Consider the following 288,358-nt stretch of genomic DNA (forward strand, 5'->3'; position numbering starts at 1 on the left):
AGAATTAGTAGGGGAAGCAAAAGTGGATGGGAATCTGGGAGGCAGTGACCATGAGTTGGTTGAGTTCAGGATCCTGACACAGGGAAGAAAGGTAAGCAGCAGGATACGGACCCTGGACTTCAGGAAAGCAGACTTCGACTCCCTCAGGGAACGGATGGGTAGGATCCCCTGGGGGAAAGGAGTTCAGGAGAGCTGGCTGTATTTCAAGGAATCCCTGTTGAGGTTACAGGGACAAACCATCCCGATGTGTCGAAAGAATAGTAAGTATGGCAGGCGACCAGCTTGGCTTAACGGTGAAATCCTAGCAGACCTTAAGCATAAAAAAGAAGCTTACAAGAAGTGGAAGGTTGGACATATGACCAGGGAAGAGTATAAAAATATTGCTCGGGCATGTAGGAATGAAATTAGGAGGGCCAAATCGCACCTAGAGCTGCAGCTAGCGAGAGATGTTAAGAGTAACAAGAAGGGTTTCTTCAGGTATGTTGGCAACAAGAAGAAAGCCAAGGAAAGTGTGGGCCCCTTAATGAATGAGGGAGGCAACCTAGTGACGGAGGATGTGGAAAAAGCTAATGTACTCAATGCTTTTTTTGCCTCTGTCTTCACGAACAAGGTCAGCTCCCAGACTGCTGTGCTGGGCATCACAACATGGGGAATAGATGGCCAGCCCTCTGTGGAGAAAGAGGTGGTTAGGGACTATTTAGAAAAACTGGACGTGCACAAGTCCATGGGGCCGGATGAGTTGCATCTGAGAGTGCTAAAGGAACTGGCGGCTGTGATTGCAGAGCTATTGGCCATTATCTTTGAAAACTCGTGGCGAACAGGGGAAGTCCCGGATGACTGGGAAAAGGCTAATGTAGTGCCAATCTTTAAAAAAGGGAAGAAGGAGGATCCTGGGAACTACAGGCCAGTAAGCCTCACTTCAGTCCCCGGAAAAATCATGGAGCAGGTCCTCAAAGAATCAATCCTGAAGCACTTACATGAGAGGAAAGTGATCAGGAACAGTCAGCATGGATTCACCAAGGGAAGGTCATGCCTGACTAATCTAATCGTCTTCTATGATGAGATTACTGGTTCTGTGGATGAAGGGAAAGCAGTGGATGTATTGTATCTTGACTTTAGCAAAGCTTTTGACACGGTGTCCCACAGTATTCTTGTCAGCAAGTTAAGGAAGTATGGGCTGGATGAATGCACTATAAGGTGGGTAGAAAGTTGGCTAGATTGTCGGGCTCAACGGGTAGTGATCAATGGCTCCATGTCTAGTTGGCAGCCGGTGTCAAGTGGAGTGCCCCAGGGGTCGGTCCTGGGGCCGGTTTTGTTCAATATCTTCATAAATGATCTGGAGGATGGTGTGGATTGCACTCTCAGCAAATTTGCGGATGATACTAAAGTGGGAGGAGTGGTAGATACGCTGGACGGCAGGGATAGGATACAGAGGGACCTAGACAAATTGGAGGATTGGGCCAAAAGAAATCTGATGAGGTTCAATAAGGATAAGTGCAGGGTCCTGCACTTAGGACGGAAGAACCCAATGCACAGCTACAGACTAGGGACCGAATGGCTAGGCAGCAGTTCTGCGGAAAAGGACCTAGGGGTGACAGTGGATGAGAAGCTGGATATGAGCCAGCAGTGTGCCCTTGTTGCCAAGAAGACCAATGGCATTTTGGGATGTATAAGTAGGGGCATAGCGAGCAGATCGAGGGACGTGATCATCCCCCTCTATTCGACATTGGTGAGGCCTCATCTGGAGTACTGTGTCCAGTTTTGGGCCCCACACTACAAGAAGGATGTGGATAAATTGGAGGGGGTCCAGCGAAGGGCAACAAAAATGATTAGGGGTCTGGAACACATGACTTATGAGGAGAGGCTGAGGTAACTGGGATTGTTTAGTCTGCAGAAGAGAAGAATGAGGGGGGATTCGATAGCTGCTTTCAAATACCTGAGAGGTCGTTCCAGAGAGGATGGTTCTAGACTATTCTCAGTGGTAGAAGAGGACAGGACAAGGAGTAATGGTCTCAAGTTGCAGTGGGGGAGGTTTAGGTTGGATATTAGGAAAAGCTTTTTCACTAGGAGGGTGGTGAAACACTGGAATGCGTTGCCTAGGGAGGTGGTAGAATCTCCTTCCTTAGAAGTTTTTAAGGTCAGGCTTGACAAAGCCCTGGCTGGGATGATTTAATTGGGGATTGGTCCTGCTTTTGAGCAGGGGGTTGGACTAGATGACCTCCTGAGGTCCCTTCCAACCCTGATATTCTATGATTCTATGATGAGTTGATTAAGGGACCGATTAACACTGATATAAATTGGGAGCAACTCCATGGCAGTCAATGGACTTACCCCAGGATCAGGCCCTAAATTATACTACTCAAGTGGTAAGAGAGAGTGGAGAATACTTGGGACCCATGCTAACAGAGATTGTAACAGTGATCTGTTGTGGTCACTCTGTCACTGCTTCTCACACTGTTGTGGTCACTCTGTCACTCTCTGCACTGCAGCTCCTCACAGTGGGACCAGTTAGGAGGGGCAGGGGGGCAAATGCCCTCCCTCCCCCCCACCAAAAAAAAAAGATTTTTGCTCAAAGTTCTGTAGTCTGCAGAGCTACGGAGGCCACAGACCAGCCACTTTTAAGGAGTGGTCCTGTACTAAATCTGTGAGGCTGCTTCTGGAGTGGTTTGGATCTCTGGCTGTGTGGTCACAACGCCACTGAAATTTGATCCAGCCATTCAGGTGGAGGAGCAGGTGGGCCAAATTTCAGTGAGTGGTGGTGTGACCTAGTGCTGGGTTTACAATGGCACCCTGGGTCTGGGCCCATGCTCAGAAGGGGCCTCGACCTGCTCCACTTGCACTGCTCCCTGAGACCCCACCAGCCCGCTGGATCCTTCCTGCCCACCACTTGCTCCTTTTGGCCTAAAGGGTTGTGCAAGGTGCTGTGCATTTGTGAGGGGGAGCTATGGCCATAGGGAGTCGGGGGGAGTGGTTTTACAGAACTGCTGAATTTCCCCGGGGGTGCTTGACCCCAGCTCTGCCCCAGGCTCCGCCCCCACTCCACCCCCGCCCTGCTTCTTCCTGCTCCATTCCACACCCTCTCCTGAGCGCCCTCCGCCTCTTCCTGCCCCTGTTCTTCCCTCTCTTCCCCATTGCCTCCTGCCTACTGCTGAACAGCTGATCAGAGGTGGGCAGGAGGCGCTGGGGGCGAGGGGAAGGATCTGAGCAGCGGGGCCATCAGTGGGTGTTCAGCACACACTATTTTGGCACCCAGGGAGTCGGCACCAATGGGGTTTTGGGCGGGAGGGCTGTGTGGCATGGTGTGGGCCTGCCCCTGAGGAGAAGGAGCATGCTGGCAGCACAGGGCCAGGCAGGCCACTGTGTGTCTGGCAAAGGCCAGTTTGTAAATAGTGCCCTCACACTGGGCTGGGCAGAGTGGGGCCACCCCTGCCATGCAATGCCATGCCACATTGACCCTGGCTGGCCCCTTGCTCCAGGGACTGACCTCCCCGTGCCATGCTCTACTGCCCCCATGGGGGCCCACAAATACGTTTGGTGCTGGGCCCACAAAAGGTTAATCTGGCCCTGTTGTGACCAGGCACGTGGGGTCACATTGCTACTAAAATTTGGCGATGCTGTCCCGCCCTCCAGACAAAGGAGTGGCTGAGCCAAATGGTGCTTCAACCTAAAGTACAGGGAGTCTGATCCCTTACAGCAGAGTGCAGGGGAGCCTACCGAGAACTCAGCTCCTGGTGGCATCACCTCATGCACTATGTGGATGAGAGAGAGAGAGAGAGGAGGTTCCCCGGCGAAAGGAGACCCAAGGTCCCTGTTGGAGTGTGGAGGGGGAACAAGCAGGGACCAGGGCAGGGTCCCTCCTCCTCCCTGCTCCCAAGAAAAATCTGTGTTAGCACCACTGGCTCCTCTCCTCTTATTTTTTATTTTACTGCACATTGCGTGGCACTTGCTTACTTGTCGTTGAACGTTACCATTATGGTTTTGTTATGATGCAGTTGCTGTTTGTGTCATGCCAAATCTGCTTGCTGTCTTGAATAGTAAGTGTGTTGCAATTCATCATACTTCCTGGAAGCAGATGGACCTGACTTTACAGCATCCTTTGCACAGGGCAATTAAAAAATTTATCCATTGTTGAAAATGGGTATCAGCAACCACTCCAGCTGAACCAGTGCTGAATGGGGTTTAACTGCAAGCATAGACGAAAACAATTCAAATCTGAAACTGTTTCAGGAAACCCTAGTTCAAACTGGTTAAAATCTATGCATGAAATACTGTGTATAAGAGCTTAAGTGTTATAATTAGATCATTTCCGTCCTCTTTCCTTTGAAAGAGGACTCACATGGGGGACATAGGCCCAAGGTGCCTTGTGTCACTATCACAGCTCTATGACACTCCTCAAACTCATCCCTAGATCTCCTCATCTCACAATCATGGCTCTTCCAAGCTGTTCTAACTAATCCCTCCACCTTTCAACACAGTTACACCTAACAATAAATGCAGCTGGAGTGCATGCGGATAATTCCCAGTGGCTATTGCCAGCTCCAGTGGGGAAGAGTTAAGGTTTCACAAGCATTTACCTTAAGTCTGTATTTCGTGGTTTTCAGAAGTTTGAGTTTTGCTGAGCTCATCATTCTGGAAGGGCACAAACTATCACCAGGCCACCTGAACTCTGCATTAATGAAGTTTTTTGCCATGTAATCTGGAAGCTTTTCTTGGTTAAAATCAATATAAACTCATGGAGAGAGACTCAGGGGTATACAGTATCAGTGTTTTGAGACTTTTGGAGATGAGAAGATCCCATGTCCTTGATCCATGTTTTCAAAATGTGAAATTCAGAGGGACTCGGTCTGGAGGTGACAGAATGTGCCATATCTAGGACACAGTCCTGCACACTCTCAACACACCTTGAAGTCAGTGAAAGTTGAGGACACTCAGTACTTTTGCAGGATTGATTGTGCATACAGACTTAGCAGGTAGGGATAAAGCAGGGATGAGCTAAGAGGACAGTGTTTGATAGTGTACTGGACTTGAGAAATAAAGAAAGACTCTTGACATCTGTCCCCAATCAAAAGGATGAACAGCACTGTGGAAAAATGTTAGTGACTTTTTTGCTATGCTTTTTGTATAGTACTGTAGTTTACATGAAGACAGTTTGACTGTATTTGAAGCTGCTATGTAATATGCAGGCGGTTTGATTAATAGCTGTTGAGAAGATGTTATACATAACCAAATTGTCATGGAAGGCACAGCTCACAGAGTTTAATTTCCAGCATATAAATTCTATTGGCATGTCTTTCCATTCTCAGTATTCCACCAACCTCACTTCCTCAAAATGAAAGACTGCATGAACCTCTACATAAATTGATACATATAATTGGTCAGTCCTGTTGCCTGAGAAATATTAAGGGTCCTTTGTGCACCATATATTTAAGAACAGGTCCAGCAGTATATTGTATTTTGTGGTCCTCTTAGTGACGATTTATTGTTAACAATGGCAGCCAAAACTAGATGCATTCCTGACACAGTTAGAGAGGTCCCTGTTCTGAAGAGTTTACATCTATCGAGGCAATATGCAGAAAATGGAGCAGGGGGGAGCAAGGGATACAATATTGTCCTGTTTTTCCTTAACCCCTATTATACTCCCTCTTAGTCCTTGAACTTTGCCTAATCTTATTTACAGTTTTCTCTGTTTTTATTGCTTAACCTGTTTTCCCTCAAACCTTGTCTGGTCACCATTTGCTTTTTGCTTTTAGCCCACTATTCCTTTCCAGATTTTTTAAAACCCACTAACCACCCTTCTTATTTAGAACACATCCTATTCACATCACATCCTCCGCCACCCAACCCCAGTACACACAGCAACACCTATCCGCTCTTCCAGCATTATGGGCTCAATTCTGCAAGGTGCTGAGCACTCTAGCATAATATTGCAAAACATTGAAGCACATGCTTCCCTTTAGGCATGTGAGTAGTTCCACTGAAGTCTATGTATGTGTTTTAAGTGTTTTCTGTTGGACATTAAGTGAGACTTTGGCTATGTCTATACTGCAAAATAAAACACCACCACCACCACCATCACCAGTGGCAGTGAGTCTCAGAGCCCAGGTCAATTGACTCAGGATCATGGGCCTTGCGCTACAAGGCTAAAAATAGCAGTGTAGATGTTCCCAGTCAGGCTCTGAAACCCAGCAAGCAGGGGTGGGTCTCAGAGCCTAAGCTCCAACTTGATCAGGAATGTCTGCACTGCTATTTTTAGCTCTGTAGCATGAGCTCGAGTCACTTAGCCTGGGCTCTGAGACTCGCTGATGCCTTACCCCCACCCCGCCCCCCGTTTGTTTTTGCAGTGTAGATGTACCTTTAAGGCCTTGTGGATGAGTGAGTGGCCCAGGAAGGCAACTTCAGAGCCCTCCAGGGTGAAATGTACAAATGTCAGCTGGCAGCTACTGATGGGAAATTCGGACAGTCTTCTTTTCAAATTACTTTCAGATTTTTTCCTGAGAGTCGCAGCAAAGCATTCAAAGATGGAATGAACACAGAAAATTAATTACCTTCTCAGCAGTGCCAATTCACATGATTTTATCACAAGTCTCACTGTTTTGTTTAAAGTCCCAGCTCCTGGAGTCATGTATTTATGAGAGAATCTCAACTTTCATTTTAAAAAGAATAAATGTCTAGCCCTCTTGATTGCAGTGAAAAGCTTGAAAACATGATATGTATACTACCGGCTAAGAAATGAGGAGACAAATACAATTAACTGAAAATATATTATTAAAAACATCTCATGGGTTTGGTTTGGTTTGGTTTAGGCCTGTCTAATGGTTTTGGAATACTTGTGGATGCCAATACTCCTTCTCACCATCCAGGTAGGAGTTAAAGTGCATTGGCAAGGCAGTGTGGTGAGGGATAAATATTTCAGTGCTGTACAGCCACAAGAGCCTTTACTTCTAAACCTGAATCTTAAATTTAGTCTTTGTCCACACAGGCAGCTAGAGAAGTCATTCATTGCAACAGCGTGTGGGCAGGACTCTCTCTGTCTACTTCAGGCAATAACTGAGCGGCTTCTATCTGCACTAGCTACAAAACGTAAACCAGCCTTCTTAAGTAGCTTATAGTTGGTTCCTGCACAAAGCAGATCTATCCCAGCAAAGTAACAACTAGTTTTCCTGTAGTTCATAGCAAGGCAATGTGACAGATATGAAATACTTCTCTATTTTGTGGCCTGGCTGGCAGTTTCAAAAGCACTAAGAATGGCATTTGAGAGTGAGTGGCTGTTGGTAGACACCTGATCAGGACAAAGGTGTTCTCTCTTCTGAAAGTCAAAGATCCTTCTATGACACATCTTTTCCAAAAGTATGTTACGTTAGTAAAGCATTAGCTAACAGCTCAAATAGTTTTTGTCAAGGCAGTGAAGTTATCCATTATACAGGAGAACTTGTGCAACACAGAACAAATGAGGTCAGAAATCTGTGAATTTATATAACGTGATTTTTTAGAACGGGGAAGGACATTTGCCCTGTCTGAAATAAATACGTGGTTGGAAAAATCTTGTCAACTTTACTGCACTGGACAAAAGTGACCTGTTTTAACACTAAATAAAATGAGTGCAAATGAGGACCAACAAGTCCATGGTAAAACCATATTGGTTCCAGAACAGCTGCAGTCACAACACCAACAGTGTCTGCAATTATTTTTCCCACAGCAAAAGACAGACACATTACCCTGTCCTAAGTAACTACGCTGCTTTAAAAATGAATCCTCTTTTTAAAACCTTCATGGACCTAGCCTAACTTCCTTCATTGACCGTGACTTTCTCTAGACTCACATTTCTGGTCCTGGAATTTGTCTAGTGCTGCCTGCTTGTCTCGTAATGCCGTATCACCACTTAGGGCATGAGAACCTTTTCCTTCGCAGCTTCTGCCTTCCTGGCTCTGTGCAAATCTCATCTGAATATATGGGGGACTTTTGCCTCAGTGTCAGTACGTCTTTCTGTCTCACTCCCTTCTCCTGTTCATTGTTCTGTCACTCTCCGACTGTTAACAATGTTTCAAACGTTTTGCGATACCTTGAGTTCAATGAAGCCAGGATTTCACAGTCTTTCTTCTGTGCTCAAGTCTCTCTAGCTTGGGCCCAGGGGTTCAGGGCAGCTTGTAGTCAGGCAGCTCGTGCATACTGCTGCCTGTGCTGCGATGCCCGCACTGCTAGCTTGAGCAGTGCTAGCGTGTGTCTGTCTGGTTACATCCACAGGAGAGCGCTTCCTAGCCCAGGCAGACAGACACGTGCTAGGTCTGCTTGAGCTAGTAGACTAAAATTAGCAGTGTAGGCATTGTAACGGGCTGTGGTACAAACTAGCTGCCCCAGTACAAGCCTACCCGATTCCCTCAGCCCAAGTTTGGGTGGCTAGTCCGAGCCGCCACCCATGCCGCAACATTTGGGGGGAGGGATAGCTCAGTGGTTTGAGCATTGGCCTGCTAAACCCAGGGTTGTGAGTTCAATCCTTGAGGGGGCCATTTAGAGATCTGGGGCAAAAATTGGGGATTGGTCCTGCTTTGAGCAGGGGGTTGGACTAGATGACCTCCTGAGGTCCCTTCCAATCCTGATATTCTGTGATTCTATGATCCTCACAGGTATTTTTAGCATGCTAGCTTCAGTAGAGCTCTACCTGAGCTGTGAAGTATGCTCCTGGCTGCAGTGTAGACACACGCTTTGAGTTCAAATGTTGTGCTGCCTGGGGACCCCAATGAGGGCATTGTGCAGCATGGAGGTGAAAGACAAAGACTAGCACAAGCTTTGAAGCAAAACATTTCTCATACAAGCAGAAAGATTGGAATCCACTGAGTATGCAGGTGGGTATATTTACCTGAAATGGAAGGTGGCCAGGCTATGGGAGGACTAGCAAGGCAAGGATTAGCATGTGTGAACTGGCCCTCTTGCACTGCAGTATGGCTCCAATGTCAGAGCTTGGGAGATAAATCCCACTTTGATTTGCTCTTTGACAGTGGCTATCTAATGGTACATAAAACCCCCTGAGATATAAATTACAGCTTGTTTTTAAAAAGTTCCCATCCTTTGCTAAGATCAGTGTTGTTTTCCCCCACATAATGTAGGTGTTATACTGAAAGAAATTAGAGGTGGAAAAGATCTATTAGGTCTAGTTTTTCCTTTGTTAGTGTAAGATTTTTCCCAAAAGGTCCCACCCCACGCTTTATCAAGTCTAGTTTTTAAAATAATTTCTACCACTTGCTTTTGAGACTATTCCAGCCTCTAATAGGTCTCACTTTTAGGAAATATTTCCTAGATATTCAACTTAAATAATCCTCTTCTGAATTTCATCCTATAACTCTTAGATAGAAGTTCCCACCCCACTACTTTCTCCCTCTTGAGTGTTTTCATTTTTCAAATGCTTCCAAACCATCATTATTTCACGCTGGCCTGCACTTAGCCAAGTTCAATTATATTGGTTCTTTTGTCTTTACTTCTAAGATTTTCTAATACCCCCCCCAACCATTTTTTTACTGTGCTCTGAATTTCCTCCAGTTTGTTGACATTTTTCTTATAGTGAGGTTCCAGAATTGAATGCAATTTTTTAGGTATGATATCATATAAAGAGACTAAACCCACTATTAGATCAATGTTATATATATTTACACACACTCTATTTTAAGGCTTATAGAGAGGCAGCTTTGTATAGATTTTCAAATGCACCTGAGAAGATGTGTGCTGCAGGGACACTGGCTTGAGCTTTTCAACCTTTGTCGAATGAAGAGAATGTGATACGGCCAGGCCTTATCACAGTGGGTGAAATTCTGGCTTTTCTTATTTATACTGAAGATTACTTTGAGGTCCATAAAGATTTCATAATCTGATTAACTGATATTCAGAGATGCTGCACAGCACCAGCTCCTGTTGACTTTAAGAAGCTACCTGTGTACTGCAGGAGGGAGGAGAGAGTCACTTAAGTAGTAGGTACCTTGATCTAGTTTTCTAACTTTAGGTTCCTAAATTTGGAAAATTTTAGTGAGAACAGAGTTTCTCCTCCTAAAATATTTTAAATGAAATATTGCACTTTACCAGGCCTTCCCCAAGGAAATATTACACTTAGATTTTGTGGTTAAATAAGGATGTGATTTAGGAAAAGGCTAATACAGGCTGTCACAACAGTGTTGCAGATATCTCTTGATCTGTTTAGCTGCATAAACTATCTTACGCATGTTGCTGTATCTTATGATGGCCGTTAGTCATTGCAGTCATTAACACAATGCTGCTTCTTCACCTTTGCCTTCTCCCATGAATTGGGGTTGTCAGCTCTTGATCTTTGTTTCCAAGCTTTCCTGTCAAGTGCATCTTCCAAGCTCACACTGACCTTCATATCCTCAAACCACCTTTTTCTGGGTCTTTCTAATGGTCTCTGTCCTATGACTATTAGATGTTGTACATGTTAGCCGATATAGCCCACATCTCATCTCATATGACTCAGCCATCTCAGTTGGTACTCCCTCAGCTTTTCTGTGAGGGGGCGCTATCTGCATCGTGATTTATAGGCTATGCAATTAAATGTGATCAGCTCTTGTCTTACCCAGTTTCCACCTGAGCATTCTCCCACAATTGAGGAAGAAGGCAGTTTTAGTTTAAAAAAACACCTGCTGTAGATGGGAGAGAAGGCAGCTATATATATATGTTTATATATATAACAAATGGAAGAAAGAGGGTATTATCAGAAGGTATGCATTGTAGAAAATTGATAAGGGAAGCAAGGGGACACAAAGAGAAATCTATAGCCAGTAGAGTTGAGGACATTCAGGAGTTTTTAAAGTGTATTAGGAGCAAAAAGAATCCTAGCACTGGTATTGGTCCATTAGTAGGTGGAAATGGTCATCAATGAAAAGGCAGAAGTGTTCAATCAACATTTCTGTTCTGCATTTGGGGAAAAAAACATGTAGTCCTATCATATGATCACACTTTTTCCATTCCACCAGTATCTCAGGAGGAAGTTACACGGCCACTACTAAACTTATACATTTTAAAATCAGCAGGTCCAGATAACGAGCATCCAAGAATTTTAAAAGAGCTAATGGTCAGATTGGGAAAAATATAATATTTGGCATCCATGGATCTCAAAGCTCAGTTTTACAGATAGTGAAACTGAGGCACAGAAAGTGACCTGCTCAAGGTCAGACAGTTGTTAGTAGCAAACTGAGAAAGAAAACCCATCAATCCTTCCAGTCTGGTGTCCCATCCAATAAAGTAAATGGCCTGTAGTGAAAACAAATTTCCACTTATGATCCCAGGATATACTACTCACCATGGTCACAATCCCATTCCCTTACTTACCACAGCCACTTCCCATATGCTGCTCCAAATCTCAGCCAAAGCAGAACAACATATGAAACTAACAGCTTCTGAGGCACTATTGATACCATGCTTGGCTACAGGTGAGAAGTGGAGCAGTGTGGGGATGAAGGGCAAGATTTACACTAGTGTAACAGAGCAGAATTGGCCCCTATTCATGGTTGCCTGATAGCTGAAATTAAAATCCAAGCTGAGAAACATTTAAAAACTCCATGTACTGAATACCTGAAGATACTAGCATGATGTGATTAGGAGAAAGAAGTGGATAGAAGATGTGTGCACCCTAAATGACCAGCTAGCATGGCTGCTGTTGCACTTGCATATCAGTAATTCTGATCTAGTTAAACCCAACCTGAGTCACAGTGTAAAAGTTATTGTCAGAGTAGGAAGTGAAACCAAATGCACTGATAAGATTAGTCTGAAGCATGAAATGTCCACTATCTTGTAAATAGCATTTTGTAACTCAGGAACATTGGTTTAAGGCCAGTTTCTATGCTAGATCTTCCCACTATTGATTCTGAGGAATGTTTAGCACAGAAAACAATACATTTTAACTAATTTTTTAAAAAATCCTAATAAATTCCCTTGGTACTTCCTGATTCACTGGTTTATAACCACAACATTCCCTGTAACATTTCTAAGTACCACCCTATTCCTTCTGTCTAGAAAGTAAAAAACTCTTATTAAGGTCTTATCTCCCTTTTTATCACTCTAACATTCTCCTCTGTGCCCCCCGCCCCGTTCCATTATAGTGTTTTAGGCCAGAAGGGACCACAAGGTCATCTAGTCTGACCTTCTGTATTTCACAGCCACCAACACCACCCACACACTAACCGAACAGTCAAAATGAGACCATAGTATTACAGCCCACAGGAGACTAAACTATTATGTTAAGCAGAGAATAGGAAGGACTTGGGTGCATCAGTGCCTCAGGCCCCCACAGGGGCAAAGAAATGATTAAGTGAGATATACCCAGATAATCCTGTCAAATGACCTGCATCCACACACTGCAGAGAAAATTGAAAACCCTCTAAGGCCACTCACTGTCAGTTTGACCTGGGGGAAAATTCCTTCCCAGACTCAACCAGGCCATCAGTTAGACCCTAAGCATGTGAACGAGAACAAGCCAGCCAAGTACCTCAGAGAAAAACTCCTCAGAACACTTTCCCAATGTCCCATCTCCAGCTGTGGCCATCCCTGATGCTTCAGGGGAAGGAGATATTTAAAAAATCCCTCCCAGAATACATACAAAATGCAGCTACTAAGATTATCTTCCTTCCTTGCTGTTTTAATTATATTGCTTCCCCAGTGCTCTGGAACTGACTGCCTATAGATTTCTGCATAGAGTTTAAGGTGTTGATTTTGACCTATAAAGCCCTAAATAAATATTGGGTACTGCCTGCCTGAGACATCACATCTCTGTCCCCAGGCCATTTTACTACAGCTAGAACTCCAGATGCCCTGCAACTGACATCTCCTGGTATAAAGGTGAATGAGCTCCCAACAGGGTCATCATCATCCTCATGTTCCAATTATGCCTCTGTTGTTTAGGATAGCGACGAACTTCCTCTACTCCTGTCTGTTTCTGGTAAGTTTTACAATGGTTCCCCAGCTGTGCCCCAGGTTTTTCAGCTCAGCTTCCACAGCTCTTGGCCAAGTTGTTTTCGGGTAGCCTCATTTTCGCTTGCCTTCAGGTGTCCATCTTATTGATACTCTGGTGATGGAATCAGTTTCCACCCGAAGCACATGGCAAATCCACGTCCAGTGCCTCCTGGCAATGATGGTGCTCATATCCTCTTGGCTGCACTGTGTCAATAGATCTTGGTTTGAGACTGGGCCAAAAGATATGGAGGATTTTTCTGAGGCAGGTTTTATGGAATGAAGGGTGTTAGCCATAAACTGACCTCATTTTTAGACCCTTTTCCCCCATCTTGGTTCAAAATAGCCTGAATGTGTTGACTGTTAAGTCAGGGTACTGTCAGAGCTAAGATTTGTGGGAGAAGGGAGTGTTGTTTGAACTTAATTATTCTATTTAGAATTGTTTCCCCTAATCTTGGTGAGGGGGAGGGGACAGGAACTGCTACTGATTCTCTCTTTATTTGATTGTCATTTTAGTTTTTGTCAAAAAGCCAGGAGAGTCCCTTTTTAGTGCATATTTATGATATATCACAATAAATAAATCAAGGGACTCTCTGAGTTTGCCCAAGGTGCTTTTACAACTGCCAAAGCAAGACATGGGGACAGACTCAGTCTTTTAGGTAGCCAAGATTCAGACCATATGGAGCTTTATATGTCAATATCAAAAGGAAAGAGGCTCCTTTCTTTAAAGGCCCCTGATTCAGGAAAGCTTCCATGTTCAGATCAGCTGGTAAGCACATGCTTAATTCCCAGTGTTTAAAGTTATGCACATGCTTAAGCATATGCTTAAATGATCTAGTACCACCATACTTTGGAGAGAAGACTAGAAATTTGGGGTTGGGAAGTTAGTGGGTTTCAGAGATATCTCTGATACCAGTAACTAACATATCTATTGCAGTTCCCATGCCTACCTCTGGCCAGTTATAAACCCTTGAAAAATCTCAATTTATACATTCTCAGAAGAGACTTATTAGCGTTTGGCAACTAAATTCTCCAAAGGTTGCATCTGTACTGGGCATGCTTCAATCTGGCAATAGAGGGTGGAGCAGGACTTCCTTTGCAATTGCTGCTTCCTGCTGCCAGGGGCCAAATGCAGAAGTACAAGAGCCAGACGGTGGGGGCAAGGGCAGTGGAGGGAATAGATTGGGAAAAGAATCGTCATGATAAGTGGACTGGGGTGGGTGGTGAAGACTAGGACTGGCTGGGCAAAAAGACTGGGACTAGAAGCTGATGGGGAAATAATATGTGATCGTGTAATTAAAGATGGCTTCATAACGGGTCTGCACAAGGGGCTGGATTAAGGTTGCTTCTTGTTTGTTCTGGTTAAATAAGAATCACGTCAAAATCAAAATTTCCTAGTTTCAGAATGTGGCATGCTCCTTTATGTCATAATAAACCTGACAGATCTTTCCACTAGCCTTTCTCTAATGTGCTGTGCCTGTAGCCTTGATGTTTCCGGGTGTTTGGCAGGATTTACATCGCAACCAGACTTTGGCTTCAAATATGTACATTTGGATGTAACATAGACAAGTGATGTGGCCATCGCTAGAAAGAGCCAAGAATGTGTTATGTGAGCCAGCAAACTGAGCGTTCCTTACTGCACTTGAACTCTCACTGATTGCTGTTTTATTGTCTGTAACAGTAGTTGCAGGGGATATTTATACTGTGAGCACGGAAGCTCTCAGTGAGCAGATGTAACACACCCTGCACCATAGTCAGTTTTGCCACAAGATAAGTTTATGCTTTACAGATCTACTTCAAAATTGTGCTATCTCATTGAATCACTTAATGCAAAGGCAGCTGCATATTATATTTGCTTTAACTCTACTTATATGGATTATTTGTCAAACTCCTCATTATAGTATTCTGAAAGATGTGGAGTGGGAGGGAAACTAATTATACAGGCTGAGGGGAAATGAACATTTTGAAGCTGAAATTCAGATTTAACCTTCCCAGATTACACACACGTACTAGAAAATTGTCAATGAAATGCGAGTATTCCATATGAGACGCTCCACTTTAGAAATGTGCTTGTCTTTAAATATCTGCCACCCTACAGAATATTTGCTGCTTAGCCACAATTGGCCTCCTGTCTGAGTGTCACAGCACTGCACTGCATGAGGGACTGCACTCTGCAAAGGGCATATGCAATGTACTAGAGACCATAAAGGAAGGCTAGCTAACCCTCTCTGTGCTTGAACTTGTGCTAACCAGCCTGGCCTAACTTTAATTTTAGTTTGGTTTAGGAATCCAAATGCAAAATTCTGACTTTCTGAGTGAAAGATGCTGGGGAAAGGAGTGGAGCGCTAATGGATTTGGGGAGGGTTTTCTCTTTTTGCCTGAGAAGGACAGAATAGCTCAGGATGCCGAAGGGAAACGTGCTCTGCAGAGCTCCTCACTGATACTCTGAAGTGAAGAAGTTCTACAGAGTACCTGCTGCCACCCACAGCCCCTGGAGGGGAGGGGAGAGGAGGTGGGGTAGGGTGCCAATGCCAGGTCACCAAGTCAGCTGATGTACTAGGGTTGTAAGCCCTGGGAATGGGATGATGGGTGGGTGTATAAAGCCTCCCCACAGCCGGTCCCCAACCCACCCATGCAAGATAGAGCAGTATTGTGCCCATAATCTTTTCAGTTGATTAATGCTTACTCTTCCCATTATACAATCCATCCATCATTGACGCACAGTTTTGTGTATTTGTGTACTCTCAAGTCATCTTTCCATCTAGTTTTGGTCCATAAGCAGCTTGTCTATGGATTACATTAATTCCAGCCTCCATTTATCAATAAATAATGTGCTGTCTTTATGATACTTAAGAGTTGCTACAACTGAATCAGAACTCACAATTTAGGCACAAAGAAAATTAAGACCCCACTGACACTGGACTGAGAATTATGTTTAATTACCATTCATTCATTTTTAAATGTATAAAGAGTGCTTACCACAATTGTCCCTGGACACATACAGTGTGCCAAATCCTGAAGTCCTTGTTGTCTGGTTGTAGGGTGACCAGATGACAAGAACAAAATATCGGGACACAATGGGGGCAGCCACAGGCTCACCCCCCTACCAGGGCCAGCTCTAGGTTTTCTGCTGCCCCAAGGAAAAAAAAAAAGCTGTCGAAGCAAAATATCGGGAAAAATGGTGTCCCGACCGTACATCAGTCGGGACGCGGGACAAACAACTAAATATCGGGACGTCTGGTCACCCTATGTGGTTGGCATTCTTGCAGTCTTGAGGTAGTGAATGAGCCTGGCCCACGCAATGTGTTATGATCCTGACTTTACAACATAAAGAGAGAGCTTCACTATTTCCCATCTTTCCCATCTTTTCTTCATGGGGACCCTCCCAATTTTCAGTCTGGCTTCACTCATAGCCAGGATGCTTCACTGAGTGTAATGGAAAAGCCTAGCTCATGAAAAAGAAATAGACTCACTCACTTGGGCAGCTGTGGCCCTTGTTCACTTTGTGGGGAAGGGGCCTGACTTCCTAAAGAGACTTGAAGACAAAGGAAACAAGTTTGTCAGGTTAATTTTCCTCTGGTTTTTACTGCTGATTTTTTTCTCTGCTTCTCAAGGGAACCAAGTGGGGCTATGAGGCCCCAAATCACCTTGTATTCTGATGCTCATGATTTCTGAACCCCTTACTGTGTGGCTCTCCACTGACCATAAAACCTCAACCAGCAGTGGCCTCTTGTAAACATTGTCAAGGCCAAGGGTTAGTCAGCAGTGTTCCCAGAATTCTGATTTCTGGTTCTTTCTTGTGTTGAAAAGTGAAGTGAGCAAAGTTTTCCATGTGGTGAGTTTTTAAAAGCAATCTATTTGGCATTGGTGAGGCCTCATCTGAAGTACTGTGTCCAGTTTTGGGCCCCACACTACAAGAAGGTTGTGGAAAAATTGGAAAGAGTCCAGCAGAGGGCAACGGAAATGATAAGGGGGTGAAGCACGTGATTTATGAGGCAAGGCTGAGGGAACTGGGATTATTGAGTCTGAAAAAGAGAAGAACGAGGGAGGATTTGATAGCTACTTTCAACTACCTGAAAGGGGGTTCCAAAGAGGATGGATCTAGACTTTTCTCAGTGGTAGCAGACAACACAACAAGGAGTATTGGTCTCAAGTTGCAGTGGGGGAGGTTTAGGTTGGATATTAGGAAAAACTTTTTCACTAGGAGGGTGGAGAAGTACTGGAATGGGTTACCTAGGGAGGTGGTGAAATCTCCTTCCTTAGAGGTTTTTAAGGTCAGGCTTGACAAAGCCCTGGCTGGGATGATTTAGTTGGGGATTGGTCCTGCTTTGAGCAGGGGGTTGGACTATACAACCTCCCGAGTTCCCTTCCAACTCTGATATTCTATGATTCTATGATGGTGAAGCCTCACTGAAAGCTGGACTGATGCCAGTGGAAAGGTGTCTGTACTCAAAGGGGAAGGCCAGATGCAGTTTGCTGAGTTCTGGTCTCAATTACACAAGTATAAATCTGGAGTAACTCCATTGTCTTCAGTAGAGTTAATCTGTAGTTACACCAGTGTAAATGACATCAGAGTTTGGCACACAATAGGAATTTATGTACTCTTAGATCTTAACAGGTTTTTTTTGTATTTTAAGTGTTGGTGCCCTTTTAAAGAAAGGTCAAACATAAATGGAATGGAAGCCTTGGAGAAACTTTTAAGTGGCTATTTAAATTTTGAGGTTACTGATTTAGATTGGTCCTTAGTTTGCATTTCACAGTAGCTAAGAAATAAAATAAAACTGAAAAAATGTTAAAGGACTAGATTTTCTTCTCATGTAAATTGTGTTACCTCCACTGATTTTAATAGAAACACACCTGATTTACACCAGACGAAGAGGAGAATCTTAATAGCTTTTTTTGCTATTGCTACTGATATTATTTGTACTGCTACTACAATTTCTTTGTACAGACTGGAATCCAATAAGACTTTTTGTTTAAAAAAAAGACTTTAAATGTAAAAGCCCATTAGTTATATATTATTGGATATGGTGATGAACTGGCTATGCACATTACTGCTCTCTGTTGGACAAAATCAGAACTCCTTTTCTTTGTGTCAAAGTCCGTTATATTGTTAGCAGCAATTCTCCTTAACTCCAGTTTAATAATGGCTTGCACTTTTGGAGAGGGAGCATCACAAAAACAAAAACAAATTTAGAGAAAGAAACCTTTCTATTTAAAGTAATAGAATTTAAGGCCAGAAATGACCATCAGATCACACCAGATCATCATCCTGTATATCCTAGGCCACCAACACCACCAAGCACCCGCATGTGGAACCCAATAACCAAAATTACAACATAGTATGTCAGCACACAAGAGACTAGACTATTAGTTGGTGGCAGCAGGTCCCATAATCAAGACTGTCCTTCATATGAAGTTACTTTTGCATCTCTTATAAGTGACCCCCAAACACAGCCCAGCAGAGAAGTTGCTGGCTCATATCATTTTATTATAACTATGTTTTTTTAAAAAATAGCTTGGACCTTTTCCCTACCCTATTATGAGTTAGAATGGGTGTAAAAACAATGTCAGTCTGTGTTACTTTCTTTTGGTTAAATTTTAATCTTTTAATCATAAAGGATTGTTCTCAGCCTCTTTCACCATTCAGTTAATAAATACAGCCTTTTCAACAGGATCTGATAAAGATCAGTTTTGCTGGAACTTGTTTTTAATGCTCTTAGCTACCAAACAGCTTCCCGGCCATTGGCATCTGGAGGGAAATGAATCACGGCACAACCTCTCTGTAAAACTAGCTGCATTTCAGAGTGCAGTAGAATTGTATGGCCAAGACATGCTTAGTATAATTGTACATGTGCAATAAATGAATAAGCCCACAAAGGGCAGGGCGTGGGGGCTTGTTGTGAAGCATTTGAGGCACATGCTGATTTTTAGCCCATCTTCTAGTCTGCATTTAACTGTTTTGCTAGTTTGCCTGCTGTGACTAGCTGTCCATTAAACAAGAATGCCTGCCACTGGCTACAAGAATGATTGGCAGATCTTGTTCCCCTCCAAGTTAGTGTAGACTCTTATCACCAAGGAAAGTTTGCCCCTTCAAGCCAGAATGGAGGGCATTGGCAAGGGGGTGTATTCATTCAACTTTAACGGTGGAGAAATAGATGATCAGTCCTTAGTACTGCTTAATCCCTTATCATGTTTAAACACGCTCTTCCTTCAGTCACTGAAAGGAAAAGTTGAATTTCCACAGAAAACTGTCAAGCAGTGATGCTCTGGATGGGCTGTGTTTGCAAGCAAACCTCAAGACTTCCCCCTGCATCATCTGATAACAGGTTGTTATTTCTGGAAGAAACAGCTCACTGGCTGAAATTCTTCATGTTTAAACAGCATTGACTCATGCGCCTCTGAAAAGCTTCATCAGCAACAGCCAAGGTACTGTTCTTGAAGGCCAATGTCAAGGAAATGAAGCATGCCTACAGCAAATTAGCCTCTGGAATAATTGCATATGCTTGGGTGTTAATCTGTTTAATATAATTTTATCAGCAAAACACTAGAGCTTGATGACTTGTCTTGATTACAAGTCTGCCCTTGGATATAAGCATATGGGAGGTTTAACTGCATCCACGCTCCCATCAATCACTTCCAAACTGGAACATTTCATGTTCATGCCATTAACTGTAGAGGTAAATTTTCAAAGTACCATCTGGGAATTATGTGTACAAATCCTGTTAATGAATAATAACAGGATTTGTGAGTACCTACAGCACAATGCTTTGAAACTGTATCCAGTCACGTATTTTTCAGGGGCTAACAGAGTTTGGTGCAAATTTCTTATCACTATGTGGGCAAAGTACTACACTCCAGCGTATGTATATTCCTGCAGACTGCCATAAAATTTGCGTATAGAATGCACAGATGAAACACTAGATTCTGCTATGTCAGGATGTGAGCCAGTTGAAAAAGATGGGCCGTATGCAGGCAGGCAGGCAGGCATACATATACAGTACAAATAGATGATGATCCAAACATATGTGAACTTCCGCTTTTCTGATGCATGCCTCTGGAGTTGATTGGATTGATTTAGATGGTCTTTTACTGATGAAATGTGTCATTATTGCTTTCCCTTTTAAAAGCATTAAATTAAAACAATCAGTCACTAGTAGTGCTTCCTGGGTTTTCACTAGTAAAGTCAGTGATAGTACTGTGTAACCTCATCTGTGTCACCATGGCTTGAATTTAGCTTTTCAGCAAAAATGTATCAGAGAATTTTATAAGGGCTGGAGTGAAGCTTCAGAAGTGACAGGCATAACTGACATTTTTTTGTTTAGTTCTTGCTCGAACTCATTTCAAGAACAAAGGACAACCATATGCTTATCTTTTTGGTTGTTGGGTTGTTTGTTGTTGTCGTCATTATTGTTTAACCCTCCAAAGCATTCACTTTTGAAGGCCCTTGATTTCAGTGGGCTTTGGAGCAAGCCTTATAATATTGAGAAGAGGACTGGAGTGAGGATGTAGTTATCTCTGTTTGGCTAATTTCATTTTGTTTAAGTGGGGAGGCGGTTATATGGAAGTTTTAAATCTAGGAGCAGGTGCAATAAACTCACATGAATAGTCTGAATAGTCACCATTAGGCCACTGGTCAGAGTTAAAGCACTAAGCAAGGCAGTCCTGGTGGTTGTTTTTTTGTTTGGTTCCCCCCCACCCCCTGCCATAATAAACTTTCAGATCCTACACTACTGACAAGTTACCTTGATTCTCTAGTGCTATCTAGTGGTCAAAGAGGTAAAATAGTTACCATGCATAAATGCAAGTAGACAGGTCTCCTTAGTTTGGGCAGTGGTTTTCAAACTTTTTAGTCTGAGTACCCCTTTCCAAATAATGTAGTCTACTGCGTACCCCCCATCTGCGATAGGATCATAATATACCTGTAAAACAGAAAAAAAAAGGTCTGTAAGGGCTAACACAATGCAACACAACGCACAAGCCCTGGAGCATATTGTCCAGGATACTATTATTATTTATTATTATAATGAACAATTTTATTATATATACTTTTGATTTGGATAAAATAATCCCTCAAACAAGTTTCTGTTTGTTGTAAACATTATACTGGAAATGTTCAATATCATTTTATTGTAATTAATTAAAATGAATGAAGCCTCTGCTGCAGGCTCTATTCTGAAGGCAGCACCCCCATCAGCAGCTGCGCAGAAGTAAGGCTAGCAATGAGGGCGCTCTCTGCCTGTCTCTGGGCGTGGGGGGTGTTCTGTCCCATCTGCATGACAATGCAGGGGCTCTCCAGCCAATTGCCTGGAGGTTTAGCGGTTTTGAATCCCTTTGGTGGCAAAGGAGAGATTTGGGGTCCTCTCATCCCCTTGCAGGAATGTCTGAGGACTCCAATCCCTCTGCATGGGTGAGTGGGGAAGGTTGGGGGTGTTCCCATCCCACTGCATGGGAGTTCAGGGAGTGGGTAGGTTGTGGTGAGGAGACATCTGCTGAGGGCAGCACGTCCAGGAACAATTGCAGGGGCAATTTTAGAGGCCTGGAGAGGGACTGGGATCCCACAGGTTCTGTAGAACCCACTACCATAATAGCAGGAGCAGGATAAAATTTCAATAAACAATGTGGGACTGGATATTGCGAGGTGGGACAGGAGGGGGATTTAAAAAAATAGTCCTCGCCTGCAGCAAACCACGTAAATACCCCCGCCAGCAGCTGCTGCTCTCCGGCTGCCCAGCTCTGAAGTTCTGCTCTGCTGCGGGCGGCAGCGCTGCCTTCAGAGCTGGGCATCTGGAGCGCAGCGGCTGCAGGCCAGGAGCCCTGTTGCGCTCCCCCTCCCCCCCACAGATCAAATTACACCTATGATTGTCCACCGTTACAGGGTTTTTCTGGTGTACTCCCTGGCAGGAACTCGGGTACCCCTAGAGCTACGCATAGCCCAGTTTGAAAATCACTGAGGGGGGGGTTAGGGTATGTCTACACGGCAGCTGGGAGTGTGCCTTCGAGCCTGGGTCCACAGTCCTGTGGTCGTGGAGCTGTGTAGACGTCACTTTGAGGTTCCATCTTGGGCTGGTGCTTGGGCTCTCCAGCCCTCCTTAGGCATGAGACCCCCACGCTGCAATTTCTATACAGCTCCCTGGCAGCAGAACTGGTATGGTTCTGCTGAGTCGGCAAGGGACTGGGTGTAGGGAATGAGTAGTCACTGCCACCAAGCTTTGCTCTGCATGAGCTCCCTTTGTAGATCCCCCATCTTGCCCTAAGGGGCGGGGGGCTGTATATGAGCACTCTGAAGCCTCAGAAAGAGGATTCCTCCTGATTGCCCCCATGCAGCTGCCCAGGGCCTAAACTGTCTTTGTGGCCCAGGTACTGCGGTCAGGCCTTATGCTTAGCTCAGCACTCAGCTCAAGTGAATGGGGCGTCATAAAATAAGAACTGTGAATGGGGGATTCATCAAGGCCAGGGGCCGCAGTTGTGATGCCACAGGTCCTGGAATGGCATCATGCTACTGCAGCCTTGGGCTTGCCACAGACCCTAGGGCTGCAGCCCACCTCTTCTATGGGGGGAGTGGGAGAAGTGGCCAATAGAGCCACATTATTACAGCGCCACCAGTTTCACCTCCGCTCTCAGGTGCTGGGCTGCCACGGCCCCACCCCGAAACACCCCAGTTCACCGGGGGGGGGGGGGGGGGAGAATCCCGTGCTCTGCAGCACACAAGGGTGAGTGAATAAGCTTCCCAAATCATCCACCGTGTTTAATGAACCCCTCTTGGTCCGTTAGCAGTAGGCCCGCTGTAGCCATTAAGGAGTGGGCAAGATTTATCCCTTAAATAGTAAAAATTGCCCCCAATATTATAAGCATGGACTTGGCATCAGTGAACGGGGCTTGATGGCCCACTCTATTATTCCAGCTGTGTGCCACTGTAACGCCACTAACTTTAAGGGTATTATACCACCATCAAACTGGAGTAACAGTGGTGAATCAAACCCATTAGTTCCAGGGAGATTCCCAACTGTGGGTGCAGATGCAGGCACTGGATTACATACATGTTCCCTAATTGATCAGCAACGAATCAACGTTAACCGGGACAACTTTAAGTGAGGAGCTGCTGTACTACTAGTATCTAACTCATTACTGTGCACAGCACTTGATAAATTGGCGCATGAAAGGTCCACTCGGTTGCTAAAGTTTAACTTGCTCTATAGTGAGTCAGTAGAAGGGTTTTGGCTGAGGTGTGTGCATCATGGTAAAAACTGTCCAATGTGTCAATATACTTAAGTGATTTCTGAAAAAATGTTACCTCTCCTGTCATTGGAAAGGTTAAATTATCAAGAGCACTGTGCATTAAGTTATGAATAACTTCATTGAAAGAATTCCTATCACACAATCATGCTTCACAGATGTCATCCATCTCCCCCCTGATATTTTTCTTCCTTTGTTGTAAGAAAAGGAGTACTTGTGGCACCTTAGAGACTAACCTATTTATTTATTTATTTATTATTGGTTGGTCTCTAAGGTGCCACAAGTACTCCTTTTCTTTTTGTGAATACAGACTAACACGGCTGATACTCTGAAACCTTCCTTTGTTGTGTTACTTATATTGAAAAGTGTACTGTATAGGCATTAGGTAAAGTGTTTTGGGTGCCCACTTATGGGGCCTTCTGTTAAGAAGCCATTCAGAACCCTGCTTGAGCAGCAGTGTACACAGGGAGTTGAGTCTTGCATATTTGTGCATAAAGCTTAAACGAAGATGACATCAAAACCATACACGTTCTAGTGTTTAGCGTGACTATTTATACTAAAGAGTGGGCCAACCCAAAACTAAGGGTGAAAATGCCATTGAATTGGACATACTAGAAATGTGAACCTGGAGCAAATTTTACAGATGACCCCTTTGTTCATAAGTGTACGTGTGTGTGTGTATGTGTCTGAAGGGGAAGGACACAAATCCAGACTTGGATCTAGCCTCTATCAATAGTAAAAGTGCATCAATGACTGACAAAAAGAAGATTATGATTGGATTGTTGTATATGAAAAGGAGAAGTACGTGGGCTGTGCTCTCGCCCTGCTGGAGCCCCTACAGTTGGTTTTGGGGGAAAAAATCATGAGAAATGTTCACGGGACACAGCTTCCCTCCCTGAAATTAGCTAGAGCAAAATCAGAAACCTAGCTCCCCCTGTTACGCACGTAGGACCTGGGCTCAAGTGAACACATGGTGCCATATTTTATATTCAAATGAGGTTTTACTAATAAATTTAAAGCTTTGTAGTGTTCATAATAATTAAGTATGCACCGTCTGCCTACCTCTGCACGTGCAGCAAGCTCACCCCAAAACAACCTTAATTTTACTCCATGAATACTTGTCACTTGCCCTATGTCAATCCCAAGCTAAAAAAACTGACATATCCAATGTGATATCCCAATTGGTGGACTTCCTAAGGAGAAATCTAATATAAGGAGTTATATTATTCTTGTTTGTTGCAGGTAACAGAACTGGCAAAGATTAGTACATATTTGAAACTAGCCTCGCTTTAATCCTCAAAATAATTTCATTCAAACAATATTTCTTTGTGCCTGTACGGAGTCTTTGAGTTAAAGAATCAGATTTTGAAAACCCAGCTTCCATTTTGTCTGCTGGAAATACTTGGGAGTCATAACTACACTGAAGGGTGACACATCATGAACTGAAAGGTCTACCTCGAACACGTGACCTGAATCGCAAAGGTTAATAATACCCTTACCCTGTGACAGGGATCAGTATCCTCTGACTCTGTGGTTCTTGAGAGTCAATTCTTGCAGGTGCAAGTTCATGGCAAATATTATGTATGAGTACTCATATCATCTCAACATCTATGCATCTCATTAGCTGTCTAATTCATTTAAAGCACATCCTCATTTGTACCCAAAAAACTGCAGTTGCCAAAAACCAAGGCATGGTTGAGTACAGGCTGAAAATCTGGCCCACAGGGTGTGCTGCAGAACCTGGTCAGTAAGAAAAGGTAGAGACAGGATCATGAAGTTTGGGATGACTCAGAAGGAAAATGAATATGGGTAGATGAGCCACACACAAGAATCAGTGATTGTTGCCCCATCTACTGTACGTCCCAGGCACTGGCTACATTTTCACCCCCTGCTCCTGTTCCCTTCCACACACAATTATTCACACGTTATTGATCTTTACAGAAATACCAGAGTGTTAGAAGAATTGTAAACCAAAGAGAGCCAACTGTTTTAATATGAAAAATGAAACCAAATGAAATATGTTAATATGTGATGGGTAGACGTTAGGCATTGTTGTATTATCACAGAAACCCCCATGGCTAACGCACCTGTTTGTTATGGATGCCATGTGAAGTACTACATCTTTACTTTAGGTTTTTTTCTGCTGAAAAACACTCTAATAAATAGATACATAAAACCTGCATACATTATCATAGACCTCATTCATTTTCCACTTCATCAGCTGTTTGAAAATTACTGTATTTACTATTTGGGTTTAGTACTAAGCCTGCACTTTAAGTGCTAATAGAAAGTTCCCAAATTCCTTAATCTCAGTTGGGTGTGGGCAGATGTGTAGACCAAGTGATTTATTCAGGGTCAAGCCAGCTGTCTGGCAGAGCCAAAATTAGAACTCAGCTTGACTCCTATCCCATGACATGCTTTCTCCCATGGAATAAGTTCTAGATTTAACCCACTTCCCAAGTGAAGTGCACAAAAGCACCATGAATAGACAAAAAACTATGTATCACAATAGCTGTGTTGGTCTATCCCATTACCCTGTGGACTATTTTTACATGCTGAATGCATAGGGCTGGTTAAGTCTGCCAAGATGGGCAGAGAGAGAAAAAAATTAAACAATGTTTCCAAATAAACATAGTTTTTACCCAATCAGAATGCATTCTTAAATAAGTGGCTAACAAGTCAGACATTTACTCGCTGAGCACTGAAATTGAAACTGGTCCTCACCTGCTTTTAGCAGGCCAGCTGCTAATTCTGCGGCAGGCGAATGATGTTTGCGATCACCTAACCGCAGATGCCCTTTCAGCTTCTAAATGCAATCAGACACTAACTCAGTTATTTAAGGTTAGTTATATTGATAAGTAATGCAAATCGTACATTCATGGCCTTTAAAAAAATCTTTTGTACAGAACTCACTATTCCTGATCTAATACCGTCACTGCGTCGCACAGATTTTATTGCTAAAGGCTGTTTTCTAAAATGTGGCTCAAAGGAGAAGATTAGGTGGGTTTCTTTCTTGTAAAAACATTTTGTCACTAAAGTAATTTTTTGGAATGACAATGCTGGCAATAAAAAACAGCAGTCAAGCGAAAATAAAGAAAGGTTGTAGCGTGCCAGTATCTTCCCTCTGAGATGTAAACAAAGTTTTCAGAGTCTGCACTGTCTAATCTCATATCCGTTCTCTTTAATTGCTATTCAGCATTATTAGGGGAACCGCATCCACTTTTTATGTATAGTTTCAAATTATTATTCTGTCAGGAATAACAATATTGATCCCATTGTGGAAGCATTTTCCCTAGTGAAAAGAAAGGTTGAGGGCAGGGGAGGAGGAAAACAATTCAAAGGGACGCTTGTCCTAGTTCTGCAGTAGAAACGAGGTCATATTCCATCACCAGAGACATTATTACAATAAAGTTTGAAATTTGTGTGTCCACTGTCAGTAAGTGGAAGTTTTGCTAAAATCAATAGGATATTGTTACATGCTTACACCAACCTTACTATAGTGACCAGTAACTCCAAACATCTGAGATCTGTAAAGGTGCCATGGCAGATCCCTGATCCAGTAGTTGGAAAGGAACAAAAATAAATATATGTATAATGTCGTTTTAAAGGCTTTTATGCACTAAAGTGGTCCCTGTGTGCAACGTCCTTAGTAACATTTGTAAAAGTAAGTCTTCATCTCTTCCCAACTGCATCATATGTGCCATGGGCAAGAAACAGACTCATAGATACTAAGGTCAGAAGGGACCATTATGATCATCTAATACTTGATATACAGAAATAGCTTAGCCATTCTACAAAAATGTGGGTTTTGTTTCTACAAATCAGTGGAAAGGAAAAGAACTGTGTAACATGGATTACATCTTCTAGCTTGGCAAAATACTGGATTTGCAAAACGTAACAGTTTGGTTAATCATTGCTGAATATTTAGCCATTGTGCTCTGTTCCTGCAACAGTACGTGCCCCTTTGCCACTGAAGAGCAGAACAAATAGGCCCATTAAGCAGGTGCAATTTTTGCCATGTAATATACAGCTCATGTTCTTGTTTTTATGGGCGTGATTCCTGCAGAGGATGAATAATCTCAACCCCACTGGATTCAGCACTGATCTGGCCCGCTGTGAAACCCCAACAGGGCTGTCCTTACCCCTATGCAAAGCATACAGCTGTGTAGGGCACCAGGAAATTTGGGGCACCATATTTCCTGGTGCCCTGCGCAGCTGTGTGCTGCTCCAGCTCTTCCCCAGGGTCCTGCCCCTACAACACCCCCCAACCTCTCCCCCTGGGCCCCCTCCCAGCTCCACCCCCGCGAGATCTTCAGCTGGGCTGGGCCTGCACTCACCGGCAGCGGGAATGTAGTGACCTGGCCTCAGCCGTGCTGCCGGTGAATGTGTGTGTGTGTGTGTGGGGGGGGGGTGCGTAGGGCCCCAGAATTGCTAGGGATAGCCCTGAACCCCAACCACAAATTAAAGCCTTCTTTCCCTGATGGACAGCCTCTTGCAAAACAGGACGATCATTGCCGGGGGTGAGAAATTTGCACCCCTGCATGTCAGCTGTGTTCAATCCAGACCCACATTTTTCACACATCTGTTTATCTTATTAAAAGTCAAGCACTTAGCAGGATTCAACTAAAGGGTGAGACATCTCTATGGGCTTGACCATCTGAAATGTTGAGCCTTCCTTCTGATGCCAATCCTCCAAAGCACTACTTAACTTTAAGCACAGGAATAGAGCCATCAAAGTAACTAAAAAATGAGTGCTTTGCAGAATCAGGGCCACAGGGCTTAGCACCTTGCAGGACCGAGTCCAATTACGTTAGATAGGGTTAACTACACAATGATGAAAGAGAAAAAAAAGTTTGGCTGGATAATCAGCCCCTTGCCATCAGTGATTGGTGTATACACTGCAGCATAAATTATTCCATAGTTGTCCACTATGTGGTATCTTGTGTGTTTCTCTGAGGAAGCAGTATAGCCATGGTCAAAGACAGTCTAGCTGGGTCACTGCTCTGGCAATTCCTGTGTCCCTAATCTAATTTTATTTTCACTGATTTTTCCATTTGACAACTTGGAGAAAAAGAACTTGCCAATTTCACATTTACTTCTAGTCCAATGGTTCTCAAACATCTTTTTTTGCGAACCACTTGAAAATTGCTGAGGGTCTTGGCAGACTACTTAATGATCTTTCCAAATGTTGTCTGTACCGCCAGCTAACTATTGTGAAGCGCTTTGGATAAAAGCGCTATATAAAAAAAACCCTAATAATAAACAACTTTGTTTGTTCTACAAATAAAAGCACACAACTCATATTTTAATAATAATTAGTCTTACCTTTCTAATGCGATGGATGTGCCCTCTCTGGCCACTGCAGTCCTGTCCCAAATCCCCCCCCACTCCCTCTTCTCACCCCACTGCCCCTTCCCAATTACTGCCTATTCCCCCCAAGGCCACTACCTCACCTTACCTGTGAATCCTTTCCAGGGTCCAGGCACCTAATTAGCAGAGCCATGCCTGCGCAGCTCCACTAATTAGGTGGGTGGCCCTTCATTCTCTCATGTGCGGTCGCCCAGGAGCGCATCTTAGAGGGAACTATCCGCGGACCACCTGAATGGAGCTTGCAGACCATGGGTGGTCCACGGACCACAGTTTGAGAACCTCTGTTCTAGTCAGTTTTTATGTCTGGTTCTCCAGAATTAGCTGGAAGACAGTACTGCAGTGTTTGGAATGCAGCTATGCAACATTTAAATATAGTTTTTAGTGGAAAAGTTAAAAGAATCCTTGATGCATTTATAGCATTAATCCCAGTTTTGTTAAATCTGATGATGTTATTTTACAAAACCTAAATTGTGGGCCTAATACCAACCCTTTAATAATGGGAAAAAACAACTCCATCACAAAGCAACCACAAATACACCTGTAACTTTATTAATTCACCACTTACAGCTTCATATTTATTTTCTTGAATCCTGCATTTAGACACAAAGGCAATAATAAAATATCTGTACACTACTTCTGTTACAAATATAGATAATATTTGAAGAGACTTTACATACTCTAACTTAGGCATTTCACACACTACACTGGAATGAGTACAGGCTAATAATGCATCACCAGTTGCCTCAAGTACTGGCACCATCTGTTTTTCTTAGCCTATTGTATTGTAACATCTCAAATAATTATTGAAAAAGAGGGATTTTTTAGTTAATCCACTTATATTTAGCTATCAATTCACAAGTAGTAGCTCTCAAACACTCCTAACCCTGCTGTTTTTCACTCAGTAAAATTGCATATTTCTCTAGCACAGTTTGAATGTGCCCCCGCTTTAGAACTCAATAATTAAATATTATAAACAACTGACATGGTGCTCCAGCTGCTATAGGTGTTTGCTGGTCAATATGCAATCTTGCAGCTACATGAATGTACATCGTGGGCAGCACCCTAGCCTAAAGGAACACCAGTGCTCACATGACCTTTGACATTTCTTCCTCTCTAAAGGTTTTAAAGACATATTGTATTTAGTGACAAGGTTCAATCACAGATGGGGCTTGACCAAGCAGATACATATGAGGCAAAAGTGGGGAAACTGACCGTTAGGGAATCCACAAGTAAGGTCCAGGGACAACACTTTATAGTGAGAAGCCAGGAGCATTGTTCCTAGATCTTTACAGGGCTCCATCTTACATATCAGTGTCTGGCTTGTAAGCGTTCAATAATTTAGAACTCCTTCCAGCAGCTGGAAGGACTAAGGGACTTCTTTCTCTGCCCATCCTTTCCCCTCCTGCATGCTTTCTGACTAGGGTGAAGATGTAGAGGAACCTCTATCATTTGCCCTACTTTTGGACTCCTCTCTACTGGGGGGGGGTCTTTATTACTCTACCCCTCCTCTATCCCTTCTTTTGGGTCCTCCTCCTCTCTGAATGTCTTCAGTATCTGCTTCTGCTTAGAGCAGTGGTGAGCCACATGTGGCCCATCAGGGTAATCTGATTGTGGGCCACGAGACTTTTACTGGCATTGAGCATCCGCAGGCATGGCTCCCCGCAGCTCCCAGTAGCAGTCACAGTTTGCCTTTCCCGCCCACTGGGAGCTGCAGGGAGCCAGGCCTGGGGATGGTCAACGTCAGCAAAATGTCTCACGGCCTGCAATCAGATTACCATGATGGGCTGCATGTGGCCTGTGGGCCGTAGGTTGTCCACCACTGGCTTAGAGCAATCGCAGCAGCATGAAATTGACTCCACACCTGTTTCCACTGGGCTCTGACTAGTGACCCGGAAGCTAGCCAGAGTGGTTAATTTGTGCTGTTGCTTCAAGAAGCTCTGAGCAGCAGTGACACTGGAGCTGCCTTTCTGCAAACTTAGGAAGAGGGCAGTGTTCATTTTACTGTTCACATCGGGAACATTATCTTCACACCCACCAAGTTTAGGAACTTCACTACTTTAAAAGAGAAGCCTAAATCCTTATGATATTGCAGGTGCAGTAGGGCTCCCTCATTCACCAGGGAAAGTTTCCTGCAAGTGGATTTTTCAACCCCCGAGCACCAAAAAAAAACCAACCCTACCTCTCCATTATTTTGCTTCTGGAGCATGGAATTAGCAGCACTGACTTTCTAACTAATTTTTCCATCTACCTTCTTTTGTTCAACTGTTGTTCCTCCTGTGACTTTATTTCTGCTTTTTAAATATCCTTAGTTATCTCCTTCCCCCTTGACTGTTTAGTGCACACATTCTCCCTCCCACACCTATCTCAAATATTCAAAACATTCCAGTTTTGCAATGCGGTTACTAATGTAAACTTTCATGTTCTGGTGGATCACTGTATTCATTACAATAATAATAAAAAACCTTAAGTCTTTGCCAGAGACTACATAAGCCCATCCCAGTGATTCGACAGTAGGACAAATACTTCTACTGTGTTCAAAAATACAATTAAGTGTTATTTTTTCTTCAGTGATGTAACAGTCTGGTCAAGCTGGAATAGTAAGATGGCTACATAAACTTTGCTATGTGGAATGTAGATAATGGGATCTTGTTGATCCTATTCTTTGGACAGCCAATTCATGAGAGAACAGTCAGAGTGACAGTCCCTTTTGTCCTTTTTAGAAGAGCAACTGCTTCTTCATGGGTCACCCCTTCTAAGCTCTGCCCATTGACAGCAATGATTTGATCCCCTCTCTTCAGCCGTCCGTCCTCTGCTGCTGCACCCTGAAATTAAACAGCATGTAACTGCAGACATGCATTTCTGAAACTCCTGGTTTTATAGCTGTTCAAAGAGAAATCTAAAGAGGGTCTTAGTAAGATGGGTTCAATATACAGCACACATTAAACTTTTCTGCTTGAGAAAGGCTACGCTGATCAGTTTTCACTATTACAAACCCAGGCTCATTTTGTCCTTAGTAGGTGCTGGTTCTACCTGCCTATAGGTTTTTGCATAAAGTTTCCACTTTGCAAACTAACCAGGTGGATTCATGAAAGTCCTCATCACCTTATTAGTGGAATGAAATTTACAGCATGGGAACGATGTACTACATACATTCTATAAGTCAGATCTATGGAATTTTTAAACTCCTTCAGCCATCTTGGTTTGGCTGGCAAAGTTCTCAACAATTCAAATTAGAAATCGAATCCAGATCTGAACCTAAACGTCAAGGTATGGAGGTCTTCCAACTTGGTTATCTGACTCAGGCCTGCTTTATACACCAAGTTCAGATGAGGATGTGAACTTCTCCAAAGTTAAGATTTGGATCCAGTGTTTCTGGCCTATATTTGATTCCAATATTCATAGCAAATAATTCAAATTAATCCCAAGCACTGCTTGAAGAGAATGCAAACTAAATGGGGGAAGGGGAGGGTGCAATTGTCCACAGTGGACAACTAAATTACAACCTCAAATCCAAATGTTTGCTGGGAGCAAATGGGAATTCTGAAAATTGGACCCAGTTTACTTAAAGCCTCAAACTGCAGACACAATTTAAAATGGTATCTGCATTCCTGCTTGGAGAAGACAAACACTAAAATAAACAGTCCAGAACCCACTGGCTTTTCCCCAGGCCATATTAATAAATCAGCTGCTGAGCATGAGCACTGAAATGTTTGAGTAGTTTTACACCTGTGCACTTACCTTTGCAAATACTGTCTTAACGTAGATGGGTAAATCTCCATGAGGACTGCCATATCCTCCCACAATACTAAAGCCTAGACCATCCTGTCCTCGATCTAGAGTAATGGTCTTATACTGAGGGGGCCTACAACAGAGAAAAGAAGTTATCCTATTTCTTTTGTGAATGTCCAGTTCAGTATGTGGATTGTTCAGCAAAGAGGCTCTTAAACTTTCCTTTGCTGAGAACTCTACATAGGATTTTAAGTATACTGCAGTGAATACTTCAGTTCATGTCAACCACTGTAATCCTGTTTAATGCCATAGGCTGGTTACTTATTTACAGTTTCCTTTCATAACTTCTCCATGGTATTTAACTTTCTGTCTGCAGAAGTTTATTCATTCTGTCATTTAATACACTGCATAATTGAATGATGCTTATTACCTATAGATAAGTAAGTATCCTGGAGCTCAGAGAGAAACAAAATAAACCCCACAAAAGCTACATTATTTTAAAAAACCCTCCCTCCCCCAAAACTCATATATAAGAGAAAATCAAAAATAGCTCCAACCAATTCCTAAGTCTGGTTTAGTCATTCTTGTTCTCTTCTGTTGCTTGGCCTTGTATTTTTATAAATTTGCAATGTTTTGACAGACTAAAAGAACTACAGAACTTACAATTTGAATCACATGTTTTTCACCACTCCTCCAGTAGATAATATACACTGTATACCTAGAAGTTTGTGGGCTGATTTTTAGTGATGGTCTGCTTTGAAATAATTTAACTTTTCAACCACAAAGAACTGTGCCCATATTTTCATACTCAGGATGGGAATATTAGCAGACAGGCATCCAACTACTTGTTTGCGCACACACATCAAGTATTTAAATATCAAATAATGTTTGTGTCTGTAATAAACTGCAGGTACAATTATGTATAAAATTAAAACACCAACACCCTGCCCCAAGAACAAAAAAAACCCCAACCACCGCGGAGGTTGTGTTGGCCCAGGAAATCAGGCGACCTATCAAAATTTATGAAGCCCCCAAAACACTCTCTTGGGCAGTAAATGGACAGCTGTGCCTTCCAGCATACCCGACAAGTCAACAAACTCAGGCTCTGATGGACTGGCAGGGAGAGTGAGTTCTAGAGTCAACAGCCACTCACTTAAAATGCCCTGACATTTAAGCCAGGGGGGCAATTAGCTTAAGTACTTCAGCTAATCTCAAGTACAACACAAGGAATGAAGTCGTCTCTGCGGTGCTGCAATCAAATTGTACCATAGCTCTCTGGGTCAAAACCCGCATAGTGAATTGTACTCTGAAATGAACCAGAATGTCCTATGTGGCCTACGGAGCCCAGTTCTCTGCTTCCTGTGACAGTCATGACTAGGCTGGCAGGACACCTCACTCTGAACATGCTGCAAATTCTAGGCAGTTTTCAAGAGCAGTCCCAGCTAGTGGGCCTTACAGTAACCCAATTAGAAAGGATCCATCAAGGATAATAGATGCACTTACCCTAAATCATCCTGAAAGATGCTGCTTGAGGTTAGTGCTGCAAATGAAAGGCTGGAAGCTGGTGGATCCTGTTGCTGACCAGTTACGACACTTACATCTCCTCCGGCCACCACCTGAGAGGGCATATTGTAGATAGCTGTGAAATGAGGAAGGTGACGCTCGGACAACTGAGCCCACCATGATTAACACCACAGTATTTACAAAGGTGAAATGACCAAAACAGGTTTTTGCAACGAATGAGACTTTTCTTCCTTTCAGCTAAAATAAGACTAAGTGGTAACTTTGGAGCAAAATATGGAGAGGATGTGAAAACTGCACAACATAACCCTCCAACCCCCTATATTCTATGGCTACATTTTCCTCAGAACTGGGCAGTTGTGTGTTACTTTTGGTTTTTCAGCCTCAGAATCAAAACTGCAAAGTGCATTCTAAACATCAGTGCAGAGAAACTCCTTACCTGCAGTTCAACAGTGCCTGAAGCATTTTTCAGTAGGCTGACAGCTTGGGAGTGTGTCATGCCCTCTGTGGATGTTCCACAAATATTAACAATCCTATCCCCAACCTACAGAAGAGAAAATTAAAGAGCTAGCCATTAATAAGAAGCTATGTCACCAAGATCTACATGCCATTTTTACAACACAAAATAAGAGGATATCCTTTCTGTGAAGAATACTTGAACTGAGTAACTGGATCTAGCTAGCAGGATTTGCAAAAAATATATAGTATCAAGGAAATATTTACCACCTGTCTACAGCATATTCTTGATCTTAGATACAAGAAAGTCTTTGGCCCAGATCTTCAGCTGATTTAAATCAATGCAGCTTTAGTGAATTCAATAAAGCTTCAGCAATTTATGCCACCTGAGAATCTGGCCCTTTGTTTCCAGTGCAAGTCATAATTCTCTAGTGATAACTGGTGAAACAGCCCTGATTCTGTAGTAGTTATTGAGGTTTATATCCTCAAAGACCTGAATCTACTTATGGATAATATAATCACATACACTACAGAGATGTCAGTATTATAGATTGCATAGCTGTCATTAGACATTAGAAGTCAACACATACATACCTCTGATATTTCAATCAGTAGACGACAGTCATACATTTACACATTCTGGGAAGACAGACCAATGTAGCATATTATCATCAGGTCCCCCACGTTCAAATGCAGCTTGGAATAATCCAGTACAACTCTCAGGGGAATACATGGGCCACATTCAGTGGTGATGCAAACTGGTCTTAAACCAGACATAAATGGCTGCAAGTGGTAATACACTAATTCATACCAATTTTGCACTCAGCGGGTGTACAAAACAAGAATAGCCTACACACAGAGATGGGTAAGTTGAATGTGCTGCAGGAAAAGCAACTAACAGAAGGATGTAAAATAAATCGCATAACTGCAGGCATTGGGGAGGCTGCTGACTGCTGTGCCAATAATCAGTACAGATGTGGGATCTATTTATCTACACATAAGAGCTGCCGTATGGGATAGCTCAGGATACTGGGCAAGACTAACCATATCTCTGACAGTGGCCCACACCAGAGCTTTAGGGGGAATGTATAGAACAATGCAATTATAGAGTGATCCACCCGTTTCCCCCCCCCCCCCCCCCGGCTTCTGGTAGTCAGAGGTTTAAGGTCAACCCCAAAAATGGGGTTGTATTTTTGACCATCTTGGCTTATAGCCATTGATGGACCTACCCTCCATGAATTTATCCAGCTCTTTTTGAACCCAGTTATACATTTGGTGATCACAACACCTCATGGCAATGACTTCCACAGTTGTGTGTGGTATGAAAAAGTATTTCCTCTTGTTTGTATTTAACCAACTGCCTATTAATTTCATTGAGTGATCCCTGGTTTTTGTATTGTGTGAAAGGATAAATAACACTTCTCTATTAACTTTCTCCACCAAGCTCTTCACTTTGGTATCTGAAAGCCATGCTGGCTCCATGTTCCAAGGTTGCTTTAAGGTTTTCTCCCCAATTGCTAATGTTTGTGAAAAAAACTACTGTACTCTAAACCCATCTAAAACTACTGTACTCTTGATTTGAATGGGAGAAATTCCTGGCATGGCCTGAAGTGCTAGTGAATACACCATGTGGCTCTACTCCAGAAGTGGGCAAACTATGGCCCGCGGGATACATCTGGCCCACGGGACTGTCCTGTCCAGCCCTTGAGCTCCCAGCCGGGGAGGCTAGCCCCCGGCCCCTCCCGCGCAGCCTCAGCTCACCACGCCGCCAGTGCTCTGACCTGCTGATCCTGCCGGGCTTTCCAATAAGCCAGTCCTGCTGCTCTGAGCAGCATGGTAAGGGGGCAGGGAGCGGAGGGGTTGGATAAAGGGCAGGAGGTCCCGGGGGGCAGGGAGCAGGGGGCGGTTAGGGGCAGGGGATACCAGGGGGCAGTCAGGAGACAGAGGGGCGATTGGATGGGGCAGAGGTTCTGGGGGACGGGGGGGTGGTCAGGGGATGGGGAACAGGGCGGTTGGATAGGTGTGGGAGACCTGCGGGGCCTGTCAGGGGGCGGGGGTGTGGACAGAGGTCAGAGCAGTCAGGGGACAGGGAACGGGGGGGGGATTCCAGGGGTGGTTATGGGCAGGGGGTCCCAGGAGGGGGCAGTCAGGGAACAAGGAGCAGGGGGGGTTGGATGGCTTGGGGGTTGTGAGGGGGGCAGTCAGGGGGCGGGAAGTAGGAGGGGGTGGATAGGGGGCGGGGACCAGGCTGTTTGGGGAGGCACAGCTTTCCCTACCCGGCCCTCCATAGAATTTTGCAACCCAGATGTGGCCCTTGGGCCAAAAAGTTTGCCGACCCCTGCTCTACTATGTGACCAAGGCAGAGTAATTTATTCAGCATCATCATATTAAGCGTTTTTACCAACCTCCTTTCTTAGCAATTAACTTACTCTGAGTTTCTGAGTTTGAGCTGCAACTCCATTTGGGTGCATCATGGCAATAAATATGGGAACATCTCCCAGGGGACTTCCTACTCCTCCAGCAATGCTCACTCCTAGGGAATCTGCAGGACCCTGTTACAGTAAGGAAAACAGATTAAGATACTGTTTGAGAGAAAATACACAATTACCTTTAGGCCCAGATTTTCAAGACTGACTAGTGATTTTGGGTATCCAACTTAAAGCCTCTTAAAGGGGCCTGATTTTCAGACAGCACTGAACACCCACCCTCAAAGCCAGGCCTCTTTACAGTGTCTTAAGACAGGCACCCTAAAACCAATGAATGGAAAAAATAACTATTCACTTATGAAGAATTCAGTCCTAATTCCTCCAGGTCAATGTACAGGGAGGGGATATGGCACTCCTACTCCTCTTCACTTTCATTCCACTATTGCAAATTCCTCAAAACTTGTCAGTTTGTCTTCATGAAGGGTCTTTCACATAGTGTGTCACAAGAAACTTCACCGAGAGAAGTAGGAGAAAGCACCCTGTTTTTTAAAATAGTTTCTCAGGAAGAAAAAAAGGAAAAATAAAGTTGAAACGTAGAACGTGTACAGGTGCTAGTAAGCAAGCAACAGAGTACAGGGACGGGAGAATGGAAAATAGTAATGGGAGAAGGAACAATGAATTGTTTTGGTTCACTACCACTGAGAATTTTTTACTCTAACCAAGAAGATGCGAATCTCTGTTCCTTCTACCTTCACTGTTGCCCTGTAGATTGCCTGGCAGGCATTTTGAGCTCACACCTATGTGACATCTGACTGGCTATTCTGTCTTGATTTTTTACTATACAGATCCCTTATTGCTGAAGTTGCAGAATGAAGCCACTGATAACCACTGGGCAGAATAAGGCTCCCTCGCACCAATGACTGGAAAGCGTAGCCAATAATGAGGTTTAGTAAAGGTGATACTGTGGGGTAGGGCGGGAGTGTTGGCTTGTAGACTCACCCAAAGCTTTTATAACAATGACACAAGCACTGAGGAAGCCATGTAACAATTTAACTCCCCTTGCACAATGTTCATCTCTCAGGGGAAATAAAAGAGATGAAAAAAAGAGCAAACTTGTCCACAGTGAAAGAATCAAGAATCTCAACCTAAAGCTGTTTAGCTTAAGTTCTGCTAAAAAAAAAAAATTCAGACATGATTCAATCCAGCTGCCATTTGTGTAGTGCAAATTACATGTGTATGTATCACATTTGCATGAAATTGGTTTCACTTTGCAGCCTGATTTCCCCCCCACACACACACACACACCCCTTCTTACATTGTTTTTACACCTATGCAATTCCCTGACTTCAGGGGAGTTGCTCCTGATTTTATAACCAGGCCTATCAATCATGCACACCAATGACAGACTATACATGAGCAAAATCTATTTGAGCTCAATTTATATGAACAAACTGAGTTTTGAGCATGCAGATTCTGTCACTGCACTCAAATAGCGGCCATGATTTGAAATTGCCCCGTTATAGGCCTGTGCTTTAAGAAGAGGATCTACCGATTTTGTATCTGTAAGTAATAGGGCTAGCTGTGGTGATGTACACTATTTTCGTAACACTGCAAATATAGAAAGAGGAAGCATACTCCTCCTAGTGTATTGCTGCTGTATGACACACACAGCAGTAACAGCTTTAGAAAGTTCAAAATAACATTTCAGCACAGTGTAAAAAGCTATTTATAGAAGGGACAGAGAGAATAAAGTAGCTAAAATAAATCCATGCAATGAAAAGCCCTGAATGTCAAGCCAATTGAAACAATAAATAATACTGGAAAAATAAAAGAGCCTGATTTTGCTGATATTTGCATATAAGTCAGGAAGTCAATGGAACTGCACAGGTGTAAAACTGGTGTGAGAAACTGATTTCAGAATCTGTATACTGATGATTTTATTAAATATACAGTACAGTTAAAAATAGTCATAGTATAAGTACATCCTAACTGAAAATGATTCAGTAAGAAAAATATGATAAAAAGTGGGACTGTAAATCCTAAACTCTGTTTACTCTGGATTTAACTCAATGTGACAAAAATAAAAATATGGCTCAAACTCATGCTAATTCTTTGTCCCTTAAATTTTCAAAGTAGGTTACAGGAATCTAGATGCTTGACTCAGACTGATATTATGGGGACCTATGTGTTACATCCCCACAGCAGCTGGAAAACCTAGGGGCTGGATGTAAACCTGCCAATAGCGTGTTTGTTCTATAAAATGGATTAACTAACAAAACTAGACATATGTTCATGAAAACCTAAAATATCTTTTACAAGTCTCAGGACATGGCACTACCTCTCTCCAACAGGTAAAAATCTAGGGCCAGAGCCGCGGTGGTTGTAAATACACTAATTTATAGCGGATGAGGGGTTCCAGTTCCCTGTACATTTTTACAGTATGACTTACCTTTTTTATTTCAACCGTTCTTAATCCTTGTATTTCAGATGATACTGTGAAACGATAAAAATAAATATATAAAAGGTTCGGTAAGATTTTAAAGTAAGCTCTCCATTATAGCCATAAAAACAGTTATAATGATTTTAGTTTTTGCTCTATTATAATAACATGCCTGGACATCTGCTCTCATTACATTAATAAGATTGAACTACTTTTGAGATGGGAGGGACTAGGTGTATTTTACACAAAAATAAAAAAGATACCCAGTCATTCATTTTCTGAATAATATATATATTCTGGAATAAAGACGGTCAGGTTTATTCAATCTGAGCAATTAACAAAACAGACTTAGGGCAATAATGACTTCCTTGTAATTTAAACATGAGAAAACTGTTACTCATCTTTCCTGATTTAACTACACAAAATCTGCTACTGTCCACAGATTCACATGTGGGATGCATCAGATAGTTGAATGGAAGATATACTTACTTTTGATGAGAATCTCTGATTTAACAACTTGCGTTCTTATAATACAACATAAGGTATGACAAACTGCCACAGTTATGCTTATAAAGGGTTATAGAATGATACCTATGTGGGTTTTTTTTTTTTTTACAATAATTGCCCTATCAGCATTTTGGACTTGAATTACAAGGAACTGTTTTTATGCCTACAGTTCAAAAGAGTATCTAGCACTTCAGACAAACAAAAGATACCTCAGCTACTGATTCACACACAGGATAATGGGGAGAAGTTTTAGATATAGAATATTAAAGGCACCAAATGAATCTTACGCGCATTCTTCTTAAGACCACTTTCAAAGCCCTCAGATGGGTTGGAACCAGAAGGTGGGAAACTGAATGATGACAGGCTGCCACTTCCTTCACTCACCTAAAATATAACATCACATTGGGATTATACCATAGTCTTCAAACTTCTAGCTTGCCGGAAAGTAAAATTATGAGCTCCAGTGCTATTTTACTACCTTCCTCTTGTGCCTAGTAAGAAATGATGTACTGTGAGACTAACAATAACTCCTCTATATCCTCAGAGCATTCTGGAGGGCTCTCTTAGTTGAAGGTTTGTGGTTGCACAGCTAAGACCTTCCACAGCCTTTAGAAAGATTGCTTCTAGGAGCCCAAATTCTGCCCTCAGATTAACTCATGGAACTTCCTATGACTTTGCTGGAGTTTTATGGGTGTAACTGATGACAGTGTTCTGACAAAAGTTAAAAAATGAAGGACAGAGTATAGAACACTGACAAAGAAGATAGGGGCACCCTAACAAATGATTCTATTGTTTCTCTCTTTCTCCTGGAAATCAATCCACACCATCCATTTGCCTCCACTGTCTGTAACCACATCATCAGCCATGACTATAAAAACACTTTCTCCTCCCCATATCTCCTTTGTCTTAAAATCCGCTCTGTAATTCTTGTGATTTTAATTTCTCCATTCAGTTTACATCTCAACTGAAAACACGCATTTTGCCCTAGTATGTACTCACTTGTTAATTCAGAAGCTATATAAATAAAGTTTTGAGGCCAGACTATCCTCTCGGCTGTGTGTGCACACCTCTCATTAGAACTCTGACATCAGTTGTGTGTGTACACATATCTGAGGGGACAAGGTGACTGATCACAGAATATCAGGGTTGGAAGGGACCTCAAGAGGTCATCTAGTCCAAACCCCTGCTCAAAGCAGGACCAATCCCCAATTTTTGCCCCAGATCCCTAAATGGCCCCCTCAAGGATTGAACTCACAACCCTGGGTTTAGCAGGCCAATGCTCAAACCACTGAGCTATCCCTCCCCCTGATGTTGTGTTACTTTGTCATTATTATACTAAAAGGCTTTATAGATATTTCAAGTAAAAATTACTCATTATACATTTCTACTGGCTTAACGGCCTGGGTTACAGCTTGATTCTGCATTTTCACCTTAGCCAAATTCTGAAGGTCCATATATATTTAAGGAGGACCAAATGCTGCAGTCCTTACTCAAACCTAACTCCTAGTGAAAAATGCATCCAGGTCAAATCCTGCAATCTTCACCTCAATCCTAACTAATCTGACCTGAGTTTTTTAGGCTCAGGTCCTTGATGGTCTTTGCTGATGAACATTTTAGGCAGAAAAATCTTCATAAAAATTCTGAGACTTTGAAAAATAAAGTTTATAATGAAAACACTGAGGCACATCACCATAGCAGTACAATCTGAACTGTTTAATATCAAGAACACATTCAGGCTATGCCCCGCGCGCGCCCCCTCCCTGCCACGGTATTGGTATAAACAGCAGTGTAGATGACAAAGCACCGCTTAGACATGCCAGAACCTTAGGATATATACCAGAGGTGGGCAAACTGCGGCCCCGTGCCCGGCCCCTGAGCTCCTCCCCCGCAGCCTCAGCTCACTGCGCTGCCGGTGCAATGCCCTGGGCTGTGAGCTCCTGGGGCAGCACAGCTGCAGAGCCCGGCCTGACCCGGTGCTGCGCAGGGTGTGGCTGACTCCAGCCAGGTGGCATGGCAGTAGCGCTGCCAGGCACCGGTGCTCCAGGCAGCACGGTAAGGGGACAGGGAGCGAGGGGCAGAGGGGGTTGGATAGAGGGAAGGGGCGGTGGTCAGCGGATGGAGGTGTGGATAGGGGTCAGGGCGGTCAGAGGGCAGGGGGGTTGAATGGGGGCAGAGTTCCCAGGAGGGCAGACAGGAAGGAGGGGAGTTGGATGGGGCGGTGGGGGGCAGTCAGGGGCAGGGGTTCCGGGGGCGGTTAGGGAGAAGGGGTCGTTGGATGGGGCAAGGGTCCCAGGGGGGCAGTCAGGAATGAGAGGAGGGGTTGGATGGGGCGGCGGGGGGCTGTCAGGGGCAGGGGTTCTGGGGGGAGGTCAGGGGACAGGGGGGTTTGGATGGAGCAGGAGTCCGGGGGGGCCATCAGGGGGCCAGAAGCGGGGGGAGGGGTGCATTGAGGGTGGGGGCCGGGCCACACCCCCCCTCCCCTAACCAGCCCTCCGTACAAATTTCCAAAACCCAATGCAGCCCTCAGGCCAAAAAGTTTGCCTGTCCCTGGTATATACCCTACATCGCTTTCTACATGCCCAAGTAGTGCCTCCCACATCTACACTACTATTTTTAGCAATGTAATGTCCCTCAGCCCTTCCCCGCAACGGGGAAACGCTTCAACAGCAGGGAAAGACTCTGGTAGGGCAGCAGGGAAAGTCTCTGGCAGCTCCCCATTGCTGGAGTTTTTCCCCACTGCAGGGAGGTGCTGGAGCCTTTCCCTGCCCAAGGGAAATACTCTGGCATCAGGGAAAGGTTCTGGTGGGGGAGGCAGAGGGGAAAGGCACCGGGACCTGCCGTAGCCAGAACCTTTCCTCCCTGCCAGAGCCTTTCACTGCCCTGTGTCGCAACGCACTGCAGTGTGGATGCAGCCTGTTTTTCACTGCAGTGTTTAGCTGCATGTCCCCTACATGTCATCCACAGTGCAGAAAAGGCATCAGATATGGAAACTGATGAAGATCAAACACTTTTTAGTTATGTTAGAATTAATCAGCAGAGCTGATTGGAAAAGCTTGACAAAGACCAAAATTTCTATTTTCTGACTGGGTCTATTAACCATTTAAAACCCTGTTGTTTTCTCAGTCTTTTCAATGGTTTGCACACTTCTGTAGGAATATCAGAGCAGTGTGGTAGAGAGCTGAATAAAATACCTCATGGACAGTAATCTAGAACAGAAGGGGCATTCTTAAGTTAAGGGCCTGACCCAGCCAGAATATGAGAGCCCTCCAATTCTCACTGATTTCAGTGGGAGTTAGAGTTCTCTGCACCTCCTAGGAGAGGGCCCTAAAATCATGATCAGGCAATGCAGCAAAGGGGTAAACTTTATCCATGGGATAATATCTGGCTGTATCATGCTTTCAACACATAATATGATGAAGTTAACATACGATATGGCTATGAAAAAGCTGTGAAGTACATAAAAGCTGCTTTTTTTTAAACTCATCCTCGGCACACTATATGGAAAATCTTTGTCACTTTAAAAATCAATAAAAGCAAATAAAGGGAATTATTTAACCAGAGTTGATTTCTTCCAAACTGAACAGCTTCACAGTTACAAACCTGGCTGCTTTGGGATGTTCTCCTCTCAGAATGGAATGGACCTGCTTTTATTCTTCCAACTTCTAGTCTTACAATACCTAATGAACACTGAAGAACAGGAAATTTATAATGCAGTTCCCAACCGTGAAAGGACCCATTAATGTACTAATATTAAAAGGCATATATTAGTTACTGATGATGGAAATAATAAGACTTATGGAAGGTGTATAAACACAGGCCCCAATCCTGCAATGCGGACTGCACAGGTAAAGCTCATTGCAGGATCAGAGCCAGAACTGGACAGTATTTTTCCAATTATATACTGTGAAATAAAATACATGGCAGATTAACAAATTAACAAATGAACATTACAGTTCAGATGCCAAAATTACACTAAGGGCGTAATCCTGTTCCCATTCACTTAAATGGGAGTAGCATGTAAAATTCACTTTCAAGATGTAGCTATTTAATAAACAAAAACATTTTTAAAAATCATGAAAGTGAAGAACTTTCGAATTCCGGGTACCAAAACAGGCCATATAATCTACAGATTTACTCCACATTTACGATAGTGTAACTGAGAACATGGCATTTAAATTGGTATTTAGAAATGTAAAATGGCAACTGAAACTAGTATCTACCTTGGCTTAACACCAATGTAACTGAAATGAGGATCTGCAGGGAGATTTTTAATGCACAAATGTGGTGTGAGTGCCCTACTCCTTCAGACTTCCAATGGGAAAGTGGTCCTTAAATGCCATTCGGACCTTTGCAAAATCTCTTCTTTCGTGTTTAAGCTTCCAATTGTACGATTTGGATGCACACATTAGATGGCCACAAGGAAACTGATGTTACATTAGGAATGAATTTAGTTCCCAGAAATGAAGAAAACTTTGATAGAATGGTGAAGGAACTTAACATACATGTAAGCACAAAGATACCAGGACGGTAGGTTCACTGTAACAACCTAGACAGACATAAAGACATTACGATGTTGCAGACAGTTGTTTGTAAAAACAACTTATTCTTCGGTGTAAAGGCCTATTTTGCAGCCTATTTAAATAGAGAGATTTCAGTCTTTTGTCACTGTTTTGCTCTTCCTCCTCCTCTTCCTTTGGGAGTTCACTGTTATAAAATCCTATTTCCATGTAGGTGAGTGTGCAGCGATTTGAGAAGATTGCAGACATGCCATCACTCTGTTATGGTTTAGCTGTATTACCTTAACAGAGGCTCACAACTTGTACTCCAGGGCCACCTGGAGGTGGGGAGGGAGTGGCAACAAGCCCCAAACAGAGGGGTGTTGTGACCTGGTGTACAGGTTTGCAGCACCGCTCGGATTTGGCCCAGGGGAACCACCAAGGCTCATGATGGAGGAACTACCAAGTTAAATGTGAGTAGTGCTGCGACCCCATGCACCAGCTCTCAATGCCCAGAGCAGGAAGCCGGGCTCAGCCCCGTGGGACAGGAGGTGAGCTGCCGCTGTGCAGTGAGTGCGGTGCAAACTCACTCTCCAACCCCCTCTCGACCATAGCCTCCCCTTAGTGGTAATTTTTTTGGAAGGGTGGAGGGGACTCAGTTTCAGATATTGCCCGTGGCCCTCCCACACCGTCAGTGCAGCCCTGATTAAGAGAATTGGCTGAAGAACTCTAATTTTTAGCAGATCTTGGAACAATGGGGAAGTTCAAGAGGACTGGGGAAAAAGCTAATGTTGTGCCAATATTTAAGAATGGTAAACGTGGCTACCTGGAAACTATGGGCTGGTTAAACCTGACATCAACCCCCAGAACAAAATGAAGGAAAAGGCCGATATGGTAAAGAATCGGTAAAGAATCAGTAAAGAATTAAAATATGGTAGCATTATTAATACCAAACAATACAGTTTTATGGAAAATAGGTTTTGTCAAATCTGATTTTGAGAGATCACAATTGATAAAAGCACCTGTACTGACATAATATAATTTGACTTAGTCCTGAATGACATTCTGATGATAAAAACATTACCCTTAAACAAAAATCAATGCAATCCATATAAAGTGGATTAGGAATTGGTTAAATCATAGATCACAAAAAGTAACTGTAAATGGGGAATCATCATCCAATTGGGATAATCTAGCTGGGTCATGAAGAACCTGGTTTTGGCCCAGTGCTATTCAATATCTTTACCAATGATCTGGAAGAAAATATAAAATCATTGATGGTAAAATTTGCAGATGACAGAAAAAATAGGTGAAGTGGTAAACAATGAAGTGGACAGGTCAGTTACACAGACTGACCTAGATCGCTTGGAAAGGTGGAATCCACTGAACACCATGAGTTTTAACATAGCCAAATGCCAAGGCACACATCTCAGAATAAAGATCATAAGTCACATTTATAAGATGGGGTTGGGTAGAGAAACTGTATCCTCGAAAGCAAATGACTCTAAAAAGGACTGAGGGGCCTGTTAGATAACAGCTGAACATGAGCTCCCAATGTAACGTTGTAGCTAAGAGGACAAATGCAATCCTGGGATGTACAAATAGGGGAATACCAAGTCGAGTAGGGAGATAGTATTACCTCCACATACAGAACTAGTGAGACTGTTACTGGAATAGTGTGTCCAGTTCTGGTGTTCACACTTAAAAAAGGAGGCAGAAAATATAAAAAGGGTCAGAAGAGAACTCCAAAAATAAATCTGAGGTCTGAAAAATACATCTTATGAGAGATGAAAGAAGCTCAATCTATTTAATTTATCCAAGAGAAGGCTATGAGAAAAGCTGATCAAAAATCTTCCAACACAATAGTTTTCTGTTAGAAAATACTGCTACAAAAGAATCAAAATGCTGTGCAGGAACAAAACAAAAAAGTCAAATGCAAAGCTCCTTATCGGGCAGAAATTCCAGTTCTCAAACTGTTCTAGTTATGAGGTTACTTCATCATAATGCACAAGTTCCTATAACAGGAAGAGATTTCTCATGGACAGCTCTTTAATTTAGCAGAAAAACATACAGCAAGATCCAGAGGCTGGAAGCTGAAGCTCGGGAAGTGCAGACTAGAAATAAGGGGCACATTTTTAACAGTGAGTGTCCTTAATCATTGGAACAATTTACCTAGGGATGTGGTGGGTTCCCCATCATGTGAAGTCTTTAAAACAAGACTGGATGTTTTTCTAAAAAATATGCTATAGTTCAATCAGAAGTTATGGGCTTGAGACAGAAATTACTGGGTGAGGTTCTTTGGCCTGCGTTATTCAGGAAGTCAGACTAGATGATCTTCTAGATTTAAGATATATGAATCTGTGTGCCACCAACACGACTAATTTCAGCTAGGAATGTGCATAAGGTAAAACACCAAATCTGTACACCTTTATAGTTCGGGAAAGTTCAGATCTGGCTCCAAAGTTCTTCACTACCTCATCCCGCTCTATTATGGTCTGAATATGAACCCTGGATCCAATCTGAACTTCAAGACAGTTTGGCTCCAGATCTAAACTCTGCAGCTTGTCCCCATCTCTGTTTTTACAATTACCTTTAACAAAGCAGCAACAGCTTCCTGGTTAGCATTTCGAACATCTTCTCCATTTACTGTTAATATCTGGTCTCCCTGCATCAGTCTCCCATCTGTATCTGCTATTCCTCCTTTGACAATGTCTGACACAAACACCCCCGTATCATTTCTGAAAACACATAATTTTATTCTGCTTTAAACTTGTCACTCTTTGTACCATTTCACTATCCATATTGTAATAAGACTTTTGCTTAGAACTGAGAAACTGTTTACTAGAATTTCTGGTTAGTAAATGTGGGCTAGATCCCACCATTCCACCCTTACTCACATGGAGTAGTATCTTACTTCCTGAATAATCTCCTAGAAAGGAGGCCAAATGGGCCCACCGTAACATTATAATTTTTTTTTATTTTTGTTTTGTTTAAAAAAGAAACAACTGACATTGTTTAACAACATGCTAGCACAGAGCAGATTTACTGAGACAGACAATTTGTATATGGTGGAGGAGCAAAGTTTGAGAAGGGAGGGTTCATCTCTTCATTCCCCTATCCCTGGGCTGGCTCTGTGGTCCAAGGGTTAGGTCTTGAGTAGGGTACATCAGTGTAGTTCCATTCACTTCATACCTTTTCCCAACAATACTTAATCCAAGGCCTTTGCCTGGCTTCTTTTGAAGCTCTATATTCAGTACGTCATACATATCTTCCTCCTTGTACTGGGCCTCATCCCTGTAGACAGTGAGACGGACTTTTTGGGGTGTCTGTCTGAGAACACTTATTGCTTCATCATGTGTGGCATTCCTGAGGTCAATTCCATTCACCTGCAATGTAACCACATGTTGATTGAATACTTTCCTGAGTTAAATGACTAAAGAGTTCACAGGGATTTAAAAGTGATATACACAAGACTGCACCTCTAAAATCTGATCTCCCGCCCAGAGCCTTCCATCTTTGGATGCTGCTCCTTCTTCATATACTTCATGGATAATAATAGCTCCCTGTGGATTAACAATAAAAATACATAGCACACAGAAGAACACCTCTCATATGCACAGCAACTGGTCGAAGCTTTGGCTTTGGAGAAAGCTTTTGAAAAATCCTAGTATGAGAAGACAAGACTGTAACCAAATAACAGCAAACTAAGTAATCAGCAGGCTGTAAGAGAACTCAGGTTCTCAATTCTAAAGGCAAAAGATCTTTAAAGAAGTCACTTTCTTCTGCTTTAAAAAGTGTGATTACAAAAATATTTGTGGTTCAAGCTTAAATCAATTCAGTGCAGCAAATCTCAGACAGACAGATATTGTCTCCAGTCACTTGTTGAAATAATATATTCACCTTCAGAGTAACATTCTCTATTAAGGACTTTAAATTGGTACTGTCATCTCATTATGAAGAATCACTGATTTTTACGAACCAGTAAGGTGTCTGCTCCCCCAACAATGCTCAATCCAAGTCCAGTGCGTCCCTTGGAGATATCAATGGTTGTTTCACATCCTGGGATGATGGGACAAGTAGCTGGGTCAGAGGCTAATGTGGCTGGAGTTGAGGACCTGCTTGTATCTAAACACAGCAATTAAACATGCTGGTTACAGTGAGTGGCCACAATAACTGGGGGAAAAAAAAGAACTTTAAAATAACATTTTGAGAGATCATTGACAGCCTTACAAGAATAGCTGCAAATGGACCCAAAATTCAACCTACCCTAATTACTCATCTGATTTTAAAAATACTCCCAAGAAATAAAATTATACAGCCTCTGGTCCTCCCCTTTCTCCAAAAGAAGAGCTGTGCTCTGGTTAAAATCACAATTCCTAATCTTGGTGCCCAACCATCACCAGGTCCATGACAGTTTGTTGAGATTGTGGACAAAGATGTGTACACTGCATGTGGCCTTATTTCTTCACTGCCTGGGCCACACCTTGCTCTCATGTATGTGCATACAATGTGCAGCCAGTGAAGTTACCAGAAGCTGTGTGCACTTATTTGAGGGCAGATTTGGCGCCAATATACCTGCTCCAAAAAAAGAGTAATTCATAGATTCAAAGGTCAGAAGGGACCATTAGGATCATCTAGTCTGACTTCCTGCACAATGCAGGCCACGGAATCTCACTCACCCACTCCTGCGATAAACCTCTCACCTATGTCTGAGCTACTGAAGTCCTCAAATCATGGTTTAAAGACTTCAAGGAGCAGAGAATCCTCCAGCAAGTGACCCGTGCCCCATGCTATAGATGAAGGTGAAAAACCTCCAGGGCCTCTTCCAATCTGCCCTGGAGGAAAATTCCTTCCTGACCCCAAATATGGCGAACAGCTGAACCCTGAGCATAGGGGCAAGATTCACCAGCCAGATACCCAGGAAAGAATTCTCTGTAGTAACTCAGATCCCATCCCATCTAACATCCCATCACAGGCCATTGGGCCTTTTTACCATGAATATTTAAAGATCAGTTAATTGTGAAAATCATATTATCCCATCATACCATCTCCTCCATAAACTTACCAAGTTTAATCTTAAAGCCAGATGGTCTTTTGCCCCCACTGCTTCCCTTGGAAGGCTATTCCAAAACTTCACTCCTCTGATGGTTAGAAACCTTCGTCTAATTTCAAGTCTAAACTTCCCAATGACCAGTTTATATCCATTTGTTCTTGTGTCCACATTGGTACTAAGCTTAAATAATTCCTCTCCCTCTCCGGTATTTATGTTCTCTATAAATATATCAGAGGGAATCATGTCTCCCCTCAACCTTCTTTTGGTTAGGCTAAACAACCCAAGCTCCTTGAGTCTCCTTTCATAAGACAAATTTTCCATTCCTCGGATCATCCCAGTAGCCATTCTCTGTACCTGTTCCAGTTTGAATTCATCCTTCTTAAACATGGAAGACCAGAACTGCACACAGTATTCCAGGTGAGGTCTCACCAGTGTCTTGTATAACAGTACTAAAACCTCCTTATCTCTACTGGAAATACCTCGCCTAATGCATCCCAAGACCACATTAGTTTTTTTCATGGTCATATCACATTGGCGGCTCATAGTCATCCTGTGATAAACCAATACTCCAAGGTCCTTCTCCTCCTCCGTTACTTCTAATTGATGCATCCCCAGCTTATAACTAAAATTCTTGTTATTAATCCCTAAATGCATGACCTTACACTTCTCACTATTAAATTTCATCCTATTACTATTACTCCAGTTTACAAGGTCATCCAGATCTTCCTGTATGATAGCCCAGTCTCTCTTTAAATTGGCAATACCTCCCAGCTTTGTGTCATCCACAAACTTTATTAGCACACTCCCACTTTTTGTGCCGAGGTCCATAATAAAAAGATTAAATAAGATTGGTCCCAAAACCGATCCCTGAGGAACTCCACTAGTAACCTCCCTCCAGCCTGACAGTTCACCTTTCAGTATGACCCACTGTAGTCTCCCTGTTAACCAATTCCTTATCCATCTTTCAATTTTCATATTGATCTCCATCTTTCCCAATTTAACTAATAATTCCCCATGTGGCACAGTATCAAACGCCTTACTGAAATCTAGGTAAATTAGATCCACTGCGTTTCCTTTGTCTAAAAAATCTGTTACTTTCTCAAAGAAGGAGATCAGGTTGGTTTGACATGATCTACCTTTTGTAAAATCATGTTGTATTTTGTCCCATTTACCATTGACCTCAGTGTCCTTAACTACTTTTTCCTTCAAATTTTTTTCCAAGACCTCGCATATTACAGATATCAAACTAACAGGCCTGTAGTTACCTGGATCACCTTTTTCCCCCTTCTTAAAAATAGGAACAATGTTAGCAATTCTCCAATCATACGATACAACCCCTGAGTTTACAGATTCATTAAAAATTCTTGCTAATGGGCTTGCAATTTCATGTGCCAATTCCTTTAATATTCTTGGATGAAGATTATCTGGGCCCCCAGCTTTAGTCCCATTAAGCTGTTTGAGTTTCGCTTCTACCTCAGATATGCTAATATCTACCTCCATATCCTCATTCCCATTTGTCATGCTACCATTATCCCTAAGATCCTCATTAGCCGTATTAAAGACTGAGGCAAAATATTAGTTTAGGTATTGGGCCATTCCTATATTATCCTTAACCTCCACTCCATCCTCAGTGTTTAGCGGTCCCACTTCTTCTTTCTTTGTTGTCTTCTTATTTATATGGCTATAGAACCTTTTACTATTGGTTTTAATTCCCTGTGCAAGGTCCAACTGTACTTGACTTTTAGCCTGTCTCACTTTATCCCTACGTGTTCTGACCTCAATAAGGTAGTTTTCCTTGCTGATCCCTCCCATCTTCCACTCCCTGTATGCTTTCTGCTTTTTCTTAATCACCTCTCTGAGATGCTTGCTCATCCAGCTTGGTCTACAACTCCTGCCTATGAATTTTTCCCCCTTTCTTGGGATGCAGGCTTCTGATAGCTTCTGCAGCTTTGATTTAAAGTAATCCCAGGCCTCCTCTGCCTTTAGATCCACAAATTCTTCAGTCCAATCCACTTCCTAACTAATTTCCTTAATTTTTGAAAGTCAGCCCTTTTGAAATCAAAAACCCTAGTTACCCATTTATTTTTATCCTTCCGTTCAGTTTGAACTGAATTAGCTCATGATCACTTGAACCAAGATTGTCCCCTACAACCATTTCTTCTATGAGGTCCTCACTACTCACCAAAACCAAATCTAAAATGGCTTCCCCTCTAGTCGGTTCAGCAACTACTTGCTGAAGGAATCCATGAGCTATCGCATCTAGGAAAATCTGAGCCCTATTATTATTACCAGCACTCGTCCTCCAGTCTATATCTGGGAAGTTAAAGTCTCCCATGGTCATACAGTTTCCATTAGTATTTACTTCATTAAAAACATTAAAGAGGGCTCTGTCCATATCCAAATTAGATCCTGGCAGTCTATAGCACACCCCAAGCACTATCACAGGGGAGGCTCTAGTAGTTTTCTTCCCCAATGTGATTTTTGCCCGGACTGACTCTGTCTTATCCATTCTATTGCTTCTTATTTCTTTACATCCTACCTCATCATTGATACACAAGGCTACTCCACCACCTTTACCTTTATTTCAGTCTTTCCTAAACAGCACATACCCTTCAATACCTGTAGTCCAGTCATGACTACTATTCCACCATGTTTCTGTTACCCCTATAATATCTGGTTTCACTTCCTGCACCAGTAGCTCTAGTTCCTCCATTTTGTTACCTAGGCTCCTCGCACTGGTGTACAAACATCTTAATTTTTGCTGTTTGGCCTCGCTCACATTCTGTACCCGATTAGGCACGGTCATTCTACAGCCATTCTTATCACAGGTAACAAGTGCCTACTATACTGTAATGTCATGCATGCATGTACACTGTCCCTGGTTTTACAACATATGCCTATATACAGCAATATACCTGATCAATTGGGGCCACTGGATGGATTTCCTTGCTTTCCTTTATGCTTTGAAAAATGTATTAGGGAGGCAGTGTTGCCGAATCATGGAAGTCTAGGGCTGGAAGGGACCTCAAGAGGTCATCTAGTCCAACCTCCTATGCGGAGGCAGGATTAAGTATACCTAGGCAATCCCTGACAGGTTTTTGTCTATGACCAGAGAAGGGGATTAGGAATGAGAACTTCTGGGTTTTATTTCTACCTGTACCACTGATGAGCTAGAGTGCCCACAACCAAGTCGTTTAACCAAAGTTTTCAAACTTGGCTGTCTAAAGTTAGGCACCTAAATCCTAAATAAATAGAAGGAAGCTGATTTTTAGAGGTTCCACTCAAGCAGCTAGAGGGAAACTAGAAAAATAAATAATTGTTTACATCAGCATATGCACCCCTTTTCATTGTATGCATGTAGGGCCAGATTGTTTCACTCAGATCTTGGCCCAGATTGGTGGTGCTGGCCTACCGCTCCAGGAAGAACAAGAGTATCCAACCGTTCACTAACATGTAGGGGGAAACGGAACTCCTACACAATCCTTTAGGATGGAGCAGGATGCTTTTCTCTGTCTTCCTCCCTCTGCACCTGGGCAGTGTGGAGGCAGAGTAAGGTCATAGCCCTGTTGCTTTCCTGCTCCACTTAGGTTGCTCACCAACTATAATGTGCTAAAAGGAAGCAATTTCTGCACTCAGAAAAGCGCAGGGATGCAATTGTGACTGGTCTGGGAGCAGAGGTGCAAGAAAGTGAAGGAAAGCTCTGAAGACATTCATAAGGCTCTTCATTTTTTATCACTTAGCCCACTGTTGAGACTATAGACAACAGAAGTGCTCTTACTTTTAATTGTCTCTGGTTCTGGTGATCCAGAAGACGGAATCACCAGCGACTGTTGGATGTTCTTCCGCTCGCCTGTGTTAGCACTGCAAAGTGGTGGTGTTGGTGTTTGAAGAGATGTTTGACTATCATGTTCAACTGAGTTGATTGTGAGCTTCACTGTGGTCTTTGATGTCTTCAGCAGACTGATAAACTTATTGAATAATAAAGAGAACAGTCAATGATCCAACTGTAACACTTACAGAGATCAGTCATAGCAATTGATCCATGATCAGGAGCAAAAGGTCACACACACCTGTTGTTCTTGGAGACAGGAATGAAGAAGATCAATGTTTTGGATGATGAGTGGCAACACAGTTAATTATTGTGGGCCAGACCATTATCCCACAAATCAGATTAGCTCAACTGACTTCAGTGAAACTATGCCAATTTCTACTGAGGATACGGCACACAATCTATGTTAGCCTTCCTGGATGCTACACTATATGTTGATAGTTATTAGAACAAAATCAGAAAACTAGGAGTAAGTACTAATGTTGGTGCAGACCCCAGTACTGCTCCCACTGAAGTAAATGTCAAAACTGACATCAATAGGAGTAGGAGCAGGCCATCCAATGGCTTTGATTAAATGTTTGGTTTGGGGGAGAAAATATGGTACAACTAATATTTGAATTATGGAGGGGATGTTGGAGAGGAAAGCAAGGTGGGGGCAAATACAGAGCCTTGTTGTGAGCCTCAAATGCAGGCCTGCAAAACTGTCAGGCAGCAGACACCTCCATGCTGCCATACTGTGTCAGCTATGACCAGCTCATGCTCAATTACCCACAATCCACTGAGGACACAAGACCACAGAAAGTCCCTCCTCAAAAAGTATGACAGGAAGCAGCCTCATGGCTCCTGATTGGCTCCTTACCCTATATAACCCCAAGGGGAATCCCAGGAAGCATCCAGGCAACAGCGCAGATCTCCTGTAGCTGCTATGACCATTCCTGCTCCCTGTTCTTGAACTCCAGGCTTCAATCTCGGCTTAACCTGGATCTCACCTCCTGACCAGGTCCCCGAAACCTCACTCAGACTCTGATCCCTGGTATCAACCCCAGCCCAACTTGACTACGAAATCGTCTGGTATTCAGCTTTAGGTTTGATCCTGCTCTGACCTGTGGTCCCAACTTCCCTAGGTCATGATCCTGACAGACATATAGAGCATCCTTCAAATCCCATTGACTTCAAAATTACTTCAGTGAGAGTGGATGGTGCTCAGCACCTCCCAGGATCATGCTTTTAAAGTATATTTCAAATTGGAACAGTGACTTTGTAAAATTGACACCTTGGGCAACAGATCTGTTCTTTACTCCAAACCACATCTGCTTCCTCTATAGATAACAATGAATTTTACTGTCTGTTAACTCTGCAGAGCCAATACAGGTCTGGGAGAGAGAGATGGATTCTATTCCAGCTGTGCTGTATTCAACAGAATTTGCTAACTCAGTTCTAACTGCAGAGTGACTATTAGTGTAACAAAGCATGAGCCAGAAAGAGCCCAGGTTGAGTTTGCAGAGCTGGAAATTAGGGGGCGGAAATTGCCAATTGAGTTAAATTTTATCTGGAAGCCACAGAGCCAACGAACTTGGAACCCCACAATACCATTTTTACAGTCATTTCGCAGAGTGTCACCACAGTATAATGATTTGCTGTCAGGAATTATGCTTTCCCAAAGAGAATGACATGTTACTGTAGAATACATATGTGTGGTTCTAGTACTAAGGGACCATCATCCTCAGGCTAACATCCACACTCCAGTGCTCAGCCAGAGCATAACCACATAAGATTTCCTGCACAGGGTGCTCTGCAATTTTAGAGGAAGGGTCTGAATTTGCCTCATACAACTGCTATAGTCCTTTTATTCCTAAAGTACCTTTTCTATAGGATAGCCCACAACAACTTCATCATCCACTGCAAGGACCTGATCCCCAACTCTGATCCGTCCATCCTGGGAAATAAAATTGACCAAAAAAAGATTAATGCAGGATTTTTCTTCCTCAGTGGTTTACCATCCTCTTTCCCAAATGGGACTTCATTTACAATTCTCACCTTTGCTGCTGCACCATGATCTGTTAAGCTTTTAATAACCACTCCATTAAGTGTGTCTTCTTCACTGATGGCAATACCCAGTCCCCCTTGATCCTGTGGGAATAGGAATGTACAGTCAATAAGGTGCTACATTTATCAAAGTTGAACTACACATATTCACATGAGCCTACTGAAGTTTGTAGATGTCACAGAAGTTTGAGGTTTCATGAAGGACTCAAAGCTTGAAAAAAACTATTAAAGACTTATTTGGCAAGGACTCACTTTCTCATGCACAGGATAGAGAATCTAAATAAGCTTGAAATGCTCTGAATTCTAAATTTCAGTGAGGGGAAAAGCAGTGGACATGTTGTTCCTTGACTTTAGCAAAGCTTTTGACACTGTCTCCCACAGTATTCTTGCCAGCAAGTTAAAGAAGTATGGGCTGGATGAATGGACTATAAGGTGGATAGAAAGTTGGCTAAATTGTCGGGCTCAATGGGTAGTGATCAATAGCTCCGTGTCTAGTTGGCAGCCGGTATCAAGTGGAGTGCCCCAAGGGTTGGTCCTCGGGCCGGTTTTGTTCAATATCTTCATAAATGATCTGGAGGATGGTGTGGATTGCACCCTCAGCAAGTTTGCAGATGACACTAAACTGGGAGGAGAGGTAGATACGCTGGAGGGTAGGGATAGGATACAGAGGGACCTAGACAAATTAGAGGATTGGGCCAAAAGAAATCTGATGAGGTTCAACAGGGACAAGTGCAGAGTCCTGACAAGTATACATTATTCCTGGATATGCTGTCCTTAGGATTTGGTGCTTACAGTCTGCTAATTAAGTTACTTGGAGCAATTTAGTCAATGATTTCACCGTGACAGTCACAGGTAAGTCCTAACCAAACTTTGCTCTGTGCTCTCAATCCAAACAGTTTTGTTTAGGTCAAACAAGTTCACAGAAGGAAGGAGATGGTGCAACCCCAAAATGTACCATGGAGGTTCTACCACTCTTAGTTTTCCAGTGCAGCATAACTGGCCTTCCTACATCTGTCTCCTGACTCCCTTGCCTACCTTTTCTTGATTGCACTGAGACCTCCAAAATCTCCAGAAGTGTCTGTGCTGGGGCCCCTGCTGCTGTTTACTGACAACTTTGCATCTGAGACAAGCAGTGCATTATTCCTGGGAAATGTAGCTATGGGACGTGCTAGATTTCAACTACTTGGGAGGAGGACCTAGCTGAGATGCTGAGGAGTTCTGGGCCCAACTGCTGCTTTAGGAAGAGTTTTTGGGACCACCTGCAAATAGAATAAAATTGCCAGTGGTCCGTCTCATCCTCCAAGGGAAGGGACAGTCCCTCTGTTTCCAGAGGGACATAATCACAGAAGAGAAACCCTGTGGCAATAAACTTGCCCTGATCTAAATTTAGTTAAAATATAAATTTACCTTGGGGAGTTCCACATGTTGAATATTTGTATATATATTGAAGTCTATTGCCGTAACAGGACTTGTAGCACTTGGTTCACCCTGAGAGAGGAAGACAATTTAGCAATGCACAACTGTATTTTAAAAATAGGCATTTGGTGTACCCTTAAAAATTGAACAATCATACATAGATATGGTGAGTCTGACTCCCCCCTCAAGCCAATTTTACACGAGTATAATTTCAATGACTTTCCTGGAGCTACTCCTTATTTACATCAGTGTAAACTGAGAGCAGAATCAGGACCAAAATGTTCAACAGCTGTGCTAAAACCCCATTTGGTTTTCCACAAGGACTTTTTCTGCTGTAAAATATAACAACTATTAGAGTATTTTTCTACCCAGAAAGCTGTTAATCAGCTCAAATAGACTCACACAATGTTTAGATTACCTCTTGATTTTGAGGAGTCCCTGCGGGGGAAGGTAAAGATTCTACTGATTTCCCAGGGCAAACGGCCATCTGATTCACTGCATCTTTATTTCTGCAATATATTAAAGCATATATGTGTTGAAGCATCACCATAGTTCTTTTCACAAGTTTAATTTTGCTACCCTTCATTTCTTATTTTGTTTTATTTTTGGCAGTCACTATGCAGATCAAAATACAAAAAAGAAAATACGTAACCTGTAAAGTCCAAATGTTGGACTTACAGAAGTACATCACCAAAATTACCTGGGTGACAAAACTGTGATATTGGGAAGACTTTTTTATATAAAAACAGCTTGTGAAAAAACTTCATTTTAAACATGTTAAAGATTACTATCTCTAGGAAAGACACTTTAAGCACTGCTTACCTGATAAAGATGATTTTTACTTTAGATGGTGCACATTTGATTATCGAGGAAGCATTCTGATGAGTTCTTCCATAGAGAATTTGTCCATTGATCTAGATGAAGGAGAATGGCAAATATGGCTCAGAATGTGTATTTCCTTAAATTTTCACCAGTTTAAAAGTGATCTACAACAAACACTTATCTTCTTTCACCATCACGAGCTAAACATCATTTTGAAAATTTACTCTGCAATATACAACATTCTGTTTTCACCCCTCTAGTTCACAACATTCCTCCCAACTGCTTGTCTGGCTATAGACTCTCTCTCTGCTGAAAATGTCCTTCTCTAGGTTACAATGGCTTGCCTTTAGGCATATCATTTATTTCCATTTGTCACTGATCACCTCATGACTCACTAGCAGTGGATAAAACAGAGTCATAGGAAAAGGCTACCAGTTATAAGTACAAGTAAATGAACTGCCTCTATCCAACAAGAAAAGTTGTTATTATTCATTGATCCTCAAAACAGTGCCCAGAACGTTACAAACAAGGGTTCCCACTGTAAAGCACTGAGAGCTGGATTCTGTAACCATTTATGCACATGTGCGACTTTACTTGCTTGAGTAGTCTTATTGAAGCTGAAGGGAATTTTCATGTCAGGAAAGTTACTCCTGTGTTTTTGCACGATCAGGCACTCATTTACTCAGACAATGCTGTTTACAAGCAACACTTGATGGTGCAATCACAAAAGCTGTGGTGAGCACTTGGAGAGAGAACTGTGGAAGCATTTTAAAGGAAGGATTTGAAGGAGAGTATGGAGGCATGAGGAGAAGGAAGGAATTACAAGCACAGAAGTAGCATGGAAGACAGGTACAAAGAGACTGTGAGGGGAGGACAGGAGAGGGGGTGGTTAGCAGGAAGGCTCTGGAGGAGCAAAAGTAGCGAGAAGATCATAAGAACGGCAATACTGTGTCAGAGCAAAGGTCCACCTAGCCCAGTATCCTGACTTCTGACAGTAACCAATGTCAGGTGCACCAGAGGGAATGAACACAACAGATAATCATCAAGTGATCCATGCCCTGTTGCCCATTCCCAGGTTCTGCCAAACAGAGGCTAGGGACACCATCCCTGCCCATCCTGGCTAATAGCCACTGATGGACCTATCCTCCATGAATTTATCTAGTTCTTTTTTGAACCCTGTTATAGTCTTGGCCTTCACAAGGCTGGTGTGGCAGAGAGCCCTCACTGTCCATTTAGCACTTCAATGAATGAATGAATGGCTCTAGCTCTCAGTGCCTTAGGGTGGGAACTCTTGTTTGTACAGTTCTGGGCACTGTTTGGAGGGTCAATGAATGTTGATCCCACACGATCAAGCCCTATATGAAAAGACATTTTGACTGATTTGAACAAGTCCTTTATAGTGAAAACTGGGCCCTGCAGCCAGTATGTGAATACACTTATCTTAGTGGATCCCCCCAGTCACAGATCCCATAGCACTTCCGCTGGTCTGAAAGTGCTTGTTTCTGCATCAGCCTATTTGGAACTGGTACAGTGCCACTCAGGAGTTGCTGAGCCTCCCTGCCCCCACATCCCCTCTCCACTGGCATTCCCTTTTGCACGGTCCCCACCACACAGCTGAAGTGCTAGGGATGGCCTTGCCAGGTCTGTGCAACAGGCAGAATCTCACCCTTCACCAAAAGGAAAAGGAGTGCAAACGTTATAAGAGAGCAACTGCTGCAATTGCCATCTATTGAACTGAGACAATATTTTAAAAAAATGTGGTTTAGAATGAGGCTCCTGTCTGTGCAATGAGGGTCCTGATATCATTGGATACCATGCAAAAGCAGCCTCAATAGGTTATTAAATCATTAGAGCCCAGTATACAAATACAGCTGTTCCAGATTTCTTTCTTCCTTTTCATTTCTTGTGACAGATGTATAAACAATACATATATATTACAACATTTTTAGGCAGACAGAGCTGTAACTAGAATGGCTTGCAGCAGTCCACAGAACCTAGTGGGAGAGCCTCAGAAGGACTATCACTGTATGACCCACTACTTTTCTTAGTTCACAAACTAATTTCTCCTTCTCACCCTGCCCCATGATGCCAAAGCTGAGTTCTTCACTTATTGTATATCAAATTTTACGCAGTAGTGGTCTGACTGAAGAAAATAAAACTCCCAACCCCAACTATTAGGCACATACCAGAATGAAAATGTGATTTCAAAGAAATAATGATGGTATTACAAGGCTATATAGTTAACTCAAGGCTATATATTGCACCAAGAAACTACCACTCTACTGCCTTTATAGTCAACACGTTTGGTTTTAAGTACAATTGCTAGAAACTTACCTCTAGTAACTCATCTGCAATCTGTAACCTGCCATCTTTTCCAGCTGCCCCATTTGGATCAATTCCCACTATGAAGACACTCATCCTGGACCGATCCTTGTTGCCAGCAAGGCTAAGTCCCAAACCAGTCCTTCCTTTTTCCAGCTCTATCATGTGCAGGTCCCCTGGTAGATTTCCATAACGCTGTGTGATCTTTTCTAAATGTAAGGGGGAGAAAAGTTGTGGGCAGAAGGGCTTGAATTCATATTAGAACACTTTACAGGTCACTCAGCTCATCAGCTTTAGTGTACAACAGGCATTATCCAACAGCATAATCCCTGCATGACTGAAGCAGCACAAACCACTCCCTTTTCAAGCTAAAACTGTCACGTGTAACAATGCGTCCAGTTGCTTGGGGGCTGGGTTTAATATGAACATTTTTTAAGTTCTTTTCTCTGGGTTTCTTCCCTGATACCAATAAATAAAACATCTTTCACATGGACACATGGCTGGTGAGACAAAGGCAGCTGGGAGACTGAGTCAGCCAGTTGAGCTCCTCAGCAAAGGAAAGCAGGTTTTTCCCCCTTAACTGGTAGGTACTCTGCAAGAAAGGATCTTCAATGGCAGGAAAACATTGCACTGCGAACACCACTGCTAGCTCTTCCTCAGCCTGTACCTGTGGGGTCCCTGCCCAGAGAGGCATCCTGATCCTGTAGGCTCCCACCCAGCTCATGGTCTTGACCTGCTGGGAATGCAGCCTGCACGTCCTTGCTGAAGAAAGCCAGGAAGGGAGAACCCCCCAGTGCAAGAGGCATCTGTTGGTGGAGTCACTCAGGAAGCAGGTAAGAGAGCTGCAGGAGGCTCATTTGCCAGGAGTACAAGGACTTCACTGACAGGATGCACATGAAGATGTCCAGGATGGATGATGCAGTCAGCTGGAACAGAATACAGCAGCACCAGAGGAAGGAGGAGGACCAGCTGCTCTGTGGGGAGGAGACGACTGGCTGCTAGCTAGCTTGGGCAGCAGACAGTGCTCCAATCCACACCCAAGAACTGGTATGCTGTACAGAAAACAGGTGGAGAGGAGCAGGCCCCAATGGCTGAGGAAGAGGAGCCAACTCATGCCAGGGCTGGGAGGTTCACGGGCTGGGAGGTTCACACCTAAGAGGAAGAGATATAGGGGGGTGATGGTCAGGGACTCCATTTTGAGGGGGATGGAGGCATCCATCTTCTGACCTGATGTCCCAGGAGATGTGCTGCCTGACTGGAGCCCATGTCTGAGACTTTGTGGAAAAGCTGCCAAGGCTCATCTGTCCCTCCGACAACTACCCCATGCTGCTCATTGATGTGGGCATTTGAGAACTCATTGAGGACAGATGAGGTCCCAGAGGACTGGAGAAGGGCAAACATAGTACCTATCTTTAAAAAGGGAAACAAAGGGGATCCAGGGAATTATAAACCAACCAGTCTAACTTTGATACCTGGAAAGATACTGGAACAAATTATTAAACAATTAATTTGTACCTATCTACAGGATAATAGGGTAATAAGTAACAACCAACATGAATTTGTCAAGAACAAACCTTGCCAAACCAATCTCTTTTCCATTTTTAACAGGGTTACTAGCCAAGTGGATGGGGGTGAAGCTGGAGATGTGATATATATTGATTTTAGTAAGGCTTTTGACAGTCCCAAATGACACTCCTATAAGCAAACTAGGGAAATCTGATCTAGATGAAATTACTATAAAGATACATACATAACTGGTTGAAAGACCATATCAAAGCATAATTATTAATGGTTCACTGTCAAACTGGGAGGATGTTGCTAGTGGGGTCTCACAGGGTTCTGTTCTGAAACCAGTACTATTCAATATTTTCATTCATGATGTAGATAATGGGGTGGACCGTATGCATATAAAATTTGTGGATGATGCCAAGCCTGGAGAGATCACAAGCATTCTGGAGGACAGAATTAGAATTCAAAATGACCACGACAAACTGGTGAACTAGTCTGAAATCAACAAGATGAAATTCAATAAAAATGAGTGAAGAACTTCACTTAGGAAGGAAAAATCAAAGCAGCCAATCAGAGCCCAGCAGGCTCAGATAAAAGGAGCTGCAAGGTCTGAACAGGTCAGTCCCTGGCTAAGACCAGAGGGGCAAGGAAAGGTGGAAGGTGCCCCATTCTAAAGCCCTGCAGCAGGACTGGAATCCCGCAAGACCGCTGCCATAATAGCGGGAGTGGTATTTAAAAAAAAAAATCCCATGCAGGGCTCTACTCCACTCTGGTCAAAAGAGCTTGATGGGTTGCATTTGCTAGGAGCTCTAGCCTTAAGGTATTGAACAGAGGTAAAAAAGAGACCGGAAGGGAAGACGCTCAGGGAACGTAGCAGTGACCAACCAAGGAAGCAGTAAGTGGCTGCTGTTTATAGGGTTCATAGGTTGGGACCTGGAGTAGTGAACAGGCCCAAGTTCCCCCACCAGCCACTGGGAAAGTGTCCTAAGGCCTGAAAAGGGAACAGGGCTTGGTTAGCAGACTGAGTGAAGGGCGGGACTTAAAGGACTGAGGATCCTGGTGAAAGCTAACATTTTGTTGAACTCTTTGCTATCCTGGAAGGGGATCATCCATTTTGACTCTGGGACCTAGCTGGAGGGCTGAGTCACTGAAGACCTGCCTAGCAAAGTCAACAACCTACAAAAGGTGCCCAGAGCAGGAAAAGGCCTGAAGTATCAGAAGGCACTCAAGATGTGACTCCATGACAGATGGTCTGGGTACACTTGGTACTCACTCAGTGTGGGAGAATGGACTAGGAAACCTCTCGAGGTCCCTTCCATTCCCACATTTCTAGGAGTTTATGGTTACCTCCCACCCCAAAGATTTTTTCTAAAAGCACTAGTCCCCCTGCCTGCCCACCCACACCCATATTTTAACTGCAGGTGAGATTACATTCAGATAACAGAACTGTATATGCGATTACCATGGGTGACATATGCTACATTGAAATTGTTATTGCGGTTCATTATGTGCAGGGCAGAACCTACATTTACCAGGACTAGCACTGAAACTGAATGCACAGAACAATGGCAAATGATTTTGTGTTTCAAGAATGTGCAGCTGTCCAAGCAAAAGTGAAAGGTGAAAGTAACATTTTATACCCAGATAGATGAAAATGAAGGAGTTCAACCTGAGCCCCAACCTACTCCACATCATTGCTATTTCAATGCTGAGCTTTTCAAATAGCACAAAAAATAAACTTACTCCAGCTGTAACCAAACTCATCATCATCTTCCACATCCTCTTCCATTTTGCTGGAAGATGATTGTGCAATTTCACAGCTCATTCCTGAAAATGCTGAAGGAGGGGGCAGAGGCAAGTTACTAAATGAAGTCTTTCCTGGCTCTGAATCTGACTGACTGGATGCCTGTGGAGAACAAGAAAAATGCTGTGACTAAATATATGCAGACTCTAGAGTAGAGCAGAGCAATCTAGTACATGAAAATATCAAAACGGCAATGACTATGGCTTTGAAATTAAATAACAAGCACCAGGAATTCTAAACAAAACACAGAGAGGCATCGGGAGATCAGAGATGTAAAGAACACTAGGCAAGAAGGAGTAAGTCTCCAAATGTATTTTTAAGCAAACAGAACTGACATTAAAAGCCCAATTCAGTGAAGTTTTGTGTGTTGCTTTATGCCTGAGAAACAACCTTGTGTGAAAACTTAATCGAATTTTTTCAATATTCAATTTGCACAGACTTTCTTTTTTTATATCTAAAGAAAAAAATTGACAATTTCTTCTGCTATAATTTTGTATATATACAAACAAGGGAGAGATGGAGCAATGGAGTTAAGGTAGCTTTGAAGAATCTTGTAAAAAGAAGAATATTTAGTTGAAATGTTGGTAAAAAGGCCTATTTAAAAAAAAAAAAAGACGGTGAAGAACACAAGAATACCTTCTTCCAAGTCCTTTACTTGTCTTCTATACAACCTATGAATAATCATGTCAAAACGGAGAAAGATTTGGCCATAAAAAGGGGGGGGGGAATACCTACTCTTGGTCTTGTGATTAATTTCTATTAAAAAAAATAAAAAACAAAACTATACGCACACCAATTACTACTGCAAACCATGGTCAAATCCTCAACTCCTTAGTCTGGCAAAACTTCCATTATACAGTTAGGTTGCTTGAGGGAAATGTGATCAAGAACTGTATGATTTGGCTCCATCTTCTTAACTTGTATCATTTTTATTTATTTGGCACTGTGATCAATAGTAAACAATAGGCCAGAATGGGCCATGAGGGCTTGGTAATTGATAAATCAGGTGATGAGAATCGCAACTGATAGATGTCCCATGAAAAACAGTACCATTCTGCGTTTCAGCAGCCGTGTTAGTCTGTATCCGCAAAAAGAAAAGGAGTACTTGTGGCACCTTAGAGACTAACAAATTTATTTGAGCATCAGCTTTCTTGAGTTACAGCTCACTTCATCGGATGCATGCAGTGGAAAATACAGTGGGGAGATTTTATATACACAGAGAACATGAAACAATGGGTTTACCATACACACTGTAACAAGAGTGATCAGGTAAGGTGAGCTATTACCTGCAGGAGAGTCGGGGGGGGGGGGGGAGGAACCTTTTGTAGTGATAATCAAGGTGAACCATTTCCAGCAGTTGACAAGAACATGTGAGGAACAGTATTGGGGGGGGGGGGCATAAACATGGGGAAATAGTTTTATTTGTGTAATGACACATCCACACCCAGTCTTTATTCAAGCCTAAGTTAATTGTATCCAGTTTGCAAATTAATTCCAATTCAGCAGTCTCTCGTTGGAGTCTGTTTCTGAAGTTTTTTATTGAAGAATTGCCACTTTTAGGTCTGTAATCGAGTGACCAAAGAGATAGGGTAGGGTAGGTTCCTGGGTTTCCCTATACCGGAAACCTACTGATCGCTATGCCTATCTACATGCCTCCAGCTTTTATCCAGACAACACCACACGATCCATTGTCTACAGCCAAGGTCTAAGATACAACCGCATTTGCTCCAGCTCCTCAGACAGAGACAAACATCTACAAGATCTCTATCAAGCATTCTTACAACTACAATACCCACCTGCTGAAGTGAAGAAACAGATTGACAGAGCCAGAAGAGTACCCAGAAGTTACCTACTATAGGATGGGCCCAACGAAGAAAATAACAGAACGTCACTAGCCATCACCTTCAGCCCCCAACTAAAACCTCTCCAATACATCATCAAGGATCTACAACCTATGCTGAAGGACGACCCATCACTCTCACAGATCTTGCGAGATAGGCCAATCCTTGCTTACAGACAGCCCCCCAACCTGAAGCAAATACTCACCAGCAACCACACAACAAAAACACTAACCCAGGAACCTATCCTTGCAACAAAGCCTGTTGCCAACTGTGTCCACATATCTATTCAGGGGACCCCATCATAGGGCCTAATCACATCAGTCACACTGTCAGAGCTTGTTCACCTGCACATCTACCAATGTGATATATGCCAGCAATGCCCCTCTGCCATGTACATTGGCCAAACTGGACAGTCTCTACATAAAAGAATAAATGGACACAAATCAGACGTCAAGAATTATAACATTCAAAAACCAGTCGAAGAATGCTTCAATCTCTTTGGTCACTCGATTACAGACCTAAAAGTGGCAATTCTTCAACAAAAAATCTTCAAAAACAGACTCGAACGAGAGAATTAATTTGCAAACTGGATACAATTAACTTAGGCTTGAATAAAGACTGGGAGTGGATGTGTCATTACACAAAGTAAAACTATTTCCCCGTGTTTATTTTCCCCCCTACTGTTCCTCACACATTCTTGTCAACTGCTGGAAATGGCCCACCTTGATTACCACTACAAAAGGTTCCTCCTGCCTCACCCCCCCCCCCCCCCCGGCTCTCCTGCTGGTAATAGCTCACCTTACCTGATCACTCTTGTTACAGTGTGTATGGTAACACCCATTGTTTCATGTTCTCTGTGTGTATAGGTTTCAGAGTAACAGCCGTGTTAGTCTGTATTCGCAAAAAGAAAAGGAGGACTTGTGGCACCTTAGAGACTAACCAATTTATTTGAGCATGAGCTTTCGTGAGCTACAGCTCACTTCATCCTTCATCACTTCATATCTTTCACATTAGATATAGCACACACTTAGAACAACAAGACAGTTGCTGGTGGCTGACAGAATGGTACAAAAGACTCAATCTTACACAAGCAATTACTGCTATACACAACCTTCCCTTGGCACTTGGAGCTTTAAGTGAATGTGAGGCATTCGAATTGTTTTGAATACATTGTGCAGAAAGCATCTGAGAGTTCAAAGCAAACTGCTGAAATTCCTAAAATGATGTAGGGTATTAGATCAGTCTTTATGAGAACTGAGATACTTACTAGAACCTAAATTGTGGGAGCACTCTCTGAAAAACTCAAACACCAATGTGGACAGGGAGGGTGATGTTTCATAAACCAGTGGTTCCCAAAGCCGGTCTGCCGCTTGTTCAGGGAAAGCCCCTGGCGCGCCGGACGGGTTTGTTTACCTGCCGCATCTGCAGGTTCAGCCGATCGCGGCTCCCACTGGCCAGGGTTCACCACTCCAGGCCAATGGGGGCTGCGGAAAGCGGCGCGGGCCAAGGGACACGCTGGCTGCCCTTCCCGCAGCCCCCATTGGCCTGGAGCGGCGAACCGTGGTTAGTGGGAGCCATGATCAGCCGAACCTGCGGACGTGGCAGGTAAACAAATTGGTCCGGCGTGCCAGGGGCTTTCCCTGAACAAGCGGCGGACCAGCTTTGAGAACCACTGTCATAAACCACACTTATTGCAAAAGAGTTCCTAAACTTCAGAATTGTTAGCAAAAGCACACATTAGCGTTCATGCTGTACTTTTATGCTTAAAATGCATATTCCTAACTGAAAAAAGTAAGCAGAAGAATTTTACCTCAAGGTGAGGGTACAGGAGTTCCAGAAACTCAATAAGCACTTCCTATATATTCACTGGAGGCCATATAACCTTAAATTAATGCAGGTGTTTGTGGGAGGGTAGGGGGAGCGGGGGGAGTCTACACAAAGATTAGGGAAGGACATGAAACAACTAACTCAGTGTAGTACACAATTTCTAACTCAAAGTAATGCATCATTTTAGTCTTGCTCTTTGTGAACAATGGAAGTGCCTAAAATGTTGCAGTACTCAATACAATGATCAAGACAACAATAAGATGGTTTGCTATCCAGTAGCTCTGGAAAGACGGGTGTACTTCTGTATATACAAATGAAATTCCAGTGTATTTATCATTAAAAGAAAGCACAAAGTGCCATATATTGATGAACAAGGATCATTTCCTTATGTCTCGCTATATGTACATGTATAAACTCTGCACCTGTTTAAGCAAATGCTGATATGAAAGCCAATGAATGCTCAAAGTCTTCTCTGCAAGCAAAGAGTAAAACAAATAAGGTCCTAACAACAATTAAAATGTACAGGACCAAATTCTGTATTCCAAATCACTGTAAATTATGCATGCATCTCCAAGGACAGAATCTGGCCCTTTTATTTACACACAAGACTTCTGTTCTCTGAATTGGGCCCTAACATAAGGCTAAAATATTTTGACTCTTGACATACCAAAATGCAAACATCTGACAACACATGGAGCCTTCTGGCTACCCATGGGGCTCTGGTCACAACCAAGCATGTATTTATAATGGCAGTGAATGGACAGCAGTATCAATTTCAATGTAGCAGACCCATTTGGAAGGAAGATCAATACTTTCCAAAATTACCACAGGCCACGTACAAACAGGCATAAACAAAACACAGCACAAAAAGGATGTGTGACACAATCACAAGTTACTGTAACTTTCACATGGAGACAAACCTTAAATGGTGTGGGGGCAAAAGGGTTAGTTGGGGAACAATGGAAGGCAACCCTAACAGGATTCTGCACATCCTACAGTAACAGAAAACAGCAATCCATATATTACAGTACCTTTGACAATATGTAGCATTAGCAATATGAACTCATGTTCACATATTTTTAAGTGACAGGTGTATTTTATAAACTGCAGTAAATTCACACATTTTATTTCAAAATGGACAAAATAGCTTACATGACCTAATTAACCCCTGATTCAGCAAGGTATTTTACTGAATCAGGGCCTTCATAACTTTCTCCACAAAAATCTGGCAGAAAAAGCAAAAAAATGTCCTTGGGGGTAGGGTTCAGATGGGGGTGGCAGGTGGTTTTGACTTTTCTAATATTTGCAAGCACATTAGTTTTTGCATGTAATTATGTGCAACATAATTTTTTTGTAATAACTGTTTATTTAGAAATTATAAGCAAGTACCTCTGTTACACTTCTACTGTCACTACCTCAAAACTATAAGTGTGGGTATAGATTTCAAAAACATACATATGCAGTTTTACAGTCAGTCTTTGCTCTTTATACATTTTGAGATTTTGTTATGAGATTAAGGGAAAAAATACAAAAATTGAAGAAGCACGGATTTACAGCTGGAATTCATCCCCCAGATGCATGAGCAGCTACAGGTGACTGTGCAAAATCAGAGCTGTATGCATGTACATGCAGATAGGATTTGGCCTTCAATCAGGGATGCGTCAGAGGTCTAGTTGCATTAGCACCAATTACGAAGAGAAGAATCTAACTTTTCTAGATTTCAAAAAAATGTTGGCACCCTGCTTGTGGTACAGGGCAAGAATTTCCAAAAAAAAACCCAAAAAGTTGTCACCATCTTACAATGTGAGGTATTGAAACATTGTTCATGGCAAAAATAAAGTAGGAAATTCCTAACCACACTCATACAGAGAAAGGACCAACATACAAACAACAGATAACAAAGTACCTCTGTCCTTGAAAAAAGCCATTTCATATTAGGCTGAGATTTTCAAAACTACCAAACTCCTCTAGGGGGCTCTGAAAATCTCAGTCTTAAGAGGTTATGATTACATATCTGGCATCTGTACAATACTTCTACACATTCTTATTTATCATGGAAAATTTCCATCCTCACCAGCACAGAATTTTACCCAAATGTGGAAAAAATACAAACAGAGAAGGACACACAAGTGGTGCAGAAGCACATAAATAATGTTCGGTGAACCAATAAAGACCATCAGGTGTCATCCAACCTTGTTAGTGTTGAACAGAGGAGAATCAGCAAATGGCTTAGTGCTGCTGATGGTAGCAGGCCCATAGAAAAGGTTGTGCTGCGTGAAAGGCAGCTACAAAGAAAACAAAAGGAACCAAACAACAAAGAAGGTAGGTTTAAAATAAAACCTTGTGGCTTACAGAACAGACCACAAGGTTTCTTGTGTTAACAATGCCCATGTCATACGCTATGCTAAAGACATCTGTGAGCAAAGGCAGGCGAGGCTGTACATTTACATTTGTCTGATACACACTGGTGACATTAAATGATGGGGAGAAGAACAGTCTACCAGTTTTATCCTCCTCATAGGTTATGGCCCTCTTCCCTCATTCTATAGGAACTATGAAGGTAGTATTTCTTTTCCACTATTACATATAAGGAGGATTTCTAAAGGCACAAATGGCAGTCAGGCACCCAACTCCCACTGAAAGCCAACAGGAATTAGGCACATAAGTGCCATTTGTACCTCCGAAAATCTCCCCTTATAGTCTTTTGATCCAATCCTCATGGTCCTTACTTAGGTCAAACTCCCATTGATATAAATGGCAGCTTTTTTGCTGAATAAGGAATTCAGAATTGGTATACAGAGCATAGAAGCACATTCATAAACATACTAAGTGTCTTAAAATGTCATGAGTGAGAAGATGAAAAATTTGCCTTCTTTGATTATTATCTGATGAGAGCCAAATGCTTCAATGGCTCTATATTGAAACGTCACTAATTCACATTTATGACCTGGATACAAATTCTGCAAATCAGGAAAAGAACAAACATAAGAACAATTTGTAGAAAATGTAGTGCAAAATTTAGGTTGTGCTTTTATTTTGACAAGTAAACAGCAGCATACTAATAAATGGGCAGCAGGATATTTTCCAGAAGTAATTAAGTTTTACTAATACAGGATCTTATTATAGCACATTGTCATTAAATATGTGCAGCTAAGTGGGAGGGACCACTTTTTTAGTAGCTTTATTGGGTTTATGGCTAAACAAAATAAGAATTAGCTGGCTTTTCCTAAGACAATACTAGTTACTTTCCTCTTGTCATTTACTGTCAATATTTTTAACCTTTGGTTTATGCCATTGATGCAGTTCTCGTACTGTATTGTAGGACCAGAATGGTTTTGAAACAAACGTGCTCACTTAAAAGAAAGAGGCAACCATTCTGATGTTCTATAGTAGATGGGAGTGTCCTAAATTCATGCAAATAAATTCTACAAGGGAACCAGCTGCTATGCTGGCCAAAATTCTTTGCAGCTATGAGCCTAACACTTTTGGAAAACAGGCAGTGCAGTGCTTAGAAAGGAATACCCCTTGTACCACAGTTACATAATCAAGACATGCTTAAGTAGTGGGTAAAAGGAAAAGTGCAAACTTTAGTACGGATAAAAGGAAAAAAGATAAAAAACAGCAGGAGAATTTTCGGGGGCGGGGAGGGGGGAAATACATCAAAAAATCACTGTTATCTGGGCCTGTCTGCACAGTGGAGTAATGAACCTTATGGGGGTGTGACTTCTGAAGTGCACAAACATGTTGCACATTAATTGCTCCATATAGAGCCTGCTGGTGCACATCAAAGGTTCCCTACCACCCTCTGATGTACTAGCGGTGTGCACTGCTGCTCTGTATAGAAAAGCCCTTTATCTTACCGTGTAAAGAAATCTCTGAACCAGCTAAAACATTTGTTGTTTTTCAAAAAACACTTAAAATTGGAAAATGCATTGTTCAATATTCATATTCAGGCATCAGTTTACCAAATAAAATTGATCTAATTTGCCAGTGTAATGTTTCTTGGATCTACAGTATTTTACAGTTTGAAAGACAGAGCGATGTTAAGACAAGGGATCCATTGTGACAATGCCACTCACAAACTTGAGAGAGAACATTTTCCCTATGAGAAGAATTTCTGTTTACACATGCAATGTCTTCTAAGTACTATTTGTGAAATTAATGTTTCTATGTAACCATCAGATTTGCTGCCTGCATTAAGAGTTTAAACTATCTTGACAGAGTGTTATATAAATAAAATTAACATAACACATATTTTGTGCATAAATAATCAAGCTCTAGTAAGAACACAGAAAATCAATCCCCAACCATTCATATTTGTGCCTCAAATATTTCTGACATAATGATATGTCAATGAAAAAACACTGGCTGCCCTGACTTCTATCCCATGCCACTGTGTTGAAGAAGTTATTGAGACTGTGCAAGGGGTAAATCAGGGCACTGTTTAGGGAATTACCTTCATGTAATCTAAAAATGATTGTTGTCAACAATACCATTGTGCAAGAAAGCACACTTGTACATAGCAAAACAAAAGGAACCACTAGCATAAAAATATTTAGTTATTTGAGCAAACAAAGCATTCAAAAAATGCATAAGGGTGAAGCCCTGCAATGTGGCTGGAGATACGCTCATCTCAATCGGTAATTCTTATTTAAAAATAAACAGAGCAGAGTCATTATGTAGCACAGATGTGGCGCATAACTGCTTGCATGGAGAACTACTAAATTTGTTTCCAGCAGACAACACAGCCCATTCATATTATCTGGGCCATACTCTAATCTCCATGTACAGTATCTTGAAGAATACAACGGTGGAAAATCTGACTCTCTTTTAACAGTCATTTTTAGCAGATGTGTTGTTGCACCATATTAAAGACTGTTATTGTCTGCATGCAGCTAGCTGTCTGGATGAGTACACATGAACGAAGACTGGAAATTCCCTCACAAGTTCTTACTATATGTACAGATGTAAGTTTCAAATGATTAAGATAGTAAAAAGAGTTGTTTTAAAAATTATATCACAAAGCATGTGTACAGTGAAAAGCATGTGCAATGCCTTGCTTTACATACGAAAGTATGGATATTTTAATAAACAGTCAATTTTAAAATACAGTAAAGCTAGTTGGGGGTAGAGAAACAGAACAAGTAGAACTGTAATTTTAAAAATTCCTGAAGGAACATTCATATATACACAAAAAGTCATCTGTGATGAAGTAAAAGCATCACTCTCATCCTAAAAATTCATTAAACAACATCAATCTTGCCCATATCTTAGCAAATGCACAATACTCATTTTAGCAGCCTGAGTATCAATAGCCAACATTCAGGAAAGCTATTCCATGCAACGTTACCTGAGATGACTGACGATAAAATGGGTTAGTAGGTTTCTGCCCACTGAGAGCAGAGGTTGATGAAGAGCTATTGAGAGATTCTGGCTGGGAAACAAAAGTTGTGAGACAACTAGTAAATAAACATGCAGATTACATAGACTCTACAATGAGGAAGTTTAGTTTCAGGTGATGCAAGCTACTATTTTAAAGCTTATTAGATTGTGTTTGCATTGTCCATGCAGTTTAATGAAGGAAAAATTATTTTTGTGTACCTCTAGGTCCTTTCATTAATGCTCACTTAATATAACAACAATTGTTGCCGTATATTTTGCATGCATTTGGACACAATATCAATCTCTAAGACTTGTTTTTAGATAGGCTCCCTCCTTTCTCCTCAACAATCAATCATTCTGGAGGCTTTTCAAAATACTTTGAAGCAAACATACTATAGGTAAATTCCAAATCAATTTAATTCTAAATGGAAATAATATTTAAAAATCAAACCTTTGTTCCTATAATGCTCTGTTTGAGATGGAACCTGCAGGATTAAATATCTCCCCCCACCCCAAAAATAATATCAGCTTGGACATTTATTTAAACTATCCCTATTTTTTGTCTCTTTTTCACATTTAAGATGCTTACCCTTGATCTGTTTATAATGCTCTGTACCATAAAGACTACAGGGTTGCCTGCCTTCCGTATGGCTTCCACAGCTTGTTCATGGCTTGCATCTCTGAGGTCAATTCCATCCACCTGAAAATCGGAAGGCCTCAGCTTAACATTACACAAAACTTAAAGTATAATGAAGCAACTTCTAAGATTTTGATTTTGGATCGTCTATTGCAGCCTGAGCCAAAGGCCTGTGCACTCAGCAGAACGATCCCCACTGACTTCAACATACGTTGAATCAGGTCCTTAGGCACCAACAACGTACAGACTGGATTTTCAAAAGGCATCTAAGAGCTTATCTACATGGCACAGCAATGCACACTAGAGGGATGTGAATTCTAAAATGCATCAACATGCTATGCACTAACTGCCACACGTAGACCCCACCGGTGCACACTAAAAGTTCCCTAGTGTATGTTAACTTAGGGTATGTCCACACTGGCAAGTTTCTGAGCAACAAGTGATACCACTTTTATTAAAGCTCTGGAATTAATAAACAATTCTCGCATGCTCACACTGTGCTCCTTGTGATGCTGGAGCGCATCCACATTAGCAGCTCTTGCAACGGCGAAGAGAGCAGTGCATTGTGGTCTCTATCCCACAGTGGGACTGGCTGCAGGGTGCTTTGGGAAGGGTTTGCAATGCCCCATGGGGCAGGCACAGCATCACATGATGCAGGTTTCCCAATCCCATTGTTCCATGGGCATCCTACTACACGGTCAGCTGCTTTTCAACTGAAGTGGGGGGCGGGGAGGGCAGAGTGTGTGACAGGGAGTGTGTGTGTGTGTGTGTGGAGTGGGGGGAGAGACTTTCTGCGCTGTAATGTCTTTACACTGCCAATACAGCGCTGGAACCTCTGCGCTTTAAGGCTTATGACTCTCGTCAAGGTGGGTTTTTTTGCAACACTCTAACTGAGGAGTTGCTGCGCACTAAGTGGCTTGACAGTGTGTACACTTTGGGAGTTACACTGCAGAAAGCTGCTTTACTGTGCAGTAACTTGCCAGTGTAGACAAGGCCTTACTGTTGCTACATTAGACAAGTCCAAAGGGACACAGACACCCACCTTTAATTCTGGGAATTTTGGTGCCTATCACCCTTAGGCTCTTTTGAAATCCCAGCCATATAATTTAGGCTTTCAATATTCTAAAGGATTTTAAAACTGGCTATTCATCTGCTTCATTCAAGTTCCATGTCGATATTTTGTCCCAAAAGCCACGGTTACAGAATATGTAATAATATGAAAGCAATGTCAGAGTTTGCCAACAATTGCTTCCAGTCATTTATGGCTCAGAATCAGGGCTATTTATACCTACCTCACTGAGTCAATGTGAGGTTTAATTATATGATACTTACAAAGCATTTGAAGATCCCTGGTGGAGGAGGAGCATTATATAAGTGCAAAGTACTATTTTTTAATGTTAGACAATTTTTCCTTGTTACATTCCCGTCTGCCCCCCAAAACTAGTTTTAGCTCAGAATTGAAAAAATTTCTTCCTCCCTAAACAAAATATTTACAAAGGATGGCTAAGAACAATTCTTTGAGATGTAACATACTCTCTCTTTCGCTCTCCGTATAACATGTACTGATATGTTGATTAAAAAAAAGTTTATCTTGGTATCCAAGGAAAATCCATGTTATGGTGAGGTTAGCATTAGAAAAGCAAATTCATAATGGCTATGATAATAGCTAAAAGCCAAGATACAAGTGTTATTTGTTAGTAGTACTTGCATAAGAAGCCATATAGTGAGAGTTATTTCTGCCTCTTTAATTTCATAGGTTATCTGAGACTTAACCATCCAATGTAAAATAAAGAGAAGGAAAACCATTTAAGATAGCAGATTCTAAATCTATTAGGAAAAAAACAGTATTGTTATCACTCTATCACTTCCAATGACCGAAGTAGTGGCAGGTGCTAACTAGAGAGCAGAGCCAGGTTATGTTACAGTATAAGAAAGGGAAACTATACGTACATGTCCAGACATACATGGTCACTATATATAGAGATATAGATATACGCGCGCACACACACACTATGTCTACAGTCGTCTAGTTAACATGTGTATTCCCCCACATTCACTTCTGCAAGTTTCATTTTCTGGGACAGTCCATATGCTCATTAAAACCCAATGACTCACTTATATTGACCATTAATGGCATTTCTAGCCATTCTGCAAAGTAAAAGCAGTTCTCATCCTTGATATAACCAATGTGTTCATACATCAGAGACAGACCAAAACATTTAGGCCAACCTCAGCCATTACTGAATACTAGTCTATTTGTGCTATTATATAAAACCAATACCTAATAGAGCTCTGCACTGGTGCTTAGATAGGAGGTCATATAAGTGCCTGGATGAAGCTGTAACTTTTTATTATGTAAGTGCTTATTTATACAATATGTTATAAATGGGTCCTCTCCAGCCCAAATTCCACCTTCATACCTGTTGGCCAATGGAAGCCCTGCAGTCCTCTCTGGCTGTTCACTGTAGAAGCTTTTCTGATGCCCTGCATCTCTGTCCTATACACTGTCCATGTAATTCCAGTTTAAACATTACCCACTTAAAACCACCCTACCTGAGAGGCAGAATCACAGACTCTGCCATCTGGGTTGCCATGTACTTAAAGAATGGCAGCCAGGGTCCAGACGTCATAAAGAATAGTGCATTTCCTAACAACCTAAGATACGGGGTGGAGTATTAACTGACAGCCAACTGAAAAACAGTTTTAGAAAGAATGTCGCTTAATCTTGGCTGCCAACTTTGCTCCAAAGCTGAACCAGGGTGGAGTGAAGGTGAGGGCATCATCGCTGCAAAGACGGCAAAAAGGGGATCAGTGTTCAGGAGAAAAAAGTCTCCCCCTAACCTAGCTGCAGGGGTGGAAAAGTTTCTCTGTGTCCCACAAGTTTGGCTCTAACCCCCTCTCTGTTAGCAGCTAAGCAGAGCTTTATGTACTCCCACCCGGACACGGAGACTAAGTGGAGATGAAAGACAGGGTCTGGATAGGTGCTAACATGCAGGTAAGTGGGATGTCTATTTGCAGTTCTCCTCCTCTTTATGGCCATCTCTTTAACTACCCTATGCAGCTGCATGAAACATGGTAATCTTTCTCCTGAATCAGCTGGTCTAAATAGGGGCTAGGATCCAGGACCTTGTGCATCCCTGTGTTACTCTGAAGACTATGTACATTTGAGGCTGTATGTAAGCCTGAGGCCCTTTGCATGTAAAACACACACATGATAGGACTATGGTTATAATGCAGTAACTACATTTGGTATACCACGTGGTAAAACTCTTAAGGGCTGCCAGTAGTGCGGACAGTAATGGAGACATTGGAGGGGTCCGGTACTCATAGGGCTACCTACATTCCATTGTGGTGGTGGTGGTGGTTTTATATTCAGAAATATTTAAATAAAAAAGTGATAACTGTACGCCATGTAGGCCCTGGGTTTGTAGGCACAAAATCTAGTTGCTGGCCCTGTACCATGATGGCTGATGAGAAAAAAAAAATCACAATCTCTTGCTTTGCCATAACAAAATTATGTCCACAAGCAGATATTTGCAAGGTTGATGTATATACATGTGAAAAATTAAAGCACGTTATAAGTTTGCATGGTACCTCCACTATTCTATCTCCAGTTTTTAAAGTTCCATTTTTTCCAGCGGGGCTGTCTTCCAGAATGTGTTTGATAAAGATTCCCCTCATCACTTCACCATTGCTCAGCCGACTCCCCATCCCTCGTCCACCGACGATGCTGATTCCCAACGACTTGCTAGGTTCTCTCCAAAGCTCAACCCTACAATGACAAAAAAAACAAAAAGGAATGCATTGTATCTACATCACAGCCTCTCATCTATAAATTCCAAAGGCCTGTCATTTGTACAATTCTATGGAACATATCTGAGAAAAATTCTTCCTTGGATGTTTTCATGCCTTTCTAGGACAGTGGGTTGGGAATGACCAACAAGTCTATTTAGTGTCTAACTTTTGTCTACTGCCCTCCATTTATTTTGGGCTTCTAGCTAACCCTCGTATATCCTATGTGAGCTACAGCAAGAATAACATTCTGAAACTGCGAAACCACCTGAACAACATCCTATACAGCAAACAGGGAAAGATTAAGAATGAGCTCTCAAAACTGGATACTCATAAAAAACCAACCTTTCACAAAAACTTCCTCATGGATCGATTTTACAAAATCTAGACAAGCCATTTACAACACACACTTTGCTTCTCTACAAAGGAAAAAGGACACTAAACTATCTAAACTACTACATGCCACAAGGAGCCATAACAGTGGTTCCCTTAACCCACCCAACAATATTGTTAATCTTTCCAACTATACTCTTAGCCCGTCAGAAGAGTCTGTCCTATCTCGGGGCCTCTCCTTTTGTCCCTCCAGGCCCACAAACATGATACAGTTCTGTGGTGACCTAGAATTCTACTTTCGACGTCTCTGACTCAAAGAATATTTCCAACACACCTCTGAACAACATACTAACCCACAGAATCCTTCCTACCAACACCACAAAAAGAAGGATTCTGCGTGGACTCCTCCTGAAGGTCGAAACAACAGACTGGACTTCTACATAGATTGCTTCTGTTGACGTGCACAGGCTGAAATTGTGGAAAAGCAGCATCACTTGCCCCATAACCTCAGCCGTTCTGAACACAATGCCATCCACAGCCTTAGGAACAACTCTGAAATCATAATCAAAAAGGCTGACAAAGGAGGTGCTGTCGTCATAATGAATAAGTTGGAATGTGAACAAGAGGCTGCTAGGCAGCTCTCTAACTCTACATTCTACAAGCCATTATCCTCTGATCCCACTGAGGATTACCAAAAGAAACCATACCATCTGCTCAAGAAACTCCCTGAAAAAGCACAGGAACAGATCTGTGTAGACACATGCCCAGAACCCTGACCAGTGGTATTCTATCTGCTACCCAAGATCCATAAACCTGGGAATCCTGGACACCCCATCCTCTCAGGCATTGGCACCCTGACAGCAGGATTGTCTGGCTATGCGGACTCTCTCCTCAGGCCCTACGCTACCAGCACTCCCTGCCATCTTTGAGACACCACTGACTTCCTGAGGAAACTACAATCCATCGGTGATCTTCCAGAAAACACCCTCCTGGCCACTATGGATGCCCTCTACACCAACATTCCACAAAAAGATGGACTACAGGCCATCAGGATCAGTATCCCCGATAATGTCACGGCAAACCTGGTGGCTGACCTTTGTGACTTTGTCCTCACCCATAACTATTTCACATTTGGGGACAATATATACCTTCAAGTCAGCGGCACTGCTATGGGTATCCGCATGGCCCCACAGTATGCTAACATTTTTGTGGCTGACTTAGAACACCGCTTCCTCAGCTCTCGTCCCCTAATGCCCCTACTCTACTTGCGCTACACTAATGACATCTTCATCATCTGGACCCATGGAAAAGAAGCCTTTGAGGAATTCCACCAGGATTTCAACAATTTCCATCCCACCATCAACCTCAGCCTAGACCAATCCACACATTTCCTGGCCACTACTGTGCTAATAAGCAATGGTCACATAAACACCACCCTATACTGGAAACCTACTGACCACCTACATGCCTCCAGCTTCCATCCAGGACACACCACACGATCCATTGTCGACAGCCAAGTTCTACGATACAACCTTATTTGCTCCAATCCCTCAGACAGAGACAAACACCTAGAAGATCTCCATCAAGCATTCTTAAAACTACAATACCCACCTGCTGAAGTGAAAAAAACAGATTGACAGAGCCAGAACTGTACCCAGAAGTCACCTACTACAGGACAGACCCAACAAAGAAAATAACAGAATGCCACTGTCACCTTCAGCCCCCGACTAAAACATCTCCCACGCATCATCAAGGATCTACAACCTATCCTGAGGGACGACCCATCACTCTCACAGATCTTGGGAGACAGGCCAGTCCTCGCTTACAGACAGCCCCCCAACCTGAAGCAAATACTCATCAGCAACCACACACCACACAACAAAAACACTAACCCAGGAACCTATCCTTGCAACAAAGCCCGATGCCAACTTTGTCCACATATTTATTCAAGTGACACCATCACAGGACCTAATCACATTAGCCACACCATCAGGGGCTCGTTCACCTGCACATCTACCAATGTGATATATGTCATCATGTGCCAGCAATGCCCCTCTGCCATGTACATTGGCCAAACCGGACAGTCTCTACGCTAAAGAATAAATGGACACAAATCATAGAATCATAGAATATCAGGGTTGGAAGGGACCTCAGGAGGTCACCTAGTCCAACTCCCTGCTCAAAAGCAGGACCCATCCCCAATTAAATCATCCCAGCCAGGGCTTTGTCAAGCCTGACCTTAAAAACTTCTAAGGAAGGAGATTCTACCACCTCCCTAGGCAACGCATTCCAGTGTTTCACCACCCTCCTAGTGAAAAAGTTTTTCCTAATATCCAACCTAAACCTCCCCCACTGCAACTTGAGACCATTACTCCTTGTCCTGTCCTCTTCCACCACTGAGAATAGTCTAGAACCATCCTCTCTGGAACTACCTCTCAGGTAGTTGAAAGCAGCTATCAAATCCCCCTTCATTCTTCTCTTCCGCAGACTAAACAATCCCAGTTCCCTCAGCCTCTCCTCATAAGTCATGTGTTCCAGACCCCTAATCATTTTTGTTGCCCTTCGCTGGACTCTCTCCAATTTATCCACATCCTTCTTGTAGTGTGGGGCCCAAAACTGGACACAGTACTCCAGATGAGGCCTCACCAATGTCGAATAGAGGGGGACGATCACGTCCCTCGATCTGCTCGCTATGCCCCTACTTATACATCCCAAAATGCCATTGGCCTTCTTGGCAACAAGGGCACACTGCTGACTCATATCCAGCTTCTCGTCCACTGTCACCCCTAGGTCCTTTTCCGCAGAACTGCTGCCTAGCCATTCGGTCCCTAGTCTGTAGCTGTGCATTGGGTTCTTCCGTCCTAAGTGCAGGACCCTGCACTTATCCTTATTGAACCTCATCAGATTTCTTTTGGCCCAATCCTCCAATTTGTCTAGGTACCTCTGTATCCTATCCCTGCCCTCCAGCGTATCTACCACTCCTCCCTGACATCAGGAATCATAACATTCAAAAACCGGTAGGAGAACACTTCAACCTCTGTGGCCACTCAGTAAAAGATTTAAGGGTGGCAATTTTGCAACAGAAAAGCTTCAAAAACAGACTCCAACGAGAAACTGCTGAGCTTGAATTAATATGCGAACTAGATACCATTAACTTGGGTTTGAACAGAGATTGGGAGTGGCTGGGTCATTACACATATTGAGTCTATTTCCTTAAGTTAAGTATCCTCACACCTTCTTGTCGTGAACTGTCTAAATGGGCCATCTTGATTATCACTACAGAAGTTTTTTTCTCCTGCTGATAATAGCTCATCTTAACTAATTAGCCTCTCTCAGTTTGTATGGTAACTTCCAACTTATCTGTATGTATACATATATCTTACTATATGTTCCATTCTATGCATCCAATGAAGTGGGCTGTAGCCCACGAAAGCTTGTGCTCTAATAAATTTGTTTGTTTCTAAGGTGCCACAAGTACTCCTGCTCTTTTTATAATTGGAAGGCTACCTCCAAGAACTTGGATATCATCCCACTCATATATGTGAAGAGTTAATTTTGTAGTCCCCTGGCTTAGGTTTATCAGTGCAAATTAAATTTAAAACTAATCTTCCCAGGCACTCAGCACACAAGCTGGATCACAGGGATTTAGGCTGACTACAGTAAAAATAAATATGCCCTATTTGTGTTATGCATAGATATAAACGCTACACTATTTTGACTGCTTCCTTATTTACTTTACAGTATTGGAAAGGATCCACTATAGTTCCAATTTCAATACACCGATGTTTATGAGAGAGTGTCATTCAACTGGGAATCCATACTCACCGTCTGGGCTGGTTCCAGTGACTGGAAGCTGCATTCTGAAGTTCGCTTTCTTCTCCCTCCCCCTCTTCACGTTCAGGTAGTTCTGGAATTTCTCTGCTAATAAATAAGAGCAAACAAAGTACATTTAAAATCCTAATAAAGTCCCAGGTGTCGTTATGCAACGAACACCAAACGGATCTAACGGACAGAATGAGAATTTTTACACATTATGGAGGTAGCCATGCTTTTACACGAGAAAATAGCGAGTAAAAAAGTGCTTTAGTATCTAGCACATTTCTAAGTGTTCCCCTTATATTGTAAGAAAGATTTTAAATTCTTATGGTACAGCTGTGAACCATCTGGAGTCACCACCCTCCCAGTAAGCTTCTGATATAATATATCCTGTGTTTAGGAATTCCTGTTCCACTCTCTTCAATTAAGCTTTCACCAATGACAACCACAGAGTAGAATACTCTGCATTTCTAAATGGGAGTGGAGCCAAAATTTAAACAAATTGAAGTTTAGTTTCCAAAGGGAAAAAAAATAACAGCTATAATTTTCAAAAGTGATAAGTGGTTTTGGTACCCAACTTGAAACACTCTGAAGGTGATCTGCACCCTCTCTCTCTCTCTGAAAATCAGGTTTCTTTAAAGTGTCTCAAGCTGAGATGGAGGTATGCAGTATTGTTAGTCACTTTTGAAAATCCTGGCCAATACTTCTAATGATTTTCTGAGGCCTAGGAGAATGCTGAGAAAAGTTCATTCTGTGACTGGAAATTCACATCTAATTGTTGCAACATACATTCTAGATGGAACAGAAATGTCATTTTCAAATTTTGGAAGAGTACAGCTAATAAGACATAATATTTGAATTTTTTTCTGAAACCCCCCTCCCCATCCCCTATAACTGCTTGATTTCACAGAATATTCCCATTGTCTCACAAATCTGACAATGTTGAAATATCAGTATTTTTTCAGTATTTTGTTGCTTTAAAAAACTATTTAATTAATGAAGCGTACTCCCAACCAATATTTACATACACACCACCTTCTAATTCACATTCTAATTTTTTGCCTCTGTTTTCACTAACAAGGTCAGCTCCCAGACTGCTACGCTGGGCATCACAAAATGGGGAAGAGATGGCCAGCCCTCTGTGGAGATAGAGGTGGTTAGGGACTTTTTAGAAAAGCTGGACGTGCACAAGTCCATGGGGCCGGACGAGTTGCATCCGAGAGTCCTAAAGGAACTGGCGGCTGTGATTGCAGAGCCATTGGCCATTATCTTTGAAAACTCGTGGCGAACCGGGGAAGTCCCGGATGACTGGAAAAAGGCTAATGTAGTGCCAATCTTTAAAAAAGGGAAGAAGGAGGATCCTGGGAACTACAGGCCAGTCAGCCTCACTTCAGTCCCTGGAAAAATCATGGAGCAGGTCCTCAAAGAATCAATCCTGAAGCACTTGCATGAGAGGAAAGTGATCAGGAACAGCCAGCATGGATTCACCAAGGGAAGGTCATGCCTGACTAATCTAATCGCCTTCTATGATGAGATTACTGGTTCTGTGGATGAAGGGAAAGCAGTGGATGTATTGTTCCTTGACTTTAGCAAAGCTTTTGACACGGTCTCCCACAGTATTCTTGTCAGCAAGTTAAGGAAGTATGGGCTGGATGAATGCACTACAAGGTGGGTAGAAAGCTGGCTAGATTGTCGGGCTCAACGGGTAGTGATCAATGGCTCCATGTCTAGTTGGCAGCCGGTATCAAGTGGAGTGCCCCAAGGGTCGGTCCTGGGGCCGGTTTTGTTCAATATCTTCATAAATGATCTGGAGGATGGTGTGGATTGCACTCTCAGCAAATTTGCGGATGATACTAAACTGGGAGGAGTGGTAGATACGCTGGAGGGGAGGGATAGGATACAGAAGGACCTAGACAAATTGGAGGATTGGGCCAAAAGAAATCTGATGAGGTTCAATAAGGATAAGTGCAGGGTCCTGCACTTAGGACGGAAGAACCCAATGCACAGCTACAGACTAGGGACCGAATGGCTAGGCAGCAGTTCTGCGGAAAAGGACCTAGGGGTGACAGTGGACGAGAAGCTGGATATGAGTCAGCAGTGTGCCCTTGTTGCCAAGAAGGCCAATGGCATTTTGGGATGTATAAGTAGGGGCATAGCGAGCAGATCGAGGGACGTGATCGTTCCCCTCTATTCAACATTGGTGAGGCCTCATCTGGAGTACTGTGTCCAGTTTTGGGCCCCACACTTCAAGAAGGATGTGGATAAATTGGAGAGAGTCCAGCGAAGGGCAACAAAAATGATTAGGGGTCTGGAACATATGAGTTATGAGGAGAGGCTGAGGGAGCTGGGATTGTTTAGCCTGCAGAAGAGAAGAATGAGGGGGGATTTGATAGCTGTTTTCAACTACCTGAAAGGGGGTTCCAAAGAGGATGGCTCTAGACTGTTCTCAATGGTATCAGATGACAGAACGAGGAGTAATGGTCTCAAGCTGCAGTGGGGGAGGTTTAGATTGGATATTAGGAAAAACTTTTTCACTATGAGGGTGGTGAAACACTGGAATGCGTTACCTAGGGAGGTGGTAGAATCTCCTTCCTTAGAGGTTTTTAAGGTCAGGCTTGACAAAGCCCTGGCTGGGATGATTTAACTGGGAATTGGTCCTGCTTTGAGCAGGGGGTTGGACTAGATGACCTTCTGGGGTCCCTTCCAACCCTTATATTCTATGATTCTATGATTCAGTGAGAGGCCTAGAAAGGGATGAAGTTAACTAGAATAGGATATAAATGGTGTATACCTCTTTCAGACACATATATATTAGCCTTACAAAAATGTAATGGAAAACTTCTAGCCAGGCACAAAAATTTACTTATAGAATCACAGATTAGGGTTGGAATGGAACTCGGGAGGTCGTCTAGTCCAACCCCCTGCTCAAAGCAGGACTAATCCCCAACTAAATCATCCCAGCCAGGGCTTTGTCAAGCCTGACCTTAAAAACCGCTAAGGAAGGAGATTCCACCACCTCCCTAGGTAACCCATTCCAGTGCTTCACCACCTTCCGAGTGAAATAGTGTTTCCTAATATCCAACCTAAACCTCCCCCACTGCAACTTGAGACCATTACTCCTTGTTCTGTCATCTGCTACCATGGAGAACAGTCTAGAGCCATCCTCTTTGGAACCCCCTTTCAGGTAGTTGAAAACAGCTATCAAATCCCCCCTCATTCTTCTCTTCTGCAGGCTAAACAATCCCAGCTCCCTCAGCCTCTCCTCATAACTCATATGTTCCAGACCCCTAATCATTTTTGTTGCCCTTCGCTGGACTCTCTCCAATTTATCCACATCCTTCTTGAAGTGTGGGGCCCAAAACTGGACACAGTACTCCAGATGAGGCCTCACCAATGCCGAATAGAGGGGAACGATCACGTCCCTCGATCTGCTGGCAATGCCCCTACTTATACAGCCTAAAATGCCATTGGCCTTCTTGGCAACAAGGGCACACTGTTGACTCATATCCAGCTTCTTGTCCACTGTAACCCCTAGGTCCTTTTCTGCAGAACTGCTGCCTAGCCACTCATTCCCTAGTCTGTAGCAGTGCATGAGATTCTTCCATCCTAAGTGCAGGACTCTGCACTTATCCTTGTTGAACCTTATCAAATTTCTTTTGGCCCAATTCTTTAATTTGTCTAGGTCCCTCTGTATCCTATCCCTACCCTCCAGCATATTTTACCACTCCTCCCAGTTTAGTGTCATCTGCAAACTTGCTGAGGGTGCAATCCACACCATCCTCCATATTAATATTAATGAAGATATTGAACAAAACCAGCCCCAGGACCGACCCTTGGGGCACTCCACTTGACACTGGCTGCCAACTAGACATGGTGCCGTTGATCACTATCTGTTGAGCCCGATGATCTAGCCTGGTTTCTATCCACCTTACAGTCCATTCATCCAGTCCATACTTCTTTAAACTTGCTGGCAAGAATACTGGAAGAGTGCTTTACTTGCCAGTGCTTTACCATAATGATAAAGAAAAAATATTGATATGAGCAAAAGTCTGCAATACTGATGTCCATGCATGGGAAGAGTTAAAGCAAAGAGCCCTTACAGTAGGATAATAGGAGAACATATTGATTCACCTTACAGTGTGTGCAGAAAAGAGATTGAGTGGTATTGTGTCTTCTGGTTGTTGTCCCAAACTGGCTTTGTACTCTTCCAAATGTTCTGCTGGCACATATATAATCCTGCAATAAAACACAAAACAAAACACACAAAAGCAAAACAGAAGTCATGGGTCATGCCTCAGGTAACCTAAGGAAACGCTGAGTGATAGCCTTTTCACACCACTTCAAGCATCAATTGATGTGAAACAGATAGCCCAGGTACAAGGAAGGATGATTTGCAACTATGCAAACCATATCCCTAATTAAGCAGTCACATTACTACGCATCTGTAGTCATGTTAGCGCCTGTCCACTTCACCAAGCTATCTGGTGCTCATCACACCATTTTTCATTTCTAATACTGGAAATGTACAGTTCAGTCGTGCCAAAGATTGTCCTGCTGAAGGACTGGTTTACAACAAAAAGCCCTTGGCATCAACATGCTGAAGAACATGACTGGTGCGCAGCAGCACTACTGTCCCTTTCTGGAAGCTTGTTTACACACATTTTACAGTAGCTTTTATGATTTCCATCAAGGTTTGATTTTTGTTCTCCACAGTTCCTGTGAAGATAGATGCAATAGATAGATAGGTAGATGCAATAACAGCCATGAGGGTGATGCATACACAGAGTAAGAAGCCTGAACAACACATCATCAGCAAAACAGTAGAGGGGAAGGGAGTGCAGAAAAATAATATTGGTTCCTCGTTTTTCAGCCAGTGCTAATGATAATGGTGTCTTTATGGCGGCAGGGAGGAGTCCAAAAAGCCCTTCAGCATTCTTACCAATTAAAAGAATGGATCATTCCAATATAGTCAAACAGGAGAATGATGCTGATAGAACATTCTCTGCAGCTGGGTATTTGAGAACAGTTCCAAAGAATATGACAAGAACCTAAATAACCTGGGGAATCACAGTGTCTTTCCCCATTTTTTCCCCAAAAACTCTTAAAAGTTCCAGAAAACAAAAATCTTTTGGTCCAGCTCTTGTCCTGCACTGGAAGAAAACTTACTAGTTTCAAACTGAGGTCTACCCTGCCAATCATCTGGTTGTGGAAAAGGCAAGGCAATTTATTCTCCCACAGAATGGGCATGGAGACAAGCCTGGCAAATGCACAGACATCCCAAGTTCCATGAGAAGGAAAATCCTGCAACACTCAGTGTATCTGTACAGGCCTGGGGTATTTGCATAGAAGCCCAATTCCTTTTCACTACTCCACAAAAGTATCCCTTATCTTGTGCGCCAATTTGTTTTCAACTGCACATGATAAGGAAGTAAAGGGAAGAGCACCTAGAAGGAACTTACATAAAACAATGCTGTCAACCTACAGCTTTGGGGTATAAAATTGATGGCAAAGAAAAGCCCCCTCCACTGTCCCTGACAAGGCATGCACCACTCCCCACCACACAATCAAAGTGTCTCAAAAATGCACAAGGGGCTTCCACTGAGGAAGGGAGAAATAATGCCTCTTCTACTCAATCCTCTCTAATAAAATAGTTTCCCTTTGGCTGAAATTCCAGGTTTTCCCACCCTCCATGTTGTTTGGTTTTATTTCCTAAAACCTATAGCCTTTTGTGCCTGGGCCATCATGAAAATGCCCCCATTCAAACACTAGTGCCAATTACTGAGTGCTTTTCAGTTCTGAAACACAAAATGCCAATACAAAACTTTCAGAGCAACGCCACAGCCTGCTACTTGCATTTCCTCAAGAGTAGGACATCAATAGGAATCTTAGTTTTATATGATACAAAAAAAACTCTGATAATAAACAACATAAAAATCTGCATTTTTCCACGATTAAAATGAAATGCTGAACTTTTTCATTTCCCTAGTCACAATACATACAGGTATCACTTGAACACAATGTTTTATTGACAGCAGAACCCTGTTTATCGGAGCCGCCATTATTTGGCTCTCCATATTAACTGAATCACGAGCCACCCAGAGCTGAGGTGGAGGCTGGCTGCCCAACCCCAAAGCTGCTGTCAGCCCCAGGCAGGTGGTGGCATAGTTAATACAGAGAGACAGATATGGAGGCTCAGATAAATGGAGTTCTACCGTATATGTTTTTATTTTTTCACAAAATGTAAAAACTAAAGATTCTCACAAATGTTTTTCCATGGCAAACAGATTTCTAGGATTCTTGTACATCACTAATGGACATACACTAGTACAACACATTTATATTATCAGGCCTAGGTTCTGAAATGGAGAAAAAAGACCAAATCAAACTTTTCATAAAACTATTTTGCAAAGTTCCCTTTGTTTCTCCACATTTTACAATAAGTTCCCTTGTCACTCAACCTCACCTCTCCAGCTGTGAGTGTCATAAATGGGAACAAAGAGTTAGAGCTGCTCTGACATAGCAACTCAACTACTACTTTTGCAGGCTAGCTCATAAGAATTCCTGCCATTATAAAAGCCATGAAAACATTAAAATGTCATTTAAACAAGAGAAAAGCATCTATTGATCTAATTATTTCCACCCTTCACTCAAATTAATCAAATTTCACCTTAATACAAATGCAGACATAAACAGCAAACCATAATAAAGTATTTTTAAAAAGTGTCTGCTATAAAGAATTCAGGACCATAAACAGCCCTGAGGCTGCTCTAAATTGTGCTTGCAGGTGGTCTGACCCCCAGGGTCATGAGACTGCCATGGTGATATAATTCCACCTTTGTCTCCCCTGGAGTCTTCCACCAAGAGCTCATCCATACCCAAGAATCAGGACCTAAAAGACCAGATTAAAAAGAAAAAAAACCAACAGTGTATTGTTTCAAGGGATCACATCTACAAAAGTCTCACAAGTGTCTTATCTTAATCATTATGTTTGCAAATGTGAACATGGTAAACCAGACTTCCTAATTAATTCCATTATAATGTTTTATATAAACAATATGGTCCAAATTTTGCCCTGAGATAGGCACATAGCTTCCTACTGATTTAAATCAGTGGAAGCTATTCTCATGTGTCTGAAGAAAGAACTGGACCCAACAGCTCATGTTTTACCTATCCTCTGTCTACAGTAAATATACCAAAGCAAACACATAATTTGAATGCACTTAGCACTTAAATAAATACAGTACAACCTTGCTAATTTAAATTGCCCTAATCCACACACCCTATCATTTGCACACAAAACCTGCCTCTCTCTTCTCACTTCTCAGCTAAGATTTGACAGAGGTGTCCATTTGTGAATTTGTTTTTTTATGTAGCCAATTATAAAGGCTTCAGCTATTTTACAAAATATGCTACAGAATATTTGGTAGTACACCAGAAAGTATCAGCATGAATAAAAAAGGAAGTTATGCTTGTCATACATGAAGTTATATTCTGTGTGGGGAGGTTACTGCGATTAGCAAGTCAACAATTTCCAAAATTCAGTCATCTGTAATCAACTCCCCAGTCATTCCTGCAATTAGCTAGGTTCTACTGTAACGTTAGTACCATTTAGAATTCTCCCCCCTTTCTCCCTATATTTACACCATGTTACTGAAATGAAATTATAGAACTAGATCTAGTGGAATAACCAAAATTGTAGGGAGGTAGGCTCTGCATGAGAGCATACAGTACAATGCCCTAACAAAGGAAAACTGTTAAAAGCCCTCTTTTATTGGGGCTGCTCTCTTTGGGACAGACTTTAGGCTAGTCTCTGCAAGATGTTGACTGCCATCTTCAGTGAGAGCTGGGGGCACTCAGTGCCTCCAGGAATTGCTCAGTACCTTGAATGATCAAATCATCGGTGACCAGGGGCCTAGGACTCTGAGGGTTCCCAGGCACTGGGCCACTGGAACACTGTGGTTCTTAGTGCTGAGAGACAGAAATAAAGATAACATTGTTCTACTCCAACATTGAAAAGGCTCATCCATAGGAGAAACTGACACCAGCTTTAAAACTTACTCCAAAATGTGGTCAGGAAAAAAGGACGGAGAAGTGTAACAAACTGCTGGGGGGGAGGGGATTGGGGAGATAGGGAGGACATACAAATCAGAGAAACAAGGGTAAATGAGTGAATTATAGTTGCATTGTATTTCTGATCTGTAAGAGGTTAAAATGTCAAAGTTTAATAACTTCCTCTCCTTTATAACAGTCAGTTTTATATTGAAAATGTTGCTATTTCCTTTCTGATGAGATGTAAAAAAAAATGTTTTAACATACACTTTGCAAAGAAAGCAGTGACAATGGAAACACCAAATGGTGTAGATATAAAAACATTTCGTAAACACAACACCGCATGCAGTACAAAAGGAACATTCATTGCATGCTTGGTCAAACAGCCACACAAAAACCTTTAAACACTAAGAGAGGAAACAAACTGAGTAACGAAGTAGGTACACATTCAGGACAAGTTACTGGAGTCAACATACAGTTTACTTTATCACTACACCAAACCTTTTTGTTACATGTGGAGAAAATAAAACATTAGTGCCAAAGAAAATATGACACTGAGATTAATCCAGATATCAGTACATCCACATATGTATCAATTCCAATGATTGTTCTCTTACACACAAGCTATTAGGATACATTCTATATGGATAATACGACTGAAATAAAATAAAGTAAAAATCAGCAATTTTTCAGAAACCAGTGTTTTTAATACAGTCTGAGGAAGTATGCTCCAATCTGCATGCTTAAAAGCCATATATATATTTACTGTACCTATATCTGGATACATCCCTGACATTTTGGGTGTTATAAAAGCATGAAATGATTCACAGACAAGTTGCAACATAGAGCCATAATGAGCTTTTGAATCACCGATACTCACACATAAAAGGGGGCCTGATCATCAGCAGGTGCTGGAGAAGATCTAGAATGTGAAGCATACGATGCAGCATCTTTTTACAATGGTCTTAACAAATGTCAGTGTCTCAGGCTGAATGTGAGTTGCATACATATGTAGTTAAAAGTGTGAGCTTCTGTTTGTTTATTTTATTTATTTATTTATTTTTATCCCTCCCACCAACATTCCATCTACACCTCCCCCGGAAAGCATCTGCTCTTTATTGGTGTCTATAGCAGTGATTATTAACAAGCATGGGAAAATGGAACTGCAATCAATCTTTTATTCCTTGATCAGGAATTCATCCACACACTTTAGGTTAAGGCAGGTGAATTTTGATTCAGCTCAGTAATTATCTGGCAGATGTAACTAGCAGCTGCTGCTGAGCAAAAAACCCTGGCTATTATTACAGAAATATAAGAGCCTCTGGCAAGGTGGAGTGAGAAGTTAAAAAAAATGCATTCTGGCAAGGCCACACATCTGGTTTTCCCCAAAAAATAATGAAACCTGGAATTCAAGCTGGCTGGTCTTGAACTCCTGAAACTCAAATATCCTTGAGTAAAAATAAAACAAAGGTGCAATCTGCAATAGGTGCACAGTACAAATGTTTTGGGTGGTTTTTCAACAAATCAGGTTCCCCATAAAATATGCAACACAACTTTGTAAGTGAAATGTTTCATTTAAGCCCCACCCATGCCTCCACAACTTCACATTTGAGGCCCTACAGTGCAGCCCCCTCCCTATATGCTGTAAGTTAATCAGGACTGTAATGGGAATGATTTGATTCCTCTCCCCACAGGCTAAGCATGCTGCCTCCCACACGACTGTTAACCCGTTAGTCTGAAAGACTGGGCATTGAACCACTAGGGTCTCCTGCATGGCAGGGCAGAATACTTTCATTGGTCTCCAGACTGATATGGGCTAGGTTATGCACCCTGTTCAGCAATCAGCAATCGCTACAGTTCTGCATAATCAGAGCTCTCCAGTTTGCGCATTTGCAGAAAAATCCAGGTGTATTTTTGTGATACTGTAATTCAGTGTTTTTCTGGCAACAATGCTCTTGACAGTGTAAAATGAATGAGAAGTGATGCTGTACTGACAAAAGAGGGTAACAAGAGCAAGAGCAAAACCAGAGTCATTTAGAGCCAAATGTCACAGTCCTTCCTCCTGCAAGACTCCCAGTGAAGTCACAGCAGGGTTTGGCCTTTTATTTGGTTATTTCTTTGCAGTGGAGGGAGCAGGCTTCAACTTGTGAAGTTTTATTAAGCAGGCTTTTAACAGATAACTGTAGATGTCAAATGAAAACTTGACATATTCAACATTATAATGACAAATGCCCTGTTTCTTTGAGATTTTCTACGTCCATCAAATCTCTGATAGAACAACCACCACCCTGACTACAACATCAAATTTTCATTTAAAAATCTACATTTACCAGTTAAAACCGACTGAAGAAATCTTCAAAAATGAACCTGTATCAATGGTACTTAGACAAGTTGAAGTCTGTTCCTCCCACACGGCAAAGAAATAACCAGGGTAAAAAAATCCTGGTACAGCTGCACCCACAGCTGTCCCAAGCCATGCCCTGTGCAATTTAAAGCAATACAACCGTTATGTGCTACATTTAATTGCAACACATTGTCAACCTTTTGCTCACTACTTTTTAAAAACTGTGTATTTCCATATCTTTTGCCTTATGTATATCTTAATTTCCCTGTCTCCCTTTACACCACATTTTCTTTCTTACCACAGATGCTGATGCATATTTTCCTGCATTGTTTTAAGTAATTGTTTCCTCTTTTCCTTCTCTCCCTCTCTCTCTCCTCCTTTTCATACATGTTCTCTACCCCGTCATATATTTTCTGTTCTTTTCCCCCTTTCCATGTCTCCCCTCAAAATCTTTATGTTAATTTCTCTTTTCTAATCCCATCAATCTTTCCCTCTCCACTACTCCCATGCCCGCTCACAGACCCATTTACCCCTACATTTTATTTAGACACCTAACAATCACTGGATTACTAACAATTTGGATGTACTATCCAAAGATTCAGACAAAAATGGGCAGCCTGCACTGTGCAAGGAGAAAAACCAGATGAGAAGCAAGCTTTCTTCTCCAGCATCATGGCTGGGACAGAGGAGTGTGCTGGGGTTCCCAGCAGGGTCCTCTCCTTGACCATGATTGGGTCCATCTTTCTTATCAAATGCTAGTGATACTCCCAGTTCTCTTTAGTTGCTGTGGAAAGACGCAGTCTATCTTTGGTTTCATCTTTCTGATGCAAGGGTAGGTGGGAGGGCTACACTGCTCTATCCCTCCCCTCCCCTTCTGATTGTTGTGACTGGAGTGTGTGCGCGGGGCGGGGGGGTGCGACGACTCTGCTACTCTAACCGTTTCTCATTCTCTTAAATCTCTCTCCCTTTCCCCACGAATATCTCCAATTACTGCTACTGGGGCTGCTATACTTGTGTCTACACAACCTGTGGCCATGAGCCTCCCAGTTGCTCTTCAAAAGGTTTTTTTACCTTGTTTTGAGTAAAGACAGGCAGAGCAATGCTGATGACAGCAAAGGAAATGCACAGGTTGACAGACGTGTGGATTTCACAACCGTGCTAAAAATAGCGGTGTCGATGTTGCAGCTCAGGCTCTGAAGCCTTAGGAGGGTGGTGGGCTTCAGAGGACAAGCCACAACTTCAAAGTATTGTCTACACAAGCTATTTGCAGCACAGTAGAATGAGCCCTGTGAGCCAGAGTCTGACAACCCAGTCTGGGAGGCTGGGTGCCATGGGCTGCATACACATATCCTCTTAGGAATTGTCTATACTAGAGAAGCACACCAAATCAATTTAACCCTTGCTTGCACTGATTTAGCTTATGTCAGCAAATTACCAATTTAAATTTATTCAATATAAGCAAAGATTATCATGGTTTTAAGTGTCAACATAGGGGTTTGCACTGATTTTGCGAGACTGAGTTTTAAATCAATTCAAACCAGTGTACTTTTGTAGTACAGACAATGCCTTTTCTTCTCCTCCTCCCCACAAAGGAGCTGAAGTGAAACTGGCCTGATGCTTGTCAATTTCACTGCTGCCCACAGGGTTCAGAAAACTAACAGGACTGATCAGCCTGGCAAAGCTCTAAGCAGCAGCAGTACAGGCTCTGGAGCTTGCTCTCTGCAGACTCAGGAAGACATCACTGAATCCCTTTACAGATGGTTCATGTTTGGAAGGTTATCTCCACAACTATAAGAGCTACACACATAATTTTATTTTAAAAGGAAAGCTTAGATTCTGAAATTGACAAAATATACGGTGGGGGGAATGGGGAGGGAAACGGGGACACTTACTCTCCACATGCAAGTGGATTTTTCAAGCCTTGTATTAAATCATGCACATTCTAAAAAGTCTGTTGTTTGGAGTGCTATTATTACAATAGTAGCTCCTTTTTATGTACCAACAGAGAACTGGAAAAGCCTTCACAAGATGTACTGTATTTCTGCCTTTTGTCATAGATGTACTGAAAATATCCTTTCAACGTTCTTCTTCTGCATTAATATCATGTGTCATACTTTCTGTTTGGCAACCAGCAAAGATGAGTTCATTATAAAGATATTCTGCAAACAAAATCACTTGTGCTATGGCAAGAACAACTCACATTTCAGAATCACAAATCCCCAATTAAAGTCTTCTTATTTTCTTGATATGAAAAGTTTTTTTCTAAAAGCCACATGGCAAGTGGAAAATTCTAGTTGCAGCTCCCCAATTAGAGGTAAATAGAAATGTTGGGACTTGAATGAGCCTGATTTGAGAAAGTTGCTCTTTAAAAGGTTTTGATTACCTTGTTCTCGAGTAAAGACAGGCAGATCAATGATAATAGCACCAAAGGAAACACACAAAACCTTTCACAAATGATTTCAACTTTCAATTATATAAAGCCCCAATTTAAAGATGACTTTAATTTTCAGGAGCAAAAAACTCCCCCAAAACCTGTCTTGATTAGAATATTGACTTGCACTATGTTTCTTGACTGCAAGTCCCTTCCCACCACAACTCTTACCCTCGCTTTACCTACTTTATATCAGATCCAATGAGTGAATGTCTCCTCAGCATAGCCCGGGCCTGTGCATTGGTTAAATTAGTGGTTGTCTCTTCATTAATGGATAGAATACAATCCCCCACACCGATTCGTCCATCACGACTTATGGAACCGCCATGGATGATGCTGCGGACTATCATTCCCGAGCCGTCTTTATTGGAACTTACGGTCATACCTATTATAAGACAGGCATGGAGCAGATTATTGTGTATATAAATAAGGAACACAGTGCATAAAGTGAAATACACTCCACCTGCACTGAGCCATAATGGAGTGTGCAGATGAAGGAGATGTGAATTGCACCCCTAAATCTGGGTCTGGTTTCAATGCACTCTATAGGCCCAAAGATGCTAATCCAGCCTGCGGGCAGGAACAGCAGTCACAGCCCTAGACAAAGACATTATTTTTGAACTTTCATACCAAAAGAAAAATGTAACTGAAGTGGTATTTAAAACAGAGAGAAACAAAAATAAAAAAAGCTTGAGTGAGAGAGAGATAAATTGCTTCTAAACATGATCAGCTAGATCAGTCTTAGATGGTAAAGGTAATTTTATTTATTTTAATTATATTAGAGAGGGTTTTTAAAAAACAAAACCAGAAAAATCCTGAGGTTTGAAACGAAGTCAGGATCAATGAATAGGAACAGAAACCTAACGCTGATCAACATATTCTTGGTGCGTACAGAATGCCTGATCCAATGTCCATTGAAGTTCATTGGCATCTTCCCATTGATTTCATGGACACTGGATCAAGTAGTGCCTTATGATTTAGGTTAGAGCGTGTTCTGTTGAGAGAGAGATCATATGTCAGTTATATACACTTTAGCTAGGTCACGCAGTACCTTATAAGCCTACACTTACAGTCAATCCTTGTTTACATCTTCCTTTCACTACAGGAAGTAGGAAAGACAGATGCTGCTCACTATTTTGGTTGATTCTGACTCATACTCACTGAAGGATTTCAAGTATGCTTGTGTGTTCGGGTATTTTTAAATACAAGTTTTTTCATTTTTTATTTTTGAGCACATTTAGTGTTCATGAAAAGTACCTGACTGTCATTCTCCAGAGCTATCTTTCTCTAATAATCTACAGAACAGGCAAAAGAAAGGTACCTGTAGGACAGCAGGTCAAGCTCCTCTACTCAGCACTGCCAATGAACCTCTAGGGATGGGAGGTTAATACTAGCTCCTTAACCAAGTCTGCCTTTGTCCTCTGTAGTAAGAGTGCCACAAAGCGTGCAAGTTAACACCAAGGCCAAATATTTCAAACATAAGCACCTAAAGTTAGGCTCTTAAATCCATGTTTAGTCTCCTTAATAACAATGACCTGATTTGTAGAGTTCTGACTACCCATAGCTCCCACCCACTTTAGTGGGAACTAAAGGAACTCATTGCTTCTGCAAAGCAAACCAGGTTTATGTAGGGGGCCTAAATGTAGACATAGGAGCCAGCACCCAAATTCTGAAAATTTTGTCCAGCACAACAAGACCCTGGAACACTCATTAAGGTTATACTCAGCCTGCTTACACCCCTAGAGCTTTTGAAAATAGGCATAAAAGGTGAGGTAAACAAAACTGGGCACCTATAAGCACCATCATAAAGGTTCTTTCACACTCATAGAACAGAATCATAGAATATCAGGGGTGGAAGGGACCTCAGGAGGTCATCTAGTCCAACCCCCAAATAAAAAGTGAGGAACACATTTTGAAAGGGGGAAATGTTGTAATGATTTAAAGAAACAAGTAACAATAGGCCAAATACTGGCTTGTCCTATGCATGGACTCATGCCAGAAACTATAAAGCTCTTATTAAGTGGCTCCTGATTACATGAAACCACCTCTCTCCCCATTTGCAGTTGAGATCAATGGAGGCTACTGAGACGGAGCCTCCTGAGTTGAAGCAGGGAGCTGCTGCTAACAAGCACGGCCCTGAACTCTGGAATGGTCTTCCTTGCTTTGGCATGCCAGGGCCCAGATTTATTAACCTCCCAGGCACACTACAAAGCTCATCTCTTTTTCAGGGCATTTAATAATAAAACAGATGGAAGGACACAAGGTTATTTGGGGTAGAGGACTCATGTTTGGCAGGTATTTTGAGCTCTGGGCAGGTTCTCTGATTGTCTCAATGAACACGTACATATGTATTTTAACCTACTGTAAAACACCCAGAGGAAAGGATGCTTTCGATTTTCATAAATTCTTCTACCCCATGGCTAGTAGTGGAGTACAGGACAGAAGACAGCTGCCTTTATTCTGCCACCTAGGTTAGTTCAAAACAAATGCTGCACACATGACAGATGGCCAGCGTAGGCTGTGGTCTGGGGGTATCGTCCATATGTTTATTCTCACACACTCCCGCATCCAACACTAATCTCTGGGCAGATCCACTTGCATGCGTTATTCATAGTGGAAACAGAATGCACATGTAGTTCTATGTTGAGTTGCACTCAGCCAGAACGCAGGCAGCATGTGTGTTCCTTTCTGTGGGCATTACCCGTTTCCCGGGTGCCAACGAAAATCTCTCTCCAGATTATGAACCCAGTTTCTCCCTTGGGTAAATGAGCACAGCTCCACTGTAATCAACACAATCATACCAACGACAAATTTGGCCCATTGCCTATGAGATCACATCAATATTAAACTTTACTTGCATGTCTGATGTCACATCCATGACTTCAGAAGAACAAGCAAAGAAAAAAAATTAAATGCCACCGCTAGTGCATCAACAGCTTTCACTAATATATTACCATAGCAATGACACTTTACCTTTCATTATATCTGAACCTCCCAACATAGGTTTTTTAATTAAACCGCAAGCTAACAGTGTTGTGTCTGAGTTTGAAGCCATGACCGATGCCATTTAAAGAAACAAAATGCCAGTTCTCAACTGAAATAACTGACACAGCTGCAGCTTTCAACACCATTATACAGCACTTGATTTAGCTCCTTTACTAAAAGTGAAAGTTAAAAGCAGTGCAGCCATGTGTGCAAAACGCTGGCCAGGCCCCAGCAGCACAAGGGTCCAGAACAAGAAGGGGTTGCAAGGGGAAGGGGGAGGGGACAGCCAAAAGCTAGATTCTTTTATTTTCACATTATATCATACATACTACGACTAAGGAATTCCAGCTTTTTGCCATTTAACTTTGGACTACATATAAATACACTACATACTTTGGACTACATATAATTGGGTGTTCTTATGCTTATGTTTCACTATGTTTCACACGAGACATGCAACTTACTGACCCTACTCACTGCACCTACTGTACATGTGGACAGTATGGAGTGCTTAGGTATTCTTGGCAAAGGCTGGACTTCGGACTACATTGTGATCTCCAGCTATATGGCGGGGAGCAGGGAGAGTAAGAGCTCCCCATCCATCTTTGCACACCTTGGGTAAGGGACATCTAGAATCATTCAGTTTTCATTTGAAGGGACAGCTGTTAAGATACACCTCTCCTGGGAGTAACTCAGCAGAAAGAAGGCAGGCCAGGGCTCCCCCTACATGCTTCAATCATCAATACATGACTGTTAGCTATTTAGCTAACTAGAAGGAAATGACTACACAGGGCTACTATGTGCCCTACTTTGGGGGCAGTCCAGAGCTGCACTGCCCCATGTGGAACACCATTAGGCATTCTGGTGCAGTGCCTCCTGTGATTGACTAGATGCACTGCAAAGGGAATAATTTTCCACAACCTTTAAGGGGGGCCACCTACATCCCTCTCCATACAGCCAGCCAGCCAGCTTTACTGGCCAATACATGGGGGGTGGGGGGAGGGGAGGGGATGGAGCTCCACCTCTTTTCTGCAGAGTTGTTTCCAGCAAATGGCCACGATGGCTGTAGTCCCGCATACCCAGGTGCAGGGGCTGAGATGGCCCTTATACAGGCCATACCAAATGGAGCAGGGAGCTATTCCTGTCTATTCCCCACTGCAGGGCCACTGAAGGGCAGGGTACAATCCAGCCCAAAATGTTTCAACTTGTCAACTGAGCCTGTGCACACCATACTGTCTAGTCATATTGTGGGTGCAGTCAGTAGGGTCAGGAAATTACACATCCCAGATAAACATAAAACCATAAAGTCTGGAATAAGGTCTAACAATTATTGAGTCTTTGAACTCAAAATATTATCCATTAAAGAGATAAAGGGCAGCTTTTTCAAATGAATTTAGACACCTAAAGATGAAAACAGAAGTCACATGAAATCAATAGGAGTTAGGTGCTCAACCTACTTAGGCCCTGTTGAAAATCCCCCTAGATAACTATCTGTATGCGTAGGTGCCTAAATACCCTTGAAAATCTGGCCCAGAGTCCTTTGACCCAAGTCCTTTTCATGCTCCAGTGCAGAACTCCTCAACCCTCTGATAGCCAATTATACAAACTGCTTAGTCTCATTTTTCTCAAGTTTCAGTCATGACCTTAATTTTATTTTATTCCATCTAAATCAGTTAATATAAATGATGATGGTAACGAAGAAAAATATTAAAAGTATTAGATTTTTTTTTTAAAAAACAGCTCAGTGTAGAAGTTCCTCCATTTTTTGATTTATTAGAAGGAAATATATTTGGTTGGACTATCAAGCACTTTGCTTTTTTTTTTATTGTTGATTTTTATTTTATTATTGGAGCTTAACTGACTGATGAGGCAACACCTGCTTTCACCACTCTCAATGAACTGAGACCAGGAGAGGACTGAGTATAAAGGCAAGGGTACACCTACTATACTACAGTGAAGATCTTCAGAAGTAACTGGAGTAGGCTGAAAAGTGAAGACAACAGGCCATACAGACAGGGAAATATTAGCCGAGAAAGAGCAATCACAACAATGATCAGATACTCTACCTAGACTTGAATTGCCTTTTGCAATAGTGATAGTCTTCTCATGCATGTTTTTGGGTGTATTTTGGATTGTGGAACTTCCCTCAGTAGTAGATGTCAGGTAGCTCTTTTCCATTAAATACACTGCATCCTAATACAAAGAAAAAACGACATTTCAATTCAAAACAGCAAGTTCAAAATATGACTGAACTTAATAGGATGTAAAAATCACAAATATTTGACAATAAGCCAAGCTTTAAGAATAACAACCACAGTTACCAACTTTCACGCAGTAAGTAAGCACCCCAACTTTCACAACAAGCCAAAAATCAAGCTAATCCCATTTCAAAACAAGGCCAAAACAAGTCAATCCCTAAGAACCTCAACACCCAATGTGACTAGATCCCCTCGGCGTACAGTCTGGGACTGTGGTGATCCCACTGTGCACCCCTGACTCTCTCCCCCCTGCTTGCCGGGCGAGCTGATCAAAAAGAAAAAAGAAGCAACAAGCTACGACAAGCAACAAGCTACAAGCCAAAAACTAGTCAACAAGCAACTTACAAGCCAATTAAGCGAAAAAGAAGCCCAATTTCCGTTTTTTTCCCCAAGGTTTGGCATGTCTGATAACAACAGCTAATTTAATAAGAAACTGCAATTTATTTATTTTTTTAAATGAAAATCACACTGAGCCAAAGGGAAGAAAATATACATCAAAGTGGATGTCATTAAAAACCTAATAGTTTGCACAGAGTAGTATCTAAGCTTGTTTGTGAACTGAACTATATGTTTATATGAGGCGGTCAGATGCGAGAACTCCCTTTTCACATCTCATGCACTACCCAGGCCTTGAGCTGAGGCATACAGAAGAAAGTGGGTTAGTATGGCTAAAGCCTTTGCTCCAGTTCCCCTATTTGCCCTGCTTGTGTGTAGTGATTTATTGTTGGTATAGGCCAGCAATGAATTCCTTTACTAGCTCCTCCATTCCCCCAGAGCAAGGAGGGCAGAGGAAGAACTGTGATTCAGGGATGTGTCTCTCAGCCACACCACCTGACAGGGCTACTCCTGGGCTGGTAGTCCTTGCTCTGGCTTGTGCCTAAAGTCACAATCCAGCTATGAGATACCAGAGTTGACTCCCAGAAATAACTTTATGTTCGCCAGGGAGCAGCTGTGATCAAATGTTGATTTTTCACAATGACCATGGCATGTAAATAATATTCTCTGTATAAAAGCCATACAACAGGATCTTTACTTTTCCAATAACGTCAGGATGCGCTGTGATAGCAGAGTTTGTATTTTGTGCAACTTCGGCTGACACCTGAGGTTCCATCCAAGCAGCTATGTTTTCATATTCAGCATGTTTCTCAGAAACATCTGAAGGCAGAGGACCCTTTTTGGAAACACCACCAGCAGGTATCATGCTCGTGTCCTCTAAGGATTGGTTCTCTCCCACTTCCTGAATTAGATCCACATTGTATAGATTCTTGTTGGATGGTTGGAAATCAGTTGAGGCATTTGAGGAATCTTCACCAACACCCTGTTAAACAGAATCAGGAATAGTGAATAAAAAAATAATTAACGATCTTATATAGTTAGGGTCCTACCAAATTAGCGGCCACAAAAAAAGTGTCACGGACTGTGAAATCTGGTCTTTTGTGTTCTTTTACCCGATACCATACAGATTTTACGGGGGAGACCATCATTTCTCAAATTCGGGGTCCAGACCCAAAAGGCAGTTGCAGGGGGGTTGCAAGGTAATTTTAGGGGGTTGAAAGGTTATTTTATGTTTTGTCACCCTTACTTCTGCGCTGCCTTCAGAGCTGGGCAGTCAGAGAGCGGTGGCTGTTGGCCAGGTGCCCAGCTCTGAAGGCAGCGCAGAAGTAAGGGTGGCAATACCATACCATGTCACCCTTACTCCTGCACTGCTGCCTTCAGATTTGGGCGGCCGGACAGTGGCGGCTGCTGACTGAGGGCCCAGCTCTGCAGGCAGCTGCACAGAAATAAGGGTGGCAATACCATACCATGCCAGTCTTACTTCTGTGCGGCTGCTGGCCATCAGCAGCAGCGCAGGAGTAAGGGGTAGCAGAACTCCCTGCTACAATAACCTTGCAACCCCCTTTCCCCCAACTCTTTTTTGGGTCAGGACCCCTACAATGACAACACCATGAAATTTCAGTTGAAATAGCTGAAAACATGAAATTTAAGATTTTTAAATTTCTATGACTGTGAAATTGACTAAAATGGACTGTGAATTTGGTAGGGCCCTATATATAGTATTGTTAAAGTGGATATTTTATGCTAAATATGTTAAACTGAAGCTAAAGCTTTTTGAACTCTTACGTACAACTACTTGTTATCAAATAAAATACAGTGTCTTCACAGATCACTGACCGTCATTTTACTATAACAAGATTTTCTTTTATAAACATTTTCTTCTTTTGTTGCATTTTTTCTACTATTAAAATATTTATGGCAGAAAATATTTACAGGCCAGATCCTCAGCTGGTATAAACTGGTATAGCTCTAGAGACTTTCCACATCAATATTTATATGCTTGTCCTGCAACAGGGCATACTTGCAGTAGATGGACGGGGAATATAAAAGACCAGAAGACCCAATGCTGAACAACCAAGTGTGGATGTTTTCAAGTTTGCCAAGCTTTTTTTGATAATCCACATTTTTATTTAAAAGAGAGGTCAAGCAGTATTTACTCCAAATTTCACTGACCTGGGCTGCATTACCACAGTAAATCTTTTTATACAAGATTGGCTGAAAATTTTAAACCTGACTATTGGTTTAGGGGGCTCTTGATTTTTGGATGCACAGTTTACAACACCTTAAAGGGCCTGGTTTTAGCACTTGCTGAAAATCAGGCCCTTTACAGTTGCGAACTGGTATGCAAAGTCCCTAGTCATTTTTGAAAATGCAGGCTACTAACTACTGTTAAACAATGTATCAAAGACATTAAAGCATTTTCCTTCACCATCAGAAATAGTATGCAATTTCTCTTATTCCATCTCTTTCCTTCTTCAGCATATTTCAATAGTTACAAGAACTCTCCCCTCCCCTTAATTCTCCTACACTGCTCTCACAATATCCCCTATTCCTCTCTCAGATATCATTCGTTTTATATATGACACAAAGTGCACAGCAAGCAGTAGTGTTTTGTGATATTTTACATCAGAAGGCATTAAAATTTATTTTCACTGACTTTTTATGATGTTCTGCTTGCTCCTAATCCCATCACCAAGTGTGACCAAATGCACAAGCAGTACAGCAGATGTGAAGGCATCAGTTCTCACTGATGTCAGTGAAAGTTTTTTTCATTGATTTCAATGGGAGCTGGATCAATCCCTTTCAGAGTAAATACAGTGTTAAAGTAGGAATGGCAGCTGTCTTTCAAGCATGCTGATGATGACTAAATAGATTAGGATTCCGGTGTTCTGTTCTATAAATGGTAGGAGGTGATTTTATTTTTATTGCACCACGTTGACTAGAAGGATTTAGGCTTTTATCTCTTCAAATGCAACTTAGATGGAACACTCAAATGTGGGCCTGTTTTGATTACTATCCAGACAGTTTCGATGACCATCTTCTGAAATTGTTTCTTTGTGCATATCTACCTTTTTCTCCTTTCCATGTATCTACTACACTGAATACCAGCACACTGAAAAGCATAGTCATGCATGGACATATGGGTGGGCATTGGATAGGTGGTTGAGTGTAGCTATCATATATCAGTACAGGGATTCTCCTTTTTATATCTATAACTGCAAAAGAGTGCTGTAAGTTTTAACACATAAACTGAGAATTCACATGTCTTCAGGAAGAAAGAGGCAACTTCTTTTAGACTGTCATTGATGGTACAGATATGGCTCATTTCACGGTACAAGGATGGGAAAGCTACATCAGACATGGTCTGTTCATGTTTATTCTCCTGATGATGCTATTTCTGCTGCCTGAAAACCTTTAGGTTCTATATTTTAGTGCACATGCAGCTACGAATGAATTACACTGGTGCCACTCCCTACATTTTTTGTTACTCTGTAACAGTAGGTCACCACTTTAAAATTTGCAACTTATATTTTATTTATTTGAGGAAAATGCACCTGATTATTTTGATTTAAAACATTTTTCTTTAGTTATTTTGAAAACAATAAAGCACTCAAAAGCCTGTATTCCAGTGACCTATCATACGAGATGCACTTTCCAAATGGCTAGACACATCCAGTTTCACTGTGTTCTCATATGCCTATAACATACACTTCTTTGGGTTGTACTGCATCAGCCCCTTGTTTCAGAGGTCTCCTTGTTAACACTAGTTTCTCCACTGCCTTACACCATGTGTAGTTGTTTACACTTCTGCAGAGAGTTGAAAGTGCTACCAGATTAGAATATTAACATTTTATACCCATTCTGCACTGATGTAAATAGCTGCACAAGGAGCCAGGCAGTGGAGAATCAGACCCATCAATTTTAAAAGCTCAAATAAAAATGGCCTCTAAAAAATGCTGAAAAAAACTGAAGACTTCAGGGAGCCCCAGCACCATGCATTCAGTAAGACCAGCCTTTGTCCTGTAAAATGTATGTTTCTCAGCATGCATAGTGCATAATCCCTTTAAGTAACAATTACTAAGTTAAACAATACAATCTGTCCCATTGGCAGAGCAAAGGTACACTCTATTGTGGATTAGGAGATTCCATTAGGAGATGAACTCAGCTTTCAGTCCCATGGATAGTAAAGACTGAACACATTCCAGAAATGATAATGCCAGCCACTGAGTCTCAGGTGTGCAGGAAGATGCAGCAGCTGCTCTATTCAAGATTACATACTGCAAACCATCCAAGAAAACTACATGGTGTTGCCCGCAAAGATGATCACAGGTCTACCTCAAATACTTGAAGAAACACACTGGAAAAGTCCTGGCTAAAAAAAATTAATAGTTTTCTAACAAAGAAAAGGCAATGACTGGGAGGAACAAAAAAGGGACCATCAATACACAAAAGCAATTCAATATGGGTATGTGAGTGGCACAAAAATAAAAAATATTTTTTGTATTTCTTAGGAACTTGTTCTTTGCTGATTAACTGAGTTTAACTGCTAATGGAATCTCAATCAGCAATTAATTATAGCATCATTGTCTCAGGAACATAGAAATTAACATAATTCTAACTACTACATAATAAAGATATGCAGAAAATGAGAGTAACTTTTGCTTTCATGCCTAAACTATTGTACCTGTAATAGAATGCAATTTTTCTGTGTACAGCCATTTATGTAGCCAGTCTTTAATATGCTCTGAAATTTAATAACAATTTACATTTTTGTAGCAGATTACTCAGCACAAATTTGATGTTACAAATTGTCTCCAAACAGGTTAACTTTCTGGTGATACAAAATACAATCAAAGCTTTGAACCGTCTATCTCCTTCTCTCTCTGACATACAAGTCTGAAAGGTATCCAATCAACACTACCTAAATGAAATTGCACTTTAATCTGATAACGAACCTATGAGCAGATGGAACTGTGGCAACATAATGCCTCTACATTTAATACAGCAGCTAGACATAAACATTGAGTTTTTTATACTTCTAATCAAGGTCTGCCATCAATAAAATTATATTTTCTTTTTACCTTGGGAGTTGATGATGGAAGAGAGAGGCTGTAGTTCAGACCATCACTACAGCTACTGCCGTGCAGAGCTAACACAGAAGCCTGGAAGGTGTCATCATTGTCTGAAGTATACTGTGATTCAAAGGTGGATTCATCCGCTAGATCTGCCTCACTTGAGTCCACCTAATAACAAAAGGCAATTTAATCAGGCTATCTGCTACTTTCAGACCACATAAGCCCCAAACACTTGCACATGTGTGGCTAAATCCTTGCTGGTACTTTGCTTAATATTTTTCTGTTTTATACAAAATCTTCTATACACAGTGGACCAAATTCTACATGCAATTACACCTACGTAACCCCAAACGGAATAGAGGTTGCACAGGTGTATCTGAAAGCCAAACTTGGCTCTGAGTTTTTGCAAATACTACAGAACAGAGATGAGCTAACAGCCATGACCACGGATATTAGATAGTGGAAAAATACTGCTTTATTCTATGCAGTCAACAAATCCCGGAGACTTTTTTTTGTTTGTTTTCCTTCTTGGTGAATAAATGCTACAAAAATGGGAATCTTCACTTACTGCCACATTTTAGGGACAAATTAATTTCCCTCCCCCTAGTAGTTTGTTTAAATAGGCTTGGTGGTTTTTAAAAGGTACAGAAATTTTTTTAAAGGTACAGAAATATTTTAAAAATACAAACTCCTGGGGTTTTAGGCCCTTTACTTTGTTCCCATATTTCCAAAGTAGCTTATATTATTAAAAAGATTTGAAAGCTATTATCTTTTAACATGAGATAATAACTAATATGACAGATAGCACGATTTTAAAACCTCACTATATGCATGTACAATCACTACAGTTTCATAAGGCTTGTCATATGCATATACTAGTACAGCGGCAACTGTATTATACTGTACTTTATCATCTATATACTATGTTCCTGTATCTAATCTAATTCACACCAATATAAATCAGGAATTACACTATTGTAAAACAGGTGTATACCAGAATCATACCTACACGGTCAACTCCAAATGAAGCAAATACAGCCAACTCTGTTGATAATCCACAGGTTAAGACCCTTCTAAGTAGAGCTGGTAACACAGCTCATAATACTGTATTTTATTTTATATGGTTAATCATATTATTAATTAGTAATTTCAGATTTCCAATTATGATAATTGTCACAATGGACTGTAATGGCTCAAAAGGATTGATTCCTTCTGTTGCATCAATGATCCATGGATTAGAGAAGTGTTCCCCAAACTTGGGATGCCACTTGTGCAGGGAAAGCCCCCTGGCGGGCCGGGCCGGTTTGTTTACCTGTCGCGTCTGCAGGTTTGGCCAATCACAGCTCCCACTGGCCACGGTTCGCTGCTGCAGGCCAATGGGGGCTGCGGGAAGCGGCGTGGGCCAAGGGACGTACCGGCCGCCGCTTCCCGCAGCCCCCATTGGCCTGGAGATGCAAACCGCAGCCAGTGCGAGCAGTGATCGGCCGAACCTGCGGATGTGGCAAGTAAACAAACTGGCCCGACCCGCCAGGGGCTTTCACTGCACAAGCAGCATCCCAAGTTTGGGAAACACTGGATTAGAGCAATGTCTTTTATATTTCCACTGAGACCCCTGTGCTAATGCAAATGGACCTCTCTCATAACAGACTCAATTTTATCAAAGGTGTATGCAGAAATTTTTTTAAAAAAGGTACTACCTTGCATCCCTGTACAATTCAGAGTAAGTGTTTACATTCAGTCTTCAACTGACTCTGTTGTGTTTAGGTACAACAGCATATGCAGTATGCTCTTCCGCTAGGTAGATTATGCTCTAAAATATATAACATAACATACCTAACTCAGACTCCTGAAATATATGTTGCTAGGCCACAACAGACCAGATGAAGGATGAAGTCAAAGACTTTCCTCTGAATTTTTAAAAAAGCATGCCTAAACTGCATGTGCAAAACCTACAGGCCAAATCCTGGGCTTATCACTTAGTTTTAACTGAGGCTCTTTTAAAAATTTTACTGAGTCCCATTTTCAAAAGTGATTTAAACATTTAAGGGTCAGATTTTTAAGGGTATTTAGGCACCTATCTCCCACTTCAATTGGAGTAAGATGCCTAAATATCATTAAAAATCTGGCCCTTAGAAGCCTAACTGCAATTGACTTCCAAGGAGATTTAGGCACGTAAGAGCCTAGGTCACTTTTGAAAATACATCTTAGGAAGCGAAGTCACTTAGGTGTTTTGGAGAATTTTACCCTTCAGTCCATATTCAGGCAAACTTAGACTGAAGTCTAAACTGTGCCTGAATAAAAACTGAGTAAAGTGAGAAAGGACTTCAGTATTTGGCCTTATATTTGCAAATGGAAAACAAGTAACTGCATATACTTTGCAGTCTCCGGATCTTGAATTTGTAACTGCCGATGCAAATTCCCATTTTGCAGATACAATTTAGGCACCCAGTTTCGAAAATGTAAACCTTATAATTATTTCATTTTTTGTATTGTTATTAATATAATCAGCATTATTTTCAAACGTTTTTCACATTCCATGTCCGGAAAGGATCATCTTTCTGACCTCCAATACAATATAGGCCACAGAACTTTTTCCAAATAATTACTACAGCAGATCTTTAAGAAAAACATCCAATCTTGATTAAACAATTGTCAGTCATGGAGAACCCATTTTGACACTTAGCAAATTGTTCCAATTGTTAATTACTCTCACTGTCAAAAATGTCCATCTTATTTCCTGTCTGAATTTATCTCGCTTCAACTTCTAGCCATTGGATCATGACTTACCTTTCTGTGGTAGATTGAAAAACACATTATTAAATATTTGTTCCTCATGTAGATACTCAGACTATAATCAAGTTACCCCTTAACCTTCCCTTTGTTAAACTAAATCGATAGACTCAAAGAGCTCAATCTATCACTATAACTCACATTTTTCCTAATCCTTTACTCATTCTCCAGACTCTTCTCTGAACCCTCTCAAATTCACCAACATCCTTCTTGAAATGTGAGCACCTGAGTTGCATGAACAAAACCTGTGGGCCAAATTCTGAGCTCAGTTTTTACTCAATCCTTACTCAGCCAACTAGCAATAAACGACATTTCTCACTTACAACCTAGTTTCTCTTTGATATATCAATAAAGTCATAATCTTGTTGTCGGGAAAACAACTGTGATATTATAAATGCTGTACGATGATAGCAAGGCAAGATTAAACAGAAAGAGGATAGGGACAGTGGAATTTAAAGACATTGTTAGAAAAAAGCACTTTCGTAATTCACAAACATGAAAAACTATGACAAACACGTGGAAGGATTTAATTCTCCTATTCAACAGTTTTTTTTCTGTATGAAACATCCTCTTTAAGGATGCTGAGGATTATTTATAAATTTAACTTAAACTTCTCAATTCATATCTGTATCAAAATATGACTTCAAGGGGAGCTGAAGGTACTCAATATTTCTTAGTAAGTGCTCAGCATCGTGCAAGTTCAGGACCCAGGACTGAGCAAATAAAGAGAAGAATACATTAAAAATCTGGATTCCTATTGGCAGTTTCTGGAGACGAGGAAAAGTATCTACGCTTCATGTAAGTTGCTTGCACTGTAAAAATCCAGTTTTTATACTCACAAATCTTGTGATCACTGAACAATCTTGTAGTGTAAATACAGCTATTAAAAAAAGAAATGCAGACAACTTTTAAATAAAGTTGCACAGCAAGAATGCCATTTAGAGGCAAAACAGAGTTCCACCAACTTTTCAAACTTTTAAAAAAAGAGACATCCACATTATCACATGTTGGTAAATAGAAGTTTCTACTATGTAGTTAAATAAAAGCTTACGTACAAAGGACAAGGTTTTTGAAGACACCTATGAAGTCTGAATGCCCAATGCCCATCATTACAATTGGAACTGGGCATAGAAATCTCTTAGCTGTCTTTGAAAAAATCTCAGCCAAATATTTTCTTATTTTCTAGTCGCTAAAACATTCTGGCTAGAGAATCATCTGGTGCAAACTGGTGGAGCTCTACTGATTTCAATGGATCTATGCCAGTTTACAGCATTTGGCTATCTGGTGAGATCATGACAGGTCACATGTGAAGTGAGGCTAAACACTTTAAAAAGATCATAAGCAGAGTGACGAAAAAGACTTTTCATTACATTTGGACAAGGCAAAAAACAATGTTAAAAGGGTTTTAACAGAAATCTTGATAAATTGTGCCCACTAACCAGAGCCAGCTCAGCATGGAAGAGGGCTGCATCAACTGGCCCTTCCTCCTCAAGTGACTGGGCAGTGTAGAAAAAGGAATCTTCCTTAGCAGAAACATAACCCTCTTCTGGTGAAAGCTGCAGAAAGAATGAAGCTCTGAGTTGGATGAGTGGCCAGTATATAGGACATGCAGAGCCAGTAATGTTAAGGGAGTTTTAGAAATACAAATAAATACCAAATACAGAAGAGAAATCATCTCAATCAAAATCATAGTGTGGGGTAAGTAAAATGATACATATTTTAACCTTCACATGTTGTTTTACCTGCTGTAGTACACAGAACCCATAATATACTATACAAATAAGTTTAAGGATTCTGTATTCTTTGCCCATAATTAAGCATTTACAAAAACAGTCATCATATGGTCCACCCAGGGGTACAGAGCACGAAATTTTAATCACTGAAACAATAGGCCTCTATTACTAGAGCTAAAGGAGTAACTGTTAGCTGGTCACAGTAGTGAGCTCTTATCCTCTATGTAGGCCAGCCACTAGAGGAGGACAAAATATACTTTGTCAGTGTGGTACAGATGCATCAATTTTTTTCCATGTAATTTGCTGCTGCTGTTAGGTGCTGTCCAACACCCCTGTAGAGCAAAATATTATTTCTAGTGTGGCGGAACTCAGCAAGTATAACGTGTTAAATATTTAATGCTGAACCTTTATACAAAGCCAGAGAAAAGTAACACTTAATCATGCTTCATCCTCTTTCATGCTTTAAGCAAGATATTAATTCTGAAAAATTTGTTTTGCAAGAAACATTATTGTGCAACATGGAGCATTCATTCTAATCTGCAAACGTTTTTTACAGGAAACAAGTTAAAAATATCTCTTTCAACAAAAAAAAAAAATACAAAATTCCTTGTAACTTTTGTTATTACTACAGGGTTAACTGCTAAGAGCCAGAATCTGAAATCAAGGAGAATTCTGTGCAGGGAAGGACTGTGGGATTGTAACATTCGAGAGAGAGAGAGAAAGGAAAAAAAAAAATTCAGTCTTATAAATAAAATGGGCCAGATCCTCAGATGGTGGAAATTGGTGTAACTCCACTGATTCCAACTTAAACCAAGGGAGAATCTGGTCAAATATTTTGTTTTTACTCTGTAATTATTCAAAGAAGCATTATTCCAAAGGCTTTGTTTGATTTCCCTGGTCAGTGAGGAAGGGAGTATGGTTCAATGAGCTCTGGCTTCTATTCATGTCTCTCTCTAATACTCTCACTATGTGGTCTTGACCAAGCTATTTACCCTCTTGGTAGTGCTTTAATTTCTCTCTCTCTAAAATGTGAAAAAAGAAAAGGAGTACTTGTGGCACCTTAGAGACTAACAAATTTATTTGAGCATAAGCTTTCGTGAGCTACAGCTCACTTCATTGGATAAGTGAGCTGTAGCTCACGAAAGCTTATGCTCAAGTAAATTGGTTAGTCTCTAAGGTGCCACAAGTACTCCTTTTCTTTTTGCGGATACAGACTAACACGGCTGCTACTTTGAAATCTAAAATGTGAGTAATCCTGCTTACCAAAGGAGGACTATTTGAGGTTTAATTAATGTTTGTAAAGTATTTTGAATTCATCGTTCAAATTAGGACCCCCCAGCCAGAGTGCACAGAAGTGAATTAATAACAGATAACAGTTATAGGTCAGTAACTGCACAACATCCTCACGCTCTGATTAGCTGAAATACTATACCATTTCAGTATAACTATTAGGTTTACACTGGATGAACTGAAATGTACATATACATTTTTAACATAAAGAGCATAATCTAAATATGTTTGATATTAAATACGTACATGTTTCAGCATAAATCCTGACTAAAATCAGAGTGAGCACAGCTCTGGAAAGGTGATACAAGACTGTCTTTAAACCACCTTCACATACCCTCATATCTGAGAGCAACCTCAGGACAATGCTAAGTTATGCCTCGCTATCCACAGCCCTAGGTGTCTGCATTGGTAGCTGCGATGCTCCAAAGGCATAGGGATGCTCCGATCATTCCCCTTTCCCCAGCAACACCCCGTAGATTGGGGGCAGGAGTGAAGGGTTGTAAAAGTACTACACCAGCTCTGTACCACCCAGGGATTTCCCACAGGAAGGAGAAGATTCAGTGAGTCAGCTAAAACAGCTTTTGGCAGCTTTATGCCATCTGAGTGGCACAAAAGCAGTCGTAGATTAAGCAAAGACATTGGCCAGCAACATATGAAAAATCAATCATCTAGCACCCAATCCTTACAGGCAGTGGTTTGGCAACTCCTATTCTAACTGTTCCTACTGGTGCTCCTTTCAGTGCTTGTACAGCTTCCTCCAGGTTGCCATTTTCCAAGTTGATATCATTGACAAACATCAGCCGATCTCCAGGAAGAAGTCTGCCATCTTGTTCAGCAACGCCACCAGGAACCAATGAGCGGATTACAATTACTGTGTTTGCAGGGTCCACTGGGTCCTAATTGAAAACAAAGTGAGGAAACCAATTCACATGCTTATTTTTAATTCATAAAAAGTTACCTAACCTGTATGGGCCAACTCCCGAGGACCTGACTCAGTCCCTACTCAGGCAAACTGCAGATGACTTTTCAAAGTGAGCTTATTTCAGCAATGGCTCAGGACACTTAGAAAAGGCCTCTGGATTTGCCCCTATTATTATTTAATCATTTATTTTGATACATAAAAGCACAAATAATTAGTCCTCACATGCGCTGAGTGCTTTTACATCATCTAGTTTCACAGTAAAACTACTGAATCGTGGACTGCACTTCCCAGTGTGGCAAATAATTACATGCCAGCAATTAAAACAAACACCTTCCACAGTAACAACATCTCTCCAGCCCTCAACCTTCTACATGCTCAAAGGCCTGGGGATAAAGGCTTGGAAGGTTAATACATCTGAGCTCTGATGGACCAAAGGGTTTATTTAGAGACTCCTTGCAGCTCGTAGTACGTGATCTCACTCAGTCATGAAGGGACTTTATAATAAGAGAGGATCCCTTATATGTACATGAGACAGACATTTTAATAGGGATCAACACATACCATTGTAAGGTAAGTTTATAAAGCACTTTATAAACAATGTAATACAAAAAGAGTAAAGTTTGCTTTTAACACTTAAAAAATATAATCCCCACTCCCTGACACACACATTTTAATTAAACATACTGTGATCAAAGACCAAGAACTGGAACTTAATCTCTATAACAAATTCTACCGTATCAGAGTTATATATGTTTACATAATATGGCACAGAAACTCACAAGGACCATAGTTAGAACATCAGACGTTAATTTTTCACAATATGTTACTTTCATTCCACTGTGCAAGCACAGTAGGATATTACATAATACAGTATAAGCTTTATTAATTCTAAAAGCTTAGTGACTAAAACCCTAAATTACATAGTGGTACCTAGATCAACACATTTAGCAATTTCAACTTAGATACAGTGGCAACTTTCCTTGCCAATATATTAAGTATTGGAAAAGATGCTAGTTTAGCACTGCAAGCTGTACAACTGAAAATATGGAAATAAGTGACTCGAGAGTTAATATGAAGAAATGACAAGATCCCCGAAAACCCATGGGAATTAGTATGATGTAATAAGGTAGGATCCATGAAACTGTGGTTAACAATACAGTATAATCAGCATCTTACAGAGTGTAATGCAAGTAGCATCTCTCTGGAGACATTACTTGAGTGGGCAGTAGCCCTCACAACTTCATCCAAGAACATTTACAGCATCATCTGAGATGGGACTGCATTTTACCTGTGTCACACTGAATATCCTCTCCCCTTTCAAGGAATCTGCTTAGTTATCAACATTAGGGTTGCTAACTTTCTGACCAAATACAACCGAACACCCTTGCCCTGCCCCTTCTCCGAGGCCTCACCCTGTTCACTGCATTCCCCCCCCTTCCTCTGTCACTCCCTCTCCCCCACCCTTACTCACTCATTCATTTTCAGCAGGAGTGGGAGGGAAAAACCACTCATGCTTATGTAACTGTAACTATAGTCAAAATTAAGAATTAACTGAAAATTTGCTAGAAATAAAGATAAAACTTCCTCCAAATATAAAATATACTGTAAATTTAGCTCATCATTCATATTCCTGAGAGAAAAAAGCATAAATATTGTGAATGACTTTTCCATCTTATACATGAGAACAGTGAATCAATTTCATGAAATCTCCAAGAACTGATAGAGATAAATATGAAATATGTTCACAGTAAATATCAAAATGTTCACAAGAACTGTACATTTCTCTGATAATCTCCAGAATTCAGAATATGCAACTATTACTAGACAATGTAACCTTTATTACATTCCTTAATTGCTCACTACATAAAGAAATACTGTGGAGGGGTGTTTTCAAAAGATCCACCCACTAGCCAACCCATAAGAAATGAAGTGTGGGCATAATTTGCAACTGCAGTTGAGCTCTGGATGCAAACCAGAACACTTGTGCCTCTCAGTACTTAACTGCAGATGCAAATCACATGGTTAGAACCCCTGATCTGTGAGCGCAACTCATTGCACTCAAAGAATAGGAAGAAGCGCCTTTTAAAAACCTAGCCCTCTATGTGAATATTTATTTATTTGGGCTGGATTGATACTCTGTGCTCTTAATATAATAAAAGGAATGAAGAATATAGTTAATGAGATGTCTGAGTAAGACCCAGGAGGAGTATGAAAATTTTTATTACCTGCTTACTCTAACATATGAGAATATTGTCTGGTTTGCATTCACCTCGCATATAATGGATGGGATCTACGTTCAATAAAAAATATTTTACCTTCTTCTGCTGAAATAAGGAATATAGATGTTACCTGGTAGTCTAATATGCTAAAGCCAAGTCCCATGCTCCCTTTCTCCAGCTCAACATGTTGTATTTCTGTTTCCCACATTGCCAAAGGAGATCCTTGCACCTCGTCAATATTCTGACCTACATCAGCCATTTCCAAGCCAGTACCCTCTGTCTCCGAGGAGCCAATGACTTCATCAAGGTCTACATGAGACTGGAAAGACAAAGAAAACCCACCAACCCCATAATATTAATGTGGCACATGTCAAATTTCATGAATTACCAGTACCCAAGTGATGCACACCAAAATGGAGATAAAAGCTCAGAGGTTATATTCCATTTTATCTGATGGTGCTGAGTATCTAGGAAGTGTAACAAACAAAAGTACATAATAAATCTAATACAGAAGGATTAAACATCATTGCTCAAGTGTTTTAATATCAAAGTTATACTTTTAAAGAACAGGGTTCATGCTTGTCATAAAACATGCAAACCCACAGGAAATTGCACTCCCGACATGGGGTATTGTGCATTCAAATAGATTCTTGCATGCAGAATTAATCATTCTCTCTAGCTATCTACACGTTTATACTACATCTATCATCTCAGACTCTTAGAAAAATGTATAGTTCACATCTGCAATCTGCTCCCTGTCTAACTGATTTAATAATATTGACAGAAGAGCACAGAAGCAACAGTATTCATTCCTTTAGTGGAATACAGATGCTTAGCAGTGAGGAGACACATTTTGCTCCATACGCCATATAAGCACAGAATTCAAAATTCATGGTGGATCTCCCTCTACAGAAACTGCCATACACTACTCCAACATACTTAACATACAGATATGCTAAGTGGGTAAAGTTTGCAAACATCGTTTCTGAGGTAATGAATTATGCCTTAACCCACATTCTACCACTGTGGTGTACACAATCAAAAGAAGATGCCACAGTTATGTGGCTATAATGTGCAATACCAGCTGTCTGACTAAGAATGATACCAAATGCAAAGGCATCTCAACAGGAGCAAGGCATTCAGATGTAGTACTGAGAGCACTGACAAGAAGTTACTCACATTGTGCAGTAATGAGGGTTCTTTGAGATGTGTCACCCTATGGGTGCTCCCCTGAGGTGCGCTTGCATCCCTGCACTGCTGATTGGAGAAGTTCGGTATCAGTGTCTGTTAGGCCTGTACATGCGCTGTCCCTCCTCGTGCTGTGCCACGAAGACAGACAGTGCACGGGAGGTAACCCCCCTCAGTTCCACCTCCACCACAGAGTCATTGACAAGAGCTCTGAAGCAGAGGGGAGGAGGGTGGGTTGTGGAGGACCCATAGGGACACACTGTGATGGTTAGAAACCTCTGTCTAATTTCAAGCCTAAACTTGTTGACATCCAGTTTATATCCATTTGTTCTTGTGTCAGCACTGGTGCTTAACTCAAATAACTCCTCTCCCTCTTTGGTAATTATCTCTCTGATGTATTTACAGAGAGCAAATCACATCTCCCCTCAGTCTTCAACTGATTAGGCTAAACAAGCCAAGCTCCTCTCATAAGCTAAGTTTTCCATTACTCTGATCATCCCAGTGGCCCTTCTCTGCACCTGATCCAGTTTGAATTCATCTTTCTAAAACATGGGAGGCCAGAATTGCACACAGTTTTCCAGATGAGGTCTCATTAGCGCCTTGTTTAAAGGTACTAACACCTCCCTGTCTCTACTGGAAATATCTTGCCTGATGCATGCTAAGATGGCATTAGCCTATTTCATGGCCACATCACATTGCTGGCTAATAGTCATCCTGTGATTGACCAATACATCTAGGTCTTTCTCCTCCTCAGTCACTTCCAACTGACACATCCTCAGCTTATAACAACAAGAATTTTGTTAGTCCCTAAGTGCATGACCTTGCACTTAGCACTATTAAATTTTATCCCATTTTTATTACTCCAGTTTTTAAGATCCTCCAGATCTTGTATGATATTTTGGTCCTCTTCCATATTGGTTATACCCCAACTTTGGGTCATCCGTGAATTTTATTAGCATAGTCCTCCTTTTTGTGCCAAGGTCATGAATGAAAATGTTAAATAAGATTGGTCCCAAGACCAGTCCCGGAGGAACTCCACTAGTTAACTCCCTTCAGCCTGACAGTTCATCTTTCAATATGACCCATTGTAGTCTCCCCTTTAACCAGTTCCTTATCTACCTTTCAATTCCCATATTAATCCCCATCTTCTCCAATTTAACTAATAATTTCACATGTGGAACCAAATCAAATACCTTACAGAAATTCAGGCAGATTAGATCGATTGCATTTCCTTTGACTAAAAAAAGTTATCATCTCAAAGAAGGAGATCAGGTTCGTCTGGCACGATCTACCTTTTCTAAAAACCACACCATAATTACTGCTTACATCTATGTCTTATCTACTTTCTTTTGTTCCAAGACCTTGCATACAACTGAGATCAAACTAACAGGCCTGTAGTTCCATGGATCTTTTCCCACTTTCTTAAAAATAGGTTCTATACTAGCAATTCTCCAGTCATCGGGTACAACCCTTGAATTTACAAGTTCACTAAAAAAATCCTTGCTATGGAGTTTCTCAGACCCTGATTCTGGAATTTTTCCTCCACCAGGAATCAAATGGAGATTATGTCCATTTCTCTTAGGGCACGATTAAGGGTATGATTCTGCCACGGAGGCTGCGGATTCCATGAGTTTCTGGGACCTCCGTGACTTCTTCTGTGGTGGCCAGCCTCAGGGCCGCCAGAGCAGCTGGCCAGCGATTGGCCCAGGGCCAGAGCAGCAGCTCCAGGACTGAAGCAACAGCCATGGTTGGGTCAACATCCCCCCCACACACTCAGGGCAGGAGTAGTGGCAGGACTAGAACAGCTGCTGGAGGTCAAGCCCTGGCAGCGCTCCAACTGTTAGTTTCCCCCACGCTATTTTTTTAGTAAAAGTCACAGAGAGGTTGTGGGCTTCTGTGAATTTTTGTTTATTGCCCACGACCTGTCTCTGACTTTTACTGAAAACACCCGTAACAAAATCTTAACCTTAGGCATGATGCAAGGCAATCACTTCTTTTGCATTAATCGGAGCTGGTGAGTTGGTATATGGTTTGAGGGAAAGTTTGAACTTTTCCATCACTAATTTAAAACCATAATGGTCTTTCAAATCTTTGTACATGAAATCTTGTTGGTTTATAATAAGGTACATTTTAAAATAAAAATAAAAAAATGAGGTGCTACTTTTTAAGTTTACAGCAGTACCTTTTCTGTGAGCTGAACCTCCGAGAGGGTCAGATTGTCCAACTCTGACTGACTGACGGGGGGGGCAATGGGACGGCAGCAGACCATTGTCACCTTGATAGGCAGCTCTTTTAAAATATTTACCACATCCTTGTGATTTTCCCCAAGCAAAGATATTTCATTCACCTGGGGAAAAACAGAACAAAACACATTCAGCAGAAATACAAAGAATAAAAATGAGAATAAACTTGTTAGCATGGATTTACAGATTCTATGGCCAGAAAGGACTACTCTGATCATCTAGACTGACCTCGTACATAACAGAGATCATAAAACATTCCTGAAATATCAGTTGAACTAGAAATACTCTTTTAGAAAAGCATGCAAACGTGATTTTAAAATTGCCAGTGATGGAGAACTCACCCCAATCCTTGGTAGATTGTTCCAATGGTTTGTGAATCTGGCCCTTTTTAAAGCAAGCAAGCAGGGGGAAGCAGGTGAAGGAGGCAGAGAGAGAGGGCGAGAGAGACACGTGCAACCACTTGTACTTAAGCTACTACTAATTTATAGTTACGTAATCAATAATTCTTTATCCATCAGGATGAAGTCTAACATAGAATTCTCTCCCTTCCCCCCATGTTGGACACAACACTTCTTGAGTTAGGAAACTCACCTATAATATGTAGAAATAGCAAGGATGTTTTAGTATGTCATTCAGTTTGAAGTTCCCATGATCACACAGCTTTTCTTCCTATACAGGTAGGCCCCAAGGAGCCAGTCATCCTGTTCCCTAGAGTGATTTGGCGGTCTGTGGCAAGACTCAGTTAGTACCCCATGTGCTTTATCTCTTAGAACACTGATCCATAAGCATTTAAAATCATTTTCTTCTGAGTTGTCAGTGACTCAAACAGGTAATGCCATTTTTGACACAGAGTGCCATTCCGCTACCCCTTTTGCTTACTCAATCCTCCTAAATAGGTTATAACCATTGATTTTAATATTCTAGTCAAGCAAATCATCCCACCAGGTTTCAGTAATACCAGCTAGATTGAATTGATGCACACAGATGAGCAATTCTGATTCCTCTTGTTTGTTACCCAAGCTCCCAGCATCAGTCTACAGCCAATTAAAGAATTTCTTCTCTCACTTCCTTTGTTTTTTTGATTTGTGCACAAATAAATCAATATAGGACCCAATCCTGCTTCTACGAAAGTCCATTGAGCAGGCTCAGATCCAAAATAAGCTTTAAACTGAATAGTCAAAAGTGGGTAATGAGTTTGGTCATTTCATAAAAAAACATGTATTCACATCACAGACCACCATAAATTTTAGCTTGAATGGGACTATTCTCTGAAGAGAGCCCCCCAGGAAAGGAAAAGAAAAGACAGACCAGGTAAAGACTGAACAACATTATCAGAGCTAGGTAGGAACAGTAACATTATGTATGGACCAAGATGAATCTTATTGTTCTCTTGCCTTCATGAAAACCAAACTTATACCAATTTTTTAAAATTACGTTTTGACTAAATCCAAAATTTTTGTACACTTCTTGACCCATTACATACTGTACCTTTGAAAATTCAACTAGTAGCTGCTCATTTTTTTATTATTTAATTTAATTTAATTTAAATAACTGTGTGTTATAAGAGATGTGAGAAATTAGGCCATCTTTTCAGGACCTTGCTATATAAAGGAGCAAAGATAAAGTGGGAATTCTCCCTTACTTCCAGGAGTTCATCTCCACTGAACAGCTTGCCACATCGTCCAACTGGCCCTTCTGGTAAAACAGATCGGATGAAATGATGTCCCACGGCAGCTTCCAAGCTTATCCCTAACCCGCTGCTTTCACTAAATTTGTTAACTTCAGCCACCTAAAAAGATTGAGAAAGAGAGAGTTATTTTTCAGTCAAATTTACACACAAAGAAGCAGTAGTTTTAGAAGAGAAATATAAGACTCGCCAGATATATTCTGCTTTTAAATTACAAGTTCACTCATTTAAAAGAGCATCTTTGCTCATTCGTTTTACATCAAACACAAGATGGAATCACAACAGATGCTGAAAGGAAGCAGCCAGCTGTAACTTCCCATTCTACTTAGAGGACTACAACTGCTGGTAGCAAAGACTACCCTATAGATAAAAGGTATCCAGGGGGAACTCCAAACACATGGAATGAAGGCTAAAATCAAAGGGCTCAATCCAGCAGAAATTATGCAGCTGCAAAGGCTAATACAGTTTTTTTTAAAGGAATGTCTTCTATGCTTGCAGTGTTGTTGTAGCTGTGTTGGTCCCAGGATATGAGAGACAGAGAGAAGACGGGTGAGGTAATATCTTTTATTGAACCAACATACGCTGTTTCGGGCTCCACAGAGCTTTCCCCAAACCCAAAGGACAACTCTTTGGAGCTTGAAAGCTGGTCCAATAAAATATATTTCCTCATCCGCCTTGTCTCTCTCAGGTCATCTACACAACAGACATGGATTCACAATTAGCTGTTCCACACAGACACTTCCCTACCGGAGCTCTCAAGCAGAGTGTGGCTGCACGTGGGATGCCACACAAGTCTGTAAAATGAAATTTACTATGTTTGTAGATTGCCAGCTCTACTAGTCAGTGAATAGGGGTGGAGAGATTGGAGCCATGGCCCTACCTCCCACTGCCCTGCATGCTCCTTTGGGGTGCTGCATATTTCCAGGGAGTACAGAGGAGAAAAGGCTTTGTAATTTCCTGAGCACAGAAACTGAAATTCTGCCTACCCCTACACTGCCCGCACAAGAGCTGAGGCTCTTTCCACCTAAATTCAGTACATACCGGTACTATTTTCACAATTGCATATACAAATAGTGGAACTGCTTGTACTAATGGACTGTTACATAAGTACCTGGTCATTATCACACAAAATTACCCCTTTAGCCTGTACACATGCAGTCACTGTACATAAAAATTAGATTGCAATAGCGCACACGTTTTAGAGTGCATACTTGTGGGCGTGCACTTTTGAAAAATCAATCCCATCATTGAGTGCGTTTTCATTGTTTATTATAAATGCCTCATGCAGTAGTTTGATCATTATACCAATCAAAACAATTCACTCATTACATAGAGTGGATGGAGGGTCCTAAGTAGAGTTGAGTGAATATGATTGTTCAGTTCAGTGACTGATCAAAAATCTGAAACAAATATGGTTCGTTTTGAACCAAAACTGTATATTTTCATTTTTTCTTACCAACATGAAAACCTTTTATTCAGGTTGAACAAAATATCTGGAATGCTGATTTGAAATGATATGTTCAAAATGAAATGACGTTTCATTTCCAAAATACTGTTTTGAAATGAAGTGTAAAAGGGCTTGTTCAATATATCAAAGCATTCTCACACTTCCGAATTTTTATTTTGCATTTGGCCAAAATTATTCACTAAATTTGTGAATTGTTTTAGCACCCAAAAAATCCATAGTAAATTTGCTCAGAAGCCTGCGCTTATTTTTTTGCTTGTCTGGCTTACTGCATAAAAATGTATTTAGGAGAAAAATTACATCTCTACATTCAGCACTTAAAATGAAAAAACCTCACATTTCATGAGTCAGTCGTTTAAAATGCACACACAAAAATGGAAAATTGAATGCAGTAAACGTTATAGGTAAGCACTATAAAGAACATTTAATAGTAATAATTAGGGTTTACATACCACTATCTCATAATTTGTACCCATAATCCTCTGCCATTTATTCTGCAATACTGCTTCTCCGGTGGAAGTTAGCTGGAAACCTAGAAGTTGTATTGAGATTACTACAATGAAAACCTGACAATCTCATTTCTATAGTGAGTAAAGTACCTGGACTGTGGCAAGACTTGCACAGTATTCCGTAAGACTGAAAATACTATCATACGTTATTTAGAAGTGCAACATACGTTTCCTCCCCAGGTTTAGATTTAGCATACAGGAACAATAACAATTTTAACGTGGAAAAAGGGTTGGAAATACGGTTTGCTCCACTACAGCTTTAGGGTTCCACCCACAGCACACAAACATTTTGTCTATATAAATATACTTGTCAAATTATTTTTAACCCTACTTATACTATCTGTTTCTATCGCTACCCTTAGTGATATATTCAAACATTACACATTTGCAGAGTGAAGCGCTCACACTAAAATTCCTTTAGAAAAACACCTTTTTAGCTTACTTTTGTGTCTCTTTGTTTTTTATATTTAATACTAGCCCAAATAGCCTTCAACCCCTACTAACCCTTATTCCATTCAGTGCTGTGTATGCTTCAAGGAGCTTCTTTCAATTCCTTTCTTCCAAAGAATGCAGTCCTCACTTATCTGACTTTCCTGAATAACTAAGACCCTGGGGGTCTCTCTGGTTACCTTCTACTGTGCCATCCCCATTTCTATTAATGGAGAAACTGCAAGTACCTTCTACCTTTTTATAACATAACCCACTTCTTTGAACTGTGAGGTAAAGATTGTAACAGTGGTAGCTCTAAATGCTTTTACCTATTACACTGACGTACACTTTCAATTTAATAAAAATCATATTATATCATAGGTAGGTCTAAATTATACTATTGCATGCTGATGTAAAATGAAAACTGGTAACAGTAAGATACAGTATAAAGCTTTAAATATATGCTTTTCCTAAACACATGAAGTCCAAACAAAAAGCTAGAAGTATAGGTCAGAAAAAGTCATAAGGATGACTCCTGGGGCCAAATATTCAAAAGTGCCTCAATCCAACCTCAAAATGTGGAGGGACAAGTTAGAAGCATGCCCCAAATGTACGAGTCTCTCTCACACACACACACACACAGCATGTGTGCCAGTTCGATGTTTAGATACCTAAGGTGCTGATACTACAAACTGCTCCTTGTGAGCAGGCCCCTGTGTGAATGTTGAGCAGCTTATATGACAAGAGTCTAAGTACCCAATTCACACACATGAATCTGAGTTTTCAAGCCTTCAGAATTGGGAGCACACATTTAGAGGCCGCTTTTGAAACTGTGGTCCCTAGAGGGCAGTGGAAGAATGAAATCCCGAAGTCAAATTTTCTTCATAAAAAGAGAAAAAACATACATCAGAGGTCATGGGAACAACAAAGGCTTTATTAGAAAAGAAGTGGGGGGGAGAGAAGAGAAGAATGCTGTGAGAAACAATCGTGCTAGGCAAGGCAGTAAACTCCAGTCACTCTAACATAATATGAAGTTTATATGCAACTGAAAACTACAAAGAAATAGCAGGTCTCTATTGTTCATTTTTTCTCATTTAAATTGATTCAATTCTAGAAAGGGAAACAACAGTGTTTAGATAAAAGAGCTAACAGACACAGACATGGAGAGTCGGATTCTCATGATGATACTGACACAAACCAATGAGAACCTAGAATGACCAAGCAAAAGCCACGATATCAAAGCTACAAAGATTGATTTGTTAGTACAATACTAAGAACAAATTCTCCAAACATGGGTGCTAATGACAGGCTCATGTCAAAATCCCAGCTTTAGTTGCCTAACAGAGCTAGGTTCTCAACTCTCACCAACTTTCAATGGGAACTGGCTCTCTAATTCCCTCAGGCTACTTTTAAAATCCCAGCTCTAGTCTATATTTAGGTACTTAAATAAAAATAAGGCCATTTATTTAGATGTCCACTGGTACTCAAGTTTGAAATATTTTCCCAAGATCAGAAGACTCAGTTGGGAACGAAGCATCTGAGCGGAACCTCTTAAAAATAAATAAATGAATACATTTGATCATCTATCTAGAATGACGGAAAGCAGCTGACAGAGAACTCAGAAAAATAGTAAATTAATTTAGAGAACTAGCTGGGATGGCATTTTTCAGCTGCTCTCTAAGTATGGAATGTACAGAACATTTACATGCCAATCAAGAAACTGTAAGAGCACGGTATTAGATAATATATCCTTCCATAGCACATCAATGAGACGTAGCAGCTCAAGAGACAGGAGGAATGGAAGATAGAAAATAAGAATTTCAGGAAAGAGAACAGGAAAGTCACAGTGTTCCAATGAGCAAGAAGTGTCTCAATTTCAAATACTATCAGAGAATAGAGACCACCAAAATAAAGGCAGTTTAGGAGATATATCACAAAGAAGTCTATCACAAGAATTACAAGTGTTGGATGGTCACAGAGGATTGGAATGAAAATGCTTAACATGGAAAATAAAAAATTTAATGAGTAAGACCAACTTGAATTAGTTTACTAAACTAAAAGGATATTTGCCAAAGCAAAACTGCTCACATTTCGCCTTAAACACTGAGATATACATCTTAGTCTTAACTATATACAATTACACTCAATGACAATACTTGCTTTCATACAACCAGATTTTGGAAACTCTCTTCTGGGTTTGGTTACTTCCATTGTCCACCTGTATAATCTGAAACATGTACTGGGGAACCTGTACAAAATGACTGCTTTTTATGTAAGCACATACCAGTGCATTTCCACAGGAAAAATGCTATTGAATATTAAGAACCTGATTCTTGTTGTTTACTGTCCTCTCCAATGTGTACCACACCAGCACTGCACGGCAGTGGTGGAGATCCCTGCTCTCTTTCACACTGTTCTGGAAAAGAAGAAGAAGATCCTCAGCCATTCTATGCATTTTAATGCTCATCAAGATCCCTGTCATGCCATCCTGTAAGGTGCTAAGTGACAAAGCTACTTGGGTCTCAATGCCTTGTAGGGTCTGGCTCTGTACTGCAGTGTTGAAGAAATGGTTGCAGGATGTGGTGCATTTAAAAAGAAATTTTGTTTTCTTTTAAATGTTGTGTTTTATGACAAGTTTTTAAGAAGAAAGAAAGAAAGAAAGAAAGAAAGAAAGAAAGTTGCTAGATCCATTATTGTTATTTGGAGGTGTAACGACATGATTGCTGGATACTGAGGAAATGCAACTCTCATTAACATTCATCTACCAATTCTTATTTTTCTGTCAAGGTGCTGACATTGACCTATAAAGTCACATATCCTTTTGGCCCTGGCAAATCAAGATTTGCTAAACTGCAGTCACCAGGTTTGGACATCTCTGGGCAGTAAGCACATTATCTTCGAAGGAGGGCCCTTGGCCATGCAATTTATTTTCTTTATGGCTTCAGCTGAGTCTGAGGAGTGCTAACCTTCAAGACACAGTGGAAAGGGATTCTATTCTTTCAAGATTTTACATGAAGGGGATGATTATATTTTAACTTGTGAGTTGGGATCTATTTCTGTACACAATAATCAATGAATTAAATGAGTTTTTTTAAGAATTCTTTACATACATACAGAGCCTATATGATGGGAGCACTGTATCATCTAAAATATTAACAAATTACTGGCCATACACATACATCTCAAGAAGTGAATACATGATATAATGTTAGGTGCTTCCAGTAAAACCTTGCTAATCTGCATTTCAGTCACTGGCATGCCTTACATTTCACAAGGTCTTCTGACCTGGGTACACCTAATACACCTGAAGCACTGTCCAAGACAGTCATCAATTGTCCAGGATGTGCCCATTCTCTCCCCACACACCACTCCCCTTTTATACCCTGTGCCCTTATACCCTGGAGATTTACCTCTGCTCACTGCAGAAGGTAAGTCTTTGCTAACCCTATTTGTCCTTGTATAGCTTCACTTACACTTGAGCCATGACACAACCTTGCATTCACTGCCTCAGATGATGCAAGGTTTTGAAAGACCAAAGCCTTAGTGCAAATTAGCAAAGACTAGTGCACAGATTTCAAAATCTGCTTCAGAAATGTAATGAATAATGCCACTGATTCTCAAAACTGATTAAACTTTACCGGGCTGAATTCATCCCTCGTGAAGCAGCACTGAACTCAATTGAGTTACACTAGGAATTAACTAGGCTCAACATTTCCAGTTCATACCCTGTGAAGAAAAATACTTCCAGCTACCCTACAGTAAAGCCAGTTTTAATTACCTTTGGCTGTGCCATTATCCACAGTTTGGAAAATTAAGTCCTTTTCAACAGCAGCAGTGAAGTCCTCATGGGGCTGAATATGATTTTCCTGCTTAAGCCCTCTTCTGATCAAAGTGAGTCGAACCATTTGTCCTGTGTGCCGCAAAACCTCTACAGCTTGTTGGTTAGTAAAACCCTGAAGATTTGTTCCATCCACCTGAAGGATTAAACATCTTATTAACCAGCAAGCCACTACATGGATAAAATATTCAAAAAAAAAATCACATTTTTCTCCAAGGCAAAATAAAATGCCCAGGGCACTACTTCTTTAATCTGAGCACAAAACAAACAGGGTCAGAGGAAAAAAAAAACCCCAATGCCACTGTGACCTTATCTATACCAGGCACTGTGCCTATAATAGCCCACTACTACTACTGCCGTAATAGCAATGGTGAAAGTTGACTCCCAATGGCAACCAGTGTTCTTAGCCCTTTATCATGTAGGCCTACTCTGAGTAGGGTTCCATAGCAAAGCACTTAAAATGCTGGTGGGCCTCCAGTAGCTCTGTTCACACTAGGGATCCCAACTGTCTGGAAAGTGAATGTATTAAAAAAAAAAAGGTCAAGAACAAATGTCCTGTGATTACTGGATTAGGGCAGGAGATAAGGAGGAAAGAATGGAAGCACCTCTTAGTTGTCTAGAAATATTCCTATTGTATGCAATATTTAAAACTTCAAAACCTCTTCCCCGTTTATTTGCTATTTATCAAAGCTTCACAGAAATTAGGTATGGAAAGATGTTTTAGTCTAGGCCATCAAGTCCAATTCCTCAGCCAATCAAGGATTACATTATATGGTTTTTGTCTAGTCTACAGTTTTTAAAGGGCTGAACAATGGGGCCTACACCACTGCCACTGTGAAACTCTTGTACGGCCTAACAAGCCTAAGTTTTCTTTTGCTCAAGTTCATTCCATAACTCTTAATAATACACTCTTCCTCCTCCCCACAAGAGCTAAAACACCCTAAACTATTCCCCTCCCTCCTTGCTATCTTTATCTTTCAAAAACTTACCAATGATATCATATCCCTTCACTCTAGTAATGGTCTTATCTACAGAATACACATACTTCATACTCTGTTATTTTAATTGTGTGTATGCGTGTGCACATACTGTAGTTTCCTTCTCCTCTTTCTTTGCACATAGCTAAGAGGCCCATTCTGACATCTTCAAGACAAAAATTATTCCTGCATTTGTATTCTGAATCCCCCCGCACAATACATATTATGAAGAACCTTCAGAGAAGTTAAAAAAAACCTTCCAGGCTTTCACCCTTAATATCAGTATTTTTAAAAAGATTTTCTTTCATCTCAGAGCAGCTAAAGAACTGTAGTGGCATATTTTATTAGGTCTGCTTGGAACTACTGAACAACCATGTATTTTGTGGAAATAAAGAACTCTCTATTGCCAAGAGAAAACAAAGTGTCATTGATTTCTTACAAAACAGGGGAAAAAATTCCCCACTTATTTATATGGCTAGCCTGACCAGAAAGATAGTGTGACAAAATATTCAATCAAAACGAAGGAGCTGTCATTTCACACCCAATCTTTATCTGTTTGAATAGGTATTCTAAAATGATACTAGCATATCTACCAAAAACAACAACAACCCTCCCACAGTAACTGGAGGGATTTTCTCATGCAAATAACTTCACATACTCAGAGTTGGCTGTGTAAGTCTTATCCCCGTATTTACTTACCGCTATAATTTGATCTCCAATATGGATTCTACCATCATGTTCAACAGCACTGCCTTTTGTAATGCTTTTCACAAAAATACCAGAAGGCTCTGGGATTTTAAAAAAGAAAAAGTTATTTAATACCAAAGGTTGTCCAAATTCTGTAACAATATTTCCTTCCCCCCACCCCTCAAAAAAAATGTTGGTATCAAAGTGAGATAAGGAAAAGCCATAAAGGATGTGCAGATTTTAATGAAAGCAGGACTAGACCTTTTACAGCAAGCAAATATTCTAATCATGACTGACAAAATTCACAATAAAAACTCCACAGAACACTTGTTACAGATCTGACCTAACCCCAAAAGGCAAGGGAATTTAGCATGCATCATGCATACATCCACTGCTTTGTTTATTGTAAATATGATAAAGCCACATGGTTCCTTTTCTATTATAATTTAAAATGTCTCCGTGAACAAATATGTGCTTGGCTTTGCAGAGGGAAGAACTTACAGATAGAAAAAGCTGCCTATGTAAATTAGGACAGCACTGTAACTAGAACTAGGCAAGAAGAGGAGTTTCCATCCCAAAGAAAATTTTGCATTTACAAAAAAATATTTCATTCCAATTTGGAGTGAAAAGTCAGATATGCTTTCTATAGGAGGAACATTTTCAAAAAATTCTGTTTCAGAAGGACCAAAACAAAGTTTTTCAGAAATTTCCAGTTCTGGCTCCACTGAGCTGGGGAGCCCAATGAGCCAGAGGACCCAGTGAGTCACAGGAACTGCAGACAGGGCTATCAAGTAGTGCAGAGCCTGGGAGTCCAGGCCACCCACTGCCCAAGGAGGCGAGGAGCTGCCTGTCTAGGAAGCCAGCTGAGCAGCCCAGAGAGCTGGAGAGCCTGCCTGCAGGTCTGGTTTCAGCCAAAAGTTTCAATGGAATTGACACATTCCTGTGGGATGTTTCTATTCATTCTAATCAGCGTTTTCCAATGGAAAACGGGCTCCATCAAAAAAATTTCAACCAGCTCTACTTCTAATCTGTCTTGGCATAGCTGGAATTCATATCTTAACCTACCCCCAAAACACCTAAATGACAACAGATTGCACAGGGGCATTACACACAAATAGGGTGACCAGGTATCTGGTTTTGGACTGGAACACTTAGTCAAAAAGGGACCGCGGATCAGGCCATTGACCATCCAGTTGGCGGTGCCGCTGCACCACGCAGCGGGGCAGACAGGCTCCTTGCTAGCCTCAGACACACACACAATCTGTCAGCTGCGTCTATTCTCCAATGCTGCCATCCTGTCTCCCTTAGTCACCTGATAGAGAACATGGGAGCCAGGAAGGCCAGTGAGGTTATGGAGAGTATACTCTGAGAGATAACTGGCAGGTAAGTAGGGACGTGGGATGGTGAACATGGAGTTAGGAAGAAAGAGCAGGTCTTGGGGAGGCATAAGGAGTTGATTACAGCTTTTGTGGAAGCTGGAGTATTAAACATGGATATATATGGAAGAAAGAGGGGTTTTCATTGGGTTATATGCATTAGAATGGTCCACAGCTTTGCAGGAGGTCTGGGACTGGGGAGGGGGGAAGCGGAGTGCCTTTGCACTAGGGAAACACAGCTAAAAGGCTCCCAAGCACTGCTGCCTCAACATACCACACAATGATAAAGGAGCCAGTTAACTCCACACCAAAAACGCAGCTGTAGGGCTAGAAAACGCAGCTGTAGGGCTAGAAAACGACTCAAATAGTGATCTCCCAACTTTTTAAAGGTGTGTTGGTGCTTCTGTGCAACCACGGCTGTTCTTTAACTGGAGGAATAAGTAAGTTTATCAGCCATTCCCTGAGGCAGTAAGATTTCCTAATATACCAAGGTACAATGGAGCAATTCAATTAGCAACATTTCAGACATACATCATCACTTTTGTGAATCAGATATCAGATCCACAACATGTTCTACACTTGAGATTTAATTTGCCTTTTTAAAGATGATAGTAGGTGGTGCTAGAAGGGGAATACATAAATTGTGTTCCTTCCGTGCTATGGCGATGGAGGCTTCTTTTGATCTGATAGGTCAGCGGACTAGTAAGATTTAGTCAAGATATCTGCATTACCACTCAGAACCCTCAAAAGGGATGATGATAGTGATTACTGTACTAACAAACGTTTCTTATTATCGAAATGCCATTTCTTTGTGTTTTTCTCAATATATACCAGGACAGAAAACATAGCAGCAGCTATTTGAAAATCATTATAGGGCAATCTATTAATGTCATTTAATAAGAGTACTGCATCAATTTGCCTCATAAGGATGTGATATACATTTTTACATCGGTTCTCTCAAAAATGTAGTTGAAATTATTAGAAAAATAAATTACTATATGTGCACATTAGATTTTTTTCCCAAAAAACTCAGTGGGCCAGATTCTGCTTTGAGTTGCACCAGGGCAAGTTTGAAATAACCCAATTGAAATCAGTGGAGATAGAGGACATCTGTACTGATGTAAACAAAAGCAGAATTTGGTTCACTGATTTAAAAATAACATCAACTGGAACTGCCTGCAATACTGCAAATATAAGGAGTATATTTATATACTCCTGCAATTTACTCTCTCCAAAATTCCCTTTAAAATAAAAATATTTTTTTAAAATAGTCATATACCTTAAAATGGCTGTATCAATTTTTAGAAATGTTTTTTTCAAAAATGCATGTCAAGGTTCAACCAAGAATGATTTTCAAGACTGCTACAAAATCTTAAAACAGAGTTTCATGGTGATTGATCCTAGCCTATCTGAAGTTACAACTCCTAAAATAATCCTTAACTAGTTTTTTTTTAATGAAGCTTTTTTTCTTTATGTACCAGAAAGTCTAAATCGAATTAGAAATGCGTACAGGCTGTTGTAAGCTGCAGCGATATAAAAGCAAACTGCAGGAATTTATTTTAACTTTACCTGAGGATTTGTCTCCAATGTAACCAGCAATAGTTATTCCTAATCCTTGGAGGTTTTTAGTGAGTTCTACATCAAATTTCTCTCCATCTTCATCAATATCAAAAGAAGTCTCTGCCTAACAAGAGAGAGTGTAATGAAAAAGGAAACCTTTTTTTAAAAAAAGAAGCTGCATTCCATGAAGTCAAACATTAGAGACAAATGTCAAAGACAAAGTAGCAACTTTTCTTCTGCTCCAACCTTGACATTGAGACAGACAGCCATATTGTACACAGACAACATTCCTCACCAGAATGTTACTGGGATCCTGACACTTCTCACCACACCCACCCACCCACACACAAATAATAAATGACAGATGAAGCTCTAACAAGCTGAGCAATATATGTCTTGCACAATAATATGCACAATACATGCTTAAATACAGTGATGCATACAGTTCTGAGACTCCTTTAATCTCAGCTTTCAACAGATCACAAAGGCTTGTGCTAAATTTAAAATAACCACAAATAAAAAGGTTTTTTTAAAACTTGTAATTTTTCAAATAAATGGCCAGTAACTTTAGTTATTTTTTTCTTATAAATGCCAAGTTTGAAACATAATGGAATCTATTTCCAGTGAAACAATTATGTTTCCTGTTTTCAGCAAGACTTGAAATTTCTATTTTAGAAGGTGGCAATTATACTTCCAGCTATTTAAATTATGATAATCACCACTAACACCCATTATAGTCCTCTGAACTTCTGTGACAGAAAAGGCTGTTGGTAACTAATTCGTTTATTTATTGCTAACGGAAGTGCTTTGATTACAACAGGAGAATGCCAATTAAATGCCCATGTCAATAATAAATGTCTTATTAAAAAAATTCAGAAAACTTAACTTCGAGGCATTAAGTATATCACTTTCATAGAACTGGCTTTTTTCTGGTGTTTTAGATAAATATTCAGTGGCCAGATTACCAGTTTGAGTAAATCAATGTAACTCCACTGTAGTCAATAGTGCTATGCTAATATACATCAGCTGAAGATCTGACCCATTTCTTTATCTGAATAACTCCATCCAAAAATACAGCCAAGCACAAGCAAAGCAACTAATTCTGCAGCTCTAAACCTACTTCCTTCATATTACAGGGTTATTTGGATGGCACATAAATTATAACAATCCATGTTTAGAGCCCAATAATTGCTTCCATTTCCATTAGCTGATTAGTTTCCAGAATTACTAATCTCTCTTGAGAATCAGAAGAAGGGTGCCAGTTTCATCCCTGTGTTATTGATGTTCTGTAGAAGCCCCTTTGCTGTAGCCTCACCCGGTTAAGGCCCATCCTCCCATCCTGCATTTAAGAGTGAGCCGCGGATGCCTGAGGGGGAGCTGTATCAGAGGCATTCTCCAAAACATTGGTGGTAAATGTCCACACAAAAGTTACTGCGGCTTTCAACATCATTAACTGAGTTTCTATATTCAGCAAGGGAGATTTTGTGCAGACGTTGGGCAGCTGCCCAAACACAACACACCTCCTGCCAGGGACAAGGTGGTGAACTGAGGAAAAAAAAAAAAACAGGAGGGAAGAGGAGGCTAAAAAATAAAAGTGAGGTTTTGGCATTATTTCCGTAGTAGTAATGGAAGCACTGGATTATATCATCCTCATGATTGCAACCTCTGATACCAGCATTTCACATCATGTAACAGCCAGAACAACATAAATCTAGATGTTTTGATACATGAAGTATTGAGAATCAGCTGCTTTTCTAAAAGTACTGTTTTACAGCTAAATAATATATGCTGGTGGTTATTGACTCCTCTATTTGATGTTTCCCACAAAGAAAACTTCTGTTGAAATGCTCTGAATTGAGACATTTCCCTTCTAAAAAGGGGGACAATTTTGATTTGCAAACAAGGGTCAGAAGAGCTAACTTCTCTTCACCCCCCCTTCCCCTCGCTTAACCTTTAGGCACTGTGAAAATAGTAATCTCCTCTCAAACTGTTTCAACACCACCTAATGGGAATATAGAAGCCTGCCTATAATAGAACAGGAGGGGTGAAGTTATCTGCCTATTCTATCCTCTTTCTGCAACATGAAATAGCTATGGTTATCGAGGGGAGATTGTTTTTGTTTTGTTTTTTAAACAGGTAAAAGGAATTTTCTCAAAGTAGTCTAACTTAAAAAAGTGTTTTAAATTCACTGACATCAGTAGACATATTCCTAGAAATAGTAAGGAAAGCTGAAACGAGAAATTTATTATGGAGTATAAATAAGATCTATTTTAGTCTTAAAAGTTTAACAATCTTCTCTCATTTCATTCATTTATCTACATGTGGCTATGTGTGTGTGCTCATTATGGGACTGATACTGGCACACTTAAGTTGAGTAGGTACTCACTACATTGAGCTAGGCTATGTTATATACACATACAAAGATTTTCAGCTTCCTATTTTAAATTTACAACTCATTGTGACACTCCTACTATAGTGTGCTTCATGAAAAAGTGGTAATTCTCATGATAGCAAACATCTGAATAAGTGAACTTGACATATGTATTGCGCTTAAATTACAAATGCTTTCACTTTCCTGTATTTTCCATTTTTTCCCTATGTTGACATCTTCTCCCTCAGCATTTTTTTCTGAAATTTAAAAGGAAGAAATCATGGAGGGGAGGCACTGGTAGATAGGGTATATTTTGGGGGAGTCAGGAGAGAGAGAAAAACAGAACAATGGAGGAAAGAGGGAGTGTCAGAACATCGGAAGAGGAATAAGGGTAGCAGCTGGGTGACTGTCTGGCATTTGGCTAGCTCATGAAGCTGTGTCAGGTTACCAAGGAAAGGAGCTGCAGCTGTGTGCTGGCTGGCACAGTGAGGAGCTGTCTGACGGATGGTGATGACAATATGAGGATGAAGAGATGTGCCTGAGGAGGAGACGGAGAGGCAGACAGAGGAAAGGACTGCAGATCCAGCTGGCCCACTCTAGAGAAAGGGTTGCAAACTTCAGGGAGGTGCTGCAACACATTAATCATTAAGCTGTCCCAAAGCACCACTAACGGGCACATCCAGGTTAATGGGCTAATCAACCTGGATGCTTAAAAAATTATTTCTACCACACACATATCGTCAAGCCTGGATCCTGAAAGAACTCCATCCATACAACTTCCACTCACGTCACTGGGGCTCCTTACACACTCGGCTTGTAGGATCCTGCTTTCCATAGCTAAAGGATGAAAACATGGCTACTGGTCATTAAAACACTGGTCCCTGATACAAATGTAATATTATCCAACTGGTAACAGAGTGACAGTTGCCACATCTTAACATGTGTTTATATGTACCTGTTTCTCTGGTATGGAAGTTGGTACGGGGGTAGATGGAGGGACAGCTGGTGGAGGTGGTTCCTCTACGGGACCTCTTGCAATGACCAACTTCACTCGATTTCCACACTGTCTCAGAACTTGTGCCACTTGTTCACTGCTCATTCCAGCCAGGTCTGTATCGCCAATTTTCAGGATGTGGTCTCCACTGCATAACCTTCCATGCTGGACAAGGAAGTAACCAGACAACCAGTCACAATTATAATAAAAACCTCTAGCAATTATTTTCCCTCTTCCCTCACACAAACGGTCATATTGGTCAATTTAAAACGTGTGAGCTCTGCAACTAGTTTTTAAATGTCAGACCATACACTCATGGTGGGGCAGAGGAAAAAGAATATGCCCATGTGTGATATAAGGGCAGCTGTATGTGCACAGGAAAATATTTTTAGAAGTGGAGACCAACTTCTGCATACAAAACTGTCTATAATTATGTAAACTGCTTACACATTTAGCAATTTTATACAAAGATGGGAATTTTGTCCTCAAAATACCCTTGCACACCCACTAGTGCCTGACTTGCACCTGTAATTTCAGTTATTTTGTGCACTGTCATTTGTGCACATACAAACACGCATTTGTGTGTGTATAGATCGTGGGCCTCTTGTTTAAGAGCTGGCCCTTGGGGGGAGGGATAGCTCAGTGGTTTGAGCATTGGCCTGCTAAACCCAGGGTTGTGAGTTCAATCCTTGAGGGGGCCATTTAGGGGTCTGGGGCAAAAATTGGGGACTGGTCCTGCTTTGAGCGGGGGTTGGACTAGATGACCTCCTAAGGTCCCTTTCAACCCTGATATTCTATGATTAACCATGTTTTTAAAATAAATTATATTTCTCATTTAGTGTGATATCACAGTTATTTATATTGCTTTAAAAACATTCTTCATTTATTTCTTGTTTCTTTTACTTTAAACTAAAAAAATGTTTTAAGTGAATTTAGTACCCATGAGGTATTAAAACTGACAGACTGGGGAGTGAACTCATCTGTTGGTCCACAGAACACATGCAGCATGGACATCAGCAGCACGAGCTACCCACAGACAGAGCAGTGTTTGGTATGTCAATACTACAACTGCAAATGTGATTGCAGTCAGTGTATACGAACCTAAGCTAGCTTTCATGTAGCTGGCATAAGAACCAATAGCAGTGAAGCCACAGCAGCACAGGTTAGCCCATGCTGAAGTCCATGTTGCCATGGTTTCACTGCTATTGGTAATTGCACTAGATAGATTAAAGCTAACTTGGGTACGTCTACATGTGCTGCAAACACACCTCCGACTGCAGTGTAGACATTACCTTAATGCCTCAATCCTGATCTACAAAGACCTACAGGTCAGAGGAACAATCTGTCTCCGAGCCCATTCAATCCTTGCGCTCCTTGCCATAATTGCTGACAGGGGTGCCCTGGGGGGTGGTTTTGTGTTATAGACACCTTCACACTGGGAAATGGAGCGAGATCACCAAACTCATCTCACACAGGACACTATGATAGTAATTACCTTTGGTCATTTCCAACTTGGGTTGGATTAGACAGGTGAAAGACTATTGGGCTATTTATTTCAGAGTTAGAAATGATATACTTATCAGCACACAATAGGAGTGGTGCAAAGTAACAGATTTAGGAGAGTGACTGAAGGCCAGATTCCGCTTTTGGGTTTGTACGTGCAGATCCCACATTCTACACATGATCATTAAAAAGAGTAATTTGCCCATATACATTACTAGCATCATCTTTTTCTTTCAGCCTACAAGGAAGAAAACTGTCACTTAACATTATTGTGGCAGATTTACATAATAAATTAACCCCACACTAAACAGTAAAGAAGAAATTGTAGAAGAAGATTACCTGATCAGCTACTCCTCCTGGGAGGATGGTTTTAACTATCACTCCAGCTGACTTTCCTCCCACTATCCCAAATCCCAAACCTGATCCATCATTCACCAACTCAATGGTCTCCACATGCTGCCAGTGGACCTACAAGGAGTAAACTTGTAAATAAGCTTGCAAATGACTTAGAACACACCTATTCAGTCTCGTCACAAGATACTTACACAGTATTTCTATGACATATTTTTGAAAAGAGGGGGGAAAGAAAGACTAAGGGTGGCTCTATATCAGTTACTATTAGCCCACTGGAAAGGCAGGTGGGCATTTAACAAGAAGAATTTCTTCACTATGTAGCCTCTCCATGAATCTGTTTACAGATCAAATTCTTAGGGATACTGGGAGGTGCTGAGTGCCTTCAACTCTCAACACAGTCAAAAGGAATAAAATGTGCTTAATACCTGTCAAAGCTGAATCCCCACTCTAGCACTTCAAGTACAGAAGGTGGGGACTCGCACAGATTCTAAAAATTAATACTTGCCACTCTAGGCTTGTATTAAACTCCCAAGGTTTCAGCTTTTCTGACCTTGGCTTGGTAAACGCTGCCACCACCCAAATGCAAAAAAAACCCCAAAAAACTTTGGACCCAGGAAGGAGCACTTGGGAATTTCTCCCTGTGGGGTACCCTCAAGCCCTTTCACACCCCCTCTGGGGAAGAGCTGAGAAAGAAAACAAAGGAAATTAGCTGTTGCCACCAGCTAATCTAATAGCATATGCACAAACCTCTTAGGACATCAAAAATCCAATCCTGTTCTTAAAAAAGGTGAATTTCATTAACAACAAAAAGAAAGAAAATACATTTGGAAGGTAGGCTTTTGCTAGATTTTAAAAGAGCAAATTCCAAAAATTAAGCACCCCAAATAGCTTTCTTGGGGATTCAGCTTAAAGGTTACAAGCAAACAAAAGCATCTGGGGTTAGCACAAAGGAGATCCACAAGCCAAAATAAAAAAAATAAATCTGATCACGTTTACCTAAACATTCCCTATCCAAATAATTCCTTCTAGGTGTGGAAAATAATTTTTCATACCTGGTTCAAAGCTCACATAGCATTCCTGCTTATAGCATTGCTGCTCTGTGTCCCTGCAGCCCAGAAAGAGCAACCACAGACAAAGGGAAAGTTTCTTTTCCCATTTTAAAAAGTTCTGGCCTTCTCACTGACTCTTTTGGTCAGATGCCCACTTTTTTTCCCTCTACCTGGGGGACTTTTTAACCCTTTACAGGTAAATCAAGTAAAGAACAGCTACGAAGAGGGATTTTACAGCTATTGTTCCCCGTTCCCCCCTTTCTTTATCACAATACCCTATGGGAAGCATTTAGCATCTTACTGGAATGGGACTCAAAGTCTCCTCTAATGTAGATGCGTCACTCCCACCAGAAGTCACATGCATGCACTGAAAAGAGGCTATGGACTGAATTCTTAGCTACAACTGAAGGGGAGACTGCAAGAGGGCCAGTTCTCCTCCATCCCCACCATAGATGAGAGCAGCCTGGCAGCTGCTGTAAATGACACACACTGGCTATGACTCCGTAGGGGACCATTCATCCAACAAAAATAGCTGAAGCACAGCTCACTCTAGCCAAACCCCGACCCCAACATCAGGAGGCTGCAGGACTGCCTATGCCAACTTTGTACTCCCCGAGGAGTCCTCCATGCCAGAGATAACCTCAACAAGGAAAATTCAACAAGCTTTCTACTCCCTTTACACCATGAGAGTAGCATGAGTTAGAAAATCTGTGTCTATTCAAAGAAATTAGGACATGAACAGTACTATTCGTTTAAGTGGTGTAAATCATTATGATTACATCACACAGCATCAGGCATTTTCAGCCACTGAAAAGGACGAAAGCCTTTTCAGTGTAGATCCAAATAATCAGCTGTCATTCATTTCACATTCCACTTCAAATCAACAGCTTTGTGCACAGGCAGAATTGTCCCTTGAGTGATAAACAGAGGTTCCCAGCCTACAACGGGTAGTCTGAAGTTGATATGATGAGCATGGAATATTTGTTGCCTGATGGCTTTCTTTCTGGACTTGACATTGTGATGGAAGTGGAGCTGTTCTGCAATGATTTATGGATACTCCATGCTATATGTTGACCTGCTTATTGGGGTGTTCACTATATGAATACAATTGTTTCATTTAATAGTGCTCTGTAAGGAAAAACAAGCAAGCTCAAGATAAGCCACTTCTCCGCAAATTCTTGAAGGTTGTTAAGAGACAACACCAGAACAGGAAAAGGTCCACGCTCAGAGGAGATCAACAGACCTGTGGCAAGTTTCAAAATGAACACTTTCAGAGAGGGGTGAATTTGGGGAAACCAGATTGAGAGACAGGTACCTGCTGAGCACATCAGAAAAAGTTAAGCCTTCTGAGGGTATAGTCGGGGGACAGTAAGACAGACATGCATGCAAACTTAAAAAACAAAAACAAAAAAAAACACCACTGTCTAGATGCTTTGCTCCTATTGTCAAAATAAACAATACTTGGTTTTGAAAAGGCTCTCTGGACACGACAAACACTGCTGGTCACAGGCTGCCGAAAAGAAGAGTTCATATTCAGTTGGAACTGCAGGGTAAGAGCTGTTGTTACACAAGGTACTGTAGCCCAGTCTAAGACTGGGAGAATTGTGGACTTCTTCCCCGGTATAGACCTGACACCTGAGAGGGTGCACTCAGAGAGACCAGAAAAGGAGACAGAGGTGCAGCAATAGCCCTGTAATCATGACAGATGTCTCCCCCAATCTGAGACATTTAGCCTATGCCTCCCTTCCCACACACTGGCCTTCTGCATGCTCTATTTGGCCTTCTCTGCCATATGAGAATGAGAGCATAAACAGGGAGAATGAGCCTGGTTGCTGGTATAGATCAGATTGCAAAGCCCCACAAGTTTCTGTTCCCTAAAAGGAGAGATGCAGATCACAGGAGAAGATTCCATTTACCGCTGTTTCCAAAAAAGCTTTAAAAGCTGGGACTGCAATGGATAAAGCAGAAGTGCTCTATTTGCCTCTTTGAAGACAGAGAATTTGACACATGGGAAGAAAGGACATGACCAAGCCCCAAAGCCTCCTGAACAATCCTGAAATGTTTCCAGTATATACAGGAGGAAAGGTACAGCCCAAATGGCCTCTTTTGGGAGAAAGAGGTCAGGAGCAGGGGGAAAAAAATACATGGGTTACATAGTACTGGATATTGTAAGCTTATATGCAACCAAAACTGAAAACATATACACAGCCCTTACATTTGGGAGGTACTCACCGGGTTAGAATGGGCAGAGACTGTGCTAGCAGCAGATGGAGATCGAGAAACTACAGGACTGATCAGCTGAGGCAAGGAACCCCTGGCCACAACTAGCTGGACATTATCTTTTGCCTTCTGCAGGATGCTGATAGCCTGTTGATGAGTAACTGTCTGATCAAGGGCTTGTCCATTAATAGCAAGGATTTGATCTGCTTCCTTCAGCCTTCCATCTCTGTCACAAACATATAACCAAAACAAAAAAACACACAAGAAAAAAAAATGTTGCTACAGACATAGTATTTTGACAATTTTCCAGTATTTTTTATCCTGTTTTCTATTTTCCCCACTTCTTAATCTTTCCCTGCAGTTTTGCTACAAGGAGCTATTGTGGCACTCTGGTGATCAGCTCCCTTTGAAGCTAATCCCACTGCCACTCTCTCATGGCTGCTACCCCCAGCTAGCTCCGTTCTCCCTGCACCCCCATCTGAGACTAAGCATATTAGATCTGAGTTGCTCCCAACCATAGCCTGGGAACTTATGTTTATTCTTGACTTTGAGCTTGCTTAACAGACCAAGTGCTCTACTTTGTTCAGTGTGCAAGTTCTGAATATTCATCAAACCATGTAGTGGAACACACTTTCATCAAGATCTTAGGAAAAAACAATTTTCTTTTCAGCAAGACGGAGAGAATGTATGGTAAAATAGAACCCTTTTAAATGAAACACCTTCATAAATTATAAAATAAATCATTTTGTGGCAAATGAAGTACTGATGTACAGTCACACATTGAGCCCTTTCCCAGACCTACTTCAAAAGAATGTGTATGAAATCTACAGATGAGTTACTCTTAACCTTTATTGCTTCAGAAAGAAGCAAAGGCTCTTTTTCAAAATATATACATGACAATTCTCTGTGAAACACACATGAAGTCGTAATTTTTTTTTCTCCATATCACATACTTCTTTGGTTGTCTGGCCTGGAAAAGGGGCCAAAGTACTTAGAAGTGACCAGGAAGAAATGTCCTCTAGCCCTAATCAAGAATATTTTGCTGGGAACTGAAATCCTCTGTAAGATTTATTGCTTCAGGGACTCTCTAATTTACATCACAGTAGTTGAACAGTTCTGTACCCCACTAAAGTGACCCGAGAACTGACATAGCACTTGTTTTGGTTCACAAATGGATAAGAAGTTGATTCAATAAAAACATGTTTCAGCTTAACCCTTTGCATAAGGCAACACAGACCACTTGCATGGAAAAGTAATTTGAAGGTGGGCCTTAAACAGTCTAGAAAAGATTGTTGCGGTGAAGAGCAAACCATATGTTGCTGAATTTAACTCTAGGGCCCGTACACTGCACTCACTTGAATGGCTGCGTTCAGACCAAAAGCAGTTTAAATACTAACCTGTTGCCCAGAGAGGTGAGCAGGGAGATCCCATGCTACATATAACAGAGAGGATATCCACAGGGACTTCCCATGGCCACAGAGAGGTAAACTTAGGCAGGGGCATAGCCAGTGGGTTCATGCATTGCAAATCCACTGGATAACAAACAATCTGGGCATTGGAGGGGGAGAGTACAGTGGACCAACTCTCCTACACCTCCTAATAGTCTCTAGGAGTACGGGCTTTCCTATGTAGCTCCTAAGCCCAAAAATTCTTTGTTCAAGCCTAGCTTGTGAGACCAAGATTAAGGTATAAAGGATATTTTCACAAACAATAATTATTGGTCAGTTCCAGGTAACATTGTCTGGCTATATTTGGTTAATTCCATCCACTTTTTTTTGAAAAGTGTACGCATATTAGGTTAAGCACTGTTTGTAATGACATTCTGATCCCCTTACTGCTGCTCTACAGTACCTTACTCTGCAAGCAGCAACGGTAACTCCATTGGGGATACTCCTACAGTACATTACTATTTCAAGTAAAGAATCTTGGTCAAAAACAATTGCCTCAAACATACATCTTTGAAACTATTTTTTTAAGAATTGAGGGGACTATTCTATCTTTAAAGGTATAGAATATTCCCCAGCAATACAAACAGGTGTTGTACCAGGGTACTGAGATCAGAATCAACTCCTTCATCTGGTAGAATAAATTTTAAAAATACTACATAAGTGATCATATATAGCTCTAATCCAATGCAATAATATGATACTATGATTACATTTATGATTGAAAATTTATTAATGTAAATCTTAAATCTCAATTTAAAAGCAGACTTTAAATGTCTTGGGCCTAAGAGTAAAAGAGAATGTGTGGTGGTACTGTGAATGACAAAGCACAAACAAGGACACCAATGACTAAGTTACATTATGATGTCATTATTCAGAACCAATGATCTCACCTATATGCCACGCTTCCTTCTTGGATCTCCTGCACAAATATTCCCAGTTCCCCTCTGTTTTCACTCTTCAATCCCACAACACTAAAGCCCAGTCCACCACTTGGAGGTTTAACCAGCTCTAAGGTCTCAACAAGGCGACCCTGTTTAAGCAAAATAAACAAAAAGGTACAAATGTTAAATATACTCAAAAGCAGCATTGATGAACCATTTTAACAAACTCTTACAACCAGAGTAGACTTCGCTCAAGTCAATAAATTAATAACTTATTGGAACATATAGCAAAACCATGGAATGCTGCATCCAGTTCTTATATCTCTGGGCCATACAAAAGTTAATAGAAGGATTTCAGAGAAGAGCAACAAAGTTGTTATAGCCTGGAAGAAAAGGCTGAAAAGAGCTAGATACATATAGCTTGGCTGAGTGGTGACTAAAGGGAAACCTTAAATGTCTATAAATACTTGAAGGAGGAAGAGCAATTACAGAGTATAAGTAGGTATAATGGAATGAAATTCAAAAAGAGAACATTTAGGCCATCAGGAGAAGCTTCCTGACAGTATTGTCCATTAGACTGGGAAAGACTCTCCCAAGCGAAGTGATGGAAAACCTCTCCCCTGAGTCTCTTAAAAATAAACTGGAAATGCACTGAAAGAACTTCTTGGCCAAATTTTAACCTAACGTCCCTTTGTACAACCTGATTGAAGTCAATGGAGTTGTAAGTCAAGGCAGACTTTGGCCCACTATAATGGCAGAGAGACGGACTAGATGGCTTAATAGGTCTTTTTCACATCTAATTCCTGATTTTATTATATACTTTATTAATCCTGTAATACCCCGTAACAGCAAAATTCCACTGTGAGAGCCACACAATTGATACAGACTCTGATAATCCACACTCTTTCATATATGGAATGGCAGTTCTTCACATATGGTGAAAGAAGAATACCGGAGTGCAGATCTGCTGTGAAAATATTGCTCCATTAAGAGAAGTGTAGTTAACCATGCGGTAAATAATAAATAGCATAGTATCAATGCTATTTCGTTGAGAATATTTCCACGTTTATTCTAAAATTCCAAGTGCTTCTCAAATAAAAAGGCTAGAAATATTTTGTTTCACATCAAAACAGTTTAAATGGGGAGGGGGTGTTTGCTTTTAAATACTGTAATTCATTTCTCTTTAAGTAGAAGCATAAAAATGAAAATATTTTGAATTCATTCAACAATAACTTTGTGGTTACCATAAGTTATCAAATATGTCAATGGAAAATTTAACTATTTTCAGGCATGTTGTCTTACCTGTGACATATTTCTGATTAGTTGCTCCAACTCATCACTGGAGCTGGAGGATTTCCCATTAATCTGAGGAGTAACAGATCTCACAGATGCTTCTAGCACATTAGCAGGGCTGCCATTCTGCTGAGCCAATAAATAGGATTCGTTATGTGGCAAGGAATCCACACTAGCACCATGATAGGGAAGCTGTGGGAACTTGCCAGCCGAATGTATGGATGGTGCGACATTTACCTGAAGATGATTCACAACATTATAGAATTTTAGTCTTACAGTTTGGCAAAAAAATAATTATGGATAAACCGCATCATGATTAACAGATCTTCTTGCCACGACAAAAAGAACACAAAAATGATCTTAGATTTTTTTTAAATGACACACTTTTTCCTCATACAGACAATATGTTCATTGATATCAAGTTGTGAACCATAAAAATATATAAGTAAAAAAATCATGGAAACAGTTTGCAAGCATCATCTGTATCCTATATTAAAAGTATTTGTTCTTTTTAGTGTAAACAGCCAGAACTGTTCTAGCACTGTGGTAATTCAGGACAAATTTGAACAGAGCTGTTGTCACCATACCAGAGAGTCTTTTAAAACCAACTTAACCCTCTTAAATAAAATCTGGATTTATCTTGGGGAGAGAAACCTCACCAATGATGACGGAATTAGAGGTCTCACTGAGAGTTCATGGCTCTGGTCTTTTGTGTCACCATATACTAAGACTGTCACGCTCTATTAACCTCTCAGTCAGTTCAAGGGTTTAATTTAAAACTAATGGATGATGTGTCTAAATCCCCTAGACTACTTTGCAAATATTTCAGCTCTAGTTTATACCTTTACTATTTGCCCTGAGAAAAGGGCTTGTACATCGTGCTGCCCCTAGAGCGGACTAGAGAATAAACTGACTCAGAGGATCACAATCCTTGCCCTGCTTGCCCTTGGCCAGAAGCAGATTACTTTTTTTTTTTTAATGTACAAGTAGAGCTATGCTGACTAGCACTTTGAAGGCAGGGAGTCAAGACTCTGTCTGTTCCCCACTCTTGCCTGTCCACTCACAGAAGCTCTGGAACACCTGCTCTCCCTCCTGCACTGTGACTAGTAATTATGGACTTATTTTGCTATTTACAACAGCAAACGCTGTACCAAAACGCTTGCACCATGTCCTATAATGCCAAAGGAAAAATTAGGTAAAATAATAGATTGTAGTTTTCCTTCTTTATCTTTAAAGTTGTCATCATAGTTTCAAATATCAATAGAAAATCTAAACATTCCTGATTTTTTTAAATCATTTTCTTAACCCTAATAGGGCAGTGATATTGGAGTTGATATAATACTAACTACTGTACTTACACTGGGTAATGAAATTAATTAAATCATCTTGCTATTATTTCCGCCATTCTATAATCACTATTTTGTTCCATCACTTATCTCCTTCTTCAGCTTTAAACTTTCACACTACCTGCAAGTGCCACTCTAGTAAACATCCTCTAACATATCCAAATGCAGCAGAAGAGTATTTCATTCTATTCATTCTCATTTCAAAGAAAATGTAGACTGAACACACTCTCAGACTGTGAAGTAGTATCCTAAGGTTAATGGTGCAAGTCTCTTTGCTGGAGTTATTTAGAATTGGACAGGGCTGGACAGAGCACTTAAAAATACACTGTAGGACACAATCCTGCATTGACAGGAAGATGGACAAGAATACCTGATAGACATTAAGGCTGAAAATTGCCTATGATTCTATGACTCTTCTTTCTGTCACAAAATGCTAACTCTGTTCATATTTTATTATCTCTATTAATAATTAATCATCTGATTCTTTTCTACTCCTCAGAACAGGGGCTGAGCCAGAAGGTCTCTGAGTGGTTTTGGAGCAGAGGTTCTGCTACACCCTGTTACAATCTCTAATTCAGACATCTGATTGCACCCTCAAGTCAGAAATTTAACCTTCTAAAGGGCCCATAATTATGTGCGGAATACTATGTCCAAAATTATTTGTCTGTGCAATTTACACCCACAGAACCGGAGGCCAGGATTTGAAAATCTGGTCCTTGGAATCTAAATTCTTGGAATCTATCTGACCCTTGGAATCTAAATTCAAAACCCAATCCTTGCTTGCTGCCAAATATAGTATAATGATATGAAGGGATGACCTACTCCCTATTGTGCAGCTAACATAATCCAATCAAGTGACATAACTTGACAGTTTGAAGGTTAGTAAACATTTTATTTGCTCTATATCCCTCTCTGTACGCTCCATCTTCAAATGTCAATAACAGTCATGTTTCTTATCATAACACATTTTAAAGGGCCTGATTCTCATTTACAATAAGGACATTTTACACACTCTTAATCATGTAAAGCACCCTTAAAGCAGGTGTGATAATTCACTCCCACATTACAGTCTCTTTACACTCCCAGAGCAGTGTGAAGTGGCCTGAGTGTAAATGAGAATCATACCCAAAAAGTTTTAGATGTGTAACCTGAGGTCACAACACATGGACCTAAAGCTGCAAACCCCAACAGGCACCTTGCACAACTGTTTTTAGAAGTGTGTGTTATAATTGTTTTACCTATGAAAATAATCGAATAGAAGTGTATGCAATATTTTATTCTTAGACTTATACTTGGGGGCCATTATTCTTCATTTAATATCAGAATGCCAAGGTGTCTCTTACACTACGCATGGTTGGCAGGAACCCTCCCTTCCAGGAGAGATTTTACCCTGAGCATATAGAGTGGGGGAAATGCTGTCTTAGTGCCCACATTTTCCCCTTTCCCTGATACTCCACGGAAGCCTCACCACTCTGTGTGGTTCTCAAGCCACCCCCTTTGATGGGATGTGTAAAATCGCCCTCCAACACAAAGTCAGAAAAGCACAGAAAGTCTGAAAATAACGCTGATGAAGAGACAAATTTTGGACCACCTGAACAAAGCTAAATAGAGATGCCTTACATAGAAGATCATCCTACAGGTGAGGAAGAATACTATCCTGCCTTCCTAACATATAGAGCTGGCTGCAGCCACACAACTATGCTCCTCTACCATCATCCCTGACCAGCACATCCCCATAGTCATAGACCCACTGGCCTCATCCCTGCCCTCTCACCATGCTCTTTAGGAACAGCTGCCATTGAAAAGGGCTCTCAATCTCACGTGGGGCATGGATTGCCTCTGAACAGCCTCTCTTCAGCCTGTCTCCCCACAAAGAGTGACAGTAATGCCTGTCCTGCATCTAGAACTTTCCATATCGGCAGATAGAAGAGCTAGATGTACCAACATCCCAACTGGAGTGAACCACAGTGACTCCCTGGGTCTGACCTTTTTAGGAACAGCAGCTCGTCTACATCATCAAGGTATTGTTTCTCTTCCCTGTTATAGAATAAATCACTTACTTTCCTCGGAGAGCAAGGAGCTCGGTAAAAAAAAAAAATCCCTTAGTGTGTCCAAAAATGAAAAGCACAGGGTGAGAAAAGCTTCTCCTATGTATGAATTTATAGGAGGAATACTGACATGCTCCTTGGATACACTATAAAAAAAGACTAAAATCATAGATGCTCTTAAAACTACACTCACAAGAAGACTTCTTTTCTTAAAATAATCTTTCAGCAAAACACTGACTATAGCACAGCTATGATGCATTATTGAATACTAGCTCTTCTACTGTAATTGATGGTGGCACTCCACTTTAGTGATCTTTATCTTTAAAGCTAATTGAAGAAATTGAGTTGAACGTTCAATGGGGATTAGCTTAATGTGAGAGGACTATGTCAAATTGCTTCTGACTCATGATCACAACTTGGGGAAAAAATGTTGAAAAAGTAAAGTTTTTCACACATATTCAGAACTTAATCTCTCTCTCTCTGTCACGCACACACACACTTAATGTTTTGTTTTGTTTTTAAGTATTGATACTATGCAAAGCCATCTTGCTATATGGTACCTGTCCCTTGGCATATGCCATGAGTTCTTCCCCTGAAGGATGTTAACACCCAGGGGAACTGAAAACAAGGAAGGTCATGACCATACTCCCTTTCTTTATGGCTAAATAGGAAGGGGTTCCTGATTTGTTTGTTTGTTTTCTTTTGGTAAGGATTACAGTATAGAAAAGGTTGAGAACAACTGGTGAACACAACTCTTAATCACACAGATAGAGGTCATTCCCGGGGGCCATTAAACCACAAATGGAAGTCCTACAAAAATGATGCTTTTGGGTTATAAGAAATATTTTTCACAACATATAAATTGCACTGCTTGGCAGTAATAAAACCATTATTACGCCGTTACAAAGTAGCTTTATAGCCCTGTGATTATGTAAGTACTGTAAGAAGGAACATTACTTTGTTCTATAATTTGGCTTATGCTAATTTGCCTTGATTGGCTTTCCTTTACTGTATGTAACATCTGCAATATTGACATAATTTGGCATTAGACAAAAAGAAAATTCACTGATACTACACAGTTTGTTAAAACTTATGTTACAGTTGCATAGACAGACTCTCAATGCAATCAAATACTACTTTCATTTGATTGTTCAAAATGTTTTTAATAAAAAAAATCCTATTCCAGTCATATCCTTAGTACATCAGCATTTAAAGAAACATACTGGTAATCAAAATGTTTACGTCTAACAAAATTAGTTTGTTTAAAACTTAAGTGTTTGTGTGTGTCAGTCTGAGCAGGTGTCACTATTTCCCAAGACCACACAGACCTCAATACAGTATTTAATCTGGTATTTGTGTCTCCTAAAATAATCAAGCATATTATGCATGCATAATCATAAAGGATCCAATCATCCTGAAAAACCTGAAATGAGAGGCTAACTCTGCAAAGTTCTCTTTGTAATGTTTTCTCTTCATTTTTTTCTGTAGGGGGTACAGAGCACTCAAAAAAAGAAAAAAGGGGAAAAAAAAGACCTTAGGACTGGCCCCAAACCCCAACACCGCCCACCCGAGCTCCTTAAAAATGAGCATGTTGTTCAATGGAGGTTAGCAGCATTACCTACATAGCAGCCGTAATCTTCAGTGCCAGCTCTGTATCCCTGGAATCCTGTCCCCCACCCCCCCAATCCCCGGCAGCACAGTTCCAAAAGAGCCATGCTGATTGCCCCTGCCACTCATACCTCACTGAATCACATGGAGAGTTTTTAGGTCAGAGTAAATTTAGTTTTATGAGCATGTGAAAGATTCCAGAACCAACAATCACTACTGCAGTAGAAAGACAACAAAACAGTAACTGCGAGTGCTTTTTGTGTGTAATGCTTTGCAGGAATTTCACTTATTCATCACATCACCTTTCACAGGCAAAAAAATTTTTGTTTCCCGGTGCCTATGTTTAATTTCTTTGCTGTATAGCCTTTACAGCACTGAGCACCTGACTACTGTGGGCAAGCTAGCATATGTCTGCTTTGCAGGGGTTATTTTTCCATTCCTGAATCATATGTAAAATGGTCATAGTTCCAAGGGAGAAAAATCTGAGGAATGCAGTCCAGCCAAGGAAGGGATTTTTCTCATTAGCAGTGCCTTGAGCTCTTAAGATGGGGGGAGAAGGGGAAGCACAGAGTGAAAGACAGAAAGGAGAAGGGAGGATTGCCATTGCTGGGTGATTAATATGTTTAGAATATTTTTACATGGTGAAAAATTAAATCAAATTATTTAAAATTTGAGAAGTTCAACAAACCACAAGGCAGAATTTCTATTTGTCTTTTCTGTCACTCCCTTATCTTCAAACACCGAGCTTGCTCTGTAGCATCAGAAAGAAAACATTCAGTAAACAGAGAGGCTGCTGGGGTGAGGTGGGGGGGGGATGGAGAGAGCATCCTGGTTGCTTTAGTACAATTATATGCAAATGAGTGCTGAAGGCATAACGTTACTAGGAACTGAACTGAATCCATGCTTTTTCTTAGTGGGAGAAAGTATTTTTCCTATTCCATCTCCTAACTCTGCATTGTAAGAATCTCAAAATAACCTATAAAAATTGTTTATTTTAATTAAAGTATTTATAGGGCATCTAAGCAATATACTAAAAGGCAGTGCACAACATCAACACCAAAATAAACAAATCAGCAGACCAAAACCAAATGGTCTAGAACAAATTCAAACCCTACAGGTCTCAGGTAAGCCCACCTCTCCTGATGAAAGGGATCAATTCTCAATTAACACAAATAAGAAGGATGGAAAGGTGACAGCAAGCATAAAAACCTCAAGAGAACAGAGGAAATACAAGGGAATGAAAACACAGAGTGGCTCTCTGTGAACTAAAATAGGGAGTCTAATTTTCTGGACCCCAAAGAGGTGGCAACGACCTCTTAAGTACAGTGCAAGTGATATTTGTATGTTAGGACTATGTGTTTACCTGATCTCCTGGAGGCTTACTAGCAAATTTTAAATATTTATCAAAGATACATTTAAGAATTAAGCTTCTCACATAATCACCTCCATCCCTTCCCCACACAGCCCCTATGCATGGTACAGCCCCTCCTGAGTTCAGGGAGGTAGCCACGGCAGGGGCCTCTTGCAAGACTTTCTGAAAGACCCACTTCTGCAGTGTTGTTTAAAGTGAATCAATGGGACTTTTATACTAAATTGCCATCATTTTTCTCCTTCCCCAAACTTCAATCTGCATGTCTCTCTCATCTTATCTTCTCTTGACTATTCAACAAGCACCTAGTACATGACAGTCAATCACTTAAATAATCCTCAGACAACATTAAGTAGTGGACAGGTTAATGCACCTGCTCTTCTGCTTTCAGACCCTAGAGACCACTGCTCAAATCTCTGTTCAGTTTCAAGGGAAAATAAATTTGACATATTCATCTTAATACCTACTGTGCACAAAACCATCATACAACTTCATTCCTCAACAGGAGCCCGGAGCTTGAACAACAACAAGGACTCTGGTACAGGGGTGGGCAAACTTTTTGGCCTGACGGCCACATCTGGGTATGGAAATTGTATGGTGGGCCATGAATGCTCATGGTTCCTGGCCAATGGGAGCTGCGCAGGTGGAGCTTGGGGCAGGGGCAGCGTGCGGAGTTCCCTGGCTGCCCCTATGCACAGGAGCAGGCGGGAGGCCATGCTGCTGCTTCTGGGAGCCGTGCGGTGCCACGGCACGCATAGAGCAGGTCAAGCCCCGGACCCCATTCCCCGTCGGCAGCTCGAGGGCCAGGTTAAAATATCTGAGGGGCCGGATGCGGCCCCTGAGCCATAGTTTGCCCACCCCTGCTCTAGTACACCCCTTGTCTTCCTTGTCAGTTACACTAGAAAGTAACTTTAGTCAATCTTTTCAAGAGCACAACATTTACACAGCACACACAAAGAAAGTAAGATTGGACAAAATTGAAACCTAGGAAATTCCTTGGGAATTTCATTTTGATTTTCTTTAATTGAGCTTCCTGTTTTTCTTTCTTTTTTAAAAATAATTGTCAATTGTATTGTTTGAAAACATTTAAATGAGAAAAAATAGCAACCTCAGATAGAATGCTCTTTACAGAGACAGAGAGATATGCATTTTTAAAAACAGATCCATGCACAGTTGCACACCTATATTTGCAAATGCTACTGCTCATGCTGGTGCATGCAGATTAGGTAAATTCACATGCAGATAGCTCATTGGACACCCAAACTGTATTAAAATCACCCAATTTGCAAGCACCATCACAGTAGCAGACTGTCTGAATATAGCTGTGCAATTGCATATGTATGTCCTCAGATAAACCTTTCACTTTTAAAAAATTGTCTCCCTCAAAGAGGGTGTTTGTGTTCCAGATTTGATAAATACTCCATTCACCTAAATTAGTAAAATCATTTAAATAGAGAAAAATCCCATTTATCTCCCCACCCGACACACAGTAATACAAATTCCATTCACTTTTCAGCAAATTCCTGATAACAGTTTCTGGCGCACCTTTATTTCAGATGGCGTGCTCCTACAGACGTCAACCACATAACTCATTCTGTGCCTTTTTTAAAGTCAGCATTAAATTTTCATTCACTAATTGTGCATTATGTTCACCTCAGAATTTCAACAGACTGTTTTTTGGTAAGATTTTATTATTATTGCTGTAATGCTCTCAGGCAACTAGTTCCTCCATATCAAATACACGAAGAGTGAAACTTACAATAGTGTTGTAAATACTTTACAAAAGTATTTGTTTCCCATGTGAAATAGCATCAAGATTAAATCCAAGAACTACAGGAAACCAAGGACCAGATTATGCCCGGCTGCTGCACAGCTGTATGAGGGGCCAGGAATCTTTTACCAGTTTCACTCCTCAAGCAAGGACCAGTCACAGCTGCAGTCCCATATGCTTCAGAATACAGGGACTGCTTCCTCCTACTGCCCCTGGAGCATGGGCTAACCTGAAGGGAATTGTGGGATTTCTGCATCCAATAGCCATAGCTATGCCCCTCTCACACAGGTCAGTGGAACAGCTGGATGCTGAGGCAGATGCACAATCTGGTCCTAAATGTTATTCATTAAACTAATTTTTACTCAAGCTCTCTCTCAAGACAAAAAAAAAAAAATCTAACCCAGCCAATATAACAGAAATGTCTGCTTTCTTACTCATGCTGATAAAGTGCTGAAAATGTAATGTCATATTTTGTGCCTTTTTGTTGCCTACTTACTATTTGTTATTTCCGTATAAGTAAATGGCTCCATTGTGCTTGTGGATCTCAACCTTCCATGAGAAGTAATGGCCACTCCAGTCAGTCTTTCTATACCACCAAAGGCCATACCTCCATTAGGGAAAAGATGCAGTGTAGCACAAAAGGATCATGGTCACAGATCTTTAGAACTAAGCTCTTCCTTTCCATGTGTTTGTAACAAAAGGGAAGCAGGATCTGGCCCAAAACGATCATTCATTGTGAAGGCAAAATAGGAGCGACTGTCCATCCTCAGATTTGATTTCTATATGCAAACCCATGTTTAAACAATATGGTATTCTTCCCTACAAGTATGATAAATCACATGAAGAGTGCATGCCAATTGATGGATATAAACCCCTAGATTCTCATCTGATGTAAATCGGGGTAGTTCCATGGAAGTAAATGGTGCTATTGCAGCGAACCATCTGTCCCTATTGTTATAGTAATTTATCATGACTGTATCCTTTTCCTTCTTTTTTGAGTGGTGGTAGAAGTCAGCCTTCCAACAACTTTCCACATGTTGTCATCATTTTCCTACAGTACACAGCAATAAGCTACAGGCAAACAGCTAGAAAAAAACTATACATATACATGAGCTTCAGGACTTGAGCCAAAGTCTACTGAAGTCAGTGGGAGTCTTTCCATTGATTTTAATGGGCTTTGGATCAGCCCTTCAGTTTTAGTTTTTTAATTTTACTGTTCAACACGCGTTTTGTTAATTTATCACACGTAGCAATCAGATAAACATAAGCTATTACTACATTTTATCTTTTCTCTTCTCCCCAAGATACTACATTCCTACCTGATCTCTCAACTGGTGGACAGACGTCTGAAGGTTCAGGATCTGGTTGAAGAGAGGGCTCTGAAGCACTGATTTTAGCAAGCTCAACTTCTCCTCATTTGCTAAGTCACCTCGTTCCCGCAGTTTCGCCTGCAGGCGCTCCACTGCCCGCAGGGCCCGATGTGTATCTGCAGTGATATTCATTACCAGTCAGCAGTAGCTTACAAAAGCTCACATGCAGCGAGCAAAGGCTATATAAACAACATCCCTTTCCTACCAGCTAAAATTAAAGATGGGTGATATTTTACAAACTTTAACATTAAGTGAAAAATATTTAAAACAATTTAAAAAAGACCAATTCTGCCCTCAGTTATGTGGGTGCAATTCCCATGGACATCAATGGAAGGGCAGAAGCCAATAGTAGTGGGAGAATCAAGTCCTATATGTGAAAAATTGTTCATGTAAACTCAGGTGCAGGAATCGCAGCTAGTGAGCTTTCAATCGACTGTTGTAACACAAACACCAATAAATACAGATATTGTGGTTTGTTTGTTTTTAATTTTCACAAAAGATTTACACAATTTTCCATCTAGCTCTATTATTAAATATGAAAAAATAAAACTGAAAACAGACAATAAGAGATAGCTCATCAGGAATAACGTACATAACCTAGAAAATGATGTGCACTTCAAAATACATGCATGAACACAAGAATCCAAACACATCCGACATTTCTATGTACAGTAGCTATGTTTGTCACAATGTAGCTCAATTATCTTATACAGTAATGTCTTAAGTTCACATCTTTCGTATAAACCTAGTTTGGCCATAAACATAAAACCTCACCGATTGCTTCCAGCATGTTTTCCACTGCTCAGTTTCTATCCCAAAATTGGAAATGGCAGCTAATATACTTCCCTAAAAATAACAGAAGTAGAAAAGAAAGTGATCACGTTAAGAGAATTTTAAGAATCAAATCTTAAAACACTGAAGTTCTTGAAAAACAATCAACACAACCACTCTTTCAACAATTAAAATAAGCTAGCAGCTGATTATATTCTGAAAGTCACTTTTGAACCTGAAAACTAAGAATGGAAACTAGTTTTTTAGGTTTCAGAGTAACAGCCGTGTTAGTCTGTATTCGCAAAAAGAAAAGGAGTACTTGTGGCACCTTAGTTTTTTTAGGAGCATTCATAATGTTTCTAAATTTCCATAACAATGGTGTTTTTGCCTACTGATGTGCAAGGTGTAGTCTACTATTTTAACCAGACGTTGTAAAGTTAGTTTCCAAGTTTCAGAGTAGTTTCCGAATGAGTTTCCAAGTGACACTGTACAAAACTTGATGGCTTCGTTTGCTTGAGCACGTGACATACTTCTTGCAATATCAATTTCCACATGTTACATGCACAATTTCTGTTTTGAGGTTTTGAGTTCCAACTGTCAGAATCCATGGTTTTGCATCAAAACAAAGCAAAACTATGAATTTCAAAGGAATATATGCAATAAGTATCTTTATTTATTATTTACACATCATCAAAAATCTGATAGCACTTCATAGTCAAGAGGTTACAATCTAAACTGACAATGTACAAACAAAGGATGGAAGATAGGATAGAACAAAAAAACCAAAGGGATGGAAAGGTAAAGACTAGGATGTATCTTGTTAGTTCCATGATTGTTGTGTGCTTATACTGAATACATGCTGGTGTGAACGTCTTTATCAGCACAAGTTTGAGATGTCTCAATTACTCATGAGTAGTGAAGCCACATGTAAGCTATGCATGTCATCCAAAATTACTTCCATTAAAACCTTTATCCAACATTATACCAGCACGTCTTTTGTATGTGTGATATACTTACAGACTATTTTACAAACGTTTTAGGAAGATTTAAAAATTATTATTGGGTCTATTTTTTTTTAAATCCATCCACCTGAAAAGTCAGGAGCTTCACTTACCATGAAGCCAACTGTACAAGATCTCAGAAGGAGCCACAGAAAATTCATAAAATTACCTTACATAGATTTTTTTTAAAAATAGAAAATCTATGTTTAAAATGTAATACCTTGCAGCCCTGCAGGACTAGAATAGGATAATTCCCATCTCAAGCTCTACAGTACCAAGAGACATTGGATTTTAAATCCATCACTGGTGCAGGATTGAATTTTGCCATCTTGACTCTCAGACAGATGCAATTTTATTTGCAGCAGAGATTTGGGTGGAGAGGTGGGAGGAATTCCATATGTGGAGGAAACATTTTTTCAATATTTTCATTTAATTATGATGCGTTTCTGAAGTTGCTCAAAAGTCTGGAGCATTTGGGTGTTGGGAAGGTGGATTAGTGGGCAGAGTGCAGGCAAGTACATGATAAAATGTATCTATCACATGGATATTACCTCTGTATCTGTAACAATATTATGTTCCTATGTGATATATATGCAATATATTGTATCTTAACTAAAATCTGGTTAACACATCAATGTGTAAAGAACCGTGGTCTATAGGTGTTTAGAAGAAGAGTATTGTCAAGGAGACCAGAGAGGTAGGAGACATGGTGAACCTAGTCATTTAAGAATTCTATGTGGTGGGGCACAGATGAAGGCATGGGGGCAGGAACAGGAGAACAACCCCACAGGGCAATTAATTATGCAGTTTGGAAAGAATAAGAATGTAAGGGGAATCCCTCCCTACATAGAAACCGAGTAAAGGTCTACCTGCCCAGATTCATTTGAACAAGTCATGAACAATGGAAAGTGGCTGATAAACCTGGACTGTGTTTTGAGTTAGCAGAGAAACCCAAAATCTAGTGGGTTTAAATACAGTTTAAGTGTAAACATCTCTTTAGTTCCAACAAGTCTTAACATTTCACACCATTTTATTTTTGGATGCTTTCAATGATTCACAGTTAGTAGAATTGTCTTTTTCATGACAATTCACCACTTCAGATCAAGCTTGGAATTCAGATTTTCCAAGTGACTGAATGAAAAGTAACCTTATTTCATAACTCACACTACACTGACACACAGAACAGTAACGGACACTACACGCACTATTGAATTTGTTCTCTCATGTCATCTGGCAGAGCTGATGCCCATACATGCCTATCAGATCTCAAGAAGTCTAAAACTGAAGGAGGCCACAGTTTCCCTGGATCAGCTTCCATAATATTGCATATAGCTATATTTTATAAGAGAGTGGATAGATTAGGTGGCTTTAAATATTGAAGAGGAACTGGCTTCTGGTTACCTTTCTTGCCAGATACGCAAATACCTAAATTTATCAAATCAAATCCTTTATTCAAAGCACATATTTGGGCGTAGAGAGGTTTCTGTAATTTGATGGACAAGTCTGCAGTTCTCTCGCCATTGTAATCCATTCATACCAATTATGTTTCCTTCAAGCCCAGCCAAGCCCCATTTTGAAAACAAGTAGAGAGTAAGTCCCAATTCCTCATGTGCAGCAAAAGAGCACATAGCCTACCTCAGGAGGGACACGAAAAGGTGCTGTACACTAGAACAGTCCATGAACATTTAAGGTTGGTCAGAATGACTCCACTTGCCAGGAGCTCTTATATCAGCTCTCCAATAAATTCTGCCTAAATTAAGGTGACCCTCCTGTGAGTGAATTCTCTTCGAGATAGAACAAAAAGTATTGATGAGTGAGAGGTGGACGAACTGGTATGGGAACACTCCTGTAATTGTGCATGTTGAAAGATGAGTATGTTAATGGATGAGAAGCAGATTGTTCTTTATAGATGTATTGATATGCGAAGCTGATACACACAAGATGAGGAGCTTGCGTTTTATTTATTCGGTTTTATTTATTCGGGGGGGTGGAAAAGGTAGGCGAGATAAAATTTAAAATGTTAGGTTCCAGATACTTTGTCTCATTGGTATATTGTTATGTTCTGTCATGCTATAGTCTCTTTTAGAGTTTGCTGTTTATATGATCTTTTAAGTTCTGGATACTTGCTATATAGCGGTCACTTTGTCAGCAAACCAATTATTTACTTTAATTTGGTATTTCTGTATTTCAGTAAGGGTCTCTCATTAACTGATCCCAACACTGAAATAAAAGCCTACTGTGTTCTTTTGTTGGTTGGTTATGTCAGTAATCTGACCAGGACTGAAGCAGAGCAATCAGCAGCTTCTCAATCATAACAGCTTTCACTACTATGCCTTGGCCGAGCTCTGTATTTAACCACACAAACACCATGAGCAGTTACAACAAAAGCTCTTGGCTCGTTAAAAAAAAAAAAAAGTCTTATTTTAATAGTTTTCTGGTATTTTACTCTCTGCTCATTGGGACAAATTCTACCTTCAGATATGGAGGCATAGCTGAATTTACAACTGTATATTTGAGGGCAGGATTCAGTGTATTGTTTGTATTACATTCTTAGAAGATTGAAAATAAGGTGCATGTTCTTTTTTATTTTCTCATTTTCAATATGGCTACTCTGATTAGTTATTTGTATTAAAGTAGCACCTAGAGGTGCCAATCCAGTTTTTTTACAGACATATCTGATTAAAACACAGTCCATGCCCCTAAGAGTTTACTATCTTAACTTCACATAGATTCTACTACTCTGTTTCTGCTAGAGCTGAAGTCACCATTTCTAACAACTACTCTATGCACTAGCTTCATCAGTATTGCCGATGCTAATATGCACAATTATAGCCATGTTAATTGGACGCCTGTTGCTGTAATGTTAACAGGTCATTTGTGTGTTATGGTTGGCTGGATTAATAAGGAAGGTGTTGGGGTGTTATACAATTATGTTATCTGTGTCTGATTGCTAAATTATCAAACAACCAGATCTTTCAGGTGGAATGTTTAAAAGCTTTCAGTGCTCCCACTTCAGCCAATGATAAGACTCCCTCTGATTTCATGGGGAGCAGAGTTAAGCCAATGCTGAGTAGAAATGCTTTAGAAAATCCTGGCCTTATAATCTCCACCACTGGAGCCTGCAGTATTTAAATGTTATTGTCTTTTTTATTAGGCTAACACTTATAAGCCCTAACCAAGGGTCAGGGCCCCACTATGCTAGGCACTGAAGAGATTAATCAGTGGACAACCCCTGCCCCAGGGAGCTTACTGTCTGATGTGACAGAAAAGGTGGACAAAACAAATAAACGGGGTGGGGTGAATGGGAGGATGAGGTAAAAAAAATTAGAACATTGCAGAAAAAACAACAGTCATGGGTTGTGATGGTGATAAGACAACAAAATTAGGCATTAGAACTAAGTGGCAGGGTCTAGATTCCCTCAATAACTGGAAAGAGAAGTGAAACTGCACTCTGTTATCATTGTACAAGCCAATAAAAAGTGAACTGGACACTCACCATTTTAAGTTATAATTTAAGCAATGATTTAATAATCATTCAGTTATCACTAAAGCAGCAGAGGCAATGATAATCATCAGGATTATTTAAATATGAGGTTAAATTCACACAGGCTACTGGAAGGACATGGAGGTGGCAAAAGTGGCAGCACCTTTTCCCTTCTGCTGGGGAAGGACAACACGGGACCAAAACAGCAACAAAATGTAGGTGATACTGGCTAGAAAGAGGCTTGGTGAGGGCAAATTCAGGGCCTCCCATCCACCAATCTCCTTAAGAGGTTACCTCCAACATCCTAGACATAGAAGTTAAAGCCGGTCCCCCTAGAATAATCTCAAAGGGAGGCAGCAGCAGCAATGCACTTGCTCTCCTCTGGGTTGAATCCTCCTTTGTTGGACCAGGAGAATGTAATTTACTCCTCCTTATTTCAACTTTAGGGCCAATTCTGCAGAGTGATTGGCAATAAGTGTTCAGCATGTTGCAGCTTTGAACGCTTAGTGCCTGATCCTGCACCACTGACATCAACGGGCGCAGGAGTAGGGCCTTCTTGAATCTAGCCGTGAGTTTTATGTTGACAGTACCCCTTTAACTACAGCAGTGAAACCATTTCACGCAACCATCAAAAGCTTCACCGAAAAGAAAAACTGGCCCACATCTAATGAGTTCTTTTATGTTTGATTATATAATTTCCAAGAGAGCGCTTCATCCTGCTTCATTGATTGGTACTCTATCCAGTATTTCACAAATCCTTTTTAAGATAAATACCTTGGAAACTAATGCTTATAGCGCTGGATTAGCAAACACGCAATGCCGAAGATAGAAAGCACTGTAATAGGCTTTATCCTACAGCCATTACTGTACTGGTAGCATTTTCAGAATAGAGCAGAAATGCCTGTATAAGACGGATATCCAGGCCCAAATGTTGGCTATAAGGCTTAGAGACTAAACAGAAATCTGCTTCAATTAAACAAAAAGAATATTGAGGACACACATTTTATATATACTAAGGCCAACATTTCCAAATGTTCGATCTACATTTACACTTGAATTTGGCCTGCTTAGCATTCCTTTTTTCCTCCTGTCCTCCTCCCCGCCCCTGTTGTCTGGCTGCCATCTTGTGGTCGTCGTCAGTGTCACTGAGTACAAACTGCAATCCACAAGTAGGGGACGCTACTATCAAGTCTCTCTGCCACTACAGCTTGCAATCTCCAAAGGTAAGCTTGTTGTCACCTAGCCTCACTGCCACCACTGGCTGCAACCCCAGAGGGGGAGGCAAACACTGAACTCTGGGCTCCCACAAGGCATACAAATGTTGTTTTGCTTTGATCATGTTACTCTGTTTCTAAGGTATATAGGTAAGTTAATTTGGGCACAGGATAAAGAAAATCCCACTTTTCCCACAGAACCCTGCTATATTCTTACTTTCACCTCCATGGAGAATCATGGCTATGCAACTGCCTGAAGTGCTTTTTTAGGAGTGCCTACAAAAGTTGAGTGAAACAAACAAGAATTGCACAGACTGTATTACTTTTACTGTGCTCAGTAAATGCTGTGCACAAATCACAACCTTCTGCTGGTGGTGCTTGGAGCGACTTGGGAATGGCAACGGATAAATGGGGAACAGCAAGACAAGGGAGGTAAGAAGAAACAGAGGAGCGATATAAAGAGGGGAAGGCACAAGAAAGGAGCTTTACTGACAGGACATCCATGTTCCAGATTGAGATTAACCACGTGTTCCCTCAGCCAGTAGAGTCTAGAGCACACCCTTCTGCATGATGGGAGGAGGACTGATTTAATACAAGCAAAAGCAATTTGCACTGAGGATTTAATATAAGCAAAAGCAATTTGCACTATCTACACAGTTCATGAACCAAGCAAATTTCTCTTGACTAAAGTATGTAACTGACAGGCCCAAGAAGCCTGAAATCTAAATTTTAGAAGTTACACCAATAAAAGAGGATTTTGAGACCCTTAAAGTAAAAAAACAATTAAGTATTTAAAAAATTGACAGTTCACAAACCACTGTAGGTCTTATTAAGACTGTATATAATTCAATATGAAAAGCTTTATTCCCAATCTCTGAAAATTTATCACAATTTTGTATGAACCAAGATGAAAAAAGATGCACAAAATAAAAGAGAATACATTGAGCATATATTAATTATGACAGTGAATAAAAATATGTTTTACTTTTGCTAAAAGTCATGTTAAATATTTTTGAGGGATGGATGAAAAATAATTTTAATATTTAAGTTAGCTTCTAGTTTTATTTAGTTTATTTTTATAAGTTTTATTTTGTTAACACTTTCGTATAAATCATATTGCTGTTTAACTGGAACTTACCACAACACTGTATGAAAAAGTTATCTATACACCTGTTCTTAATATTACAATCTGTTCTGTGATAAGACACAAGAACATTCAAGTACTCTATTTACTAACACGTAATTTTAATTAAGTATATCTTTAGTGTGATTCAAAATTTTAAACACATTTAAGGTTTTTTTTTCCCCTACTGACAAATGCACCTGATTCCATTTATTCAGAATTATTTTAACTACTATTAACTGCAAGCAGCATTATAAAATGGAAATCTATTAGGCGAACTGAATTTTTCATAAGGAAATTACATTATATTTTGGTAAACTACTTTTTAAAAATAGCATCTATATGAAATGCAAACTTAATTACGTGGATGGAATTACAATACATATCTGTGTCACTTCAACCAATTATAAAGCTAACCACAAGATGTAAAACAAAGAAAGCTTTTCAACAAATATACTTTGGTCATTAGCATTTCAAATCCAAACATGTTTACACTCTTAAACATTTATAAATTGAACCATTTCCTCTAGGACTCCTAAAACATCTACATATTTTACAGGACATTAAATAGTTCCCAGCATAGTAAGCAACAGTTCAAAAACAGTAAGTAATAGTAAGCAACAGTTCAAAAAAAGGTCTCTCAAAGATTCAGTGTTTTTCTTACAACTGAAGGACATGAAAATATAAAACAATGTTTTCTGTACTAAAAGACTATTAAATTCAGCATATTTTTCCAATGCCATATTAGAATATGTAACAGGTTTCCTCTGACTATGCTAATGTTTTCAATGGAAAGACCTGCTCCAAATAACAATGAGAATTCCACCAACTTATCACCTTAATTCTTTTTGGGCCAATTATTTCTCAACTACCAGCCAAAAGAGCCCCAAATCTTCTTTCCAAGATAGTGGAGGGCACATATTTACACATAAATGTACAGACATGTACAAAAGGAACAAAATTAAATATTACAATATGATCTGGGTAGGAGTCCCAATGAGTCAAATAAAAATATCATTGCTATGAATATTAAATTAATGAGGTCATATTCATTAAACATGGTAGCCTGCTGACTTCAGGTACCTCAGTAGGATGCTTATAAAAGTCACTTAAGCAGCTGATTTATTGAACTCTTGTGAATTTCACAGAAATCATAATCTATTGGGTAACAACTGTATTTTGTTTTTTACTTCTTTGGAGCATGAACTGGATGATCCTGAAAGCCTTCAGATGGTTTTAAATCTGATTATTAAAATGTGGCCTGTGTGTGAGGAGATTTATTCTACAATAAAATATTGAAACTGGTCTATAAATTGATAAGCTGTAAAAAAGTTCCATTGAACTGTGTTCTGTGGATTTCAAAGACACACAAAACCAGAAAAAAAAATAAGGGGCATGTACTAGCATTAAAGCAAAGCTTTTTCTTGTTTCCTCATGCTGATATCAATTAGATGGCCTAGGGCAGATTTTATACCAAAGGAGGAAGAATGTATTCAGACAAAAAATCTTCTCAATAGTAGGCTGGAGTATAAGGTTCTGGGAGCATATTCATAAAAGCCAGTGACATAAGTAACTGATTATAGGCACATTTCTCTGCTAGCAAAAAGGAAAAGCATTAGCACGGTACCAAAATGGATAATCAGCAAGGGAAAAAATCCATGTAGGAAGACCAAAGTAGGTAGGTAGCTGTAGGTGCATTTTTTCCTCTCTCTAAATAAAACTGGGATGCTGAAAGAAAAGAAGTAAACTCTTTGAAAATATCTTTCTATGGTATTTATTATCTGACCATGCCTGGGCTATCATATAAATTAGTCACTTTCATTATATAACTACTCTAGTAGGCATTTTGAACCACTCTTCCATACAAAAATAAGCATGGCAGCTATAGAAACTTAACATCAACTATCCCAGACAGCTGTAAAATAAAAATGACAGTCACACACACTGGATATCTAATTCTCCAAATAAATGTATTTTAACTCTAACAGAATATGTCTGTACAGTTTGAATTATTTCATAATTTTATTTTCTTAGGCACATTAAACTAAAACACTACAAATTGCATAGTTTTCTCTATCTTGCTAACAAATGTTTTTTTTCTCTTAAGTGACTGACTTTTTTTCCCCCATTTCCCTTCACATAAATTGTCGGCTAATCAGGAAAGTTTTCAGGACATATAATACGCAAACTCAGACATTTAATGACAAATACATTAATGCTGAAGCTAAATAGGAAGCGGAAGTTCATTTTCTAAAATACAGTATTTGTTTAATTAAATATTTTAAAACTACACTAATTTTTCTCTTGTACCCATTCTTGTTTTCAAATGCAAAGCAAATCATTATTCTAAAGTAACATTCTCCCACTTTTTCTTTTTTAGTTTTGATTCCTCCCCCCCGGCCACAAGTTGTCCATTTGAGAAGTGAGTGAAGTGGGTATTCACCCACAAAAGTTTATACTCCAATACCTCTGTTAGTCTATAAGGTGCCACAGGACTCTTTGCCGCTTTTATAGTAATGCAATGGGTCTTGTCCTGCTAAAAATTATATCAATGGACATTTTAACGCTGATTTCAGTGGGAGCAGGATTGGACCCTTACAGATACTACTTAGATTGTAATATCTCCAGGGCACGGGTTGTCTTTTTATTCTCTTTGTACAGCATCTAGCAACTTGGGGTCCTGGTCCATGACTAAGGACCCCAGGTAATACAAATAAATAATAATAATGGACCCTAATTAGCAATCGGTGCTCAAGCAAAACTTCACGGAAGGGATTGCTATTCTTCTCCCTCACATTCCTCTTACTTTATAAGAAATTCCAGCAAAACTAACATTTTCTTTTCAACTGGCAGCAGGTGATATGGGGCAAACATACTAGTGCTGTATGAGGTACCATTTTTAAAACTGGAGGGTAAATACATCACAACACCAGTCAGAAACTAATGCGTCCATCTCATGAAATGTAAATATGAAACAGAGTGCAAACAACATTACCTTTCCCTCAAAAAGTATTATAACTTATGCCACACCTATGTAATCAGTTTAATCTTCTCAAGTGTTTAAAAGCATATAAACCTAAGTAAACATAATAAATAAAATAAAGTTATCCAGACACAAGGCCAAATTCTACCCTCTGATACTTTGCACAATTCCCACAGGGCAAACATGACCACCTGTGGGCAGAGACTGGCCCTTGTTTGTACTCTGCTGGAAAAATGTCTAAATATGTTGATTCAAAGAAATATTTTTTCAAGATCAGAATTCCTGAAATTGCAGTGAAATTGTGAACGCAGAGTCATCCGATTTCCCAACACCAAATGTAGTTTATTTGTCACAAGATAGGCTACAAATAGCTTTGCATTCTTATTTGCAGCTCCATCAAGTTCTTCAGCTTCAACTTTTATGGAGTCTCTCATACAAACATTCTGCCTGCAGGCACTAATCTGGGGAATATGGGGTGGAGAAGGGTTTTCTTTTTTAGCCAAGTGGTTCAAAGACAAATAATCACAAGAATTTGGGGAAGGATTTGTGCATTCCTAGGTTCATCCACTCACTACAACTCAAAGCAAAAGGTTTTTCAGATTCACCACACGTGCAATTCTTCTTCCCAGCAGACCAAGAGCACCCTGCAAATTCTGTAGGACTGATGGTGTGGATGGGGGATGCTCCTCATAACCTGCATTCTCACCTTTCTGTCTACTCCAGGAAATTAGGAGTGCAATATGTTCATTGACACCCTTAAATTGGAGCTCAGACTTTATCCTGTTGAATGAGGGGGCATGGGGGAGGCGGGGAGAGCTGAGTAACACAAGATCGTTTGCAAAACACCAAAATAAAAATAGGGTTTGTGCGTGCAGAGCCCACGAGGCGAGCTGGGTGGAGGGGGCTCCGGTCCGCTCGGGGGTTACAAAATGCCCACGGCAGAAGCTACTTGCAATACCCGGCGGAGACGTGGCTTTTTGTTTACAGCAGGATCTCTCCTGGCCCAGGCCGGCGATGGAGCAGCAGTGACCAGTCTCCCTTCGCCGCCTCCAGGGACGCGCCCTTAAGAGCCAAGCCGAGTAAACATCCGCGGTAGAGCATCTTTCCCCAGTTCTCTCCGCTCCTCCCCCGCCCTTTCCGACAGCCCCGGGTCTAGCAAGCGCCAGCCGGCGAGCGTGCCCCGCGGCGGCAGCCTTGCACGGGCGCTGCACGCCAGCCACCCGCCCGAAAGCCCAAGAAAGAAGCAACAGGCTCAGCCCACCAGCAGCGGCTTCCCCTGTTCGGCGCAAGGCCTTGTGGCGCCCTCCCCTCCTCCTAGTAACACCCGGGGGCCACAACCCCAGTGCCCCCCCCCCGGAAACTTTAAGGGGGGGGAGGGTGTTATGGCTAAATCCTGTCTTTGGGGTGAGAGGGGAACATGCCCGAACCCCTCCCCCCACCCGCATCCTTTTACAGTTACACCGAAAGGGGCAGCCGGGGGGGCGAGGGAGACAAAGGCAGAGCCCCCTCCCCGGGGCAAAGACACCCAGGCGCCTCTCCCTCGGCGCCCACCGAACGTTCCCCGGGCGGAGCGAGCGCTACCCTCCGGGGCACCCCCCGGGCTCGCCGCCGCCCCGCCCCGCCGCGCTCAGCTTACCCGGCTTGCTGCTCCAGGCACCCCGCAGCCGAGCCGGGGGATGGGAGGGGGGGGGAGAAGAAGAGCACTTGCAGCCCTCGTCTGCTGGCTCTGCAGACCTTCCTGCCCCCCGCCCCCAAGTAACGGCCCGGAGAGGAGGTGCAGGATAAACACGCAGAGGCTACCATGAAACTTAATCCTGCCCAACCATCAGGCCGCTAGACGGCGAGCCGCCCCCTCCCCCTTCTCTCTCCCTCCCAGCGACCAGACGTTCTTAAGCCGAGCCCCGCAGAAGTAGGAGTAAGAACCGGCTGCAAAGAAGCAACCATGACAACAGCAGCCAGCAACAGGAGGGGGGCCCCCACTTGCTGCCCTCGCCCTCCTTGTGCCGCGTCTGCCCTGCGCCCTGCCTGCTTTGAGGGAAGATGCCGGAGGGCCACAGAGCTGCTCTGCTCAGGAGCACATTTGCAAAGTGGCGGCCTCCGCATTTGCATGCCACAAGCGTGTCTTAGGGGGGGCGATGGCTCCTGGAACACATTACACTTACATACACACACCGGTACCTCACATGTGCAGTTTGTGGAGACAGCATGCAGAGTGCCGTCCCGCTGGAGGTTGCAAATTCACGCCCCGATCCCGCAAACACACAGGACTACTCTAATCAGGAAAGTAATACACACGCTTTTGCGCAGGATTGGGGCTTTAGTGGCCTTTTGAAAACTCGGTTCAAGCTGGTCTGGCCTCACACAGCTTTTAAGCGTTATTCCCTATAGCCGTTTACCTAGTTCTCGTTCCACTCTAATTTTAAAGGGACATCAACTTGCAATCCAATCATTTTTCAGAAGTTATTTGTCTCAGCCTCAGCTGCCTCCTCTCCTGACAGTTACTGTGGTTTTGCAGTCACATTTTCCTATTTGTTTTGCAAGTGACTATACCAAGTGAAATGTATAAAGGAAATTGGAAAAAAAAAATAGTGCCAGAGTGATTGTTTCCCCTACTTCCTCTGAGAAACTGTTCCAACATCGAATGGGTTTTACCACTAGTACATTCGGGCCTAATCTTGTATGTCTTACTCAGGCAACACTTTTATTAATTCAGGAAAGACTGCATAAGTGACCCCTCCCCAACTTGTATGCTACAGTTTTCTTGTTACTGTTTTCCCTTCTAAAATTGACTAAATGTGAAGAGATTTTTCTTATGGAGAAAATAATTGGGGAGGGATAGGTGTATTATACTGTACAAAGTAAATAAGGGAACCAAGCTTCCTGCTGTTTGTTCAGGGAAAGGGATATTTTGTTCAGGGTTTGAACAGAGAAGAGAAGAAAAAAAACTTGAAAATTCTTTTTGTTATTAAAGAGGATTGCAGGGCTAAACGAAAGGGGAGGTCTTGGGGGTTTTTCAAGCTTTTATTTGAATTTGACATAATATCCAAAAAACACAGTGATCTCCATCTATGTTCCCTTCACATATACACACATCGCTAGAATAAAATACAACAAATATGTAAGTGGAATAAGAGCAATGACAGTGAAATTTATTTTCAGCACAAAAAAGGAATGCTAATGCTTGTTTTCCTTTGTTTGCTGAGCATTTTGCTTCCTATCTGATGTACTTTTTTATTTAGTAACTATCACTAGGGTCATTATTTTCCTTTATAATGCCAAGAAATCACCTCTTGTTCCATTTACTCAAGCAGCTCTGTTGTGATAGCATCCTTAGTACCAGAAAGAAAGCAGGCTCGCCCTGCTGAATACCTCATGTTGCAGTTGACTTGGGCCTGGTACTGGGTGTTTTGCTTGTTTTTGTTTTGATTTCATTTACTCTGTCAAAATGTAACTGAATTGTAAACATTGCCAAGTAGGTCAATAAAAGACACCATTGTGTTCTTCAGCTCAACTACGGTAAAAAAATATTGTCCTTTAGCTAAATGGGATTGTACTGGACTATGGCTGAACAGAGATCCTACAAATACAGCCATGGTATTAAGCTCACAAAACAGAACCTTCCAGGTTGTAAATGTTTCTCTTCGTCCATTAATGTTCTGGTTTGGCCACTGACTTTTTAAAGTAAATAGCAGGATTATATTTGTCACAGTGACAGTTCCGTACGCTACTGGGCTTCTATAAGTTCCCCAGTAATTTTGAAGTTTACACACACTTTTTTCATACCAGTCCAAAATTTAAAAAGTAAACTAGAGCTTGTTTACTTGTATAATTACTAGCTGTAATATTACTCACATAAAATACCTACAGAAGAACAGAAACACAGAAGCAGACTATGTGCGTTAGGGACTGTTCCGTATCGCGGCAGTGAAAAAGTTGCAGAGTACCTGTGGTCAGGATGCACTGTGCCTTGGTGAAGCAGAATGCTTCCTGGATCTCTTTGACACCCATTGTACCATCACTTATAGGATGCAGCATGCATGCCCATCTATAGCTACCCAGCTCCACTGATCAGTAGGGGGAATGAGGGTAGGGACACCACCTCCATAGAAAATTTGGAGTCACTTGCAGCCCAGGTGGTGCTAACTAGGAATGGTACTCGTGCTCTGGGGAGTGCAGTTGATCTTGCACAGAAATTAAAGGGGTACCACCACCCAGTTAAGCAGGGCCAGAAGACTTAGGTCTCTTAGTCTCATCAGGTAAATGCCAAAATCCTTCAGACAATATTACAAATGAAATCAATGGAAGTTTAGGCGTGCAGGCCTTTAGAAAATCTGGATACTTTATTTAGGAGCCTAGCTGATAGGAGACTTTTGTTTTTAATTCTTAGCCTAGGGATTGTGTTTTTCCTGTTAGGAACCCTTATCAATTCATTGCAAATGTGAGATGTGGTAGCACGTGCAATAGTACATTGTGTAGCAAAGCTTAGGAGTTAACAACAAGAGGTTTTTTTTTTAAATTTTCAGCAGAAAAAGAAAGAATTAACAAGTTGGGAAAGGGGAGGAAGCCAGGCCCATGCTGCAAGGGCACACAGGTAGAATGGAGGAATCCCACCCACAGCTAGGGCATACCTTCTAACTGGTATAAGGAGGCTGATGCTTCTTCATACACTGATGACATCACTCCTGGGAATGTTAAACTTGACAGAAAAACTGGCTGTGGGGATAGGGGTTAGATCATTAGGACAATGAGACAGTTGGGAATGCGACGACCATAAGAACCAGTTAGTGATCTCTGCATGCCAATTTCGAAGGTGGTTGGTAGATACAGTAGTACAAGTAGAATTCATTACAATTCATTCAGTACTGTATCTATCAACCATCTACTTCACACTACTCCGGCTAAAAGGTGGGGGGAGGGGCACATGACCTCCTCACATGACCCCACGTGACTCCTCGTGCCCCACGTTCTCCCCCATGATCCATCCCATGTTACTGGGGTGGGGCCTCTGCCCTCCTCCCGCTGCGCTGGAGACTTCTGAACTGCAGGGCTCTCCCAGGAGCAGCAGCAATGAGCAGAATGTGGTGCCACTGGCAGCTCCTCCAGCATGGATGTACCTCCTCCAGCCCTGTCCTCCTTGGGGGGCTGCTGTACAGACCCCAGACAGGAGATGCAGCTGTGTGGAGGGGTTGGGGGTGGAACAGCCATGCTGGAGGAGCTGCCGGCATGGGGACACTGTCAGCCCCTTTTTCTGCTCCTCCTGTGTCTTTCCAGTACCGAGTACCAACTATAAATATCTAAGTGGTATAGCATACTGCCCTACTTGCACCACTAGGTCAATACTACATTGTTTTCAGTGGAGGGAAAGATGTGAACTTCTCAGACACCTTATAATGGTCTAAATTAACTGTATCAACTCAGGAAAGCAATCTGAATTCATTGTAAACAGCTCTGGTCAATGTGCAGCTTTGGTTTGAGAAAAAAAACACCATGGTGTTAGGAGGGTGAGACTTTGGTTGGGGGTGGATTATCCCATGTCTGCCTACTGTGGAATTCTGGTACTCTCCTCGGACACTGCTGCTGCCAGCATCTGTTGGAGACAGGATATGGGCCTGAGTGGACCACAGATATGATCCAGAATGGTGATTCCTGTGTTCCTAGGGGAATCAATTAGAGCTTGCTTTTTTACCTAGATCAAAGTGACTTAAAGTGCTTACTGGAAAAACATTAGTTCAGTAAGGTCAAGTTCTAGTCTGGTTTACACTCCATGACATCCCACCGGTCAAAGACAATGAAGTCAATAGACTTACAGGAAATGTAAGACATGCCAGAATTAGGCCCACAAGGTAATTATCCATGTTAGGTATATAACAATATCTACTGTATGACAACTTCCAAGTGTTCTGTGTAGGTGTAGTGGTCTATTTTTAAAAATCTCTTTAATGTGCATAATATTGGGTGAGGCATGTTCCTTAAATTCTCAAGTAAAGTGACATTTACAATTCAGCTTTTGCCATGTCTCTTGATTTATACATTAGGCAGGTTATATCTATTAAAATTAAAAAAAAAAACTTACTCTTAGCCCTTGCTTATATTAAATTGGTGTAGTTATAGACAGTGCAAGTTAAGTACACTGTCTGTAGCAGGAGTTTGTGTTATGCAAGATCTACTTTACACCACTTCAACATGTCTAGATTAGAAGTTTGTACAAGTATAACAAAAAAATGTTACACCAGCCTGGGTTTTCTTCAGCCTTTATAAAGGAAAATATGCAGAAATAAATTACATAGATCCATTAGTAAATGGAGACAGTCTAGGGGAGTGGCTAGGAAGACCGTTGATAAACAATCTGATGGCTGAGTAATTAGTTAGTTTATTCTGTTTTTCCTTTTTAGATGAGGTCCTACCACACAGGGCAGAAGAATAAAATGGTTCACTCAGATTCCTTTGAGAACAATATCTCCCCGACCCAACCCTTCCCCAGAAAGAGGATGACAAGGCTTCTAGGGATTTGCTGGCTGTTGTATGAAAATGTATTTTCTCAGTCTTTTCTTTTTGTGTAACTGTACTGAAGAAAATATAAATTTGAGCCATTGTATTTTTTTCCCCTAAAATCAAGGGCATTAACTCAAAATATGTTCAAATGTTAACCATAAAAATACATAACTATTTATATTACAGATAAACAAAACACTAAAACCATTTGATAAGCCATGTGAGTTTTCCTAAATTACAGGAGTATTGCCCCCCAAAAAGGGCTTGCCTGGCCCTTTGAAAGGTTTGAAAACAATGATAGTACAACTTTCAGTATAGAAACATACATTCAAATGCAAAATAATGTTCCCCTATATTTTCAGCATAAAAATAATGCTTCAAAATCAGAAGGCAAAACAGACAGCAGTGCAGCTGGTGGTAACATCCTTGATGTTATTATGTAAAGTTAAAATTAGGAACTCTGTCAAGGTTGGTGTTTAGGATTCATTCCACTTTTGGTTTATTGTACTGGCAAGTACAGAATATTAGTTTGATTTATTGGAGCATATATTTTGGCAAGAGTATTGGATAGATTTGCATTTGGGGGGTTGGGAGGGAGGAAGATTGTCTCCAGGGAAGACATACTCTAGCTGTTACTGCTATTGGTGGTTACACATTGCCTGAAGGGTAGAGTATGCCTTAAGGTGGAACAGAAATAAAAAAATCTCATAAAAGGTATGTTAATTATTTATAACTACAGAACAAATTTGAAATTACAACAAATTAAAGAGCATTTATTTACATACAAACATGATGGTTTAAAACCATAGGCCTGGCTCTTAGTAGAATAGTGTAGCCAAATAAGTGACAAAGCATATTAACCTTATCATAGATTATTCAGACTGAGAATACCTACAAGGAGAGTCTGGTTTCCTCAGATTAAGGCTATTTTAAGAAGGTTGTACTTTCTGCAAAGTGACCACAGATTTGACAGACCCCAGTCGCAGACCACTAAATTTAAAGACACTTTTTCAGAAATGCTGCAAGGGATGCAGTCCAGATATAATGTGACATGGGAGACTCATTAATTGTTGTTCCAGGATTTAAAGCAACAAGATGTCTTTTCAATGAAGTTTGGAGTAGAAAAATGGATAGTGCCTAGATTAGGAGACCATGGATTTAAAAGAAAAAGAAGGGGAGCTGACCAATTCCGTGGCTTTTTATGTTGTCCTGGTGTCAACATGGTGTCATGTGGTTAAGTGACATTGTATTCCTTTGTCTCCATTCTCTGTCATCTCATCACTCAGGAGGATACATTCAGCTGAGAAGAGTCCATGCTAAACCAAAAATGTATTTGCGAGGGAGGGAAACCATATTGGCAAGGACATTTTCCCAGCAAATTGATTTATTTTTAGAATAAACTCTTATGATGGATTTCATGTTCACTAAGGTGAAGCAGTCCACTGTGTATAGCTATAGTTCATCATATGGATATCACCACCTCCATGTGTGATACAAAAGCAGTCAGTCAAATAATTTCTTATTTAACAAAAAAAGGCAACATTTGACAAATCAAGGTTTCTGATGTTCAATCAGCACTGATATTGATCTTTGATTATACAGTCCATAAATACGGAACCACAGCCTTCTTTTAGTTATAAATGTTCTCGCCTCACTCCATGCCTGCTTCCACCTCCCTCCAAAATTGAGGGTGGACTGTTTTGTTTGGATTTCCTGGGATAGCCTTTTTGTCATACCTTCACTAAAAAGCATGTGGTCAATTGACTCTCCATTCACTAACATGTGCCACAGAATGCTGACACCCTCACACATTTTAGATAAGCAGTTTCTATTCCTTGGAGTATCAGAAATGTGATTTCCAGTCCTATCAACCTGGAGTCCTATTGCGGATTTTGGCTTAGAGCAGGCAATGAATAGCCGCAGAATTTAAGAATCCATTACAATCTACATACCACACAGGCTATGCTGACAGATTGTGCCACACACTCTCAAAGACACTGTGGAACCACCTGATCAACATCCTATACAGCAAACAGGGAAAGATTAAGAATGAGCTCTCAAAACTGGATACTCTCATAAAAAACAAGCTTCCACAAAAACTTCCTCGTGGCTGGACTTCACAAAAACTAGACAAGCCATTTACAAAACACTTTGCTTCTCTAAAAAGGAAAAAAGGACACTAAACTATCTAAACTACTACATGCCACAAGGGGCCACGACAGTGGTTCCCTTAACCTGCTCAAAATTATTGTTAATCTATCGAGCTTTTAGCCCAGCAGAAGAATCTGCACTATCTCGGGGCCTTTCCTTCTGCCCCTCCACCCCCACGAACATGATAGAGTTCTGTGGTGACCCAGAATCCGACTTTTGACATCTGACTCAAGGAATATTTCCAACACACCTCTGAACAGCATACTAACCCACAGAGACCTTCCTACCAACACTACAAAAAGAAGGATTCTGTGTGGACTCCTCCTGAAGGCTGAAACAGACTGGACTTCTACATAGAGTGCTTCCACCACTGTGCACAGGCTGAAATTGTGGAAAAGCAGCATCACTTGCCCCATAACCTCAGCCGTGCAGAACAGAAATGCCATCCACAGCCTCAGGAACAACTCTGACATCATAATCAAAAAGGCTGGCAAAGGAGGTGCTGTCATCATCATGACTAGGTCGGAATATGAACAAGAGGCTGATAGGCAGCTCTCCAACACCACATTCTACAGGCCGTTACCAAAAGAAACACCATCTGCTCAAGGAACTCCCTGAAAAAGCACAAGAACAAATCTGCACAGACACACCACTAGAATCCCAGTGAGGGGTATTCTATCTGCTACCCAAGATCCATAAATCTGGGAATCCTGGACACCCCATCCTCTCAGGCATTGGCACCCTGACAGCAGGATTGTCTGGCCCTATGCGACCAGCACTCCCTGCCATCTTTGAGACACCACTGACTTCCTGAGGAAACTACAATCCATCGGTGATCTTCCAGAAAACACCCTCCTGGCCACTATGGATGCCCTCTACACCAACATTCCACACAAAGATGGACTACAGGCTGTCAGGAACAGTATCCCCGATAATGTCACGGCTAACCTGGTGGCTGACCTTTGTGACTTTGTCCTCACCCACAACTATTTCACATTGGGGACAATGTCTACCTTCAAGTCAGTGGCAATGCTATGGGTACCTGCATGGCCCCACAATATGCCAACATTTTTATGTTGACTTAGAACAATGCTTCCTCAGCTCTCGTCCCCTAACACCCCTACTCTACTTGTGCTACATTGATGATATCTGGACCCATGGAAAAGAAGCCCTTGAGGAATTCCACCAGGATTTCAACAATTTCCATCCCACCATCAACCTCAGCCTGAGCCAGTCCACACAAGAGATCCACTTCCTGGACACTACAGTGCTAATATGTGATGGTCACATAACCACCACCCTATACCGGAAACCAACTGACTGCTATACTTACCTACATGCCTCCAGACCACACCACACCACACGATCCATTGCTCTAAGATAGAACCGCATTTGCTCCAACTCCTCAGACGAGACAAACACCTACAAGATCTCTATCAAGCATTCTTACAACTACAGTACCCACCTGTTGGAGAAGAAACAGATTGACAGAGCCAGAAGAGTACCCAGAAGTCACCTACTACAGGACAGGCCCAACAAAGAAAGTAACAGAATGCCACTAGCTGTCACTTTCAGCCCCCAACTAAAACCTCTCCAGCACATCATCAAGGATCTACAACTTATCCTGAAGGACAATCCCTCACTCACAGACCTTGGGAGGCAGGTCACTTACAGATAGTCCCCCAACCTGAAGCAAACACTCACCAGCAACCAAACAACAAAACACTAACCCAGGAACCTATCCTTGCAACAGAGCCTGTTGCCAACTCTCCGCATATCTATTCAAGGGACATCAGCCACACTATTAGAGGCTCATTCACCTGCACATCTACCAATGTGATATATGCCATCATGTGCCAGCAATGCCCCTCTGCCATGTACATTGGTCAAACTGGACAGTCTCTACATAAAAGAATAAATTGACACAAATCAGACGTCAAGAATTTTAACGTTCAAAAACCAGTCGGAGAACACGTCAATCTCTTTGGTCGCTTGATTACAGACCTAAAAGTTGCTATTATTCAACAAAAAAAAAAAACTTCAAAAACAGACTCCAACAAGAAACTGCAGAACTGGAATTAATTGGCAAGCTGGACACCATTACATTAGGCTTGAATAAAGACTGGGAGTGGATGAGTCATTACACAAACTAAAAACTATTTCCCCATACTAATTTTTCTCCCACTGTTACTCACACCTTCTTGTCAATTGATTGACATGGGCCATCCTGATTATCACTACAAACATTTTTCCCCTTCTGCTGATAATAGCCCACCTTAAATCGATGAATGGCAACACCCATTTTTTTCATGTTCTCCACACACACACACACCCCTTCCCACTGTATTTTCCACTGCATGCATCCGATGAAGTGGGCTTTAGCCCACGAAAGCTTATGCTCAAATAAATTTGTTAGTCTCTAGGGTGCCACAAGTACTCCTCGTTCCTTTTGCAGAATTTAAGAAGTGATCTCAACTTCAGCAAGGCTTTTGATACGTCTCACATGACTGTCTCAAACTAGAGAAACATATCTTAGTCAAATCTACTAGAAGGTGGGTTCACACCTAGTTGGAAAAGTGTATTCAGAGTAGTTATCAATGGTTCACAATTAAGCTGGAAGGGCATATCAAGTGGGGTCCCACAGGGATCTGACCTGGGTCTGGTTCTATTCAAGATTTTCAAAAAATGATGTAGATAGTGGCATATAGAGTACACTTATAAAGTTTGTGGACAACACAAAGCTGGGAGGTGTTGCAAGTGCTTTGGAGGACAGGATTAGAATTCAAAGTGACTTGACAAACTGGAGAAATGGTATGAAATAAATAGGATGAAATTCAATAAGAACAAATGCAAGATAGTACACTTAGGAAGGAATAATCAATTACACAAATACAAAACGGGAAATGACTGCCTAGGAAGGAGTACTGCAGAAAAGGATCTGAGGGTTATAGTAAATCACAGACTACGAGTCAAAGTAAGACTGTTGCAAAAAAAACCACAAACCACAACCCTGAGTCCTACCACATCCTCCCTGACATTACAGGAAATGTAATAAGCGGGGAGTTGTTTCAATAGACTCCCCCCCCTTCTATTGAATAGGCCCCACCTGGTTTGACTTTTGATAAACAGATTCTCTTGCGGATAAGAAATTATTCATTAAGTAATATTGGTGTGAAGCCACAGTAACCCTACTGAAGTCAATGGAGTTGCTGAGGATTTACATGTGTAACAGAGCAGAGTTTCAGTCCATGCAATGCTCTATACATGCTAGAAATTTTACTTTTTTTTTTTTAAAAAAAGAAAAGTTAAATATACTACAGAAATACAAGAATTTGTTGGATAGTCTGTGCCCTGGCATATTATTTTTCCAACAAATGTCTGGCTAGTTGAAGTCCCTCATCACCACCAAGTTCTGTGCTTTTGTTAGTTGTTTAAAATACCCTTTTTCTTCCTGGTTAGGTGGTCTGTAGTAAACTCCTACCCTTGTTTTTACCCCTTTTATCCTCACATAGAGACTTTCAATAAGTGTCTCCTATTGCCATCTTAACCTCAGTCCAAGTGTACACATTTTTAATATAAGGCAATACCTCCTCCCTTCTTCCCCTGCCTCTTTCCTGAGGAAGTTGTACCCTCCTGTGCCAATATTCCAGTCAGGTGCATTATCCCATCAAGTCTCTGATGCCAAATATGTCATTGTTTATTAACTAGCATTTCAAGTTCTTGCTTATGCCCCATATATCTTGCATTAGTATTCAGACATCTAAGTCTGATTTGATTTCCCCCTACATTCTCTCGTCTTTCCCTTATCCCTGCTATAATGGCACATGCTCCCCCCAGATTCTGAACCTTTTCCCAGGTATTGGTGTTTTGGACTTACCCATGGGCTTTTATCACCTGTCCCCGTCAAACCTAGTTTAAAGGCCACCTCACTAGGTTAACCAGTCTGTATCCAAAGATGCTCATCCTCGATAGGTGGGCTCCACCTCTGCTTAGCAGTTCTTCCTGGAACAGCATCCCGTGGTCAAGGAATCCTAAGACCTCCTGGTGACACCATCCTCGCAGCCAGGCATTCACCTCCAGGATGCATCTGTCTGCTTGGGGCCCCCCTACCCTTGACCGGAAGGATCAAAGAGAACAAACACCATCTGCGCTCCAAACTCCTTCACCTGTGCTCCTAGAGCCCTGTAGTCACTTCTGATCTGCTCAGGGTCATACCTCATGGTATCATTAGTGCCCACATGGATGAGTAGCACGGAGTAGTAATCAGATGGCTGGATGATCCTGACAATCCCTCCATAAGTCTCAGATATGGGCCCTTGGCAGGCGGTGTATCTCACAGGATGCCATGTCAGGGTGACTGATGGATGACTCCGTCCCCCTCAGAAGAGAGTCACTACCACCACTACCCTATGTTTCCTCCTTGGAGAGGTGGCTGTGATACTCCCATCCTTAGGGGTACATGGCTTCTCCTCCTCCACCTTTGGGGGTGATTCCTCGTTGCCAGGGCAGCATAACAGTTCATCACTATGGTGGGTGGGTTGGGACTAGGGGTGGATCACTGCCTGCTGCCAGAAACAGGCAGCCAGCGTCCTCCCTGTGACAGAGCCATATCCTCCTCCTGCAGTGGAATGACAACAATCCTTTCTAGCTAGATAGCTTGCTCAACCTTGGACATCTCCATATGAATACTCTATGAATTTCTCATGGGCATGGATGCTCCTCAGCCTAGCCACTGCCTCCTGTAGCTCTCCCACCTGCTTCCTGAGAGATTCCACCAGCAGGCACCTTTCACACTAGACTGTCCCCCAGCCTGTCTTTCTGACAGTCAGACTGGCTACAGTCTCTCCAAATCCACACCAGGGTCTGGGTAGAGGTGTCCATGGTCAGGTTCTCTGTTTGGATACAGGAGGAGATGACAGGAGCAGTGTTAGCTAGCTATGTTTCAGCACCAACAATGTCAATAACCAGCAGCTCTCAATTTTTGACTCCGTCTACAAATCAGTGTCTGTAGGAGTCCCTACAGCACTGGGAGAAAAGCATAGAGTTCTGGGTCCCTCATAAAACATCTTTTCAATTTTCTGGCCTGAGTGAATAATCAAATCTACAGCCAGTAAGCTTCTCAGTGTGCTATGAAAAGAAAGCCTCAGCTGGGCTGTGATTTCCCCCACATCCTGCCTCCATCAGATGCTTGCTTTTAGGTTTGTCCCCTTAGTAAAAAAAAAAATAAGGACATGGATTTAAGAATTCCAAAGTGATGAATTTTGAATCGGCTGTTACTAATATTTTAACACCATATAAATTATAAGCAGAGAGGAAATAATAACAATTCTGTTTTAGAAAATAAACTTTCTGATGGGGGGTGCTGCTGTCTGACACCTACATCATTTTGGGAACTTTGATTTATTGGTTTTGGAGGTCTAAATTGCAAAATAGTATTAAAAAGTTGAAAAAATTCATGTCACTAAACACATGGGGAGAGAAAGAATGCTAAAAGGTAGAAAATTCAGCCAGATCTTAGCTCTTGAGAGATATAACCCTATATTGCATTAAGATAGGAGTTTTTTAAACACATGGTACCCAGTTCTGGCCCCCAACCCACACCCTATATGTTACTCTGCTGGCATATAAGGGTTGTACAGGTGCTGCAGAATTCTCCCAGTGCAAGAGCAGTGTAGGGTTGCTGTCTGGCCCCCAGCACAGCCCTCAGCTAAGAGATGTGCCAAGGTAGATCCAGGGAGAAGCACATTAGGGGCAGAAGTTGAATATCTATAGTACTGAGTATTATGGCAATTCTGGACTGCTCCAGGCTGTGGTACAGCCTATGGATAGCCTAGATAAGGCTGCCATAAGTTAGAACAGGAACTGCAATAGCCTACAGCCAGCCCAGAATCTTTTTCCTGCTCTTCCCCTGGACTGCACCTTCTGTGCTGCGCCTATTCGGAGGCATCTGTGACAGTTCATTGTTCCACACTGAAACAATTATGGGTCATATTCCGATCCTAATTACACTGGTGCAAGTCAAATAGCTACACTAGTGTAAGTGACAGCAGAATTAGTCCCTATACAACTTTTACTAAAAATAGAGACAGGCACAAACTGGAACTGCCAAATCTAAAATCTGAATCCACAACCAGATCTGGTCTGCATGTCTTGGGTCCATATCTGTAGTAGTCTCAAATTATTCTTCTCCAACGCTTAGCCAGGTGGTCGGACATAGCAACTGTTCATCATTTGGTCCGTTCCTGAGCAACCGCCGAGGCTTGATTGCCTGAGTGTCCAACAGGAGAGTCCAGTCTCAAATTAGATTACCTAATTCAAACAACCCCCCAATGTTTGGGAAAAAAATTGATTTGGATCTAGTTCTAATTTATAAAGGAAAACCAAGAAATATTTTTAATTGGCAAACCAGTGTTCATGGCAGTTGAGGCTCTGTTGGCGGTATGCAGAGAGTAACTTACTCTGTTTTGAGTCAGATACAAGATCTTTATGTATCCCAATCCTGCAACAAATAAATGTGGAGAATAACTTCATGTGTCAGTTTTGCCTACTCACTTTCAGATGTCACTAACTTCTTCTAGGCTTCAGCAGTCAGCTAGAGAAGCAAGTACTAAGTATGGGAATAACACTTATGCATTGTTTACAAGAGGGTCTTCCATAAAAACTCAGCATTAGTCACAGGGGGTAAATGATTTTTCACTCTTCATGGGAGTTTTGAGAAATCAAATTTTTTGGGAGAACATAAAAGTCTTGTAACCCAGAGTACTGAAGGAACTCATTAAGACCAGGGGGGGGACTTGCAAACTCTAGAAATTAAAGAATTTGAACATCTGTTAAAGCTCAGTAAGTGTTTCTCCAATGAGAAAAATAATAAATCGGGTAGACTTTCAGCATAGAAGCTCAAACAAAAAACCAAAACAAAAAGATAGATACTTCAAATTAATTTGGCAGATGGCTCAGTAAATTAGGAGCTGGGACAATTCTCAGAAAGTCTTAATTTCTCTTCAAAATTGTGAATACATCAACTGAACAGCCCAGAAACACTAAGAAATTTAAGGATTACATTTCCCAGGACTGTCAGATAAGATGAAACGTGCACTACAGGCAAACACTCATCTCTGTAATAGATGTAGTGAATTCCAGTATCATAAAATGGGAAAGGCAGCCAGTCCAGATTAGCTTCTCTATTTAATCAGGCATCCAGCAGGGTTCAGACATAGTGTAGGGTTTATCCTGCCTCTTCATAGTCAGAGCTATTATTATTACCTAGCACTAAATGTAATAGTAACATTTCACTAATTCACATGGGGAGAAACTCTTGCAGCGTGTGGAAGCTATTGACATTTACCGTTGTTAAATTACAATATGATAAAATATTGGTAACATTTCTAACTGAAGAGTGAAGATGGGATATGCAAAAGAGCTGACCAGAACTGGATTTAATAGTTTACCCAATGCCAGGTGCAAAAATAGTTGTCACAGTCATTGCTTGTAAAGAGGTGAGGCTGACTGAAGCGTTGCAAGAATATTCTGTCTTCTCCACATTTGACTCATACAGTAAATGCATATCAAATTCAGCCCTGGCATGAGTAACTGGAACTCCCATCAAAGTCAGTGGAAGTTGGCTATTCTGCCAATACTGAACTTGATCCTAACTCTAGAGGCACAGTGCCATAAAGCCACAGTGTCTTGCACCAATATGTGGCTTACTCAAATCAAACCAGCTGAAGTCTCTTTCAACAGCATCAAAGGAGAGAAACCAGTACTAATAATGCTCTATATTTACAAAGCACCTTTCATCAAGAAGAGCCAGACCCTAGAGTGATTAAGAATAATTAAACTAATAAATTGACCAAGACATCAATTCCTGTGTTTATCAGTGCTGTTATTTAAATGATAGAACTAATAAGATATTTTAATACTTTAATATATTTTATATTTCCAGTGGAGGAAGGTGAAGCCAGACAAATTCAAAACAGAAACAAACAGTGAGGGTGATTAACCATGGGAACAAACTATCAAAGAAAGTTGTGGATTCTCCAGTTCTTGATGTCTTCAAGACTGGATCCCTTTCTGGAAGATACGTTTTAGCCAGACGAGTTATTGCGCTCAATACAGGAGTAACTGGGTGAAATTTAATAGCCTGTGATGTACAGGAGGTCAGGCTAGATGATATAAGGCCTTACTCTCTGAATGTATGAATACAGACTAGGAGTCCCACTGAAGCTACTTCCTCCATCTTCTCCCTCTGCCTGTCATTAAGATGCTGTCCTTGAGAGGTAGGCCTAATACCATTACGACTTAGCAATATACCAATTGGCCTCATATGCTGGAATATTAGTCACTGAAATGAAGTCAACATATGTACTACTGCAGTGTATTACATTCTCATTTGTAGCGAAAGATATGAACCATTTCTAAAGTTGTTATACCATTTAACAGTTCCCAGTATCCTCTCATGGTGCCAAATCCAAAGACCCACTGAAATCAGCTGAAAGATTTCCAGTGTTTGAACGAATGCAAGCTCAGATTTAAAGTTGTTTGTGGAAAACTTAATTCTGAATTTCCTCAATTTCAAACATCTGAATTTTGATCATTTCAATAATGTTTTGAATTAATGTTTTTGCACCCTTAACTCTAAGATTTGCCCCCCTGCCGCCCCAATACTTACTGGATTTATGAAAAAAAGAAAAAAGTGCACAAACAAATAAGTTAAGGTTAAAGGACAGGACTGGCACTCAGGAGATCTGAGTTCTAGCCCCAACTTCCCCAATTTGCTTTGTGAATTTAAGAAAGTCATTTAATCTCCCTATGTCTTATCTGTAAAATGGGAATAATACACATCTACTACATAGGTTTAGTTGGACACTTAATTCATTAATGTTTCTAAGTGCTTTGAGATCCTCAGACATGCAAAATATGATTTTAAGGAAAAATAATAAGCAGGACATCAGGTCTTCATTTCTTTTTTTCAGATTAAGTTCATAATCACTTGTCAGGAACACTGATTTCATTATGATTCTGTAGCTTAAACTTACGTAATTGTTTTGTTAAAATCCAAAAGCTGAGACCAAAAATTCCTAATGTACCTACCGTCAAGAAACATATGTCCAGAGTAATTCTTGTTTAGTTCCAAAAGAAGCATAAGTCATCATTTAAAAGGTAGCTCTGTTCAGTTTAACAGTATGTTATGTTGACTTTTTTGTACTACTTGTTTGAGGTAAATTTATGAAGATAATAAACAAAATCAAGCTACTATTGAGGGCCCACAACTTATTTCATTTTAAAAGGGCTGTTAAGACCATTCCAAGAGCCCCACATTCACATTATAAGTACCTTAGGTACACATCAACATATAGTTCTTCATTAAGTCAGCAAGGGATCCAATTTCTTAGTCTTGCTTCTCCATTCTAATGGAATTGGCATTGCTACTGTCATGCCTCCCCTCTCTGCAGAAGATTAAGAATATTGTTTTACAGTCTGGAGAGCCTCAACTAAAATTAGAGAGAACATTACTAACTTTAAAAATTTTGTTTCATGTTCCTATGAAATCTAGGAAGGAAACATTTTAAAAAGGTAGCACAATTTTGGATTTATTTCTCTGTAAACTACAGTGAAAGTTAGATGTTAGGAGTCTGCAGACAAGGCTTTTTTAAAAAATTAAAACAAAAGCCACCAGTCTCCTCCTGGGAATGTTTTGGCCAAATTCAACCCTGCTGTAACTCCATGGATGTCACAATGTATTTGGCCAGCTGAGAGTTAAAAATCTGCTCCTTCAAGCAGCACCCAAATATAACAGTTCAGGGGGATCAATGAAGGGGTAAGAGGAAGTACTTCTCCCTTCAGGTCAAAAGTCAGGGTGTCGGGCATATTCACAGCCAATGAGAAGATGATGTATCAGCTATGGCTCACTAGGGTCCCACTTCAGCAATGTACTTAAGCGTGTGAGTGGTCCCTTTAACTTCATTGGGACTAATCATGTGCTTTAATAAAACGTACATGCCTAAGAAGCACCTTGCTGAATCAGGACCTACATACATGGTATGTGACCAGTAGAGCCTGCGTTTTGTAGGCCCATCAAACACAGCCCTGCCACTTCCCTAGCCAATCCATAATGTAACCCACCCTCCCACATGCTCCTGTTCCATGGATCACCATGGAGATCATCTCAGCAATATACAGAGTTTTGCAGAATTCCATAGGAGACCTTTGTGCTGCCTGATTACCAAACACTGCAGAGCCACACTGTTCGGCTGCACTTAATGCCTTTCCTTCCACAGCCCTGCTTCAGCTATGAAATTTTCTCCAGCACCTTTTACCATTGCATTTTTCTGAGGGCAAAAATTTAAATGAATTATTAGCAGTTAAAGGCAATTGCGGAATCAGGTACTACATTGACTGGGGCTGGTGGAATTAGGGCCCCAAATGACCTATTGTGTCAAATCAGAGAATGAGTTATGCTAGCCACACCTTCAAGCAATTTTCTGCGAGGTAGGGATCTGACAACCAACACCATTTAAGGCTGATGACAGAGGGGTCAGATAAATTTAAACACAGAATGACCTCATTTTGCCTGAACCCTAAGGGTACATCAACACAGGGATAAAAGACTTGCAGCACAGCTGCAGCTGGCTCAGTTCAGCTGACTTGGACTCATGGGGCTTGGCTACAGGTCTTTTATCCCTGTTTAGACATACCCTTAGCTACAGTATCATTGCATTTTCCTTTGCTAGCTTAAGTGATGTTAACAACAATTACCCTACAGAAATGAGAACATACATTTCTTCATCACTTTGCTAAAATACATGCCATACTGAAGTGGTATATTTAATTTCAAATCGTCTCAAGCAATACAATTGTTTGACAGTACATTTCATTTAGAATGAAATGTTAATTAACAAGTTATTTTTTAAAAATAAGTGATTTGCAAGGTTAACAAATTGGTCATATTTTGTCTCAAATATTATGTAGAAGAGTTATAAATATTATTGTACCAGTAGGTGTCACTACAGTCATGGAACTCAATTACTAGACTGTGGAAAGTGGTTTCCTTATTTAGTATTGTATGCAGGAAGTTTATTCAGACAATGAGTATGATCATGAGCTAACATTGGTTAGTTTTAGAAGAGCTTGTTTTAGGTCAGATAACTGGTTGGGGCTTGAGATGATTTGCCAAATATACCTAACTGAATTTGAAGGACATTTGCCTAGACATATTGTGTGTGGTTATTTCAGAAGTTTTGCTAAATATTGTGTAGCTCCTCCTGTTCAGATGTACTCAATTTTACTAGAATCCTTAATCCTTCAAACACACAAAAAATATAAACAGTCTAAATATAAATATAAGCCTGGCTGAAAGAGCAGGGAATGACCATAATTCTCAAGCTATTCTCAGAATCATTTAGCTGTAAATTTGGTAATGCACAACAGATGCAAAACATTTGGCTTATTTGTTATGAAAAAATTAGAAATTGCAGCTATTTTGAAAAACTCTCTTTTGTAAGACAAGATAAATGACTGACCTATTCAGCTATCCAGTCACAAGACCGGATCAAGAGGTCCTTAACTTGGATTTTGTTCAGTTTTAAAACTACCTCCCACTTACTTCAAGGGGAGGGTATCTGAGTAAGGACTGAGCAAAGTCTGAGATAAAGAATGAGTAAGGCCTTCAGAATTTGACCCACAAAGAGTGAGATGGTGTGGGAGAACCTTCTATTTTTCCAGTCAGGGAGCTAAAGGTTTGACAAAACTCAGGGGTAAGTTGTGACTTTTAAGCCAAGCGAGTAAGGGGTAGTGCAGATCCACATCACCATCACTGTGCCTTAAAGGCCTCTCTTTAGGTCACAAAGGGAATGCAATCTGCTCCATTCATTACAGTGAACCAAATTGTCTCCCCACACTATATGGCCATGGCCTCACCTCTTCCCAGCCCCTTTACAGCATCCTACTCCCCAGGGGAGCAGGAGCAACCAGTCTCTATGCTCCCCAAAGTGCAGGGAGCTTAGAAATTGCTATTGTGAGTGGCTTGCTTCCAGATAATTATGCAAGGAAGGTGGAAGATTTATTCTTGCCCTTGTACAGTCAACCAGGGCCAGAGCTCCTAGAGAGAGTAATACCTTAGCAGAAGTTAATCTGTAACATTACGATAGAAGCTGTATTGTATCCACATACATGTATGGTGTGAATTGTAAGTCTGGACCCAAACCCTGCGTCTTAACAACCCTTAACTTCGGGGATTGAAATCCATCCACAGATCCAATTACACAGGTCCCTCCACTTAACATGGGCTGAATCCCTGATCCGAATACATGCAGGCTGTGCAGAGCTTGAGAGTGTACTGCTGATCCAAATTTTGCAACTTGAGTCCCTCTCTCCTAAAAACGAGCTGAAATATACATGCTACCAATCACGTCCATTATTGGGTAGAACCTGAGAAGGCGTTTCTTTACAATGCATGGTTTTAGCACTGCATATAGCACATTAATATCTAAGGACTCCAATGAGGAAACAGAGACAGATATTACAATGTACAGAGTCTCTCTCTCTCTCATCTCAGGTACTTATATAACCACCTTTACACCTGCTATTTGAATGCCTCCCTGACATGCCTACAATGCAGAACGCAGCTGCAGTCTTTGCACTGCTTTAGGTTTTAGTGATGTCATTAACTATTGACAGAGGAACACAAAAGCCTGAACTCGCATCTTGGCAGACTAAAACGTTCTCACTCCACGAATTGGGTTCCGTGATGCTCGTGAAGAATGAGAACTGTGGAGGTATGTTCTTAAAGCCAAATGCAAGGAAGAAAACCACACACAAGTGTGTGAACTATAAAACAGCCACGTTAGAAGAAGCTCAACCATATACAAGGTCAAGTTAAACAAAATTATAATTTGCTTCAGCTCCCTAAATGTCAAACTGACAACACAGGAGCTCTGAACTCAGAAGTAGAGACCTCATTACCCCAATTGTGTGATCTCCCCCTTTGTTCCAAGAGCACCTCACCACAAATACCACTATTCTGATCCTTAATTGGTATCTCGGGCCTCAACAAGCCCCAGCCATGCCTCGGACCAAGTCATTAAGTTGAGGAGGAAGGTTTCAGAGGTGTCAGAGAAATGCACATCAGTCACAAAAGAGGCCAGGATAATCAAATGGCATGCTTTAACACATAGTTGCCAAAAGAGCACATGGAACACTTCAGCTCATGATGAATATCTTTTTCCTGGCCCCATCTACTCTGGCAAGCTTCTCTCTCTTTTAAACTTAACATAGTGAGAGTTCAGACCATACTAATAACCTGTTCACAACTGCAAACAATCTCCTCAGGACAGTCCATTCGTATGTCACTCAATAACCAGCCCTCTCTAGTGGGCATTACTGGATCATCATTAATATGTAGAGCAATTGCATCTAGTACAGTATGGCAGTTGCAGAGCTTGTGGACAATGGGTATGCCTTTATCACATTTAGTTCCCGAATACCTGGAGTAGGTGCATGTACCAGAGGCTTATGTAAGAGGCCACAGACTTACCCAGTGGCACCTCCTGCTGGCGGTCTGGGAATTAGCTCTTTTTACCAGCTCCGGAGCACCCTCTGCCAGTGTCTCGCCGTCGCTGGCCCTCATGTCCCTCCTGGACCCCAGTGCCCTTTTACCTGGCGTGCTGCCCCTCCAGGCAATACCCCACAGATCTGGGTCTCCCCTCCCCAGAGAACCCCCCTCCCTCTAGCCCCACACTGCCTCAGCCTATGGGCTACTGCCAGTCACCATCTAGCCCCCTTTCACTGGGGCCAATTGCAGTCTGTATAAGCCAGTCATCATAGGTAAGGGGGGTTTGGACCTGCTGCCTCCACCTACCCTTGGGCTGCCCTGTTGTAACCCCAGTACCCTGTCTTAGGCCATCTACAAGGCCTGCAGCCTAGGGCTTTTCCAGTCTGGAGCCTCCCAGCTCCTCTGGCCTTCCCCAGCCCTGCTTCACCATGGGTACACTCCCCAGCAGCCAGGCCCATCTCCCTCCACAGATGGAGTAGACTCTATATGCTCCTGGCCCACTGCCCTCTTATAAGGGCCAGCTGGGCCCTGATTAAGCCAGCCATGGCCTGATTGGGGCATTGCCTCCAGCTGAGGCTGCTTCTCCCAATCAGCCCTGCTTTTCCTTCCCTGCCACAGCCCTCTCCCCAGGCTGTTTTAAGCCTTTTAAGGCAGGAGCAAGCAGGGCTGCCTCTAGGCACCAGCAAACCAAGTACGAGCTTCGGGTAGCACTTTTTAAGGGGTGGCACTCTGCCCCCTGTTTTTTTTGCACTTCAGCTTTTTTTTTCTTTTTTGGTGCTTGGGGTAGCAAGAAACATACAGCTGGCCCTGAGAGCAAGTGACCACCCTGGCCGTTAAAGTAAGCTGTAGCAATGTGTGGATCAGCCCATGATCCAGTCAGAAGAGATGGAGATAAGCTTCCAGGACATATGGACAGCACTGGGGTGGGTAGGCGGGAGGGGGAGATGAAAGCAGGCACCAGAGACCTTGAGACAACCTATGGGGATGGGCCATATTAGAGCAGGGATTACACCTAACGTACTCCTGAAAGGAAGTGGAATGCCATGTATCTAAAGCCTGAGGCTCACTAATCAGGAACCCAGGAAAGGTCCTGATTCAGGTACTCCAGGACCTTGAACAACAGAGACCAGAACTGATACCATGTGGGAAGGACAAGTCCCTGTGAAGAACAGAAAGCCTCGCTGTCTAGAAAGAAAAGCCTCTGGAGCAGTTACCAGACAGACCAGATTACCTGGCAACCTACATAAGGGAAACAGTCTCTGCAACATCCAGATTCATTTTACAGAGAGGTGCAGGTTAAAACTATCAGACAAAGGTATGTATGCTGTGGAACATGTCCTGAGCAAGGAATGGAGGCAATAAATACAGAGTGGGCAGTGAAAAGCAGTGAGTCTGAAAAGGATTTAAGGGTCAGAATGGACAAGCAATTCAAAGTGAACTCCCACAGCAATGCTGTAGCACAAAGGGCTAATGCAATTCTTGGCTGTATAAACAGGGAGAAATCAGTGTATTAGTCTCCACAGAGAGCCAATACTCATACATACCTTTCCCTCATGTTGGTACCCCATGAGAATGTCCAGTGGGTCTGGCATAGGCCTCAAGCACTGAGAAAATTTCTGCTGGGTCATCAGGGAGTGGAGAGAATTGGGCTGACGAGAGGTTTCTTGATCTCTGTGTTGTATGCTCTTATCATACACTGTAGGAAAAAGCAAGGTGGTGGTATGGCAATGCTGCAGCAGCAGGAACAGCCTCAGCTTGGAGAACCGCAAGGCCATCCAGTTAATTGGACAGAATCTTAGACATCCAGGGTTCCAAAAGACACTACAAATGGGGCATTTGAAGCAGCCTGTGCTTGTTGGCTCTTTCCAGCACCAGAAGTAAAGGGCAGCAGCAGGGCTCAGAACGGACAGCAGCTTGTATCAGAGGCAATAGTTTCACCATCCCAAGCAGGAGGCGCTAAGTGGCAGCAGCAGAAGAAAATGGGTTATCTTATGAAAGCACAAGATATGAGCAAGCAGCAAACAATGTTGGTGATTCTGCCTGTTGCACCCTCTTGTCTAGGTGCAAGCAGGTATCCAGTTGATTGATGCTCATTCTTGCAAGAGTGGGAAAGATTAGCTAAAAGAAAAGGAGTACTTGTGCCACCTTAGAGACTAACCAATTTATTTGAGCATGAGCTTTTGTGAGCTACAGCTCACTTCATCGGATTAGCTAGTGAGAGCCAAAGTTTCGGTGCTATTGGCTTGCACATTGGCAGCACTACTTTTGGAGTCCTCTGGCAGCATCCCAGAAACTTGGCACCAGGTAAGAGGCTGAGAGCATTTCTAAATGCTTGGGATTAAATAGCATGTTTTGTGTTAGGAAAGTAATAAAAATTGATCTCTCTTTGGGCCAATGGAGACACGTTATTAGCTTGACTGCTGACGCTTACCGGGCATGCAGTGAAAGATGAACCTGGGAGAGCTGACTGAAGCACAGATGAGAGAGTTCATGTACCTGATAGAACTCACTGAATTTTTCTTAGGACACAGCCACAAGAGAAAAAGCATTACCATAACTATCTAAACATGACAAAAATGATTACACTTAATTTTTTTTAACAGGGGAAGAGAGAAAAGTCTTCACTGTATTTTGAGGGAAATGAGGTTTTCACATAGAGATGGGGCAGAACCAAAACCACAGATCTGTACACACCAGAATACGGGGATTGTTCAGAATCCCAACCACAATGCCAATTTCACCTTTATCTTTACAATGGGCTGAATGAAATGCCAGGATCAGAATGCTTTGGACATACAGTATAGTCCCATCTACTTTTAAGGATACCTCCACCTCTGTGTGGACAGTGCATTTTGGAGACCTATATGATTTTAAGAATGACAGCACCCCAGTTCTGCATAAATTAAAGAGCAGCACCAGATAACAAAGCTTTCCCTTTTACATTATGTCTCAGATCCAAATCTATGGGACAGCAATGAGATCAACATAGGTCCAGAAATTGGAAAGCTGTGGGACTTTTATGTACACAACATAGGATCAAATGGCTGTTCCACAGATGACAGAGTATGTAGTTGCATCTCCCTATCATGGATGCCAATGCTCAGGAAGATGAAGCCATAAGCACCCCCAAGAAGCCTTTGCTGGCTAGGACAGATGCTAGGTCTGCACAAAGGGTTTGCAAGAATCAAGCTTTTCATCTCTTCTTTAGCTCTCCACTTTGAGAGCTTCTCTAGAGGGGAAAATTGACCAGCACAGTTCTACCAAAATAACTATTCTGCTATAGCTATGCTGGTATAACTCTCCCCTGTGGACACTTCTTTATTCTGGAATAATTACCCTGCTTTGGAGTTTCCATTTCAGTTGATAATGCAAACAACAAACCCAAAGGTTTTCGTCTCTGAAGATTCCTTAGGCACAAAGTTGCAAAGAACAATTCCTGAGAATGAGGAAGACACAGAAATATGAGAAACCACATTTGTACCCTAAACTATTTCCCACGCATATGTTATATAACACACTGTTAGATCTGACACGCATGCAAACAATTAGACATAACCAACAGAGAGAATTTTATTTAAGGGAAAGTAAGGAAATTTTTTAAGTGCAGGATCCAGGACATTCCCTAGACAAATTCTGATATACTAAATGCAATTGCTTGTAGACTTCTTTAAGACATTTAAGAGCAAACATTTTATACTGAAACATGGCAGCCAATTGGTATTTATCTGAGATTCCATGGTAAGTTTTGTTCTAACGATACATTTGTTCTAATGATACAATAAAACCACAGGGCCCCCAACACATCGGCATATTTCCTGTCAGTTGCAAACAAATACATATGTACGGATATCTCATCATCATCATCACAAGAAACATATATGAAAGCATTTTATTTTAAATAAAAGTATCAGCCTTTCCCTACTGAAGCAGGAGACTTCATACATATGAAACTAGGGCCCTGGCCCACTTCTCCACTCTGGTTGGGTCTCCTAAACCACCTTCAACCCCTGCCTTCTTCTTACACAATCATTTATCTTAACTGTCCAGATGTGTTTCTGAGTGCTTTTGGTGCAGATGCTGCTTTTAGTATCAAACTTCAGTGGCACAATTTTTAAAAGATAGTATATTCTTTCTTTCTCCCCTCTTTCTTTCCCTGATTCAAATTCACTTTTCTTCTTATCACTGCTATGTTATAGATTGGTAAACTGAGGCATGGAGCACTTAGGTGTTTTGTCCATGGTCACACAACAAGTCAATGGCAGAGCAGGTATATTGTGGTGTAACTTATTCTCTGCCTTCTTCTATGTTTGCTTACGTTAGTCTAATTTTTCTACAATATCTATTCAATGTACATTTGCATTTCATTTTACAGAACATTCATCTTTCATCTCTTTTCTGAGCCCAGTACTCTTCCTTTTCTTTTTCTCTTCTGCATTTCCATATGGCTACTTATTCCCCCCATCCTTGGCTTTTTTCTTAAGCGTTCTGAGACATAACTGACAGTAGGTTCTCTGTTTGCAGTGTTATTCTAGCTATGTCGGTCCCTGGTTATAAGAGACAAGGCAGGTGAAATTATAAAAGGAGGTGTTACCTCACCCACCTTGTCTCCCTAGTAGTTTCTCTGTCAAACTTATTTCTTCTCTTCCTTGTCCACCTCACTCCCCTTTCTGAAAACCCTTCAGATCAATTCCTCTCATCTTCCCCTTCCACTCTCTTTCAGACCCCCCAATACCTATGTTTAGTTAGCACTATTAATGTTAATTACACAGATCCTCAGCCAATTATACCAATGGAGTTGTTTTGTTTTGTTTTTAAATCAAAATCTACTAGCCTACGACCTGGACGCTGCTGACAAAACTCCTCATTTTGTTTTTACGCTAAGTTTCTCTACTGGCACAGGAGACAGTGCTGGAGTTCTGCCAGAGCAGAACCCCAGTAACACAAGAGGCCGCCATGGTGCAGAGGTGAGGCTCACTGAAAACAGCACCCTTCCCTATTCCTGTCAGCTGAGTTCCAGCACTGCATAAACAGCCCTTCTCTGTTTGACTATAGGCAACCAGACCCTCCTCCAAGGTTCTCCATTTTTAAAAACTTCTTTCATGAAGCCGTATGGCAGGCTCTCTGCAGGCTGTTCACATACAGGACAGCTCTCATCAATCAGCCCTGGAGTGCCCTCTCATTTCTGCTGACTTAATTGAATGCTCAGCTGAGCCCCTATGATAATGGGCCACCTTCCAACTTTGAACATGACTCATAGAAGACATGTCTCAAAGGTCTTAGAAAGGAAATACAATGAAATAGACAGAAGGGGGCAAATTTATCCCTGGTGTATCAGTGGAATGACACCAGGGAGAAATCTGGCTCAGATTTTTTTTTTTTTTTGGTCAATGGTCAGAGACTTAAAAAAAAGGAGATGCTGTGCAGGAGGTACTTATGGCATATGTACGATTAAAAGCTTTTTCTATTTTTAAGGTTATTTTATATTAGACTCATGTCTGTATTAAGAAACCAAATATTTTACTGGCATTAATTCCATAAAATGTTTCCTACATACAGATCCAGCGCTAGGCATACGTAGACTAAGAAACTGCTTATGGTCCCAAGTAACTCAAGGGGGCACCCTATTCGCTTATTAAGTATGTGTTGTGGGGGGGGGGGCAAATATTCCTACTTAGATCCCCCAATGGACTAGCACTACCTCTGCATACATACAGTCACACACCCAATCTGATAGGCAGGGCTGGAGCGGCATAGTTAGGGGTTGAAATTGGAAACGGAGAGGCGGGTATCAAGTGTAGTGGTAAATTCTCACATATCGCCAACATACTTCCACAATAAAAAAGGCAAAAATCAAAAGGAGAGCACTGTTGAGCACTCACAGTAAATTTCCATAAAAAGAACTGAATCCTGTTCTCAATTACACTGGTGTAAATCCAGAATAACTATCCCTATTTTAGGAGAATTTGGACTGAGACCTTTATATCGGCCTTTTTTGTCTCACTGAAAAGACAATAATAAAGCAAATAGTTTATAAGAAGGCAAAAATCAGGCAACTCCTTTTTTAACATAGAAAAGTGTCCTCTAATGTCTCAATTGGGAAAAAAAATATCCCTGTTGCTATGAAACATAGTAAACTAGCACTTGGCTTTTGTTATATTTCAAGTTCCTTAGTTGAAAGTTGACCCATTTATTGGCACCCAATGCAGTTACAGAGGAGTTTTATTTGGAACTTCAACTGAGTATTGGCCACATTAATTTCAGTTTAATTTTGGGAGATTTTCACCTTTCTTGGATCTACAATGGCTGGCACTGTCCCAGCTGTAATCTACTAGAGTTATGTAATCAGGTTTTTTAAAAAGAGTTAGGAGTTTTTTGGAACTGCTCATGTCACTTTCTCTCTTTTTTAAATATAGTATAACTTTTGTTTGCACTGTAGAACTTCATAACCTGAAAAAGTATTTCCAGTTGGTGTGCAGCACATCTTATGAGTAATGATAGGGAAATCCCAACAATTTGCGAAGTATATGGCCCAAACCTGCAAGGAGCTGAGCACCCCCAACTCCGATTGAGCACCCCCAATGCTGGAGTACTGTATCCAGTTTGGGGCCCCACACTACAAGAAGGATGTGGAAAAATTGGAAAGTGTCCAGCGGAGGACAACAAAAATGATTAGGGGACTGGAACACATGACCTATGAGGAGAGGCTGAGGGAACTGGGATTGTTTAGTCTGCAGAGGAGAAGAATGAGGGAGGATTTGATAGTTGGTTTCAACTACCTGAAAGGAGGTTCCAAAGAGGATGGATCTAGATTGTTCTCAGTGGCAGCAGATGACAGAACAAGGAGCAGAACAAGGAGTAATGGTGTCAAGTGGGGGGAGGGATAGCTCAGTGGTTTGGCTGCTAAACCCAGGGTTGTGAGTTCAATCCTTGAGGGGGCCATTTGGGATCTGGGGCAAAAATTGGGGATTCATCCTGCTTTGAGCAGGGGGTTGGACTAGATGACCTCCTGAGGTCCCTTCCAACCGTGGTATTCTATGATTCTATTCTATGATTCTAAGTTGCAGTGGGGGAGGTTTAGGTTGGATATTAGGAAAAACTTTTTCACTAGGAGGGAAATGAAGCACTGGAATGGGTTACCTAGTGAGGTGGTGGACTCTCCTTCCTTTGAGGTTTTAAGGCCCGGTTTGACAAAGCCCTGGCTGGGGATTTAGTTGGGGATTGGTCCTGCTTTGAGCAGGGGGTTTTGGACTAGATAACCTCCTGAGGTCCCTTCCAACCCTGATATTCTATGATTGAGATCAGTCTGTTCATGAGCAATTTGCAAACAGACCAAAAGCAAAATCTGTTGAACAAATTATTGTTAATATTTTTCAGCCAGTTCTACCCATAACTTATTTATTAGGATCCACAATGGGTACCGTAATGGCACCTCATTTTCCACTAGATTTAATTATCTGGGGTGTTTATTTTAACAGGCTGCTCCCTAAATATGTTATGGTTTTTGTGGGGGACTTCCCAAGATACTCATTAAAGTTAAAAATGACCATTAGCTCAAGCCCTATCTCTCTCCTTGAAAAACTACCCCAAAAAGCCTGGTGAAGGAGCGTCTGTACTGTGTGAGCAGAAACACTGAGTACTGTATCACATGAGTATGTAGTTTAGTTTTTTTTTAAAGTTTATGTTAATAAAGATATAAAAGGCCAGGAATGCTTATGGTATAAGAGCCTTTTATCTCTAGGTAACTAATTTGAATCCAAAGTAAGCCCATAAATGAAAGTCAGATAGCTGACCAGTGGCGTATGTGAAATGATCCTAGTTCAATTCTCATAGACAGGATTAAACAAAAATCCACCCCTGATACAAATAGCATATGGGAATTTAAGATGAGGATGTTCTAGGCAAGAATACCATTTCCTCATTCTGAGCGTTATTCCTCCTGGAAAGTGCCAGTAGGCTAGTGTGGGTTGTCTGGCTCCTAACCATACTGGAACTGTTCTGTAGAGAATCAGAGGACTTCAGTTTAGAGTGCCATCAAACTCATCTTTCACAAGCATTAAATACAAATATAATTTTTATTTTTATTTTAAAAAAACCACTTGTGCAGTCCACTAACTTACTGAAAATCACATAAGAAAAAGGAAACCATCTTAAGGAATTACCTGACCAAGGCAGAAAGCTAAAATGGGAGCTCTGTGCTTAAAATAGTAAAATACAATTAATATGCAGACCTTATGAGAATAAAGCAGCTCATAGAAGAAAATCGCACTGCATCAGTTAATGCCAAAGGCATTATCACATGTGCAATAAAGTCATCACATAGGTACTGGACCATGAAATAAGAACAATAGAAGGAAATATAGTACACTGGCAGAGATGATGGACTAGATGGGTCTTTGATGCTATATGACATGACATTGCCTTTCATTTACATATAGACACACTGCTTACGGCAGAATGGTAAATGATTTGGCTCTAGGCAAAACTAATTAAGAATGATAAACTTTCAGTCACCCAAGTTAGGGAAGAGTCATCCTATGACAATATTCATGGGATAATGTAGCCCATAGGGCAAGTTTGCCCCATTATATTCACTGCCTTGCCTTTTATTATATTCAGCTGTAACACAAGAAACCTACAGGCCTGTATCCTGTAAGATATTAGCTGGAGCATACATTTGCATAAGTGTGGTTAAGTAGGCCATAACCCTTGGCACAGATCAATGGTTACCTTTGATTTAGATTTTGGGTACTAAGAAGAGCTTGCTCAATGGTAGGAGTCAGAATATTCCAGTCAGTGCAACTGCAAGGAACATGGAAGTAATGACTGCAAATCCGCTTAAGCAAGGGATGACAGGTATGATCATGTGCTGAAATGGTAGTTACCCATATCAATATGTTAACCTATAGAATAAATACACCCCAGTATTATATTTGTGAAAAGGCTAAATATAGGCATAATAATGGGCATGGAGGACTGAGCATGAGCAGATGATGCTCAGGCCCCATAACAGGGCAGTCACCACGTGGTCTGGGCTGTTCTTTCCTGGGCCTCTTCCATTGCTGTCTGCTTCTTTTCTCCTTGACCCTTCAACTCATTGGGGAACTTGTGCCATCGGAGACAGGGATGGTTGGTGCTCAACTAAGAGTATGTCTTCACTAGCCGCCAGATCGGGTAATCCAGCGGGGATCGATTTATCACGTCTAGACTAGACGCGATAAATTGAACTCTGAGCACTCTCCCATCGCCTACTGTACTTCAGCACCATGAGAGGCGCAGGCAGAGTCCACGGGGGAGCGGCAGCAGTCTACTCCCCGCAGTGAAGACACCACGATAAGTCAATCTAAGTAAGTCGACTTCAGTTACGTTATTCACAAAGCTGAAGTTGCGTACCTTAGATTGATTCTCCCCCTCCCCCAGTGTAGACCAGGGCTAAGAGTGTGAGTATGCATTTCTAAAAGCTTGTGCAGAGAAGGATATCACAGATTATCCCAATCCTGTATTATCTTTATCTTGTTATGTGACTTGGATCTTTTCTAGCTTTCACTATTATTGTAATAAAGGTATCTAAGGATTTACTTTGCCCTCAGTGTGAGTGTCCTTGATATCCACCCCGAGACACCACACAAGATAATGAACTCCACAGTGTGAATTCAGTGTAGCCTGATTTGGGGGGAAGAATCTTATTGTAGTCAGATCAATTGGTCATTAATTGAAACAATATCAACCTTAAAAAGGGTCAGGCAACAACATGCAGAAGTAGGAGTGGGAGTCAGGGGTGCTGTGAAAAATCTTCATTTTCAAATCTCAAGTCTCCAAAGTTAACTGCTTCTGTTGGGTGTTACCTGTCTGGAAATAAAAGTTCCCCATCCAGAAATGTACTTTACTTTGATATACTTCAGGAAGGAATGTGCTTTGGAGAGGAGGAAAGCAGGAAATGAATGGGGAAAAGTGATAAACCTTGAAATCAACCATCAAATCTATCTATATATAAATACTCAGTGTGAGATCAGGAAACAGGAAATGTGCATAGTGTTTATTACCACACAGAGTAGTGAGCCCAGCTGGCTACATGTCCTGGAATGGCCAGGATAATCCTGTAATTAACATTCATGCCATACGGGTAAAACACAACTAATAATCTGACTTTGTTTGGGAGAGGAGGCAGCCAACATTAAAAGTCTCAGAATTTTTAAGGAATTCACTCCATGTAGTGTTGAAATTACCACGTTCCTGCAGCTAGACCCATTGCCTCCAGAATCCTGGAAAGTTTCTAAGGAACTCGAATCAGGATGTCCTGTTTCTTAAATGCAGAAATGCAAACACTATGTCCACAACAGTGATCTCTTGGCTTCCAAGCTTAATTTAATTAGAAAGAGAATTCTGCCAACGCTTGGAGGTGACTGAAAGTTATTGGTTATTACTGCTGTTCTTTATTAAAAACAAACAAACAAAAATCAAATAACTGGTTCCCCAGTTACTGGCAGTCATATTACAAAGACCCCATGGATTGAGATTGCTAGAGTGTGGTGCTGAGCCTGTTCTTCTTAAAGGCAATGTACAAATAGACACATCTAAAGAAAGGAATAATTTTGACCAAAAAGCTGGAGGTGACAGATACATTCCTTTACAGCACTCTTTTTCAGTGAAACCCTGAAAACATGCCAACCTATGTTCCTATAATAGGGTGCATGGAGGGCTGGGCAGCCTGGTGGTTGGTGCGCCTGACTTCCGGCCCCTTGCTTCCCTGACAGAGGTTCCTCAGCCCCCCTAGCACAACTCCATAAGGGCTCAGACCCTCCCTTTCCACCAGGTCCCAGCCCATGGCCCTGTGTGAAGCAACACTGGCAGCAGTCTTCCAGCAGAGAGTCTAAGTCCACTGCTCTGGGCTACCTGCGTTTCTTCAGTTTGGGGCATGAAGTGACTCAGCTCAGGTCTCCTTGTGGACCTTTTGCAGCATCCTGCCACAGCCTCAGATCCCTCAGGGCAGGACAGATGTAAGACTGGAAGGGTCTAACCCCACAACATCTCTACAGTTCAGTAACAGAGTTTCATAGATTCATAGATATTTAGGTCAGAAGGGACCATTATGATCATCTAGTCTGACCTCCTGCACAACGCAGGCCACAGAATTTCACCCACCACTCCTTCATTCACTACTGTGCACTCCTGAGTCGCCCTCAGTCAGGGACACAGTGCTTCTTCCCTGGTGGCTGCCCCAGCTGTCACGCTTCTAGTGATACTCTCCTCACATAGGAAGGCAACCAGCTCCTGCATCTTCATCGGTCAGCCCTGAACTGAGCCAGGTTCTCTCCTTTTGTTTCCCCTCCAGATCTAGCATTCACTGTGGGGTGGGGTTAGCTGGGCCCATAGGCATTCTTTAACCCTTTTCATGCTGGTGTGACTGTTTTCCCTTCTCTCCAGTCCCCTTAAAATACATAAAACATTCTTTTGGGAAGTGGTTAAAGTTGCTAAATACATAACACAAACCCCCAAAAGGAAGGAAATGAAACATTAAACCTCCTGCTTATTCATACACTCCGTTCCTCCTCCCAGAGGCACACACCTTTGAATTACCACAATTGCCATACACCACAGACCACAACCTCAATCTTGGCCTCCCCAGCCCATCCTGTTGACCTGATTATTTTCCCCTACACCAAACTGCTACATTTGGTGTAGCAGTTGATTGTGTTGGAAGGGTAATTTGGTAAATATACGTTTGCAGAGGACTTGGCAGCTCCACAATCAGCTACATTTCAATGGTTTTTAGGCTGAACCTTCCTGTTGCATTTGCTTGTTTGTAAATGAAATTTAAGATTGTGAAGAAGTTGATGCTGTTGCTCATACCCACCGGTGGAAGCTGCCTCCTCTTGCAAGTGTTCTCAGTGTTCTGCTTCTGGAAGGAGGTTCATCTCACTGTCTCAGAAGGCATTTATGCACACCCATAATAAAATACAATAATAATTAGTAATTATACATAATTATGTAAGTTATGAGCCCAACCTCTTGCTTCCCCACCCACCACACGTGCAATCTGAATACCTCTGACTTTACAGTGCAAAGGGGGATAAAAATTCTGAACCTGGATTTTAATTTCACAGCTGTATGATGGTTTAATCAAGGTGCTATATCTTAATAGAGGTGCCACAGGGGAAGGAATCAGACCATTACCAAGGGCACAGAGCAGCTGCAAAACTACCATGTGGAAGTTACTTCAGTCCAGTGACTGCAGTGCATCTCCATAGTCCCAACAATCCTTCCACACAGAGTTCAGCAGTAGGGCATAGAACTGTAGGATCCAGACATCAGCTGATCCTCTGGCCCTGATGTTCCTCAGTTCACCCATACTATATCCCAACCTACCCACTGGATAATGTTGCATTCAGAACCCTTGTGAAGACAGACCCCATAGTGAGGAGCACTCCCCGCATACACACTCAAATCCCTTTTGCCCACTCTCTCCACCCAATGCAGCAGAAATGCCTAATTTCTGCTGCTAGTGAGACTGCCCTGAGTGCTGTACTGTCCCATAATGCCGATGTTGTAAATGTCAGAGGGAGACCATGTGATCATCGCTGTAAGGATGAACATCAAATGAATTACTGATGACGTCTCACTTACAAATCACACTTTTGGGGAGATTTTCAAAATGTTATGCCTCTAGCTCTTATTGGCTTCAATGGGAGCAGAGGAGCTAAAACCCCAACAGTCATTTAATAGGTTATTTCTTCATCTTAAATTTCCATTAGTTCACTTGTTTCTCACCCCAATGGAGCTACTTGCAAACCTGAGGCTCTTTCTTTCCCTCCCTGATTTAAATCCCTTCTGTCCACATCAGAGCCATCATTCTGCCAGCTGAGGAGAATGGGTTGCGATTACCTTTGGAATCCATCTGCGCTGCTCCTTAATTGGCTGCATTGGAGCAATGTGAGGAACTCTTTCCTCTACAGGGGCTGATTGTGCTACCTCCTCAGAGCTCTTATTACCTGCCAGCCCGCAGAGATTGAAGCCAGCCTTGCTCATCATCAAATATGCATCTTCTGCATAGTTAAATACAACATGTAATAGAATTCATAGGGAAGAATATATGGCATCCACATAAATATAACATTAATTAATTGGTTTTGTTGCTGTTATACTTAGTACAAGGCATAAAGTGTTCTTGTCCTGCATGGATTATAGTAGATAATAAATAGCCATTAAATACCACCACCTACCCAGGGGTGTCAAAAAGAGAATAAAATCAGGGCACATAGAGAAGGAGGCAGCTCTAGTGATGAAATTGTGATGCTGGGAGACCAGATGCCAGCTCACGCCAAGGCCCCTAGGCCACACGGAACACTGACAAATGCATAGCTGGAAACCAGTCTGGTGCACCTGTGCATTAGCATTGTTAAAATAGATGTTAAGTTGATAAGAATATGTTTAGACTTGATGAAATCCTAGTAGGATGCTACATATATTGATCTCACTTTTAACATCTGTAGCCCATGATATAAAGTTATATTTAGTGCCTGTATTGTAAAGCTCTAGAATTGTATAACTTGTCAAACAGGAAAGAAATGTTAATTATTATGTGAAGTGCTCATCCAGCACACAAAAAGGCCCATTGAACAAAGGGCAAAGACTTTGTTCATTGCCCCCTCTCACACACCCCTATGAAGAGGTGACAGGTGCCAACACTTGTCCCATCAGTTTGAACTCTGGGGGAAGGGAATAAAAATCCCTAATCAGTAGGAACTGGATTACTATGCTGCTTGGAATTTGGAGAGGGCAATATTTCTAAGCATAAGCAAGGGATCTCCAAGCTTTTTGGCTTGAGTTAGTCCTAAAGGACATGCAGAGCTTGTATATTACAGCAGCATAATGGTACCTTTGGGAATCAGGATATTGTTGTGATTTTTGGTGTAAGGACCATCTATCACAAAGGCAAGGTTGTCTCAGTGGCAAGATAAACTGGAGTACCCAAGGGACTGTCTGTGACTCCATGTTAATGGCTTATTTGGAATCAGGTTTCCAGTCAAAAGATTCATTTTCAGATTCAAGATTTCTCCTTCTACAATTACTTTGAAGTATTGGCTTAAAATTTGTGACTTCCCCCACTAATCCTAGCTGGAATATTCTCAGAAAAGGACACTAAAATGGTTCATATGATGAAACAAACTCATTCTGATATTGGTGGTAAACGTTTGCCTTATTAAATGTAACAATTGAGTCCTTCCTTATTTTTAAGCTCTAGGTTTAGCCATTCCTGCTTCACTCTAGTGACTGCAGTGCATCTCCATGGCCCCAACAACCCTTCCATCAGGGGCTGGAGGTGGCAGAATAAGAGTCCCACTTCCCCAGGTGATGGCTACTACATACTTCTTTCTTTCACCCCCTGATACAAAATTAAGCGCTCTGCAGAACAGCTTCAGAATGCCTGAACAGGACCTATGGGCTACTTAAGCTCCCCTCTAGAAGGTTAAGTGACACCTAAGTGGTGCAGGGGTCTTGTGTGGGCCCTCTACTGGGGTGGGAACTTCACCCTAAGAGAAGGTGGAGTATGAATGTGCCGGAGGGGAAAGGATGACTACTGTATTCTGTTCACTACATTTTAAGCAATTCTGTAGAATCTCAGGAGTCTGGCCAAAAGAGAATTAATTATGTTTTCTTTTTTAACCAAAGAACTTAATGTCTTCACAGATGAGGTTTTCAGACATGAAAATATATTGTTGGAACAGGGTGTCTTGAAAGATGAACCCTATCTAATTAAAAAGGTGTCCTCTAGCACTGAAAGAAATATTTGCTGGACCTAGCCCTGCCAGCTGAGATGCAGAATCTTTTGTTGGGGGTTAAGAGAGGATATGCCAACAGAAACACCTCATTACTACAGTCATAGGTGAAACTTATGGCCTCAATTCTGTAAAGAGTTATGCAGATTTAATTTTACACAAGTTGCTTGGAGGTAGTGGGACTACTCAAACAGCATAAAGTTAAGCACTTAGATAGTTATTTGCATGATCATGGCCTATATCTCTAGCTCAGAGGTGGGCAAACTACAGCCCGCGGGCCACATCCGGCCCATGGGACATCCTGTCCAGACCCTGAGCTCCTGGCCAGGGAGGCTAGTCCCCGGCCTCTCCCCTGCTGTCCTCCCTCCCCACAGCCTCAGCTCACCATGCCGCCAGCGCTCTGGCCTGTCACTTCTGCCAGGCAGCGCGGCAGCATGGCTGGCTCTGGCATGGTAAAGGGACAGGGAGTGGGGAGTCCTGTGGGGGGCAGTCAGGGGACAGGGAGAGGTTGGATGGGGTGGAGGTTCTGGCGGGTGGGGCGGTCAGGGAACGGGGGGTGGAGGGTTGGATAGGCATGGGAGTCCCTGGGGGCCTGTCAAGGTGGGAGTGTGGATACGGGTCAGGGAAGGGAGGTTGAATAGGGGGTGGGGTCCCAGAAGGGGGCGGTTAGGGGTCAAGGAGTGGGAGGGGGTGGATAGGGGCGGGGGCCTGGCTGTTTGGGGAGGCACAGCCTTCCCTACCTGGCCCTCCATACAGTTGCGCAACCCCTATGTGGTCCTCGGGCCAAAAAGTTTGCCCACCCCTGCTCTAGCTGAATCATTACACTGCATAATTAGGAGGCAGTTCTTAAGGAATTGGATTGGACTGAAGAACTTATGGATCTAAAGGCAGAGGAGGCCTGGGATTACTTTAATTCAAAGCTGCAGAAGCTATCGGAAGCCTGCATCCCAAGAAAGGGGAAAAAATTCATAGGCAGGAGTTGTAGACCAAGCATCTCAGAGAGGTGATTCAGAAAAAGCAGAAGGCATACAGGGAGTGGAAGATGGGAGGGATCAGCAAGGAAAGCTACCTTATTGAGGTCAGAACATATAGGGATAAAGTGAGACAGGCTAAAAGTCAAGTACAGTTGGACCTTGCAAAGGGAATTAAAACCAATAGTAAAAGGTTCTATGGCCATATAAATAAGAAAAAAAAACAAAGAAAAGAAATGGGACCGCTAAACACTGAGGATGGAGTGAAGGTCAAGGATAATCTAGGCAAGGCCCAATATCTAAACAAATACTTTGCCTCAGTCTTTAATAAGGCTAAAGAGGATCTTAGGGATAATGGTAGCATGACAAATGGGAATGAGGATATGGAGGTAGATATTACCATATCTGAGGTAGAAGCAAAACTCAAACATCTTACTGGGACTAAATCGGGGGGCCCAGATAATCTTCATCCAAGAATATTAAAGGAATTGGCACCCGAAATTGCAAGCCCATTAGCAAGAATTTTTAATGAATCTGTAAACTCAAGGGTTGTACCGTATGATTGGAGAATTGCTAACATAGTCCCTATTTTTAAGAAAGGGAAAAAAGGTGATCCGGGTAACTACAGGCCTGTTAGTTTGACATCTGTAGTATGCAAGGTCTTGGAAAAATTTTGAAGGAGAAAGTAGTTAAGGACATTGAGGTCCATGGTAAATGGGACAAAATACAACATTGTTTTACAAAAGGTAAATCGTGCCAAACCAACCTGATCTTCTTTGAGAAAGTAACAGACTTTTTAGACAAAGGAAATGCAGTAGATCTAAAAAGAAAAGGAGTACTTGTGGCACCTTAGAGACTAACCAATTTATTTGAGCATAAGCTTTCGTGAGCTACAGCTCACTTCATCGGATGCATACTGTGGAAACTGCAGAAGACATTATATACACAGAGACCATGAAACAATAAGTCCTACCACCCCACTCTCCTGATGGTAATAGCTTATCTAAAGTGACCACTCTCCTTACAACGTGTATGAAAATCCAGGTGGGCCATTTCCAGCACAAATCCAGGTTTTCTCACCCCCCACCCCCATACACACACAAACTCACTCTCCTGCTGGTAATAGCTCATCCAAACTGACCACTCTCCTTACAATGTGTATGATAATCAAGGTGGGCCATTTCCAGCATAAATCCAAGTTTAACCAGAATGTCTTGGGGGTCACAAAGTTCAGCCACCAGGTTTACATTTACCCAAATGTAAAATAGTTATGGGTAAGGACAAAGTCACAAAGTTCAGCCACCAGGTTAGCCGTGACATTATCGGGGATAGTGTTCTTGACAACTACAGCATTTGCTCAAGAAACTTCCTGAAAAAGCACAAGATCAAATCCGCACAGACACACCCCTGGAACCCCGACCTGGGATATTCTATCTACAACCTAAGATCCATAAACCTGGAAATCCTGGGCGCCCCATCATCTCAGACATTGGCACTCTGACAGCAGGATTGTCTGGCTATGTAGACTCCCTCCTCAGGCCCTATGCTACCAGCACTCCCAGCTACCTTCGAGACACCACTGACTTCCTGAGGAAACTACAATCCATTGGTGATCTTCCTGATAACACCATCCTGGCCACTATGGATGTAGAAGCCCTCTACACCAACATTCCACACAAAGATGGACTACAAGCCATCAAGAACACTATCCCCGATAATGTCACGGCTAACCTGGTGGCTGAACTTTGTGACTTTGTCCTTACCCATAACTATTTTACATTTGGGGACAATGTATACCTTCAGATCAGCGGCACTGCTATGGGTACCCGCATGGCCCCACAGTATGCCAACATTTTTATGGCTGATTTAGAAAAACGCTTCCTCAGCTCTCGTCCCCTAACGCCCCAACTCTACTTGCGCTATATGGATGACATCTTCATCATCTGGACCCATGGAAAAGAAGCCTTTGAGGAATTCCACCAGGATTTCAACAATTTCCATCCCACCATCAACCTCAGCCTGGTCCAGTCCACACAAGAGATCCACTTCCTGGACACTACAGTGCTAATAAACAATGGTCACATAAACACCACCCTATACCAGGAACCTACTGACCACTATTCCTACCTACATGCCTCCAGCTTTCACCCTGACCACACCACACGATCCATCATCTACAGCCAAGCTCTGCGATACAACCATTTGCTCCAACCATTTGCATTTGCTCCAACCCCTCAGACAGAGACAAACACCTACAAGATCTCTATCAAGCATTCTTACAACTACAATACCCACCTGCGGAAGTAAAGAAACAGACTGATAGAGCCAGAAGAGTTCCCAGAAGTCACCTACTACAGGACAGGCCTAACAAAGAAAATAACAGAACGCCACTAGCCGTCACCTTCAGCCCCCAACTAAAACCCCTCCAACGCATTATTAAGAATCTACAACCTATCCTGAAGGATGACCCAACACTCTCACAAATCTTGGGAGACAGGCCAGTCCTTGCCTACAGACAGCCCCCCAACCTGAAGTAAATACTCACCAACAACCACATACCACACAACAGAACCACTAACCCAGGAACCTATCCTTGCAACAAAGCCCGTTGCCAACTGTGCCCACATATCTATTCAGGGGACACCATCACAGGGCCTAATAACATCAGCCACACTATCAGAGGCTCGTTCACCTGCACATCCACCAATGTGATACATGCCATCATGTGCCAGCAATGCCCCTCTGCCATGTACATTGGTCAAACTGGACAGTCTCTACGTAAAAGAATAAATGGACACAAATCAGATGTCAAGAATTATAACATTCATAAACCAGTCGGAGAACACTTCAGTCTCTCTGGTCACGCAGTTACAGACATGAAGGTCGCTATCTTAAAACAAAAAAACTTCAAATCCAGACTCCAGCGAGAAACTGCTGAATTGGAATTCATTTGCAAATTGGATACTATTAATTTAGGCTTAAATAGAGACTGGGAGTGGCTAAGTCATTATGCAAGGTAGCCCATTTCCCCTTGTTTTTTCCTAACCCCCTCCCTCCAGACGTTCTGGTTAAACGTGGATTTATGCTGGAAATGGCCCACCTTGATTATCATACACATTGTAAGGAGAGTGGTCAGTTTGGATGAGCTATTACCAGCAGGAGAGTGAGTTTGTGTGTGTATGGGGGTGGGGGGTGAGAAAACCTGGATTTGTGCTGGAAATGGCCCACCTTGATTTTCATACACATTGTAAGGAGAGTGGTCACTTTGGATAAGCTATTAGCAGCAGGAGAGTGAGTCTGTGTGTGGGTTTTTGGGGAAAAAAAAGGGGGGGGGTGAGAAAACCTGGATTTGTGCTGGAAATGGCCCACCTTGATTATCATACACATTGTAAAGAGAGTGGTCACTTTGGATGGGCTATTACCAGCAGGAGAGTGAGTTTGTGTGTGGCGGGGGGGGGGAGGTGAGAAAACCTGGATTTGTGCTGGAAATGGCCCAACTTGATTATCATACACATTGTAAGGAGAGTGATCACTTTAGATAAGCTATTACTAGCAGGAGAGTGGGGTGGGAAGAGGTATTGTTTCATGGTCTCTGTGTATATAATGTCTTCTGCAGTTTCCACAGTATGCATCCGATGAAGTGAGCTGTAGCTCAGGAAAGCTTATGCTCAAATAAATTGGTTAGTCTCTAAGGTGCCACAAGTACTCCTTTTCTTTTTGTGAATACAGACTAACACGGCTGTTACTCTGAAACCTGGCAGTAGATCTAATTTACCTAGATTTCAGTAAGGCGTTTGATACTGTGCCACATTGGGAATTATTAGTTAAATTGGAAAAGATGGGGATCAATATGAAAATTGAAAGGTGGATAAGGAATTGATTAAAGGGGAGACTACAACGGATCCTACTGAAAGGTGAACTGTCAGGCTGGAGGGAGGTTACCAGTGGAGTTCCTCAAGGATCAGTTTTGGGACCAATCTTATTTAACCTTTTTATTACTGACCTCGGCACAAAAAGTGGGAGTGTGCTAATAAAGTTTGCGGATAATACAAAGCTGGGAGGTATTGCCAATTTAGAGAAGGACCAGGATATCATACAGGAGGATCTGGATGACCTTGTAAACTGGAGTAATAGTAATAGGATGAAATTTAAAATAGTGAGAAGTGTAAGGTTATGCATTTAGGGATTAATAACAAGAATTTTAGTTATAAGCTGGGGACTCATCAATTAGAAGTAACGGAGGAGAAGAAGGACCTTGGAGTATTGGTTGATCATAGGACGACTGAAATGAAAATGAAATAAAAAAAGCTAATGCGGTCTTGGGATGCATCAGGAGAGGTATTTCCAATAGAGATAAGGAGGTTTTAATACCATTATACAAGGCACTGGTGAGACCTCACCTGGAATACTGTGTGCTGTTCTGGTCTCCCATGTTTAAGAAGGATGAATTCAAACTGGAACAGGTACAGAGAAGGGCTATTAAGATGATCCGAGGAATGGAAAACTTGTCTTATGAAAGGAGACACAAGGAGCTTGGCTTGTTTAGCCTAACTAAAAGAAGGTTGAGGGAGATATGATTGCTCTCTATAAATATATCAGAGGGATAAATACCGGAGAGGGAGAGGAATTATTTAAGCTCAGTACCAATGTGGACACAAGAACAAATGGATATAAACTGGTCATAGGGAAGTTTAGACTTGAAATTAGATGAAGGTTTCTAACCATCAGAGGAGTAAAGTTTTGGAATAGCCTTCCAAAGGAAGCAGTGGGGGCAAAAGATCTATCTGGCTTTAAGATTAAACTTGATAAGTTTATGGAGGAGATGGTTGATAGGATAACATGATTTTGGTAATTAATCGAGCTTAAATATTCATGGTAAATAGGCCTAATGACCTGTGATGTGATGTTAGATGGGGTGGGATCTGAGTACCCAGGAAAGAATTTTCTGTAGTATCTGGCTGATGAATCTTGCCCATATGCTCAGGGTTTAGCTGATCGCCATATTTGGGGTCGGGAAGGAATTTTCCTCCAGGGCAGATTAGAAGAGGCCCTGGAGGTTTTTCACCGTCCTCTGTAGCATGGGGCATGGGTCACTTGCTGGAGGATTCTCTGCTTCTTGAAGTCTTTAAACCACAATCTGAGGACTTCAATAGCTCAGACATAGGTGAGAGGTTTTTCGCAGGAGTGGGTGGGTGAGATTCTGTGGCCTACGTTGTGCAGGAGGTCAGACTAGATGATCATAATGGTCACTTCTGACCTTAGTATCTATGAATTAAAAACTTTTGTAAAAAGAACCCCTTCAGTCTATGGAAATAAAAAATAAAACATCTATGACTACATTATTGTGAAATATTTTCTTTCTTATTGTCCCTTCACCCCACCCCATCCAGTTACAGCATCTGGAGTTGGTGAATGTATTTAATTTATAAAGATATGTCTAACAAACATAACAGGAAAGAAATCATGTAGTACAATAGCATAATTCTACTGAGAGGTCCTGGTGGAATGATAAACCATGTGAGTAAACCCCCTACAATCCACCACAATCCCTTTTACAGTATGCTACAATATTCATAGAAAAATCCAAACTGTTCTGTCTTCTCACAGCACTGACTCACTGCCTGAACCTTGCCAGCATTCTTGTACAGACTGTGCTAGACAGAGCCTTGATCCAAAGTTGTGCTGGCCAGGTCTATTTTGTAAGTTGGGTCTCTTTTCTGTGCTTCCTCTTTAACCTTCACCAGGCAAGTATTTCCAAATGATCGTAAGGTGTAGACAGAGAGATACTACTATGATTTGCTTACATGTTTAAGAAAACACCAAAAAAATGTTACAATTGTATTGGGCTTACAACATCAAAGGTGACATTCTGGCCCTATTAAAAAAAATCGATGTGAGTTTTGCCAGTGATTTTAATAAGCCCAGTGTTTTAACCTAGAACTTTCATTTTAACTTTTTCAGACAAAGCCATAGCACTTTTCAAATATAAACCCGAACTCCAGACAATATTTCTGTATTGTATTCATGTACATCTATAATAACCTCATTTTCAAACATGGGTACTGTGCAAAGCTCTGTCCTTGTCTCCGTGGGTCCCACGTCTCCTGGCGGATTTTGCTAGCCTCAGAGGCTTACTGTGACCCTCCACGTAACCCTTCTCTCTCTAGAGACAAGGGTCACAGTCTACTGAGCCATTTTCATCATAAGCCAGTGAGGGAGGTGAGGGGAAGTTATCCTTCCTTGCACAGTCTCTGTTGTCTCCCAGTCTCAGTGATTAATCAGGGGGCAAAGGTGGGCGGGGGTGGGGGGTAGGAGCCAGGGCCCACCCTCTACTCCAGGCTCCAGCCCAGGGACCCTAATAGTATCAGCTATGGTAGCTGACCTTTTAGAAACATGACATGTACAATTCCCTGGGCTACTTCCCCCCAACAGCAGCCCTCACTTCCTCAAGCTCCACTTCACCCTTACCTCAGGGCCTCCTTCCTGGTGCCTGATATGGTGTGTACTACTCAGTCTCTCCAACAGCGCAACTTCCTCCCACAGCTCCTGACATGCACACCCACCTGACTAACTGGGAGGCTTTTAATTGGTTTCAGCCAGCCCCTGAGTGGCTTCAGGTGTCCCAATCAACCTAGCATTCTCCCTGCCTTCTGGAAAGTTCTTAATTGGCCCCAGGTGTCCTGGAGCAGCTGCCATTTCACATATTCTGGTACCAGGGATTTGTTTAGCCTGGAGCTAATATATCTATCTCCCACTACTTTTCTATAGCCATCTGGCCTTGCCCCATCACAGTACCTAAATAGGCTGGCCAAATACCACATTTGGATGACCCCACTTAGGCACGATAATGACCATTTTAAATACCTGTGGCTAGTACTATTTAGTGTGTCTAAATGCAAGATTTGGATAACTGATTAAGATGCCAACATTTGAAAATTGGGCTGATAGGATAAATAATGCTATGATTTCAGCTATTTCAGCTCTGTATTTGATATCTGTAACAGAAATTCTGTTTTTGCTTTATGATCATACTGTAGAACATTTGAAATGACTAAAAGAAATGTTACTTCTTTTTTTAAATATGAAAGTTAAACATCCTAAATGCTTACAAATATTTATATTTTGCTGTTACTGTCATTTTCACTTCTAAAAGTGATCACCTTAAGTAGATAGCGGTGGATAGACAAAAATGACTCATTTCCTTTCCAGTTCCTAGCCTCTGATTCAAGCTATCACTTAAGCACATGCATAATTTTAATCAAGTCAGTCTTCCTATTCACTTCAATGGAACCTAAGCATTAGTTTATAATTAAGCACCCAGTTAAGTGCTTAACTATGAATAAGTATGGGGACATAAGCATCTGCTTACATTCTTTAGAGCTTTGCGGAATTAGAGTCTTACTTTTGAAACAGCACACTTGACAAAGTGAAGTAACATGGAAAGACAACTTAATATTACACTCACAAATATAGAAGTTACAGCACGAAAGAAGAATACACAATTCTTTTAAAAGTATACAGTGAAGAGTCAGTAAAGAAAGTGCTGAGCATCTTACCTCTGAAAACCTAGCCCCTTTAGGGTGTCTTAAATTGGGCACCCAAAAATCACTGGTCATGACAATATTTGTGAATTAAGTTTTTAAAAATTTGACCAACTTAAATTGTTTCCATCTGATGGCAGTTTCCAGGCCTATGCGAATGCATCTGATGGTCTCAAACCACTTCCAGGCAGTAGATATCCATTGTACAAAAAATGCCACCATTTTAGCACTAATTCATACCTTTATGGGCAGTTTCAGCCAAGAAGAAAAGGGCTGAATGGGCATGGAGAGTGAACAATCCTGAGCCTCTTAGGGATGGCCTCTCCAGGTCAGGAAGGAAGCACATTAGTGTGACAATGTGGGGAATCTGTGCAATACTTTTCTGTAGCTATAAAGCAGACTTTAGACACCAGTTTAGCAAAGTACTGATACAACTTTGGGACTTAAGCACTGGCTTATGTCCTTTGCTGAACAGAAGTAGATGTAAACACATTCTGAAAGTTAAGCATGTTCTTAAGGAATTGGGATTTCAGTCTCTAGGACTATAAGTAACAGCTTTTATAAGCACTAAATTTACTCAAAAAGTTTTTAGAAACTCAGTAGTCCTTAGTTGCTGATATTTCAATATTTCACTTTATTGGCATGAAATTGAATTACCAAATACTAGTAAAATGAATGCAGGAATGCAATACCCACTACTACAATCAAGGATAAATGAAAAAATATATATACTATAAGCAAACCAATAGTTTATTTCACTTGCCTGGTTGCTCCTCCAGTTACCCATAAGAATTTGTGATAGTCACTATCTGAAATATTGATCATACGAAGACTACATGGAGCTTCAAAGGGCAAGAAAAGTTTTCAGTTAGTTACTGAAAAGAAAAAGAAATGACAGCGTGTCAAGAACTAAAAATTGTATTTCTATAATGCAACTCTTTAAACTAAATTCTCTTTGCTAACAGCTATGTAGGAAAAAGTTAGCAAGTACATCAATTGTTGTACCAGACTCTGTGTAAGGTTAATCCTCATTTGAATTTAGACTCAGTTTTAAATAAAAGAGGAGGGTGGGATATTGGACGAGAAACACAGGGAATAAACACTCTGGGGTAGCCTTCACAGCCACTGAATGTTGCAATAAGTTTTTGTAAGATCATATACAAGTGCTTTTATCTGGCTGTAAATAAGACTGGTCTTATAGATATTATTTCAAAGTGACACACATCAGAGATGTGCTGATTATTCTAGGATGAGACAGAATTTCTGTCTTTTAAACCAAATGCATCCTTTAAAGATACAGTCCAATTTAAAAAAAAACAAGTTAAAAATCATTTAGAGGATTTACCGTATTATTCATTCATAAGCGGAATATTTTTGGTAAAAAAAGTGACGCATCAAAGAGTGGGAGTTGGCTGATAAACGGGTATACACCAAAATTTGATGATTTTAAACTATGAAATCATTTAATTGAATATCTAATACATTGTCATTTTGTTTACCTGGAGTGCTAGCAGCTCCCATTGGCTGGGAACAGCGAACTGCAGCCACAGGGAACCGAGTCATGCCTGCAGACTCTCCAGGTAAACAAAACGTCCCAACCCACCAGTGGCTTACCCTGACAGGCCAGGAGCCAAAGTTTGCCGACCCATTTATTGATGTCAATACTGCAGCCTTTTAAAAAGTTGCAAAGGCTTTGTTTAGTGGACTAGCTTGGCTTGAAAGGAATACTAAAAGAGCAGTGCTGCAGATCTGCATGACATTTGACCCATGTATTTCACAAAATGCTATGCCTTCCAAGCCAATCAGAAAAATACAATGAATAATAGTACTACAGCACTGCTGTCAGTCCGCTACTGTGTAATTTGATCTCTTCATGCATTTCTACCAATGGACCTCATAAGTCTCGAGCCAATATGAAAATATAACATGTAGAATCGATGGAATGTCTAATAAAATTGAAATAGCCTGTTATCCCCACAGACATGCCAATCTACAGGGCTGCTTTGAAATAAACAAAGAACAATAATAATTTGACAGTTATAAAGCAGTTGACATTCCTATATAAAGTCCTACAAAATCTATAACTACAATAATAATCTATTTTCATACTAGTATTTAAAATGAACAGTGAAATCAAAAGAAAAAAGGTCTGCTTATCACACAGCGTTCAAACTTAAAGTTGTTGAATATGCAGAAGAAAACAATAATTGCGCCGCTGCTCATGAATTCTTTATCAATGAGAAGCAATAAAAGAATGGTGAAAAAATAAAACACTAAAAGACATGTAAAGAAGCAAGAAAAAAGTGCAACGAGGTGCGCTTCATTTCCTGAGCTGGAGAAAGATCTCAATAATTAGGTTGTTGAATGTCGACAAAGTGGGTACATTGTCACTAGAACTGGAATTCATCTGCATGCTCTGCAAATGTCAAAAGATGACAAATACAAGTCAGTAAAGCCATCAATATTTGTTGCATCAGCGGGTTGGTGTACTCGTTTCATGAACCATCATAGTCTCTGTCTTCGTCAGCGAACAAAGATAGCGCAAAAGCTGCCGAGACATCTCGAAGAAAAAAAATTGAATCTTTCCAGTGGTTTACTATAAAATATCAAAAGGAATATGCATTTGAACTGTCACAAATAGGAAATATGGATGAAACACCAATGACATTTGATCTCTCAAGCAACAGAACTGTAACCAGTGTTGGTGAAAAAACAGTTTGAATTAAAACCACTGGCCATGAAAAAATCCATTTTACGGTGGTTTTATCATGTTTGGCAAATGGATCATAGCTCCCTCCTGTTATTTTTAAAAGGAAAACCTTTCCTAAAAACATGAAATTTCCTGCTGGTGTCATTGTACATGCACACGAAAAGGGATGGATGAAAATGGGACTATTGAATGGCTGGAAAAAGTGTGGAATAAGAGACCAGGAACATTTTTCAAGAAACCTGTTATGCTCGTTTAGGACATGTTCAGGGCACACAAGATGGATGAGGTGAAAAATGTGGCCAAAAATATGAAAACTACTTTGGCTGTAATACCTGGAGGCTTAACTTCAGTTCTACAACCGCTTGATGTCTACCTGAACAAACCCTTTAAAGACAGGCTACACAAAATATGGTCTGAATGGATGTGCTCAGGCATGGTGAAGTTGACAAAAGGCAGGAATCTTATGAAGCCTGAAATCAATCTGGTCGCCCAGTGGATCAAGGACGCGTGGATGTTTATTCCCTCGGAAAGGATAGAAAATCATTTAGGAAATGCTGTATCAGCATGTACTTGACGGGTCAGAAGCTGGCTAGATTGTTGGGCTCAACAGGTAGTGATCAATGGCTCCATGTCTAGTTGGCAGCCGGTATCAAGTGGAGTGCCCCAAGGGTTGGTCCTGGGGCCGGTTTTGTTCAATATCTTCATAAATGATCTGGAAGATGGTGTGGATTGCACTCTCAGCAAATTTGCGGATGATACTAAACTGGGAGGAGTGGTAGATACGCTGGAGGGGAGGGATAGGATACAGAAGGACCTAGACAAATTGGACGATTGGGCCAAAAGAAATCTGATGAGGTTCAATAAGGATAAGTGCAGGGTCCTGCACTTAGGATGGAAGAATCCAATGCACCGCTACAGACTAGGGACCGAATGGCTAGGCAGCAGTTCTGCGGAAAAGGACCTAGGGGTGACAGTGGACGAGAAGCTGGATATGAGTCAGCAGTGTGCCCTTGTTGCCAAGAAGGCCAATGGCATTTTGCGATGTATAAGTAGGGGCATAGCGAGCAGATCGAGGGACGTGATCGTTCCCCTCTATTCGACATTGGTGAGGCCTCATCTGGAGTACTGTGTCCAGTTTTGGGCCCCACACTACAAGAAGGATGTGGATAAATTGGAGAGAGTCCAGCGAAGGGCAACAAAAATGATTAGGGGTCTAGAACACATGACTTATGAGGAGAGGCTGAGGGAGCTGGGATTGTTTAGCCTGCAGAAGAGAAGAATGAGGGGGGATTTGATAGCTGCTTTCAACTACCTGAAAGGGGGTTCCAAAGAGGATGGCTCTAGACTGTTCTCAATGGTAGCAGATGACAGAACGAGGAGTAATGGTCTCAAGTTGCAGTGGGGGAGGTTTAGATTGGATATTAGGAAAAACTTTTTCACTAAGAGGGTGGTGAAACACTGGAATGCGTTACCTAGGGAGGTGGTAGAATCTCCTTCCTTAGAGGTTTTTAAGGTCAGGCTTGACAAAGCCCTGGCTGGGATGATTTAACTGGGAATTGGTCCTGCTTCGAGCAGGGGGTTGGACTAGATGACCTTCCAACCCTGATATTCTATGATTCTATGATGCCGTATTTGATGATGACACAACAGAGGCTGACAATGAGAAGGAATCTGAGTCTGAAGACGACACTGCCGACATCTACGATGACAATGCAAGTGCAGCTGTGACTGAAGCTGAGTTTAATGAACTGTTTGGTGAATCAGAGACTGATTCAGACTTTGAAGGATTTTAAGACCTTTTTAAAGTCTCATATTGTTCTAAGTTATTTGTTTTAAATATCCATTTACTGATTTTAAATACTGACTGTAATTTTGAAAGTGAATACATATTTGTTCAGTTATTATTATAACAGGTTTTTCGTTAGATTATATTAAAATAATTCTAGCAAAACTTTTGAGTGTTTCTTGTGATGCCAGCTTTTAAAATATAGCAGGGACTGGAAAACTTTGGCTCTCAGCCCATCAGGGTAAGCCGCTGGTGGGTCAGGACGTTTTGTTTACCTGGAGCATTCACAGGCACAGAGCCCCTCAGCTCCCAGTGGCTGCAGTTTGCTGTTCCAAGCCAACGGGAGCTTCAGCAGCTCCCGCTGGCTGGGAATGGCAAACCACGGGCCCTGGGAGCTGAGGGGCTCCATGCCTGTGAATGCTCCAGGTAAACAAAACGTCCCGACCTGCCAGCAGCTTACCCTGACGGGCTGGGAGCCAAAGTTTGCCAACCCCTGAAATATAGGGTCAGCTTATGAAAGGATCATACAGTTTTTACTAATTTTTACCTATCCATCTTTGGGGGGGGGGGTCAGCTTATAAATGAACCGGCTAACGAACAAGTATATACGGTAATTTTCATTTAGTTTTACAATCACTTTTTTCGGGGGGTTCCCAATGTTTTTCTCTCCCCCGTTGCTTTGTGCAAAAGTCACAAAACAAAAGGGAAAAATTATTTGTTTTGTCTTTTGCTCTTCACACAACAAAGTAACATGAAGAAATCACATGGGCACTGTTGGGTCCCAAATAGCATTTACTAAATATACACACAAACATACAAGGCCTAGCTACATACGTACTGCTGTTCTGATGGGTGTTTTGTGGCTTCTAAAACACAGAATGCAGTGAGCACCACTAGAAAGCTCACAGACCATTGAGATCCCTTTTCTTAGGCACTACACAGGGATAACAAGGGAACTGACTGTACACAAAATGGTGTCAAATGAACAAAGTAAACTGATAAAAACACAGAAAAATATTTTCTCTCTAAACTTTCACTTGCCGTAATCTTAGGAATTATTTGCAATATTGTAAATACAACACTTTCAGATGAAGTGTGATGTTTAAGTTGACATTGTCCTTCCAAATGGGAGTTTGGAAGTGGCAGTAGCATTCATCTCTCATGCCTGGTATGTTGTCATCAAAGGTTGCAAAATATCAATAGCATCATAGATTCCTGCAGGGAAAATGAATGGGTGCTTTCACTACATGGTAATTTTTGACATGGTTGGAGGGGGCAGTAAATACAAACTTGATAGAGCTCCCAGAGTCTGATTTTCAGAGGTGCTGAGCATCCACTATTGGCCGTTAAAATCCATGGGCGTTGTGGGTTCCCAATACCACTAATAATTAGCCCCTCGGTCTTCCTCAACATTACAGTTGCTACTAGAGAGAATTACTTATACGCATGCACGCCATTCACTAGAACTGTGAGAACATTTAGCCTTAGAGGAAGAGAGTTTGGTTGCTTAGGTGATCATGACTGTACTACTTTATTGTACATATAAAATAAACCGGCCCAAATTCTTCCCTTTGAGGCATAGTGTGAAGTCAAGTCAAATTGCAGGAAACCATCAGAATATGGGTGCACTCTCTCCTGACCCAAAGTGGGAAGTCTTTGGTGTGCTTTTTCTCTGCATATACCTGCATTTTTAAATTGTGAAATTTCACCGAAAGAACATTTGACCACTTTGCTCATCTCCAGTACATGGTATAATGTGGATAAGAAATGCTCACTTACAGTACTATGAGTATTGCAGGAGTACAAACAGAACAAAAATAGTCCCTGCCCCAAAGATCTTACAGTACATAGTGTAATGGATGTTTCAATGGTTGTGCATGTAACTAGGGTATATGCTGATGTTATCAAATTTGGGGACACATGAAAGCACCAAAACCGGTAATAAAAACAGTCAGTGTCATACTGTATAGCACAGAGAACACTGAATATATCTGCATGGAATCGAATAAATGTATTTGTGGTGAATAGTCTTTTCCCTCTTTGTTCTTCTTCCAGCACTTCCAAGGAGTCGTTCTCCACTTAATTGACCCATCTGACCTGTGTTCTTCCTTTTAGCCTGAGGATCATCCATATCCGCCTCTGCTACAGCTCTTATCTTGGCAAACCCTGCTCCTTCATCCTAATCCTTTAGCCTACCAAATGGAGTTTCCGGTTTTCCACCACTGCTTACAGCAATCTCTGCCTTATCTCCCTGCTGGTTTCACTCTCAGTTCCATCTGTTCATTTGACATTTATGAACTTCATCAAGCATTTGTTTTCAAACCCATCTTACACATCTTGTATTTGTGCTTGCTCAGTTCTCCCATTTCTCAATGGGATGATAACTGTGCTGAATACTCTAAATTTGGTTCTGACTTAGGCTTCCTTCCTTTCCAAAAGCCTGCCGTTCTTTCAAAGCTTCACAGTTAGGTCCCCATGGCTAACACCATCTCTTTTTTGTTTTCTCTGCCTAACAGACAGACGCTCTCCAGACACATGAACTTCTCATGGAAATAAAGCACCTCATCCTGCCCCCATGTATTTTCCCAGCAATAAAACGTGTTTTTTTGTCTTCATATATCATCAGATTTAGTCACATTCCTCTGAGTTTCATATATTTAGTGTCTGATTTACACCCTGTTGGACAAGTTTTACCCTCTCAGGAACTGATCCTGCTTTCTCTGAACTTCCTGGGAAAACTTCCCCTCACCATTCTTCCTCCTCAGGAGGGTCCTTAACCAAACCTCAAATATAATATTTGGGTTTGGGTCAAGGGATCTGAACAGGTTTGAGGAGAGAGGGATAGTTCAAATAAACTCATTCACTCATCTCTCTCATCTGCTTTGTTCCCATCTTAAATTTCCTTTGTTTCTCCACCAGTCTTAGCTGAAGTAAAGAGTTACATAGATAAAGGCAGGAAGGAGACATTGTGAGTTTAATTTACCCCTATTTTTATTTCAGATAAATCAGACTTAAATCCCTCAGTTATTGAACATGCCTCATTCCAATCATGTGATCCTTGCAGGATACCCAGAGATGTGTTGGAACCTAAAACACCAGCTCAAAAAAAATATAAAGTAAAGCCCTCGATTTTGGCATGTGCAGACCCAGATTAAGATGTAGATTTTGTGGCTCAATAAATTAAAAGCCCTGAATTGCAACCTCCTGTTCTTTGCGGGAGTTTGGAACTCCACTAGATCCAAACTTTACAAATCAGCCCCATCTCTAGATATTCATAGAAAAGGCCTATTTAGTCATTCTAGTAGATCTCTGTGTCAGGAAGTTATACTTGATATTCAGTCTAAATTTTCATTTTCTTAATTGCATCCCGTTACTCCTGCATCTCTAGCAGCATCAAAAAAATTCCCTCCCTCCTTCAAACTTCTGTAGACACTCACATTCCCCACTGCTAACAACTCGATTCTTACCAAACTAATCCAAACATACTTTTAGCTTTTTAGGTGCTCAGATCTTATAGTAATGTAATATAAATATCTAGATAAATAAATTTGGAGATTTCATCATGAGTCAAGCGCATTGTAAGTTTTGACAGTGTTCACTGAACTCCTTCTATTTTGTCTACAATTCATTATTTTCTCCAGAATTTTTCACCCTCATAATATTCTGTAATTTATAATGGACATTCAACAAGCAGACTTCTTATGTCTGTCAGTTTTCCTCTTTGATTTCTCAACATGTACTATAATTATCAAAATTAATTACTGTGGATGACATTTTGCAGTGGAAAAAAAAGTTTACTAATTTCTGCCACTTTGCAGCTTATTATAAAAAATGATCAAGACAAAAACGAGAAGTTTCAAATCAGCACTAACAATCAGGTGATTGTCAAATTGCTATAAGCTTTGAAGCAGAGTGATGTTGCCATCAGGTTTTACTATGTTTGCATAAAATACTAGTACATTTTATTAGGAGGAAGAAGCCATAAAACAGTAGCCATTAATGAAAGTATCCTTGTAATAAAAAATAAGGCAACGGACTAAAATTAAGCTCAAAAGGCCATAGCTTTGTACTCAGTACCTCATTAGCAACATGTGATTAATTAGTGACGCTTGAGTGAATAGTGTATCCATCCTAATGTTCACTTTTGACTCACCAGGGCATAAAATGGGGGCAACAGTGTACACTTGAGTGGTTAAAAGGCAAAAACCTGTGCTGACTTTTAAAGACTATGTACTCATCCAATTAAACAAAGCTCTGAGGTTTCAAGGGTCACTGCCTAAAACCAGCATCTCCTCCTCTATTTGATGCAGTTACTTTCTTTTTTTGGACACTGTGCTACACACTTTATTATATTTTAAAACACACTGTATTTTAACTGCTTTATGATTAAAGGCTTTTAAAGATTAGTAATGTCTCAATCTAATCTGTTTGGGAGGGGAGAGAAAGAAAGGGATTGAGTGAGAAAAACTTCCATGCAATGAATGCCTGTACCAAATTTTCCCCTTTCCCACTCTGCTTCCTTATTGGAAGTTTCTGGATGTGCCTCTAGACAGCCTGAAGTAGTCAAAAGCCCAATTCAGAGTTTTCCAGAAGGCTGTCCACCAGTATTTCAAGACACCTATGACTACAGAGAAGTGTGACCAAACAAAAGGGAATGTAATAACAAATCACAACTATTCATTAGGACACGGCAACAACAAACTTAGCAGACAGCTCTGCCACAACTTTACTTGGCACTTAAGCACACATGAGGACTCTGGCTAGAGACTCCCTGGCACATAACAATGCAAACTCAACATTGGGATTGAGCACACTACATAGCTTCTGATTAGAAATTCCCATGTGCCATTTGTTATGCACCAGCTGTACTCTCCCAGCATGCACCAAACAAACAAAAAACCACACACATACATTTTGGGACTCACAGGTGAGGCAACTGCCAGCAGCTGCTTCCCTGCAAGCAGATACATAATTAGAGGGATGCGACTTTCTGTGGATCTGCACAGCAAGCATGCATTATGACGCCACAGTGCAACTGCAATAAAGAACAGAATCTGTATACTGCATTGTACCCAGGGATATATTTATAATCACTGGCAGCTAAGAAATTAGCCAGATGAACATCTCTTGCAACATCTTGCTCATATATTGGAAAACAAGAAAGTGATTTCACTATGATTCAGTCTTCCTGTCTCTCCCTTCACTGCTGACAGCAGATACAGAATAATAGTTTAAAAAAAAAAAATTCTCAGATACCCCAGGGCATCTGAATGGGTACAGAGCCACCTGATTTTAGGGTCACTTTCTCCTTGTAATAAAGCTGTGACCCACTGGAGTGCTAGCAACAGGAAGAACTTTATTTCTTGGCTCCCAATCACCTGACATGGCTCAGGGTTACAAAAAAAATCCCTGGCACAGTTTGTGCTGATGCCACTGGATACTGTTACACTGCTGACAGAGAGAGAGTATTTGGAGTGTGAACTGATCTGTATTCAGCTCACTAGGCTTGGCCTAGGCAAAGACCAGGTACAGGAATCTTCATTCTTAGCAGTTGGCTTTCTCCCATCTGTCTGGGAACATGGAGCTAATCTGAAAATACACCTGCAGCCCTACTCACTTAGGAAGAATGGATATAAGAAAGGGACCTAAAGGTGAAAGAGCAACTGGGACTCAGTCCACCCTGCACCCCACCCACTAATGTGAGACACTAGAAATCACTCCACCCACCATGTGATACTAGTCCCTTTCAGTGACCTGGAAGGAGTGAGACATGAGAATAAGATGGGGGGGGGGGTGTTTTTGTTTTTTAAACTCCTCACTCTGTGGAGAGAAGGGGTTGGGCTGGAGACAAAAAGAGCTCAAGTTGGAACATATAAGGAGGGCAGGAAGGAAGAGGAAAGCAAAACTGGTTCTACCAAATAAAAGACCAACCAATTAACCTACAAAAGGACAGCAAAACAGAAAGAGTAGCCTAAGGCAATGGTTCTCAACCAGGGGTCTGGGGGCCATGAGCAGGTTTCTGGGGGTCCACCGAGCAGGGCCAGCACTAGACTCACTGGGGCCCAGGGCAACAAGCTGAAGCCCCACTGCATGGGGCTGAAGCCTGAGGCCCTGAGCCCCACCACTTGGTGCTGAAGCCAAAGCCTGAGCAACTTAGCTTCAGAGGGCCCCCTGTGGCCTGGGGCCCTGGACAATTACTTGGCTTGCTACTTCCTAATGCTGGCCCTGGCTTTTATATGCAGAAAACCAGTTGTGGCACAGGTGGGCCATGAAGTTTTTATAGCATGTGTGTGTGTGTGTGGGGGGGGGGTAATCTCAGAAAGAAAAAGGTTGAGAACTCCTGGCCTAAGGCATCTAGTCACTTCTGACACTAGGTGCCTATCTGCTTCTTTGGGCGCCTAAAGACCTTTAAAAATCTAGATGCCTAAATGCTCATTTCACCTAGGCCTTGTGTGCACAAAAACTGAAACTGAACTAAATAACCCTGGAAATTACAACCAACCAAGTTATGTCAGTGCAGTCTGTGTATGGACCCTCTTATTTCACACTGAGAGTAGCCTACTTCAACATAATTTAAGGTGGTAAAAAATCAACTTAAGTTCTAGCACAAGAGAGCACTCTTACTGTGAAATGAGTGTCCATACACAAGCTTGCACCCAGATAAGTAAAGGTGTGAATTACAACAGAGTTCACTATTTCACTTCCCATTATGATACAGTTTGAGCATCCAAATATAGGACTTGGATTGCCTCTCAAAGAGCTGAATTTGAATACTGAGCCCACAAGTTACTCCAGTGTAAAATAAATGCTGACTGAGTTGCCAGTAGACTGGTTCTTTTTAATCTCCACATTTTAAATTGGTTCCTATAATATGAGGCTTACTGGCATTAATTCATATTTTTCCATTCTGGATCTCATTTACCTCAATAATATTCCTTCATGTCTCATTTTTGCCTACAGTATTCAAGCCAGGGCTGGCTAATCTGGCTTCATTTTTTTAATTAACTATATATTGCATTTAAAAAATAATAAGCAGCATACATAAAACATATCCATACATCTGTGTTTGACAGGAAGAATGTGATTCTGCCTTGCAGTCACAAATAATACTGTTATATGAACATCATACAGCCTGGATCCTAACATTCTGTTTGTCTTCTAGATGAACATTTGCAGTCTCACTAGTGATCAAACTGCACGCAGCAGTATTCCCAGCGAGCTCTCACTTAGTGCCCTCTCTGATGCCAAAACAACTTCAGCTCCATACCTCTAGGATTGTATCCAATGATCTGCCTTGCATTTTCTTTTTTAACTGCTGCCAAAGTTAGCAGATTGACAGCCTTGGAAACTGAAGTCCTCCATTTCTCCACAGAACAGTTAAAAGCACCGGCAGTAGTGCAGGTTTTCCCACATTTCTCCGCCAGTTTGTCTCAACCTTCCATTGATGGGACCACCTCTAGTGGTGGGAGTGGTCTTCATTTACTCAGACAATTCAGTTCTTGAGCTCTCTCATGAGACTGCCTGCACGGTGAGGTTAGTTAATGCCCATTATGGTGGTATTGCACCTGATAAGAGCTGGAGCGTGGCCACCAACTTATTCCAAGTTCTGATGTCATTCATTCTGCTCAAACCAGAATTATGCTCATCTGCAGCCTAAAATCAAAACAATTTGAACCTTTAGCTCCTTAGTTTCGTCCTCCCTCCCCCAGTCCTTCACATCAAACTATCCTTCCCACAGTCACAAATATAACCATTTTGGAGCACAGCAAGTACTAAGCCTGTTCCAGCAGTTCTTCCATCCCTAGTTAATTTGCAAGGTCCCAGAATGCCACTTGATTCTGATGCATTAATGGGAATGGTTTGTCAATCCTCAGTCTGCTTGACAATGCTAATAAACCTCCTGATCACTGGGAAGGTTGGGCCATATTTCATCCTATCCTGTTTGAAATATGTGCCATAAAATTAAATTAAATAAATATTGCCTGTGTCAGTAATACAAGACTTTAATGGTACACTTAACTAATACTGAAGTATAATTGAACATCAATGGAGCACTTACAGAATCCACATTACTATGAAGTAAATTCATAATGATGTGACACTGAATCCCTCAGCCAGGCTCCTCCTCCCATTCATTTTCCCTATCTGAATAATAAGAACCAGGTTTTTGTAATTTTTCTTGCTTTTCATTTGTGTGTGCTGTCAAAATTAATGGAAAGAGGTATTTAGGCCACCTTCCATCACCACTTGTGACATCTTAAACCCACGCTTTAAAAGGAATTAGGCCATCAAGATTCAAGCCTATTTTCCTCTGCTGGATACCACTGAAAACTATACACAACCTATTAAAATCAGTTAGAACTCCCAGAGTTACCTAGCTATATTTTGGCAAGTTATATTTGTATGTGTGTGTCCCCCAAACTCTCTTTCTGATCAGAGTGACGCAGTGTACAGCAAGGCATTAAAACCAAGCCCTGAGAGAGAGGGTGTTGGAGGACTGCTAACAGTGGGGGAAAAAAAAAATCTGTGAAGTCTGGCTGAACGTGCTGTCCTCCTGATGGAGATAGTTTGTTTTCTCTTTTTTCCTGTGAACTACCATGGTCTAACAATTTGACCCCTCATTGATGAGAATTGTGGTAGTTCAAATCATGCTCTGTTTTCATAAATGCTCCCATAGGTAATGCACAATGCAATCCAACAGGAACTAATTGAAGAATTGTGTTTAAAACCCAATCCTGGAAGCTATATGTGAGCTGACCTCCACAAATTCTTATTTGTGAAGTAAAGTTTCTTAAATCATAAGGCTTCTAATATTTTCCAAGGAATGAGACCACATTAAAAATCTTAATTAGTCCCTTAAGTTTAAGAATCATTCACTTGCAGACATTTTATTTTTATGCCTAATGCCAGTTTAGCACAAAGTACTTTTGCAGTAATTTTCCTTTGGAAGTTTGTTTTTTTTTTAAACTTCTTTGAGGTTTCCTTTGAGGTTTATATAAAATGTGTGTGGGGACCACAAATGTTATATCAATCATATTTAATCATTCTTTTTTACAATGTTATGCACGCACTGCAAACAAAGAAGGTATTGATACTAATGAAAGTAACAATTGCTGTCTGCAAACTATAAGGGGTTTATTATTATTATTTTATGTGTAGAATACATGACAAAGGATTTATTCATTGTTATAAGGTAGCAGTACTATTTGTTTTTTTCTCAGGAGATATATTGTTTCATATCAAACAAAGCGGGGTGGGTTTTATAAAGGATACTGAACAGTTCTTTCATATTATCCCTTTCAAGAGATATCAAAATACTAGATGGGTACCATGTCTTTGTTATAATATATATATTTTTTGAAAAATACAAACCACTATCTTATAATAAAGACATGGTACCCATCTAGTGTGTGTGTATATATATATATACATTATATAAAAAAGAGCTATTCTTTCTTTTCATCGACTGTCTGAGAGTTGGATGTTTATACCATATTAAATCATTTCCAATCTATTAATATACCGTATTGATCTACAATTCATCTGATTGTTGAGAGGACATTAAGGGTTTCCATTAGTCCATTTTCTAATTTCCACATGTTCTGATGATAATAAATCTTTACTTCATCCATTTACAAGAAGCAGCCAGTTCAAGCAGGATTGGCTGCACTGCAAATGATGGAGATTTCTAGAAGAAACAAAAAAGATTTTAGAGTAAGGGAGAAGAGCATAAACTTTTGTAAGGTCTGCTCAAGATAAAGAAGGTAGTCAAAGAAGGTAGTCATTAAGCTAAACAAAAGATGCTGGATACAGTGTGTATTTGGAAAGAGTAGGTCATCATCAGGGATTGTAGAAGTCCATTTGTCACAGAAAAATATAGCAGTGTTTTTACAGAGAACCTTTACTTTTTACGTTTTGTAAAAATAAAAACACACAGTAGAACCCCATTTATCTGAGCCTCCATTATCCAGCTCTCCATATTAACCAAGACACCAGTTGTCTGGAGCTTCCAGTGGTGGGGCCTGTGGCCAGTGAGCTCCCCGCAGCTGGTGATTCAGTTCACACAGAGAACCATATAATGGAGACTCGGATAAATAGGGTTCTACTAATATATCAATAAAATGAGTTCAACTGATATCTATGTATATTGTGGCTAGGAAAACTAAAGTTCAGCCTTTCATTTTCATTACAGAAAAAACACGGATTTATATTGTTGTTGTTTTTAAATCAGAATTTTGAAGGTTTATTTAAAATCACAGAAAACTAGGATCCCTGGTCATCAGAAACCTTGTAAAGTCAGTTGGAATGTTGCCTGACTAAGAAGTATGGAACAGGATTCTTTTTGAATTTTCACCATCAAACCCCGAATATATGCATGGTTTTGCACTTGCATCTTCCCGGAGTAATATTTCATTTTGTATTATTAAGCTAATTTCTGTTATATAACAGAAATATGTTAATCTAACTCCAATGTTTTGGGAATGTGGTTTGAGTAGCTAGAGAGTTTAGACAGAGATTTTAAGTGAACTATATATTTGAGAAAGGTACAAAACTTCACAGGCTTGAAGAAGGAAGTCCTTTATTTATCCATCAACATGATACAAAACAGTTAGCAGCAGAAAAGTTTTCTTGCCTCAAACCTGCTCCAGATCCATTCAATCTCTGGTTTTTCCGTTAAGACTGCTTCAAAGGTATTAAATTAGTACCAATTATGATGGTGGGTTTTGTGTTCTATATTTCATTATCATGTTACTTTACTGGTGCAAATCAGGAGGAATTCATTGACATCAATAAGGTTGCAATGGTGTAAAAACTAGCGCGAGTGAGATTGGAATCATGCCTGGTGGGAATTGCTATTTTACTGTTCTGTACATTCACCAGTTGTAAATCACATAATGTCGTGTGCAAGGCAGAGTTCATACAGGGTTCTGCAGCACTCTAAAAATGTAAGGAATGATTATGAGGATAGCATGGAAATATGCTTGATTTACTAACAGCAATTACAATCCTTCACTCATCACATTTGTCCATAGTAGAATATCAGAAAATACTAGATACTAATGCACTGTTGCCTTCGTGCATGTCCATACAGCCAATTTAAAAAAAAAAATCCTTGTTTTACGGGTCTGCTCTAGTCTATATTTGATAGACAAAAGCCATCCATGCTTCATTTAGTTTCACAACAACAACAAAACTGCACCACAGCAGCACTAATAACAATGAAGTAAGGTGACTGGAGTGGCTAAAAGGTAAGAACAGTAGAAATATCACTCCTTCTTCTTTAGCAAGAGACAGCAATAAAACCTCAAAGTTGTTTTCACTGTCAAGAATTCAAGCATAAGTCTCTAAAACACAGCTTCAATTGCCAGCATCTTCCTAAATCACATACACATAGAGCATTTGCCTAATTTTGAACCCATTTTCACATCACAGGTTTGAAAGCTGAACTTCCAAGTAAAACATTTCTGGGATTACCTTCCACTGGGAGAGACTATGGGAAAAAAGGAAAACAGTTCAACCTTTAAAAAAGAGATGAAAAATAGAGTAAGGAGTGAGCAGAATGAAAACTAACACAAAGAGACTGTGAGATAAGAAGCAGAGAGAGAAAAATCTAATGAAAAAACATGTTACATAAGCCTCCACTCTACATAGGGCAAAATCTGAGTCAGGTTTGGTTTTGGAGTATTAGTCTATCCATAATATGCACATAGCATGTTATCTGCAGATCGTTTTTTAAAATGGAATCTAACTTAAAAAGACACACACCCACCCACACACAATCAGTTTCAGGAGAAAATGGTTCATGAACTCCAGTAAGTTTTGCAATCTCTTCCAGCCCCCCCCCAAATAGCTTAAAAGATTATTGAAAAAGTCTTCCAAACACCAAGAGGCCTGCATATGAATGATGCTGAGAGATTTATTTTTTTTTTCAAAGAATGAGAAAGAGCTGAATCTCCTAAAGAAACAAATGGTCATTAAATATTTAAGAGTAAACTATATCCAGGGAAGCTGAGAGCCTACAGACAGCAACCAGTGCAACTTAAAAGTGGTACCAACTATAAGTACAACTGAAAGAGGTGACTTGGTATGAGCAAGCTCCATTTTTTTATGAGCTATACATTTATTTTTAAAGCTTTTTTCAATGTATTTCCACTTGAACTATTGATGTGGGGTCTTGCAAAACACAGTGCATGTTGGGGAAGTATGTCCAACTGCGAGAATATAAATGATCAGGAATCCTTTATGAAAAAGTCCTATAGAATGTAATAGATAACCTTCCCATACAGCCACCCTACAAGATTTAATAGAAAATTATATTTCTGCTAAAGAATGGCATAGGATGGTTACAAAACAACTGTAAAAAGGATCTCTATTAAATGCAGTAGTGAAAATAGACTGAACAAGAAAGGGGAGTTCTCACGGCACCAGTCAAGAGGGGGAGCAGTTGGGAGAGTACTGTTTACCCAAGCCAGGGAGAGAAAGGAAGGTCCCCTCCACTTTTAGCAGAGGAAGGGAAGCCCACACTCCCTTTCCCTGGTTAAATTCTATAGGTTTTAGAACAGAACAGTCAGTAGAAGTCTATTGATTTCACCCTACTATATTCTATCGGAGTTTCCATATGGAATTATGCTGTTAGTTTCATTTGGGGATTGATTTATGGTTAAACAATTAGCATTCACCAAAGACTGGGCTTTGAAGTAAGAGGTTAACATTTGTTCTGCCAAGCTGGCAGGAAAGTGTGTAGCTCTGTAAATGGATGATCCCGTTGAGCTCCTGAAATCAAATAGCGCATTGCAAATTAGATTACTGCATCAGAGTCTCACTTTGAGCATGATTTTTGTAGGGGTTGCAGAGGAAGGGAGGGAGGGAAAGTCAGACCTGAGAATGCAGTGGTGACATCAGTGAAAAGGACTGAAAAGAAGAAAGGAAAACAGTGGATGGAGGTAGCTGAAGGAGGGTGCATATATGGAATCAATAGGGGAAGTGAGATTCCTAAAAGAAAGCTTAAGATCTTCATTTTTTCCCCTAACGTGCCAGAGCCTAGAAAAGGAAATAGTAGAGCAACCTCTCCATGTTGCCCATAGGACACCAGCAATGTGCCAACTTCTTCACACACTGCCCCACTGATGGGCCTGTCATCTGTGCTGAAACATGTGGTGGTTTTGTGAGCACAAGAAGGAAAACACTAAAGTTCATTTGTCATCAAGGACTACAACCTCAATCCCACTAAATGAGTGAGGGCAGACTCCACTCCATGGGACACTGGGCAAAAGAGTCCTCAGGCCTGGTTAGTCTAGTCCCTGATTCCTATACATAGCTACATGAGGTTTATGAATTTTTTTATGGCAATGTGACCAGGAGCCAGGATTTGAATCCATATCTCCAGGTCTGAAATGGCTGGTGCAATAATCCACTGTTGAGCAAATTCTCAGCTGGCTATTTTCATATACTTTTCCCGTTTCTATTAGCTTAGTCATTAATATTTTTCTCCTTTCATTCAGCTGCTTGGTAGTAAATACCCACTATAGATTTATTCCAACAATAAATTCTGTCTTTGACCCTTTTAGAAAATGAGGCACCTTGTATTATTTTTTCCAGGCTCTAGACATGCTATCCTCATTCAATTGTCTGGACACTTTAGAGGGGGAAAAAAAAGAGAGAGTGAGAGAGAGAGAGAACACAGTCACAGAATCTCAGCAGAGCCAATTTTACAAGAATATATGAAGTACTCTGTTTTACTGCAATCAGTTACACAATGAGGGAAAGGATGGGGAGGAGCAACAGAAAGTGGTCACACATGCACTAAACTAAGTGTGGTTATAGCAAAGCCTGCCACTCCCAAGTCTGGGAAGGGTAATCATGCAGCGAATATAGGTTAGTGCGATAAAGTCTTTTTAGATGTTCAGGAGGTAAGTTTTTATTGTTTTGCATGTTTAGAATCCATTTGCCTCCTGAAAGGTACAGCAAGAGGAATGGGGGCAAAGGTGGTTTTATGCTAACATTTTGTCCTCTGGATTTCTGTCCTGCTGCAGGGCCAAAATAATCCCACGCATACATTAGAGTATTCCCAGGGCTGCTCAGCAGCCCAGAATCCCCACTGCACTCAACTCTATGGGCACACTCTCTCCCTCTGATAGCCCCATCCATACACCATCCCCAATGCTGTGGCTTGCAGGGGAAACAGTGTAAGGCTGCTTACATTATCCCAATTTTGTTCCCGTACTAGGGTAATTCTCCCTTATCCACTTGCAGCTTCTGTATGGACTCTATATCTGCCACAGCAGGACATAAGGGCTAGAGTGGGAGGTAGAATCAGCCTCTGAGATCTTAATTATTGTAAAGACACTATAGAGCATCTGATCAGGGTAATTAAAAAAATAGAACTAAATTACATGAAAACACAGTCCTGTGAGTCAGAAGATCTGGGTTTTATTCCCTTCTCACCACAGGCTTCCACAAAAATTTCTCCGTACCTCAGTGTGTCCTTTCCTTATGGAGATAGTTATACTTACCTATCTCACAGGGTGGTTGCACAGCTTAACTCAGCAAGGTCTGTAAAATTCTTTGGGATCCTGAGATGAAAGGTGCTATAGAAACGCAAATTATCATAATCTACCATTAAGTATATGGGGTGGGGAAATTTTAAAACAGGCCATTGTGGAAGAACTGATGTGGGACAGAGTAAAAGGACACCTGAATTAGACGGTCATTTTAAAATGAGGAATAGAAAGGTTTGATAAATGAGAGATCATGCTTGACACCTTTTTGTTTTAAGGAAGTAGAAGAGAGCTGATGGAGAACAAATGGGTATGATTTCTCTGTTTTGGTAAAAGCCTCTAAAAAGGTGATTCACCAAAAGATTGATCTACAAGGTCAATAAGTATAGTACTTGAGAAGAAAAAAATTGGTTTCAAAGGCACATGGTACTTGCGAGTGAAAGCAGCTTGTTGTAGAAGAGGTATGTGTCTGAAAAAAGGATACAAACTGAGAATTAGGGTGAATTAGTTTAGCTTTTTATAGCAATAACCTTGAGGAAGGAACATGCAGTAATGTGATGAAATTTCGTCTTAATGGGAAACTGTGGTAGGGCAGTCAATACAAAGGGACAGGGCAATAAAAATCAACATGACTTAGGTGAGGAGCAGGAGCCCATAAGTGGCTTATCCTATTCATGGTAGTGAAATGTTGGTAAATGATTCTAGGGACAGAGAGGAAATTGAGAGTATCTGCCTTGAATGATTATATACTACCTAAGCAGGAATGGTATCTAATAGTGGTATTAATACACTCTTTTCTCTTTTCGTCCAAAATATTTATATGTTCCTACACTATGTAGTCTATAAACTGTGGGAATTATATAAACTGCGGGAATTATATAAACTGCAAAGCTGTAACAGTGTATCCTAACCAATGTCTTTTTCTAGATTATTTTCATACAGGTGACAGACAGATGGATCGTGCTCAAGAATTAAACCTTATACTAAACAAAGCAGCAATTAAGGACAAGTTAAACAATTTTAACACCCCCCCTCTTCCCTCATGAAATACATTATTTCAGGCTGCATGGATGCCTTCAGTGGTTTCCCAGTATAGATTGTTGATTCGGTGTAATTGTACATTTAGTGATTTTAGGCTATTGTTCACATGGAGTTTGGATGAGAATGACATTAACAAACTCACTTCCCTTGAAACCTGAGTCTGCATTTTAATATGGTCCAAAAGAATGAAAAGAGCAACACCTCGTAAGTTACACACAGGGTTGTATTTCCTCCCCTGCTCCAGATTTGTCTTGCATTTGTGCTCACATACCATGATGATGGGCTCATTAAAAATAAAGAGCAGCACTCTCAGACATAGTTGAAAGTTGATAAACTGATATTTGTAGGCTAAGTTTATGGCTGTCACGAAAAAAAGCCTTCTCCTAATGTTAGCTATTATTAATGGGCCGAATCCGTAAGTGTCAATTCAGTTACTCAGCCAAAAGTCAGTGGGAGTTTTGCTTAAATAAAAAAGTAAGAACTTCCAGGTTATAATGATTACAAACGTGTGCATTTCTTCTGTAGTACCCATCTCTGAAATACCAGGGTGCATTTTACACATCAGGCTACTCCAGAGGGAAAAGCACTCTCCTCCCCTTTCATTACTCAGTCAGAGCTGCCTTCTTAGATGGATCAGACTTCCAGAAGAGCACTGCCTGGGTGACTCCACAAGCCTGTTATGGGAAGGCGTGCACAAATAAAGGCCGCAAGTAGTTGCACCAAAGTGAAATGCCGATATAGTTATTTAATATTAGGAATTATTCTAAAAGACTGCATATCATTGTGGGCAGATATAGTAATATTGTATACAAACCATTGTGACCTTTGGACTGCAATCCTGCAGTTGTCACTAATTCAAGGCAACACTCCATTTGTTCATGAAATCCACAAAAGCATTGCAAGGTGAATAAAACCTTGAAAAGCCAGGAGGGACAGTTGTGCACCTTGCTGACAAAAGGAAGCAAGGACTGCAGAGGATGCCTTGGAAGACCCGGAGGATGAGGTGAATGTGATTATGCACCTCTGCCTGGAGGAGGCAATTGAGGAACTGCCCTGATGAACCAGAGGAGGATCCCAAGCCGTGGCAGGAGAACCCTGAGGCTGCTAAGTTACAATGGACTGCCACCTTTCCCTGCCAATATCCTTTCTTGCTCTGGTGCTGCATTCCTGATTTTAAGTCCAGCCCCTGCCCCACTCCACCCCAAAATGGTCTCAGAGCAAGACACAACATAAACAAACTAGGTTATTGATTTCCGATGTACTCCTACTATGTGTTTGGCTGATCGATGAGTTCTCCCCAGGGTGCCATTTGGAACTAGGGTACCACTGAGCGCCCTGTTCCACCAGCCTGGGCTCCCTTACACTGTCCCGCTGAGCCAGGCCCTCAAGCCTCCTCCAGCACACACACAGGTAGGGACACACCCAGCTGCAGAAAGACACGCAAACACTGAAATCAGCACTGCATGGGAAGGCTTCAGCTAGGGAATTGCCCAGCACTCAAGTGTACACCCCTTCTGGAGTGTAAACCCAAAATTGTATCGTCTTGCACTGCACAGAAAACTATACAGTGTAAGCTCATTGAAATTTGCCCTCCCTCAATGTGAAGGAAGATGTGCACAGCTTTTGCATACCCACTCCCAGTTATGAATTCCACAAACTGGTTTTAGAGAAAACAAAAACAAGTTTATAACTACAAAAAAATAGATTTTAAGTGATTATAAGAGTTAGCAAACAGATCAAAGCAGGTTGCCTATCAAATTAAACAAACATGCAAACTAAGCTTAAGATACTAAAGAAACTGGTTACAAGTAGTGATTTTGCACCCTAAACGTTGTTTTAGGCAGATTGCAGAGATCCTTGAAGGCAAGCTGCTCTTGCTTGCAGTTTAAAACTCCAGGTATTTCTTTCACAGGCCAGACGCCCTCCAGCCTGGGTTCAGTCCTTTCTTCCCCAGTTCAGTCTTAGGGCACATCTTCACGAGCAGAGCTCCCAGCACTGGTGCACTGTCTACACTGGCACGTTACAACGCTGAAACCTGGGGCATGGCTACACTGGAAACTTCAAAGCGCTGCCAAGGGAATGCTTTGACGTGCGAGTGTGGTCACATGTGAGAGCTGGGAGAGAGAGCCCTCCACGAGGGAATTAGCTCAGCGCGCGGAGCCTCTCCACACTAGCGCTTTAAAGCGCTTAGACTTGCTGCGCTCGGGGGGAGATTTTTCACACCCCTAGTGAGAAAGTGCAGCGCTGCAAAGTGACAGTGTAGACAAGCCCTCAGGTTCTTAGATGTTCACAACAATCATCTTGGCTGGGGAGTCAGCGAAGAATGAACACTGATCATGTCACTCCCCTGCCTTAAAAAGGTTTTACATATGGCGGGAATCCTTTGTTTTCCAGTGTGTCTCCCCACCCACAGTGGAAAAATACTGGTATGCTATCATGGATTCCAGTACCAGGTGACTTGATCACATGACACTGCAGTGTCAAAGCAGCCATGAGTCAGGGGCTGTTTGTAGCATCCCGGGAAAGATTCTCAGGAAGGTGGAAGATTAGCATCTTCAAAGACTACTGTTCTCCCTAATGGTCCTTGACTAATTCCCAGATAGCGAGCCAAACTGATTGCATTCTGGCTGGTGGACGTTCCCCAGGTGCAAACACTTTTGTAGTACAGATGGTTAGTCCTAACTTTGGATACAAAAGTGATACATGTATACAAATAGGATAGTCATATTCAGTAAATCATAACCTTTCCAATGATACCTCACATGACCTATCTTGCATAAAATACATTATGATTATGACACAATCATATCATAACATTACTATGAAAAATATGGGAAGCAGCATCACATGTCTTAAAAATAAATGGTTAATGAGCAATCATTGTACCTTTGTGTCTGCTGGCCGAGAAATGCATAATTAGGCAGTGATAGTCCCCGGGGACAGGAGAGTGCACGTTAGAAAGGTCCTGGTTGGGGATGGAACAGTAGTTGTTTGTCTAAAGTTAGTAACAGCTGTCTTTTGTCCCTTAGAAGATTACATAGTTTCAACGCTTCTGCTACCCATCCTCTTGATCTTACCAACCCCTTTCAAAGAGGAGCTCTTCACAATGTTGGGGATGGCTGAAGTGGAGGGTGTGCAGTTAGGTCCAGGAAGGATGGGAACACTTGAGTTGTCTGGAGAAAAGTTAGTCACAGCAGTCTTCTCTCCCTTGGAAGACTGCAAAATTGTTACAAATCCCCGTCCCTGGTGTCTAGCCTTTCCCTGCACCGAGCCATGCTGCACAAGTTGTGGGGAAATGGAGGTGGGAGAAGGATCTGGTCTGGCAGCTGCATAAACACCATACAGCATCCCTTTGCAGTGGAGAGGCGAGGGGCTTCTGGTGCGGATCTGAAATGTAAGGGATCTAAATAAAGTTGTAGCGTGTCTCCTTTTTCCCCTGTCCATTTCAGCATTGTTAGGCAGACACAGGGGCAACACTTTCTGGTGATGCTGGGGGTGTGTAGTTTTCATGGTTCTCATCTTCCTTTGCACGGAAATGCTGTATGCTAGTTGACCATACACTCAATTTCCAGTCAAATTGCCTCCCAGTCTTATAAGCACATTTCTGGTGCAGCAGAAACTCCAGATGGGCCTTGAAGTTCAACAGCAGTGCAAATCTTCTTGGTTCAACTTCATAGCTGACCAAAATCCTCTATTCAGCAATATGTAGAGGGGTGATATCTGTCTGAAATAGATTGCCTGATCTCAACATGACTGGAAAGCCACCTCTCTTTTCTATTCTGGTACCTCAAAAACTGCTATGTTCTCCAAACGATGGGCAGCCTTTTAAACAAAACCCTGCAAACTGGTAACCTAGCCCCTGGAAGGAACAGCCCCTCCCTCTTCACTCTGCCTTGAGACACTATGAAAATTATAATGTTTTAAAAAAACATTAGTACATTTATCTGCTCCTTCCTCATGGGCTGCAAAAACTGTCGGAGAACCAAAGGTTCTGTCACATTCCTGGAATACTGAAAAGTACCTAAATTGTGGCTTTCTACAGCAAAGGTATATTATGCAGGGGAGATTTCTCAGTTTCTTCCAAAGGAACAAAATATTATATATATACACATATATACATACTACTCTTGTCTTTGAGGTGGCAGGACCTTTGGCTCCATGGAACGAAACCTTTCTGCTAACAGGGCAGGAACATCACCCCAGAGACAGCAGAGGCAGTTGGACAAGAACCCTGGAAGAACTGCTCATAGGGATGGGCAGGAAGAACCAAGAACAGTTTGAATTTCTGTAGGCATGGGAGGATCAGGTTCTTGAGCAGGAAGAGACTTTCAAGAACTGGTTCATGGAGCAGAAGGTACACCATAGGGAATGGAAGCATTACATAATGGAGAGGTTAAAAGAACTGGTGGCCAAACAAATTCAGGAATCACCTGCTACCATGGTCACTGCACCTGCCCATGAACTGCCATCTCCTCATCCTTTGGCTGCCACCCAGAGTGCTGCTGAGCCAAACGACCCAACCCCCTGAATGACCAGGACCACTGGAACTATGCCCTCCATCTGCACCCAAAATGTCTCAGAGGGAGACCTGCCCTGAGGAGGGGAACACTGAGCCTGCCGGAGTCCCTGATCTCCACCAAGTGCCCCCCTCAAACCTTGCACAGGAACCAGCCTTAGCTGTCCCCAAGCACTAATTTTCCCAGCTTTCCCCCATTATCAGGGAAGGGCAAGGAGATTGCACAGACACATCAACATTTGTGCAGTGTTCAGAGATTCAGCCCCATCATGTTTTAAATAATCTTGGTGGACACTGCACAAATGTTGATGTCTGTGCAATCTCCTTGCCCTTCCCTGATAATGGGGGAAAGCTGCGAAAATTAGTGCTTGGGGACAGCTAGGGCTGGCTCATGTATATTACATTTAATAAATGTGATAAATTTCCCTGAGGTGCATGGACCCTCCCTTCCTAAGTGTGATGAACATAAGATATATTTTCACATTCAGAAATGGGCCCCATGCTTCACAGCACATGAATTGGAATAGTGTAACTGTCTGTTGGTGTCATACTGCAAAACACTTTTCTGTCTGTCCCACACCCACACTTATCCCAGGTTCAGAAATATCCAAAGTCCTAAGGACACATGGGAGGGATGGGGAAAATGCAGTTAATGTTATATGCTTACAGAAAGCACAGCTCATTCTCAGTGCAACAGAAATCTACAACACAGAAAAATGGGTAGATAAATGTTTTTTATGGCTTAGTTCACATGCAGAAAATATAGGAATGGCTTGGTGATTAAATGGCCCCTCATTCCTCCCCCTATCCCTCCCTACCTTGACCAGTTTCTAGCCATAACAGCTGCGATGGGCAGTTAGACAACGAAATTTAAAAAAAATTGGTGCACCTCCCCGCTCCCCCCCCCACGCAACTGTTAAGCTCATTAAGAGAGACGGAGTGCTACAGAGAAAAGGTTTGTAAATGAGTGTGAACAGCGAAGACAAAAACATTGCACAATAATCTCATTACGACTCAGTCACTACCCTTCGCAGCACAAACCTAACCCCAAAGTGTGAATCCAGTGGAAGTGCTCTGGTATAAATTGTCTTTAATGTGTGAATTGTGCCACAAATGAATAGCTAATGACCATCCCCTATGAGGGAACAAAACCCCCATAAAGCTATGTAATCCTACAAGTATGTGCCAATGTTCTGTCATGTGCTTTTCCAGCAGTTGTACAGCATGTTAAGATGTCCCTCGACACAGGAAGATGTCATCCTCTGCCTCTCTGCTATGCCAAGATGTGCACATATGGCCCTGATTTCCCTCACTTGCTAGAAACCAGCGTGTACGTGGGTGGGATCTGGCTGCCTGTACAGAGTTTGTAAGCCAGCTTGAGCCCACTCAGGGTAGAAGCACTCCCCTGTCCTCACAAACGTTATGGAGCGTGCAGCAGGCAATGATTATATGAACAGCGTTCACCACATTGGCATCCAGACAGATGCATAAGCAATGCCAACAAGTTTTCAGTCTACTAAAAGCGCATTCCACAACCAGTCTGCAGCTACCGAGTTTGTAATTGAATTCTCTTTTTCCAGGGAATGTCCTGGGGTAGTTTCAGGAGCCGCGTTAGGAGTGACTATGCAGGATCCCCCAAAACAACAGTCAGCACAGACACTATACAGAAAATATCACTTTTGGGGAATAAAGTCCTCCCCTTCAAGTATAATCCCGATCTCAGTACCCGGGTGTCACAAATCTTTCCAGCGTTTTCCACATTTGTATTCATGAATCTGCCCCTGTCGTCTACTATGCCTTGCAGAACAAGTGAACGGTAGCCTTCTTTGCTTCACATACACACTTGCCCCTTATGGTGATCAAAGTGTTGTAGTATGGGTGCCATAAATGACCCCTGCACAGTTCAGAAACCCCATCTTCTCAAATATTGCTATTATTTCTGAAAAGTTTCTTATGACAATCACATGTGGGTGGAAGATAGTGTTAATTGCCTTGCAAACCTGCAAAACTACAACCCTGACAGTGCACTTTCCAACCCCAAAGTGGTTTGCACAGATCTATAGCAATGCACAGGTTCCACAGGGTATTCCAAGGGTAATAGCCATGCGCTTTGGCGCTGGTATGGCTTCCTTGAATGGAGTGTTCTGACCCTGGAGGTTTGGTGCAAGATCCTTACACATCTCCATGAAAGTCTGTTTCCTCGTTCAGAAGTTCTGAAGCCACTGTGGGTCATCCCAGGTTTCCAAAATGTGATCCCAACACACTGTGCTGGTTCTCTTGCACCAGAAGCAATGGCCTATCAAAGTCATACCAGGCAATATTGGCATTCACCATATCCGTACCATGTGAGCTGAATGAGTTGGCATTGACCTTCAAGGTCAACCATCTTCGAGGTGTCAGAAAATTCTGCTCAAATTCCATCCAGGATCTCGTTGGTTGCCTACTCCATTGAATAAGCATTTGTCTGCAACAAGGAGCAGGAGTAGAACCAGATCGTCCCATTGCTCTACATCTTCAATCCAGTTTGGCAGGGAACAATGAGAAACTGCCATCAGACACCACCGTCAGCAAACGTGTGATGGTGGGAGAAGTACCAGCACCTCATAGCAAAGCAGTCCTCCATATCCCTGTGATTCATAGGCTCATAGATTTTAAGGTCAGAAGGGACCATTATGATCGTCTAGTCTGACCTGCACAACACAGGCCACAGAACCTTACCCACTCACTCCTGTAACAAACCCCTGACCTATGTCTGAGCTATTGAAGTCCTCAAATCGTGGTTTAAAGACTTCAAGGTGCAGAGAATCCTCCAGCAAGTGACCCGTACCCCATGCTGCAGAGGAAGACGAAAAACCCCCAGGGCCTCTGCCAATCTGCCCTGGAGTAAAATTCCTTCCTGACCTCAAATATGGCCATCAGCTAAACCCTGAGCATGTGGGCAAGACTCACCAACCAGACACCCAGGAAAGAATTCTCTGTAGTAAGCCATTGGGCATATTTACCGCTAATAGTCAAAGATCAATTAATTGCCAAAATTAGGCTATCCCATCATACCATCCCCTACATAAACTTATCAAGCTTAGTCTTGAACCCTGGTATATCGTCCAAAATGGCAGTGCTAACATCACACAACAGTGGCGGCATGAACATGGGTACATACGTGTACACAGCATCTTACCCGTGTTCTGCAGAGCATATGTGGACACTCGGCACATTATGGGAAGCCTTCGCAAGAATGTACACATCCAGTGACCAACTTTGCATGCCAGTGTTGACATGGCCTGATTTGTGGGCCCAATGTTTTAGCCTGAGGCCCCTTTACGTCTGTTGCTACTGCTCCTGTAGTGCCTTTTTACTCTGCCTATTTACTCAATTCATGGTTCCCAAAGCGAGTACAGGTAACAAATGCCATTATATAACTAACCAGTTTTCAAGTAGCTGTGTAAGTGTGCTAACTTTAAAAAAAAAAAAAAAAAAAAAAGACAGTCACTAGTCTATGCAATGGGTATATTTACGCATTTTCTTACTTATAGAGAGTATACTTCAGAGACAGCAAAGATCAGAGAGTTTAAGGCCAGAAGAGGCCAGTCTAACCCCCGTATATCACAGAACACTAAACCACCATCCAGCCGCCTCCACACCAAACCCAGCAAGTTCTGTATATGAATAAAATTATAGCAACTGTACATGTATTCCATATGTAGTGTTGAAATAATTATGTTAACTGCTCAATTCTGATGTAGATATTACACCCAAATATAGAGGCGCACAAAAATTCCCATATTGCATCAGACCAGTGATCCACCTACTCCAACTTCCTGTTTTTGACAATGACAAGTAACAGATGTTTCAGAGGAAGGAGAAAAAAAAATCCCAGGAATGGAGATATAGGACTATTTTCTTCCCTCTGATATGTGTGGGGCACCCACTAAAATCAATGGGATTTGTACATAGCATCTATCTAATCTATGTGGGTTTTTATACAGCACTGATCACTGTAAATCCGATGCTAGAGGCTCCTGCAAGGTGTTGAATGTCTGCAGTTCCGACTGCTGAGCGTGTGCATGATGTGTGTTCAAGAGTAGAAGTTGGCCCATGGTAGTTAAATAGTCAAGTCAATAAAATATTCTTTAAAACTTAAATCTATAGTAATAGACATGTACTTTGTTACCTGAGGATAATTTCTTCCCTCACAGAAAACATGCAACTGACCACAAATTTCTGTCATTGAGTTAAATATAGTCATTGAAAAGTTGTACTCCTCAAAGCAATGTTACAATTGTAGTGAATCAAAGTTGCTATATCTTCTGAGTTGGCATTTCACAGATATCTTTCTTCCCTTACATACATTAACACAAATCTACCTCTCCGTAGGCATTGGCTTTTGAATTTATTATACCTTCTAAAGTTTGTAACCAATAGCAGCTATAATCTATTGTCATTATTAATCCTATCCGCAAGCGCCTGCTCCAATAAAATTGCTTTTATATACCAGATCCATGGCCTCAACAAAATTGTGCTCATCTCTTTGGAAGGTATGGTCCTGTCTGTCACACAGGTTTATTTAAATAATTCAAAATCCTATGACTGACATTTTAAAATGTGGATGCCTAAATTTAGGTTCTAAACTCCTATTTAGGCAGCTTTTTTAAAAAAAGGCCTGATTTTCAAATATGCTGCTCGTCTTTACTTCCCATTCACCTCAGTTAAATTTATGGCTGCTTATCTCTTTTGAAAGTCAGGCCACTTATATTTAGATATCCAAACATAACTTTAGGAATCTAGGTTTGAAACTTTTGTCTTGTGTCTTGAAGTCTAATGAAGACTAGGATTAACCAGTATCCAGGGGACCTCTCTTTTACAATGTGCATCACTATTTTTCCATCTGGTCTATCTAACCATCTAACGTAAGCTTTTAAAATGATGCTCAAATCACCACACTCTCTGACCAAAGAGTTGAAAGTCAAAGCCACAAATGGCCCTTGGCTTCATTTTCCTCCTTATTTCGCTTGAAGCAGTTGGGTGATTTTATTTTTTTAACCATTTCCTTTTGCTCTCTCTTCTTCCCTGAATTTGTACAGTAGTAACCAAGCATGCTCAGTTGTGCTGCATCTAGTTTGATCATTGTATTCAACCTTCTTTAAACGTCCAAGATAGAGGCATTACTTTAGGCTCTGTGTTATTCTTGGGAAATTTCCTGTGTGGTAAATCATATCTTTATAGTGGATGTGTCATACAATGTTTTTTAGAAGAACCAAGATTAGCCTGAGATTAGCTGAGATTGCCTTTGAAGGGCTTCCCAATGTAGCAACTAAATTTATCTGTTAATAAGGATTAAATTCTCAGTGGTGCAGGGAGAGGTAGTTTGTACACAACTGCTATTTTGACAAACAGGGGAACAATGGAAATTAGGCCCCTTGGAATTCAGTTTAAAGTAAATCTCTTCTCTTGCGCTGATACAGAAGGAACAGGAGATTCTGAGAGAGCCACTGTAACCTTACATTACCCTGCTCAAATAATCTTCCACACAATTACAATAACCTCTGCCACCACCCTAAAAATAAAGACTCCCCCAATGTAAGCAAGTGTACTTGTAAAACACACTTACCTTGGGATTAAAAGTGACAGGCTATTCACTCAGAAAAACTCCATTATCTCTCAGTTTGATGCACAATTTTAGATCTTCATTCCTAAAGTTTAAAGGTTTCATTTCATTGTGCATTTAAGTGAAATCTTTGTAATCCCTCATGTTATTTTATCATATCAGACTAGTCAAGTCACACTCATTTGAATGAGTGAGATTTGAAAAATTTGGAGTGTTACATTACTTTTTCCATTGATGTATGCGGTGAATCTTTATGGCTGCATGAAAATGATTCCAAAAGTAAGAGGAGACAGCTCACTTCAAATGAGTGAGGCTGGATACGTCTGTCATATGTTGTTTCAGGTGCTCAGAGGATAGCAGTTCTAAGTAGAGGTGAGAGATGCAGTCAGAGCTTTGCATGGATTTGCCCATGAGATTCCAAGCCTGCTCTCCAGGCCAAAAAGGTTTAGATAAGGAGGGAAAACTTTATTATAGAAGAAAAAACCAAACTTTTTGGATTAATATCCATGGTTAACTAACCCCCATGACCTTTAAGGTACAACCCCATGCTAAGGGAGACAAACTCCTGGAAAGCTCACTGTCCCTCAATAAGACAATGCTTTCCAGAGCTCCCCAGAGCATAAGTGGAGTACACTTGCAGTGTAGCCTTTAAAAGATGGAAGCATATGCTCCCATCCACGGCAGACTAGCTCTACTGGTTGCTGAGCAGGAGAGAACCCTGGCCCCACATCCTCCCCATCCCCTTTGCAGTGGCTAGGGTCTCAGAAGTGCCAGCAGTAAGCTGTCACTACACTTAAGAGAATGCAAAGACTACAGCTAGGCCTGGCCCCTGTGTGAGGTTCAAGGGTAGAATAGCCCAAGGCACTAGTGGGGTCAAAACAATTCACTACACAATTTAGTCTAAACTTGAACCAGTTTTTATTACATTTTTTTATTTTCAAGGTGCCTCATGGTTGAAAATAAGATTTGCTCTCTCAAAACCACAATTATTGTTTTTCCCTTCCACAGCCAGTAGAGGGAGCTGTTGGCATTTGTTTTGCTATACCAATTGACTTCGTTGTTCTTTGCCGCTTAATTAATTCAATGTCTGAAATAAAACCACTGTTTAAAATGTAATGGTATTAATATGCAAGGGTAGACACATAAACGTGGAGGAGAATTTCCATTAAAACTTTCTACACAACCGCAAATTTCTAGTACGTTTGTGGGACATTTTTTGGAAAGTCCAGGCAGCAGACATGTTGGCTCTTATAACTAAAACCTCACAGAAATGGATTCAAGCTCTGAGGCATTGGTTCAACATTTCTAAGACTGAATGCAAATCAAAGAAGTTTTTTTTTTTTTTAGGAAGAAAGGATCTGACTTAAAGCAGCTTTTACATAGGTCAAGAATGTAGAACACTAACTAAGTTAGAGGTGTTTTGTTTGTTTTTTCGGCAATACTAAGATATACAGTAGCTAAAATTTAGGGCATATTCAAAGCCAGACTTGTGGTGAGATTAAGCATATCTGGTCATCATTTACCTTTCCAAAACAAAGCAAATCTTTGGTCAGTTCCTCAGCTGATGTAAATCAGTGTAACCCAAGGAAAGTCAAAAAGAAGCAATGCCAATTTATACCACCAGAGAATCTGGCTCTTCGTACCTATTACCTTTTATTGCGATTGTCTAGAAATCTAGACTTTGGATATAGTTTTCTAGTTTGTACATTTTTAAATTAAATAATGCTACTGCTAAAATTAATGCTATTTCTTTTTATTTCCTTAAAAAGAACAAATGAATGTTAAACTTGGTTATAAACCTCAAGCTGAAATGGACACACAGGACTTGCTTCTGATCTTACTTAAACCAGATTTACACTGGTGTAACTTCACTGAAGTCAATGAAGTTGCATCTCATTGACATGGATGTTAAGTGAGATCAGAATGAGGCTCGCATGTTGTACGAAGCCCTAGAATACATAGTGCTGTTCCTGAAGGGGCAGAAAAGCTGTGTGTTGATAACTCCTGTTTCTCAGCCACTCTGTAGATCTGCTTAGAAGTCAGTTAATCTCAATTAAAGTTGATCATGGAGAGATTAATACACTCACAGAGAAAGAGAGAGAGAGAGATTGATTCATCTGGAATTATTTTGCTTCCAGAGCTGGAAACTACAGTTGAAGGAAATAAAACTACATTTGAAGGAACCAGTGGATTTCCTTCAACTGTAAAAGAGCTGAATGGAAAAAAAGATTTCTTCCTGTTACCATTGCCATTAAAAAGTGATTATCTGAAAAGTACAACTATTACCTGCAATGCAGACACTATATATAGACACTATCAGATCCTCCTAATTGAGCAAATATCATTAAATATCCCTGATCATGGGGATACCACCCATTCAATCTCACGCTCTTTGCTATACCATTTCTTTTTGCTTTATGGCAGTACTTGTGGATACCGGTGAAACACAGAATTGTATTATGCTACTCACAAGTAGCTGCTATTTCACAGAGGTATAAAATTTGCCTAATTCTATTCCCATTTAAACTTGAGTAACTCAGCTAAAGTCAATGGAGTTACTCCAAGTTTACAGTGGTATAACCAAGAACAGTGTTTGATCCAGTATCTCTACGTGCAAACAGGTGAGATCAGTTTATATATTGAATGATACCGAACCTCTGGATCAATGCACCACACAGTATGTTGGCGGTAACAAACTGACACAAACACTAACATTTAGAAGGAACACAAGTTGTTTGGGGACAGCGGTTTGCATATTAGAAACAAGCAGCTATAGCATGGGAGTAGGGAGAATAGAAAAGAAACAGCTGTACTGGAAGTGTTTGTTCACTGAGTTCCTGAATTGAATTATTTTTTGAAAGGAACAATTTTAAATATATGACTTAGGGGTGGGAATTAGCTTTATGTGAAGCATTAGTTTTAACTGAAGCTTTAGATTTAAGATCTTTTTTTATATTATTATTCAAAATTAAATTTAAATTGTAAATAGTGTCCAGATTCTAGTTGCTTCCTGGCTCAAATTCTTCAGCACATATGGCATTAGCATAAGCTTATGCCAGTCTGCCTACTCTGGGTAATTTTGCATGCGAATAGTTTAGTGCCTATGTTGAGGTGCTAGAACATGTTTAGTACACTTAAAAATATTTGCATTGCAAAAGGAGAGCTAATATCCTGAGGAAAATCAAATTGATATTTGTATTAGGAGACTACTAGGAGCATTGTGTAGCACTGTTCTGTGGAAAATGATGTTCACAGTAAAGCTTGCATTCTTAATTGACCTTCATAATATGCACTGTGGCTTTGCCAAATTCATAAGCCATTGGAACATCATCCTCTAGTTGTCATTCACAACGGTGCGCTTGTGCTACTTTTGAATCTTTCCTCTGATAATTTCAACTTTCTGATAAGACTATTCCCTATGAACAGGTTTAGCAGTGATTGCAACATTTAGTACGTACTCAGAAGGCAGATAGGTGCTGTTTCTTCTTTCCAACCAATTAGTGGCATGAATAATTAGTGCAGCTGGGGCTGCTCAGGCTTCTGGAAACACCTCTTTCACAATGGAATTATTAGAGGCTCAACCCATAGCCACTCCAGTGCTTCCCTAATATTTTCTCATGATCCTGCTAGGGGGTGACAGAGGTAGTACAGAGTTGATGGAGCTTTATTTGTGGTTGTCATAGAGTTTCCCCTTGCACAAGTGCTATTCACTGAGGAGGACGTGCATCTGTGCTATGGCCCCTCTGCAGCAGAATAACTATAAATCTGCCCCAAATCTTTGCAGCTTCACCATCTTGTATAGGATTCCAAGGGTTTTAAAGACAAAGATAAAAATAATACAAACAACCCACCTCACAATCTTGCAAATAATTTATAATGTGTTTCTACCATACATTTTTCTTTCCTCATTTTATTTACACGCAGGGAGTGTAATGATAGACAACCAACTACAACTGATAACATGCCTTTCAATTTGGAGATAGTTTCTTTCTGCTTTGTTTAAGGATCTTAATTGAAATGCAACTGGCTGCACTTACTACTTAAGACATTAATCTGGGCCCAAGTGAAGGCTGCTCTGTTGGGCTTGTATAAATAGGCAATTAAGGCAGGGTGTAAGCACCCGAGGGGATACCCCGGCAGCAACACCTCCAACTGCAGGGGACATCTGAGATCAGGGCAGAAGGAGATGTGTCCAGCTATGGGATTCACAACCCTGCAGTGGTCCATAGGGGCCACTGAAGCAGCGGTATAAGAGAGCAGCATTCAGGGAGCTGTGCTGGTCTGTCCCTTATCCCTTCCTTGGGCATCTGAAGATGATCTAACTGATTTAGTTAAATCTTGTATTTTAAAACCTGTCAATTGATGCCTGCTTGAATGCCCGTTTATTAAATAATTATACAGCAATTTACCTACAGGCTTGTTGGCTATCAACACTTAGAATTTGTCCTAATATTTAATCTATACCAGTGATACTCAGACTGAGGCTTCTGAACCACAAGTGGCTCTTTAATGTATCTCCTGTGGCTCTTTGCAGCACATATTAAAACACTGTGTGATTTAATTATTAAACAATCTAAGTTATTAACCAGTCAGGAGGCTTTTACTATGTTATTAACCAATTGTAGTTGGTCATTTTGCTGTGGGAATAATATTTATATATAAATAGTAACTGAAACAATGAATTCACATGACTATGGCTCTTTGGGGTAATGCTGACTTCTAATTTAGCTCCTGAACCACTAAGATCTGAATATCACTGATCTATACCCATAAATCTGTGCAGATCCACTTTATCTTGTTGCAGTTGAACAGGTATCTTTACTTAATCTGAATTAGCAATTCTTTGTTCTATTTATGTCCAGGACAGATAATGGCTGCTTAACCAAGTTCATGACTTTTTAAAATGCAGTGATATGAGTTTGCCTATACAAAGCTTTCTGAAGTCATTCATTGATCTTTATGATCCACAGCCCAAATTAAAACATCATCCATTACTCTTTAGCACTTTGTAATCCTTCAAAAATCTGGAAAATTATTCTTTAAAATACCTCAGGAGCAGAACTAATACCAAATAGCATTTGCTTAAACTTAAAGCCTCCAAAATGGTACATTAAAGTCATTGAAAACTTGACTCACGTTGCCAAAATGCAATCCTACATCTAAAACTGTAAATATTTAGAGATTAGCTGGTACTTTATCAATTTTCAGTGGATAATGCTCACATCTTTGTTTTGATAGAATTTCTGAGACCATGTAAATGTAAAACTTATTACCTGCATGACCATCCAACTCACAATGTCGACTCTTCAGAGTTTAGAATATACAGTCCACAATGGGCATGCTCAGAGGCCTTTTGGCCTGTGCAGACAGGACCTAAATTAGCTGGCAAGAGTCCTAGAATGATGCAGCAGGGATTCTGGAATTACGCAGCACTTCTTCCCAGGAAGCGCTCTGTTCTTCACAGCACCTCCTAATACAGTACAGTACAATCAGTGCAATATTCCAGATGTTATTTATTTTTTGTTAATGTCCATTTTATACTGGGAGACATTTCCAGTTGTCAGTAGCTGTAGTTTTTTTTTGTTTTTGTTTTTTTAATACTGCAATGTGAAACTATAATAGAAAATGTTCGAGGGAAGTTGGAAATTTTAACTTCTGAGTTTTAGAGGGCTTTTAGCATTTAGGAAGGCATGAGAGTTAAGTTTGGTTTTCAAGTGGTTGTGGAGTTTGGTAGTGGTGATGCTTCTCCAGTTACTTCCCGCTTTTGATGGGGAGGTGGAAGTGAAGTGACTATATCTGGGAGATGGAAGTGGAATTCTACGTTTCTCACACGGCAGCTTTTGACAACAAGCCTTTGCTGGACTACAACAGCCAACCACACAGATTAATGTTTCTGTTAAACAGGCTGTGAAACAATCAACAGTGTTGACATTTGAATTATCATTATATCATTATTAGTTCAGATTTTGAAATTTTTCTTTACCAGCATAAGACAAGAATCACATTTTTTAAAAAATAAAATGAAAGCTGATCTTCCAGAGCACAATTATTCAACAACTAATGGGGAAAAAAAATCTTCAAATGTGCATCCACGTGAGCAGGTGCATAATGACATCAAGGGCCTCGATATTAATGGATTTATTGGCATAATTACTATGGAAGTATCATTACCTGATCATTCGTATATTCAGTTCGATACTCGTATGATATCTGTCTTTGCTACCAGGTGCCAAGCTAACAACAAAGAGACTGATGTGGAACAGCAGTTGTTCATTTGGGAGCCCTCAAATCCCATTTCTGATTTGCTGGAAACCAGCTAGTTTAGAATCTGAACTGAATCCAAACAACATGCATTTCTGGTATATGCCATCAGCTGTGCTGCTCACTGATGCATTACTTAAGGTTAGGGCTCATCAAAAGATGAGGAGAGCCAGGAACTCCTGGGATCCAATTCTGGCTCTGATGCTGACTTTTCTGTTGCTGTGGGCAAGTCACTTAACATCTGTGCCTAACTTGTCCCATCTGTAAAATGGAGCTAAAAAACTACCTGCTTTATAGGCAGTGGTGAGAATTAATTAGTTCATATTTGTATAGTTCTTTAAAAATTAAAAACTGCTGCATAAGTGCTACAATTATTGTTATTTGTGGGGGGAAAGCAAGAGGTACATGGACAAAACCCCTGGCACATTAAAGAGTTTTGTATACACTTTTCTATCCAGGGTTTGAAAAACTGAGCTCCTTCAGCATACATAATAATTCACCACAAAGTGACAGAATAAGTAGTGAGGTACTGTAAAGAAATGAAGACAGAGAATCCTTCCCCCTCCCTGGCCCCCCAGTCATGACCTCTATCAGTTCTGGCAGTGAATATCCAGGGAAACAGGTTGGATGGTCACACAAAGCAGCAGATAAACTGAAATCTCCATTTTAGTAAATCAAAGTGTGAACTTCTCTGCCTGCACATCTCTCATCTGCTGATAAATGATGCCAGATGGAATTGTAATAACTCCCATTGTTGTGGAATGGCTCTATTACTTTCTGGAAAGCACAGTTCAAGAGAACTGCTTGCAGAGGGTGCCTATGTTGGCTTAAAACTATTGCTTATGTTCTAGGGCTTTCTGCCGCAGCCAACCACGTGCCTGGTGTAGGATTCTGTTTCAATGGGTAGTCAGTGACAGGTACTTTGCATGAGCCAAAAGGAATTCATTATAAACAGAGTACAATAAGGAAGGTCTGATTCAGTGTGTTTGTGAAACTCCTGTCTGTTAGCAATTGACTTCCTTTTAAAAAACAGGGCCTCTGCTGCCTGAGGGATGCTGGCACATCGATCAATCCTTTAGGTAAGTAAATAAAGCAATAAACTAAAGAATAAATAATTTTCAAATTCCACAAGCAAAAACTTGACACATAAATTACCAGATTGAAATGACTCATGAACAGTTTGGAGGTTGCAGTGCGTTTTCAAAGTCCTGGGGCAAAGAAGGGGAGAAGAACAGCAGCACTTACTGTGAAACATTCATCTTTCTTTGATCCCCCAACTTTTTCTCATTCACACCCTGTTTGCAGCGGGAGGAGGGGATCCTGCAGCACGTTTCCTCTAGCACAGAAGGTGGGCAAGCTGATGCCACTGTTAACTTCCTCTGCTTGTTCCACTCACCTGAAAGCACACACTAAGCCCCTGGATGGCCCACAGCATGTACTTCAAGCAAAGTGCTGAGCTTTCCTAGGGCTGCAGCATTCAGTGTTCTTACCAGCAGACACAATAGGCGTATGAAATTGGGCCTCATGAATAATTCATCCCTGCTGTTGGACAAAACAAAGAAACGAGACTTTTGCTGGTTGATAACTGTGTGGCAGTATTTATAAACATAGCCCAGTTTGGCGTTAGAATTCTTCTGTTTCAGTGGATTAGTACGTATGTTTAAAAAGTTTAGGAGATCAGTATTACATTGTAAATTTAAGGTTTCCAGGTGAGCCATCTGATATTACATATATGGAAACACAGAAGACTTTTAAAAAGCAGGCCGCAAGATTTTAAGGTACAGAGCATTCTCCTCATTAACTGGGACCAGATTTGAGGCAGCTCAGCCCTCTGAAGATGTATAGAGCAATGCACTGCTTACTTAGCATTGTAAGACACTTCTCAGCGCGGTGATGTATTTTAATTGTAGGCAACTGGCATCCTTTCCAGGATGCTTACTAACAAAGTGGCATTACTGTTGATTAGAAAACAATGATGAATTGAATAGTACACTTAAGTGCAATTTTTTATTTGCATTTAAATATTACTAGAGTTGATACTTTTGTGAATTGGTCCCTAAATTGTTTTAGTGACACTTAAATACCCACTAATTTAACACGAGTTAAATTGGCAATAAAAACACTCCCCAACCGTGTTAAGCTGTCATCCTATTTATGTAAAATAGCTTTGAATCTTAATACTAACCACACAAAGCAATGCCATTGGGATGATATTAATGATGCACGTGCATAGTACATTCAAAATAAATAAATAAATAAAAAGTTATGAGGCTGCTCAGCCAAGTTATATTAATTAATTAAATTATATTTTATATTTTAAAATAAGTTTGCTTAGTTATTTTCCTGAAAACAAACACTGGAGGGGAAAGTGATATATTTTTCCATTGACTTTGAAATAAGTCTTCACGGCAACATTTTCAACTTCACCCTGTCCTCTGCCAAATTTTAATTAGCGCGTCTTTGCTACCTTGTAGTTATGTATCTTCCTCAGGAATCAAAGGAGCAGCTTTGAGCATAATAACCTTTAATATCTGACTTTTAAGTTAACCATGAATTGTTTCATGTTTAGAAGGTGAAAAGTTTAGTGGTTAGAGCAAGGGACCTTGAGTAAGAATTCCTGGGTTCTACTCCCATCTCTGCTGATGAATCACTGTGTGATTTTGGTAAACTCATTTAACTTCCTTGTGCCTTTGTTTGCCTATTTCGAAAACAAGTCTAATGGTAGTTGCCTGGAATACATGGCCGGTGTGTCTTGAAAATTTAGCAATTAGAGATGAACCCAAACCAAAGCTTTGTATCTGACCAATATGAATTTTGCTGAAGTAGTGCCCAAATCTAAACTCTGTGGAAACCTTGTATTTTACCTGTAATAGGCTGAATCAAAACCACTGATCTGAATAACCCTGAACTGTGATGAAGTTTGGATCCAGATGCAGATCTGAATTTTACAGCTCAAGTCCATCTCTAATATTAATCCTTGTGAAGTGCTTGGAGATCTTTGGAGTAAAGGTGTGAAAGTGTTAAAGGAAACACTGTATGCACTACATTACAAATGCAATTGTTAATTATTAATAATGTTCCCCACATGGATGCATTTTGCATTGGGGAAGCTTGATTTTGATGCTCCTGCAAACAAATAGCAGCATGTAAAGAGCTCATCCATTGCATCTCTGGCTAAAGCAGGATTCTTTCTTGCTTTGAAGAGACTGTGTAGGTGCTCACTATAGGTAGCATTTCAGGTCAATGAGCACACTTAGATATTAATATTCCTTATCCCAAAGCAGTGGTCTGACTCTTGTCAAGTTTCCCATTAAGGTGGGGAATTAAAGTATGAACAGCTTATGAATGAATTCCCACTTTGACTAGAATAGTTAAGGCATCAATGCTCTGCTGTAGCAGACTTGCAGGCACATTTGGATGATCAGAAAGAACATGAGTGGTGACAGAGCCCTGGGAATTCTTTAATACAGAGAGAGAGAGAGAGAGAGAGAGAGGACGCGCAAGCGAGCGAGCGCGTGCACACATATATGCACTACACATGGCTAAATCCCAATTTCGCTCTCCCCCCCGCCCCCCCCCCCGCATTTGCCTCTCCCCCCCCAAACTCAGCTTTTAACCTTTCTCCTAGTAGAAGCCAGTAGAGGTTGCTAGTGTACAGGCAGCTATCTCCTTCCTATGGAAGACTAGTTCTCATTTTATTTTGTGTCACATGCACGTTCTGCCCATCAGCCTGAGGACAGAGAAGTTCTGGGAGGCTCTTATGATTTCAGTTCCTGACCTATGGTATTATTAGGTTGGGCCATCAACACTGTCCAGTTGGTAAATTGCAAACCTCACCTGCGTATCTTCTCTACCTTTTTACATGAGTGCTAATCCATTGGGTTCACTGTATCCAGGTATGGTGTTTTAGGAAAATAAAACAAAGCAAAACACCTTAACATTGACTCACATAGTAATCACAATTAAAAGGGATTTTCCCCCCCTTTAAATAAAATAGTCAGTGTGAGCAGCCCCACATTCAGAAATATTCTGATTGTAACAGAAAGCAGGGATGGAGTTAAAAAATGGTGGCAAAGAAACAGATTTGATGTTAAATTTCCAAGCAGTTGTTAAATACAACAGTGTCTAAAGCAATTATGTGAGAAATTAGGATAATGAAATCTTGAGAAAGTGATATCTTGACACGGGCATTTTCAAATGAACCTGAAGCTCTATTTCCCAGAGGCAGGGAATGTCCCAAGGGGCCTCCTTGCTCTGGGATTCCTGTTGTATGGAGCATTTTCAAGAGGACGCTCTCATAATTTCACATTACACTGACCCATCTGTATCAGCTCCTTGTTCACAGTGCCATGGCCCAGTAATGGTTCACTTTTAGGGTGGAGGGTGCCTGAGGAGATTTATTAGCAATAACCTACTTGGTAGAATTCAATCATGCTACTTACCCTCACTCAGCCACTTTCTCTCCGAGAAAAAAATCTGAGCAATTTACCACAGCACAGTTACAAGATACCATACAAGTACATTCAGGTTTTTAACTGCAACTTTAAAATATATTTTAATAATTAGCATCAATAAACCTTAATTGGATGTTAGCCATTCTTGCATCAGCCAGAAAACTGCACACCCACACTCAGTCAAGTGAAAATTACTTCAGTGCTTATCTTGTAATTACTGTGCTTAACATTCTTTGGAACTGTTTGAGATTAATTGATTTTTATTTTATTCTTAACCTCTGAACCTGTATCCAGAACAGTAAACATGAGTCTTTTCCTCAGTGAAGGCCTGTTTATAATGAATTGTTTGTAGACACAAAGGATCAATTCCTTACCTGCTAGTTTTGTTTTTCAGAGTTCTGCCATACCACATTAGTAGAAAGTACCTTTAACTTTTCTATGTTCTTGGTTCTGCTGACTACTTTATGTGCTCTTCTATGTTCTCGGTTCTGCTGACTACTTTATGTCACATGGCCATATTTTTCTTTCCACAGATCCTTTCCCTGAATACTATGGACAATATTCAGACAACAGAACAGATAATATGTTGTAGATGGGCACGTAAGAAAACAACAGGCCAAATTCATCTCAGCTGTAATTCCACTGACTGCTGTATTCTGCATAGTCTTAAATGGAATTAGACAAGGGATTTATATGGCCCCAGGAATTCTAAATTTGCCCATATAGTTTTCAGAAAAACAACATTTGTATATACATCCACATTTTTGCTGTATGTGGTATTTTCTCACAAAGATGCAGCCTCTGTCAATGGGCGGAAGACCAGGAATTGCTTGTATTCACAGTAAATGATTCAGAGAAAGGTCTCACCACCAGTTTACTTGTATTATATTAATAAGTGGATTAAGGGACACATTCTGGATCTTTATAGACTATGAGGAAAACCAAGAAGGCAAGTGGACAGTGCCTCTAATAACATCACCATAAGTGAGTTCTGCCCTCTGTCATATCACTTCCAGCACCTGCAAGCTAGGATTTTGCCCCTGTTTTCTCTTTCAGGAGCATGTGGGTAGGAGTACAGCAGTAGCAGTTCTTAAAGCATATAAGGATTTGCAGTATAAAAGGAGAAAAAGAACATTTCTAGCACTCTTAGGAAGAGTTACTCTATCATCCAGCAACCACTAGCACCTAGCCTACCAGGCCTTGCCTGCATGCATGGCCATTGGAGGATTTGGGGTGGTTCTGGGGGCCGGCAGCAGGGCAGAGGGTGACCGAGAGACTCCGGACGAGTCTGCCCAAGTGCCAGAGGTGTCTCCTTCATTTTGTGGAGGTCTGGGTCCCCCGTGGAGGAAGCCGGGGGGGGGGGAGCTGGACACCTGCTACCCTGGCCTTCCAGACTAGCACAGTGAATTTCCCATTTCTGGTTGGTGGGGTTTTTATAGTTCTTTTTTAAAAAACCTCGCCTCCATCCCAAGAGTATAATTACTGCTGGGACAACATACGTTCGCCAATGAGACATGGCAGTGGAATCTCGGAGGAGGATCTGTCTCCTCAGACACACCCAAAACAAAAAGCGTGTGAGAGTGTGAGAGAGAGAGAGGATGGAACAAGATCTTTTCTTTAACTACACTGGGAGAACATTTTAAGAGGGAGCGGGACTTTCCTTCAAAAGGCCATGATAAATTGTTGGCCAACGAGAGGCAGAGTAAGAAGAAATGTGTAATAAAAGACATACCCTTAGGTACAAGGTATGTCTACACATTGCAATAAAAGATTGAAGCATGACCATAGCTGACCCCGGGTCAGAGAGCTCGGGCTTGCGGGGCTAGTGTAGACATTCAGGTTTAGGCTGGAGTCCAGGCTCTGAAACCCTATGGGGGAGGGGAGGAATTCAGAACTTGGGCTCCACCTCAAGCATCTACACTGCAATTTTTTAGCCCTGCAGCCTGAGCCCGGGGAGCCAGAGTCAATTGATTCAGGTTCTGAGAAATTAGTGCCGTGGGTTTTTGTTTTGTTTTTAATTGCAGTGTAGACATACCCTGTGATACTGGTGAAAATAGGTAAAATTGATTTTAAAAAGTTCTATTGCCCTCACTCTACTCCAGCCTTCTTTAAAGTCTCCTTCTTTGTTATCTATTATTACTGTTTAATATTTATATTACAGTAGCACTCAGAGGCCTTAAGGGAGACTAGCCCCCATTCTAATGGGCACGGTACAAAGGAAGAAAGACGTGGTCCTTGCACTGAAAAGTATTGTTTGCTGCTCATAATGCTTTTCTCCCACTGCAGAGCCACAACAGAATTATAACAGCACAAGAGACATTACAGGAGGAACACTATGCTCTAGAGAGGACTGATTGAAAATGCTTTTCCTCCCTGTACTTTCCCCCAATGCACTGTGATGTCTTGATCCAGGCCTTTTTGGCAAGATTGGAGAAGGAGATCTTGTTTTGAAAGATGACAATTCCCTCCTCAATAGCATAATGTAGTAACTAGGTGCTAGAAGGGCTACCTATTTTTAACCACTGGAATCTTCAAGGCAAAAAACATACTGTCTGTGCTACTGTAACTAGAGGGTACCACTTAACATTTCATTTACTTCAGCAGAATATCAGTGGGGAACAGGCAGCTCTGCATTGGGTAGTGGACAAAGAGCACCAAAGAGAATTTAGTGGGGATACCATTGCACAAATATACTGCAAAGGATATATAATTCTATATCCATAGCCATGCACACATACCAGTGACAAGTTTAATGTCCAGTATCTGTTGATCCAATGGGGCTAGAAATGGGAGCACTATTAGTGTTGGACATAGCAGATTCCCAGTAGGAAACACAGCACTAACTAGCTAGATCTCGAAGAGCCCAGACTAATATATATATATATAATAGGAGCACGTATGAAAAAGCTGGTTTTGATAGAGATACCTTTTTCATTGTTGGAACAGTATTAATTTCTAGCACTAGGAGGATTCTGGTGAGATATCAGTCCAGAAAGTGACAGCATCCTGATTTATAGAGAAGCTATCCCAGAAAGCTTGTAGACATTCCAAAAAATTAGAATAATATTTTTCTCTGTCTGTAGAGTTGGACTCATAGCACTAAGGCAATCTAGATATCCATGGGGAGGGATATGAAAAAAGAGGAGAACAAACATTTTAAGATCTAAAATAGTCCTAATATTGCTTCTCTGTAAAATGCACTGCATTAAAAGAAAGGTTTGGCATGGTATAATGATGTTGTTGGCCCTCATTTGTATAATTCATAGGAAAGGAGCTGGGCGTAAATATAGCTACTCCAAACATATGCCAGTAAAGAGCATCATCATGTAAGAGAAAGATTAGGATCTTTCCAAAAGTGAAAAATATTCATCTTCCTTAGAACTAAGTAAAACCTGAAATTAAAGAAAACTCTGAACAAAAAATTCAGCCCTGCTATTAACAACCACCACCAACACACTTACAATAGCCAAGGACAGGGGCTCCCCGGAGGCGGCTGCACTGGAATCAGCATTGAAACTAGTCTAAAAAACAAACTCTGAAAAAAAGCTTCACAATGTTCAGGTTGTTTCCATTTCAGAAGATTCAAAATGGAAGAATGTTTCCATACTGTTGTAAATATATTTTCAAAAACTTTACAAATTAAAAAAAAAATTACTCCCCCCGCCTTGCCATTGAGTACAATACAAGGAATGATACCCAAGGTGGTCTCCCCCCCCACACACACACACTCCCCCCACCTCCCCTCCCCCGACTCTGTAACTTTCCAAAATTTCCCAACTTCAGAAAAATTCCAGATTAGCAGAATTATAGAGTGCCATTTTTTAATATTGCCACTCTAACTTTTCCAAAGTTTGAGAAGTTTTGGAACATTTCAGAGTGCAAAAAGGAAAACAGAAAAAAACTGAGGTTGCGTATACTCATCCCTGCGGTGAATCACCAGAGATCTCTCCTTCATGGAGAAAATGAGTCTGGGCAGGCCTCCTTTGCAGACTCTCTGCAGTTCTTACACACTGCTCTGACGACCACTGCTTTTAAGTCTTATGTGTAGGGCGCTACCAAATTCACAGTACATGTTGGTCAATTTCACATCATAGGATTTTAAAAATAGTAAATTTCACGATTTTAGCTATTTAAATCTGAAACTTCACTATGTTGTAATTGTAGGGGTCCTGACCCAAAAAGGAGTTGCAGGGAGGGGATATCACAAGTTTATTGTCTGTGTGTGTGCGTGTGTGTGTGGGCAGGGGAGGGGTAGGCAATTGTGCTACTGCTACCCTTACTTCTGCGCTGCTGCTGGCGGGGTTCTGCCTCCAGAGCCAGGCACCTGAGCAACAGCTGAGGCTCTCTGGCCACCCAGCTGTGAAGGCAGCACAGAAGTAAGGGTGGCAATACCGCAATTGCTCCTCAAATAACTTTGTGAACCCCCTGGAACTCCTTTTGGGTCAGGACCCCCAATTTGAAAATGCTAGCCCCCCCATGAAAATCGGTATAGTATATGGGAAAAAGCACACAAAAGACCAGATTTCACGGTCCGTGACACATTTTTCATGGCTGTGAATTTGGTAGGGCTCTACTTAGGAGTGCTCATGTAAGGTGTCCCCGGATTTAGCTCATGATCCTTACTGGACCATCTCATGGCATACGCTCCCCTCTCCCCCCAACGGGAGCTCTGTGAAACATTGATTGGGTACCTTCTACCCAATCTGTCCTGTTGTAGGTATTGAAGTAGGCAAGTCTATTTCTGAATTTTAATACCCCAACATTGTTACATTTTGGGTATATATATTTACTGCTTAACTGGAGAAGAAATGGAATCAGCCCTTTGAAATAATAAGTACCAGTGGATAGGAAATGACTGTAGCTCCCTAATCACTCTTTCTACACACAGATTGCCTTTCTGAAGAAGTTTGTTGTGTTCACAAGATAGTGGCAAGGAGAAAGAATGTTTGTAAAGAATCTGCAAGCTCAACACAGGCTACTCCAGGCGTATTCTGCGTGCCTGTGTTTTTAATGTTTTTTTTTTAAATGGTCAAGCTTAAAGTGCTCAAAGGAGGTTTCCGTTTTTTAGGGAGCAGGCTGCATGTTTCAAAGGTAAACTCTTTGATCTACATGTTTTCTAACTTTACAACTTCAGAAATCAAGAGTCACTGTACGGATTTCTGGCTTTCTGTATTGGATATCAAACCTGAATGCTGCACTAGGAGATAATAACACAAAGTCTCACATGATCAGGTCAGCCTTACTTTGTGCTGTGGCACGGCATTGTAGGTGAGGAAAAACAAAACTGAGATGGCAGAACTACGTTTGAAAATCGTCTTTACTGCCTTTCTTCACTTACTTTTACAGTTCTCTCAGTTCTGTTGCATCCTTGCTTTTCTCTCGTCTTCTCACTCCTCTCCATTTCATTGGTTACTTTGATTAAAAGGTGTATTTAAAATTTGGGTCTCATATTAGTCAAGTCTTATTCACTCAGGATACTCTCCCATAAGTTTCAATGGGAATGTGCCTAAAAGGAAAGCTGGCCAATCCAACCTGTATCCCAGCTATTGTATGGCTACTCTGCACTCCTCCTACACAGCTGACTGTGCCTACACACAGTGCAGGTTTCAGCATAGCAGCTGTGTTAGTCTGTATCCGCAAAAAGAAAAGGCGTACTTGTGGCATCTTGGAGACTAAAATTTGAGCATAAGCTTTCATGAGTTACAGCTCACTTCATCAGATGCATGCAGTGGAAAATACAGTGGGGAGATGTTATACACAGAGAACATGAAACAATGGGTGTTACTATACACACTGTAACAAGAGTGATCAGGTAAGGTGAGCTATTGCCAGCAGGAGAGGGGGAAAAAACCCTTTTGTAGTGATCATCAAGGTGGGCCATTTCCAGCAGTTGACAAGAACGTGTGAGGAACAGTGGGGGTGGGGGGGAAATAAACATGGGGAAATAGTTTTACTTTATACACAGTGCTGTTCTGGATAAGGAATGGAACTCAGGATTTTATCCTTAATTAGGCGCTATATAGAAATTCTGGCCTTATCTACATGGTGTATCTTTCTAGTGACTTCAATGAGATTTCAGGGAGTGATAAACCAGAGAAGAATTTGTATAGCTTGGTTTGACTGAATGTCACTGCTCTGCCAGTTCAAGTATCTGCTGAAGTTTTATGTACTGTGACAGGGTCGGACCAGATGGCTACAGGATAGAAGGCAGATATATTAACCCCAGGTTGAGTAGGTCCCTTTTCCCTGGGTAAGGCAAAGGAAAGGTTCCAGAACAATCAGGAACTTTCTGGAAACAATTAAGACAGACAGGCTAATTAGAACACCTGCAGCCAATCAAGAAGCTGCCAGAAGCAATTAAGACAGGCAGGCTAATCAGGGCACCTGGGTTTAAAAAGGAGCTCACTTCAGTTTGTGGTGTGTGTGTGAGGAGCTGGGAGCAAGAGGCACTAGGAGCTGAGAGTGAGAAGGCGCATTGTTGAAGGACTGAGGAGTACAAGCATTATCAGACACCAGGAGGAAGGTCCTATGGTGAGAATAAAGAAGGTGTTGGGAGGAGGCCATGGGGAAGTAGCCCAGGGAGTTGTAGCTGTCGCACAGCTGTTCCAGGAGGCACTCTAGACAGCTGCATTCCACAGGGCCCTGGGCTGGAACCCGGAGTAGAGGGCGGGCCCGGGTTCCCCCCAAACCTCCCAACTCCTGGTCAGACACAGGAGGAGTTGACCTGGACTGTGGGTTCATGAAAACGGCCAAACTGAGGACTGCCATGAATCTCCGAGGCAAGCAAATCCGCCAATAAGCGCAAGATCCACCAAGGTAGAGGAGGAACTTTGTCACAGTACTTTTTTAAAAAAAAACAAATGAGAAAAATTACTTGGCAGACTGATCCTGATGTCGTGAATGCTGCAGCTCGCTGATCTCTGGCTGTGTTGGTGGGGCATGTGATTTCCAAAGTAAAAATCAACAGTCTTCGACCCCAGAACATAATCTTATACCAAAACAATGCACTTGGATTTTATTCCATCATGCCACCAGATATGGGTCCTTCACACAAAATCTTCTGTACTTTCCAGTTAAGCAAATCTAAATACGAAGAATTTACTTTGTTTGGGGCCTGATTTCTTCCCACAGAAATCAAAGGGACATTTGCCATTGAAATCAATAGAAGTCAAGAGGTTTGGCACATACAGACCTCACGAGCATACCTTCCTGTTTTCTGTCCATTGATTTCACCAATCTGTGCTAAAGGCCCAATCCTACTCCACTGTACGTAGGGCAAAAGTCCCACTGGCTGCTATGGGAGCTGGAGCAGGCCCCAAACAAAGTACAGTCCCTATACTTAATCTTTTTAAAGGGAAAGCACAGAAGATTTTGTGTAACTGGTGGCATGTTAGAATGAAATGGATTATTGTGCTTTAGGGTTTTTGCTCAGGTAGCTGGGGATATGCCAAGTTATGGGAGAAATAATAAAAAATTTGCTAATGCTAACACAGGCCATTTGTATGAAAACACTGAGTGCTAGTGTGGTTATCAAACTTCCGTTGGTTTTCAATGAAATTCATCCTGGCAAAGTTAAACAGTAAAATACCCCTCCACTGACTGCCGAGGCATCCATCCCCCAAAGAGATACAATCTATGCATAACAATGCCTAAATCAATGTGACATTTACATTACATATTAAGTGGTTTGTTATTTATTTGAAGATTTTAATTGGCACAATATATTAATAGCATCCTTGCAACAATTCCACTTTAGGGCTTTTCACTCTCCTCCCCACCGCGAATACAAAAAATAAAAATCAACCAGAATTACGCTGTAACCTTTAGCACAAATGAACTGTTTAAAAAACTATACACATAGAATCAATTCCACTTTATTGGAATCTTTTTTTTTCTTGACATTTTACATAACCTGTTATTAGTTTTTCCCAAGGGAAAAAAAATGGGGGGGGAGGAGAAACCCACCACTTTTCCTCCTAAATAGCTTCTTATTGTTCCATTTTTGTTGCTATTTAGAGTAAAAACTCATTAAAATATTATGAAGCACACAGCATAATTATATGGCAGCATTTGCCAATGAATAACATCTGCAACAATGTGTATGTATATTTATATTACAGTAAACTTGAACCTGCTCATTTATTTTTTCTGCTTTGCCTCTGTTTTAAAATTCTTTGTCCCAAGTAAAGCACTAGGCAATTGTATAAACCACACAGGCTACAGTGCAGCCATTGTTGCTGAGTTGTATCTGCTGGCCTGTGCCAAATGTTATTATTCCATCATTAGACTACAGTTCATGCCAGGGTAAACTATACTGTGTTAGATGTCTGCAAAGTGTTATTTGCTCTTTTTTATTATTCATATTATTATTTTAAACTTATCTACGTTGGGGTTGTGTGTGTGCTCATGCGTATTCACTGTCTGTGTATTGTATCCCATAGAGAACTGCCTTTTTGAAAATCTGCAGACACGCTCACTATTCTCCGGCCCTCTCTTACAATAACAAAAATGGAGCCCCTCTTGTAATAAAAACATTGAGAGCAAGCATTTCACAAATATTTGCCTAAGCACACTACCAATTTTGTCTGACTATTCTTATTTGTTAACTCAGTTTAACAGCAATATCATCCTAAAACAAAACACAAAAAAACAAAACAAAAAAATAATAAAACACCAAAAAGCTGCCATTTGGGGAAGGGGGATGGAAAAACCTTGTAACACCAGAGAGAGATAATTAACACAATCTGTGTGACAGAGACAATAAAACACAAACTCTTTTTAGCTAGACACATGAAGCTAGCTAATCTATAGCATGCTGTATATGTGGGTAGATTATTTTTATTTTAAAAGAGCTATATAGACATAACAAACAAGATTGGGGTAATGGGTTGTGATTGGAATTTTCGTGGTGCTGAGGTCCTTTCAGGACCGTGTTCGCTCTCTCCCCAACACCACCCAAGAGCTGCAGTATCGACCGCTTGCCAAGAATCTGACACACACCTACCCTTCATTTAAATCTAGCAATCGTTTTCATGCTTATAAATAAAACATCTCAAACAGAATTTAGGTCTTAGGATAACTGATAATTTTTTTTTTAAAAAAAAGCACAGTGCAACTCTGGTTTATGCCTTTCATTCTACTATATTATCCTTCCTATTGTTGCAAATACTGTCTTTTGGGAATATTTTTGGAGACTGGACTGTTCCCAGTTTTTCCTCCTTTGTCTGCCAGTTGTTTCTAGATATAAACCATTTTGCTAGACAATTACTACCATATGCATTTTTTTTTAAATAGGTTTTTTTAATTGAATTAAGTGTACAAAAAAATCAGAAGTTTCCCAAAGAGGTTTGTGTCCCCTCTACAACATGTAGTTAGAGTGCTTCAGTAAACAGGAAAAAAAAAAAAAAAAAAAGAGTGAGCCGGCAACAATTCCCTATCATACAGATTTAGAAGCAATGAACCTTGCAGGTCTGACCTAAGCTTTCTGGCATGTTTCAGCCAAACCCAGATTACAGACTGTTCATTTTGAAAGTTCCATCACCCAACTTTCTCAAAAATCACCACCACAGTTCCCTGTTTGAATTTCATCTGGACGGTCTCCGACAGCCCTAGCTGACCCCAACCATTTCCTTCACTTATTACAAACATGCCTCTCCCCACACGCACATTCGGTATGATCCTTTTCAGAGGGAAAGGATGAAGTTAGGGGGCACTCTTTTGTTCCAGATGTAGAAATTTTACAGGCAAAAAGAGATTTAAAAAGACACAGAAAACTAATCTTGTTGAACTCTGTACAGAAAAATTTAACTTCAATTTAACTTATGAGAATTAATTGATGAGGGCCTCAGGCCATAATTCTGCTCTCTGCTGCTTGAAGCAGCCAGGGTGTTAGAGCTGGTTGTGGTCCATGGGGCTGGGGTCTGGCACGCGAGAGTTACTTTATTTCAGTGTGAGAGTCCTAAAAAAAGGAAGTGCTGGAATACACTTCTGGGACTATCACTCAGTATAGGAACACCTTTCTGGCTCTCCAGAAAAGTTCCAAAACAGTGTCCCAGAGCATTCTGGGATGACTCGAGCCTGGTTTAGATCTCTAAAGCTTATGTTGTATTTCTACAGCACTTTCCCTCTAAGCAACTTTTAAGTATCAATTAAGTCTCATTACCACCTCCCACACGCCCCCACCCCCAAAAAAACTACACCCCCTTTATAAGGCAAGTGGAGAACATATAGCGATCACTGCAAATACCACTGCTGGCATGAAACACAGCAGCCTCCAACGCCACAACAATAATACCAAGCAAGGTATAGCAGAAAGAGGAAAGGAAAGCTGCTGATGATGGGAAAAAAAAGCATGGAGAGTATAGATAGGTGGGAAGTAACTGAACAAATTAAAATGAGTCCAGAAAAAACGCCCTTCATCTTAGAGAAATAGCTATGGGATCTTAATGGTCATACCATTGGATGGGATTGTTCATTAAACATAAAACTAAGATTATGGTGGCTTATCTTAAAAACAGTAGGACAACCCTATAACCTGTAGCAAGACTGTAGCATGTTATGCAAGGGGCAATGTGAAAGGGAGGAAAGAGCACGAAGATAGCATCACAAGTGTTGATCAAGTACAAGTAGAAGAAGAGTCAGGATTAGTGCTGGTGAAACTCAGAATTGAGAGCCTTGAATTAGTTTGGATAAGCCCCCAAAATGTCTGATACTAATCTGAAGTTACCTGAACCTCTTGAAGTCTCCTTTGCCCTCCTCTTTATTATGTCTTTCATGACTATCCAGGGTTAAAGATTGGAAAACAGCAGCTGGCCCAGCAGAAAAGGCTAAGTTTCCTGAGGTTCCACAGTGGGAATAGTAGGAAATATTTGTGACACATCTTTGATAGATCCTTCTGCCCCCAGCACTTTTTGGTACTTGGCTGAGTAACAGGAAGTGTGTGAGAGAGAGAGAGAGACACAGACAGACAGACAGAGGCACATGGGAAAGAGAGAGAACCTTACAGACAGACAGGGAAGGACCAGAATCAGAAAGATTTGGGGACCTGAAAGTAAGGAAGTGGGGCAGTTGAAGACAAGAGACAAAAATCTTTGGAGGAAGAAATCCTAAAGAGCACAATCAAAGGATGTGGTGCAGTGAAGGGTTAATTCTCAGCAAAATAAATCTAACCTCCTATTTTCTCCCTTGGTCTTTTTAAAATGCAGAGACATAAAATAATGTAGTTAGTGAGGAGGAAAAAAGTAAAAAACAGAATTTTCCTTTTTTCTACTTTTGCAGTTTGTGCGCTTTCCCTTTCAAATATACAGTGTTGCCAGAATGCATGTAACACTGCACATCCACCAGCTTGGGAGGAATGCCAGTGGAAAAGTTTGGTGAGGTTCTTCCACACACCTCACTTTCTAAACAAGGCAAAAGCCAACTTGCCCCCAGCATGTTGGCATGAGTATGGTAGAAAGGAACCCACTCTTACCTTCTGGGCCTGCCCAGCAAATTGAGAACTCTGGGAGATTTAAAAAACAAAAACAAAACAAAAAAATATTCCCATAAAATGTAAACACAATCATAACCATTTGACTTTACTGCTCAGGTTTTTCTGTTCGACTGCAACCCAAGAGATAATTGGACAATTAAGGAATGCACAATAAGAATTCTTTTAACAGCCATAGTAATGTTTGTGCTCTTCGCCCGGGTACGAACAGACCATTCTGTAAAACTCAGAAGTGGCTGCCAGCCTGAAAAGTCTGCTAGAGCAGAAGTGAGGCTCTTATCCTCTATCTTCCCAGCAGCCCATAGGTTTCTAAACACATTGTACTTGAGCTAAAATATGCTACAGGATGGTTCAGTTCAGGAAAACTATATATCACCACCTAGCTCTTATATAGCACTTCTAATTAGTAAATCTCAAAGAGCTAATAAAGGGAGGCACGTATCAGCCCCATTTTACAGATGGGGAAATGGAGGCAACAAAGGGTTAAACAGAATTGCTCAATGTCACTCAGCATGGTCTTCTCGTGTCCTTCCACCACAACCATAGGTTTTTCAGGTGTTGGGCACATGATATGGCCCAGGCGAGCTCTTCCATTCTGCATATTTCCTTCAGAAGCTGGCAGACCAACAGACATTCCATGGTCTGTGTTTCATGACAGTCACGCTTCTGGGTCAATGGGGTAGCCCCACTTCCGCAGATTGACTTTTGACCTGCCAGCTCTTTTTTGGAAGTAATTTACAGATCTCCAGATTGACCAGTCCTTCTCCGCACCAGTGTGAAGGTATCTGGCAACGTCAACGTATTTCGAGGCGTGGATGCCACATTTCCAGTCATGTAGCAGCCAGTGATTTTTTTTTAAGCTGTTCTGTTGCTGCTGGGAAACGTTTTTGCAATTTCAGGCCGCTAACTGCTGCGGTGTGTCAGGTACCTTCGACCAGTCATAATATTTTAATATTTTACTTGTGACTGCTCTCCTGATATCCGGTAGAGAGATTCCCATAAGTATATATTGGCTGTTCACATTTGTTGGTTTTAGACAATCTTGTGATGTAGCAGCAGCGGTCATTCAGCACAGGGTCAGCTTCTTTGCATGAACTGATCTTTCCCACACTGGTCACATGAATTCAGCTGTCAAATAGCAAAGTGCAGGCGTGGTGGCTCTTAGTGTTGCTGGGTTAGTTCCACTTTTTGAATTTGCAGCCTTCCTGAACATGCTATTCCAGGTGCTAGCTTTGCCTTTTGTCTTCTCTTCTCCACATGTGCCTTGAAGGAGAGTATGCAGACTTAGAATCACTCCAAGGTAAACAGGATTCCAGTAGTGGGTAATTGATACCCATCTCCAAATGATGCTGAGTTGTCTATTGGCCTCATGATTCCAAAGATGGAAGAGAGTCACTTGCATTTTGGCTGGGTTGGTATGCAATTGATTTTTGGTGTAATGGACTGAGGCAGCTCTGATGTCAGCATAACTTCAATCTGGGCAAAATCCTTGGCATGGACAGTGATGCATAGGTCTTCTGCATAGATAAAAACTTCCTGTGCTAAGATGGATCAGCTGATCATTCATACAGATGTTGAAAAGTATTGGCAAGAGTACGCTCCCTGGTGATAGGCCTTTTTTTGTTGCCACCGTCACCTTCACTTCCCACATAGTTTGATGTAAAAACCCAGCAGGGTGACATTGTCTGACCGTGGGGTAGAGTTGCAGACTTATGTGATAGAAGAGTGCTCAATTCGACATCTGGAGGGTGGTTTACAACACCTAGCCTCCCTTGATGCAGAGGCTATCCTCCAGTTACAGAATATGGGACAGAGTTCTGACATCTGCATACAAGAGAAGATGATTCAGCAGGGCAAGAGCAGAGCCAGAGATAGAACCAGATCTCCCAAGTCCCAGTTTAGTGCTCTAGCAATTAGATCATACTGTCTTGCTCACATTTCATATGCTTAAGTTTGGCCATTTGAATAAATAAAAATACTATACTGTGTAAGATTGTATTTTATCATAATCATACAATTATCATGCTCCGCTAATAGCTAAACAATCCTAGAACATTGAAATACATAGTTTATGAAAAATTCTCTCTGAATTTCCAATTCCTTTTTAGAATGACACAATGACTCCACTCTGTACTTTGCTAGATTTAAGAATCAAAACTTATTCTGGTCCCAGAAATTGAGTTTCAAAAAGTTAATCTAGTCAAGAAATAGGCTAGCAATGAAACATCCATATTGCCTTATACATCTATGTTCCAGGCTGGAATCCCTGCCACAAAACACCCATGTTCAAAATTATACCCTTGCTCCAAGAGCTGGGCAACAATTCTAGGGAGTGATGTCGAGTGGCTAACAGGCTGTGCTGGGATGCCCTTTCCTTTAAGCCAAAAAGGTAAGTAGTATGTTTTCCTTGGCAGGATTTTGAAGTATTGTTAGAGTTCCTCTGACTACTATCCCCATGCATTTAGGAATGTTAAATTGAGTTAATCCTCAGTGTGATTCACTTTATAGTACAGTGATGGGCAGGGCTGGCCCACAACATGTTGGCACCTGAGGCGGGGAGCTCAAATGACGCCCCCATGCCTTCTCACTTGGGCCAAAACTTTGAAAGGTCTCAATTCTGCCTTCTTCCTGTTCTACTCCTCTCATGGTACTGCTCTGCTACTTACCCCAATAAAGGAGAACTAACAACTTAAAATGACTTGTTCAAAAATTTTAAGTAACACTTAACTTTCAAACACCTGAACACCAAATGTAACTTTTCTTGTCTGTATAGTAAACACTGGCATTTTTATCTGTTTGAATAATCAAAGTGGTGCTTTCAGTGCCTTCTTGGTTGCAAAGATTTGAACTGCTTCCTGAAGGTCCACAGTCTGGGCCAGCTCATGCTCTGCTGAGATGGTTGCAAGGCCGACCAGCCTCTCCTGTGTCATCATGGAGCGTAGATGTGTTTTTATTAACTTCAGCTTGGAGAAGCTGCGTTATCCACTGGCAACTGTTACAGGAAACACTAGAAGTATGCGCAGAGCAACAAAAGCATTTGGAAAGAGGGTGGTCATCTTATTTGTGCACATATATTCCAGAACAGCCTTTGGAGTTGACTGTGCTGAAATGTATCTTGAAAGGGATTTCAGTTCATCACCTAAATCACTTGCATCAATATCACGCATGTCATCATGCGTCACTGTGTCTAGTGCCCTGCATTGCAGGTGTAGGTCTTCTTCAGGTATAGTGAGGCATTTTGGAATATCATAACAACATCCCAAATATACTGCTGTGTTCCTTGAGCTGCATGAAACGTTCTTCAGCTGACTGTATTGCACAATCTAGCACCTGGTTAAAGAATTCAACTTTGAATTGTTGTTTGGGATCTCCTATGGGATTATCCTGTGCCTCGTAATCAAAAAGTCATCTTCTTCGGTGACTCTTGTATTCTTGAATGGGTGGGAAAATAGCTTCAGTGTGAAGTTTCTCTGCCAACTTCTGTGCACTCTTCAGAACATTTTGAAATCCCTTATCTGACCGGGAAGATTGTAGGTATAACTTTGTTTTATCCAGTTATTCCATTGCTCCAGATATATAAAGGTCAACACCTTGGAGTCTCTTGCTTACAACATTTATTTCAAATGGTATGTCATGCCACAACACTAAGCCACACAGAAATTTGAAGTTATGTATGTTTCTGGTGATTCCATTTCCCTCTATTCTCCCACAAACAGCTCCTGTCATAGCATTATCCTCCATAATTGCAACTATGGCAACATCTATCTTCCCAATTTGGTGTTTGATAGGCTTTATCGTCTCCATTCGACTTTCCGATTGTGTGGCACTCAGTGGTTTCAGTGTCAGAGGGGATGTTCCCAGATGTTGCTTCAAAATTTGCCATTCATGAGTTGATGCAGAGAAAAATACATAGATGCTTTAATTACATTAAAAAATTCAGCTACCTCATTAAAAGCTGGTGCTGCATCACTGACCACCAAGTTCAATGAATGAGAACTGCATGGGACAATAAAAGCTTGAGGGTTTAACTCTTGGATCCGTGTCTGCACTCCTCTGTTCTTTCCTCTCATGTTGGCACCATTATCATAGCCCTGACCTCTCATGTCAGCTATCGCAGTTCCCGTATCTTCCAGCTTTTTAAGCAGCACATTTGTCATACCAGCTCCTATAGTATCAATGTCAAATTCTAGAAAATGCTCTGACAGGCACCATTGCAGTGACACTTTCACTAGGTTCTGTTGTTGTTACAAAATGCACCATTAACATCACTTGTTCCTTATGGCGGATGTGAGGTGTGCAGTCCAGAATAACAGAGTAATATCTTGCTGACTTCAGATCTGCTACAATCTTCTGTTTCACTTTTGTTGCCATATGATCTCATTTTGAATTGTTTTTCCAAGGTAGTAGTGTGTGTACATTTCTTGGGTGGTGACTCTTCTTAGATGCTCCTGGAGTACAGCATCAAACTCAGCCATCAACTCCACAATTTTAAGGAAGTTTCCATTGTTTAGCACATACAGCTGATTTGAAGTGCCATGCAGTGGTAGGTTTTGGGTAGCAAGCATTCTCACAATGGCAATGAGCCTTTTCAGAACATTTTGCCAGTGAAGGGACTCTGATGCAATCTTCTCTTGATGCTGATCATCTATGGTGGCCTTTAACCTTAGTCTCATCTCAAGCTCTTTCCACCTATGGAATGCTCTCTGGTGATTTGCTGCCTTCTCATGGCATGCCAGATTTCTAGCCAGATTTTTCCAGGCCTTTGTTCCTGTATAACCCAATGGGGCTGGAATATTAGACTAAACAAAAACAGCATGCAGCATTCTGGGTTTTTGAGTACATAAGCCATGGCCTCTCCACTTTGTCACCATTGGGGATTTCATGGCAGTAACGTGTTGAATGGAAACTTCTATTTTCATTGTCTTTGGGGAACATGAAGTTTTTCACTTGCTGTGGCCCATGCAGTACAAGGAAGTCCCTCAGGCTACTGCTCAAGTGGGTCCACAGTCCTGGATCATTTAGACTTAAGGAACTAAACTCAGCAGCAGCTGTTTCTTGTGCCTCCACCACACTCTTCTCTGAGCTACACTTTTCTTCAGGAATGTGCATGGTTACATCCATTTGAGATGGAGATATGGATGCTGCACTAGCTGCCAGGTCACCTGCACTCTGACTACCTGGAAGATCAGGCATCTCCTCACCACTCACATCCTCACTAGGGCTGGAAGGCTGACTGAACATTTGTGTCTATGTATCTCAGGAGAGCGCCTTCCTGCTTAGATAACGAAAGCTTCCTTTGCTTTCTTTCTTTTTCTGAATGCTGCCACTGAGGGGCGTTTTCTTCTTTCACTCATGACTGCTGTTCTGTGCCAGCTATAGTGGCTCTCAACACTCAATTGAAGGGGACAAATAAGCAGGCTGGTAGCAGGGCCTAAGTGAGGGAAGATATCAGCGTCTTAAGGGCCTAACTGGCTCCTACTACTTCAGTTGACTGCCTGTTCTCCTCAAGTGGGTTCAGGGAAGCAGCAGGAAACAGGAAGCTCCCTGAGAAGCTGGTGTTAATCAGTCCACGCTCCTGGGGCTGCTAGGGAGGTACATAAGAGGCTCCTCCTCCTCCTCTCTCTCCCTGCAGCTCCTGCTGCTTTCTGTTATTCCCTCTCACCTTTTCCCCTGGCTGTCTGTTATGTCTCTTGTGCCCTCCTTTCTCCAGCACAGCATTCCACCATCTCTGTGCATCTAGAGCAGAGAGAATACATATGCACCAGCTGCAGACAATTTTCTACACTCTTAGTGGTGCCCCCGTCTGCCACCTGAGGCGGCTGCCTCAATTCGCCTCATGGTAAGGCCAGTCCTGGTGATGGGAGAGGAATAAGCCATTCTTTTATCTTAGTCATCAGCTGTACTGAGAAAAGACTTGCTTTAGAAGCAGAATTGGCCAATGTATAGTGAAGGGAAACCAGTCCCGTAGGTCTAGGAGCTGGTATATATTTACAACCAAAACCCAATGCCTGCATTTCTCTTTTCATTTTACTTTCAGACTTTCTACTTAGATGGTGAAGTTGGGATACAGATTAGCTATGTCCTCCCATTTCAAATTTCATACAGTAATCCCATCAAATCCAACTGTATGTCTATTCGGAACAGATCACACAAGATTCCCAAAATTCAGAGTACTGCTTTTAATTGAAAGTAACTAAAGATTTTATACCTTCCTAATGAATTTCAGTTAAAAGTTGTGTTTGTTGTTTCCAAATGTATCAGAATCTGGTGCAACTGATTCCTATTTTGCAAGTGACTGAACACGTCTACAGTGACGCCATAGAACCCCCTGGATGCTCCGTGGTCAAAACCACAAACAATGGGACTATTGTCTAAACAGTCTACAATGAGGACCCTATAAACAAGTGCACAATGTACAACACAACACAATGGCTAGAAACTTAGACAGACATCTGAGTCAGTTCTAGTACACCAGAATCTATATGTCAGTGGCAACTATAGTAAATTTGACACGCTGATTTAGAGCTAAAACATTCAACACGATACACACAAACAAGGGAAAAACCATTTTGCTTTGCTGGATTAAAAGGCTATAATACATTTTGCTCTCTCAGTGGAGTAAATCAGGGCTGACTCTATTCATGTCAATAGAGTTTAAAAAGCCTAAGCAACAGGAGGGGCAGGCTCTTTGTGTGTAATTTGTTCCTTTCCCACATCAAAAACATGTCACAGTGAGTCAGTTCACCACAGTTACAGGAAAACTGTCTGAAAGTGGATAAACCTGGCGTGATGCACAGCACCACCCCATCAGAACTGTTGAGAAAACTAAGAAAGGGAAAGTGATCGTCAACTGACTCCACTGGAGAGATTCATTCCAGAGGCCGTACATCTGGATCCGACAGCTGCCATGCTCACAGTAACTGACTAGTTCTAATGCTAGAGGTAAAGTGATAGCAGCAGCATGTCCACAGAAGACATTGAGAATATATGGGTATGACTGTTTGCTGCTGTGCTCTGTGTATTCCAGTATGCTTTGGAATTGTGAGAGAGCGTATGTCTTTTCAGCACAACATTTGTGAGAAGAGACTGAAGCTATGTGCCAATCCACAGAAGCCTAAACTCCTAGAATCCAGAAGAAGAATAGAAGAGTTTGTCAGTAGCCATTTTCTAGGACAGAAAATGTCAGTTAGGAGGACAGTGATATGGGGCCTCATTTGAATTCCCATTGCTGTTATTAGCTCCATTGATAGAGCTGGTCCCAAAATGCCCCTGCCCCAAATGTAGATGAAAATGTAAATTTTTCTTTTTTGTCAAAACTTTCAGTGGAAGATTTTGACTGTCAACCCCACACCACACCACCACCTCCCAAAATATCCCCCTTCACCCCCCAAAAGGGGTGTTTGTTTTTAAATTGAAAGCTAGAAGGGGAAAACAAGGCACTTTATGGAAAACATTTTTTCGCATAACCTCAGTTGTCCAGCCAAAAAAAAAAAAAAAATGTTAACAGGAAATTGTCAGCTAGCCCTACCCATTGGCTTCAGTAGAGTTACATTTCACTTACACTGGTGAAAGATCAGAGTCAGGACATGATCATGATTTTGCAACTATTTCCATCATACTGAAGTTCTGGGAGGAGATAAGATGACATAACATGGAGTTTATTCTGTAGTTTTGTTCTAAACCTATAGTAGCTACCTTTTAAAAAAACAGAAAAGAAAAAACATTTATCTTGTCAGCTAGATATAAACATATTTTGAAGGCATGTACTTCTGCAAAATAAATATGCACTCTCAATGTTTGTGGCTTTCATATTCCCAAATGGATAATAAGTACTTGGAAGTAGATAAGTGTTCTTGGTGATTCTTATTGAGACATTCATCCAAGTGCATTGTTTAAGACTGAAAGTGAAATGAATGTTTTGAACTGATGTTACAGCTTCCAATAACTTCCTGAAGGATGGTGGGTACCTTCAAATTGTCCTTTTGTGTCATAGCTGCTGCTGTTTCCGTTTGTGGTCAAGATCAGTGGAACGACATATGCCCAGCACAATTTTGTCTAACGTGCAAAATGGCTTTCTTGTGGGTTGTGGGGTGGGGGGTTGTTCTTTATTTTTATTTTTTAAAATTGTGTATGATGCAGTGGCCTGAATTACCGAACACAGAAAACGGATACAAAGCACTAGTTATGAAAAATGCTTCTATTGCAAGGTAGTCAGAAAAAATGCAAATTGACATCAAAATACAGCCTAATTGTTAGTCATTCCCAATTTTATTTAAATGCCACTTTCTCTCAATCTGTTTCTTGCTGACTTCAGTGAATGCAGGATCTGGCCCTAAGGATTATATTTATTGGCTCTAGCTGTGTTTGTAATGTTCTCTGGTTTATACTATTACGTTTACCATGCTGCTTAAATACACACTGAATAATACTTAGCATCATAATTGCACTTTACGTGTTCAGAGCACTGCACAGACTTCACAACACACCTGAGAGGTGAGCGTATACAATGGAGGTCATAATGCTATTGGGGAAACAGTCAGACTGTAAATCTGTCTTAACCAAGGCCACACAGAGAGTCAGTGGCAGAACCAGGAAGAGAACTCAGGATTTACACCCTGGAGAATGGAAAGCTAAATACTAGTTACACAGAACTCTAGAAGTTGCATGTGGGCATATAGAACAGTAAAATATTTCTAATCTGTGTGCCTATATAATCCTCATCACTTTAGTAGCTGAGCACCTCAGGTAATTGCATTACTTTTATCCTCAACACTGCTATCGAGTAGGGGAGCATTATGCCCAAAAAGTGAAGCACCGGGTAGATTAAGTGACTTGTCCAAGGCCACAAAAGAAGTCTGTGGCAACACTGGGAAACCCAGGGTCTTTAGAGTTCAAGTCCAGTGACTTAACTACAATATTCATCATCCCTATTGTCAGGCATGGTACAAATCTCATTTTCTTTAATATTTGGGAGAGAGGGTGAGTGCGCTTTTGAGAGCTGGAGGGATAGGGAGATTTTGAGTAGCTTTATAACATTTGGCTGGGAACAAGTTGTGGGAGGAACCTTACACAAAGATGCTAGGATGAGGAACTGTCCATCGGAGCAGAATCCAAACTGCAGTTGGACCAACAGCATAACAAGATGGTAGGAAGAGGACACAAAGGAGCCCCTAGTATGACCACTGGGAGATGCTTAGAACACCAGAGACTGAGCAAAACCATGGGCTTTGGTGTCTCTCTCTCTCTCTCTCTCTCCTTTCTAAAGAGAGATGTCTTAAAGACCGAATTTGGATCCTAGACCCCTGAGGGTTATACCTTTTACTTTTGGACTGCTCTGTAGGAGCATAACTTGAATATTCTGTATATTCATACTGTTACTGAAGTCTAAGCCCTGGTCTACACTGCATGGTTAGGTCGAATTTAGCTGCGTTCGGTCGATTTTATAATGAATGCATCTACACAAGCAGCCCCGTTCTGTCAACCTAAAGGGCTCTTAAAATAGACTTCTGTACTCCTCCCCGGCGAGGGGAGTAGTGCTAAAATCGACCTTGCTGGGTCGAATTTGCGGTAGTGCAGATGCAAATTGACGTTATTGGCCTCCAGGAGCTATCCCTGAGTGCTCCAATGTGACCGCTCTGGATAGTGCTTTCAACTCCGATGCATTAGCCAGGTACACAGGAAAAGCCCCGGGAACTTTTGAATTTCATTTCCTGTTTGGTCAGCATGGCGAGCTCAGCAGCACAGATAACCATGCAGTCCCCCCAGAATTGCAAACGAGCTCCAGCATGGAGCAAAAGGGAGACACTGGATCTGATTGCTGTATGGGGAGAAGAATCTGTGCAGGCAGAATTCCGATCAAAAAGAAGAAATGCTAATATATATGCCAAAATCGCACAGGGCATGGTGGAGAGGGGCTACACCAGGGACACACAGCAGTACCGCGAGAAAGTCAAGGAGCTCAGGCAAGCCTACCAAAAGACAAAGGAGGCAAACAGGCACTCTGGGTCAGAGCCCCATACATGCCGCTTCTATGATCAGCTGCATGGTATTCTAGGGAGGGACCCTACCACTGCACCACCACTGTCTGTGGACACCTGCAAGTGGGGAGTCTCACGCAACAGGGAGGAGGAGGAGGAGGAGGAGGAGAAGAATGTGCAGTAGGCAAGCAGTGAATCCATTCTCCCCGGCAGCCAGGACCTTTTCATCACCCTGGAGCCAATATCCTCCCAAGGCAGGATCCCCGACCCCAAAGGTAGAGAAGGCACCTCTGGTGAGTGCACATTTGTAACTACAGTACAGGGTTTAAAAGCAATAGTATTTAATGTTTGATTTGCCCTGAAGACTTGGGATGCATTTGCGGCCAGTACAGCTACTGGAAACGTCTGTTAACGTGTCTGGGGATGGAGCAGGAATGCTCCAGGGACATCTCCATGAAGCTCTCCTGGAGGTACTCTGAAAGCCTTTGCAGAGGGTTTCTAGGGAGGGCTGCCTTATTTCGTCCTCTGCGGTAGCACACTTTACCACGCCAAGCCAGTAGCAAGTAGTCTGGAATCACTGCAGCACAAAGTATAGCAGCGAATGGTCCTGGATTTTGGTCGCATTCAAGCAACATTCGGTCTTTATCTTTCTGTGTTAGCCTCAGGAGAGGGATATCATTCATGGTCACCTGGTTGAAATAGGGGAATTTTTGTAAGGGAACTGTAAAAGGACCCAATTAATGCTGGGCTATTTGCTATTGGCTAAAAGGGATTATCCCAAATAGCAACGTGGAGGGGTGGGGGGAAGTGTGTGCTTCCCATCTATCTAAAAACCGCAGCCCCTCCTTTTAAATGACAAACCCAACCGGCATTGCCTGCTATGGGAAAGGAGGACGCTGCAGTTTGAAAACATTCCCACATGTTATGAAGGTGTTAGAAGCCAAAACCATGTACCCTTTGGCTTACTATGGCTGCCTGGAAACCGAATTCTGTTACCCAGCCCTGTGTGATGTCACCATACCAGCAGGCACTCAATATAAAAGGCAAAATGCGACCTTGTACCTAAAGTACATGTGCTATCTGCTGTGAATTGCTTGATTCACTGTGAAAGAGTCTCCCTTTTGTTCTCAGAAATGTATCATCTTAAATTTTACTCTCCCTTTTTATCCCCCTGCAGGTACAAATATTTCTATGCTCCCCCTATCCTCTCCGTCCCTGAGGTTATCGCAGATTAGAAGGTGAAAAAAAACACACTTGCGATGACATGTTTTCTGAGCTCATGCAGTCCTCCCGCACTGATAGGGCACAGCTGAATGCATGGAGGCATTCAATGGCAGAGTCCAGGAAAGCATTAAGTGAATGTGATGAGAAGAGGCAGGATGCAATGCTGAGGCTAATGGGGGAGCAAACGGACATGCTCAGGCATCTGGTGAAGCTGCAGGAAAGCCATTCTACCACCATTCTGCACTTGCTCAGCCTATAGTTGAATTGCTCCTTACTACTGACCAGGCTGCCTGTGTACGGCTTCATGAGCCATAGGAGCAAGGGGTAGGCTGCACCTCCAAGAAGAACTATTGGCATTTCAACATCCCCAACCGTAATTTTCTGGTCTAGGAAGTAAGTCCCTTCTTGCAGCTGCGCAAACAGCCCGAAGTTCCTAAAGATGCGAACGTCATGTACCTTTCCTGGCCATCCCATGTTGATGTCTGTGAAACGTCCCTTGTGATCCACCAGTGCTTGCAGCACCATTGAGAAGTACGTCTTGCGGTTTATGTACTGGTTGGCAAGGTGGTCTGGTGCCAAGATAGGATATGCACTCCATCTATCGCCCCACAGTTAGCAAAACCCATTACAGCGAAGCCATCCACTATGACCTGCACATTTCCCAGAGTCACTACCCTTGATAGCAGAACATCAGTGATTGCATTGGCTACTTGACTCACGGCAGTCCCCACGGTAGATTTGCCCACTCCAAATTGATTCCCGACTGACAGGTAGCAGTCAGGCATTGCAAGCTTCCACAGGGCTATCACCACTCACTTCTCAACTGTCAGGTCAGGTGTCATCTTGGTATTCCTGCATTTCAGGGCGGGGAAAGCAATTCACAAAGTTCCAGGAAAGTGGCCTTATGTATGCAAAAGTTTTGCAGCCACTGGGAATCATTCCATACCTTCAACACTATGCGGTCCCACCAGTCTGTGCTTGTTTGCCGGGCCTAGAATCACCGTTCCACTGTATCAACCAACCCCACTGCCGCCATGATGTCCCAATTGCCACATCCCGTGCATTCATGAACTTCTGTGTCCATATCCTCCTCACAATTGTCCTCATGCTGCTGTCTCTTAGCAAGGTTCTGCACATGCTGCAGTATAATGTGTGAGGTGTTTAAAATGTTCGCAACAGCAGCAGTGAGCTGAGCGGGCTCCACGCTTGCCATGCTATGGGTGTCTGCATGGGTAACCCAGGAAAAAAGGTGTGAAATTATTGTCTGCAGTTGCTTTCATGGAGGGAGAGAGGGAGGGGAGACTGACGACATGTACTCAAAACCACCTGCGACAATTTTTCTCCCCCCCCCCACTCTCCATCAGACACTGGGAGCTTAACCCAGAATTCCAGTGGGCAACGGAGACTACGGGAACTGTGGGATAGCTTCCCACAGCGCACCACTCCGTGAGTCGATGCTAACCACGGTAGTGAGAACACACTCCACTGACTTAATGTGCTTAGTCAGGACATACACAATCGACTGAATAAAATTGATTTCTAAAAATCGACTTCTATAAAATTGACTTAATTTCATAGTGTAGACATACCCTAGGCACTACACTTAGGGTATTTGCATTCTTTATCTCCTGCCAGCCCTCATAAAGAATCATTTTTAATTAAGTAAGTGTTTATTGGGAACCCATTGAAGGTTAGGAAGTCTGTAGACCCTAGAGTTTGGCATGCCTACAGCACTAGCCTGGGAGCTCATGATCCATAGAGCACATGGACAGGATCAAAAGAGGTTTTCTTACTACATTCATAGTGACATCTTATTGTGGGGTCAAGTTACCATATTTTGTATACTGTATGAATAGCCAACCAAGTGTACTGCTGCTATAGAAGTGGATAGAGAAAATTCCTCTACTGTATCTCTGCCTTTCACATTTTATTTTTGCCATGTATTCACCCTTTCAAATCTATGCAGCCAACAGTTGGTTTTGAATAAGAAAGCATTAAAAGTAGTCTGACTTCACAAATTCAGAACTACTGTTCTCAGTGAACCATAGAGCATAATGCACCTAAATGGCTCACTCATGGTTTTCTTTCTTTTTCAAAGCCAATCAGGTTGATCCATCCAAAGTTATCAAGTATAACAGACTCTCTCCCCCTCAGATCAATATTACATTCTCCCATTTTTCCTCTCTCCTTCTGAGACTATCAGTTATTATTACTACTGCTCTGGTGCCCATATCTTGTGTTTCTGTTTCCATTCAGAAATGGTAATTAAAGAAAGATATGGTTTGTTCTTAAAATGGGCTCCTGCAGCAGGTTGCAAAAAAGAATAACTGATTTGAAACCAACTTGTTGAACTCATCACCACCTGGTTTATATTTATTATCAACCCCTGAAGCATGAAGGCCTTATTCTAACTTCAGCTACACACAAGCAACTCCCACTGAAGCCTATTAGACCTGTGCATGTGTATCAGAGATCATAGGTTGGCTCAATGATTATAGTCTCAACTGATTTCAGCAAGCAATAGGTGATCTGTCCTTTTTGTTTTGTTTATTATATGGTTCAATTTATCACTTCGCTCCATAAATCCCTCATTAATTTGCATCTTGAGCAGCACTTATGGTGAGAAAAATGACTAGAAAAATGGTGCCCGTAGAACAGAACTGCTCCCTGTTTGTACTTAATCATATATTTTTAGTTTTATGACACAAATGATTCAATAGTTTTCCTCCTTTTATTCCAGTTGAGCCAACCCAGCTATGGGAGAATGAACTGGTTTCTTTTCTTATTCATTCATTACCAATAAAATTGTTAAACTGAGCACCAGTTGCAGAATCTTTGATGTATTACAGGTACCGGAATAAAGTAAGCCGGAAAGAATCCGGCTTGGCTTTCAGATTTTGGTTGATTTTGCAAAGGTGACAGCTAAAAATAAATAAAAGCATCTTTAAAAAACAAACAAACAAAAAAAACCCATCCTTTTTACTTGCCAGCTGAACAAATTTGACTTGGAAACTAGTGAGAGGTTAAAAAGTAGTGAAATCTTATGTGGTCACTGAAGTGAGGAGGCAGATGTGGCTGAATTCAAATGGAGTGGATTTGCTAAAATAAAAAGAAGCATTGTTTTCACAATCACTTTTCAGAGCACCTCCACTTTTTTATTAGTATTTGCTGAGGAAGGTTTAAGAACATGAGAACTACCAGACTAGATCAAATCAATAGTCCATCTAGCTCAATATCCTGTCTCTGATGGTAGTCAGTATTAGAGCTTCAGGGGAGCGTACAAAACAGGGAAATTGGAGTGATTCACCCATCTTCTCCTCCTATGTTCTGGAAGAGATTTAGTGTCACATCCCTGAAGATCTTGGCTAACAGCCATTAAAATGACCTAGCCTCCATGAAATTAGCCAGCTCTTTTTTAATCTAGTTATATTTTTGGCCATCCCATGGCAATGAGTTCTACGGGCTTGTTGTGCACGGTGTGCAAAAGTGCTTCCTCTTGTTTGTATTGAACCTTCTGCCTATTATTTACATTGGGTAACCTCTACTTTTTGTATTGTGGGAAAGGTTATACAACACTTTTCTATTCACTTTTTTCCCCACACCATTTTACAGACCTTTATCATATTTCCTCTCTCCCCCACTTAGTCTCCTCTTTTCTAAGCTGAACAGTCTTTTTAGTATCCCCTGTTCCATACCCTTGATCTTCTTTGTTGCCCTTCTCTGTACCTTTCCCAGTTCCACTATATTCTTTTTGAGATGGGGCTATCACAACTATGATATTTTCTATCCCTTTCCTAACATTGTTAGCCTTTGTTGACCAGTAATGCACTTTGACCTGAAGTTTTCAGAGACTATCCACAGTGGACTTCAAGATCTTTCTTAAGTGGTGTAACAGGACACAGCTTCACTCCTCACAGAAACTGCACAGACTCCACTAGGTGTGCACTCACTGACCTTTTATTTCAAGTTCCCTCCACCAATATCATTACAGCCACCAGACAACCATTTATTTACCATATCTACAGTACTTTTGACTCTCTCTCTTCAGGACCCGTGGTCTCCCTTCGCTAAGGCCTCTGTGTGACTGGGCTCAGCTAGCCCTGTTCCTCTCCCCCTGGGCATGTCCTTCCCATGCCTCTTTAGTAGGCTTGGGCTGATGGGCTAACTGAATGGTTATCCCACCCAGCTCATGTACCTAATTAGATAATTACCCCACTCAGCTTGCTCTGGAAACAAGTAGCATCTAAGTGATCAGAGTGCAGGCTCACCGGTTTACTCCCTGCACTCTGTCACAAGTGGTAACTGCTAATTTAGAACCCATCACTACATAGGTGTAGTAGGGCTGTCGATTAATCGCAGTTAACTCACATGATTAAAACTGCGATTAATCATGATTAATTTTTTAAATCATGATTAATTTTTTTGAGTTAATTGCACTGTTAAACAATACCAACTGAAATTTATAAAATATTTTGCATGTTTTTCTACATTTTCATATATATTTATTTCAATTACAACACAGAATACAAAGTGTATATTATTTTTATTAAAAAGTATTTGCACTATAAAAACAGTATTTTTCAATTCACCTCATACAAGTACTGTAGTGCAATCTCTTTCTCGTGAAAGTGCAATTTACAAATGTAGATTTTGTTACATAATTGCACTAAAAAACCCAAAACAATGTAAAAACTTCAGAGCCTACAAGTCCCACTCAGTCCTACTTCTTTTTCAGCCAATCACTAAAACAAACAAGTTTGTTTACATTTACAGGAGATCATGCTGCCATCTTTTTATTTACAATGTCCCCAGAAAGTGAGAACAGGCATTTGCATGGCACTTTTGTCATCAGCATTGCAAGGTATTTATGTGCCAGATATGCTAAATATTCGTATGCCCCTTCATGCTTCGACCACCATTCCAATGGACTGCAGATTTGACAAAATGCAAAGAAGGTACCACTGTGAGATTTCTAAAGACAGCTACAGCATTCAACCTAAGGTTTAAGAATCTGAAGTGCCTTCCAAACTTTGAGAAGGAAGAGGTGTGGAGCATGCTTTCAGAATTCTTAAAAAAGTAACATTCTGATGCAGAAACTACAGAACCTGAACCACCAAAGAAGAAAATCAACCTTCTGCTGGTGGCATCTGACTCAGATAATGAAAATGAACATGTGTTGGTCCACACTGCTTTAGATCGTTACCAAGCAGAACCCGTCATCGGCATGGACACATGTCCTCTGGAATGGTGATTGAAGCATGAAGGGACATATGAATCTTTAGCACGTAATATCTGGACCCTTGCTAAATATGTAAATACACTGGACCCTTGCTAGAACGCACATCTATATAGTGCGAATTCACATATAATGTAGTCGTGGCCATGGATCCCAAATTTAATTACTTTAATTGCATTTCATTTTAATGCGGTACCACACATGGATCCCAAACCCCACGTTCTAGCAAGGGTCCGGTGTATCTTGCAAAGCCAGCTACAACAGTGCCATGCGAACACCTGTTCTCACTCTCAAGTGACATTGTAAACAAGAAGACGGCAGCATTATCTCCTGCAAATGTAAACAAACTTGTTTGTCTGAGCGATTGGCTACCAAGTAGTAGGACTGACTGGACTTGCAGGCTCTAAAATTTTACATTGTTTTAGTTTAATGCAGTTTTTGGTTCTTAATTCTACATTTATAAGTTCAACTTTCATGATAAAGAGATTGCACTACAGTACTTGTTAGGTGAATTAAAAATACTATTTCCTTCCTAAATAGAGCCAGTCTACACTCCAGGTCTACTTATTAGTTTAATCCAGTAGATCAGATTTTCCTTGTTGCTCTCGTACTTCAAGATGGCACAATGTAGAACAAAGATCAGACTGAAAATCAATAGGCTGGTATTAACAAAGTTTCACAGGGTGATATGCAACACATCTAGCAGCTTTCTCTAACAAGGCAGGGAGTTCAGAATAACCAGGCAAGGACATTTCATTCAATTTAAAAAAAAAAAAAAGACTTCCTTGCTGTTTAATACTCATAGTAGAGAGAAGTCACAAGCAAGATCTAATACCACTTAATCGCTTAGAGCCAGCAACCTGCTTTCACATATTCCTACCTCCCTGGTCATCTTTCTTTTCCACTGCCATTACCCCTTGTAAGAGGCTGAGCTAGGTGGAGCACAGTATGCAAATTTAGCACATGCCATCATGATTTATAACAGATCTGCAACTAGCCTAATTTAAGCCCACCATCAATAAATGCCTTTGTAATTTACACCCCCAGTGGAGCTGCTGCTGAGACATAGCGCGGTGCTTCAGTCATACTTTAAGATGCTGAGGACGGATTATGGCCCACTATATAGAGGTTTCCCCAATTTTAAAGTGAACACTGAGAACATCAGTATGCCTTGTGATGTGAAGCCATCCCCGGCCCTTCAAAAATACCTTCCCACAGGTTACTTTGGAAAGCAGGAAGATTTTGTTTGAAGTACATGTATTAATAAATGTAAGCCATTTGCAAAAAATAACTTTTTGACGATTTACACAAATCAATCCCTCTCACGCAATGCTTTCAGCAGTCAAGATTGAAAGATTTGTCAAAAAAGAAAGGACCATGTGCTTTTTAGTGCTAATTACTAGCTTGTCAGAATAACTGACTGGCTGAAGGGAAAGTTTTCCAAAGTCAGCGGGTTTTTTTTTTTTTTAAAAGGATGTGTACTCTGGATCTTAAAGCCTCTAGCATATGATAGAACTGGGCTGATTCCTGGCCTGATTAGGTAAAGCTTTTACCTTTAGGCAAAACTGTTAAATGTGCATGTTACATTTGCCTCAAGGGGTGTAAATATCACACCCCGTTCCTTTTCAACCTGGGTCTTAATTGAAGAAATAAGCCATCTCTCAAGAGGGAGGAGGACTGGATGTTTATCTCCAAGTGATATCTTCAGAAACTTTGTGTACAAATTAAAGAATGGAAAGTTACTAAAACAAGCACTGTTTCACTGAGGCTTCAGGTAGCTGAAAATAACCAGTGTGTCAATATGTCAGTTTGCCCTTTTCTTTTCAAATTGATCACATTTATGATGATTGTTTTCATTATTTGAACAATTACAAAGTGTTTTTGTGAACGTTTTGGCCTCAAGGTATTCACAATCTGTTCATAGCAAGAATTCCTGCAAGCAGTTGATATATGGAATCCAGTATGCAGTCTGCGCAAGTGGCCACTTAAGTCACATGTTATGGTTTCTCATCCCTGATTGGAGGACTTAACCTTTATAAGTAGGAGCAGTGGCTGAAGAAAATATTGGGGCATTAAATTTCTCAGGAAGAAGTGAGAGTATACTTTAAAGAAAGGCATAAACAGATTAAACAAATTTTAGAACATTTAAAATATTTTCCAGTCCATTTTTGCTCATGAAAGCTCTCTATTTGGCTACATATATGGATGCCAGATTTAAGAATAGCGGTTTTCTTTCCCGACTGAGGAAGTTCAGATTTATTGGCTCCTAGTATGCTTTAAAGGTAGTTTTCTTGCCACGTTCCAAACAAGTAACTTTGCATGCACATTAGACTCAGCAAGTGACTTCATGAAAAAAATTATTTTATTCTTTTCTCCAAATATTTATGTGAATAAAAATTATTTCAGGACTATTGATGGAAAAACAAAAAATCGTGATTTGGTGCAACCAAATTTGTACGAGTCAGATTTAACAAATGTGTATACAAATAATTTTTTCCACTATTCACCCAAGCTCTACTGGAAATCATTATCCAAATTTTTAAACTTCGGCTATGTCTACATGGCCTTGCAGTTTGGACTATGAGGTACAAATTGCAGTGTGCACAAGTGTGCTACACTGTAACTCCCAGGTGGATGCGGTGAGTGAAAACTAAAAAGGTACCAAACTCACATCAACATAGTTCTCTTTAAAAAGGACTAAGCTAAAGGTATTTAGTTTGTCCATAGTGCTGCAGTTCGCACCCCCATAGTCTGAACGGTGTGGGCCACATAGATAACACTTTGGGTTCCAAAGTTAGGCACCGAACTCAGTATTTGAGTACTTAAATAAGTGACCAGATTTGAAGAAGCACTGACCATCTGTAATTCCTACTAAAATAAGTGGAAGTTACATATCGTCAGCACTTCTGAAAGTGTATTAAATATTAGCACAGCATATCATTGTTAAGAATCTCAAAATATGAATCACCAGAAAAATTATTTTTGAAAAGACGTGGAATACATCAATTATATGACTTTAAAAAAAGGTACAATATTTTCTTGGAGACTGAAGTCAATAACAATAAGGAAATATGAAGAATAGCACTATGGCCAACCCTAACCATTCATAAATCATGAATCAGACCCTCCAAAATCATGAGATTAAAAAAAAAATTCAGATTTTTAAGCCACACTTTAAGTTCTATTTTTTTACTTTTTTCTTTTCTCTTTTTATTTTATTTATTTTTGGAGACTTCAGCATGCCCTCGTGTCACATTTTTATCTCTGCAACCAGGGCTAGAAATGTAGTTTAAAAAAAAAAAAGTTGAGATTCTGATGGAACTCACTTGTCTTCAGGAACTGGATCTTTAAGTAAAATGTCAAATATTGTGAGACTTGAGGTAAAGTCACAAGAGGTAGCAGCACTGGAATTGACCTTTTCATTTGTTGTTTCACAGTGTCACAGCTAGAATTTTTGTTGTTTAATTAGCTTTTGAATTACATTGGCCAATACTGGACAGTCTCTATGTAAAAGAATAAATGGACACAAATCAGATGTCAAGAATTATAACATCCAAAAACCAGTCGGAGAACACTTCAACCTCTTTGATCACTTGATTACATTACTAAGCGGCAATTCTTCAACAAAAAAACTTCAAAAACAGACTCCCACAAGAGACTGCTGAATTGGAATTAATTTGCAAACTGGATACAATTAATTTAGGCTTGAATAAAGACTGGGTGTGGATGGGTCATTACACAAAGTAAAACTATTCCCCCATGTTTATCCCCCCTCCCACTATTCCTCAGACGTTCTTGTCAACTGCTGGAAATGGCCCACCTTGATTATCACTACAAAAGGTCCCTCCCTCCCTCCCTCCCCCCCTCCCGCCCCCACTCTCCTGCTGGTAATAGCTCACCTTACCTGATCACTCTCGTTACAGTGTGTATGGTAACACCCATTGTTTCATGTTCTCTGTGTATATAAAATCTCCCCACTGTATTTTCCACTGCATGAATCCGATGAAGTGAGCTGTAGCTCACGAAAGCTTATGCTCAGATAAATTTGTTAGTCTCTAAGGTGCCACAAGTACTCCTTTTCTTTTTGCGGATACAGACTAACACGGCTGCTACTCTGAAACCTGAAATGTCTCAGGAATTTGAAGTTTTGCAGAGGGACAGTCTTCAGATCTTAAAGGTACCTTTTGTTCTCATGAAATTCTCATCCAGATTTGGCAGAGATAGAAGCCATATATGCACATGCCCAGTAGAACCGCAGACTTGTCCCTTATTTTTTGCCACATTTCATCTGTACTGCACGTGCTCCCAATCTGACTCCCGTAGGGCACATAGAAGTAGTTGCTCACTGAGTGACACTATCCTCTCAACTGCATTAAACAAATCTGAGAGAGAGAGGTCCTAGGGTGGAGTGCCTACCTTCCTTCTCTACAATCACCTCTGTAAAAGTGTGGGTTAATGCTCATCTCCACTTTGACCTGAGACAAGCGGAAGAAGAGGGATCTCAGAGTTTCCAGCAAAAGCACTCAGTTAATACTTTAATATAAGCTGGTCTGAACATTACAGTGGAGCACTAGCTCTGCTATAGTTAATTTTGTTACATTTTTGTTTTCTTGTTACATCTGTACCACACACAGACCCATGTGCACGCATGCACAGAAATGTTAAAATATTTTGTTTTTTAAAGCATTTCATTGTAGTGGAGAGGGGTCATATTTCTGAAAGTCAACTAATAGAACTGGCTAGCACTAACCATACTGTAGCACAGATAAGTTGTATGGTAGATCTAGGGTGTGTCCTGTATTTGGTGTGTCCCTTTAGGAATTAGGGGCTAAGTCCACTAATGGTCTGAGGTGCACAAGTCCAATGCTTATGCACCTCTGAGATCCTCAAACCTCCTGCTCAGCTACCACCTAACCCCATAGGCAGCTAAAATCCTTAGGTACCCGAGTTTCTACCATTAAAGTTCCCTAAGTGACTAAGTTTCTGCCAGTGCGTATGCGAGCAGCCATTTCAGTCTAGGCATCTGATGCCTAAGTGCCAGCATGATCCTCAAACTAGGTATTGGCCCATCTATCTCGCCTGTGGGCTGGATTCGGTAGGCATGTTCTGAGTATACCTAAACTCAAACAAAACAGCCAGAGAAGACACAATAGCCTCCCTTTATAACCTTTAGCCTAGCTTAAATGACTCGCCTAGGGTGTGGGACACTTGGCTGCCTAATGTTGGGAGGGGGTTTCAGTTTAGGTTTACCACCTCTTAGGCAAGTGCCCCAACTACTAAACTGTAGAGTCAGTTTCTCTCTCGCTCTGGACCAATTCATATTTAATTTATAACAGTGGAATAAATTCAACAGGAGAGATATAGAGAGATCCATCTCAAGGGATTCCATAGTCCAGTGGCAGGACACTCAGAGGTGGGACACCCAAGTTCAAATCCCCTCCACAGATCAGGGATCTCTCTCTCTTGGCTGGGTGGTCTACCATTCAGATAAATGTTTCAGGGAGGACGCCTTTCCCTCCCAAAAGCATTTCTTGTAAAAAACAGTTTGGGCACCTATCTCTAGGTAAGGGTTGATAGCTCAGAATCCCAAACAGACATAGGTATCCAAATTCAGCCTGGAGGGAGTTGCCTAACTCCCTGAGAAGGGCAGGAGTTAGGCAACACCCCTCTCCTCCTCCTCATCTGCTATTGATTAGCATCGCTAGTTCCCTGCTCACCATGTTGGCTTTTTTGGATCCCATTCTTAGGCCCTTAATGCTCTCATATACTCTATAGGGAGCCTAAGTGCCTAACTAAGGGCTGCAGATTCCACTGGGTGGCAAGGCACCTAAGTCCCTTTGTGGATTTAGTCCTAGAATACTTATTGCCTTATGCATTACTTAACCCCCAATATTGACTCCCATTGGTTACTATAATGACTTTCATATCCATTATGCACCTTCATGTAATGGTATGTTATCTGTCAGTAGGACCTACAACAGCAGGGGCTACACCATATGTGAACATGTCATCATACATAATTAGGAGATTGTTTCAAGCTGACCATAGACCTGTCCACTGTGTTCTTATATCATACAACTGCTTTATTTTGGACTCCTTTTACTTTTAAATACTTGACGTCTGCTCAACATGCACCCAATTAGTAGAATTCAGTTAACATGCATGCACAAGTTTCCCTTTTTTAATTAAGCACTCAGACTCATTTCAGAAGTAGCATAAATATGCAGTCAACTTTAAGATTAATAGGTTTAGACTCAAACACTTATTTTTGGTCTTCATGGACAATCTACTATTTCCAACGAGATTCTTCCTGCCCGCCCCCAACAACTTTAGCTGTATTTAAAGTTAATGAGCTTTTTCAATTAAAGCTTCAGATACTTAGCCTTTGGATAACATTTAGATGAACCAGAGTGTATCTAATTATGTTGGGTGAATTTTAAGAGGTTCTGCATATACTTCTTTCATAACAAGCACATGTTAAGTTGCAGGCATGTACTGGACATCATTCCAGGCTGCATGCAAATCACCTTTCTGAAAACAACATTACAATAGGTCTGAGTTCGAGGAATGTCTGCAGTAACAAATGCCTTTGAGAGTGCGTATAACATCAACTGTTCTGGCTTGCAGGAAAACTGGGGTTTCCATCAGGTCTGAAACTAGATGAGGAAAAGGAGACCGGGCAAATTAAGAGAACATTGCCTAAACTGGGCAAAACATGCCTCAAGAAGATTGAAACTTGCTGCTTGCTTAGATAGTGGTTTCAATATTAATCTAAGGAGATTAAACTGAAAAGACTATGCAAACATTAGCAAAGGGAAGAAAAGATGCTCTTGTAGTTAAGGTACAGGAGACCTATTCCAAGCTTTGCCACAGACTTCTTGTTCAACCTTGGGCAAATCACTTAGTCTCCCTATGCCTCAGTTCCCCTGCCATATAATTGACATGATAGTACCTTGCTACCTCGTAGAAGTGTTGTGAGGATAAAGCCAGTGAACCAAGTAAAACACTGAGCAGTTATGGGGGCCAAATAAGTATGCAAATAGGTAGACAGCCACAAAATGCATATCCAGACCAGGATTCTGAACACTTCAGAAGTTGGGGGCTGTTGAAATTCAGAGTTTTGGTTCAGCCCCATTATAAAGATACGAAGTTGGACATTTTGGAAAATTAGGCTAGGAGTTCAGGTTTACTGCAGGGATAGTCAAATTTGGGGTTCAGTGCCATCTCTAAAAAAGCATGGAAACTCTTTCAAAGAAAAGACAGGATAGTCATTTAAAGTGTCCTATATTGAAAGGGGATTATAAAACTATCTGAGTGAGAACATCCTATTTCTCTCCTAGATTCTGTGTTCTTACAAGTAAAATGTAATGAAAGAAGACAACAAAGCATATTCTTAAAAAGTCAAATTGTTGACACCCCAGGTTTCTGATACTGTGCTGCATATGAATGATACTTTCAAATTTGTCTCACGGGTACAGTGCACGGCAATAGAATTCCTCTCTCTCTCTCTCTAACAGCTGTATTTCTATTTCAAACCTAATAATTGTTGCCTTTTTTCCTCCATACAATCCTATCTACTAGCTAGAACCAACCTTCTGTCTTAAGATCTATCTCCACTGAAGTCATGTTCATTATCTTCTGGACAGTATATTGAGTTCCATTTAGAAAGACTGCTATTTTCACATGTCTGGTTGTGGTAACTGAAAGCCATATTTCATGTAGCAAACAATGGCTACAAGTAGTAACTAACAATGACAACCTGGTGCATTGTCTCACACCATCGATATTGTGTGATAATACAAATCACCACAGTATTTGTGCTCGATTCTTAAGAATAGCTCTAATCAAGTTTCAATGTAGAGTGCTGGGGGGGTCAGCTGTCAGAAAGAAATTCCATATACGATTATATCTGAGCAGCAACAAACCTTCATTCATAATCACAGATTGGCTTTTTGAAACATTTTGTGTGATTTGATTACTTGTAGTGAGCTACTTGGCTTTTGCTGGCTGGTATCTGAACTGGAAACAGAAATAAACAAATTAAAATACAAGCACAGTTGGATAACAAAGAATTCAAAAAGGAGCTTTAACAACTTACCAAGATACCTTTGTCATTCTTTTTGGGCTCTTGTCCCAATGATTTCAGCCTGAAAGCATTAAAATGAGTTCCTTATACATGTTTTGCAGGTGAGGGTTTTTTGAGCTTTAATTTGCTGTTTGATTCGCCCCAGGATTTTCAGGTGTTGCATGAGGGAGTAAAGAACAGAAAGTACCCTCAGTTCTTGGTTGTGAGCCATTGGATGATGGCCATAGCATTATTAAACCATCTAAGCATGCTGGGTCTCAACCACAAAATTTAATTTTCCCTACTGCAGGGACTAATCAACTACCACAGGCTTTAAGACCTGAGGAGACTGTTTTTATCTTTTTTGTTTTCTTTCAAAGACTGAAGTGGAGTTAATTTTACAGTTTTGACTATCCTCAGGGTTACTAACAGTGACAGAAATTTAGCTTGATGAGAACCAGATAAGAGATGGAATTTATGCGTATGTTATGTCATAAATAAAGATAAAAGGGGCTAAGTAATTAACAGCACTTCTGTAAGTTGGGTTGGAAGACCCCACTTCCTCTTGAATGAAGCAAAAAAAGACCAAAGGAAAGCAAGGCATGCTGAATGGTGTCAGCAGTCACCTCCTTCATTGGCTGAAAGTGGGGTAGGTTGGTTTCTACTTCAATAGCCCAGTGCTCAGAAAAAGCCACCTCCAATGAAAAAGCTAAATCCGCCCTGTGGATTACTGAAACCCAGAGTACGCACACAGCATTATTTTAAAAGTGAGTTTTCTAGTCAAAAGATCTTTGTACTGTGGTAGTCACTGAATAACTTCCCGTCTGCTTTTTTAAATGGCTGCTGACATTTTCCTTTGTAGAAACTCCATTTGTATGGTCTCCACCCTAGCAGTACAACTCAGAAATTGAACCATCTAGGTTTCACTTACTGAGCAGCATAGATTTTTATACCAAATGAGGGGGGAGGAGAGAGAGAGAAAAATACTGCAGCTCAGCACCACCACAATATTAATCTACACTGTTTTTAATCATGGGAGCTGTTTCTTGGAGTTCTCCCAAGACAGACTGGGGGTGTGGGGGGGGGAGCGCGCGCAGGGAGAGAAGAATCCACAATGAAATAATGATAACTTAAAATGTACCAGTCCTGGTGATAAAGGCTGTACTACACACATGCTAAATTTATCCAAAATAGGTGGTTTCAAACAGCAGTTCATATGATTAAGAGAGGATTCTTTCAAAATGACGGTTGCTCAGGCTTTATAGGAAACATTAGTTTTAAAAGAAATTTGGAAATAGAAGTTCCTACCAAAGAAAACAATTATAAATATTCTTAATTGTCTGGAAATAATGTGTCATACAAAATTGGATCGAGATACGTTTATACAAATGCTTCAGATACACTGATGTTGTAATGCCTGTTAGAAGCCCAGAATATTTTTTCACAGAGTGTTCCAACAATGTGTTAAAGAAAAGGATATGACTTTCACTTTCATCTTCTGCCTCCTCACCACCCCTCTTTCTTTTTTGGGGAGCATAAAATATCTGGAAGACTTAGTAACTGCTACTCGGTGTATTTTATTATTTCAGGAATTCATTCCAAGCTGGGCTGCAATTACATTTAAAACTGGAGAATAATGGGCTAGTGACATGTATATGGTTTTAGAAATATAAGGCTTCATTTTCTCAGCTGGAATTTCCCCACAATGTGCATTTGCATTACATTAGAGATGCTCTTTTTAAAAAGAGCATTGCATGCATTCAGACGTTTTGACATTATCTGGGTCAGAGGCAACATTTAAAAGCAATAGCCCTACGTCTACTGTGAATCTCTTAAAGGCACGCACAATGCATTAGTGAAAATGAGGGAAACACTGAGAGGTTCTCCATATTAAGCTATAGTTTATGACAAACCTGCCTGCACCAGACATTAATCTACAGGAGATAGATTGTCATGGTCATGGTCCTCTGCTCCACTCCAACTGCATATACATTACCTAAATTGAAATCTGCACTTCACGCCATGTGCAGTTTGATGTGACTGTACTAGAAATGGTAGGGTGCATAAACTAGCAGTTTTCATGGTGCATATAATCTTCTCCATTTTCCATGTATTTACTTACACATATAGCAGCTGCAGGCTTTTCCTTCTAGCTTGACAATGAAGGCATTATTCTCGGCTGCTTAGCTGAAGTCTAACTAGCCTGTCAGGCTCAAAATTGCACGGCACTGGCCAGGTATGTAAGCAGCTCAACATCTTTCCTATTCCCAGAAGTGCCTAAGACATAATGAAAAAGGAATGCAGAAGTTCTTCACCTGTTATATAGTTTTATAAAGCCCTTTACAATGAATTCTTTGTCATCTTCCAAGAAGAAGCCAGTTGTGAACGGCAGTGGTTATGTGTGTGTGCTTTATATGAATAGAAAGACCTGTATAACTGGTGTGATATTGCAATAAAACCTTCACTGAGATTGCACAAGATATCTAGAATTCTCTAATCCACCACTTCCTACATTTCCAGAATCATTTATCCTGCACTTACACTTCCTTTTCTGAATGGACATGAGTTCCTCAATTGTACTATCCCATCTGTAATTATTGTGATAGGAAAGTATTTAACAGCCCATCTTCTGCTTCCCCTTTTATGCTTCATTTCTCACCCTTCCCTTCTCCAAGTTCTCTGCCCTCCACACCACCATATCTACCTTTCCCTCCTCCCTTATCTACTTCTGCTCCACACACACACACACACAAACACACCCCTCTCCCTTTCACAAGCCCAATTAATTCTTTGTCTCCCCTTGATTCTGGAGACAGCTTTCCAAACACTGACCAACCCCTCACCCAGAACACATCTTTACCCACCCCATACTGGCTCCATACCTAGCAGCCTCATTCACATCTCTGCTCCCCCTCTTCCTCTCCCCTGGGTCCTCTTCTGTATCTGGCTCCAAACAACTCACCACAGTCACCAATCTCTGTCTCCCATTCTCTCTCACACACACCCTCACCAACACCTGGCTTCCTCCTCTGAGTTTCCTCATCCTGATGATAAAAGTGGAAGTACCCAGCTCTTGCTTTCCTATTCCTGGCCCTTCCACTACCTTCCCCCTCCCACTACTACTCCTCTTCCTTCTGTGAAGACCTGTTGATGCCAGATAAACAAGATGAAGGTGCTAAGTGAGTAAGAGCTCTGCAACAGTGACCTCAAAGAAGCCAGCAGTTCATCACCAGCCCAGCAGGCTAGAGATGAGCAGGATTGAAGGAAGGGGAGGGCGGAGTCTGAGATAGTGTAAGCCCCTCCCTACTTAACGCATAAGAAAAGGTCTCTGCCCCTCTTCTGGCCTTGGGATCACCTCCATTCCCTCTCTTCCTTCCTCTTTACTGGTTGGTAAAATGCAGAGGGGATCTGAAATGGGAGCAGCAGGAGGAGTTGGTGCCTGGATGAGGAGTTTATGGAGCTTCAAGACTTCCCACCAGTAGTTGGAGTAGCACCCACATCTAACGGAAGATGAAGAATTTTTCAAGATGGGAGTCCCCTACATGCCTTTTTTTTCCCCCATGGGAAGATCTGTTCTCTTGCTGTTTCTCCTTTTGCTGCTGCCTCCAGCTCTTCCTCCCTGGCACCACCAAGGAAAGCGAGGCCTTGCCATTGGCTTCCTCTCCTTTAAGCACAATCCAAGTGAAAGAGTGATCCTGACAGTTCCCCCCTACCTCCCAGTTGCACACTCCACTCTGGGGAAACAAGAGCACAGAGGGAAGGGGATGGGAACACATCGGATGTTCCCCTAAGCCACAATCCGTATGTGTGTCCAAGCATCTAGGCATAGACACACTTGTCTGGCTATGAACTTGCTTGTGGACATGGACTCCTCTCAGGTACATTTATTCCTTTATCCCCTTTCTATTCTCTGTACTATGTCCCATCAAATGAGATGATGCAATTTCACCTTGTCACAGGACATCAATACCCATGACAATATACACCACTAGTATTGCTGAGCTTCCTCCTCCCCATTTTGATTTTCTTCAATCACTGACCCAAAGCATTACGTGACAGGCCTGGGTGAAAAGTGACCCTGGGAGCAATGGTACTCACACCACAGCCTTTGTGAAAGGACAAAATCCTGTTGAGCAGAGTCCTAAAGCTTTTAAACAGTGGTCCACAGTTTTAGGATTTGATAATCCAAGTTTTAAATATTAATTTCCGCTAAAACATATTTGTAGAGGGAAAATGGGGGAGAGATGTGAGAATCTTTGTACTGTTTCTTTAAAAACTAGCAGGAAGCCAGGCAGGCAGCAGCAAGGAAAGGGTTAGGCAAAAGCTCTACAGTGAAGCAGAGAAAAAGCAGCTTCAGGGATGACACCGCTTTCCTTTCTTAGGAAAATTTCCTTGTTCTGTGCTAGAAGAAAGTGACTCCCAGGATTATTTACCAGGGTAACATGACAATAATGTCTTCATTTTTTAAATTTAACAGCAAAGCAAGAGGGGAAAAGCCTTCAGAGAAGTATAGCTAATGCAATACAATGAAGCAAAATGCTCCCATGGAGCTGTTAACGTCTGACACTTAACACATTCATTAGAAATTTCAACAAATGTTTCTAATCTGATAAATAACAGTGACTCATTCAGCATGGCACCTGGGCATCATGTAACTATGTATTTAGACAATTTAAGAGCACTAGACTTAAATCAACCAAAGAGATTATTTTACATAGTGGAAAATTAGTACTTTGGCACATAACGCCATACTATATATACCTACACAACTCCTGACCAAAGGGAGTTATTGTGCACATCAGATAGTCTCTCTGAAAGCTAAATGGTGGTATTTACCCATGGTCCTGAACATGAGGCATTGGGTCTCAGCAGCAT

At 41.3% G+C, this 288,358-nt stretch overlaps 1 protein-coding gene across 17 annotated transcripts; it reads right to left on the reverse strand.

Annotated features, from left to right (window-relative positions):
* Positions 1 to 29,075: 29,075 nt before the first annotated feature.
* On the reverse strand, positions 29,076 to 163,006 carry MPDZ (multiple PDZ domain crumbs cell polarity complex component). 17 transcript variants are annotated; one of them, XM_048849857.2, is made up of 50 exons: positions 162,781 to 163,006; positions 151,343 to 151,414; positions 150,518 to 150,684; positions 141,066 to 141,293; positions 139,773 to 139,912; positions 137,447 to 137,660; positions 134,151 to 134,279; positions 132,270 to 132,473; positions 128,953 to 129,067; positions 126,020 to 126,108; positions 124,284 to 124,479; positions 122,832 to 122,921; positions 120,020 to 120,099; positions 118,058 to 118,204; positions 116,355 to 116,519; positions 113,115 to 113,303; positions 110,530 to 110,739; positions 108,260 to 108,376; positions 104,037 to 104,198; positions 99,653 to 99,937; positions 98,428 to 98,554; positions 93,563 to 93,761; positions 89,482 to 89,523; positions 84,684 to 84,788; positions 80,562 to 80,654; positions 76,206 to 76,383; positions 72,564 to 72,674; positions 71,943 to 72,026; positions 68,785 to 68,877; positions 67,513 to 67,584; positions 62,864 to 63,026; positions 59,624 to 59,820; positions 57,290 to 57,381; positions 56,886 to 56,976; positions 56,459 to 56,539; positions 55,043 to 55,135; positions 54,867 to 54,941; positions 52,955 to 53,144; positions 48,103 to 48,248; positions 47,603 to 47,686; positions 47,316 to 47,509; positions 46,714 to 46,861; positions 43,228 to 43,314; positions 39,915 to 40,011; positions 39,130 to 39,173; positions 36,684 to 36,806; positions 34,238 to 34,342; positions 33,781 to 33,893; positions 32,287 to 32,410; positions 29,076 to 31,370 (listed from the first exon to the last, which is right to left on the reverse strand). In XM_048849857.2, the coding sequence occupies exons 2-50, from the start codon at positions 151,356 to 151,358 to the stop codon at positions 31,224 to 31,226; spliced, it is 6,441 nt and encodes a 2,146-aa protein (XP_048705814.2). In that variant the 5' UTR covers positions 151,359 to 151,414; positions 162,781 to 163,006; the 3' UTR covers positions 29,076 to 31,223. The 17 variants fall into 17 exon arrangements, with proteins under 17 accessions (XP_048705814.2, XP_048705813.2, XP_048705816.2 ...); XM_048849856.2 differs by having other exon boundaries at positions 80,562 to 80,657; positions 162,781 to 163,005; XM_048849859.2 differs by lacking the exon at positions 89,482 to 89,523.
* Positions 163,007 to 288,358: the final 125,352 nt, after the last annotated feature.

The sequence above is a fragment of the Caretta caretta genome, chromosome 5 (assembly GCF_965140235.1).
Source record: "Caretta caretta isolate rCarCar2 chromosome 5, rCarCar1.hap1, whole genome shotgun sequence".
Lineage (NCBI taxonomy): Eukaryota > Metazoa > Chordata > Testudines > Cheloniidae > Caretta > Caretta caretta.

What these genes read in the sequence shown, in the direction of transcription:
- MPDZ (XM_048849856.2), bottom strand. An exon ending in CTCTGTTCAACACTAACAAG is followed by an intron (nt 67,585 to 68,784) that starts GTTGGATGACAC and finishes CTGTTACTGTAG; the next exon opens with GATGTGCAGAATCCTGTTAG. An exon ending in TGGTCTTAAGAAGAATGCGC is followed by an intron (nt 39,174 to 39,914) that starts GTAAGATTCATT and finishes ATCGTTTCACAG; the next exon opens with TATCATCTGAAATACAAGGA.